Genomic DNA, 288,358 nt, shown 5'->3' with positions numbered 1-288,358 from the left:
AACGGACGCCGTTTCTCTTTCTCTCTCCCGCGGATTTCGATAGTATCATTGCTCCTGACGTCACCGCAGCGTTTAATGAGCGGCTACCAGAGAGTAGTTCTCTCCCCCACATCCTCCCTACCCGCGCGGGTGATCGCAACCAGAGGGAGACGGAGCGAATGGTGGCGACGGTGGAGGGGGCGTAGGGAGAGCGAGAAAGACAGAGAGGAAGAGGAGAGAGGTAGTATCGTGTCGGACGCTGGACGAGGCGCACGCTCGATGCGAGACAGCGCGTGCTTTCATGCGTGCGGAGATCGGAGGAACCGGCACCAGGACTACGGTCAGTCCTGGACGTCCACGTCGTCCTGGTCGTCGTAGGCGTCACCGCGATCTGTCCCCGCGGCTGCCCGAGACCAGTTCAGAAAGTGGTTACGGACGTTGTGGTGCTCAGCCACCGCCGCCGCGGCCGCCGCTGCCGCTGCCGCCGACCACGCGGCACACGCACGCACGTACACACGCGTGATAAGCGCGTGAGTGCGACGGAGACGAACGGCTACCGAGAGCGACCGACCGCGGACGAGGACCCACGATCGTAGCTCGAGACGTCCTGGCGCGCAGCCGATTGGTCGACTATCCGAGGAAGTGGTCACCGCCGACAGGGTTCAGACCGGGTCGCCACGTGAGTCGAGTGCACAGCATCGCGAGACAGAATAGCGCGCGCGAAATCCCGATCTTTTGGAGGACTCGCGAGAATTCCTTCCACTTTGGGACAAAAAGACTGAAGATCGACCTCGGCAGTTGATGTTTCAGTGATCGAAGAGGGACGTCACGGGTCGCGGGAAGCAACCGTGATCCGAAAGTGTCCTGGTGTGCGGTACCAAATGCGCGCGAACTTGGAGAACGCGATGAAATCGCTCGAAGAGACTTTCAGATTAGGAATAACGCGTTTTACAATTCGGACGGAAGGTCACGCTATTTCGGAGCAGTGTGGGTCTTCTACTTCCGACGATGTTGGTTGTAGAAGGGAGAAATCGTATTAACGAAGATCTCGCAACGTTTCCATTAAAACGGAATTAACAGAAATTGTGTGATCAAGAGAGGAACTTATGAACATATCGTCAAACTCACGTGACTTCGATTACTTGCCGAGTCACGTTCGTGATAGAGAGGCGGAGTTGTGTCTTTAAGTACTTTGATACGCCAACTAATCCTGAGGATTATGAAAAGTCGTTTCGAGCATTTGCACGTTTCGAGAGACCGAATCAGACTGTTCTCGTATTCTTTCTTGCTTTGCAGTACTAAAACTTAGCATATTTATATATTATTCGTGTACATCAGATATTGTAGTTAACAGCAAACGACCGATTTATCAGTCGGCGTTTTCCCCGAAAGTTTCAAGTTAGAACGAGGAACGCAAATGTAACGCTGATGGACGCTCCGACTTCGCCATCGATTTACTTAATTTCTGACACGGTCCAAGGAGACCGACACGTTGACGTTGCCGCGCTCGCCACGTGAGTGATCGATCGCGACCTAGGGCAACGCTGCGCACGCCGTTCCTCTTGTCGAGTTTGACATTTCGAGCGAAGCTCGAAGAAGCGCGTACGGCATCGCTCTTTGATTCAACCGGAAGCGGACTCGCACTACGAGTTTCCGGCGAAGATGGAAGATCAATTCGGCGAGAGTAATCGAGGATCGAGGAACGAGACTCGGGTCGATACGGTACGCGCGCTGTCTTCGTGAATGAGCCATTTGCCTCGAGTTAACTTCCATTTCGTGATCGCCGATACTTGTCGAGAGACGATATAATCGCGCGGTGCTGAAATAAACGCGCGCAAGAAACTTAACTTCGGATTTCGCGAAGTTGGGACGACGAAAAGAACCCGCACGCTTCGCGTAAAGGTTGCACGGTGAAACTCAAAATGCGACGAATGATTATATCGTTAACTTGAATTATCAACGCGCGGTGAGCGTAGAAACGAATTTACCGGGGTGATTATTGTCCGAGCGCGCCCGGAACGAACATTTTGCAAGGATCTCGCAAGTGTCGCGAGATATGTTGACACGAGTTCCGGTCCGCATGACAACCGAGATCGCGAATCTTGAGAACGTTAGCAACTTCTCTAACGGAGGAAAAACCGCGAGAATCGCATCGCCAAATACGCGTTGTCCGCGATTAATCGAGACGATGATACGTCAAGGAGCGCAGTGACACGGTGAACTCGTCGGTGAGAATCAGAGGGTGGAGGAGGAAAGTAAAAAGGTGGTGCGTGCTTCGAGGAAGTAACGAGAAACTCCGACCGCGAGAGAGGTGTAGCGGGCATTTAAAGACTGTCGCAACTTGGATCAAGTTGGATTCGTGTCTCTAGCATGTCGCCCTTTCCTCTTGGGATTTCGATATTTTCGCGATACTCTCCTTCTGAGGTGAGCAATGGCAAGACAAATACGATGTATCTATAAGTCGCCGACTTTTGCGGAGCGTTTAATAATCTGAATAATTAATACATAAATCAAATACACAGAGTACGACATACAATACAATACGAAGATGTACTTATGTACGTGACTTTTCTACTTTTAGACATATAGGTGAAGAGAAAAACGAATCACACAAACCTCGAAGCAAATCAGTTGAACCAAATCTTGAATTCAATTTTAGTTCTAAATATAATTTTAGTCATTTTTTCGAGATACATCTTATAGCGTTTTTCACTGGCAGAGCCGGTGCGCACTCAGTGCACATTAAAGCCGTCGTACACAAACCAACGTAAAGTGTATGTTTAATATAATCGGGTTAAATCATGAAATCCTCAATATTCTTTATTGCACTATTTGGTAAAATATGTACTGAGTATTTTATCAGTCGAAATATTTGCATTTTACTTTAAATATTAGAAACTAAATCAGTGTACAACGGCTTTAATGTGCACTGAGTGCGCACCAGTTCTGCCAGTGAAAAACGCTATTAATTAAATGAAAATAATGAAGACATAAAATGATCAAGTGTATTATACATTGAGGTCACTCCACATTTAACCGACTAATCTAAGGAACCGGTAAAAACTAACCACGAGAATGACCGAAAAACATAATTTGCTCGAAAAAGTGCCCGATACTTTTTATTGATCGCAACACTATAATTAGGACAATTCGCGCAATGCACCATTCCTCCTTCGAAACAGAGGAATAAACAATTTAAGACGCAGCGGAGTTTCGTCGACGGTAAACGCTGCTGAAATTGGCATTTACATCGACGGTTATTAATGACTCGAAAAATGATGGGTGCAGCACTCATAAACCCGGTGACTATACGATTGAAACGAAAATAAATCGTTAAATACAGAAAAGATGTAATGTTTCATATTTTCAGGCAGTAAAAGAGAACTTCTTCTGCAGGCTAAATAAAAGTGTTATCGTAAAACGTATCTCTGTCCTTTATCCTTTCTGCTAAAAAAAAATGCAATTTTTCTGGCAAAATCGTGTAAACAATAACGTTACTCAGGCAATGTAGAGACGCTCTTTTTTTCTACTGTCGCTGATTCTGCTTATCATTCTCGCTTTGAATGAACAGCGCGAATGCATTCCGTGCCAACGCGGTGTTGGCATTAGTGTCACTCAGTGGCTGTGTGTGTGTGCCAGAAACGTCCATAGTGTATTAACTATACTGTAAAGACCGTCTAGAATAATTTGTGCATAATGTAGAAATAAACAACGCATAAAGTACCGCGTTGTACAATGGCAAATGAAAAATTACGTTGCACTTTATTCTTCTGACATTTTTCACATTAAGCATATTGTGTTATTTGTCATGAAATACAAGATTTATTAAAATTTAACGAATTGTAAAAAAAAGTTATCTTGTTGGAGCTGTTGAAAACGTAAAGGGACCGTGATCGGTATAAAAGCAGACCACTATATTTGCTATCCAAAAGTTTTGCATGCGCAGATGACTCTCCAAGTTCCCTTAAATAATAATATCTTAACAAAACAAATAATATCTACTCAAAATATTTTTATTTAAAAAAAAATTGAATCTGGCAACATTGCGTGTTCTCGCGCGAACGTCGCGCTCTAATCGTCGTCGGCCGGTAAGCGAGCAAATTAATGACAGACCGGAAGCGGCGTTTAATTAAAGTACGCACGTCCGGCAGAGACGTTTTCACGAGACTCGGTTGCTTGCCCGGCCGTTGCGCAATTTCGAAGGGAAGAACAATAACTTATCGCGCGGTATGCACTAATAAATCTGAATTTTTTTGGATACGCGTCGTCACTTAGCGAGTTGAGTTCCGCGGAATCGACTGCGTCATCGAATTACCGTGGCATTGTTGTAATGATTATGTAATAGGTGCTAATAGTGCACTCACGCGTTCATTTGTACAATAGTATAATTGCCGCGGATGCTTCTCAAAGCAGGATATAATCGTTATAATACTATTATGTATAATTCTATAAAGCTGAAAAATGATGTCCGTCTCGACAGCGATAAATGTAGGCGCTCAATATAAAAAATCAGTACTTTTTATTTATTTTATATATTTTACATGTTAATTTCAATTTGCGTGATATATTTACGAACAATAAAATTTTAAATTTTAAACATCTCTAAATAAAAGTTTTATAATATCTTGGATATATTTTTAAGAAACGAAGAAAGGCAAAGGCGTTCAAAGAAATTCTATACGTTAAATTGTTGCGTACTTAAAAAGTTTTCGTTTTATGCCGAATATATAAATGTACATATGTCACATGAATATGTTCGGCCTTTATGATTCACCAATATCCACGCTCAGAAATAGCGCAAGTCAAAATTGCTGCTTCGCTGACGATCGCGTCTAAAAACGACGCAAATTTACTACTGAAAAATTAATCGCCGGTACTGCCAACGCGCGACTCATTTTGATCGCGTCGCCGTGAATAACGGGACCAGACTTTTTCATGGAGTGAAACATGAGCGATCGCTCACAGTGTTAATGACTTCTACGAATGCCGGTCGTGCTTAAGTTATTAGCAATTAGTTCACGGTGAATTCTGAGGTTGAAATTTCTTCACAAATTTGGTTAACGGACATCAGCGTCAAACATATTGCGCAAAAAATAATATATATACATTGATAAGTACGATCAGAGTTTTTCTCGTAATTACAATAATTACATACGTGCATATTTTGGTAATTGACCTAATTGATTATACAAGATAAATGTGGTTCACGCGAATATTTTCAGAATTTGTCTCTCCGCGTTAAACGGACGAAGAAGATTCGTATAATTAATTAATTTGACATCACTCATTAAAATACTCCTTACACCTAAGTTTCGATGAGATATTTCTGTACAGTTCGAAGTTTTGAATAACACACATATTACACGCATGCGTCCATTCATCTTTACCACGTAGTCCGATAGAAACCCCGAAATAGCGACCTCGTTTCTTTGAGAGACTGTTTTTTCTAGTGGCACTCGCGGAAGATCTCGACGCGAGAGGCGTAGGATCGAACGATTGAAAGTCACGAGAGCGATCGTTGTTTTGAAGAAACGTGATGCCAGGCGATCCGGCAAAAACCGATGAACTCGGTACGGCCGAAAGTCACGGCGGTGGAGGAGAGAGAAAGCGATTTCTACGGATCATAATAAACGGACGAGCCGGGCCGGTCGGGTGCAAATGATTTTATTGCTAAGTGTGTTACAGCGGGAATTAACGACCCAGCAATTATTCCGTCGTTTGGCTTTTTATGCGCGAGCGATTCCTGTGGGAAAGCAGGCGCGAACGGCGCGCGCGGAAGTGCACCGCGCCTCGCGATCGTTACAATGTAACAGATTCGTAGAAATCGTTGTCCAATTAGTGTCGACGAATCGCCGGACGTCGCGGAAGGGCAGTTTCACTCTTTTCAATTACTGAATTTTGAAAATTTTGTAATTCGTTTTCTTCGTTTTGTTCGTCCCTTTGCGTAGCTCGTATAGTCGAAGTCGAAGCTATATATTTCATAATACGTATAAATACGAAGAATTTTTATAACGTTTAAAGTAATAAAACATTTTCGTTAGAGGTAAACCTATAAATTGTTCCCCATAAAACTCGATTTCAATACGACCAGATCTTATATGATGAAATCTAAAAATTGTATACCATAAATACACTTCTTTAATTTTCGCGAAAGTTGATTGCATGTATTTCGCAGATTGGAACACGCGCTTTTTTAGAATGTTATCCAACATTCCGTTAATTATCTCGGCGCGCGGCCGCTTATTACAAAAACTGGCGCGTTTAGTTAATAAAGTAAGCCTGTATATCAGATATATAAAATTTTACCTCGAAGACATACACGTTTATCTATATACATTGTGGAAATCAATGGAAATCAATGCGTGCAACACGACATATCGTTTTGCATTCGACGCAAATGGTCTTTGTAACACGCAAAGCATTAATTACACTCTTACGGACTATTTTGTATCTCGTAAGAACTAATTATACTCTTGTGCCCAGGTTTGTGTTGGTCGGCCGGCGCGATTGATAAACAGTTCCCACGTTCTCATTATGTCTCTCATTAATGTTTTGCCGATGTTGAATTGCTAAATAACACTTTCAACGAATGTTCATACAGTTTTGTCATTACGCAGATCTACCCGCACGCTTGGTTTGATTGTATAAGAATTATACATATGTATATATATAGATCGGTGCAGGGTATCAGGATTTCCTTCAATTATACGATAACATAACCAATTAGGAATGATAATTTACATTTCTTTTAATCTTTTCTTGATCTTTAGAGAGCCTTTCACGTACGTCGCTTAGAAGTTTTTAATTATACGCTAAAGAGGACCTTGATGAACTGCTCGCAAGTGTTGTTTATAGGATTAATCGACCATTGCCAGTTCTAAGCCAGCTATGGATCATTTTTATCATAGTAAAACACAGTAAATTTCCAACTTGTTGGCAACAAGTGTCCCGGCGTGTTATACAGCACGCACGGCTTAAGTTTCAGCCGCGGACGTACCGAATTTCCGCCGCACCTGTTGCAAAACGTTTCGAATTTGCCAGCGAGCAGTACTTTCCACGCGCGGTACCGCAGTTCGGTTTAATTTCGAGAATTATTATATCCCTCATGTGCGCGCGCGCGTGTCGCGCCGCGTCTCGCAGCTTCGTCGTCTCTATTTTTAAATATTATTGCCGCATTCTCGGCACATCCTCTCCTACCTTTGCCTCCACCGCCGATCTCGTATTCCAGTCCTCGCGATTTGCCTTGTTTCTTTTTCTCCGCTGATCGAAATTAATCGCGGTCTATGGATCGACGCTTTGCGGTGACCGCGCCAACTTTCTATTTTTACCTCGCGATTCTCTTTCTCTCTCTCCCTTTCCTTTCTCTTTTTCTACTTCTCGTCGGCTGAAATAAAATTCACGCGCGAATAAAACGACCGAGAGGCTAACGCTTTAGAAGATTCGTCCGTTCGTTGTTTTAATCATCTTACGATAACGTTTGATAATGGATTTCGATCACAATGACGATCGACCATCGCGACTTTTACGAGTAATCAGATACGTGAATCGTGGACATGATGCGGGAGCCCTAGCGTTAACGGAGAACATAAAAATGTTTAGGAGGACGAAGTTAAAAAAGACGACGCGCAACCTTGAATTCACGATGTGATTGTTCGCTAGCTTGTTGTTTACCTCTGTTCCAGTTTCGAGTGATTTTTATGATTTTCTGTGAGAATCACGATTTTCCACTGCGCTTCTCCCAACGCGATGACCGCCGTCCTTCGTGCGATGCAGCCCAATGACGCATAATTATGACTGACGAAGCGTCTTATTCGCGCTACATGCCGTAATCGTCTCCCCGTCAATTAACACCGCGCCAAACCCGTGCCCGACTTCATTACGCCACCTTTGAATAATGCGCGCATATGAGACGGGAAAGAGGAGAGAAAGAGAGAGAGAGAGAGAGAAAGAGAGAGAAAGCAGGATATCATGTCGTCGCATTCGTTTGAGTAATGCTTTTTCTGGAATCGCTCTCCCGTCTCGCAGCCTCGGCCTCGCTCCAGATAATCCAGATAGTCCTCAAAACGTTCGACAGTCTTTAATTCCCATCGGTCGCGGCAGCGCGATCGTTTTTTTTCCCCAGGAATACCGAGAGCTCGATCGTCGGCCGGGACAGGAAAGATAATCGATTCGTTCAGTATACCAGGATCCTGGTCTTTGCGTTTCACTAATTATATAATACGTACGTGATGTCATTTGGAAAAAGAGCGCGTTATGTCTTTCCATATATATGTAACTGCGTTAGATTGTTAAAGATGATATCAAAATATGCTGAAACAAATTTAATATGCAAATATCATATTTTTCTTTTCTTTTTTTTTGGAGATTTTTAGTAGACATGTTCTTTTAACGCTAGATGGTCGATTCGACGTCGCGACGATCCAGCACTCGTGGACGCGGATTTTACGAGCGATATCCTCGGCCTCGTTAACTCTCATCCAGTCAGCTGGCAGCGTCCCCGAGAGCAGAGAGTTCTGGCAAATTGAGTTCTAAGTAACTCCACGCCTGCCGTTTATTAATCGAACGTTTTAAGATGTTCACGAGGTCAAAATATTATCGACAAGAGAGAAAGAGATATTGATATCGGGTCCTATTATATTTCATCGCGTGTTTTTTATGCGACATGCTCGTTGATATTGATCCCTAAGTGCCCCCGGTGGATTTTCTGAACTCTGCAGGTGTGCTTCGCTGTCGATAAACTCAATTTAAATTTGACAGGGTGCTATCCGTTTTCCAAGCGCTTGAAAAAGATAAATAGAAAGATGTGATGCAAATTTAAATTCATTTTTGGACACATCGTCCTGTATATACGTAACCGCTTAAATTATATATATATCTGATGTGAATTATATATTCTCTGCAATATGTATTAACTAATATTCCTTAGATACCGAGTCGCCTGCGGCAAATATTAAAAGACTGGAGAATCTGTTATACGTTCTCATATATGTAGGTTTGGAATAGAATATATGTTGCACTTTACATAGATTGTGAATTTAATTTAAAAACCATTTGAAGAGCAAATTTGTAGGATGCGGCTCGAAATAGGATCTAGAACTCGCTAAACACGAGTTGATAGCTCTCACACAGCGATACTAGTGACAGACGTTTATTTAATAATTTATTCCGTTTAAATAATTTATATACATATAAATTATTGTGGTCCATTATGGTTAAATATTGATGACAGCACTGAAGATATTATAAAACGCTTATATTCTTTTTTCATGAGTGAAAATATATTTGTTTCACACTTACATCATCTTATTGCTCCTATAAAATTATGGCAATGCACATAAATACATGCAATCGACAGACGGAAGTAGGAAGTGTAACGGATCCTAATCGGAGCGGTGACTAGAAATGTATCACGCGGTTTTTTAACGAAAAATTTGATTGTCAGTTACGAGATAGCTGAGCGATAGCGACGCCGAGGGTGCTTATAGGAACTGGCGAGAACGATGGTCGATTTTATAACGCGAAACGGCGCGCTACATCGACTGCCCAAGCGAAAATTGAACGCTATTAATACTTCAAATAATAGTTCGAATGCATTACGCAACCGAATAGAGAGCTATTAAATGCGGAATGCGTGGCAAAACGAGATAATGGCGAAACTATCAATCCGCCGTTAAAGATGAAAAATGTGACTCCAGTTAGGAAATGGCGGTCACAAATAATAGGATCGTAATAGTGTCCACGCGAAAAAGTTCGCTGCGAATAGACGATCGTTTCATGTCGCTCAAACGCGAAACGAATACACTTCGATGACAATAAAAAATTTACGTTCCCATTATTTCGTTATTACATTGTGTCCCGCTAGTCGATGTTATTGAGTTATTCAAACGCATCTGACACGCGAACGAATGTTATGCTACAATTTTCGACAAATGCAGCCAACAAAAGCAAGGAAGAACAGATACTTATAATTGGAATTGGCAAACGAGAATATGTCACCGCTGACATAACTTGTACTTCTCATTGAAATTATACATGGATACTTTACGTGAGAATAGCAACCATATTAACGTAGACTGCGAATTTTATTTTTGTACCAGCGATGATGCGCGAAACATAATTTTTAAATATTACGTCAAGTTATATTCCCAAATTCCCCAAGAGCTTTGATATTTTTTCAAATTTGATTTCATCATAAACGGTTGATTTTAATAACAAGTTAATAACAATTAAACATTCATCGAGTATTTCATATTTTGCAAATTTTTTTATTCTTTTTCGGGAAACTGAAAATATTTTGTATCGGGTTCACATTCATAAGGATGTATTTGTTCGTTTAAGTCGTCTCAGAAATTAAATGCTGAAATATCGCTATATTCTCACGAATCACCCGGTATAACCCGCACGAGCTTGGCTTAATTATCGGTTCGGAGAGCGCAACAACTCGCGCGACACTCGTGGCCGGACAATTAACGGGCCGAGTGTTTACAATCTAGCGCTTAGCGACGGCAAGTGGCAATCAAGCCGGCCAATTAATCGGCGGTCTGGCCCAGCGGACGTTCTGCTGCTTAAATTCCTTAATTTGCGACGATTATGCGCGAACGGGGTAATTAAACTCGTGGCGCGGCGCGTCTTTACGATGCCGAAGGTGTCCCTACGGCGAAATATAGATCGGACAGTCTCCCTATGCGCCGCAAGCGCGAGGATATCGCGATCGCGAGATATCACGCCGGGCCGGGCCCTTCTAATTGATGGGGGGAAGGGAGCTTAATTCGACGTGGACCAAACGATCGCGATGTAAACGGCCCGTTTACCTGTCCGCCCTACTTTTTTATAATAACGACATCAGCAGGCCCGAAGATACGTATAATGTCGTTTCGCGAAACGCCAGTTAATATTTATTTAATATTAGAGGAATCGCATCTCTAAATATGCAAATTCTTGCGTTAATTTGCTATGGCCGCATTGCGAGTAGCAGTTTATAGCACGCTTTTTTTTGTGATAGCAGTTGTTAATGAATGCGCAAAAAATATTTTTATGTGACTTTTTAAATTACATTGTTAACTATGCCTTATTGACATTCGAAATAACTTTTTCTTTTGCACGTGCTCTTTCATCTTGCTAGAGCCATCTCGAAATTCTGAGTTGTAACTGTCTACAAATTGTTCCTTTAATTTTCTATAATGATAGAGAGGAGGCCTCAACACGCCCTTAGCGAGCATTCTTACGAAGCATACGTGTACGTTGAATAAGATGGCTATAGCCGCGATAAATTATTCCTTAGCGATAGCGCGTTATAGTATCACTTTCGAGATCGTTTCTGTGTAGGTCGGGTCGGCCCGCAGTTATATAGGTTTTTAATCTACACCGTGTCTCGAGCAAGTCATCAGCCGATCGCATTAACCTTCGAGAGCGGAGGAGTCAAACATTACCGAGCTAAGAACACGTTCTTATCCTCATTGTTCCAGCGCTGAGGCTCAGAGCAACGGGGCAAGAGTAATTGAACATCAGATTCAACTGGCAAGTGTACGTCATTAATTGGTCGTTTTTGATCCGGCCTCCTATTATTATGGTTACGGCCATCGTAGATCACGTGCGAAGGGGATACGGTATCGGTGTGCGGCGCGCGAAGGAATACGTGCACCGCAAATTACGGAGTGCTCTCTCGCGAGAAAGTTTATCAACTTAGATTAAACCCTTCTCAATCCTGAAATCCGAGATTCGAGATTCCTCAGCTTTACATTCCGTTTCGCGATCCCTCTTAGATCCGTAAGTTCGAGAAATTCCTATATTGAGGACTCGCCAGACCTTGAGCGCCGTTAATTTTTAATTTTGAACAGCGTAACGCCATCATTAACTGTTTCTTATATACGTAAAAACAATTTAACGATTTAAATCTTTTTATACAAAACTCCTGTTTATTTTATTACAATTCTATGTACAGATATTTAATATTGTGCATTTGCATTATAAATACGTTTATATTCTTCAAAAGTAAATATCGATTCTTTAGATTTCATTTAGATTTCAGACTCGTTGGATTTTATTAGAATCTTTGGTTCTTGTATTATATAACAAGACATTTAAGATATTATCAGATTGAAAATTCTAAATAGTACGAATCCCTGAGAATTGTCTGTCTGATGTCCAGAAAAGGACTAAGAAAATATCAGAACAATTGAGAATAAAAGACCATGCGTGCTGCATGTTAAAGGAGAGAAAGAGAGAAAGAAGTGTCGCTCGAGACAGCCGGATGCACGCTGCTCGTCCGGGCAATTAATAATTAATAGCCCATGGCATCGAGGGGTGGGGACGGGAGGGACATTCCTTTAATTAATCGAGGCTACGTGGCTGCGCGCGAACGCTAATTACAATTTATAATTAAGCAGCTTAACTTTGCGAGGCTCCGAACGGCGGCTGGACCCAGCTACGTGCAATTAATATGATTAATCGTTCCGCGAATTGTCGGAGCCTGGGCCCCCGACACCGGCTCTCTCGCCTCGGCACACATAGCATTCGCATTTAAAATCGCCCGTTGCGATCTCCGGCTTCCCTCGACCGTGCGTGCCATGATATCAACTTTCGAAACGTCGCGGCAAAAAAATCGTGGCAGGCAGCCTCCGAAACATTGTCGAGTTTTAGGAGCCTTAAACCTTTTTTACTGTTTCAGGTTCGTAATCTTTTTGACTACGTGCGAATATTTATTTATTTTTTATTTATTTCGGATATATATATTTTATCGAAATAAATATTTTCTTCATTATTATATTTAAAGTGTTAATTTCGATACATCTCTCACGATTTTCCATTTCACGAGTCGTCCATTTTACGAACAGGCCAATAACACGAACGTTACGTCACGATTGATTTCGCTGCGTCTCCCTCCTTGATTTAATATCGCATTCTTTGAGGGCCGCGAGTGCCCGATTTTTTTTTGTCGGGATATACAGGCGTCTCTGATTTAGGGAACTTTCTCCTCCACTTGTGCAACGAGGTGGAGCACCGACGCGCGTTTTATGACACGAACTGGCGCGCGAGATTTACGATGTTTCCAGATACTTTATTATTTACTTTGAGAGATTCATTTACAGATTGCATTGAGACGTTTCCTGCGACGCGAGTTCCTTCATGGCATAACATATCATGGCGCGCGCGCGTGTGTTTGTCTACGATGTCGTCGATATTTTGTGAGACGATCGCGAGTAATTCTCGTCATGGAATAGATAAGCGAGACTTTAGATTAATGTTAACTATTGATACCGGACGGCAATTAAATTCTCTAGGAGAATATAGGTACGGGAATTGCGAACGTCATTGATAAAGATAAAATTGCCTCGCGCGCAGTGGGTAATATTTTTTAAATATGAAAAAATGATATTTTACACAGATATGCATAGAAAGACATCTTACGCGATACGAAGGATATATTGGCCGATAACCGCAACGGGAGAAACATCAATTATAGCAATCTGATACGTGAAAAATATCTGATCTCCGTACCCGGTTAATTAATCGCGGCGGCCGAATGATAGTATTAATTTCTTATAGCGCCACACACTTGCAACTTCGCCAAATTACTCGCAACGTGCAAAAAAGTATCTTTATGTGCGATCATATTATACCCTCAATTATCGCCTCGCGATCCACATCCGGTTGTGTCTGCGCGGATTTCATAAAGCCGTCATGAATCTCATCCCGACAGTTAAAACAACATTATTTCACGAAGAACATAAACTTCTTCTTCGGCATCGGTAAGAGCACGCGCATTATCATACGTTAAGAAACATAGAACCAAAAGAGATTAAGGATGTCTGGAACGTTACCGTAAGTCGCAACGTTTCGGTATGTCGTTTTTCCATTTCATTGTGCTGCAAAATCGCTGATCCAAACTTTTCGACGAACTAAGCATCAAACGATGAATCTACGAGGTATCGTGGAAAATAAGAAGGGACATTAGTGTGTAAATGAGGGGTTATACGAGGGAGAGAGAAAGATCGGGGGGAAGGGTGGTCGGCGAAAAACAACCTTCGCCCGATATTAATAAGAAATCGTTCGTTTCTGCTGTCTAATGAAGGTACGTAGAGTAGAGGATGCGCGTGTGCGTGCGTGCGTGCTCGCGAAATAACGCACACGTACGCCCGTACACGCGGCCACAATAGTCTGACGGGAGTGGGTCTATAGCGCCGGAGGAAGAGGGTTCGGGGCTGATTGTGTTTCTCCGAATCAATATCATTAATGTAATACAGCAGAGTGTGCTTGATGAAGGCGCGACTACGCCGCTCGGGAAAATCCACAGCACTTCCCTAATCGGAGCTACCATCGATCGGGCGCATAGCAGAGATCCGCGTTCCGCTTCCGGTGTTCCGCTTCTGCCACGGGTGTTCTGTTTTCCGCGAGTTGTCGGGAGAATTCTCGGCAGCAGAGCAGGCGAAAGACTTGGGCGACTCACGCGAAGCGGAAATATTTGACAGAAGAAGAACGTTGTGTTCACTGTACTTTTTTATACTTTTCGACAAACGTCTACAAGCTTTCTATTTTGAGGAGGATTTATGAATATTAATTACTTTCTTGCTATCTTTATCAATACACTGCATATTAAATTAATTTTATTTTAACGAAAATATAATTTATACTTCCGCGGGATTTTTTTTACAAATTATAATTGCCCTTAACGCCAATTTTCAAATTTGAATCCAAAGTAAGGTGAATTGAGTAATTCTATAACAGATATATCTTTCTTTTCTATTCAGGCGAATAGATTGTCGTAACAGTGGAAAATCTATATTGCACTGCAGTGAAGGTACTTTTTGATCTTATAATAGTTCACGGTATAATGTATTATAATTTATTCGTAACATGCATATGATGGTTTAGGTGTACCAGTTATTAATTATAGATCTGTACGATTACTGCTCGCAGTAATTACCGTTCTATCGTTTTTAGTCCGGTTACAACACCTTATATTATAAATGAATCGGCTTTGTGATTAAGCCGTGACTCAGTATTCATAATCACGTTCTGTGTCGAATGCTTGACACACCGATAAGCCGGTTGTCAATGGTCGACAAAAAAGTTCGATTTTAGATAACTACGCGCTTTGTTCATCACGGTCGTGATTAGAGTGTAGATTAGAAGCGAGCGTATGCTAGTGGCGGCTTAATGTTGATACTCATAACGTATGTAAAACACGACGGCACGATGACAGCTATATACGTTGTCAATGACCTATGCAAAATTCTTCATTTTAAATGTTATTGTGCTTATAGGAAATAAATGTGCACGTAGAAAACGCGGTTAAATATGCTTCTCACTTCTTTTAATTATTATGACAATAGTGATGGCTAATTTTGTAAAATGTTCTACGATTCTCTTTAAAATGCCATGTATAGAAAAAAAAATATATAAAGAAACACTCTCCTTACTTATGGAATAAACATATAACTAAATAATTTGTTTAATAATATATGGATTAAGATAAAATATAGAGTATTGTATATGTGATATATTAATTATCTTTTATTAGCGACAAATGATACAGATGCCACGTTTTCATTTATGGCTTCATTCACCCCCGCTCGTGATTAGAGTGCAAACGCATATTAGCGCGGTCACTTGTATCTGGTGTTCTCGTCACGCTTTATCGTGACGGAGGCGCGAGGACGTTTCTTAGGTATGTAATTCATGAAAAGAATATTCAATGGAATTGCTCGGGCATTGGCAATGGATATGTCCGACGTGCACCACATTGCAATTTAAGGCGATCTAATCGCGGCTAAAGTTCAGGGTCGTGCAGCCTCGGGCTCTCACAGCACGGATCATGCATTGATCAATATCAGAAAAAACTAAATTTTTATCTTCGCATCTTCCGGCTGCGATTCAGTTTCTCGCGGTCTCTGCGAAGATCATCTGCATAATACAATGTAGCAATGCCTCCATCCTCCAAGCAATCGAATAGCGTTTGGTATTTTTGAGACTGCATTTTGCGATATAAAGAAACTGTATAAAAGAGAAAATATTTTATTTTTTTATAATTATCTTTTTTAATAGAAAAATGATAACATATTCTCCACAAATTTTGTTAAATATATAGTAAATAAAAATTGTTCACATAGTTTTTAATTAATTTAAAAATTGTTCTTTTTTTGCTGAAGGAAAGTATTTGTCTTGTTATTTTACTTGTATTTCATAGGGTTTATATCATCGATATATTAATTTGTGGAAAATATAATATCATGTCATTTGGACCTAGTTACAAAGCTATCGGATTACTTTCAAAACCAGTTCACACGTCTGACTATTCAATTTTTATTTCCTGAATCAAATGTTCGTATCTCGTATCCTCGTATCTCGTATTCCATCCTAGAGCGACCGTCATGATAGATTCCGCTAGGTATACATAGCACAGAACACGAGCACGCTCTTCAGAATTGGCCGATCGGTAGCTCGTGCGTCTTTGGGGAAGAAGCGGCGACATATATAAAGAACGAAAGATAAAAAGAATGTTATCGTTGAATATTCGCGAAAGAATGTGACATCGCGTTTAAGGTCTTTCCAAAAAATGTGTTTAAACAGCTCTAAGTCAATCATAAGTTTATCGTACGGAGTAACTTAGAATTATCAATTTAAATTTTAACAAGTTTATTAATGAAATTTGCATCGATTTTTTTTTTTTGAGTAACATCTTAAAGAAATGTTTTATTTTTATCAAATTTTGTTAACATTTAGATAATGAATTTTGATATATTTTGCATGAATTTTTTGTTTCACTTGAGGAAATTTTTTTCTGAACGAAGGGAAAAATTGGCACGTATAGAACTGCAGAATCAAAAGTAGAACCAGAACGATCTTTAGTTAACATAACTACGTTCAATGGGTCAAATCTTCTTTGAGAAAGATTAATTTTTCTCCGCGATATTAACTTCCGTTGAAGCTGTCGGCGCTACAGTGAAATTTTCCAGGGGATTATTAGCGGGGCTCGCGCTGCATCGACCGTGCGTATAGAACGTCGCGGGTGCGACCTTCGTGATACCTCCGTCTCCTTTCTACGAGGGACACTGTGGCACCTTTGGCCAGGTCGGTGTGAGTTAATTAGAGGCCACTGTGTATACGTACGTCGCTCCCGTCTCTTTCGTCCCTCTGTCGTCCACCTTTTTCAGCGTGGTAGTCCTCGGCAGAGCGTAGTACGAGAACGGAGGAACCCTCGTAAGGGCCTCGCCCTGGTGGGGGTGTCGCGGTAATATCCAGTACGTGCTACAGGTCGACCGCTTATTAAAAACATCGAGCCTCGACTAAGCGCGTCCCTTTCTACCCTTAGGGCACGAACACAATACGCGCGAGCTCACGAACGATCGCGAGCGCGCGCAGACACAAGCGTATATACAACACGTGGACGCAACACACACGTACACACGCGCGGCAAGTGTACTGTAACCCGAAAGAATGTTGCCACCACTCGCCCTTGCACACGGGCTAAACTCGCAGCTTATTACGTCCCTGGCAGCCAGGCACGGAGATTATTAACTTTCGCAATTTTACGCACGGGCCCCCGATATTGTAGACCCGCAATCCTTGTCTATTTAAATTTGCACGATCCTCCCGCCCGACGTTGCACGGAGCGGTTTCTCCGCGGAATTGTTGCGTCCTAGTGCAATCTCGCAGCCGGGACTAATATGGGTATGTACGACGTCTCACGTGACTCGCATTGCTGGTATTTACTGGAAGTTATGAGAGTGGAGTTAATCCGCGAGTTATGACTTTTATATTTAATCAACCTTTACGCATTGACAAAATATATATTTCACAAGGATATTTATAGTTATCTTAGTTTTTAAATCTAAACTTGAGAAAAATATTCAATTTACAGCGTTTAACTCTTACCTTAAAGTTAAATCTAATATTTATTAATTCGAGAATCGGAAATAACGAATAAATTCCTCTTGAAAAGTGCATCTGGAATATTGCTATTTCTAGAATATTGTAAAATATTTATACTTCCTTGGGATATAAATACTCAATCTGCCATATATATCAGATTCCTGTAATTTTCAATCGAACATGTTATAAATCAACCAATTAAATATTTATGCATCTATCAGTATGGAAGAGATGAGAGTGCAGGGGAACGCGATAAATCGCTATAATGATCGCTGGGTCGAGTTTGATGTGTCGCGCAGTTACCCTTCTATTGCGATAAATACCTGTACCGCAGGAAATTGTTGCAGTGTAGCATGTCACGGTTGCAGGTGCAATTACTGTTATCTGCGTTTGTAATCGTACGTACGCCGCACCGGCGCTTTTCACAGAACAATAGAAACGCGGCCGCGGGACTTATTTATCACGCACCACGCTGTAAATTTGCGCTTACTGAGATCAATTTGTTCGACGAAACGAACCTCTAACCGATTGCTTCCCTCGCATCCATTTCGCAGATTACTTTTGCCCCTTTCTTCGTCCGCAACGACGTTTCTGCCTAGCGCAAACAATCGGCTTCCCGGTATTACGTGGTAGACGCAAAATTACAGCGGACCTGTAATTGTGCTATTCGAGTTGATAATTGTCCGGCTTCGTACCGATTTCAGCGCCGGCAACAGCGTAGGCTTGATAGTTACGGTCGAGTAATGTTCTCGAAATACATAGTTTATGATCTGCAATAAAAAGAAGTACATTTATCGGTAATGCATGGTAGAATGTGTGTATAACGCGATATAATCAAGTGAAATGCGAACTAAAGAAAGACAGCAAAACTTAAAAATTTTTTTTTACGTTTTTTATAAACACGAGACTTGTATTTTATTATTCATAAGTTTACAGGAAAGCAATTTTACCTTTTTTTTTTTATATTGACCAGCCTCGATCTTCCAAATATTACACACACTGTAGGTGAAAAGTTAAATAAATTAAAATCAGTAATATAATAGTAAAATGCACAGTCGCATTAATACTTACATATTGGTAAAATTCTCGAGAAACAAGATTTTATAGCTCGTGTGCGTCGTATGGGATATAGCTAGGGTTCGTTTCGAAAAGTAAAGAGCCTTGTTGAGTTTCGAAGAGTTACGAGCTTGGCGACGTTCGTTTCTCTGTCGTGACAACGCCTTCGGTAATGTCGCGTCTCCGCAGGGGGTTGGTAGAGTTAACGAGACGTCATAAGGGCCGGAGCATAATTGCGTCAAAGACGTATAACGGGAGTAATCGCACGCCGGCGTAGTCGACTGCAACGAGTCTCACGAGGAGCGGAACGAAGGAGCACAGACGTTTCGTCAGTAACGGGAGGGAGAGAGAGACGTAGGCCGAGACAAGAGTGCGTCTCCTAGGGGCATGAAACAGAATTAAGGAGAGAAATAGTGCGACGGGGGAAACTGGGGGAAACTGGCCCGTCACGGGGGCTCGCCCCGACGACGGTTACACACACACATACACACAACCGCGCGACACGCGAAGGGAGAGCCGTGGTACACGCGTTGATGACCGAGACTCGTCCCTAATTGCGCCTGATGACACCGTGTCCTCGGGGGTGGAACCGCAGAGCACCCTCCAGGCTTCTTTCCCCGACCGCCGCGCCGTCGACGCTGACCCGACGACGAACCCTCCGCCACGACACGACCGGGGAAAAGTATGTGCTCGGCCGGGACATGTGTCGTGCTCAAGCATCCGGAAAAGCACACCGGGTTATCTAGGATCCGTACCAAAATACACGGCACACACCGAAGGGCTTCTCGCGCTTCTCTTTCGCTCATCTTCTTCTCTTTTTTCTCCCTTTTTCTTCGATAGATTCGCGAAGGCGATGATCTCGTCGCTTTTACCTATAAGAACTCTTCTATTACACAGACCACGAAATTAAATCTTTTTATACACAAGAATTTTTTATTACTGAGAATTTACTCATCTTATATCATTATTCATTAATAATAAAATTTGATGATTTGAATTTACATATTTTATCCGTGCGATATGGAAGCTGATTATTTGCGAATAAATGTGACATTATTTAAATGCAGTACTAAGACACAAGAATTGGCGACGTTAGGTTGATAAATGCAGAGTGCCTAATAAAAGATTCTGTTTGACGAGAACACGTGCTATACGTAACGACTGGCAGGTATCATTATTCTCTTCAAAGAGAAATATTATCGAAGAAGAATATTCAACTATTTCTAACGTTGCTAGCTTTGAACAAAAGCGAGTAAAAGGCTTGTGACATAATGGAAAATAATCGTAATTGAGGATATTTGCCGCGAATGGAAGGAAGAAGATTTCTATTAGACATGTATCTTTGTGAATTTTGCTTTGATCGCGTTTTTCACTGTAACTCAGGTATAGATACTTTGCAAGTAGGTACTGGCATAACGTTTATTTTATTCCCTTCATTTTTGTGAGATACGAGGAAAATATGTTTTTAAACTGAAATTTTACTTACCGATACGTTTTTCGATATCTAAATGTTAAATTGTGCCAATTTTCCTCTGAATACTACTACGATACGTAATAATTCGGCATCGATCGATTAACTGGCGGTCAGTGTTGGCATTGAATCGGGAATGAGAGTCTCGCGGAGAAGCGATGCTCCGAAACGGAGATAGAACGTCGATCGGGCACGTTATGAATATATTATATCTCCGGCTCCAAGGGATGCTGGCACATGCGCCGACTAGGTGGCTCCACCCTGTCCCCCGCCGGGACACTGTCTTCCTCTCGCTTCACCCTTGGCCTCCCGGAATTCTCCCGCTTCTGCTTGCACTAATTATACATGCGCTAACCAACCCACCTCCAATGAGGCCCGACCTGTCGCCCTCTCTGCCGAGAGGGTTGAACCACTCCTGTCCTCCCCGCCCGGAGGCTGGGTGGAGCGTGGACCTGCTCTCGGTGTCTACCATGAGCCTCACTTTGCTTAATTACACGGAGGCGTTAACTAACTTTCGCCCACCCATGCTTTGCAACCCTTTGCTTGCCCAGGAAAGGGAACCGCCGCTCGTTGATTGGCTCCTGCGTCCGATAACGCCAATTACATCGGAGAAACGTCTGTCCTGAATGATTAATTGTGCAAATTACCTTGGCACTTGTACTTGAGGTGATTTGAATATCGCGGTACGCTTATCTTCACATCTCTAATCGTGATAGCACAACGTAATATGCAGTTGTATAAAAATATATTTTATAGAGAGTGTCGCTTTTTTATTACATAGCTTTTAACATATAAAAATATAAGATAATTTATTTTCAAACATTAACATCAATATTATTTGTAACATTCGCATTTACTAGTTTATAACTGTAATTATTAAAGTCTCATTAATTCTTAGAACCATCAGAAGTAATTGCGCAAATTAAGTTTTCGTATAGATCTCTTAAGCGATAAAGTTTTACTATTACTATTATTAACATCTCTTGCCATATGTATGACACATCATCATCGTAGTTTCTATTTGAAATCGCTATTGTACTCGAATATCTTGCATCTGAAATCCATCTGCCAATTGGCTGCCTTCTCGACCAATTTCACGAAGTCTGTCTGGAAAAAGCGGACGCCGCTCTTATTATAATTTTAACTACTAGTTTACATTATTCTCGTCACGTTAGTCTCGTCACACCGACCTAATTCTCGACCACGAATGAGTTCCCGCAATTTCTGCGAATCCGAGAGAAACTCGTAGGTTAATACTCAGAATATATGTAGTAATCGTACTCAATTCGAAATGGTTGAATGTGGTTTATAGTCGTGGAATGATTAAAAAGAGCCAAAAATATGTAGATACAGCATTTTTAACATTCATATAATAGAAACAGGAAAAAAGAAATTTATATCTTTATTGAAAAAATGAATACGCGAGGAAACATGATAAAAGTGGAAATGAATTGTAATACCTAAAGTATTAAGTCACTGTATCTATAGGTTCTTAACATATTTTCTATTATCAATATCTTTTTAAAAGAGTAATATTTGTGCTGTGCAATTGTGCATGCATTCATTACCCTCAATCGCTTATTTCACTCGTATCACCTTTCACCTTCATCTCAATACTTATATTCGCGGGACAGATATCCGTGTCCGGAAATATTTTTAATAGACATTGCGCAAGAAGTAACGATCACGCAACATCCAATTTACGACAGTACCACGCGCGGGCTGCCGAGATAGAACATTTCCCCGCTCCAGCTTGCCTCTCGTTTTCATGGTGGAAATGACCGAGACGTAGCTGCGCAACGTCGGGGCAACGGGATAAATAAAAAGCGGGTGAAGACGAGGAAAGCAAGCCGGCGTAAACACACGGCACGAGAAAGAAAGACAAAGGGAAACGCGATGACGGAGGAGGGGGGCGGGAAGACGGAGAACGTTGAAACGGAGGGTGACGGTAGAGCGGAGGGCGAGGGATCGAACCTCTTTTCCCTTTGCGGAAGAGGCCAGGAGAGTGCCGCGAAACGCGGATTCGACAAATCGAAGTGTGTGCCCCCTCGAAGTGTGCGCGGACTGGGAGGTAGCGAGGGGGATAGGCGACTAGCGGGGTAAAACGAGGGTTCGCGGGAGACACGACTGTGCGGGATGAAATAAGAGAGAGAAAGAGGGAGAGAAAGGGAGAGATAGCGTGGGTGGCGGTGTGTATGCCGCCTTCGACGCGCAGGCCCTATGCAAAATAGCGGGGCTGGTGGGGTGGCGGAGCCGTTGGAGACCCCCCGGAGCCGTGCGACGGGGCAAACAACCCCTTAGTTCTGCCGTAGTAGCGGTCGCAGACGCCCCCACCACGTGTGCGTGTCGCGCGAGACGCCTCTCGTCGTCGCCGTCGCCGTCGCCGTCGTCGTCGTCGTCCTCGTTGTCGTCGTCGCCGCCGACCGTCGTCGACCGTCGTCGTATGTCGTCGTCGACGGTAGCGCCGCTTTCGACCGGAAGTCCGTTCGGACCCCCGATTTGTTTGCCCTTTTTTTAATGAGGAGATTCCCCCGCGTAGCGCCATTAGGCCCTCATACCAGTCAATTATCGGAGCCCGCGGCTTTGAAATCTTAAGTGAAGATTAGTGTGAACGTGTGATACCGGAAGCGAGATCCCGCGATACGTGCGCGAACGAAGGGACATCCTTGACGAAGGATGTGCGGCGTTATGGGTAACCGGAGTCGCCGGCAGAATCGACTCTGAGCGAAAACGAGGTAAAATTAAAGTGAATTAAAAGAATTAAGCGAATCGCTCGATTTTTCGATTCGAATCGGACATGAATTCAGTCTGCTCATGAATTATCTCGCGGCTCGCTTGCTCGAGAATTGCGTTGGCGCGATTCAAGTTCATTGCAAGAATCAGTTTGATCCGAAATCGATGATGTCGCGCCGAGTCGTCAAGTCAGTTCTTACCTTGTCTTCGCGAAGCTAGAGAGTTATTTGTCGTGATGTGTTATTTCTGCGAATATTGCAACGTTTTGCACACATAAAGAGCTTCGAATTCGTGAGGAGTGTGGTATCGCGGCGGTATCGCTGCAGGATTTCGCTAATCGAGCCAACGAGGAAAAATATCGTGAGGAACGCGCTTGATGCGCAACGCGAGCGAACTCAGGAGTCTTATAGCGCGTGCAATTTCCATTTTTTTAATTGCTCGTAAACTGTGCGCACTCATGCATACTCACGCGATATACCCACGTAAGAAAAATAGAATCGCCGCGTCGTTCAGAACGATCGAGCAATTAGCTACACGGCGTAATTAAAGCCCCTTGCACAATGCCAGGCAACGGGCAATAGGAACAGGAAATAACCAAAAAATTGTTAATTACAACCTGAAAAATTTGAGTGCTATGATTGGTTGGCAACAGGCAATAGGCACAGAATTTTCAACGTGACGGAAACTCTGTGTCTATTGCCTGTGTTATTATTTATTCTGCATTATACATGATTTCTTATTTCTATTCCCTGTTCCTATTTCCTGTTGCCTAGCATTGTGCAAGGGGCTTAATACTCTCGACCGTGCTCATAAATTCTAATCGCAGACGTTATATTATCGTTCTTCAATCTTTGAATCCTCGATGATCGATCCCGGGATCCTCACAATTCGGACTTGCACAATTGGGCGACTGACGACAGCAAACTCGGAAACGAGTAGGTATCCGAGGCAGAGGATCCAAAGGACGAGAAGAAGCGAGTGAATGACGGGCACGCGCGGGAGGAGGATAAAAGTTTAAAAATAAATAGAGACGTGGTTGATTAATCGCCGATCAATTAACAGCCCGCGAGGCCCGAAGGCGGCTGGCGTTACGTCATCCGACTCGCAGCTCGGCAAGGCTCTCTCATTAATTAGTTATTAACGGCGCGCCGCGGTAATTACAGATGCAAATTGGTCCCAGTCTACGATCTACGCCCGTCATTATTTCCACGGCGATTTTGCAATCCCGCCGCCGCGCCGCGCTATCCCGCCGCCCTCGCCCCGCCGCGCCGCCCAACTCGGCGCGAGAACGCCGCCGCGCCGCGCCGTAGCGGCGTGAAAAAGTGCACGAAGGTGGAAGGTCGAGGTAAAGACGAATCGTCTTGGGACGGATCGAACAAGTCGGAGTCGCGGATTCAAGCGCCGAGCGTCCCTTCGAGAGAAAGAGGCGGCCGGTTCTCTCTCGCTCTCTCTCCATTTCTCCTTCTCTTTCTCTCTGACCATCTGGTGTAACGAGCGCGTGCGAACAATTCGGTGGACATTTCAGGAAATTATTTACGACGCGAGAATGTGCACGAGGTGAGACGTGCGTCGATAAAACCCGACGAGCGTCTCTTTATCGCGCTTATGTAAACTATATACGGTAATACGCATATATCTTTCTCTCTTTCTCCCGGCATTTAATATTTTAGCAAACTAAAAGAGAAGCCTTCGATGTTTACTGCTGAATCTTCCACGAGGGATGGGGGGAGAAAGGTAAAATTAAATGGAAATTCCAGGATGGGGGAGAGACGAATCGCTTTCGCGCGACGACTTTGCCGTTTAACGCGAACTCGCGGCGAAGACGCGCCTCGAAACTCTCGTTCGAGAAATTATTTGCTGCCCAGGATTATTTAAGACCCGCGCGCTTTCTTGAATAATGTGTAACTCGATGAGCCGAAACTGCGGCACGGTTCGAGGCAAGATCCATCTTACGCTTATTGGCGGAATGCCAAAAAACACGTGCGCGATGATGGGGTATACCGCGGTAAAAGACGTATTGCGTCCGCTCGTATCGAGGATCCACCGACGCGTTTATTTCGAGAGACGCGCCTTTTGTTCCCTCCGCTTAACACGCGCGATTATTCGCATTTCGATAAAAACGACGGCCGGCCCTGCCTCCACTGGCCGACTGCCATGAAAAAATAATATGGCAAATAGAAGGATTGAATTTAAGATGAATCGCCCCGGTGACAAACCGAGTGTTGACTTACGATTTAGCGCTTGACCTTTGGAAAACAAGATTCTCCCCTTAATGTCGTAATCACTTCTACAAACAACTCGTAGATTTATCTTGAGCTAACAGAGCTCTCTCTGTCTCTCTAGCTAATTATTTCTCTATTAATTATTTTAACGTATCGAAGATACCGATGTAGGCAGGCTTATATAATTTTATTTTAAACTTAACAAAAAATTAATGAGATTTAAACGAACGTTGTAATACATATTCTCACAACTTGTATACATTATTGCGCATAATTTGACATTTCTAAATCTGTCACGACACCCACGTTAGATCTTTACGGCAAACGCAGCGGGAATGTAAAGCTTACCCACTTCGCTTTCCATTCCTCCGTCGTTTCGTTCTCTCGATCGCGTTCGTCGATCATCTTCTTCACGATCTACGATCGGTCGCGGCGCCGCTGCCTGACGTGAACGAGTCGCGCGATAATTACGATAAAACCGACGACGGCGCTGATCGAAGTTAATTATTCAACGCCACGCGCGCGCGCGCGCGCCCACGTCGTGTCCCACAAAGGGAAATGCCTCGAGGCGATAGCCCTTCAACGGATGGAATTTCGATGAAATGCACGTCGACTAATAGAGAACGATGGGACGCGTAACACTACCCGACGCGATCAGAGTTTCACGGAAAACGAGATCGATCTGGGTCGATATCGTCATCGTAGCTTTCGATGATCGAAAGAGAATTTGTTCTATAAATGGAAAGTTCAACCGTTATTCACTTTGTGCTAAAACCTTTCGTATTTCACCATAGTGGTATTGTTGCTTTTTCCTTTAAATTTAGTTTCACAGTGAGTCAGTATTTTTAATATGTCAAGGGTCACGATATTAAATTTGATAAATAACATATGCGTTGGCATTGCATTTACATTAATCTAGATTAATATTTCGTATTGTTATACACTGAAAAAATACGGTTCTTTTTTATTGACAAAAATACAAGTTTTCTTCTTTTTATCAATACAACGTATTCAAAAAAGTCGATGATTTCTATTTTATTATGTGACAAGCCGTTCCGAAGTCAGTGAAAGAGAATTACTCCTCATACGCGATTTTAAAGGAAACTCGCGAAACTCTGGGCAATCATACAGAGTTCGTTCCACTTTCCAAAAAATCGTTTGTGACTCAATAAAACCCACTCTCGACTCGCAGTTTTTTTATACCGCGCGCGGAGAAAGAAATGTTCCCGCGTTTCCTGCCACGACCCGTCGCGGGTTTACGACGTTTTGCCAAAATCGAAGGACCATCACCGGGGCAAGAGATTGGTAACGATCATCGTCCTGTTGATTCGCGAGGGAATCAGGAGCCTCCGGCGGGGATCGCCGCGGGCGGTCCACCGATCGCTCGTAGATTCGAGGGTTGGCGCGGGGGGGGGGGATGAAATCTCCCGTCGAGGAAAAGGGCAGGAAGCTGTCTGTCCTTTACCAACGGATCGACTACCAGCACGCTGAAATCAGCGGAACGGTCGGAGAAAGGGGCGGATGTAGGCGGTCATTCGTTGCTGTTTATTAATTCGAGGCGAGGCGAGATGCGTCCACTTTGTGCGGTTCGGTTGCTCGTTTCGCCCACGCGCTCGTCACTGTGTTTCCATCCGATATGCACACGCACGTGTGTGCGACGCTAATGCAGGACATCGCGAATAAAATACACCCAGGAAGAAATAGCTCTAGAGACAGAAAGAGAGAGGCAAGATCGAAATTGCCGAATGAAGATTTTTGAGAGGCGTCTAATAGCGTAGAGGGTGCACGAAACATGCGAAAGGGGTGTCGTAAAAACGACGATAAAGGCGTCGCTACTAGACTGGCCGCTGCCACGACTTTTTCCTAAAGACGCGGGGCATTCACGTTACTTTATTGGCGACAGCCGTAATGAGGCATCTGTCCGCTAATCGTGCGACGGTTATTCCAGATCGTTAATAACAACGATTTTTCTGTGCGACGTAAATTATCGCTCGTAAGAAAACACGATTAATGATGTTTGGTGGATGCATACATTATCCGGTGATATCATCCGTAAACGTAGGAAATTAATTTTGTCGAACGTATTACTGTGAAGGATAATATCTCGTCGGTATTCAGACATTAAAAGTCACAAAGTTCGAAAGGCGCCATAGTACAGTCATTTGGTCGCAAAAGAAGCGGTTACCTGGAAAGTTTTCCGGGAGTTTTGAAAATTGGTAGATTTATATATTTTGATGTGCTCTTTCCGAATTTCAACTTTGCCACCTCGTATCTTTGCCGCTCGCGCCGCCATATTGGAAAAATGGCGCCTAAAAGCAGTTTTTTGACAATATCTCCTTTCCGACTCATCCCACGATAAAAACATTTATATACAAAATAAAACTAGAGAAAATTTCCTACAATTTATGTAATAACCATTTTTTTCGTAAAATTAATAGTTTTGGCGTACGAGCGCCGCAAAATGTAGTTCAACACGCGTTTTGGCCTAAAAACTCATTTCCACACCACCTTGAGGTAGAGTAAGCGGCGCGTTTTTTTTACCGTGGTATCCCCAGTAGGCCTAGTCCACATGTAATTTACTATTTTAAAATTTAGCGCATTCTTCTTCGCTTCGCTGTTCTTGATGGACCAGGTGCGAGTTCGTCATTAGTACTGATCGAAATTTCTTCCACATCATCCGCGATGGGATTATCAGTTTCATCGCAATTCTCTTCGTTCTCGATTTCGTCATACGTTTGCTCGAAAATAGTCTCCGTTTCTTCCTCTTCGTCGCTATCTTGTGATGGAACTTGCGAGTTATCACAGGTACCACTACAATTCGTGCATATAACGGAGCACTTTAACCCAGCCTTTCTGCATCCACAGGCTTTCTGACATCTTTTTTTGCATTTGCAAGAAATAAGTTTTAACAAGCTTTCCGGAGCTGGGGGCTCGAGTGTGGTGATAGGAATTAGCCCGTTCTTGTTTTTTTTCCATCCCCATTGCTCTGCATTTTGTTCATTCCCATACCACTGCTGAACCTGGTGATAGGTTCGGAACGAATGTTGTCGTGCTGCTGCTTCTGTTGGTGGTAGCGACGCAATATTAAATTTACTTTTATATGCTGATGTAAACGCGCCGCTTACTCTACCTCAAGGTGGTGTGGAAATGAGTTTTTAGGCCAAAACGCGTGTTGAACTACATTTTGCGGCGCTCGTACGCCAAAACTATTAATTTTACGAAAAAAATGGTTATTACATAAATTGTAGGAAATTTTCTCTAGTTTTATTTTGTATATAAACGTTTTTATCGTGGAATGAGTCGGGAAGGAGATATTGTCAAAAAACTGCTTTTAGGCGCCATTTTTCCAATATGGCGGCGCGAGCGGCAAAGATACGAGGTGGCAAAGTTGAAATTCGGAAAGAGCACATCGAAATATATAAATCTACCAATTTTCAAAACTCCCGGAAAACTTTCCAGGCAAAACTACCAAATGACTGTACTACCAGGTTCGCATTAGCAAGTATTACGGTGACGCTAAAATTAAGAAACTCATTCTTTCTCGTGTACATAGAACGCATTAAATCCGACAAACATTGATCGCCGTACCTTAGGGGCCATAAATTTTTGCTAAGTTTATTCTACGTAGTCACGTAGATACAATTTGGGACGGCCAATAATTCGTTCATTATATCATTCGCAAAAATAGCAGACATGACAACTCCAGAGAGCTCGGTAGCATTTGTTAGGTGCCATACCTGACTTTTACAACGGCTGTAAAGCTATAATTACATTTGTGTCCCAAAATCGTGTTTTTAGACCTGTTAATGGATTCTTGCCAGGACACCTACATGATGCTGGTACAAAACTGTTCGAAGGATCAAGTATATAAAGAGATATATGTCACTCGTGTCTTATAACTCGAAGAACTATACTCTATCGATCTCTTTTACAAAACCGATAATGCGGATTGCTACGGTTTTACAGACAAAAAAATTCATGCAGTTTGTTTCGTTAGCATCTATAGCGGCTATGATGCATTCCTCTTCTCGGGCGCTATAGAGGACATTAAAAATAACTATCTAAAGGCACTCGCGCGCTAAACCACCCACGACCCATCTCACGTTACGATCGCATATCTCTTTTAACAGAGCAAGAAATAACGAGGCCGATACTCGAACGTCGTTATACAAAGCTTTTTTTCGGATTTCAAAAGCGTATCGTATCGTCGGAAATAGCCGCTCGCTTCGGTAACCGAAACAACTGGCAGTCGAGCAAATTCGCATTTATTAAGAAAAATAGATCACATTTCTTCGTCATCTAAAATTAAGACTGAGAGCTTACAAATTACGTTGAGAATGTTTTTGCATAAGGTGTGTGCGTGTCATTTTTCTACTTTTTCTGGCTCTATGCCATACGTTCCTCTTATTGTCAATAGTAGCGACATTAATTACTTTTTAAATTATTAGTCAGATCAGATATCTGTTATTCTATAACACAATCGTAAAATAATAACGCTTTATGCAAAAAATTGTATACATATTGTAATTAATTTATTATAAAAAATTATGCAAATGGAGTACGATGGACAAAACTATATATTACATTCTAAAGAGTTTTAATAGCATGCATGATCGGCGTAGTATTCTATAAGGAGAAAATTAATTCCATTCATAGATGATCAACCGGAAGAATTCGCGACTAAAGTTTCCGCATTGCTGAGACACCATTCGTGAAATCTACACGTTGTTTCTCACGCTTAATTTATTTATAAAAAAAATTGCGTAGAGAGTAAATAAGTAGCACATCTGGATTTTCAACTAATACGACTTTAAACCTCCGACTCGGTAAACAAATCCCAGGGGGCTCGAGCGCGCACGTGGGCACCTGCATTATGGAAAGGGAGGTTCACGATTCTGTCCTAAAGGAGCGAGAATTACGGTCTGGGCCGTAAAGCTTAAAAAATATCCCGATCGAGACGAGCGGCGGATAACGAGGTCGGACCTCGGGGGCACCTTCCGCGCTCGGGGAGAGACATCGATGGTTATTATGGACAACACCATAGGGACCCGTGACATGGCCGTTGCGTTGCTGTAGGTCCGCAAACTCTGCTCTTTCTCCCTCTCTTTCTCTCCTTTTTCTCCATGCGTTCTCTTAACAGCTGTAAAAAATGATTCTCGCGGCGAAGGACATGTAAATTTATGAAGGCTCGAGGGCCTTACGGCCGGCCGCTATTCGCGCGCACATCCCCACGGCTGACCCGGCCGTATTGTTATGCTAACAATTAATTAATGTCGCTTTAATTGCGCCGACAGCACGTCACGCTTCCTTTCTCCCCTTCCACGCTTGCGCTTCGTGCGTGTACTGTCTCTTCCTCTTGATGCAGCACCGCGGCGACGATATTCCTTTCTTAACGCTTTCGGGAGACGGAGATTATGCTGATTAAGACGGCCCATTGTTTCTGCTGCTCATTGTTGTATATCTTCGGGTGTTTAAAGAACCGCTAAAGAGACTCTCCGCATTTTTCTTCCTGCGTGCATATAAGAGGACGATTAGAAACGGGGCTCGCTTCGCGTGTATTGTCTCGCGATGCGCATTGTGGATACTTTAAACGCGACGCCTTTGCGCAACGCAAAGCGCCATTGTCGGTTTGATTAATTATTGTTTCATAATTAGGCATTTTAGGATTTAGGACACACACACATACATATACAAATGCATACACATATTGAAATGGGTTTTAATGAAAATTTATCGGATCTATATTTCTTTTTCTTGAAATTTTATTTATTAACTCTTAAATGCGCAACTCTTTTCGTGGTATTGTGATGATTTTTAAAATAAATAATGACTTCAAGGAAACCTAAAAAAATATTTAAAAAATTATTTACTAATTTTTGAACCCTCCTGGGGAAGGGGGAGGCAGAAAGGTCTTCCTTCCCATCTAGAAGGGAAAAAGGGTCAGAAGGGTCAGAGAATGCCCTTTACAGATGTGCAGAGCCGCGTATGTTTTTAGTTCAATCTTCATAGAGAATACACAAAGCATCGAAAGTCGCTGCATATGCAAAGCTGCGCATTTAAAGTTAGATTTAAGACCTTGAATAATAAAGACAATAATAAGAAATATAGATAAAAATAACAAGAAATAATGAAGATAATAACAAGAAATAATAAACCAATGTTCAAGGTACAACATCATTAGCCAAATGCGATAATTATCATATTGAATCGCGTATCGATAAATATTGATATGTATAATGTTGAGATATGATTAATGCTGAACGTATTAGTCACTATATATGTACTCATTGATATCTCTTCATTACACTAATTTTACCCATCTTTTTTTATTGCAGGGCGTAAGGAGGACCGAAGAAGTGTAGATGAGTTATACTATCGGCGTCCTCGGTAAGTTATAAAAGCGATGTGAATATAAAGATCGCGCTTCGCGACGACAGAATCACGCGACATTGCGTAAAATGTGTCAGGCGCGAACGCAGGGGGTCCTTCCCGGTTCGCGTCCCCTTCTCACTTTTCTCTCGGGGGTCCGGCTAATTATACACGCAGCCCGTACTCGTAACTCCAGATACGACTATACGCGATGCGTCACCGAAATGTTTAACAACTCGCCGCCCGCGCGAACGTTAACGACCGCGCCTTCAGATTCCGCGCTACGGGCGTTTTATCGGTTTTGCATCCTTTGCTCTTCTAGGAGAACCGGTTCTATCTTTGGCAGCGTACGCCATCGAGCGAAACGGATCTCGCGCTCTCGATGAAAGATTTAATTACAGTTGATTAAAAACTCTGCGATCTAAAATCGCATAAATTGTATTCATATTGTGATCGCGTTACGAACGTTTCAAATCAGAAGAAACAGACTTACATCTGTGTTTTTTACATTCTAATGAAAATTTCTGTTATTAACTACATTTATATTGTATGTTATTGATTGTTCTATGATTTATTAATATTTAATATTATTATATATACTTGATATTTAAAAAAAAAAATATCGGCGATATTATGACTGAGCTGTATTTTCTTACTGCTGGGATGTAAAAATCACTCTAGGTGACTCCTGGGTTAAAAATTATGTTTTTTTATTTTGATTGCAAATTAGTTTATCCGTTCTTACAAGAAGATTTTACTTCACCGTAAATATAATACACAATTACATATTCTTTACAATTAAAAAGGTATATTTGTATACTTTGTATGAAACTTAACTGTAGAACTCTCTATCTTAATAATTAAATAAATATATATTTTTCCGAGATGACTCGTTATTCTTAGATAACGATTCTATTTTGAATATTGACACAAGGGTAATCCGACACGTACGTGGTCAAATGCAAAATGTTTTGCACTAATCTAAAAAAACTTCACATTACAAATAAGCAACATGCGCATATTTGAAACTATTCCATGTCACCAGTTCCAAACAAACACATATAATTATTATGTAGCGTAAGACAGTCATATCGTCTTCGAGTCTTCGTAAATTACCGGTGCCCCGATTTAAATTTTCTGTTAATTATGCAACTATTAAAGTCGCTCTGAACTATGTATCTATAATCCGCTCAATGAATTTAAATTGACGAATTTATGACCCTGGCTCTCGTAAACTTCGGCGAGATCATAAAATTCCGACCGTACGATTACCGGTGGACTCGTTCACGCTTACCTTTTTTTCCTTCTCGCGCTATTAAGTCCGCATCTGCATTCGCGGTTCTAAAACTGAAACTGCATCACTATTCGCGTTCGCCTCGGCGTTCATGGAGAAAGTAGTACCAGATTGAGAAGTAATTAGCGATCAGGCAATCTGACGTATTCGTTTTGCGTGTCGACCGCACTCGCACTCCGCTTTACGATATTATAACGACTAGCTGCCGCTAATATCAATCGATCGCGTGTGCGGCGCGCCGCGGCCGGCCCGATACCGATCGCGATTAAATGCAGATCGCACCGAGCAATGAGTTAATTGAACGACCGATCGTAACCCTCGCGCCTGAGTATCGACGCCGAACGAGGCTGGCGATTGACGCGTTGCGCAACTTGTGTTCGCGGAATTTGATTAATGAACCGCGCGCTGATTAATGAATGTAAATGGGCGTCCTAAGCGCGCACTCGCGAGTGTATACGCGCGCAAATATGTAAACCAGAGGTGTTTTTTCGTGCGACAAATCCCCGGATCGATCAGTGGTTGAAGGCATCGAGAGGGTCTCAGCGCCGAGTCTCCTCGGACCTTTTCGATCGGTTCGCCAGTCGGTGGGTTCCCCTTCGTTCTGCGCCACGATGAGAGCGTATAGAGGTACGAGAGGCGGACGAAGAAGAAGGCGAAAAGGTAGGAAGGAGACTCGGCCGCGGCCGAGCCGGACTGCTGCCTCCTCTTCCCCATAAATACGGATTTAGTCGCGCGGTTTACGACCGAAAACGTGTCGAGCCTCGCGAGCAGAGCCGCGCCTAAATTATTAAAGTCGTAAACGATCGAAATCGTCGTTAAGCGCCGCGCGAAGAAACCCATCGGAGCTCGCCCCCTTCTCCGCGTACCTCCCCTGACAAGGATCGTTTTTCTCGAGGTTTCATTGTTAGGCCGCGTTAAGCGGGATCCCGATAGCCCGAGCGGGGGGGGGGCCTCGACACGATCTGTCGTAGGCGACAGGGTAAACGGGCTGATCGCCGCGATATTCCGCGATGGACTTCTGCGAAGCGTCCGTGTAGATTAGGTTCGAAGACGCGGTAAGGAGACACTTACGATGGATAATCACACGGTGACTGCGCGTGCCGGTCGTGCTGGAAGATCGATCTTTTGCTAGTTTTATTTCAACGTGAAAAATGGTATTTTTCTTGTCTCTGTTACACGTTCGCACGTCGGACGCTCGTTGTAACGACCACTTAATCTTATACAGGAATTTAGGAAAGATTACAGAAATTTAAGTGTGACAGAGTTTGTGTAACATTTTTTTGATATATTTTTTTATTATAGTTACAGTTTATATATCATAATTATTATAAATATAATTAATCTACTTGTATGCTTTACAGTAGTCATTTATAAAAAGGATTGAAATACAAGAGACACACTTCCCGAATCTAAGCTTGTAAAAATAGATTGGAATTGCAATAAATAATTGCAATAATTGCACGCCACGCAGTAGAAAAATAGTGTAATAATTAATGAATCAAAGATGAGTTGTGATAAATTTATGCGTTGTGATTTAAACGTTGCGTTAATGTCGGATATACGAACAAAGAAGTGCGAATATATAACATTAGCATATTTGCAATTATCCGGGTTTGCTCAAGGTGTTGATCGACCATAATCGTTACGAGATAATTACTAGACCGTCGTCATATTTATTTCTGTAGATACGTCCGTTGTAAAAAGTCCGAAACAACGCGTCACGTTTCCTCGACGAAGTAGAGACGTTGTTGCGCGCGGCGCAAGAAGTGCGATTAAAATTTGTAATTAAAATCAGTTGTGGTGTATTACCTGCAGACAATGTAGCCGCCGACGAATTGCAACGTGGTTAGCTTACGGCGATGCGGGCAAAAGATTTAATTGCTACATAATTGCCCGTTATTATCCCGATGATTGACGCGACGTGTTTTATTGCCGTTGCATCGCTGCGATAAGCATTCAAATTGAAACGCGGTTACGTAACGCGGCCATAGCGGCGGTTCAGCAAGGAAACGCGCCGCTATGTCTTAAAATAAGGACTCGGTTCCGTTTAGCCACGGGATATAAAATATGAACCACTATCGCTATAAATATCCTTCCCAAGATTTCCTTATAAATAGAATGGGGAATAATTTAGTTGCACCTTCGCGCACTGTTTTTCTCGCCGCGCGTTAAACGAGGTACACCCCGTAATGGCGCTTAAGGAGTTTTCCTTTGTCGGGCCTCGTTACTTTGTAATTTACTGCTTCCCTTTGAGCGTCGCATTAAGGATTTTCTCGCGGCACGGGCGAGAAAGAGAGTGCGGGATCGCGTGTAACGATGATACATGCAAGCGTATCGCGTCGCCGTATCAAAGCACGAGTGAAAAAAAAGGGCTAGAGGTCGCGAAAAGGGATACGTGTAAGTGTCGGAGGAACCGCGACCACCCGGTTTTTCGACGGCGATCCTGATTTCGCAGATATTCTTCGAGTCAGAGCACGTGTAACGAGTGCACTTTATTTCTAGTCTCCTTGTCTCCGTTTAGCAAACCGTTTCAAGCTATATTAATGGGAGCTACCTTGATATTCTAAAGCAGTACAAGGTTAATATCATAATTATGATTTATAATTAATAATTATAGTATCATTAATTAAATAGGTTGAAGTATTCATACTGCATGAGGTTTGCAAATGTCGTTTTCTGCTGTGTCTTTATTTATAGATTATGTAGCAAATATAAAGCAAATTTTTCTTCTTTTTAAGGGAAAATTCCATGCAGCCTTCTATTTTATAATTTTTTTGCATGTAACTTTTTTTTGTGACGTCTTTTTATAATTAAATAACCGTAAAATTCAAATTACTGGCTATTATGAAAATAGCAATTTTTATCGCCAACTGCAATGCTGATAATTTAACGAGAAGTCGCACAAATTTGCGTGTTCGTCTGATACACGACAGATGTTAAATTTTAAATTATTTTTCCAATTTATTATGCAGTGGTGTATAAATCATTATTTAATGAACAAACAAGGTTATCTGCGAAAATACATTTGCATTGTATATGCAACAATGTTTATGACAATCATTTATAATAATACTTTTTTATTTATCTTTTTTCTGTCAATATTTTATTAAAAGTATCTGCTTATAACGAGACAGACATCAAAGTAGGATCGAATAAATATGAACAAGCAAACCTGCTTAAACAAAGATATTATAAAGTGATGAGCCAGAATGAAAAACTTGATTAAAAAGAAAGAAGCAGACATGCAAAAAAATTATCTTTCCAAATTACGAATTATTTTTTCATCAAATTTCATACACACAATATTCTGCTGGATTTATTGGTGTGAGAAAGAGAATCCCCTGCGGAGCATTCTTGTCTTCAAAGCGAAAAATTTCTTACGTTGGATAATTACATTTTAACAGTAAACAGATTTACATCTTGATGTTTCCTGAATTAATTAATGCCATGATTTTATGTAAATTTATGCGAGCCTCGCGTTTCTCAGATGCGAATATTAAACCCTCCGATGTGATTCGATGCAAAACCACGCGATGATCGATGATCTCTTCTCGCGTGCTCCTCGAGGATGAAATGTCGCCCGGATTCCCGGCACACCTGTCAGAACTCCGGCACGTTTGAGATTAGAACTAATTCCGGGAAGAGTGTTCGCGCCCAAGCTGCGGGCGGCGAGATGCATGTCGTGCTACCGCGTCACGTATCGGAGATAGGTGGTATACGCACTAGGTGGCTGACTACAAAGAAGCGAAATCAATTTGCAATTTAAATCCGTCGGCGTACGTGCCCGCGGGTCATCTGATTGCCGTGCCGCGTCCGCGGCGATGATTTCGCTGAACCTGGATAGGTTCGATAACGGCGAGCGGAGAGCGGAGAGATCCGCGCGAGATTGAGAGTCGTTCGACTGCATTTCGTAAGCTCCTGACCCGCGAGAGCACTTCATAGACGACGGTATCCCAGCGGACGTGCCGCATCGAAGTGAGAATCTCTCGATCGATATCGCCGATTTTATCAATCAGCCATGTATATTCCCGCGTCGATTCTCGTTTGCGTTGCGAGCGCGCCACACGCTCGGTTTGAATTGTTTCCTTTTTTTTGTAGAAAAGGAGATGTATGGAATCTCGTGGCGAAATATACGAAGATCTCTACACGTTAAAATAAACGCAAATTTTTCTACATTTTAAAATAGATGACAGAATTTTAATAAGATCTTTTCACAATATCTTAGATTGATATTCCTTTAATAGGTTATTATCTGTGCCGCAGAAATATTACAAAAATGTTAAAAGTATTATTAGATACTTTTAACATTTTTGTAATATTTTTTTACGGCACAGATAATATGCTTTATTATTTTAATAACTGCAAGTAGAATAGCATTTGAGATAAATATATCGACCTATTCTTTATATTATTAAGAAAGATTACTTTTTATAAATATTGAAGATATAAAAATTGAAGTATTATTACTATACTCTCATTAGTTTGTGTCTATAGATTTAAATTATAATTTACATCGAGCGTTTTGTCTTAGAAAGAAATTCGCGTAAAAACCGTATACACAGCTTTCTTATGGTGCTTTTGATCTTGACACGTTGAGCCTCGAATTAAGAGACTCTAGGGAATAGGTCTGAAGAAAGTTTGGTCAAGAACAGAATCTCTTTCTTTACCCTTGTCATTATCCTCTTGTTTCTTCAGTTTTTTTGTCAAGTCCAAGCTCGCATAATCGGTTATTTTTGTCATCAGATTGACTTCAATACCGTTGAAAACACTTCGGTTACGATAAACATCGAGTATATATTGTGAAGAAATGATCCCACTACGGGTGTCCCGGTGACAAAAACTCAAGCGAAAACTTCTTTATCCACTCCGTCGTATTGTTCATCGGGAAAACGATCGAGGTCAGTTACGCTTCGGTTTCACTTATTTCACCGCGCAATATGTCAAAGCTCGTTTATCTCTGGCATTAGACAAAAAGCTGCGAACAGCTTTAATTACGTGGTCCATTCGAGCAAGACAAATGCTCGCGACACACAAATTTGCACGGTTAAACTAACGTGCGACATTTTTCGTTTCTGTCCTCAGAAACGCAAGGAACTTCCGTGCCGACGGAGACGGTTCAAACAAAGGAAGGGGCGGTCACCCCTCCAAGCTCGTCTTTTCTCGAGTAATGCCATCCCTTATGCATCCGTAACCCTCCTCCGACGCCCGTTGTCGCCGATGTCTTTCTTTACGCTGTCTCTTTTTCTCTCTTTCCCTCTTTGTGCTTTCTCGTATTCTTTATCTTTCTCAGGTGCCTTCTCCCTTGTCTGCCCCCCCCTTTCTTCCGTCCTGCGTGTCTCTTCGCGACTCACCCCTATGTCGATATTTCCCTATCGATTGATCCGCAGGAGGCATCCCTCCCGTCGCTCTGTACGGGCTTCTCCTTTATCTCTCTTTTCTTTCCATTCGATCCTTTCTTTATACGACGAGCCAACTCGCCTTCCCCTCTCCCCCGCTGCTCTACTCTTGCTGTTTCTCCACTTTCCATCCGAAGCCTCCAGCTTCTCTTGCTTATTCCATTTGATATAACCCCGTGGGTTATATATATATAGAGAGAGAGAGATAGCGTTCTATACCGTTTTTAAATCTGGATTAGGATTAGAGTGACTCACACAGTTTGCTTTTTAGTTTTTAACCAATAACATATTAATGGAAATTTATGCAACATGCAGCTATGGGTGATTTTATATATAAGAGATTATCTCCTTTTACCATGGTGAAATTTGGGTAATATATACTCCAATAAATATATAAGTAGCATTATATAATAACATTTTTTGAACAAGTATTTTTTCAATATAACAATACATATAAAGCATAATAATAAGTACAATAATTCACGCGTTAATTATTTTCTTATAATAAATAAGAAAAGATAAACATACATAGGATACGAATATGCTATAAAGAAACAAAAATTTTAAAGTACATTAATGGACAAATAATCCTGTAAACGTTTAAACATGAATGATTCTTAAGTTGCGCGAACAATAATAGTACGATTAGACATTCCTTCGTCAAATTTCTTCGCGTCCGTTGCCATTTCGAAGACAATTGCAGAAATCGGTTGGCAGGTGGCAACTGTTCGATTCATCCTAGATCCCTTGTCCCCGTTGAGGGGTAGGAATATCGAGTTCAGAAGGGTCCTTGGAAACGGTTCGATCGGTTCGATCAGGACCCCGGGCCCAGGGGCCTTGCCCCTTTACACAATGTTTCTCACGTCACACAGACAAAGAGACGCAAATTCCACGTGAAAATCTGCCCGATGCGTATTTCCGTATCGGCATGCGCGCGTTACAATGAGGTCCACATACTCATATGCACGTACTCTCGCGCACTCTCGCGCGTGCGTGCGTGTGTATTACGTGTGTACGTGCGTGCGAGAAGGCTGGCAGCCACGCCGGCGTGAAATCAGTTACGAAATCACGGGGTCCCATTGCCGTAGCGGCCCCCCTGGCCCCCTTCGGCCTCCGCGGGGTCGATCATTAATTTGTAACGAACCGGCGCCGCCTGTTATTATCCTACGGTTACGCGATCACGTGATTACACGCGCACGCATCGGTGCCGTTGGTTCCTCTCGCGCCTGGTCCTACCCGAAACGCCAGATTTTCAAGATAGAACGCAGGATTTACGCAGTTTGTATAAGATTCTGGTGAGGTAAGCGTGCGCCCTGGCTTGAGGATAGCGCACTTCAAAAACAGTGCGATAAATTAGCATTACAATAAATGTATGGAAACCGTGATTTTTTTTAAAATCGAAACGTTTTGACAATAATTTAAACCCAGTGACGTATCTTATCTTTTCTTCGCAATGTCGACGAAGTCACTCGCTTTTCTTCTTTCCATTTCTATTTTAATACCTTGAGAAAGAGATGACACGTCTTCAGTATTTAATAAATAATGATGCTTTCGTTATCATAATTCGTGCTTAATCTCACAATTTTATTGGTTTGAAATCTACGCGGTTTCCTAAACAAACGGCTTGAATTTGTGATCCATTGTTTTAATTGCGGTGATTATTTGGTCATAAATTTTCCCCGTTGATCAATTACCGTAGTTTCTCGGGAGAATCAATTAACTTCGAGAGGAGCCGGCTTGAGAACAGCCTGAGACAGGGAGGGAAGAAACTCTTGCCGGTGTATCCTTCTCGCGTAACGAGAAATGGTCAATGGAGAATGAGTCCGGGCGATTAGCGAATTCGATCGGCGTGCCCCAGGTCGAGCCGGGGAGAGACTATCGATCGGCTCTTCCCGGAAGGTAAGGGTCGCCATGTAATCCGTCGTCGTCCGCCCTGAAATGGAGTTATTTCGACTTGGGTTTCGATCGGAAAGTCTCCACTCGACACGGCATCGTCTCGCGTCGCGGCCTGCCCGCAATCGAAAAGTTAACCGTCGGAAACGCGCCCTAACGAAGACCTCGACCCCCGTGTTCCCGTCCCATCCCTTTTTCTTTTCCATCACAAAATTATGGCCTACTACGTCGATCTTGTTACTTGTGCGTCTCCGTTTTAGGGTTAAACGTGAAGCCGTTTGCTCTCTCTCTCTCTCTCTCTCTCTCTCTCTCTCTCTCTCTCTCTCTCTCTCTCTCTCTCTCTCTCTCTCTCTCTCTCTCTCTCTCTCTCTCTCTCTTGCAGGTGTCTTCGAAATGGCGCAGCGTAATGCGTGCTAAAAGATATCGCGAGAGATATCGCTAAGAGACTCGTATATAGGGTAATGGGCATACATTTTTCGTCCGACACCGCAAAATTTTGTATCGCGACAAGACGTCCATTTCAGCTATATAAATTGGAAATGAAATTATGAGAGGCAGAAATTGCTAAAAATGAAATAAACCTTTAAAAATTATGATCTCTAATATGAATCTGAATTTATTTAAAATGTCTCAGATTTTATATGTAGGTAGAAATTGCCACGGGTTGTTAGCAAATCAAAAGTTTCAGGGCGTATGCGTACGGATCGGTGTAATTAAGTGCTGACCCCTCGGTAATTTCATTATCGTTGCCATTGTACTCTGGCCGAGCCGCGGAAAATCCTATTAGTCGCGATCGACGCGACGTTACATTTTACGCCCATAGACGGCTAAACTCGGGTGAATTTGTAAGATTCGTGACGTTCATGTCCTCGCCGATCGATGATAAATACTTCGATAGCTTTTTGCTTCGGTGCTTCCGGCTAATGATGAGATTCTTTTCGGAACTTCGTCTCTTTAAAAAGCCTCTCCTTCGGAGCAGTAATATAATAAAAGTGGAGAATTTCAAACTTTTGAGAACCGATGTTTAAGAAATCTTCGCTATTTCTTTCGAAGTATTCTGCTGTAGGTCAAGATTTGAAAGAAAGAAGTTATCTAACACTAACCAATTTCCTTTCTTAACGGGCACCTATCCTCCCGAACAAAGAGATCTTTTTTACGATCTGCTCACGATCATTTTTTACGAGTCTATCAACGTGGCTCCGTAGCATGATACATCATCGTACGTAATCCTAACTATAGCGACGCTAGCCGAGCGCGCGTTAGTCAAGCAATGACGTGCGTATTAATAGAGTTTGGAAATCCTCGCGACACGTCGTCGGTCGTAAATTCCGCCTCGCGCGGCACGGATGTTATAATTAAAGCCTTCGATATCAATCAATACGCGCTCGGCCGTCGCAACGGGCGTGCGTCGGCGTGCTGGCATAAATTGCTGCACATCGAAACAACGGGGACGGCCACGGCTTTCTCATGACGTATACATACATACATTTATATACACACATAAATATATGTGTACATATGCGCGCGCGAATACCCCGAAAGTTTTATATTTATAGCGTACCATTAGCGGTGCGCGCAACGTGGCGAGAAAACGGCGTTTTCTTCCGCGCAAACAATGTGTACGTGGCAGTAAATTCGTTTCACGCGACAAACAGCGGGAACATTCCGGGAAACTGAGCCCGGCCGTAATAATTAACAGTTGGCGCGACGCGACGTTTAATTGCGGTAATTACGATAATTACTGGCGAGCGTAGCCCGCCGCGAGCATCGACGTCATTCGCCGCACGGAACGGCACGTTAACGGCAATTTGTTGCTAACATTTCGCTTCGTGTCATCGAGAGCGGCTCGCGTGATCGTCACGATCGATACTGGCCCAAGATAAGATCGTCGATCTCGCTTGCCGCGGCCGCGCAACGCCGACGTTGGAGATTTCAATCGGCGTCGCACCTCGGAATTCGCTTATAAATCGCCCCCCCTTTAATTAGCACTGGATTAACCAGGTTAATGATCGGAAATAAAAAAAAGGCTCTTCGTGTCCCATTTTGCGCGTCAACCTTGTTCCAGGCGATAAAGTCACTTTTTAATTACCCAAGAAGCGATGAAAGAGGCGTCTTTCTATGTAAATTAAAAAATTTTACGATCATGACGTGTTTTTATCGTTGTAATCATTTATACTATCTCTTGCTTACCATCTGAATTTTAGCAGTATGCAAATTTAGATCGCGCGGTGGACTCGAATGAGTGCATTCGCGCGCATAATTCTCCTCCGGAAGACGATAATAACTTATGTCACATCTGATTCTCAATTTTATACCCGGAAATCTCTCGTGTAGGATTCGGCGTTGATAAAGCGCGCACGTTTGCCTGCGCACGAGAAACGATTCTCCAAAAGGCGATGAAATGACAGGTTAACGCTGCGATTTGATTTCGGAAAAATCGCGGTCATCCGTCTCCTCTCACGACTAACGCGAAGTCGTGAAACGAGATGAGAAGGGCTCCGAGGGCCCGAGCGAGGAAAGGAAGGAACGGACCGGCATAAAACTCGCCCCACAGAATTTTTCGTTCGCACGGTTTCATTTCAATTAACGTTCCCTCGTCCCAGGAGGGTTGCCACCGCCGTCTGTATATATGTATGTATATATAGCCTATCTCGATGTCTCGCCGATAATTGCGCCTCGGTAACACGGCCGAGTTAGCGGCTTCTAAAGGGATGGATTTCCGAACCGGTTTTTGCGCATTATGCGCGATTCTCACCCCGAGGCACTCGTAAAACCTTAGGCAAGAATTCGCGCCGCGGGGGTGGGGCAGGGAGGGCGGGAGGGAGGGAAGTGGTTTTGAAGACCCTACGATCGATTCTCGGTGACTGTACGACTCTCGAATTCGCACCCGCGCCGCGATTCAATTTAGAAACCTCGTTGTGTCTCGTTGGGTTTTGTATTGCTTCTGTTTTCTTCGCGCCGCCCGCGCCGCCGCGCCGGTGTGAGTGGAATCTGTCCGTCGTATAAAAATAAGTTCCAGTTAAATAAATGCAAAATACGATATATTAGCAGAATAGATTGAGATAAGCGTTTTGTATAAAATTAGATAATTTATTTTATTATCAGCAAGATGTTGTAAAACATTAGCTCTTATAAAGTAGTTATAAGTAGACATATTAAATTAAATTATGGAGAGTCGAGTGCTGAAAGAAATAACAAATATCTTGGAACGTAGCGAGAGAAAGACAGAGAGAATAGTTGCTACATGAATAAGAGTTAGATATGACAAAAATTTTGCTACAACAATTCAGAGATCAAAACTATAAAGTCTTGTGAACCTACGCGAATCTATGCAATCTATCTGACAGATTGCAATTGTCTTGAGGCAAAACGTCGAAGAAGAACGCAATCGAGGAGTCGACACAATGGAATTTTAATGCAACAGAGGAGAGAGATGATCTTCCGATCGCGGAGCGGCAATCGAAGCTGCGAGTCTCTCTCGGCGGAAGTTACGATTTCGATTATTTGCACTGCACATCTGGCAACAAGTTGCAATCTATTCCTGCCCGGTACATCAACGTGGTAACCACGGCGATGCCTACCGACGCATGTGTTCACTCCCCCGCGTACATAGATAGATTCTCACGCCACACACGCACACACACACACACACACACACACGCGCGCGCGCGCGCGCGCGCACGAAATCATATACGTGGAGCGTCTGTAATATTCGGAATGATTTCTAATGTGTGAATCACATCAAACGAAGAGCGACTGGCACGGATTTAGTTTTCGCGTTCATCAGGGGACTGTCTCTTCTTCCCGATAATGTGATTTATTCACGCCGTTTTCATCCGCTGACCCGATTCCGCAACGCCGGATGTGACATACGTCGGCTGCACCGAGTCGACAACCTCCAACGCTCGTTTTTTACTTTTAACTAACACATTCCCGACCGCCATTCGATATATGAAACTTGAATGTGATTCAGAGTTCCGGCGCGGCTATTACGCGATCCACCGCGCGAGTGTGATTGACTGTGCGCTCATTAGCGGAGTGACTAAAAACGAGAACTGCTTAGATGTCCGTCGTTCATAATCTCGGATCAAGATGAATATTCTCTCTAAGATTTTAGCCTTTCCTTTATAAAGATATTTCGGAGCTCATTTTAATTATTAATTTTTTTTCTGAATTTGATCGTTTTAGACCTGTTTAATACCTGAGAAACGTGCTAAATATTACATTTAATAAAACGTTAATCTATTAACGTTGTTAATAGATTTTTTAAATAACGCTAGTCTGTTATTTCTAAATATAATAGACATATTAAAAGTAATCCAAACTTCAGAATTGAGAAATGCAACAAAAAGTCGTTGAAGAGTTTTGCTCAATTTTTATAACTAATTAATATAACTTACATTAAAATATATAATTTCATTTTTATAACTATAATAAATTTTTATAACTTTTATAAAGTATTCCTTTCTTCTCATAAATTCGATAAATAAAGACTTAAATACATAATGCGCAAAAATCTGTCCGATCTATTCTTGAATCAGCACCAAGTCAATAAAGTGCTATTTTATAAAGTGTATATTTTTTATGCTTAAACAGTAATTGACTAACTTTTTATTTTGCCTTTATTGATAGTCAGAACTTGATTTGAACGTTACGCTAGCTCGTCTATCGAACGAAACTGCGGTCGGCGGACGGCGGATCAAACTCGCGGTATTAGACTCATTAAAATCGACGCTGGGAAATAATTAAGTGACCTACCCCCTGACTTCACGGTACTCGCCCCTAGCGCGCACGGCGCCTTTTCTTGCCCTTTACCATCGGCCCCATTCCACCCGGCCTCTCTTCCTTGTTTATCTCCTTTCTTTTTTACTGCAGTGCACGTAGGCTAAGAAACACGACTTCGCCAGAGTCGCACGCGTTGCTCGGCGGCTCGGCGGTGTAATTATGCCGCGCAGTGATTGGCGTGGTTCGTGGAACAGAGGGTAGCGGCGTGGTCTAAGCACGAGGGTGGCGGTCGCGGCCGGGAGACGGGGCTAGGGGGGGCACGGCGAGAGGAGGAGTGGTTTTTAGCTCGAATTCATTAGAAGTAAAAATCGATAGGCGACGCTCTCGCTGCCTCCGCCGGCGGCGTTTCGCTCGGTAAAAAGAATGCGAGAGCGGCTCGGCCGCCACGCCGCGCCGCGCCGGAGAGGTTGCCTCTCATCCATCCTTCCTTCTCTAACATTCCTAGCCGCGCGAGCCGCGCGTCTTCCTCCGCTTCCTCAACTTTCCCCATCGCCACCATCCCGTTCCAGAAATCACCCCCCGACCCGGGCTATCCTTAGCCTCTCCGCGAGACGATATTCGGTGCTTGAGGAGGGATTCGCGGTTCAGGATTCAGCCGCCACTTCACTCTCTTTTTTTTTCTCCTGCGATGCTTCTATCATGCAGTTGTTGTCATATAAAAGTATAAATTTTTTAACGAGCAAATGCGTCAGCGACTTTGTTAATCCTGACATTGTGATTAGATCATTTATGTCGAAGCTATATAATAAAATCTAGTCAGAGGATTTTAATAGCTTTTCCAAAAATGTCTATATATTTTTGCTGTATGTCTAGTATTAGATACGTAATCAGACGAATGATTTGATACATGATAACGCAAAATGCAATCTTCTATTGTTGGATGAACGAAACCTAGAATCGAGTGAGCGACTCTATCTTTAAATCCGTTATCTTTAAATTCACCTATCTATAAGTGAATACGAGCTTTCGTTTTTCATCAGCGACGTGTCGAAACAGAAATGCAATGCATCCAAAGTATCGGTTGAGATTGCATATTGTTAAGTCAATATACTTGTGTTTAAATATTCGTCCGCGAGACATCACGCCGCCAAGAAGTCCTGTATCCGTATAAATAGCGCGCCGCAAGATGGATACAATCGCGTAATGGAGGCGACGTCTCGGAAGAAGAGAGAGAGAGATGTCGTGGTTTTCTCGTTGGTGTCATATCTCGTCTTACAATATAGTCGCGCGAAGTGTAAATTCGTGACTACCCACTACGCGCTAGTCTCCACGTGCGAGCTGACTGGCTCGCCAATTGGATCTTCGATGATAATGCAGCCGCAACTAAGATGCTCGCGTATATAAATACACCGCGTCGAAAGCGAATGCCATTGGCCACCCTGGCACTCGCGTGTAAATTGCGGACGGACGGCCGTCCGGCTTTCCCATTGTGCTTTTCCCGTCGCGTATAAACTCGCTCGATATCGATTACATGGACGTATTTATGGCACGGGAGACAAGAATTAAGTTGTGCACGCGGTTTCTAGCGCGGCATAACACGGCAATAAAGTTCGTTTACCGACTAGAATGAAAGACCAAAACGCAATTTAAAACACAGCTTTAAGCGCAGCGCGCTATGTTTATCAGGAACAGCGTATATTTCAAAATGTAAACATTTGTTCTCGGACATAACAGGACATAACGACAAGAAGCGTTCTATCTTTAGCAGGCTGTTAAAATTATGTGAATGACAGTGATGATAGAAAAGATATTTAAATATTAAATAATTACTATTGAACCAGTTGTAGTTTAAGTTTTAACATTTCTCATTAAAATAACAAATCTAGATTTTTAAAAGATAATTAACATCGTTTTTATAGTATGTCATTTAACATTTATCTTTAAAGAAGTACTGTTTATCTTTAATCCCTTTATAAAGTCATAAAGCTGCCAATCGATTCCTCCACAAGTTTATCGATTCTTCTTCGAAGATGATCGAGCTGGCGTTGTTTTTCTGGGTCACCTTATGAACACGATGAGGGGTCAGGGCGAGTGATGAAAGGAGAGAAGAGGAGGAGACGATAGGGAGACGATTGTACGGGGGAATGGTCGGGCTGGTCCAAATTAACGGTTACCACTTCGGCTCGGTTATTAGGGAAAAACTTCCTTTCCATTGGTGCCGACCAATCCTGTTTCCACAAGGATCTTGGGGACCCGAAAGAATTTTCAATCGAATCTTCGAAACGCTTTCGCCCTCGTTTTCGCGTAACGAGGACGCCACTGTCATCCCTCTATTTCGTCTTCCTTCAGCAATCCCTCCGACCAAGCTGTCTCGTTTATTTCTCCCCGCATACGCGATTCCAGTTCCGAATGAAATGCGAATGAGCCAAAAACGTATATCGAAGATATATGAGAAACTATAACGAAATCTCTCTCTACATTAAGAGCGCGAAACTTTTTAATTAAATTGGACAAAGCATACCGTGTAAATACATGTTGTATTCTTCATCAATAATACGAATATATTGGTAAGGCCCTATTTGTTTATCTATTAAATTTTAGACGAGATTGGTAATTAACATATCTATATGTGCACAATTTATTTGTCTGACAGTATTCATGTTGAAATAATGTTGGACAATACATATTCAATTATGCTTATCTGGTGTTTTTTTTTTCTAAATTTATTATCGCTGTATGTCAGTGTATGTAAATCTCTCTTTCCATTTATCTAAAAAAAATCATGTGACTTTATAATCGTGAATGAATATACGAAAACGCATACAGATCAGAATATTGATAACCTGAATTTTAATATAAATGTGTTTTACATAAGCATATGATCATCGATTAATAATTACTGCGCTAACAAATTATGATCTGTTCTCTCTCACATTTAGATTTTATAATAAATCGCATAAGGAAAGTAACACGTATATAAAAATTTTATATTTTATGACATGTCACTTCCAGCGGAATATTTGTAGATGTTTTATTATTTTTATTATTTTTAAAAAGAGTCAATAACTCACTCTTAATTCTCGAAATTGCGACAAATGTGTGACAAATGTGTCGCAAAAAAAGTGGAGCAACGCGTCTGAACTCGGATACGATGCCCGTTAATAATCGACGTATCGTGGAGTGCATTGACCAGCCTGATTGTCACGCTGCCCACAGTTTTTATTTTTAATACGACATGACGTTTCGCCCGTGGCGCGACAAAAATATGGGTTTCTGCATAAATACGAATTCGTGCGATGAATTTTCAAAATACGTACTCGATTATGAGTCTCTTCATATCTGCACATGCGAATATTTCGGGATTATTCTACTTTACGTGTATGTACCACGATCGTGCTCCTTGTAAGAAAAACTCTTTCTTAATATCGTTCGTCCTTCGTATACGCACCATCTTTGCTCGGCACTTAATTACAACCCGGCGATGGCGAAAGAATGGCAAGGCTAGTGGCGGCTATTAACGTCCGGCGATCGAAGGTAAGAGCGTGCCGGAAAGGTAGAAAGGGAGAGAAAGAAAAAGACGGGAGATACGAAAAAGAAGCGTAATAAAGTTGAAGCGAGAGGATGCTAGGTACTTTTATGTATTCTATACCCAACGTGTGTGGTTTCACCGATCGGTCGCGGCTACGACGCGGGAGTGTCCGAGGGGGGGGGGAAGTGAAGAGGAGGTGAGTGGGGAGGGTGCGGTGAAATCGACGAGGAGCTGGCGGGGATAATTAGGCGGCGAAAGCGAGAGGGAGACGTCGAGGAAAGCTGGAGGAAAAAGGAGGGAAAAGGAGACTTCTGGGTAAAGCGGCGCCAGATAAGACTTAATATTTGATCGTGAGCCCACCCTTGGCTCGACCGCCGAGTCAACCCGCTTCCACTTGCCCACCTACCGCGTCTCTCTCTTTCTTTCTCTCTTCCTTCCTCTTCTCCCCTCACCCGATCGATCTCCGCTCCGTTACTTCCTCCGGACGAGGGACCTATCGGGGGCAAATCTGTTGACACTACTGTCCGGAACCTTGTTTCCGATTTCCGCGCAAACGTCCACGCGTGGGATCGACAAAACTGCTCGCTGTCGTCGTCTAATGTCTTTCTGACTTCACGCTCGATTGGCCGGCACGCGAGACGGGGGTCTTGTCTCGTCGGGAAAGTTTGATCAAACATTCCTCCCTTATCTACGACGGAAATATGCTTAACGTAAATGGTTTTCAAGAATTTTTAATTTCGTAACACCTTCAAATTATTGGCCAATAAATGGTTCATTATATTTTATATTCATTAACTTGAATTTTAAATAAGATTGGATTTTTCTTCGAATTAAATAATTATCCTGATTTTAACATTAGAAGACCATTCAGTGGAATAAATTATAGGCTAAATTAAGTTCGACAATATCCGATTTCAATCAATTGATTCGTACGCTGGAATATTTCAATTATATTATTATCAATTATTACAATATCTGTTCGAAGTTTGCGCTTTAATTGCGGACTATAATATTACTTGGAAAACGCGCTTGATGTTCATGGGGATTTCGTTGGTGTAACTTTAAGGGTTGCGCGCCGCCTTGTCTTCATTTCTTCGTGCTCCTCGCGAAGTCACGAAATTCGTTATGTACAATGTAAACGGTCTTCGTGACTTTAAAAGCGTTTGTTTCATTGCGCTTATTTTAATCGGGGACAGCGCGCCTCGTAAACCTCCGCAAAACTCGTAATGAGGTATTTAAAACCTGAGAATTCAAAGAAAGCGGATCGATTAAGCGGCGAAGCGATAGTTTATTCTCGTAATCATAACGTTATTCTTGACAAAGAGACACTTTAAACATTTTTTACTTATTTTACTTGAGAAGTTTATTTCAAGGAATATCGGAAATTATTCAGCACACATCAGAGTATGCCATATCTTCAAATATATTATTTAAAAAAAAAAGTGAAGAATATTACTCAATTTATTATATGGTTTATTATGTAATATAAATAAGATTTAATTTATTTTTACTTATATATTTTAATTTTTATCATATTTTTGTTGAGGACAAAAAAGTGGTTTATTAATTATTAGAGGAGAATACCATGTAAACGTAATTTGTTATACATTTTTACACATGATCGTTTTACGGTATTTGCTTATAGTACAGATTATGGATATTATCCGAGGTTATACCTACGGTTAAGTGAGTTACTTGTATATATATTTCGCCTCGGGGATTAAAACTGGAAATACTTCGAGGCCGAAGGGAAAGATGATAAAATTGCGGGTATATGTTCAACATAGGGCGTTGTTAGCACGCAAATGAAGTTTAATTACGTCTTCCTGAAAACATCAGTGCCTCACTGGAGCCGTTTATATCGCCAACCTGTCAATTAACGGAACGGACCGGCTGATTGACATCCATCGCACGAATACGAGATCACGAAATGTCCGGATGGAGCGTTAGGAGCGGCTAATCTGTACAAAACGAGTACGTCATCGTCGGATCATCGAACCTGCGGGTCGGTGGAGGTGGGGGCCGAGCGCGGGAACAAACGGACGAGGGGGTACATGGAAAGACGGGGTGAGGGACGTAGATGGGACGCGAGAGATGGTAGGTGTTGCAGAAGAAGGGTAGCCCTGCGGGCTCCTCGAAGAAATTTCCATGTCGAGGCGGCGAATCGATTAGACGCCGGTCAACTCCGACCCTGTCGAACCGCAGACTCGATAGTCCTCCATTCCTCTCGCCCTGCTCCCTTCGTCTCGTTGTCTCTTTCTCTCTCTATCTTTCTTTCCCCTCTTTCAAGTCTCGGTTCGAGCGTATAATTATCGGAGGCACGCGAGCCCACGGACTCTCCTCGAGAGGGCCTCGACGGAGTCTCTTTCTCCTCATCCCCGGCCTATTCTGCGCTTCTCCGACTGCCCTCCCGGGCCGACTCTCCTATTCTAGTCCCCCGGTTCGCTAATACTAGGAAGAAACCTAGACTTATGCCGTGGACTTACTGGTCTTCTACACCCGGGCTCGACCCCATGCTGGAGGAGCCACGCGGTTCCCCATTACCATACGATTTTCATGTTAGCGCCTCCGGGCCCCGAAAGCTGCACGACCGCGCATTATACTTCACCTAACCCAAGCTGCAACGCACGATGTACTCACACACGCGTGTATATGCATGCACAAGCGGGACGACCCGCGTGGCTACGTATATGCGTATATGCACGTGTGTATCGCCTCTGCCGGGGTAAGTCGAGGCGTAGGTGTAGGTGTGGCAGGACCATGGAATCCTGGTCTAGGTAATTGTACAATACTGTAAACGTTTTACTTGAATCCAGCGGCGTAGGCGGGCGTGGACGCAGAATTCTTGAACTCTGTCGGAGACACAGAAAGGGGGAGAAGATCGACGAAAACGTAAAATAAATCCGAGAAGACCGTCACGTCCACACGCATACATATGTTTAAGGAAATTTTTCTCTCTCTTTCTCTCTCTCTCTCTCTCTCTCTCTCTTTCCCTGCTTCTCTCTCGAGGACAAGCGTCTCCACGCATCAATCAATACTTCCAAGCATTACATGCGATTGCCTGACGACGACGTGGGGACGACGCTTTTACTTGAGCAGGAAGAAAAGAAAGCGATGGCGAGCGCGGCGTACGCTAATGCCGCCCGTTCCCACCGAGCGTACACATATCTGCTGCGCGAGAGTGGCGACCGCGCGTGATTATGCGTGGCTACAGAGTTATTTGCAACAGTCGCGGCTATGCACTGACAGGTAGCTTTATTTACCTAATTGCCGGATTTAACTGGGAAAAATGTGCGGCGAATGATAGGTCGGCCGACGCTCGGGTTAACTTGCGCGTTCCCTCGCATGCGTACGTGCGTGCTAAGTCGAGGAGAAGATTGAGGGCCCCCGCCGTTGTCGCCATTCCTTTCATCCACACCGCGCGAAACCTTCTCGTTTTGTCGGGATAACATCGCGCTCGTCGTCCCGCAATGACATAATAGAAACATACGTATAATTAGTTAGCAGATCGTTACGTCGCAAATTTGACACGAGACAGACACAAATTTAATTACCTCTCCTAGATGTACGTACGTATACATGCAATTAAAAGTGGACAAAAAACGGAAATAAAAAATCGATACGAAATACTTGGCAGAATGGATTGCGACTGCAACAAAAATATGGATGAAAGACCGAAATTTTTTTAACCGTTTAGCTCTTACGCCGATGTGACAAAACTTATCTCTGCCAAGCAGATAAATATCTCTGCGCCACGAGCAGTATCGCGGGAAACAACAAGAGATTCTCGTGTTTAGTATCCGTAAAGCTTCAAGAGGCCGTTTGCATGGTGCAAAACTGTAAACGGCGATCGCGGGAGTGGAGAGGCTTGCCGTTGTTAGACGATTACTTATTCCCCGAGAGAGTACCGACACCGACGCCGGCTACACGTCGCTCCCGCCGAAGTTTTAATTTGCGAAACGCGAGTGCTATAGAGCCGGATTTCGCAATCGGGTATACCTCGGTGGTTATTTCGGATACGTCGTGAATCCAGATAGCGATCGTCCTGATGCAAATGCGACACGCTATGCGAGGGCAATGCGACATAATCAGTCAACGTTGGTGTTGAACCGCGACTATCGCAAGAATATCTAAAGCCGATATGGAATCTTCAGATCGAGGTATATCAATCAATCCTCTGACACACTTTCGAAATTAAAACGTTCTCGTTCGCGCAGTTTTTTTTATAGTATGCACTTTTCAAGATATTTGATCTATTTCGAAAAAAAAATTTATATTTTATATAAATTCTGACATACGCGCGTACACACACATAAGTAACCTGGCGATTGAATCACACGGATTCAATTAATTATTATTGTAAATTATTTTGCATAATAGATATTTTCGTAGGCCGCATATCGAGTTGCACATGCGGTGGGTAGAGAAGAACCTTCGTTGTCACAAATCGAAATAAATATGATCGTCACGACATAAAGCCTCGAAACAGAATTGGCAACGTAAAGCCTACGCTGTCTCTCGCTGCTCCGTTAAATAGTACAACCGTAGGAAAAACGTCCGTCTCGCTCGGGCTTTGCGATCCGCCGCAACTTTTTCGCCAGGTGAACGTTCCGCGCTATACTGTCGATTCCACGAGGCTCGATGCTACAAATGTTGCATTGTAGTCCGGCCAATAAAATCGCCTCGCTCGCCTACGCCGAGCCATCTTTCTCCCGTTCCCCTTTTAAAGTGGGGCGAGAGGACCTAGAAGTGCCTATCGTAGGTATGTTCCCGTAAATGTATCCACTCTTCGCGATATTTTTTCATTCCACTTAAGGTGCTTCGCGGCGAACGATAGCAAAATCGACTCCCGCGGTGACATCGACGAAACAAATTTATTAAAAATGAACTTATTAATAAATGCCGTTTTTCAATTATTAATTCCGATAACAGCATTTTAGGATTCGAAGGAATTGAAGATTTTTTAGGATTTCACGATAATCAATTTTATAAAAAAAAAAAAAAAAAAAAAACACTAATTTACATTTACCGTTACTTATATTTTATTGTGGACGATTATCTAAGTTTACACTTTATCAACTGCATCAGCATTTATACATATACGGTCTCTAAATATGACTTTTAGCTTTATTAAAAAAGACTTGTAAAATGTAAATGGAAGTATTTCTGTAACGCGATGCATTATACACAATATAAACGAATTTATACTGTCGTAGGCAAAAAAATCAGCTTTTATCGCCATTTTAATATTCGCCCGCTTTAAAAAAGCGGGGATAGACAAAAATAGCTTTTTTTTTATTGATTATATCGAGCTTCGGTGTGTGCTCGGTGATGGATATTTGATAAAACAGATTTACGGACTTACGGACAGATATTTTCTAATAAATATTTATGAGGCGTGCCGCCGCGCACGATCGTAAACTAGAAACATAATTCGAAATTCGTCACGGACGCGCAGACCATTTGCATCGATTTCAACCGTCATCGTCGCCGTTCTCGTCGTCATCGTTGCCGTCGTTGATGTTGAAGGTCCACGTGTCGCCAAGTACATACGTGATATCTTTTCTTCCTATAGGGAGACCCCTGGATCGAAGATGTGAAAGCATTTCGTTTTTTATTAAGAAGATAATCGAACGATTCTCGATCGAGACACGGCGTCATTCCTAATTTTATTATCTCGCGCGACATAAAGCCCTGCCTTCCGCTTAAATCTGCGGCCGTCTTCAACGACACGCGACCATTCGGAATTTGATTATATCGCTCGCGTTCTCTCGTGCCGGGTCGCGCCATGCCGATCGCATTTGCATCATTTTGATTTTTCACTCCCGGTCTGTTTTGCATGATCCTCTATGCTCGCGCCCTTCTGGCCGAGAGAGCCTATTTTCAAGCAGATGAAACCATAACAATCCATTATGCGCCGGCGCGGCGTGTCATGCAGATACAAACTAGTCCAGTCACTATGTACATTTAAAAAAGACATAATTCTGACCCAGGATTTTTCTTTTGGGGGGTGTTGGGGGGATCAAAAAAAGCTTAATCTCAAGTTTTCGACCTTTGTTTCCCGCTTGCTTTTTTTACGGGAGTAAAAAATGTGAAAAATGGTTTTTCCGCGATAATTCGGTTTCTAATAAAGTTACAAGGTCGAATCGGAGCTCATTTTAAAGTTTTTTTTACGCTCTACAAATTATATCGTATGACATTTTTACGTATGATCGATTGTTTTCGAGACATGGAACGAGAAAGGGAAATAAAAAAGTATGAGAGATATTTAGTTTTTTCTCTTTACTCATTATTGTCGTCCGAAATTGCAAAAATGCTTCAAATGAAACTTGTAGAGCGTAAAAAAACCTACAATTTTTATTTGTTATTCATTTCATTTCGTTGAAAATTACGCCTTGTAGAGCACCTCAAAGTGGAGAGTCGTCGCCATCGCGTCAGCGATAAAGTATTTCTTTCTTATAAACTTACTTCACAAATATTGTCACTTAGATATAAAACTGCACGCTTTCATGTATTCTTCAATGAAACGGTAAGTGTAATTAAGAAAACTTGACGGTTTCAAAATAGCTACAATAATTTCAGGCTTTGCAAGATTTATTTGCAACTTTAAGGCGTAGTGCGGTATGGAATTTTCAACGAAATTAAAGTAATAAATAAGAACATTTTACGATTTTTATTGCTGTGCAAGTTTTATTTGAAGCGTTTATACAGATTCGTGTGCGAAAAACGATAAAATAGAAAAAAACGAACAAAAATGCTCAATTTTTCCTTTTCTCTTTCGATATCTCGAAAACTATCGATCGTACGCCAAAATATCACTGAACGTAACTTGTAGAGCGGGAAATCCTATAAAAAACACCTATTATGTTACTTATTTGCGTCAATGAAGTCGGAAATCTTAGCGAAAGCGTTCGGTGCCGCGTATCGACGTAACCAACGCGCCGCTAACGCGATGACGACGACTCTCCACTTTGAGGCGCTCTACAAGGCGTAATTTTCAACGAAATAAAATAAATAACAAATAAAAATTGTAGGTTTTTTTACGCTCTACAAGTTTTATTTGAAGCATTTTTGCAAGTTCGGACGACAATAATGAGTAAAAAGAAAAAACTAAATATATCTCTCTCATACTTTTTTATTTCCCTTTCTCGTTCGATGTCTCGAAAACAATCGATCATACGTAAAAATGTCATACGACATAATTTGTAGAGCGTAAAAAAAGCTTTAAAATGAGCTCCGATTCGACCTTGTAACTTTATTAGAAACCGAGTTATCGCGGAAAAACCATTTTTTCACATTTTTTACTCCCGTAAAAAAAGCAAGCGGGAAACAGAGGTCGAAAACTTGAGATTAAGCTTTTCTTGAGCCCCCCAACACCCCCCAAAAGAAAAATCCTGGGTCAGAATTATGTCTTTTATAATCCGTTTTTTTGTACATAGTGACTGGACTAAACGTCGCGCGTCACGATTGTATACTTTTTTAAGATGATGCTGCGGAACGCTAAACAAAAGTGCAACGCCACCGTTACGCTGAAATACATGTCAATTAAAAGTGACAAATAATTTATCATAAATAATTAATTTTTGACACATTGCTTATTATATTTATACGCCTACATATAGGTACGACGAATTTTAGATTTCAATTATTTATTTACGTCTCCATGCAATGTACGAATGCATGCAAATAATATTATTTTATTGAGATAAAATAATGTTTATTTGCCTGAGCTTTTTATATCCACCATTCGTAAATAAGGAGTCCTCATTCTTCCCGGAAGAAGATGACTGCGCATCACTGCTGCATATTCTCGTTTCTGTGCAACCGTCGTATTGTGTATAAAGTACAACGTGTCAGACGAGCGTCGCGGGTCGACAGTCGACACGCCTGTGTTGTAAAGCTAAAATCGTTATTGTCACCCACGAATCTCGCCGGGACAGACGTACGGCCCTTTCTCAACAAAAATCGGCGAACGTAACCGGCGCGGCGGGCCCCTCAATAGCCGTTCAGCGACTCCATTCGGATGCAGGTACGGCCGTACAATTATTATCATTGTCACCCACAGGTTTCCATACTCGTCAGAAGACAGCCAGGTTGTAGTCCGGACTGCGCGCGGCCGTTAAGCGGATCCCGTGGAATATCGCGGAGGCGACCTCGAGGGGAACGCCGAACGGTCGATCGATCGGCCATACGTACGACAATTATTACTATCGTCATCCGGCGATCTTCCGTGCCGGTTGTAAAACGGCGCGGCAACTTCGTTAACGCGATAAAAATCGCCGCGCGGGAAAAAGATCCGGGGAAAGAACGGGCTAGCCAAAGCGAGCAGGGAGGGGGGACGGGCAGGGAAGCGAAATCGCGCGATCGATCGACAGTTATTGCTATCGATGAGTCCTTCGCGAAAAGGTGCGCTGCCCACAAAAGAGAGAAAGAGAAGGAGAGAGCGCGAAAGTCGAGATATTCACCCGTTCGTAACTCGGCCCGTTGATCGCGGTAAATTTTTGTAGCGAGTGCTGTGGTGCCTCGCAAGCTGGCAGCGTTTTCTTTTTCTCCTTCTTTCCCATTCGCACGGAAATGAATTCCCGAGGGATGTCGACGGACGCGATTAAAATCGGAGGGAAGGGCCGAACATTTCGTTTACGACCTTCTACACTTTCGATAGTACGGGCATGGATTTGAATCGAGACGTTTTACGACCTTATGGAGGTCCGCGGGAATATTCTAACGTGTTTTTTAATAAGATAGGTAATTAGCGATTTAATATTTTTGCTCGTTATATAAATAAATATATTTTAACCCATCCTTTGAATTACAGAAATATAGATAACATTGCATGGGTAATGATAGGTAAATTATATGGAGAATTTATCGTCGAAGATCTGAAATGTAAACATACTTAAACGTAAATATAAAAAAGTGATTTTTTTTTTTGGGAAGAGCACATTTTGGTTTTGATGTGGATTAATTAACAATTTCTCTAAATGGATATCTTCTTTCTTTGACGTTTTTTATCCCGTTCTTTGCATCAATACTCTCTTTCGACCCCTATATGTTATACAAATTTCAATTTTTTTTTATGCTCGGGATGCAGGTACTTATGCAACATCCCTCCTGTATGCGCGGCAGATTCGAGATACGAATAGAAAGGACTCGTGCCTCTGAGAAGCGGGCAAATCATGCAAAGTAGCGCGCTGTATTCTAAGAGTGGAAATCAGAAACGATGCAAATCGCCGGTGGGCCCATGGCGGAATTCGAATGTGATTCAAATGCGGTCGCGTGTCCTCGGTTGTATCCTGGACGCGCGAGCGGGCGCGCGGCAGGACCGTGCCGCAGGATCGTGCGGCGTCAGGAGGAAGGAAGTATTCAAATCCGTCGCGCGCGGAGATTAGAATTAGAATCGACGTTTCGTCGGACACGTGTCTGCGCATCGAAAATCGCTACGCGAAGCGAGATGGAAGGTGCGCGACTCGCGTGGATGGAAAAAAAAATATTCAAATTTCGACACGAGCCGGATATGACGAGAGCCGCCTTTGTCGTTTGAACGAATGATTTATTTACGGTGCACAGTGAATGTTTGAGCACTATAGATACAAGATGATTAGACAAACATTTTACATAACTCATTTGTTTTACATGAGAAACACAATTTATCTAATTGCTTCCTATATAGATATTCGTTTCGTGACAATAGATTTCCAACAATTTATAAGTAAGAAATTATTGATGCCTCGGCTTTTTAATGAAAAATCAAGAGACCAGTCGTTTTAAAAAATTTGCCATTCTTCAGAAATTATTTCAAGTTTAGTGTATATTTTACGAAAGAAAATTATTTGCGGAATTAACCGCGGTTACTCAAGCAAAACGGCGATCTTTGAAGAATGCAGGAATCCTATCAAAGGTGCGAGCACACAAAAGTCACATTCTTCCCCGATCAGAATAACCGTCGTGCACGCGAGACAAAGCTCCTGCATCGGCGATCTAGGTCCTCGAGATTCAGCACACCGAAGCATGTTGCCGTTCACAAGGAGCGCTCCACTTCGTCATCCTCTTTCACGTATGCAAATTCCGAGATCCGTGACCGCACGCGACCGACCGCGATCGGGATTCAAATTCAAATTTCCCACTGCGAGGGTACCCGCGCCCAGGTCTTACCTTTCCGCGTCGCTCGCTAAGACCCGTACACTTGTCACCCCTTTCGGGCGGTGAGGATACCTGTTTTCCTTCGAGAGAGAGAGAGAAAGGGATACGAGAAAAAGCATAATAGACTATCCCGGGGCGGGAGGGAGCCTGTATCGAACCGCGGAAGCAGCCATCGGGAAATTTGAAATCGAAAATCAGACCGTGAAGGCCAACCGTCAACGAACCTATTGATTTCGTGAACCATGGGAAGATCACGATTCTCGCACGAGTTCTCCCACCCGTCCCTATTACTCGTATCCTCATTCCTGGTCCTTGCTCGAAATAACACAACCTGGTGGAAGTCCTTGCCGACATTAACATGCATACCTGCGAGGATCAGACGCGCGCACCACCTCTCTGTTTCATCCGCGATGTTCTCACACCCTTACACCACACGGACGCTCTTAATTCCGGGTATTGTTATACCCGGGGCCTGTCTAGCCCCAGACAGATATATCCCGCGGGAGTGAATTCTGTCACTTGGTGCCGTTCGGCGTAGCGGGGAGTGAATGCACTCGCGGATCGGTTCCTCTTCGCGATGCTGAATTAGGAGATGGGTAAGGGGGTCCCAGGAATCTACAGAGTAAGAAGGAGGGAAAAGGGGGGCGCCCCTTTTGAGACAATAATAGAAACAGTGCCCGCACCCCTCGCGACCCAAATACCTTAAAATACACGTGATACACGACGAGCCTCTCTCTCCCGTGAGCTCTCATCTCCGCTCTACCTTTTCGCCCCGCTGATACAATTAAAGTACGTTGCGGTCTTTAAAAGGTCGCACCGCACCTCCGTTTGTCCACCGATTTATGCACATGTGGCCCAAAAGGGTGAAAAGGAAAATCTGGGACAGTATCGTGAAGTTCTACCTGTTCCGGGATTCTACCTGGCCCAATCGGATCGGATTTTCGCTTCCATCGCATAATAGCCAAATCTTCGGTGTACCCTCCTGCCCTCTTCCTCTCCAACCAATGAATCGAAAGGGCTTGGTCTGTGCATGGATTCTTTGATTTGTTGGATATAGAGGGGCCCCCGCTCGACAGTCTATGGGTTTTGTTATAGAAGGGACGCCCATCGGGCCCCGGAAGTCGCCTCTCTCACTCAAATAGCAACATTAGACGAGCCTCGTACTTTGCAGGCCATAAATTTCGACCGCCTGCGATTATGACGATTCAACCGTCAAAAATTAATATGGGATTTTTGTTCGTTTGCCTTTTTTTCATCAAAAGAAATCTATAATAAAAATAGGTATAAATATTCTAATTGAAAAAAGATATTTACGTATGAATAAACATATTATATTGAAATTTATTATATTGAAATATTTATTTCCGCAACAGAAAGATTGAAACTTGTACTTTACGCTATAAAAATATTGCAAGAGCTGAGGATTATTAACCAAACGAAGTCACGTATTCCGCGCTATGCAACGACCATTTGGACGTTACATCCGGCGCAGATGCAAGCAGTATTTTCAAATATTCGTTTATTTTATTGATCATCGAATATTGTTACGCCAATCCCCGTGCGGTTACCTCTGGAGAATAGATAATTGATGATAACTCTTTATTTTTATCGAGGCGTCGAGTTAGCCCGATCGAAGATCCGCGTACCATTTTCGTCACAAATAACAGAGCATACGATATTTACAGACGCGTTCGGCAGGGAGAGCCGGACCTAAAAGAAAGAAGATTGAGCGACTATTGACGAAAATTACACACATGTCAGTAGTAGAAAGTTATTTTTTATTTAGGTGTCGATCGCGTAGTCAACCGTGCTTACAACGTGCTAATTATGTTACGTAACGACAGGTATTAGGACGCTAATTGTGGACCGAGTTTTCTTGGAAAACCGATCGATTTTGTTGAAGTAACCGATAATAACGTTAGAAGTTACCAAAGACTGTTCACCTGTCGCATTAATCGCTGTCGTACTCTTACCAGAATATTTTTCTATTATCCCGCTATATCTCGTATATCGTGTCAACTAACGAACTATTTCGCATGGTATTCACTACATTTTTACCCAGCAAATTAATTTACAGCAGTCGCTAATGCATCGAGTATTAGCAGTTTCCTGTCAGACATTCTTTTTTAAACCTTTTATTGCTGGAAAGTATTTTAAGCGTGCGTGATATTATCAAAGTGGGCATTGACTACTTTTTATTAATGACATTAAATTGTACGATTCTAAAAATTCTCGAAGAAATACGCTTGACAAATTCATACTATTAGAGAATTGTAACAATAAAAAATATTATTAAAATGTCACATATCTCGCTAAAATCGGATTGTAGTAAATTTTAATAGGTAAGCTCGCAGTATTCTTTTATTGGACTTTTTTTATTTGTTCGTAAATGTATAGTTATATCGTTTATCGTCAACTTAGTACGATCGTCTAAATCGCTGGCTCGAATTTTTCCTTGAAATCTACGAATTTCTATGGTTTTCTCTTCGCCACTAAATAATTTCTCACTTCACGCAGCAATGAACGTTACAAGATTCAACTGCGTACTGAAACACGGTTGAACGAACGCTCGTCTTACATTTTTATTTTTTTTTAGTTTTTCGAAATTGCATGCTGATCGTTACGAAGCCACGACGGAAGTCGTCTCTCGACAGTGGCCGTGGGAAAGTGCGTGAGCAAATCGAGGCGCGGAGCATTTTTCGCCGCATTCCTCCATAATTCATCTTCGCCCTTCGCCGCGCTCGTTCGTTCCTTTTCTATTCCTCCTTCGACTTTTGCGCCCGTTTGTGCCGATCCGTGCTCATTCATTCGAATTCCAGGCGTCTCCTCGCGGGATCCGGAGACGCGCAACGCCGAGGACTTCGTCCCGTGTACGCATGGTATATTCGAGATTCGACATGTACTCCCATATCGAATCTAGACGCGTATTCGTGTCCGTGTGTTACAACGTACGCATACGTACGTATTCGCGCGTACGTCTCTGCACCGTGCGCACCGACCAGTTGGCGAGCACCGAACGTGGGCGTGGCATTATCGCGAGTGTAATATTAAATTAAAATAACACATTGCCGCGTGGTATCGCCACTATCTTATCCCGCTTTAATTCACTATAATAATCATTAAACATATCGCGGAATTCTGCGCGCGGATCGCTCGCCTCGATCGCGTACAAATTCAAATAGAAATTTGCAACCGGGAGTAGATAACTCCCGATCCACATTTGTGCTATCAGCTGAATAGCGGATAAGTGTATAAGGTGTACCCGCAGGAAGATACTTTTGGCTCCCGCGATAATTAATGAAAGAGGCAAAGGGTACGCGATGTAATGGTGTTTAAATTTTTACCTAAAAGTCGCAGAATATAAAAAAAGCATGTAACATATTTTACATTTTTGTTGAATGTACCTTTCCTCACGATCTTCGATTTTTGAATTAAGTAATATAATTCAAATTTGAAAATGACACCCTGTATAGCCGTTGTTACGTACATAGGCACGCATAGAACTATCTCCGGTGAACGACTAGATACGCATCGCTGCTTTTTTCCCATCGTGACGATCATCGGCGCGATCGCCAATTCAAATTCGAGCCTACCACCGGAGGCTAGAGAGAGAAATAGAGAGACGGAGATAGAGACGGTTCTTTTACTCCGACCCATAACGCTTCCGTCAAGCCGCGCGAGAAAACGGCTGCGCGCACGTGGATTCTTCGAAATTAATGAGCCGCGAGATTCGAGGCTATTTGCGAACAGGCGCATCCGAGCCCGAGCCCGCGGTAACTGCTAATTATCTGCCCGACTGAACTACGTGGCGGAAAATACGGACGCTCTATCCACACGACGTCGAATAATTTCTCGATCGGCAGGAACGAGTGAGATAATGTCGCGATATTATTGTGTGCCAGGTATAAGTACGTATGCTCGTTATGCGGCCGTTTCGCGAACGCAGCGGACAAAAATGAAAATGCCATATTCGATGATCTCGAGTATTACGCGCTCTGCTTCATCAGCAGGATATTTTACACGATTAGATCGGTATAGAAATCCCTTTTAGCTTTTGCCCACTTCGTTATATTTTATATAGAATAATATAACGAAAGGACTATTATATATACGTATAAAAACAGTTAAATAATTAAGATATTTTGGACAAGGCGTCAAACAAAGATCATTTCAGCAGTGTTAAATGTATAGTGTCAAATTATACTCAATTTGAATTATTTTTTACCATTCTTATAGGTCACCATTGCTTCTATTCAATATGTCATTAATTTTACTAATTGTAAGCCAATAAAGTTAAAACAAGACTTTTTTGTGTTAAAATAATAAATTTCGACACACATGGTAATTAAAAATAACAAAATGTGATCTCAAGGTATTGGTTTAAACTTCATACTTTAGTATTTAACAGTGAGATCGCAATTGTGTGTGTGTGTGTGTGTGTGAAAGAGTCTAATATTTCAAACCCTTTTTCGGCAATTCTCCAACACTTTTGTAATATCTTATAAATCAAGAGCGAATAAGAGTCAAATTTCTATTGAATAATGAGTAGCACGATTATTATGATTTTTATTATTAAATTGTTCAAGCACAGAATCGCTGTAAATTAATTTATTAACTACCTCCAAAATAAAGGCCGCAGACGCACGGGTGCATGGCAGGTACATCCGTGCCGGAAGAATACCGCAAGTTCCCAATAAGTACAAACGAAACTTCGATTATTCAAACGGCTTCTCTCCGCGGGCGTGTGTCTGCCGCCCGTCAGATCGGTATCGCGGTAGAGCGATCGTATAGGATGTGTCCGCTGCGGGCTTCTCGCGAGCGCGTACGCGCGTCAGATGGATTTTTCTAGGTGTAGCTTCCTGCCTGACGTCACAATTAGCCCGATTATAATTAGAAAGACGAACAGGCGACACGCGGTATGCGCCAGAGCGGGAAGTACAGAGAGAGAGAGAGACACGCAGTAACGGCGTAACGAACGGCAGTAAAGCTGACAAGCGGGATAATTAGACGGGACAGGACGTGCGCATTAATTAATTAGCCCAATCTAAGCCCACTTCGCTTATTGTGCGCCCGTGCGCGCACGAACTGGACGCGACCTCAAAACTTATCCGCCGCGATTTCGAAAGCGATGCCGTCCTCGCAGTCGCGCTAATGCGGCATTTTAACCGATCGTTGTATCACTGAAACCATTAATTTGGCGGGAGTGTTATCGAAGTTTATGTGCCATCGGCAGATTGCAAATTCAAAATTCAGGATGATGTTAATTTGCTAAAACTACTGCACGCAATATAATCCTGTTGCGACGATGTTGTCATTACAACGATATTTATTACGACTCGTTTTGTCTGAGAACTAATTTTTCTTTAGTTCACAGATACTTTGAATTTTACTGACAATTAGTAATTTAATGATCATTTTAATGCTGAGATGTATTATGCGCAGTAATTTCCGCGTGTTACAAAATCTCATTCTTCAGTTATATCTCATCGGATTTGACTTCAATTGAAATTAATTCTTAATTATCAAAAGATATTTATAGCAGAATTTGTGATTGGAAAGGGAGCGTTGCCCTTTAATCAAACGTGTAATAAAAAGAATCTGTGCAGTCGACGGTTGCAAATACGCTCCCCGTTTATTTAATGGGCCTTAACGTCCTAGCGGAGGACAATCAACCGTGAGGTCCGCAATGCGGTGTCTCGATTTCCGCGCGCGAGCAACAAGCCATCGAGTAACGAACGTTCGGGGATCGGAGGTCTTTAGCGAGGTCAGACCGCCCCTGGCTACGATCCCCTTCCCCCGCTGCGCGTCCGTCCCTGAAAAATAATTAATTTATGCTAACGAATGAGAAGCATAACGGCTGGCGCTCTTAAATTCGCGCCATTGAGCGGCCAAGTGTCCGTAAGTCCCTCCTGCGAGCGAGAGTGCGCTCTTTCTCTCCTCGCTCTTCCTCTCTTTCCGCTCTCTCCCTCTCGCTCGACTGGTTTCCGTCGAACTGTTCGAAACTGGTTGCAGCCCGAGGGACGCGGCCGCTCTCCCGAGACCGTGACATAGCGAAGCGGGAACGAGCGCAAGCGAGCGACGGATCGAAATCAGGCCGAGTCCTTCGGGGGGAAGTATTTCTCCATAATTAATTCTATTATCAGAAATTAAAGCGGTCGTGCAACTTACGACTTACGAGTCCTGTCCATTCCTTGAACAATGGCTTTCACGATTATTTGCTAGAATTGCAATGAAGTCGTAAAACCAAAGCTCGCCTCTCTAAAGTAGCTTGAGTAATTATATTATTTTTGCAATGAAACGTATTTTAAGAAAATTACAGTTTATCGCACAAGCGTTAAGACTTTTAAATCAATTAACATTTATTAATAGTATAAATTGATTAAGGCAAGCATGTTACTTTTACGCGGATTGTTTGGAATTCTACTTTTCTCGATAATTTCTCATAATTTCGAAAGCAGGCATGTGAAAAGTTTTTCAAGTATCATTGAATGCATCGATGCGTTAGTTGTAGCAATAATGGCGAATATTTTAAGAGAGAGAGAAAGAGAAGTTTTCCAGGAGGATACGCTCGGCGTGCATTCGTCGCCGCGTCATTTTCGTTTAATCTCTTTTCTCAGGAAAATTAAGTCGAATTCAGACGCAGTCGCTCGAATATAATTCAGTAACAATACGTAATGGTGAGAACGGCCTAGTCGTCCTTTCCTCCTTCAGTTCCCCTCGGTTTTAAAACCACCCTCTCTGCCAAAGAGAAATCCGAGTCTATCCATTCTTCTTTATAGCTGTGCTCATCGCTCGTCCTATACCAACGAACTTTTTGAATACAACTCGCACAGCAAGGTGTATCTTTTTCGTTATGAATTAGACACGTGCATTAATTGAAACGTTGTTCCGTTATTATAAATAACAATTAAAAAATATTGTTATAAATATCGTGATAATTTTTTATTACGATTGTCGGACTCTGATTGAAGCCACAACAATCGGAGTCTGGTAAGTAAAAATGAACTCGGAACCTCCTCGTTTTCTCTTGTCCCCGGATAAACCTGTACGACATTTAGAAAGTCTTTTCGCCAAATTAGATCGCGCAAAAAGGGAGCTTACGTCGTGGTCGACGCGCACGTCTCGACGCTATTATATGAACGCTACAGAGATTGAAGGGCGGCAGACACGGCGAAACGTTCCTCCACCCTCGTGCTCCGCGAAATTTTGCAGGGCGCATCCGAGGGGTGGGAAACGGCGCGGCGCGACAGTGAGGGGGAGGTAGGTGGGGTACGCTCGATGGCAATTTTATAACGAATAAAATTTTAAGCGCCTTATAAAACCCGGCAAGTGTGCACTAGCAGTCTGTAATATGGGCCGTATATTCGTATATCCGGTGCACCGTCTCGTGTACATAAAGTCCGTCTCACTTCGTCTATCGTTCCCTCCTGATCTTCTCTTTTGCTGCTCGTTCTCTTGGCCTGCCGCTCCTTCCCTCCCCTCTAGCCCCCTACGGCACGTCCTCTTTGTGCGTTCTCTGGACGGCGATATTTATTATTTCGTACTCGCCTTCTTTATATTATTTCGCTGCGACGTCCTGCGACACGGCGCACCGTCTGCCCGCGCATGACGTTTTAACGAGCCGGCATTATGGTGGACATTCCTCGCGTATTCGCGAGATTTTAACAATAACACGTAATGATTCGTATGAAATAATAAACGTAGTAATAGCCGATATATCACGCGATGCAGATTACGGATATGAGCGGATGGTGGATGAGAACAGCAGGTTTTATTATCAATTTCCATAATCTGACAATTTAACGGGATCAAAAGCTGACGTTTTCATAGTATTTATCGGCACCGAAACTTTTTTTTATAATTACGGTAAATAATAATACGGACCGATAGAACACGACCGATTTCAAGCCCAACTTTCCAACGCTACCTGGCAAGCAGTTAGAATCGAATTAAGAGCCTCGTGTGCAGCATACTTTTCATACACGAGCGCTGCTGCTTTAATGATATTTCGGAATGTAAAAATGCCAAGCCTAGCTAGACTCTAATTGGCTGGCCAGCTATCTCTCTTCGAGGAGAACTTCGGTGGCGAGAGTAACCTGCATACGTGTTATCCGTCTTTCCTTTAGGCTACGTTCCCAAGCAAATAAGGCCAGTACCCTTATTTACTCGCTATATCCTGCGTTTTGCCACGCATAGCTATACGTATACTCACAATATACATCTATCGAGACGTGGAATAGCCAAAGGATATAGTGATCTCTCGTACGACGAAGATGCAACATCGAGATAACGCGTTGCTTGTAATTATATCCGTATCAGCATCAACTTTTAATGTAGCAAAATTAGTTCGATGCAGCAGGAATCCGAGTATAATGTGGCAATTTTGATTTAAAGAACTTTTATACATTATTATAAAATCCATAGCCATTATTACACCAATTGAGTAGAATATTTTGGTAACGTATTACGTGTTGCTTAGGAATTTTATTTCACAGTCATTATTGTTTGTGACTCATCGTGTATACATGTTTTTTTTTTCTATGTTGAAACTAAAGAGGAATTTATAATACAAAGAAACCTTGCTTAATCGGCAAGTTTATTTTAGCCAGGTTTATTTATGATAAGAATCGATAAACAAACTTTGGTAAAAATCGATAACGATAAATATACTAATGTATAATTAATTATTGATCGTAAAAGACTCGGCTTTAAATAAGATAAGAAAGACACTTACAAATGTTCTCATCAATTCTCCAGAAAAACCTGATTTCTTCTTTCTCTCTCTCCTTTCCTGATATTTCTATTAGTTAGTTTTAATTTTCTTTTAATATTATATTCAAAAGACTTTTTAAGGTTTAATTAATTTTGTCCATTTCTTTGTTTAGTCAAGTTAGTTTCTTGCACTCAGAAACTTCATCGTTTGTCAAAAGCACATAGACTGAAAGAAAAGGCTTGGCATATTAAACGAGAACGATAACAACTTTCAATGATCTATGGACTAGACATCTCTATGATTAATTATTATATCTTATCATTTCCGTCATCCGGCTTCCTTCGATAACAAGTGCCAGCATGTTAGATGTATACAGATCTCTAGATCTATTTCATCATTGAGACACGTGTCTTACACATTAATATTTAACAAAGTAAATTAAAGAAATATGCATATTGGTATACAAAAATTTTATAACAAATTGCAACGAGATGTACCTATTCATAAAATGTTTTATTTATCGCGAAAGTGTTAATTCCTGGCGATAAAGTTCGCGAGCGCGACGACATTATCTTGCGATCGGGAATCAGCGTGATACTTTTTAATGATCGGCGAAATAACGTGTCATTAATAAATTCCCTCGCATTCCTCTCTCGTGGGGCATACGTAGTAACCGGCACGCCGGCGCTAATGCGTCCGAGACGAGATAATAAATTTTTCCGCGGTGGATATAAAAATTGCGGCATACATAACGCACCTGCGTGAAAACACCTGCCGAGAAATAAGGCGCGATCTTCTATAAACGCAGTAAAATCTAGATGCTGCTTTGCGCACGGTACACAGGGCAAACGCGCCGTGAAATATTTATCACTCGCCAGTAGATTACGTTTATTTACGATTTCCACCGTGTTCCATATGCTTAAAAGAAGATCATTCAAACGGATACAGCAATAAACCGCGTCCCTCTCTCGACCGACCGTTTTTATATTCGTCATTAAACGCGACGCGTTCGGGGTCTTCCGCGAAGAGAGAAAAGAGCTCCCCGTGAATAGCCCCGACCAAAATCAGTTTCGAGAGAATCGCCCGGTGCCGAGCGGGCAAGGTGGATCCACCACGGTCCCCCGAATCCGGTGTTATAAAATTCAGTTATATGAAGCCTGCTCGATAAATTCCGATCGGCCTACCGGAATCTCGAATTCGGATCCCAGCGGCCACCGGGTGCGGGTGCCCCCCGCGGATGCGCGGGGCATTATGCCCCGCGAGTATAGCTCGTCTGTCATTAATTCTCGGAAAAACCGGACCGAATCTCCCCCCCCCTCCCTCTCCTCTACATTCACCGGGCAACGTGTATGAGTGGTTCTACGTATGGTAGCTAATGTATGGAAATGCATTCCGACCTGACCGGTGTCACCGGGGTCAGCAGCACCCCGAACCCCCGACTAGCGTCCCTTTTATTTCGCCGGACTAGTAAATTCGTTTCAACGTCTTACGAAAGATCATCTCCGACCCGTTTTGACGGCCCGATCTTTATTTTTCACCACCGCTACTGCCGTTCCTCTTTTCTTTCTGTATCTTGTACCATCAGCGCGGCCTTCCGAGGATACCTGGTCGAATCTATTCAAATGCTTTGGGGGACTTGCTTTCTTTCTTTTATACTGCCAACCGTCATTTTGTAACTGCGTGCTCGCCGCAGTCGTCGGCCGACGTTGTTCACCGATTATGTCATTTCGCGTTTGTAACGACGTCGCGGATCAAATACTGCGGATGCAAATACTATACGACTGGGCATCGCGCAAAATATTTAAAAAGGAATTATTCCGTATGAAGCTTAAAAATAGTAAGAGTAAATAACGATTATAATAAAATAATAAATATCGAAGGAGGTAAAACATTTGTGAGATTATTTTTATTAGTTCTACTTTCTTCTTTAATACTTATTATCAATGTTTTATATATATTTCCTAAATATATTTATTATACAAATTTATGTATTTACGACGCGATATCAATTTTGATATTTATCGCATTCATATTCACGTCAATAATTGTTATATTTCGTAATTTGTTTATTATTTATAAATTTATACCTGGATTTATACATATGTGGATTTCTTTCAGTTCACGGGAACAAAAAACCGAGAAACTATTATGCTTCGACGATTCTTTCGCTATAATCTTACTCTCCATAGAGTCAAATCCCAAGGTACGAGGGTGACAATCTTCACCTGGCCGGTCCCTGTCAAAAAGAAGGTGACGCTTCTTGTTTACACACCTGGATGCTGTGTGTGAATGGCCCATCATAATGGCTAGTTTACACGTGCATGCACGCGTTACGGCCGCGGCGCGGCCGCTTTTATGTTGTGTTTCCTTGAGAAACAGTGCCGCGATCCTAAGACGTGAAAAATAACCGATCGGTTTTCTTGCGCAGCTTGTCGATTATAAATCTAACATCTAAAGAACAGTCGTTATTTTATTTTGTAATTAACTAAGTATCTCTCTTTGTCTCTTTTTCTCGTGCCGTTCAATAGTTTAAACGAGCCTCGATATAACTCTCAGTTATCCTGTGGGCTTAGCAAACGCACGTGATTGTAATGCATTAAAGAGAAAGTTAGTATGCAACATTCGCGTAATTATTTTGAATCTTCCTGCGAGATTAGAAAATCGCTTCGCTTCTGCGAGGTGAACGGACGTATTGAAGTTAAATGTTAATGCGTCGCAGATGCGAAAATCAGGCCATTAACCGATCACATCACTAATCGATTTCACGTCACACATTGTTGCGTGATAAACAATAATTAATCGCGTTATTCCGTGTATTATAATACATATCAAAGTGTATCTAATGCACTATAGCACAATGTAAATACGAATTAACGAGACAATGACCCGTTCTCAACTCACTTTTGTCGATAAATACGCGCATTTATGATAAAAGTGAACTGGAGAATACGGGCCATTGTCTACATTTTCAGATATTGCATTTTTGTCTCAATTTTTTTTTTTATTTGCTTCATCTATTTGAACACAAAAGACGTCACTCAAACCGTACCTACTAATTTGCTCGATTATTCTCATTTAAAATAAAAATTCTCCGTTGTGCGTCTCAATATCGTATCGCATTTCGACGGTACGAATGGAAATTCCTAACATTCCTGAACGGCGGTAGAAAGACGATGTCGCGGTTGCGACCACGCGCGGTGCACCGGCAGAAAGCCCTCTCGAGTTTCCTCCCTACGACATTATAGCCGATCGATCTGTCGATTACGAGGATCGACGTTCGATCCTGGTAGTGCGCCTGGTACGCTCCGGGGAATTGGTTTCAATCTGAAACGAGCCGCGGACACATGGCCTAATCACTACGGGGGATATTAGCTAATCTCGACCAATTAGACGTAATGGCTGGATTAAGACGGGTCGCACGCATGCTAAAATTGAATATTATATAATCCTCGGACGGAACCATGCCACGTTTCCCACGTACGTATATATCGCGGCTCGAGCACGGCCCCGAGTCATTAGCCGCCGACTTCTACCTACGATCGCCGTCGTGGCCGTCCTGTGTGGGACTCGAGGAAAACGAGACTAACGATCTCTTCTACGGGGGGCGATTTTCTACTCCGCAGAACGCCACGCGGAGGAAAGTCTTTGTCGCGTAGACACGCGCGAGTGTCCCACGAACCTGTTGCCGTTAATAGAAAGTAACGTGTGTTAACAACAGTGTAGCGGTTCGAGAAACGAAAAATGCACAAATAGGTATAATCACAAGACGAATTAGTTGTATGCTGTCGAAACTGATTGTAAGTCGTAAATCATGCTCCCGCCGATTGTGGGATCTTCTTTTCAGCATTGATTGTCCTGCCATAAAAGTTTTTTACCCGCTTATTGTTGCTATCAAGGGTGAAAGAATTTAATACTTTGGATAAAATGTCTGTTTATCTAAAATTGTCACATAAATTGCGAATCATCCACGCGTCAATCAATTTTATATCGAAAATATCGCTCAAACATTGAGATACATATTCGTGAATTTGTTCTTGCTAAAACCTCCTTGAAGATATATTGTGAAAGATCGTTAACAGGTCAACCGTAAAGTAAAAAAAAATAGAAGAAAGAGATAATCGCTGACAAAGGTAGTAGTAGTCGCGTGTAATAGGAGAAACATGTGGAACATTAATGCCTACAGAACGTTAATTACAGTTATAAAGATGACCGCTGCACAAGAGTTCAGCGTAAACAATTACCACGGGCAGCGTCGAACACGGTGAAATACAATTCGTAATAATAGGTTGTATCTCCCGCCGCGAGAGTTACAGATAATAGCTCCTAATAATTGATCACATTGACATCAAGAAGACGTTTCTTTGTCGCGTTTCTGTCGAGCTTGTGATGTGTATCTTCTCGCGCTATTATTGACTTCCAGAATCGTTACTAATTATTGGAAATTATTGCTACAGTTGAGTTTGGAGAACATAGGTAATCTGTATTTCGTGTCAGTTATAATTTCATCTCTTCCGAGAGAAGTTTTATTAGATGTATCTGTTGCTACAGCGTTGAGTTTAAAAAGAAAAATAAATATAAATACAAAATTTCGTATCTCTAATGTTCAATCAAGGTGGATGAATATTTCTTTAAGTCGATATGATACGATTATCTCCAAATATTACATTACTACTTATTTACTCTATTAGAATCTGTCAATTTGAAATTACACAAAGTGTAATCAATATTTATTATATAGATATATTTTGATCTCACATATTTTGTTAGAATCTGAGAAACGAGAACGTATAACTTTGTAGAATTATGTCACTTTAATGCGTTATGTAATAATCAAATTACCGTGTGAAAGACGTTCCGAAGATCGTAACGCTAACAAAGAGCCTACTCGGCAAACACATGTATTGTCTGTTTCCGGGGTCCGACATTTAGGGGATCTAGGGTTTCTTGGGGTCTATCGTTTACTCGATTATCATGCCAGTGCAGCAAGTTACGGTTCTACCATAAACAGATAAAGAAAATTTTCGTGTTTACCGCGCCGTATGTTTGCGTTTGCCATGGCACGTTTGTGCGTCCATCATAGACGTCCGCACTTGGGTGGAGCTGCAACGAATAAGCTCAAGACCGCCATTATCGATTGTTTACATTATTCTTTCGATAACGATAATCTTTGGAAAATATCTACGTCTTTCGAAAGGACCAGGCGGCGTCCCCATTCGTTTCGCGCGAACGCTGAAAAAGTTTCAATCGCGATCCGGCAACTCGCGAAGCGACTGTTTAAATAAGTAGCGTGTTTCGAGAACAGCAAAATAAGAAGGACGAAGGAGAGAAGCCGTACCTCGCGTGTAGCGGCGCGTGTTTGTATATGAAACTCGTTCTTCATACTCTGAAAAAAAAAATTATGGATGAAGAGGATGTTGCATCCAAGTAATTGAAAACTTAAATGATGGCTCGGATATAGCGCATGAATTAGAGTTACTAGGTATAAGTTCTCAACTACGACTAAACAAAGTAAGATATCGGTGCGTTAATCTCGACAAATAATCTCGACTTTGAGAAATTACCATAAAATATTGCTGTATTCTAGAGACGTTTGTGGAATTTTCCTTTGCTTTATAGTTGCCTCTGATCGGTCTTGCCATGTGTTCTACTTTGAATGTAAATTTTGTTGCGCAAAAACAACCACAGTTCTTATTGGACTCTACCTCTCATCGATACCGCGAAGGTAATTGGAACCAAAGTCGGGTAAAACGAATGTTTTTTTTTCTTTCTAGTGATTGCAACTGTCATGTTTTCGCAATTGCATATATTTTACGATCCAGGTTTATTGGAGACATTCCAAGTACTTGAAAAATCTCAGAGAGATCGAGATTTCTAAATGAAATTATTGAATAGATGCAAATATCAAGATACGTTGAAGGAATTGGCAAAGATTCCAAGTGAACAAATCCGAAAGAAGAAGTTTCAGAAAGACGAAGCTTCAGAGTCACGATGATCCATGGATCAAATCTCTCTGGAATCCAATTACTGTCTCGTCGATCTTAGAGACGCCGACCGGATCCACAAAAATTGCGAGAGGTTTTCAAGTTTAAATAATCCCATCTTCCACGCTTAGAAGTTTTGCCTCGCACGCACGCGCGTAGTGTCGACAAGAAACGTGCGGACAAGAAAACGGAAAAACAAAAGGGGGAGATCGGCAATTCGCCCACCGGGGCAGAGAGAGAGAGAGAGAGAGAGAGAGAGTCCTAATCCACCGCGCCGGAAAAAGATCTCCGAGGAGAGCACGCTTTGGTCGCCGGGTGGTTTGTCGGCGGTCGAACGACAAGCGTTCCCCAAACACAGAGGGACAAGGCCAACCCTCGGGGGTGGCAGGCAACAAGTGACCACAGAACAGACATACACGAACAACAGCCGTGAGCGCTTTTACTCCCCTTTCTTTCTCTCTCTCGCTCTCTCGCCTTTCTCTTTTTCTCTCTTCCTCTTTCTTCTACCTTCGTGGCTGTGTCGACCAGCCGGTCGTTCAGCAACAATCGATATATCGACCGTCCACGGAAACCCGACGTTATGTCGAGCACACGTGAGAGTAGGAACGTACATACGTATGTCAGTGAGGGAGGGGGAGAAGGGAACCGAAGCGGATAGCGGATCCGTTGCCTTACGTGGGTTGCGGTAGGCCACGGACGTCCGTTCATCCGTCTTTCGTGCCCTTCGAAGGTTTACCATCGATAGCGAGCTCTTCCCATCCCGGAGAGCGAACTATGACTGCACGCGTCGAAGGTGAAATATCGTGCTACGCGTAGTACGGAATGCGCCGAGCTTTCAGTCGATCCTTGGCGCGCTTCTTTCATTTTGAAGATGCATATCATCATCTCGGTAAAAATTCAATCCTTGTAAATTTCTCTTTGGTAGGATTTTCACGTTTTAATACATGACATGATATGCTAAGGAACTTTATCATGATACTGTAAAATATATATGCGACATATGTGCAAGCTTTAATAATTTAAATTAAATTTTAAAATATTACATCCGATATTAGAACGTTCAAAACTCTTGCATCTCTTTATTTATATCATATTTATATAATCTCTTTTATGATATAATATTACTCTACGAAAACAAATTTATTTACTAATTTAATTAACTAATTAAAATGATAAGCTTATAAGCAAATTTTAATTGTTATAATATATGTATTTTTTTAAATATTGCTTTCATTGTATTGCAGTGTGTAACACATTTATTTAATTCTATCGTTATATATTATTACTATATTTTTACTATTAAAATAGCTTTACATTTTAATATTACGTACTTAAATAATATATAAAAGCATTAAATAGTTTTATTAAATCTTAATAAATAATTATTATTCCAATTCGCAATTCCCATTGTGGTGATCTTCTCCCTATATCCCGGAAATCTTAAGCCCTTTAACCTAAAGATAAACAATTAACTCCCACCGGCCTAATTCCATTGAAGAAGCAACGCAGGAATCTCTCGCAAAATCCTTTTATTTCACGTCTAATGAAAGATCCACGTTGCGTAAATTTCGGATATCGACCAAACAAAGGTATAAACCAAGATAAAATAAAGCTGTCCACGAGCGTCGAAGAGAAAGAAGGAAAGCGAAGCGGAGGAAGGGGTAAGAGGGAAGAGAGTCGGACGGTGAAAGGGTCGAAAACCGGAAGTTCGTTAGCCGCGCGAACGGAGGAGACGCGGTGGCCGCTGGCTAAGAGAAAACACCGACCCCGCAATGGTATTTCTTTCGGGTTTTACACGGCGGCGTCTCGACGTGGCAATGTTTTAGCGTATTGATCCGTTGGGGGTTTAGTCGAGTCGGTAGTAAGAAAAGCAGCGCGGCTAGAGCACGGGGGGTAGGAACAAGGGGGAAGAGCTGGTCGCCGCGGCGATGGTGGAGGAACGGTCAGCCGGAGTAGGGCTGCGGGGTGGCAGGGGAGTAAAAACTGGACGGCGGCACTTACTCGCTCATAATCACCCCCCGAGCCACTCCAACCACCCTCGACACCACCCTGGCGTTAGTGCTTCGCTGCACTCCGCGTCGACACACGTAACGGGTTTCGCGTTCATGTGGATCTGTGTGTACGTACACGCGCACGTGTGTATATATACGCGGGGGTAAACACACCGATGGCGCCGGCTACCCGACCCCCCCAACGTACGTGCGACGATTAGGAGCCGTATGTGAGCATTAGCTCCGAATAGTTACGTGCGTTCGGTCGGTCGGGTTCGAGAGTCCGAGTTTATATCGGTCGATCCCGAAATATAAAAGCTGGGGTTGATATTTTTGTAGGACAGAAAAGATACGAAGATACGGCGTGATTTAAAAATATCGCGTGAGATTGCATGTCTTCGGTAATGATACAGAATTTATAGCCGTAATATATATATATATATATATATATATATATATATATATAAAATATATATATAAAATATATATATATATTAAGATTCAACATCAATTTAATATTATATTAATAACATAGATATTAGATATATGTCCGAAGGTATGTATGCTCCTGACTTTTTGATGGTTACGTGAAAAATGATTGCATCAACATTTCTAGCAGACTAGAAAATGAAATGGAATGCTATTATAAGCGGAAGTTATGCCTTTATCTAAAATATATTATCTCATTCTCATTTTCCACAAATAGCCTTTCAATCTTCGCCTATAAATATTCATACTTTAATTTCTTTTGTTAGACCGTACGAAGAGAATAATTTCAAGATTTTAGATAGATTCTATATTTCATCGTTGCATGTTTCTAATATGTCCACGCCTATTTAAATATGTAAATTTCTTTTGCATCTTTCGTAAGAATAAACATAGGACGTCTGAATTAAAAAGAAAAAAAAATTACTCGTTTCCGAGCAAGGAAGAACACGGTTTTTACCTTAATAACTTAATAGCTTTTTCTTTTCTTGTAGTAAAATTTAATGCAAGAGACCCTTCATAATAACGGGGATATAGCAGTGATATGGGGAATCATAATTAACCCCTGGACTCAACCCAGCCATTATCATCCCCTTTCTCGATAATATTACTTGCTCGATAAAGCGTCATAGGGAGCTCAAAGTTACACCTTGCTAAAACTAAAAATCTCGCGATTCTATATAAATAATCGTTAATTAAGCTTCTCTGTCGATTTTCTTTCTCTGTCTTCTTTCGGCAAGGCTTTTTGCAACGCTCTCGCTCCGACTTTCGCACAAATGTTCCTACACGCGATCTCGAATCTCGCGCTTCGATCTCGTCTCGGAATTGCATCGGCATCGCGAGCTGCGTTTGAAATTCCGGCATTGCGATTTACAAAATGGCGAGCGTTTCCCCGAGGCGAAGAGCAAACACTGGGCCGAGCGTCGTTTCGCGTCCGACGTGCATATCTATTTCTTAAAGAAAGGTAGCAATTCTCGGAAGAAGTTACGAGTCCGCGGCTCCGCCGACATCGACGTGGCGATGGCGACGCGAATCGATAGAGGCCGCGCGTCCGGCACTCAGGCAGAACACGGGGCCCCACAACCGAGGGAAAGAAAGAAAGAAAGGAAGAGAGAGGGGAGGGAGAGAGAGAGAGAGAGAGAGAGAGAGAGAGAGAGAGAGAGAGAGAGAGAGAGAGAGAGAGAGCCACCCTCTTTACGTATGCACACCCTGAAATAATTGCGGCTCGTTCGCGCAAATTATCCCGGGGTTTCCGCGTCGACCAAAGTAAAATATAATAACATGGCTAGGGCGCGTCGCGTTGCGCGCGTGCACGTAATGCGAGTGTCTTTCTCGCCTCGTCTGGGCGATTTTGCTCTCGCGCCCGCGCGCGTACAACGTCTCGTTCGTGCGCTTCCACGTAAGTGGAACGCTTTGGTGTCTCGGATACTAACGCGGAACACAAAGTGCGAACGTGCATTCAAGTCCCCGAGCTATCGTAAAATTCCCGGGGGGTAGTAACGAGCCCCCACGTCGCGATAACTCGCGCTCTCACGCGCGAGTTAACCGAGAAAGATTAGGTAGTATATAGGGAAATTGACATAGAGAGGAAGCTTTAGACTACGGCTGTACCTCGTACATCAATCGCATGATATACTCTGCATAATCTGAGCAGAATTTTTCATTGATTTCTATTTAGCGATATGATCCCACCGATTATCGTATAAAGCATACTAAAGTAGCTTTTATTCAGTTATACTATGAAGCGGTGAGCATTTTCAACATTTTGGATTTTTTTCTTTTTTTTATCACTATAAGCAGCTTGTATACTATCTAATTCTTTGATATGGCGTCGCGTGCAGGCAGCATGTTTCGCGAAATCGTGTCGTGTTGAATTGTTTTTACCTCTTGGATCATTTCCCGGTGCCCTATCTCTGTTGGATCTAAATTTTGTAAAATGTAACATTGAATTTGTCACGACCATTGCGCCCTTGTTTGAGACCGCTTAAAAGGAGTTATTCGAATACAACAATTACCCACGTTTTAAGATCTATTTACGTAAAAAAAAAAGCGTTTGCCTTGTAATGTGATGATAGTTATAATATATTCACGAGAAAGGTATTAAATTTTTATTTTCATGAATATTTTTTATCTGTTTCAGAACGAGTTTCCAGTTCTATGCTGGCGAACTTATTCGGTGAGTCAATTTTCCATGGTACTTGTTATATAAAAAAGTGACGTTGTTCATGTCCACTGATATTCGATACTATATATAGAAATCGTTCTAAGTAATTATGGCATGTTACAAACTTAGCGTGAAATAATGGGCGAAATTCTGTCATAGAATTATATAATCCCTGCATAAACTTCACGCAAATCTTGACAGAGAAATGCAAGAAAATATTTTTAATCCTGCAATCGGACATACGAATAGATAATCTTGCCCCAGACGAATTTATTAGATACTTGTTCCTATTTTTTTTAAATATTACTGGAAAGCAACGTGCATTTCCGTTCTTTCGAAATTTAAACGCTGAATCGGTAATGTCCTCTCGCTTCCCGCGGCGCGCCTCCGACTTTCCACCGAAGTTTTCTCTCGGTCGCGAAAAGCCAGCATTGGAAGCGGGGCGATTCCCCTGGTTTGCACGATATGTAAACTCGGACGTATAACACACCCGAGGTGGTCGTTGGGACGCGCGCGATTACTTATTCCGCGCCGGTGAATTAACGACGAATCACCGATGGGAAAACCGGTTGCCGGTTCGAACGACGGGCACGCAGCCTAACGACTTCTCTCCTCGGCTTCAACGGGCATTCCAACGGCACGAGTTCGCCCCGCGACGCGAATTAATGGAAACACGCCGCGGCATGCCGCGCGCGCGTATATGCGCTGATAAAGCGAAAACGCGCCTCCTCTACCCTGCCTCTCTATCCCACCGTCGTCGTGACGTATTTCGTATTAAGCGATACGCGGTGAAATTTTTTCCCTTTTGAAAAAATAATCCTTCCCCCCGCGCTAAAATAGAAAGTACGCGAGTCACAGAAGAAATCAGAAATGTACAAATTATACAGTCAGGATTAATCTCGTGTATAAAACATGATTGCCATTCCATAATCGGAATTTAAGTAATGTATGTAATTGCCATAACGGATCCGTTTAATTTCCATAGATGAAACATTTGACAACATTTGCGCATTATACTTATAGAATTATGAAAGTAAAAAAAAAGAGCTAGGCAATCGGAAACATAGATCTGACAATTTTAAACGTTATCGATATTTGAAAGAATGTTTTTTAAAATTTAGTATTCTTTTATATTAAGCGCAAGATAAATATATAATATTCGAGTTTTATAGATATCTTCATTAGCGTAATAACATCGCGTGTACTAGTTAATCTCGCTGTATTTCATCGACAGTGAATTTCCGGTCGAATTAACTGTTATAGCTCCACGTTGAAAGGGAACATGTGTTTCCGCGTGTTATTTATGCATCCCGCGGGTCGATATGCATAGTCCAGTTCGCCCGGGAAAAATTCCGGGGCGCAACATTCGGAAATGAATTCATTCCGGCGGTATAAAATATCCATCAGGTGAATTAATAGAATGCTCCGTCAGAAGCGATTATTACGCGCTGATGGAACAGACGAACGTCCCGTCTTGCGCGGCCCGCCATCCATCGCGATGTGTTTCAGTGCGTTTGAAATTAAGCGATTCCGCATTCACGCATGAGCGCGATCGCCGTGCATCGAGTTCGATCGCGCGGTTATTACACGCGAGGCAAGATGAAACGCGAGGGAGCACGATGTAATCGATCGTAACTGATGTCCTTTTTTTTTACAGCTAAATATTCCTTCCTGAATCGAACAACCTTTCAGCATCCATAAATACTCTCGACGCGAGGGCTTTGTACACTCATTAATGAAATAAACTGACGCCTTCCCGTATAATGCATCCGCACATTAATCCGTTATACCAATAACTTCATATTAGAATAACCGATTTCTTAGCTACAAAGTAATAGGAAACAAATCGCATACATATTCAAATGCAGGACATCTGAACCTTACGGTAATTGGAAATCCTTTACCAATTGCCAATTAATTGATAAAGAATAATTTGTACATCGAGGAGTTGCAAGATAAGATTGCAAATGCGCGCACGGAGAAGTAAGTAAGAAAAATATTCATCACGCAAATAATCATAAATCGTATTAGACCCACGCGAACGAATATCTGGCTTTTGAGACCATCGCGTTTGCTTGATCGCGGCTTTAAGGATTTCTTCGCGATTTCGGGTAAAAATCAAGCCTCGCCGTCTTAAAGTGATGAGGGTTAATTGGATTTAGCTTATCAGATCCGAGCCGGGGGGACTTATTTACAGCCGATATTTCGCGAGTGGGCCGCTCGCGTATGTTCGTGACAATGTAGCAAATTAGGTTGCTCCGTCTTGCCTTTTATAACCCGACGACTCCGACGGGCATTCCAATGGCACGAGTTCGCCATGCAACGCGAATTAATGGAAACAAGCCGCGGCATGCCGGTACGCGCGCTGACAAACCGGAACGTTTGCCGATCCGCGTCTTCGTCCTCCCCAGTCTCCGCATCCTTTCCGACGATTCCCGCGCGTTTGGATTAACCGATTTCGTGTTCTCACGCGTGGAAAAGTGTAAAGAGATAGAGACGTGACACCTAATGTCGCATTAACATTTGTAACGCGTCTTTTTCGCCGCGAATGCCAGGGATGTTTTAAGAATCCACGGCATTTCTGAAATGTTTCCTCGCGACATTCAACATTTCTTAACTATCTCAAGATTTTTCGAACCAAAAATAGCTAATAAACATTGCTTAACGTTCACTTTTTTAATTTTTATTGTTTTATTGTTGTGAGAATTTGAAACCAATTGCAATAATGGTAAATGTATAAAAATATATTTTTTAATTAATTTTTTCTGCAAAAATATATTAAGGTTGCTAAATATCCCAATTTTATGTAATTATTCATAAACTTGTTGAAGTTGAATGGAATCGTAAAAGAAAGAAACGATAACTATTTTTTTATTTTTTTAATTGTATCGCTGCGATTACATTACACGGAATATAGGTTTCCAGCGAGACCTCGAAAAAACAACGTTGCGTCCGATTCGAACGGCTCTGAAATTAAAGCCGCTCTGTTATCGCGATGGCGGTTAATTCATTGAATTGAATGAAAATTCGTCGCCTGTGGACGATTACAGCAACCGTGATTGCCTCGTCAGTCGTCGGTGATTCGTTCGGTGTAAATGCCATGCCGTTTCTCGAATCAGGTTTAAAAATTTGCTCTCTCGTGCAATGGCAGTGACATCGTCGCGGTCTTGTAAAGAGTTAACTTTACCTCAAATTGCCTAACGACTTCGTCTCTCGGCTTCGATGAGCGTTCCAATGGTACGAGTTCACCCGGCGACAGAATAAATGGAAACACGACGGCACGCCGTATGCACTGATAAACCGGAACATCCGTTCAATGCACCGTTCTATTCGCATGACTGCCTCAGCACATTCTGCACACATCAAACGATTTAATCCCGACGCTCGAACGAGTCGTCGTTAAAAAACAAAGATTCATACTCTTCCTCACAAATTTGCGTATTGAAATTATTTTTAAATTACTTATTTATATTATATAATAGTTTAATAATAATTTTAATATAATAAGCTGTGTGTGGTATTAATTAATCGAATAACTTTACGTGTAATGGTGTATATGAATCGAAAATGACATATTGCAGACATCTTATAAAATTTAATTTTTTATTCCATATACAAATAATCTATAAGAAAAGAATACAAGTTTCAAAGTTCACTCTGCGCATATCGAGTTATTGAACATTTTTATTCAAAGATTCTTCCTTTTATTATTTTTTGAAAGAATGCTGCGGCATTCCTTAACGAATTCCGTATTTTATCGAGGTTTATAAAAATACAGGCAGACTGTACAAAGTCTGTCTTCGCGTGAAGTGACGTAAAAAATTTTCTTTGCGTGTTGCCTTACACCGACTTAATTTGCTCGCGGAGGTCTTTAGCGCTTGTCGAAAAGCGTTTCCAGACCGTAAAACGGCACCTTGCCGAGCGTTTTTCGCGACTTAAATCAGTAAGATTGTAGTTGCTAACAAAACGCCAGGTACTCCCAACGTCATCGTGGACAGGCTAACGACTTCTCCGCTTGACTTTAATGGACATTCCACGGCACGATTTTACTCGGCGATTTGAATTAATGGAAACACGCTGGCATCCCATTTGCACTGATAAAGCGGAACGTCCTCGCAGATCTTCCCTTTTCTTTCTCTCTTTTTCGCTCCTTTCTCACTCTTCGTCTCGTTCTCTCGCCACGTGCGTATAGCTCTCTATCATCTTCGGTCGATTCCAAACGCGTTTCACATTCGCGCCACGATGCCAACGTATTAAGCGATTACAGCGTTAGCTTTAACGCAGGCTTAAGCTCGCGCGAGCGAGTGCGTGCGTATATATTAATCGCGCGGATGGTTTCGCGCGAGCGCCCAAAGCGTATCCGCCGCGAATTCAGTTAAAGCGCGGAAATCGACGTGCGATTACAGCCGGGAAACAAACAATCACGGTGTAGAGTCCTGTGTAACGGTCGCGCGGTTAGCTTTAAGGTCGTCGTCGTCAGCTTTCGAAGACATCTCGCGGCAGAGCGTTAATTTTTCAATTATTATGATTAGCCCTTATAATTATTTTTTATATTTGTCTAAATATTTGGAAAAAAATTGCGTTCAATATATTTTCTATAATCTATATCTGCGGACGTCTATATATATACATACGGAAATGGATCTCTGGTATTCTATGTTAATTCAATTCATTCAATTTCTATACATTTTTAACAATGATATCGGATCATCTATTATATTCACTGTTTAAATATACCCAGTACTCATATACTTCTCTAAGGAGACAAAAGTATAGAAAGATTAGAATTATAGCGTTAGCCTAGGCCCTGTCAACTAGGATGCGCGACATTATTCATAATACGCAGTCAGCAGATCGAGAATGATAATTCGCGATATCCGGAATGCAGACGCGTCGAGCCGCTCGAGAGTCGTCCCGATAACGATCGTCATGACGATTAATCTGGTGCCCGTAGAAATCGCCAGAGGTGACGTGGCGACAAGGGCGGGCATAGCTCCGCCGGCGTTAAATTATTTCTGACGCAAATTAACCGGCGGAGAAAGAGAAAGAGAACGAGCGGATAAAGCAACGCGCCTGCGTGCGGGCGAAACGCAACGAGACAGAAGCGAGGAGGAAGCGAACCACCGGGAGCGAAGAAGCTGAAGCGAGATGGACAAGCGAGCGGTAATCCGACTCACGGTATTGTTTCACCGACGGAAGTCGCTTTTTTTATTATGAGACACTTCCGGCGCCGTGCGGGGAGCACGTTGACGTTCCTGTTTACAAAATGTACGCACCACGTGCGTGAATACACGCTTCCATGAACTGCGTGTTCTCGATGATTTTTAGATCGACGCAAATTTTTTTTTACTTGATTTTTTTTACTTGACAATATACTTCAAGAGATAATTACTACATTTCATTTCTGGCGCGCAATCATTCGACTTAAGCGAACTTTTTTACTCCAACGTCACGTCATTTTATTACATCATTTGCGTGATATAATTATATAGAGTTCAGAATCGTCAAGAAATTCGTGGCTAAAAGATTGTTAAATTTGAGACATCTTACGCAACGTGTGTGTTCACGTCAGCAGTAATATCCTCCGAATACAGAGCGAACAGAATGCCTGACCGTTTCGGGACACTCGGAATGATCTTTCGATCGGGAATATAGCGGAACACGCAATCTTCCGCGTGGCCACGCTGTCCCCACCCCCCTGTAATCAAGGTGACGTTAATTTTTACAACCGCGAGAAAGAAAAAGGATGATGTGGAAGTGGAAGAAAATCGACGCGCCGCGCGCCGCGTCGCGAAGCGTGCACGAGTGCGTTTCTGTCGCTTCGCTGGCCTAATTGCGCCCCACGAATTCCGGTAATTATCATAATTGCCCGGCGGCCCCGTCACGCCCGAATCGAGAACTCGGTACGCTCTATAGGCACGGTCGTTTCGCGATGCGGTCGCACACAGCCGGCGGGACTCCGTTTCTCGTTTTGTCTCCTCGGCTCTGCGCGTCGCGTCGCATCGATGCCACGCCGGTTTCGTGTGTCTTTTGCGCGCCCGGCAATTTCCGAAATGAGAACATAATCGCCCCACGATCGGCTCGCGTTGCCGGGGACGCGCAAAAACTGGTGAGTATTTGTACATGTTTTACCACGTCGATGATATCGGGCCTTTCGGTTTTCTTAAGACTGTATACGCTATTCGCGATTAACGCGCAACGAGAGAACGATTCGAATGGATATATAAATATATAAATCTACCGAATTAATTTAAAGAACTGACCCATTGGTTTGTGTGTATCAATTCTATTTTATCATAAATATTGGAACGTACAATTGAATAATCGATATCCTAACACTTCGTTACAATTGTATAAACTATTCAATAATTTTGTTCTCTTTAATTTTATAGCGATTAATTAATATTTCAAATGCGAGCTACGACCGTATAGCATCGTCTGAAAAAGATATTCTCCATACTTTATTATTTTTCTGTCTCTGGCGCAATCGCGCGATTTGTATAATTCATCCGGGCGCTCATGCCGGGCTAGGTAACGCGCATCCTCGGATGCCGGACGAAGTACGAGATTGACATTTGACCTGGGAACGAAAACGCTCGGGCATACGTGTTGGAATTAATTACTCGAGCGAGCGCTATTTGTATAGCGGAGAATCAAACGATTGATCAAACGTTGCTACGGAATCGATCAATCTATAATCCGTACACGCGTTTCGCCGGGAGTTATAAATTTACACCGGCTATTAAAGGGATCTACCGAACCTTATCGTTCATTTATAACTGTCCGCTAACGTCTCATTAACTTCCCGCTTCCCGGAACAAAATGCGAAGGAGATAGAGTCACTGATCTCGAAATATCCGCGAAAACTAAACAGGCAGAGGGAAGGGAGGACAGGAAGACGAAGTAGAAATAGGGGAAGTAGTGGACGGACAACAGATTCGTTCTGGAGAAATCCGAAATGCTTTCGCGTAAGCGCGGAGCGACCGGACGTCGCGATAATTAATTAACTACGACGAAAAAAGAGGCAAGATCGCTATGAGGGGAGGAGAAAAAATATTGGTCGAATCTGTCGAAAGACATCTGCAGATAGCTCAAGAATATCTCAAGAGATAAGTGGACCAGAGTATGAACGCCTTGGTGCGTCAAGGATACATGTATGTGTGTGTGCATCGCTGTTTATCTCTTTTTTTTTATTTTTTAGTGCAGACCGAACAACCGTGGTTCGTGATCGATGATACCTCATTCTCGCCGAAGCAAAGCGTCAGCTTGCCAACGTTAATTATCCCGGAAATTAATTACCGGCGACAAATGCACTCGCGATATTGTGCCGGTCACCCTCGGAAACACGTCCGATGCCGGACACACCACATATCGAGCTGCTTTTCCGCAAAGACACATTATAAGTTTTTTCTCCGGGGTTAATTTCGCCGGCGATAGCGAAATCCTTTCCTTTCCTCCCCTCCGCCGCGTTCTCTCGCTCCCCATTCTCAGCTTCCCCATCCTGCTCTGGCTTTTATTCCAGCACCCTCGTCCCACCCTCGGTCAGCACGAACTAAGAGCGGCTAAGAGTCGGTAGGAGCGTCTCTATGGTTAATTAAACGCATAGATCACCCCCTCTCTCGCAATCTCCGCTGACTCCCCCTTGCTCACCCTCCGGCCGCCCACACCAGACTTCTTCTCTTTCTTCAGCAACCCCATGTACACGCGCACACTTATTCCGCGTTATAAGCGCGCGTGTGCACGCTCCTTTGTAACGACGGTGCCGTAAAGAAATTTCCCGATGAATTTTTCACCGGTTGCTGAATATACGATTATTTGCGAGTATGGTTACGTGTCGGTATGCGAGAGAAGATGCCTTTAATCATTCAAAGATCGTAACTTCGATAATGTGTCTTGCAAAATTTTTTAAGAAAATTTTCTTTGCTTGCACATTTGGTATAAGAATTTATTTAATTTTGGTGGATTTCGAAAAAAAGATATCGTACAAATTTAGTGTACGAGTATTTTAATTGTTAATTTTTACGCGATTAATCACGTTAACTGAACCTCGAACCGCGCTTCGTTCCGGCGCGGTTTGTTTGCCGAACTACGCGGTGAAGAGAGCCACGTTTACGCTCGGGGCCCTTTTTTACGTGATTTCGCGAAGGAGATCGCACACTATGAACTTCCTTCTCCACGCCCACGTGATGTAAACGAAGAAGAAGAGGGAAAGCCCTCCGGTATATACCGGTTCCTCAAGAAGGCGTAACCTCGGCCTCAAACTACCGTCCACGCTCATTATCGTTTATGCCGGTATCTCAGTCGTCGATTCGTCGCCTCTTCGGCTGGATCGATCGATCGAATACCCCTCGTTACCCACTGATCGTATAAGTATGGCGTGCTTCACTTATATATATGTATATACGCTGCAAGCCTCTGCTTATCACGCTTGACAACGCTTCAAGGTAAAAGAGAGTCGACTGAATACTCTGATCAATTCTCAATATATTTATGATTAAATTGTTAAAACTGATTTCAGGATCATTTCGCGTTAAATATGACATTGCACGATAATTCAGATAATATTTAGCATGTAAAATTTAATTAGGAAGAATGATTTGTAGCTACTGAGTAAATAATCATCAAATTGGAAATATAGCGTGAAAGATGATAATTAAAATCAATTAAAGCTGGACAAATAATTAAATTATATTTTTATACTATTATATTGCAATAAAATTCACGCCTCTTTTCTCAGAAAAAAAAAATGTATTCTGTAAAGATCAAATTAATGGAAAAGAGACTGTCTTTAAATTATTAGTTGTCCCGTGTGCAGCCGTGACAATTTGCAAAAATTTAATAGACATTTTTCTTTTTCTTTAGCCGAAAAAAATATTCAAATCGTCGCTAGAATAATAGAAGTCGAATAATACTGAAATAAGGATCGGTCGGTTACGCGTTCCTGTATCGAAGGGTTGCCGGTGGTGTTGGTAGCGGTACACATACATATTACATAGATACATACAAGAAAACCCGAAGGAAACGAAGGAGAAAAAGAAGGTGGCGGCGAAGGAGGGTGGCCGGCGGAGCAGAGGATATTCTTATGAATCGATGAAAGAACCGCGAGCATGCGCGCCGGAATCTTAATAACTCATGCGATACCATCCCCCGGCACCCACCCGCCCGCTCACCCCGCCGTTCTGTTATCCAGCCACCCCTATGTTATCAAGCGTCCCCCCGTCCGCCCTGTTGCCCGCGGCAGAATATGCTGTCGTAACATGCAGGGGTGGCGTAAACACGAGAGCCGGGCATTCCTTTCGTACTTGCGCGAATATTTCGTCACCGACCGCGGAAACGCGCTCCTCTCGCTCTATAGTCTTCGTCGCGCGCACGAGACATCGTCAGAAATTTCCGAGTATTTCCTGAGGTGAAACTTGAAGAAGAGCATCTTGTACAGGAAAGAGTTTTTTCACGATAGCTATATAGATACATGATTGAAGACGAATAAAGAATACGACTTTTGATCTTTGCGTTAAAGTAATAGATCCATTTTTTTTCGAGTGACTCAGTGAAATCGAACAATGATGATGTATTAGTAAAATTATATTTCTATATCTGAATATTATTATAAGATCGTAATTTAATTTTAATCACAATTGTGATCCATCTTTACGTACTCTGAAAACATACATTGTTAAATACGATAATACGTTAATTTTATATAAAAAAAAAAAAAAAAAATTATTTAACCGCATTACGTAATTTTTCGTAGTTATGTTACGTAATTTTACGTAACATAATTAACTTGACTTATGAAGTCCATTATGAGATCGAGCGTAAAAAAAAATGTATTTTTAATATAAAGAAGCTTCTTCTCCCGGATGAAGGAACTGACCATAGCCTTGTGATACTCGGGATGTACATATACGGTATAAAGGGAGAGAATCCCGTGCTCGCGTCGCTCGGAGGAGACACGCCGAGCACCTCGCGCTCGTATATCCGACGGCTTGCAGCGCGGAGGAGCGCGAGGGGGAGCACGCGAACAAATTAGCCCTCTATCTGAAACAACTTCTCGGAATAGCCGTTACTCACACGGACGCGGAGGATCGCGGGTCCATATTGCCGGGCCGAAACGAAACGGCCGAGAGTGCGCCGTACGAGGAGTCGAAAGCTTGGTGGAAACGGAGGTGGCGCGGCGGAGTGAAGGAGGGCGAAGGCGAACGCGCCGAGGAAGGAAATAAAAGAGCCTCGGCGTACGAGGCATTTCGAATTTCCAGCCCGGGGTCCGCCGGGGGAGGGCCGCGGGAGCGGCGGGTCCTGTATCTGGTCAATCCGTGGATAAGCGGGTCGTTCGAACGGTGTTGAACAGGAGTGAATATTTATACGCGGGGTCCTACCTTCGCACCTTTTTTGCACTGTTGTCGTCGTCGTCGTCGCCTGCCTCGCGTTTCCACCTTCAGACTTCGCCAGGCGGTATCTTCTTGATTACCCGGTCCTAATTAATTCCTCAGGCTTTATCTTTATTTTTACCACGCCGCGTAGCCGCCAACCACGTTGGACAGACCGATCGTTCCTTCGAGCTAAGGTGGGAAGAGGGATGACGGTCGCGAATCAGGGGTGGGAGGGAATAAACGGGTATGGTCACCGACTCCATCAGGAACGTCCTGAAGGCGCGACGGGCCACTGCCATAATTTTACAAGCGGTTACGTGAAAAGCATTGAACGGTGTTGATACGATCTCATCGTTTATTGTAAATTCCCTTAGTCTTTTACGATTAACATAGCTGTATCGGTTTATGTCAATCATCTGCACAGCCTCAAAGCACTAAACTATATCAGCAAGTTTTTACATAATTTTTTATGATCTTTATAAAAAAGTTTTTTTGAATAACTAGAATTATGATTGTTACTTAATTCATTAACGATGATGCTAAAATGAAGAAACATCCATTAACGTTAATTTGACCTGTAATTTTACTTCTTTGAAAGGTAAAGCATCAAATTGCAAGACGTTTTAATCAAACCGTGAAGGCGCACGTAATTGCAACCGGATTTTTCTCAATAATCTAAACACGCGCTCCTTCACTTTTTCCTTCAGCCTCTCAGACGTCGTCGATGACGTCATGAAGAGAGGTAGGTCACGGCCAAGCTTTCAACTTCGGCAAGCGGTTCGGTCCGCGCTATAGCTACAACTCGAACGCAACTCGAACATGCACGTGTCATAATGCGGGAACGCCACACACATGAATGCTTCGCGGCAATAATGGTTATTCTACTAACAGAAGTAATTCGCGAAATAACATGTGCCTTCATCAACCAACTGATCAATTGGCATTGAAGGTTCTTCAATCAATCGTTAATGGATAATGTATGGTCAATTTTCTCCGGACGCGATAAACGCAATATTTGCACCAGATAATAACTATTTCTATCTCGAAAGAGATCAGCTCTTCTGCAATCGATTGAATGCATTGCGACCGAACCGTTTCGCAGCAGCGATTAAATGCCGATTTATGTCGTTCATATATCTTCTCGGGCAAAATTTGCCGATATCCTTATTACGAAGTACGAAGTAATGCCGTATGTCTGAAATATCTCCGATAAAGAAGTAGTCTTTAGCGGTTAACGAGGACGTTAATATTGACGGTACGATCTTCTTGATGAGCGTGGTAACGAGATGTAGCCGCGCGTCTCTATGCCGCGCCGGGGACGTATGTATCATTTTTAAGCGCCGGAAATGAGTTATTAGCGGTTGCGCGGCGTGTACTCAATTGTTCTGATTTGGAAACCTCTGATCCGGCCCTCCTCCCGACAGACAAATTTAAGTCACTGCGCTTCCGTGCCGCTGGTCATTACTGTCAGCAACCTTCCATAGCGAGAACGGTCCGATAAGGTAACATCATGTTCGATCGAATCACCGGCTGCACCGACAAGACTGTCTTTGCTTTAAAATTATTTCTCGCGTAATCGATTATCCGAAATCACTTTTTGTCAGGTGCTTTACGAGCTGTCACACGGAATAATAACTTCATAAGACTGCAGAAAAGGTTTTCAGAATTGATGTCCAAGAAAATAATTAAGAATTGTAATCTTGATATTTACGAGTATTTTGTTAATGATTATTTTTGTGAGGCAGTTCTAAAGACACGTTTCTGATTTAATGTTATACTCTTGACAGTCTCATTCATCGCGCATCAATGTATATTTTACGCGTCCCACGATTATTTTATCGCTGAAATCCTGAAGCGGCCCTGCGATCTTCGAATTTATCGAAGCGCTCGGCTCTTAATTATCATAACGAGCGTGTAAATTAGCCGCCAACCTCTGCCAGCGGCGGTGCTTTAAATTAGATTTTAATTAATTTACACGGTTACGATCACGCGCTTTTATCAGATCCGCGCGGTACGACGACGCACTTGAAATTCCGAGGACGAGGGCACTTTACGGCGCTCTAACGAAGCCACCTGCCTAGCAGTTCTGTCCACTCTGTTAATTTTAATCAGGTGAGACGCTTTCTCGCGAATTAGAGGGGGCAGAAAGAGAGAGAGAGAGAGAGAGAGAGAGAGAGAGAGAGAGAGGGAGAGAATTAAGAAGAGAAGGTTCGTGGGATGGAAAGGCGAGAAAAGAGTTGCTCGTAAAAGACCTTCGTATCGAAGTCGCACTGGCGGAATCGCTTGGAAACACCGAGCACGATCAAATGAATCAACAGAGACAATTAATAGCCCGGCAACGGCCTTGGAAAAGCGTCGGGACTCCGCCACCCCCGCCGGCGGATGTGCGAACAACAGATCTATCTGTGTGTATTGAGTACTCACTCCAAGGGTGTCGGAAACCCAAGGGTCGGCTTCTTCATCGGCACGATTTAATCTGCATACGGTAATGCACCGACTATGCAATACAAATAACGTATGCAAATTTAAATGTAAGTTTAAAAAAGTTGAATTGCCCACAAATAAATATAAGATTTAACGTTAAAGAATTATTAAAAATTGTATGTAAAAACGTGTATATATATATAGTCACATAATTAATTAAAATAATCTATCTCTGTCGTGACAAAGCAACTCGACGGAACTTAACGTTAGCGATATCGTTGTCAAGACTTTTCGTCGTGAGAGAAAGCACTCGATACACAAATTCGCAAATCCGTGAGCGTCGACGGGCCACGGAAGGGAAAATCTCTGCTCATTTAACCAGCCCAAGGGTTCAACCCTTCCGACGTTTCCACCCTCCGACAATATTTAATGCATGTTTTAAGCGTAATTAAATGGCAGAGGGTTTACCGTCTGCGACCACGACCGCCCTCCCACGCAAATTATCGCATTTAACTCCCTCCTCGTCAACCAACCACCTCCCCCCCTTCCCCTTCGCCCTGGTCTCTCATCGGCGGCTGTCCGCCGCCACAGCGACGGCATTTCAGGGCGGCTTCGCCAGTCATAATGTACTTTTCATTAGCTTCGCACCCCTTTCGCGGCGCACATTCAACTCTGGAATATTCATCGCCTCTCACAACCCTTTCCTTCAGAAAGTTCAGCACGCGCGCACTTCGTAACTCCCACGAAGCACTCAACAGGTTTTAATTACCATCGACGCCTCATCGACAAACTGGCTACAAATGGACTGTGTGCCGACTGTAAAATGTAATTTTTTTCAGACTGATAAAAGCGTTCCGCGATCGTAAGTTAATTCTGAATATTTATGGACGAGGTCGAGAAACAAAAACTTTTATTATTTCTGACTTTTCAAGTTACATTATTTTTTTTATTTTTAACAAATTATAATTAAAGTGTCAAATTCGTTGAAACGTCAAATTAACACGTTGATTGCCATTTATAGTGGTCATCCGTGACCTGAATTTGACTTTTTAATGGCGTTCTGATGGTCTGTATGATGACCTGCGCTACAAAAATGTAAAACGCTTGTAAAAAATAAATATTATCTACTAAAAAATTTTAGATGACACAGATAGCTAGATTACAATATAAAATAAAAAGTGCGCTATTCAACATAATGTTCATAAATATACAGTCTTATTAGTTAATCATATTACATAATATTTTATCATTATGTGATTAAGATAATGAAAATTCTACTGTGATGTACACTGTAAAACATACAAAAGTTGTTGGGCAGGCAATGTGTTGATCTTTAACCAAAGATTATGTCAATACATAAAAATTTAATCTTAGGAAAATAATCTGCTTGCTAAAAGAATTCCTAAGATTATTATGAGTTAATCAATGTATGATAGCGCGGTCATTTTGTAACATTTTTATATATAAAGCGTACATTTTTCTTGATTTCATTACTTATAATGAATCATAGGAATCCGTTCGGTATTTATTATATTTCGTAATTCCGCGAGACACCGTGCTGACATCAACCCGTTGCATCATCCCACGCAATTCCACATAGATCCACTCTCCTCCTGGTCTTCACTGGTCCTCGCGGAGCTGCAAAGCCAAGAATAACCCTTGCTTTGCATCTCACCTGTTGCTCGACCAACCCTCGATACCCCCGATGCTGACGTTTCAACGAGGGTGGCTAATTAAAGAGTCAGACGGTGGCTGGTTTCGCGGCAGCTTAATACCCGGCACCTTCCACCCTTCGAGCGGCGTCGTCGCAACCTCTCTCCTCGGCATCTCTCTTCTTACCGGGGTTGGAACACGGATCGCGACATCCGCCTCTTTCTTCCCCCTTTTGGTCTTCGTTCCTCTTGGTTTCACGGGCTCGGAATTAATTAGCAACTCCGGTTAAACTGGGGACGGGACGACGCTGCGGCGACTCATTTAGGGAATGTTTATTTTAACTTCAGTTTCTCACAGCGCGATCTTCTCTCTTATCCGAGCTGGTGGTCCCGGAGGCTGGTGACTTTTTTATTACTTAATTAACTTCCTACCCCGACTTCTCTCTTTTCTCCCGTATCGCCGCTTCTCCACCCGCAACACAACCAGCATCGTTCTTCCCGCAAAATGCACCCTCCGCGTCATTCTCTGTCACTGCCCTCTGTTTCCCCTATATAACATCGTCTTTTATGCAATAAACCCCTTTAACCCGTTTGAAATCTTTCCAAATAGAGACTTAATTACGCGCTATATCAGCACTAAATATTGTGATTTATAAATCAAAGATTAATAAAATAGGATTAATAAATTATATTTTTTTAACACAAAATCCGTTTAATCAACTTTATATGTCGACGTTTAAATTGCTGCAGAGAACAAAGCTCTCTAGAATTCTTTAAGAGATGCGAGCGCAAGGAAACTTGACGCGAATCTTATCTCACACACACGAAACATCTCGTGTATAATTAAAAGTGTAATCAAATTGTTCTATAGCGATAATTAAAGATCTCGCCTGCTCGGGAAACGAATTAAACATCGATCATGATCGCGCAGCTCGTCGGAACCGATCCTTGGGGAGTCGTATGTGCCCGCTTCTCGACAAGCTATCTCTCTCCCTCTCCTTTTTCCCTCTCTTTCTCTCCCTATCTCTCTATCTTTTTCTCTTCTTCGGCTCAGTTCGGCCGCAATTATTTCCTCGTTATTTTTCACCGTGCGAGCGACTCGCGACCCGCTGCCTAATTATCGCCGTGAAGATAATCATCCCGATGGACCAACCGCCTCCCTGCCGCCGCCATCGCCGTGGCCGCGCCGCGCCGCGCCGCGCCGCGCTGCCGCCGCCACCGCCGCCGGGCGGCCGCCTCGTCCTCGAGAAAAGAGCCCCGGAGAGAACCCTGTAATTATAATACCAGCGTCGAATGCGAGTCCTGAGCCACGATGGTGGTGGTGCGAGCGAGAGGCAGAGAGGACGCGAATCGTTTCTCGCGAAATTGCTTACGGCTCTTCGCATTTCTGCACGTGAAACCCTTGCAATGTAACGCGTGGCCGGGCCAGGCTTGCCGGTCGGGCCCGGCGCGCACGGGAACGCTCGCTTGCGTGCCGCGGCACTGAGGACACAGCAAATTAGGTGTTAGAGAGCCGCGAATTTACGAGGTGACTTTTTTACGTGCGCGCGAAGTCCCGTCGAGAGTAGCAGGCTTCAAATCTCTCCGCCGTCCACCGCTGTGAGTCGCTACGAGACGACGGACGTCCGACCTTTTCTCTCTTTTGTTGGATACGTTTCCGTAAGGAGCGTGTTCCCGGAATATAATTAGGGGATAGCGAGTCTCGAAAGAAAAGATGGATTTAGCAAGCGTCTCGTTAGCTCACTAGTCGTAAGATTTGTTTTACTGACTGATCTTTATTTATAAGAATCTATTGTTCTTATACCCGTATAATTAATGATAAATATCATTATGCAAAATTACATACAATTTATCTTTAATCCATCCTTATATAGTGATCTACTTTCGGAAAAGTGGAGATTACAGATGTGAGATAAAAACAAAATGTAACTTTATTCTACTTTAAAGGAAAAATACTTTATTGTATAATAGGGAACCATAAATCAATTAATTCGGGTAAACGTCGTCAATGTATTAAAATACCTTGAGCGAAGCACGATTAACGAGGGGTTTAGCAGTGAGGCTTTTAACTTCCACGATACTAAGACCGGAAGCTCACCTAATTAATTTCGCCCGTAGAAAGGAATCCCCTGACGGGAATTGACTACACAATTAAAAAAAAAAACCGCGCGTAGGAAGGTGACGAGAAGGAAGAAGAATGAGTAAGAGGTAGTCGGTAGGAGGGGAGAGGGATCGAGATTATTTCGTTATGTCTCGCGGCGAGCCGCGTCGTCCGGCTATTAGCTGTCCTATAATTATCTTTCTTGGTCTTATTAGCTCATTCCACTCGAAGCACTGCGTTAATTAGGGGACAAAGTAATATCCGGTAACAAAGTAGAATATTTTGCCTTTCTGTTCATTCTACTGGTACTTCAACAGATCAAACAAATAAAAATGTTTAATCATTGGACAATTTGGTGAATGAATATAAGTCAGTGTAATGAGATCATTTTTGTAACATATTATTAACTAAAAGAAGGTAAAAAAAAACGCGGGAAAAGTACAGAAACATTTAAGGGAAAACTCTATCATAGAAATAGAAATAGAAGACTTACTCACATGATTCTCTTCGATTTTAATAAACTAGATGTTTCAATCAATATAGATTTATATTTAAAAATCCTGTGTGAATGGGGTAAAGAAATAATATTCGAAATTTTCATGTTGCATGTATTTGTTAAACTAGGCTTATAGTGACAATTGATAGAAGAACAATTGATAGAAGAAAAATAATGCGAAGACCACAGATCAATACGTGAAGGAACTGAAAAAGGCTTAACCCAGATCAACGAATGGGTTATTGTTCGAAAATGTCAAAAATGTCAAAAAAATTTTATAGACTGATTGATAGATATCAACACAGAAGAAAGCATGAGACAGCAAAGAACTTTCTTTCATTATATGCCGAAAGAAAGTTCTTTGCTGTCTCATTCTTTTCAATAATACTGAATAATCAGAATAATATGAAGTAATGAAGTAGGAAAGGAAGACTGAAAGATTTTGCGCTCACCGAACAACGGTCGACCTTTCTTAAATCGTGGTATTTTCCGCAAAGAATGGTTCTTCGATAATTATCTTACCTTAAGCGAACTTTTAATTTCTGTCCTTTCAGTAAAATCCAGCGCGAATTTTGAATGGGAATTTTGAACGAACATATATTTTATATATTCAACAAAGGCAGCCTCCATAGCTTCTTAAAAACCGCTTTCAATCTACGACCCCACGAACCTACTCCCGGGTCCGTTCTTTTTGTTTTTTCTTGGCATCCGCTCCCTCGCGCGATTGTTATCACGAAGACGGCACCTAAGACGTAGCACCTAAATAAAACGCGACGGTTTCGCCACCTTTGACGGCCAGCCAGGAACCCGGGAGTCCTTTCCTCTCGCATTTGCCACGTTTGGCAAAAATTACCGCGTGAATAATGACTCCTCGGGTTACTTTAACCCCGGGCCGCTGCGGTTAAAGAGAAACGTAATCACCGCGCTTAATTCTCTCCTCGCGGATAAACGTCGTCGCAATTTTACATGCGATCCGCGCAACGGGTCGTAAATGGAAAACCTTTTACTTTACTTTTTCCTTTATACTTTCCGCACCATATTCCTATTATCATTACGCGCGGATCGTTTTGCAACATATCTGCGCTACGACCAGTGAGTTAACTTTCCCACACAGCGTGCGCGTACCGGCTCGTCGGCGGTCTCGCGGCACGTATTTATCACTTTAATTCCTGACGCTAGGTCGAATTTCGCGGTGTCGCTTAACAATTAGCGCCGATACATCAAGTCCCGCGTATCCCATTAATCTTCGTCAATGGCATCAGCATTCCTTCCTCTCTCGATACGTCCGTATCTTGCCGTCTGCCTGCAGGTTGATCGAACGCGGCGTATCGTTTCGGCATCTGCTGTGTCAATTTTGGGCATCGGGTCAATTTTGATCGGGTCAACTACTTAAAAATTCTTCTTTAATAACGCAGGTCTACACACGCTACGAATAAATTTTTAAAGATAAATGATAGAGATTTTGATAAATTATAAATTCTCACGTAGACAAAATCCGTCGATTTAAGTTTGACAAAAAATATATTTAGTACTGCATTGTAACTTAAATTAACAAAATATATATTTATCGATATATCAACGTCTCGATTGCCAAAATTGTCTTTCTGTTGTGATCCCCCCGCGGATCGTGGATCCCGCGGGACTACTCCGTTTTTGCGATCACGGTCAAGATTTCGCGGGGTCACGTGTTGCCACGTGAGAATGCGGCTCGACGCTCGAGGTCCGCGCGCCGCTGTGTTGCGCGCCCGTGCGCGGTTGGTTTAAGCGCGATTAATCTTCGTTAAGTAAGCAAGCAAGCGAGCCCTTCCACTTCCATTCCGTGCGAACGCCCCGCGCAGGGAGGTACGCGCTCCCACACACGTATACACGCGCACACCATCGACACCTCGCGTATGGTGCACCATGAGTAGCGAAGCATCTTGTCCGATCCCTCTCCAGCCGTCTCTTTCTTTTCCTTGTGCCCCTTTCACGTTCTTCTCTCTCTCTCTCTCTCTCTCTCTCTCTCTCTCTCTCTCTCTCTCTCTCTCTCTCTCTCTCTCTCTCTCCCTCCCCCCGTTTCTTCCAACATCGTATGTCTTCTTCGCGTCCGCGCCCGTTTAGTTATGCCAGAGCCCCGGTGTGTGTACACACCGGGGCGCTGATTAAATCTGAGTAATTAAGGGAGTTAACCTCGACTTAACTTGACTTAACGCAGTCACGCCCGCTTGCCCACCCCTCATATTTGCGCCGTTTACACGCGCTTTACATTGTTCCAGCAGAGAGAAGAAGAGAGAGGAGAGAGAGAGAGAGAAAGAGTGATAGCGAGAGGGAGAGAGGTGCGTACCTTCCGCTACCTCCTCTCGTCCTCCTTCGCCTCCTTCTTTCTCTCCTTTGCCCTCTTTTGCCGTCTTGAGCCTCCTCGTGTATGCGCACGCACGCACGCACCCTCGATTCACAGTTAATTGCTATGCAACGCTAATTACACAGCTCGTGCCCGACGACGGAGAAAAGAGTGCGCGCCGTTTCCGATGCAAATTAAATGCGTGGGTTCCCAATCGCGTCGGAGTTGCGCGAGCAGCGAATTGAACTTTGTTGGCTGTCGAGGAAATAGCGATTGGGCGTTGGTTAATTAGGGTCCCCGTGGTTTAGCGGACGTGATTAGTGTCCGTCGGGACGCGCGCGTAATGGCCGCGTAAGATTTATTTCCGTCTGCCGTGGCGTGTGACACGCATCGAACGAGCCTGTACCCTGGCGGTATAACGCCTGGGCGATTGTGTAAGTTTTAATCAAGACCGCGGCGGCCGCCGATACTTTCACGTCTAAGCGTAGCGCGGAAGTCGCACAAGAATGTAATTCCCGTGTAATCTAATAATATAATTAGCTCCAATTCCAAGAATATTAAAATGTTGGGAAAAAGAGTTTCTTTCTCGACAAATTTGTGGCCGTATCGTTTTGCGCCGCATGAACATAATTCGTTTCGAGACGGAGCGTATCTTATAATTGCGTAAAACTGATATTTCTCAATATCTTTCAATATCTCTGAAATGCATGGAAATACTAAGAGGTAGACCCTTAATAGAAAGAAATTATTCGCGATAATTGAAGCTCTCTTAGCTGTCTCGGGATCGATGTCGCAATTTAACACACGTATCCCATGATGAAAACATTCTTCACCTCGGATTTTTATTTCTCCGCGGATTTCTAAGGCGATATCAAAACCATCGCCTTTTGAGGACAGCGTTCATCCGCGCGACTGAAATAATCCAATCGATTCGTAGAGACGCGCGCGGGATGGAACGCTCCAACTAACCAGTCAATCTGACGTCGCCTATTGACATAAGCGCGTGGCTCCGTCATCGGCATAAGCCGACACACGACTCCGCAACGGCGCAGCGCGTCGCGGAACGGAGCGGAGCATCGCGACGCGCATGGGTTCCGCTCGCGCTCGAGCATAGGAGGAGAGGTGCCTCGCCTAATTAGCCCGGTCGAGTATTTCCGTCGCGTGACGTCACGTGAGCCCGTTCGCCTGGCCCGCGGCCAGCCTCTCTCTCTCTCTCTCTCTCTCTCTCTCTCTCTCTCTCTCTCTCTCTCTCTCTCTCTCTCTCTCTCTCTCTCTCTCTCTCTCTCTCTCTCTCTCTCTCTCTCTGTCGAACTATAAACCATATTCACACCCACGCTACACAATTAGCCCGCGCCTCACAACCCGGGGAATTATAAAATCCGCGCGCGGAACCGCGCGGTCGGTCGCCCGCTCGCGCGGCGTCGCGAAGCGCGACGGGTCGCGCGCGCGCGTGCATCGAACTACGGATGGAAATGACCGGCGCACATGATATTTTCTTCAACAATAATCGAGATCGTGACGTGTGTAAAGAAAAAAGATATAACGTTTCGTCTTTGGAGCGCGTCTAAGTACGCCGCGGAGTATAATTGTCTCGTTGGTAGCATCTACGATAATATTTTATACCGAGCGACGCATCGTGGCGTATTAATTATTGACGCGATAACTATAGAGGAGAAAAAAAAGTTGTAACCCATCATTACAATAGACCAACCGTCGTAGGAGCGACATTAGAATAACGTACAAACGTAGAATTGTCTTATGTATTTTTCGCAGATGTCTTTTTCTCTCTCTCTCTCTCTCTCTCTCTCTCTCTTTTAAGACAATTGCGCCTGTATGTTGAGAGGGAAATAAGAAGTCGCGGAGAGAAATTTTTTTTAAATTTTCCTCATGGCAAAGCTGGCGAGGGCGACTCTGCCACGGATTTCGTCGTAATCTCACCTACGCCTTCTCTCCCCCTGACGCGCGCGCCGCGCGAATACCAAGTTTCGACTGCATTCACCTCCTCCTCGCGCTTCCCTCCACCGCCCGCCGACCACCCTCGACGACGACCTCGAGACGCAAATATGAACGCGCGCGAGAGCCCATAACGTCGCGATCGTTTCGCTATTGCGAGAATTCTCCGATTTTTTTGACACAAATTGCAATCGTGGATTTCCAGGCGTTTACAGACGCACGATTAGTCAATACTTTTTCTAAAGGGAAGAGAAGTACTTATTTTTTAACAAAAAAAATGCTTAAAGCGATTTCGCGTTTTATGACAGATATATATTATATATTAAAAATACTTCTCTCCAATATATATATATATATATATATATATATTTAAAATACTTTTTAATAACCCCTAATGACAGTTTTACATTCGAGAATTTTACTAAAGAATTATTTAATATTATGCTGAATTAAACTTAAAGAAGCGATGATTGATGAATTGCTTCATTGATGTGAAGGACTTGGAAATCCTTTAAATTACACGCCGACTTATTTTAGTATCCCATGACATTCTGATTTAATCGCGCCAAATCTTGATGAAGATTGATGGATTTTGATGTCTATTTCGTCTAGATTGATTTAATCTATCATTTCGGTCGCATCATTGTATTGTGACTCTAACTCATTTTGGGTTTCTTTGGCATGCTCTCTCGTTTAACATTAGCTTCCCTCGTAATGTTGCTTTATACCAACTTTAATCGATACTGCCAATGTAAGAGCTTCAGGAATTACATTACATAATACGCTAAATCGGGTGAAGAATCAAGTAGTAATAAATTATTTGAGTTATAATTTAACTATAATTTAACGTTAATTAATGGCAATCTTATGTTACGGAGATTTAGTAACTTTACAATTTCTCATAATTTTTTACTGATAAATTTCATTAAAATCTTACACACTTGCGATGCGTTAAGTTTTTAAGTAAAACTAGAATCTCTGAAAACACACTTCTGAAGTCTCCTATACGTTTTGCTTAAAACGTAAGGACTCGAATCTTAAACGTGCCGTGGTAGGATAGTGTCGTAAAACTGTGGAGAGTAGTGCTATGGAACCGTAGGGGAAACATCCCCTCGGAATGGCCTCCCTATCGAGACATCGAGCACATCGGATAGTGAATGCGACCAATTTTAAAGTTGGAAGACCGTTAGAAGCTTGTAAGAGCATTGAGACATCTTGTCTCGAGATGTTATGAATCAGAAATACAATTATTGTCAATAATTTAAATTGATGGTTTTAACAGCACGAAATAAATGTGAATATTTAAGTAAATACGTAATTTTGCTTATTTAAATAATAATGATATTTTCTATCACGATGTAACAGAGTAATCGAATTGAATTTGAAACAAATTTTAACAAGCATTTTGTTTTTTAATTGAAATTACAATATTAATATTTTTTAGTGCGATAGTAATTACTATTATAGAAAATAAATTTGTGAATAAATAAATACGTTGGAGACTACCTATTGCTTTACATATGTTTGTTTAAAATTATAAATATTTCTCACAATCCAGAGTGACATTAACTTCTAATATAAAAAACACGACTGTGAAAGTAAATTAGTAAACGAAAACGATCGGACACTTTCCACTACACGGATTCCAAAATTTGGGAATCTAAACAAAACTCGCGAATTGAATCGGCACGGATCGCGGAAGCGTGAATTCGGGAGCTGATCAAGCAACGCCATCGCGACTATCAGGAACGCTATTCTTGTGAAGCGGAAGCGGAGAGGGGGAGAACGAGACTCCTCGGGGATGCAAGAACTCGAGAGAGTGTGCCCTCGGATTCCTCCAACGCGAGTCGGTGGGATTCGCGGATGAAAGGAGGAGACGCGGGTGTACGGAGGGATGCTGGAGAAGATAGGGGAGGGCGAAGTGCTCGGGGGCGGAAGTAAGTATTGATTCAGATTCAGCTAGTTAGCTATGCTCAGAGTCGGCACCTACCCCGCCCGGCATCCACCTTCGGCCTTTTCTCCACCGTCTTCCTCACCCTGCTCCTCTTCCCCTTTCCTCTCGCGATCTCCGGGTATCTCGCGAGAGGGTGGCCGGTGAGCAACGGGCGGGTGAAGATTCTCGGGGTGAAACGAGGGTGAGAGCGGGGCAGGAGGAGAGGATGAAAAAGGGATGCAAAGCGGCAGAGTGGGAGAGGCAGGCGCGGAGAGAAGCGTGTGGAAATTCGCGGGGGGGGGGGAAACGTAGGTGACAACCTTCCTCTCCGGCAATTTCGACTACGGACGGCAAACCATCCCTTCCTCCTGTATGCATCCTCTTTTCTCATTCCTCTTTCGCCCCGCTCGCTCCCCTCGCCCGCCGTTCTGCGCTTCGTTCTTCACTTAGGTGCCTATCGCACCGAATCTCTTTGTATTCCCATGACAACGGGGTGGATGCACTCCAAGTGCAAGCGGATGCGCGATAATGCACAGGTCAACGTTTCGCGAGAGCGCGAGACTTCGCTTGAACGTATGCGCGCTTCTCCTGTTCCCGACAAGCACAGCTTTAGAAATCGCGCGCGGCTAGCGCGGAAACTAAATAATCTTCTTGCTATTAATAATTTAGGGAAACAGATAGGGGATTATTATTTTGGATGGAATAATGCCAGAGGACGGAGAAATTTCAGCGAATTGTGTCCTCTCGAGCGAAACTCTGAGCAAAATATACACGCTAATTGTCACAGTTGCTGTCTACTAGCCTCTAAATGACATTTTAAATCGCCAGGTCATTTATATCTTAAAAGACCGACATATAATTATGCCATAATGTTATATAATCATGCCTACGATGCAATTGTACCTACATAATTGCGTGTCCAATTATTTAAAATACAGGGTCCTCTATTTCGCAATGCCAAGATATTAGCTAGAAAAATAACACTTTGTAGACGTCTTTTATATCGTTTAATAATTACAAATGAATGATAAGCGAAACGCCTTAAATCGTGTAATCGGCGCTCTTGCGAGCCAATAAGAAAACGACGCGCTTTCGAAGCGCGAGTTTCCAGGCGTCGTGACGCCGACGCCTCGCTATGTTTTTCCCACACATTCCGTTCTCGAAGCTCGCAGCTTTACGGGCGTCCCCATCTCGCGGATTTTTCTGCAACCAAGGCGTCGCGACGCCTTAGCAGCTAATAAGAGACGCCACCGGACCGAGACGCTTGCACTTGCGTCGCGGCGCTTGCTGCGGACGGATCTCTTTGTGCGAGTGAGGCATCGATGCCATGAAGACTTGTTCTTGAAAAGAAAACGAGCTGCATAATATATTTAAATATAATGCAATTATTTATATACCTACATGCGTATTATCTATATTTATAAATAATTGCAATATATATATGATTATAATTTCACAACTCACAATCAGTATCAGATCAATGTAAATTGACTTCTGATCTTATCAGCTTATTAATAGATGAGTTTTGTACAATGTTTTTTATTTGTATAATTTTTACAAATATAAAGATAGTAAATTCCATGGTGTCTATGTTTAACAATCTAATTTCGTAGATATATATACACGTAATTAATTTTTCCTTTTTTTCTCCTTCTTCAAAATAAAACATTACTGATGTAATTTAATTGCTGTGGCAATTTTTTCTATTTTGTTCGCGAATTTTCCCATTATGGTTCCATTAGAATCTGAATCAGCGTATGAGACATTGCGCTGTATACAATGCTCACGGCCATTTGTTAATCCCTCTCTAATATCATTGGATATTACCACGGATCGAAACGTTTAACAGGCAATACCGATGACGCATATTCGTCGATCGTAAAAGTAGCCCTGGCGACCGACAAAACGTTTCATTTCTATACACAATCATATATTTATTAAGCCGTGCCGGGTGCGACAAGATTTATCTTCGGCTGGGGAAAAGGACGTTGATTTAAGATCGCGAGCACGTCTCGGGCTCGTATTATAAAACGGTGCGTGCTATCGCTCTCTCCTCCGCGCTCGTCCGCTCGCTCTATCTTTCCTACACCCCTTTTTCCCCCCGTCTCGCATTAATTGATCTCCGGTGATTTATATAAACAGAAATAGATAATTACGATCGGGAGATTCCTATCTGCCGCTCCGACCCCGAACGACTTTATTCACAATTGCGATTTAATGATTCCCGACATCGATCATGCGAACAAACGCTGCTTAGCGTTTATCCATGCGAGAGAGAGAGTGAGCTTTAAATGAGCGCGCCCGTCGTTTTTACGAGGCACTGTTTCTTCGATGTGCTGTTAATTTACATGTTTGCGGTAAGTGATTTTTCCCGTCGCGGTGATTTATACCTGACGAGAAGTATACGCTTCGCAGTATACGGTTTTTTATTTCTTCCTCTCTATCTCTCCTCTTTTTCTCTCGCTTCCATTTTTCTTCATCTCTTTAATTACAGTCGCCGATTACGCAGTCAATACTACTCTCGTGAAGCATTCTATTACCGCACACTGACATCCGTCACGTCTCCGAGCCGATTGCTTCGTATTTTTATACCGAGCTCGTTGATCTAATTTTCTTAGGAAAAGAAAAGCCAATATCGATTACACTCGCGTGTTGCAACTCTTACTTGTGATTCATATGCCGTGTTCCGCTAGATACTTCGCCGTGTTTTCAATAACCATAAATGTGGGTCAAGATTTTTCAAAAAATAGTCGTACTCTCTCTTCACATCTTCTTTAGAATCTCTATAAACTTTTATCGTATTTATTTTCAGTATTTACTTTTTTCTTTTTATACATTTTGCAGTCATAACATGTTTATTTTTTCTAAATATTGACCACATATTCTTAGCTGAGTTTAGCAATATTATTCAGTCACATTTCAGCAAGTGGAGCATATAATTTTGATCTCTCGTATACCGACCTTCTCAATTTAAAAAAGAATTATCTTGCCAACGCGTAAATCATTTTTGATCTGTGTCCTACAATTATCGGACTGACGTCTATCGTCTATATCGCACGATCGTCGGAATTGATATCGGCGCGAAATCATTACTGCCCGCAAACTATATTGGCTGTAATTTGCGTAACGATAACAATCGGCTTTAAGTGGAACAATAGGCTGCCGTGACGATAATTAGTGCCACGTACTGTCTGTCGTGATGACAATTGTGATGATAGCAATGAGTAAATAGTAACATTAACAATGGCCGTTGATAGCGCAATATTCGCGCCGGCCTGGAATAATTCCACGTTGTATCCAGCCGGCTTTCATGTATTCGCGAATAAACGAAGATGTACGACGATTACTGGGAAATGGCCGTGACGTGTGCATGGATTAACCCGCGTCAAAGCATACAGATAGGAACGATAATAATTCTTTATTGCTTCTCGATATCTGCATCGACCATGTGGGGACAGCAGTATTAAGACAATTTTAGTCCTAGCATTTTTTTACTCTTCAAACGGTATAAACTGTAATTAAAAACGTAACATCGCATTTCTTCCGATCTCATCCTGCATTATAAGTATTAATGAGTAAGAGCGATGAATTAGGGAAAATTAAGATTTCGTCCTAAGCCTTCTACCATTTGACGCCTATGCAAAATAATGTAAAATCTACTCGATCTTGACGCAAACATCGGACACGAAGCATTTCGCGAAACATTATTACAGCAGGAAAAAAAGGATATAGCAAGCGAATAAGGATAAGAATCGGCGATTCTCGTTTCGTTTTGTGAGACAACGGGTCAGCTTCTTTCTTTTACACTACTCACACACACACAGACACACACACACACACACACACACACACACACACACACACACACACATACCCACGCGCAGACAAGTCGTATACGCCAGATTGTGTGCATATGCGAGACGAAACGCTCCGAAGGCGGCTCGACGACGCACAGCCGACCTTTATTGGAATATTTATGGCGCCTGGCTGTACGGGACGAATTTTTATCGATCCGTTGTGTTTGCCGCGCCGTCGATGCCGGGGTTCGGGTTTCGATCTCGTCGACGGAAATCGCGATATTTATTCATAAGCCCCGGTTAGAGCGCGCGCATCGCGCGCATAATAAAGCTCGCGGATTGCTCGACCGGCTGACGCTCTTCGGTCTTCCGAGAGCCGCAAGCCTGCTTTCGGGAACATGACTTGAGGAAAAATAGCACGGCGAGGTATGAAAGAAACAAGATTCACAGAAAGCTCGTAATATCGGCGCCTTATCTGACCAAATCTCCTATTTACGTTTAAACAAATAATTGTGTTAAGCATAAATCTGTCATTTATATGACTTTTCAATTTTATTCTAACTTGGAGCATTACGATTTATATTGGAAAATGAATAGACATTTTTTTAATATTTTTCCTTGTTTATACTTTGACATAATTTAGCACGTTGATTGCCATCAGTGGTCATCAATGACCATAGATACTACAGTATATTCGGTGTTTGCCTGTATTTGAGGAGTATGGATAGAGGTGTATGTATAATAGAAAAGAATCTCTCTGTTTTGGGCACGCAAACAAGAGAAAACAAACGGGCATAAAATAGAGTTCTTTTCTTCCAAATAACATCTTTTCTATGTGGCTTCTGCTCTCATTCAATAACACTCGGTCTAGTTATACTGAGTGTTTTCTATTTACAATTAGTGACACAAGTCAACACAAATTAACACAGTCGTTTTATCTATATATTTTTTTTCTTAGCATTCAGTAACAAAGACAGAACGACACTTGTATCACTAAATGGAAAGCACTCATTATGTCTATATTTGTGACTGATGTCTGACTTTGCAATGGTACCCTGATGATCACTGTAACCGACGCTATCTGTATTTTTCGTATCTAAATGCTTGTAGAAAATAAATATATTTAATACAAAAACATTTTTTGAATCACAAAAATAGCTAGATAACAACGTAAAATAATAGAATATTTTACCATATATGCTTATGATAATGAAAATTCTATATGGTAAAACATATAAAACTTGTCCGGCAGACAACGTGTTAATAAAAATTTATTGAAGATTATCTAATTTCATGAAAAATTATATTATATTTACTAATTATTTTATGTGTTGTGTGTGTTTATTGTACGGCCGAATATGTCTTTTAAATTCTCGCATTATATTTATCGCGAAGTTTAACCACATCCGGTGTATTAAGGAAAGACTCCAATTTTTTTGCATGATATTTCTAAGTTCATGAACGTTATAATTTTATCGGCCGTAATGATACCTCGATTCAACAGTGCCATCGAAATTTCCCGCCATTCCTTTCCCTTTGCTTTCTCGCTCTTTGGCCTGTTGTTTTCCCTGCTGGGCAGTACGGTCCCTGTAACGCCCACAAACCTACTCCCAAGTATTCCTGCTGTAGGTGTTATTAAAAATTAGGGAGCAGACTTCGGTTGCAAGTCACCCGGCCTGAGTGACTACGGGAAGCGCTTACGTAATTAAAAAATTACAGGGCCGGCGTGCCCAACGGTTCGTTACTTTCCCATCGAGGAAGCGAGATGATGGGAACACCCGGTTCTGTCCCGAGGGCGAAAACGGGAGTTCTTGGTTTCATTCATAGAACCAAGAAGCCACGTGACTTTCCTTTCGTTTCATTTCGAAATGGTTCTTCCAGTAAACCTTCGTCTCATTTTAGTTTACATATTTATCTTAAGATAAATAAACCTTTTTCTTCCTCTTTCAATCCATTAAAAATGCGTAATTATGCATAACATACAACAATTACGAAACAAAATTATTTATTTTGCCTTTACAATTAGATAATTACATTTCGCAAAAATGTTATTTTATGTTTAAAATTATTTTTAACGCATTAATTATTATAACGCATCATATAAATAATTATATATCTGTGAAAAAATGAAAAGATTTTGGTCAGTGAACAAATCGCCATCGAATGGCCATCGGCAATTGCAGCAATACCTGCATCGTATATCATTTACTAACTGCATCGTAACGTTTCGCGTACGCGTAAATTACTCATCGCATCGAGGGCACATCCAAATAGAGGCGAGCGCGCTCGTCTGCGATTCAACCGTCAATAAATTTACCGCTGATCAGAGAACCGGGTCAAACTTGTATGTGAGAAAAAAAAAAGATTCAGCTCGCGCGATAAATGTTTTTCGCAAGAGGATCGATTTCTCAATTGGCGTTAGATGAGGTCGATTAATCGTTTATTGACCTATTAATCACGATTATAAATTACATTACAAATTACAACGTGCAATATTAAGAGGAAGAAATGATCGCACGTTGAGCGTAACGTACTTGCGATAATGGGCATCGAATTAATAAGCAAGGCGGAACAGCGGAATAACGAACAAGGAAAAATCACCGCGCGCGTGCACACCGTGTCTTCCTCGCGGCGCAACTCGCGCAGGCAAATCATCCCGGCCAATCCCTTCATCCGCGATACTCTAATATCGGATATGGCAATAAATTACGTATCGACCTGGAAGGCGAGTTTCCACCCCTGCCAGCCACCCGCCGGGCAGCCCTTCACCTCGAGACGGCACGAAAGAACCTCACCCCTCGTGCCGCGCGGCTGGTGTACACGAGAACGGGCGGAGCTATATAATCACACTTAATGACACTCGATACGAACATGTAACATCGGCATTGCGCGAGATACTAGAACGATAAGGGACGTGTTTCGGGCCGCAGGCGCGCTGTAAGTTTCCAAGACGCGCGCCTCGACGAGGGCTCGAGCCAGCCGTTCGTGTAACCTACGCGTTACGCTCTTCTTGGGTTTCGTCTCCTAAAATGCATACATAAAGGTCTCGCGCGATACCCTCGGCTACGCGCGATTTAACCTTGGAACCCACGCGAGGGGGTTAGCCGTAACCCCGAGCGTTTCTTTAACGGCTCTTTGTTACCGCATTACGTCCGCATCCTCGAGGCTTTAATTCAGAACCTTGCTTGTGTTTTTCGTCTATTATATGTTCGTCAGGCAAGTCTTTTAGGTATGCTGATCCCGTAATCACATATAGATTCTGGAATTAAAATCGACAATGTATTTTTAACACATCGTTTTCGGAATCCATTTGGACGTAGCAAGATTTAACGATGTTAAAATATCGTGGATTCAAATAAAGCGATTGACACATCGTGAAAATAATATTGTTAAATAACACGGATAAGATTGTCACATAATACTGGTCACCAATGTGACAACATTATTTCCACAACGTGTCCAATCGCTTTATTTGGAACCACTGTATTTTTTTTAACGTCATTAAATCTCGCTTCCTCCGAACCGATTCCAAAAATGTAGTAATGTTGTCACAATGAAAGGAGTTATATTAAGATTCGCAGGATGTGGAGCTATTTTGAAAAAAACGAGATGTCGGATTGCCGAAAATAAAACACGAGCGTCGCGACGACGTGGAGCGCGTCATGCGTAAAGAGACGTGGCGTTTCCTATATTACCATTTAGTCATTACCCTTATCCGGTTGATCAGCCTGTACTACGGCATATCGAGCTTGTATCTCCGTTACGTTCTTCGCGCCTTCGTTCGCACGCGAACGATTATTGGTGTCCCGCATTAAAGGTGCCTTTTCACGTTGACGCTCGACGCTCATTTTCAGCAAGCAAAAATCTTCAGAAATAATATCTTTTATTTATATATATATCCATAAAATATTATTACTTAAAGATATTACTTGAAAATAATTAATATTTTACGTATTTCGAAGTCTATGTTTGATTGTACTGGGGCGATTAACGACGATTCAGCGCGACGACGCTGAATATTAAACAAATTTAACTTCATTTCTTTGACGCTTTATAGCGTCAAAGCAAAACCACCACGTTCACCTTATTGACGCTCATTTTCAGCGTCTCGTGTATTGGCACCTTTATACATCACGAACGCCCCGGGATCAGCGGCACAATTCGTGATCCTCGTTTTTACTCCGAAAATTAGCAAACAGTGAGACGTAGCATGTGTTACTAATCTTGTCACTATACTCAAACCGAAACGAAAATACATGGTCTAAAGCTAGCTTACAGGCATAGATGACAGAATGAAGATGTCACGGCTTACCTGAGTCGGCATGGTGACGATATATACATAAAGAGAACGTGTGTGTTCTAATCCAAGTTCCATAAGAGTATGACCACCATCCGATTTTCGGATTACCTACGTTCTCGTTCTGACATCTCTGACATAATTTTTAGATCTGTTTAGACTACAGGTCTAATTCTAAACAGGTCTAAAAATTATGGACACATTCATGCCCATCATTTGCAGCCTATATTTTTTATTTTGACCTCATTAGTCTCTTAAATATAATAATGATTAAAACGTTTTTAATTTTAAGCGTAATTGTTACCTTCTTTTCTTACGTTTAAATTATTCTTCTAGCAAATAAAACGCGTCGTATTAATAAGGTGCTTTTCAACACCATATAAAAGCTTTATTCAAAGAGATAGATCAGTGTTCTTTTGTTGAAAAAATATATTTTTTATAATAAAATTAAGATTCAAAAAATTCCAACAAAAATATTAAAATAATAAACAATAATGGCGTCCTAAATAATCATTCCAGTTCGCGCGCGCCTGCATGGTGACCAATTAAGAGGTATTAGCTTCAGTAAAATATTTGAGATAAAAAGTGGACATTTTCTTTAATTTTACAATTATTATTTTCGGCTTACGGAGGAAAGGACGATGGGTAAAATAAGCTTATTTCTACCTAAGGATGGAAGTTATCCATATAATCTTATGTTTTTTGGGTGGCTGAATACAATGGTAGCATCCGTCCAAACCCGTGGGAAAGGGACCAAAATTCACCGTAAAAGGATCGGAATAAATCACTTGTAACAGTAAATCTATAATTTCTTCATTAAAAATTTTATTTTTTAATTTAATAGTAATTGTAATAATGAATATATTTTATGTCGAAGCTTCTTTTGACTCTAATGACAATGAATAAATTTACGAAACGCTATACAATGTAATACGAAAAGGTTAATAGGGCTCTAAACGAAAGTCTATCTTTCTCCCCTTCATCCTTAGAGAACCCATCCTTAAAAAATTCTCTAAATAGAGTAAAAGTCCACTATTTTAGCACTGGACTTATTGTTAAAACTACACAATGTATGCAAGTGCACATCTGACGAGACTTAAGATTCTTTGAATAAGAAATTGACTTCTTTAATTTAAGAAATTAATCTTTTTTAATTTTTATATCATTGACATGTTAGATTTAGCATTTCTGAAGTATTTTGAAGTATTTTCTTAGTTTTTAGTAAAAAAAAAGAAGGTATATAACTAAATGATAATACAAGTAATTGATAATAGGTACAAGTAAATAATTAAAACAAAAACGTCACTAACCGAATTACAATTAAAACTGACTTATTTCCCCTTTAAGACGAATTTTGACCATTTTTCCATGGGTTCAAACGGATAAAAATGCTACCATCGTATTCAGCAATTAAAAAAATCATAAGATTAACTAACGTTACAGTTTTTAGAAAAAAAAAGCGCGTTTAAAATTTTGGAACGTATATTTTGTAATTTTTACTGATTTACTTACAACTTGTTAATCTGTAGATTCAAATTTATATGACTTTAAACTGGTGAAAAATGAAAAAAATTTTAATTTTTAAAAATTTTTAAAGTTCTGTAACTCCTTAACCATCTCCAAGTTCCGATGTAATCGGATTGGGAGCATTCATTGATTTCTTTTATTTTTTTTTTATGTTTGCATTGAGACTCTAAACTAGAGGCAAATCCGGTACCGATACGCAATAACGAGCGCATAAAGGTGGACAACATTCTTCGCTCTCTTTCTTTTTCTTTGCCTCTTTCGTTTGCTACTATACGATGTCCGTTTTTCTCGACGTACACTTTCAGTAATTCCATTTTACTGCACAGCGTACTTGACATCCAGGCACCCACCATCGGACCGGTTCGAGACCACACGACAGAAACATGACACCCGCCTCGGTAACGTACAACGTAATCGGCTCGCCGGAATTTACTGTAATCTGGAAGCTAGGAACGATTATGATCACCTTTTAGTGCGCGGACAGATTAAGGCCGTTTGTCTCGCCAAGAAGAAAAGAGCGGAGGAGACCACCCCCTTGCTCATTTCGCTCGTCTCTCTCAATATTCGCGCCGTACTTTGTGGCGTCGCGATCCGCCTTCGTTGCACGACGTCATGGCGCGGGGGGAAAAGTATTTGTATTTATTCTGGCGATTATACTGTGTGAATGGGGATTTTTTCATGCAATAAATTATTTTCGCACCTCGCCCGAGATATCTTGCTGCGTCATGGGTGGGAAAGGAACCTTGCTGGGAGGACCATCCTTAGGATGTTCAGGTAAAGGAGACTCTTTGAAAGAGACTGGTACTCGATGGTCGTAAAATATTTATCGTTAATAACGCTGGAAAGCAGTAAAAGACCGTGACGATGAATAGGATAGCGACATTCAGATATTTCTACATTTAGCTCTGATATTTCTTTAACATGATATCTATGAATGTGATTCTTTAGAATCTTTAGTATTTGTAATTTATTAGAAATTAGATAATAGAAAGGCTATGTGTAATTTCTTACGAAGTTATTTCATATTACTTGTGCATTATCCATCTAACATTATAATAAATATATTTCGATAATTATATATATATATATATATATATATATATATATTAAAGAATAAACTTTATTTTAAAATTAACATTTTATTCTTACGATTCAGTTTTATCGCAAATGTAATTTTCACGAGAGAGTAACAATATCACTGCCTCTCACTGAAATTTATATTATCAGGATATTTTAATATTTACATCTGGCAACTAATTTGTCACAGAGACATATCCCCAGAGGAAATATTCCATAAAGATAACTTGTCTTTAAATGAAAAGGCTTCTTCTATTTTTCAAAATCTTTCAGATTAATACCGATATAATTTTTTTATTGATATTTCGCGAATTATTCACGTTTTTCAAGTGTGAGCGAAAAGTGGGCCGACTTTGCGTCAAAGATCACTGATCCCTCTCGACGTAGTCTACTTGTCTAGTCGGATCGACAGGCCGGGGTACCAGTGACGTCATCGTCCTTTCGTTTTATCGCGAGTTACGGTCGCGGGCTTGCGGAAGGTCAGGGCTACTTTTTCCCTCTCTCTTTCTCTCTCTCTCTCTCTCTCTCTTTTTTTCTCTGTCGGCCCCCGAACGATTCCGCCGACGTATGTGCCGTGACCATGCATGGCCGTATCCAAGCTCTCGTTGGTGACTACGCGCGCGAGGCTCTATACACGCGAGAGGGCCGCTCGTGTGCACGCGCACGGGACGAGCTTGTCCGTGTGCGCACGTGGTGTACATACACCTAAGTACATAAGTATAGCCATAACCGCCAACTTCGTGAATGGAGGAGCGACGGACGATCAATGCCCCCTTACGTTTATCTACCGCCTTTATGTGCGTTCCGCGCGCTGTTCCACAGTCGGGCTTTCTGGCAGCGTGACGTAATCAACGGTCAAAAGCGCGGTGTACAGCATGGAAGTATGCGATAAGGAGGATAGTGTTCCTCGAATTAAGTTCCGCGGCAGTAGATCCTTACACAAAGCTAAGTATATAGATTTGTGAAGTAATATACAACGCAGTAATAAGCACTATCCAGACCAAGAATGTAACAATCATTAAACAAATCAATCTAAAAAAATATCGTTTTAAGGAAATTCCATAATTTCATAAATATGAAAACCAATATAAAAACTGTAAAATATAATAGAAGAGGAAATAGGTAATAAACGTAGCCGAATGAGTAAGGTGACGAGCTAGAATCCTAGACGTTTCAAGTTCGAGGCCTGCTCTTTTTTAATACTATAAAAAATAAAACATTTTTCTTTTATTTTGCATTTGTAGATAACAATCTGTCGTTAAGTATTCACATTTTTTTGCAAGGAAAAAAGAAAGAAATATATACCTATTAAAGGATTCTGTTATTACAGTTCAGTACAAAAAGGTGAACAATTATTTTTATTAAATAAATATAGAATTTTAATAATAATGGAATTGATAGACTGATATTAAGATTTGATACACTTGTATTGAAAAGCAATTATTATTAGAAAGAGAGAGAGAGAGAGAGAGAGAGAGAGAGAGAGAGAGAGAGCCGATTCAACAGTGGCCAAATGTTTTATTGAGAGTGATAAGGAGCTCGGGATGGTCCGTTTATATATGATAGTCTCAGCTGCACGTATTCTGCATTCTTCGCCCGCGTTGAAGGCAACACGTCCGACTACATTGAACAAACTCACTCGAGAATGTGCGGCTATAGACTATTGTAGTTTATATCTTCGATCCGCGAACAGGATTACCACCCTCGCGGTAACTGTACCCATGCGTTTATAAACTATTATTATCTTACGGTCGACGCACGTTTATGCACTATGTCGCAGTTGGCCTGATCGATGCTTTATATTGTTCTGACGAGGAAGGGTGCCCGGAGGAAACTCGTTCGAGTTACTAAACTCCACGGAATAATATCGAACGCTGTTTCACGATAGAATCTCATTAATACATCGAGAATAGAAACATCTGAAACAAGAAATACGATGTTACTACTATTTATTAATACGTAATTTATATATGATTATTTTATCCAGTTAGCAAGAAATGATTAATATCTTTATAATAATTTACAATCTCGAATATTTATCGCGATAGTTTGTATTGAATGCACTGGTTTATTATACTAATATTGATCCGCTTAATGTCTTGATTGCATGATTGTAATAATTGCACCATTCCAGTTTTGCAATTATTACATATTTTATTAAATAATTAACATAAAATAATATAAAATAATAACAGGACGGACCTTTAGAATTAAAACTTCGTAAACAATGCTTAAGTAATATAAAAGATCTTTGTGCTTTCAAATTATTCGTGAACGGAAAACGGTCAACCAGTATTGTATTGTGCTGACAGTCACCCAACTTTCGGAATACGAAGCGGCAGGTACTATGTGATATTTAGGGTTCTCTTGTTGGACAAGGGCCGGTCGCATTCTATTCTGATGTCCTATCAGCTTGTACACTTGATAACTAACAGGTTCAATGTACCTGTCACGTAATCCCAAATTTTGCAAATTATTCTAGGAACATTGTATATGTATAGAAATTATGTTAAAGAAAAAAACTTAAGGTGAAACAAAAATTAATTAACGACTATTCTTACTTAAATCTCCATCAAAGATTTCATTTGTTTCATGGTCAATAATATTCAATATTTAGCATGTTCGATAAAACATTCGTGACATTTTTGCTACATATTTTAACGTAGTCTTAAAAATATGATGTTTTAATTTCAAATATCATATGTACATGTACGTGCTTCCATGCACGAAGGATAAAAATGAGCGGCTCGTCGAGTATTAACGGAGTCATTCTCTACGCTCGAATTATACAATTCAGCCATTTACCAGGAAGGGGCATACCTACTTTTTAGCCTTCGCTATAATCGCAGGCCTACCTTTTCCATAGTTTCGTGTTTAGAGACTTTTTCGAACGAGACGGTTAGTCATTAAGGCTTGGCGTAAACGCAACGCACGACGACGAGTCTCCTCGTTCCACCGACGTGACTTCAGGATCCTTACTTATGGTTGGCTCTCGCGTGGTAGAGAGACACGCCGCGCCGGAGCCATTCTCGGTCCTCTCGGACCCACTCTCTAATTGCGACTAATTTTGTTAATTACCGTAGAGGCACCGCGCGTAGGGAGACCACTAATTCGAGGGTCCAACATTGTGTCTAGACCTTAAACAACATTCGCGGATCCCGTCGATCGGATCGTCGGCTTCTTCTGTTCTTCCACCTATACCGCTTCACCAATTAGACGGTCCTATCTCATCCCAGACATTTTTGCATCTCCCCACGAATTGGACTACGAATTAGACCGTTTCCGTTTCTGTAGTTAGCGTGTGTTTAAGGAGACATTAGCGACGGGCTGGTTTATTATCTCGATCATCTTTTTTTGATTAGCTGTTAATGTGAATAACTTGAAAATACGTGACAAATAACGAAATAACTAAAACATTTGAAGAAAATGTGGAACATATCAAAATTTTCGCTTTTAGATAGAAATAAGCGGAACACAGAGATTTTTTACAAAAGAAGCGGAGACTTAAGTGTCAGATGTTAGAAACGTGCTGATTTTCTATAAGAAAAAGTATATATTGTAGACAAAAGTTATAGTGTAGATTAAAAAACAAAAACCTTAATTTGTGCTTTGATTATACTCACAACGATGCCACATGCTAGGCTGCGTTTGAAAACTTTACTCGGGTGCACTCCGCACCGTTCTATCTTTATTATTTTCTAAAAATTGAACAAGGACAGAATGTGTGACACTGGTGTGTATCCGAGTGAAATTTTCGAACGTAGTTCTGATGGGTAGATTCAATTTATCTTTTTTTTTTGTTTTGTTTTAAAAAATGCTTTTTTACACAAGATCTAAAATGTTTTGTTAGGTATATGCATTTCATAAAAAGTGAAGATGATAACCATGAGAAAAGACGTGTCGGCGAATAATGACAATGTCAGACTGCTGACTTGAACAGCATGCTAACAGCATCGCTGGTATAGAACTACACTTTCCCTTTTGTTTTCTATCACGTTTCTTTATGGAAAAATGCATACGTGCTGCAAAATCTCTAAAATGATAATTATCTACGTATATGCGCGTATATAATACATATTATATATATATATATATAAAGGAAGAGTTAAATTAAATAATATAATTAAACTCGGTCCAAGCTCATAGTTTCAAAGAGTGTTCAATGGTCGATCAACGGTCGAAGTTATAATACGCGAAGAAGAATGGCCGGCAACCCCTCGTTGTCGTTATCGAAGAGGGGTGCAGTTCGCGGCGCCCGGCTGTCTGGTAGATCCGGTTTCCCTCTCGATTCAAAAGTTACGACGTGGACGAGAGTGTCCAGTCTAGTCTTGCCGCTTCTTTCGCGTCCCGCCATTACTTTTTCTCCGTTTTCCTCCGTCGATCCGAGGCGGCACTCTCTTTAGAAAATGCTCCCCGAAGAGTTCTCACTTGTGCTCGGTAAACCGTCGCGCGGATCGCGTGCATCGCGAGAATCGTCAGGCGATCGAGCTCAGAGTGCGTCCTTCGAGTCCTTGAGGGAGTACGAATCAACCCTTCGCGCGTGCACTCGATGCACACGCGAGATGCGCCGGGGGTGAAACCATGTGCACGCACGTGAACCAGACAATTTTCCACCGTATCTGTCCTTGGGGTTTCTGGTACCGCAAGGGTGAGGTCAGGTTTCGGCCTGCTAAGCGAGCATGGAAGCACAATAGAATTATGCTAATTTTTTAAACATACATACTACAACGGATAATAGATAGTATTAACGAAGAAAATACATTCGAATGTCGACTATACTTCTCAATATGTAATGTTTCGTGAAAATTCATACAAAATTTGTAGGATAGTTAGATAGTATCAGAAACTTAATAAAAATTAGTTTGTACAATCTGCTGTCTTCTTCTCTCCATTCTTGTTATATTAAAAAATTTTATAAAATTTTTTTACAAACTGTTGTGATTGTTTATCTGGTCTTGTGACAAATTTATCTGTATCTTGTTAACTTCATGTAAGCAACTATGAACGTTTATCTTATCATCTTCCATATTTGTTTTTCATATTGATACTGTACAGCAAATTTGATAGAGAATTTTCATTGTCATTCTCATGTTTGATTTCTCGAAATTTTCGAACACAAACTGAAATTTCTAATAGATATTAAGACTGCGTTTATAGAAACTTTATTCGGGTGCACACCAGCGTCGTTCTGTCCTTGTTCAATTTTTAGTGAATAACAAAGACAGAACGATGCGCTGTGCCGAGTAAAGTTTCTGAACGCAACTTAAATGGGGAAGTAATCCGAAGTAATATTGCTTGCGAAGAAAGTAATACTACTTACTAGTAGTACTACTAGCAATTCTGCTTAATTGCTTAGGACATGTTGATAACGACATTTTTACAACATATCTCTTCTTTGATTGGCTGTGACTTACAACTGCACGGAAAAAACAACTCGGTTGTAGCAACCAGAAATATTCAGTTGGTACAGATTCAGTAGCAGTAACATCAAGCCTTTTTGCACTAACTGACAGGCTGTTTACATCAACAAATGCTTTCGATTCGAAGAATCGAAAATTTTTGTTACTAATGTACTGTTACCACAACAGAATATTCAGCTATACGGAAAAGAAAACTCGGTTGTAACAACCAGAAATTCTGTTAAGTCAGTTTCAGTTGCAGTAACATAAAGTCTTGGTACATTAACTGAAAGGCTGTTTAGGTGACGGAAACTATATATTTCTAACAACCAAAAAACTCGGTAGCATCAACCGCTATTATTGTTACTATATACGAGAAAAAAAATGGTTAGAGCACCAGAGAATTCGCTTCCACTATCAAAACATTCGATAGTACAAACTGAAATATTTCTGTTGCTACAACCGAGTTTTCGTCTGCATGGTTCCCAAGGAACAGAAATTTTTAGTTGCAAGAACAGAAATGCACAGAAATTGTTTTCCGATGCAGTGTAAAAGCACCTCTTGTGACTTTTGGCAATATGGATTGCTTCCGACTATTGTTAGAACGATCTGTGTTATGTGCTTTGGGACAACTTTTGGGCGGACGCCGGACAAACCGACAGCCGCTTTCTTAGGCTGTCTTCTTTTGGTTCCTTCTCTTTTCTTTGTTTCTATATTTTTGAAAACCAAAACGGGAATAAACGTCGCCTAGAACAGTGCAATTGCTTCGAAGAGATTTTATGTCCTAAGGAGAAAGAAACGAGACGGAGGCTTAATGTACGTGTACTGAAATGAGATGCGATATTCCCTTATTCCTTATTCCTTTATCTTATTCCTTATTTTTGTCATTGTGTCTGAGCCTTTACATCCATGCATAGGCGTCATCCATATTTTCTCTTTTTCTCTCTAACGTGAAAAGAAAAAGAGGAAAGACGTTTATATTTTTCTTTTCGCTTCCTTTGCTTTTTGAGTATACCTTTGTTCGATCATAAATCTTTTCTGAAAAGATTTTTTCTTACCAAAAATTATTCAACATGGATTGATTGCTGTACATCATTATCTTATTATCATATCTTATTATTTCTCTTAGACAGAGATAAGCGAGAGATAACAAATTTGCTTACCTACTTATCGGTAATTATATACGGACACAATTTTTTCAAATAATTTCTAATTAGTTTCCGAGCATTGCTATCAGTTAAGAAAAGCGTAGAATAAAGTTGTAACTCTGTATTAACATATTCCATACCGTTGTTTTTGCACGATTTTTTATTCAGATCGCGCGTACTATACCAATGGTCAACATTGATACATTTATTATATGCGTTAGAATATATGATATATTTTATAATGACTTCAAGATCGCTATGCTGCATTGTCTCACGTATGATATTTCATGTGATAACTACTTTATACATGTTAATAAATTCATGAAAACTTTTAACCCAGGTAGGAATAACAAATGGCCCAGTCTCGAGCCAGGCTTGGTCCAGTGAATTCACGCTTGGCTCACGCTTGGTTGAGGCTTGGCGCAACCAGAATTCCTACCTGGAAATTTTTGCCCTATCGTTCTTTATGTTTTATCAACCATGATCTCTTGTTAAACGGAATAAAGCATGTTTTTCTCCCTCTCTTTCAAGATTTTTCTCGAAACTTTCGACTCGGAAGTGGAGGGGAAATCACTAGGCGGTATTATTGTTCTTTGAGTATTTAGAGAGTGAAGTCCATCGAGTAGCCTTGTCATGTCCTTACTGGACATAAGAATCTCATAGTGCACAGTCAGCACAGTACATCGCGTTATTTTTTGAAAAGCTATTATCGGAAAGTTTTCGGTTAAAGTATTAGTGAGTCGTTCGATTAATTCCTTTGTAGGCAATCTCAGAATTTTCATATGCAATTTTAAAATATGCAACATCTTATACATCTCGTACCGTGCGAGTGTTTTATTATACCGGTGCCTCAAGCGTTTCAAGTGTGAAAAGTAGTTGTCACGATACGTATTGCAACTGGACCTAAAGCAGTATTGATAGGCAAGAATGGCAAAACCTATGCAATAAAAATGCATCTGACACAACGTAAGTTAAATTTTATTAACGTAAGTGCGGTATTTTTGTATTCAGCGTTATCGCGAATGCGAAAAGATGACGAGAGACGCGATTTTTCTAAAGTTTCAGTAGACTATACGCTATTACCGATGTGTAGTTTTGGGGGACACGTGTCGGTTACTGTGAGAAGTGTAAGGTTAGATATTGCCCTAAAAATACCGCAATTACGACTTCACTAGTATATTGCGCAATTCGACTTTTGATGAGAGCATCGATTGGCATGTTCCTCGTTATCTAGACATATTAACATTATTGATAATTTTTAGCATCGCCATAGTAGAGTTTAAAATGACGGCTTCAGGTTGTTCAAGCATACCTGGTTACATGCTAATCGTACAGCTAATGATTTTCTGCAAACGTAACTTTCTGCAAAAATAATTTCTTGCAAACGTTGCACTCGAAGGAATCCGGCATCGCTTCCAATTTCTTCATTCTCTGGAGTCTTCATTTCTTGTCGCTATTTTGTCAAAATGCTACGTCATCTTCGCACCACCATTATTTGCAGGACCAGATTTGTCGCCATTATGATATCGTCACTGTAAATTTAATACCAGATTTATTATTATCATTTGTTGTTGAAGATTATTCCTTTTTATTATTATTATCTTCTGATTTTTCTGAATCTTTTACTAAAATGTAGGCGCAATGCGTTTATAGCGTGACTTACAAACGGGATCTTCGTGCGATTAGAGTAGCAAGATTTTTTAGGGTGACAAATTTTATATATGATTTGGATTATACATATTTAACGGACACTAATCGTATAAAGTTTATCATGATGCATTTGCTCATCTTAAAGAGACATTTGAAGTAAGAACGACGCACATATCTTAACGACGTTCCCAAAATGCTACGAAGTTGATGAAAATTTGATATTATATTCTGTATTTGTTGAAAGAAAATTCTATCAAAGTTCGGCGCTAAATTTTAAATCCATTCACAATTTAGATAAAAAGTTGTCTAACACGTAACCTTATGGCATAACAGAGAAAAGTGTAACATTAAAAAATGGTACCAATATAACACATAAGTAGATTATCAACAAACAAAAATACAACAAGCATTTGATCGTAAGCATTTGATCGTAAATCTTAAAGCCCAATACCATAGTGACTGCGATTTTGCTCGTTGAAGATATCCTTATATTATATTTTCAACCAAGGAGGATTGTGTATAAATACAATGCGACTCTCTGCGGGTCGCATGGTCGGATGGTATGATCTCGCTGCATGTCGAGGTGTATTAACATCATTAATACTGAGCGATATATGCGGGCAAACCGGAGATTTTATTAGTTTCTTTGCAACTATTGTAAAATTCGTGAATTTGGTATATACTTTCAGAGAGAGAGAGAGAGAGAGAGAGAGAGCTTTGATCAAAATTAAAAACATACACTAATCAGATTCACAAATTTTACAATAAAACAAGTTTCTCTGCTACCATTGGTGCCCAATACAGAGTGTCGCGTGAATCTCGTGCACAAGAGATTTATCTCGAACTTTGTCACTATTTAAAAAAACACGCAATTAGCACAAGTCTTATCTACGAGCGCGTAGAACACTTTTCACGTTTATCACGCCGGACCTGACGTCTCGTCGGAAGGAAATCAAAGAGAGAAGGAGAAAGATCGCCGGCGAATTCTTCCGGTCTCGCGACGCAGCCCGCGATGTCGTCGGCGTCTCTCCCGCCGGTCGGAAATCCTGGATCTCGGTTCGGGCCAGGACGGCAGACGATACGTCCGGACGCGTGAAAACCCGGCGACGGAGCGAGCGAGATGGGAAAAGTCGGGGCTTTCCTCCCGACCCCGGCGAGGAGAGGAAAGTTTACCGGAAAGATATCCGGGAAGTTGCAGTCCGGCAGGAGAGAGCAGCCAACGCGCGCGCGACCGCGGCCGACTCGCGCCTCTTTCCTTCCCCCCCACTATCAAACGCCACCAGCATCGCCTCGTTCGCGGCTTCTGCGCTGTCGCAACCGAGTACCGTCTTCAGGGTTCTCCAGCCGCGAGCACGATACTCGTAGTAACGCTGGTTTTGCTAGTAGTGGAGCAGCGTGATGTGGTGAAGATAAGGTGGTGGTAGCGACCGATGCGAGTGGGGGAAAGGGTGACGGTGGGGGTGTTGGGGTGGTAGCAGCGATGGTGGTGGGGGGAGGCGACCGCGGTAAGAGACGTGGCGCGGTGGCGACGATTATAGTCCGGACTGTCCGGAGCGGCGAGAGACGTAACGCTAAGCGCGGCACCAGGTTCGCGGATACAGCATCCAAGCGCAAAGCCCGGCCTCCCAACTCCTGGTTGGCTACGCCATTCTCCGCGAAGAACCTCTAGCGCGCATGACGCGATCGAAAGGGGGGGAAATCCGCGGTGTGTGGTGGGACTGAGAGTTGTGCATCATTCTGGGGAGGGGTGGAAGCCGCCAGAGGGGCGGGGAACCTAACAGTTCGGCAGCGCGAGCCGACGTGGGCACTTCGCTCTGTCCGGCCTTTCCTTCATTAAAATATTATATCCGTGCGTGTAGAGAGAGGCGAGAGCCGCGGAGTCCCGGCAAGAACCCTTGCCGCCGTTATCGCGCCACGTACGACGCACTTTCGTCACCCCCTCGTCAAGGACTCTGGCACGCTCGTTCGCCGAGGGGCTGCTTCTTCGCGCGGACGTAACGCGTTGTTTTTTTTTTTCGTTCGTTCGTTCGTTCGTTCGTTACCGTTGTGATCATTGGTAGAAGAAAATAGGCCTGGTAACACCGCATCTCAAAAAGGACGGAAGCCCATTAGAAAGAACAAAAGCAACAGGAATATAAAGGAAATTTGCGTTGCCACGTTGGAAAACCGACTCAAATTAGGGAAAGCAATTAGGAAAGGAACAACAAAAAGGGAGATATTAGTTCTTTATTAATTTTACTGGACTGAGATATTGAAAAGGAGGAAGAAGAGACTTCTCAAATGTAAACGGAAAAGCAGTGGCTCGGTGCATGGAGAGCATACATTCATTCGGTGCGAGCGAGTTGATGGGTCGAGTCCCGGAAGACACTAAGATGCAGTTTTGGGTACCGCCTTATAAAATATTGCAGCAAGGGAGGAAACTTATAAACAAAATACTTTAAACAAGCAGACACTTTGATTGAAAAAACAAAATAAGGCATGTTGCGGCGTATGTCCGTAATTCTCACAACGTGCCAGGGAGTGTTTGGATGGTAAACTTGCTCATCGGCTCGCGAACCGCCCCGAAGACTGTGTGTTGTGCTCCAATATCGTTCCTCTCAACGTTCCTATCGCGCTTCCTCCGTCCGTGGTTCCTCGACTCGCGCAGGATACCTAGTGGAAACTCGAATTGAAAGTGGAAAGTGCTAGACGCTGTTTTGCCAACGGTTCGCGAGAAGAGCGAAAAAGCAAAGGAAAAGTCGCTTTGTGCTTCAAGAGAGTACAGTGAGAGTCCAAGGGTGCGAGTGCAACTGCCGGCAAAAAAGGAAAACCGAGAGTTCGGGATATGAACCCAGGTACGTGAAAAGTTGCCTCTTCATCGTGATCGCCGTGGTGAAGCGCAGTGATGGCCGCAGTAATGGTCGAAAATTTATTTTTCCACCGTTTTGCGATAAATCAGTGATCAGAGTTGATTTCACGGTCGTGTGGTATTTTTTGACAAGTGCGGGGATGTTTTCCCTCTTTCGTGGTGGTTCAAATTTCGATTTAGTGACAGGTGAGAAGTTCTGCAGGCGTCACTGCGAACGTGCATCTCTTTCGAAATTGCAAAGTGGTTGGTTCCTATTGATCTTTTGGTTCCTTGGATTCTGGTTCGTTCATTGTTCCTTATGATATACAACAAATTGTATACAACACAAAGATTTTCTGAGTAACCGTGGTTAAAAATACTGGTTAAAACAAAGCTTCAAGACGAGGATAAGATTTCTAATAATCGATCAGTGGCAGAAAACCTTTAACAGAGTGGGCTTTATCCTCATTTCAGAGAGTTATGTAAACATCCTCAGAAGCACATTAATCTTTGACAGTTCAGGTTTCTCGAAGAAATGTCAGCTGTTAGATTCACAACCTCAAATTATTCCGGCTGTAATATCCGCACTGTACCATTAACGCTGCTTTAAAATAAATAGAAAGAAAACTCGATAGAGTGAGAGATTTTGACGCTCGAAAATCAAACATCTTGGATTTAGGCGTGACCCAGTGACGTCGATGCGAAGTCAACCAGTGTGCCGATTCTCATGTGAATTCGTGTGAACACAAAAAGCGTTCTTTTTGTTCTTTCATGCTTGTGCTATGAAAGATTAGCGGGAAGATTAATCGATAATTTTTTGCAACGTACGGAGTGTCGTACTCGCGGAATTTCGGAAGAGACGCTTAGAAACGCGCATACGATCCGTCATTGCGTTTAAAGAAAATAAGTAATACAACTTTCTCTTCCTCTACGCCCGATATATATCCCGTATGAAGACACACCGCGCACTGAAACAGCACACGTTGAAATCGTTCTCGATGTAGATCGTGGTTCCTCTTTGGCGTTTGTATTCAGTTAGTATGTGACGTGCAAAAATCTAAGCAGTTTGCAAAGAGCGTCTTCTTTGTTCCAATTCAGTCGCTGTAATTGGGTTCCCTGCAGTTACCGAGTTTCCATATGTTGCAAGTAGCAGGCTTTCGCTAAAAATTTAGGAATATGTCATCGACTTTCGTACCGTTTCAGTCCAGCGTGTTACGATTTCTTCTTTATATGCCAGCTGGACATCAACGTTAATAAACCTCAATTATATTCCGTTCAGGAAGATTTATCTTAGGTATCAATCATTGACAGCAAATCGATTACTTCGCGAAGATAAATGAAAAAAAATTATTTAACCGTGACAGACATCGTCGAGGCTCTCGGAAAGCGAAAACCAGAAGCGCCACAACAAACTTGTGAAACTTTTCAAGAGTATCATCAATGTTTGGTGTTTGTTGTTTAACGTTTGACACCTCGCACACAAAAGTTTGTACCGCCTGGTACACAAAAGCGCTGCGGGAGAGAGTCATGTACATTGAGTATTTTGTGGCACCTGCTTCCCTCACGGGTGCGATACGGCCGAAGATCAAAATCGGAAAATAAAAATAGCGAAACTTTGGATATAATGTAGCACAAATAAAACATTTCAGGTACACAAACTCGGAAGTGTGTAATTGTGGGTGTATGTAGCGTGTAGCGATGTGTGAATGTCCGCAATGTTGTGAACTCGGGTCCGTAGGTGCGTTACGCCCAAGGAACTGCGCGGATCAATTCCTTGTAGGAGCGGTTCTTGTACAAAAAAGCATCGGGATTCCTTGCCGATACGTAAAAATCACCGACAAGATTTGCTTGGCACTGGCTTTCGGCGGCGAGGGTCGAGAGGAAACGCGTGCGACACGCCAGATTTCGATGCCTGCGTAGATAAGAGAAACCGGTGTGAAGGAACGTCTGTTAGCGCCATATACCGCCCGCTATTTAGATATCGCGCTTTTGTTTATTTTTGTTTTCGGAAAAGTATCTTTAAACGTACCCGTCAAAAACGCCGACAACGCGAATTATCCGACAAAGCAAATTTTCATTATTTTGCTTTTTCCCCATTATATCCGATGTTGATTGTATAAAATATATTATGACACATTAGCTGTCTTTCAAATAAAATAACTCTTAAGTATTTCAGTGCGTGTGTGACGTGAAATTATTGAATATTTAAACAATTCCAATTTTTGTGATAATTTTCTGACTACTTTCGCCTGCGTCTTGATCATATTCGAAATTATTGGAAAAAAATCTCATTGACACAGAGAAATCACAGATTTCGGCATAGAGAAAAAGGCATGTCGTGATATCGGAACGAGTGCTTTTCCGGTCCTATCGCCAGCGATTAATGGGGGCCTGCGCGAGCGTGAGATTTTTTGAGAAGAGCAGGGAAAGGGAGTAGGAAAGCGAGAGAGAGAATTCACCATCGGGGTCAACGGTGTCGCGTTGCCGATACTTCTCGTACGTCGCGATTTATTCCCGCGAATGCTATCACTGGTAGTACAACGGCTCGCCGACTAATTAAACGCGATTGATATACACGAGAAGTTTGCGTTGCTGGGAAGCGTAATTGCCATTGCCGGAGGCGTGGAATGAAAATTACGAAAGGCCGAGAAATGCGCGGGGGAGGGGAATTTATCGCCGACTGTCTTTTCCGTTCCCCGTGATTATGATTCCGCGATCGTGAGAAAATTCACGACGCGAAGCAGCGCGAGCGGGTGAGAGACGAGCGGCGATTATTGATTGTAATTAATAGTCTCTTGCGCGCGCGCGCGCGGCCGGAATTATTCGTTGTTAATCGGCGACAGTTACGGCGAGGCGCAACGAACGCGCGCTATTAAGAGCGATATTTCACGACGGCGTCCAATCGCGCTTTACAAGCTCCACTTATGAAACTGATCCCGCGGGACATCCCGCGATGGTGAGGTATAACACGAACGTTTGCCTAATTGCCATCGTCTTGTCTCGCCTATCGGCAGCGATGTGTTTACCCTGACGATACGACGCAGGGATAAGCTAATCAGAATTAATCAACCTGTTATACATTGTAGACAAATATGCTCGTTAAAGTATATCGCAGGACAAAAATGCATTTTATTGAAAGAAACGCTACCTGAGATACACCTGCTTTAGGTTTTAATGTAACGTAAAAAATAATTGAAAGAATAAATGTCTGTAAAAGAAGTGTGTTACAATTGTAAATTTTGTTGCAGGCTGTTTAAAGAATTAATTAGAGATACTAGAGATAGGAAATTCGGAACGTTTAAGTGGGAAAGTAATTTTCTCTGAAAGAAAGGTGTAACAACACTGTCAGTTTTTATTTCACAGTGCGTGCGTCCGGTTTTCTAATATTGCTGCAATTTGTTTAGTCAATTGAGGAAGGGAGAGAAAGGGGAAAGGGGTAAAATAGTTCCCCCGGGGCTAATTAATTACGACAACATGAACGTGTGGGGAGTACTCGCTCGCTCGCTTTCTCTATTTCTAATTAGACCGAGTGAGTCTAAACGAGCATACCGGGTTTTTTTTTATTCATGCGCGGTTTCGCGATGTCGATTATTTCGCAAATACATTAATCATCGCTCTCTCGCGAAATCGCTGTCGCTGGCGATCATGGAAATGACCTCGTGTGGAAAATAAATAACCAGCTACAAAATAACTCGTATTATCCTATATTTTATTATTTAATTGATTTTTATCGAAGAGAAAACCTCTGAAAAAAACTGATTTATCCGCTTGCGATATAAGATTATGATCGTACGTTATTAACTTACATATTATTAATAATACGACGTTAACAGCTCCTAAGCGCATCTCATTGTGGGCAAGTATACGGGCGGACAAAAAAGATTTGATTGAGATTAAGTGACTCGTTTCGCCAGAGCGGCGCCCATCTCAAAGTCGAATCCGCGAAAGGCGTTTAACAGTCGGCCGACGATAAATCATTAGCGATTGGTGGATGGAATATATCGTTTGGGCCCGTTATCGCCGCGGTTACGAGCCGCGACTTGGAGCTCTCTTGCGGAAGAGGCGGCCGGGCGAACGGCAATTAAAATAGTCATAATTTATTATCTCGCGTTTGTGTGTAACTTGCTTATCCACGGCCGGCGCGAAGGCGCGAGGCCCGCATGACAATTAAAACGCGCGTTAATATTTTTTTACACCCCTTTTATCGCGCAGAAATACAATCGTACGCGCGGCCGTTGGTCAGCCGCCGCTTCTTTCTGTCGCAAGCGAGTGACGAGCGCTATCTCGTCGCGCTGGCGCCGGCCAGTCGTCGAATCCGACGGACGCCGTGCGTTGAAATCACCGCGAAAAATTACTCTCCGCTGAAAAAAATTAACCGTGAGCTGTGACATCCGTTTATTCGAGAGGTAAAAGCGTGTACACGCGCATATGTGTGAACGTACACTTAATCTATGTTATCTTAATCTTCATATTATTTTATATTGTCAATAAGTTATTTTAATTTTACATTATTATGGGTTTTACGAGAAAATATTGAAAAGAGATGAATGTATGACGTTTTCCTCAAAATTTTCGTAATATTCACGTAATAAGTGAGTACGGTAGACAATTTAATACGTTATCGCGCAAATAATTCAAGTGTATTGGTTAAAAGAAACGCGTTAGAATATAACGCGGTTGGTTGTTGGTTTACAGCGTACTCGAAAATAAAAATAACGATTTCTAAATGCAACGCTTCTACATTGGTTCTCCGAACTTCCAAACATAATTTCCAGTGTCGTAAACCTTATACCCATTTAAATTTCACGTCTGTCGATTTCGATGTAAAGGATTTCGTTGAACCATCTTTAACTTTACGACCCGTTTGATTGTCTGAACGCGAGTCAAAGGACTCGCCCGTCAAAATCTTCATTCGGGATTTAAGCGTGATCGCGCCGTCGTGCTCTTGATGACGATTCGAAACGTAATCCTGTTATCTCGCGCGATCAGGCTCCATTAAAACGACTCTAGCTACTTTCTCTATCTGAAACGATCGGCCGTTTAATGGACACTCCGATCGGCGGTGCCGGCCGAAGTCGGGCCGGTTTCTCGATTCGCGCTGATTCAATTAAAAACGAGGGCGTCCATTCTTCGGCACTCGCGTTTATCGCGCGGCCGCGTTAATTGACACGACGACCGTGATCGTCCGCGGCATTAAGCCGGAGAAAAAGTGGTCAAGTCCGATCGGTCCGCAGCGACTGGAAATACCTAGGCTATACAAGAGCGGCGATACGCCTCGTTCTTTAACGCTAACAATGCAGGACGTGAATTATGGTGATCGCTCGTCACTACGCGCGTTCTCGGCGAAATGCGCGTAAATTCTCGAAACGTGTACCTGGCGTGCGAGATAATTGACGTATACCACTTTACTGAGAGGAGGGATGTGTTCTTTTTTTCTGTAGTTTGTTATTCCGGATTTATCGCGTCGTAGGAATAAGTTCATAAAGAAAGTTTATCGTATAAGGCAATTTAGGAATCCACGCGAAATAAATTATTCCTATAATATATTTATAGATGTAATAGTTTTTGCATGATCTCCGCGAATATCTGGATAGAGTTGATGGGACGCATAGACATACAGTCTGTGCAAACTGTGTGAAAACAGCAGTAGTTTACGTCTGCTTGGTGATAGTGCTATCTAGATGTGACTCCATTTGAAAATAACACATTTTGGTAATAACTCAGGTACTCCATTCCATGGAGAACCTCAATTCGTCAAGCTATATAGTATCTTCGAACTGATCGGTATTTAAGTCAGTTTTTCAAAAGCATGTGTAACACTCATATTTTTTTACTGTTTTACCGTTCAGAGCGTCCGTAATGTATAAAGATTTTTGTGCTATTTATTCATCGTCAGAATTCAAAACAGTTATTATAGAATTTTTAATCTTCAATTGTTAACGCATACTGACGAGGTGGATTTTTACGTTATCTTATATACCGCGCGTTTCAGCGTACGCTAAAATCAGCGGAATTAACATCGCGATCGCAAATTCGCCTGTTACGTTGATCTCGAGTATATCGCCAGACCATATCGCGAAATTCTGCCGACGCGCAAATTAAGGCTGAGCACGCAAAACCCCAAGCCGGTGACCTGGAATCCGTGATATTTTGCGTTCCGCTGAAAAATACGTGACGACTGATTCGAGGACACGAAGCGACCGTAAAATTTTACGTCGTTGATTGAGCGCCGCCGATGCGACGTATATGCACGCCCGCCATTACGTCGCTGCGACTAATCGCGAGCGAGGGAAATAAAACACGCCTCGTGGAATCGAGTTGGAATCGACGTGATGCATGCTAATGCGAGGAGCCGCGGTCAATCCTAAAAATCGCTCAAGTTATTCTTATTCGCGTTATCCACGATTCATCCGTTTTACGAATTTTCATTAAATGTTTGCCGCGCGATAATTTCAGTTTTTATATATATATATATATATATATATATAAATTGCATGCGTTTACTCTATTAGCATTAATCACAATTATTACGCCGCTCGCGGAGGAAATCGCGAGAGGTAACGCAACTTTGTATCGATGTAATTACGTTATCTTCACCCGCGTGATAAGATTGGCTCTCGCTAACCCGCTAACGGGCGTAAATATATCGCGGGTAATATTATCTGTGATGCTAAAATTAGTTACCGGAACGCGACGGTATCGTTACGGCTCGAATTGCTCGCAATTTCGTAGCGTAGCGATTATTCCGCCGTGCAGTTCGACATCGACGGTAAAATAAGGGAAGGGATGAGAGGGGACGAAAAAAGAGCGTGACTTGTCCCCGCGACGTTAGCGTTTTAGCGGGCCGCGTTTAACTGCAACGTAAAACGACCGGCTTTACTAATAAGCACAATTTATAATAAACTGATGGGTGGCGTAGGCCGCCGTCTGTCTCGTCCGTCCGTCCCGTCGATTACGAATTCCCGTTTCGTGCTGCGCGCTCCTACTTAGTTCTCGAACCGCCGCGCGCCACGGTGGCTTCCGCGGCGCCCTAATCTCGTATTCATAAAGAAGAGGCCACCCCCTCTTACGGAAGATTTTCATGAAACTCACAGAAATAAAGGATCGTACGCTATATCTACGTCGCTAGCTATACGAACGCATCCTGGCTGATTATTTTTTAACCTCCGGCTTCCCTTCGTCCTCTTACTTTCGATGTTAGGTATATATGTATATATATTCTTCCCCTGTGTTATTAAATCGACTCTTGAAGCTGTACGAAACAAAAATGAAATTTCTCCGTTCCCCTTTCGCGTCTGTTTGATCAGCCAGTTTGCTGCTAAGTTTCCCAACTATAATCGCAGCGACAATTTGTGTGTATCTTTGTTAAACGTTAAAGTTTATCTCAAGAAGTTTATCATAGTACAGATAAGAAAAATTAAAAAATATTTTAATATTAAGAGATATAAAGATAAAATATTTTAGTCACATCATTTTGAACCTATGTTTATCTCAAATACTTTTCTAATACGATTAATACGTGATTAAAAGTATGTACAAGTAAAAACTATGTATATTTTGAAATATACAAATAGAGAATAATCTGTTATTTCATGTATCTGGAATGTATTCTTATCGGCAATTAATTTTTTTCTCAACTTTTTCTCCGTCCTAAGGTAATATTTAATCTACTATTGAAGGTACATTTTTAATATATTTTTCTCCTGAATTCATAATTTACTAAAATATATATATATATATATATATATAGAGAGAGAGAGAGAGAGAGAAACGTTTAAGCTTATGTATAAGTTTTTTTTTTATCTCTATCAAAAGGACTAGAAAGATACATCTAGCTGATTTATTATTATATCACTTTTCGTATAATATATAATTTGCATAATATATACGACTACGTTTGAAGCTGGAGAGGGTTAAGCACATGGCACGCGCGCGCTGTCGCAAGGAAGTATTCACCGTCGTGTGCTCGCTAGGGAAAGGGTATCTTTTACATCCGATATTTACATAAAAAATTCGTAGAAACTTCGACGTAGGGTTGACAACGACGTCGCAAAAGGAGAGGAGAGGTTTCTCTGCCGCGCGGCAGTAAACGGATGCTGTTTAAGAGCACGCGCGAGAGAGCTGCGCGCATAAATTCGGCCCGAGATCGTCGTGCACGCGTCGTGCAACCGTATATCCGTCGTCGGTGCATTGTCGCAGCGTGTGCCGGGCATGCGTCGGAATTCGTCGGCATAAACTCAACTTCATTTCCCAGCGACGATATCGGGTTCCTTTTTCCGTCAGCCGTGCCCGAAAGAGCCAACTCCGACTGGGCCCGGATTAACATGCCCGAAGTCGATAAAATGGCCGAAATGCCGCTAATACGTTTCGCTCGGCGACGCGTATACGCTGTAAAGGGAAAATTAAAAGTGGCCGTAAATTATTACGACGTGGAGCGCATTGATTTTGGGCGGCCGGCCGTCGTAAAACTGCGCCGAACGGAATCAGATCTTTTCCGTGAATCGGACCTGCGGAGATCTCTTCCTTCAGGTATCGGAACAGGTAAATGCGAGCAGGCGTCCGTCGTTATGCTCGATTTTTAGTCACGAAACGGCGAAAATCTGCAAGTCCCGGCAATAACCGGTCGGTCCATATTTTTCACGGGGACGTATAATTACACATCATTAGCGCGCTAATATATTCGATGCGGACGCAACAATAGACGAGTGCACTTTCGTAATCGCGATTTCTTGGCGAGGAAAACGCTCGCGTAATTTCTGCTGGAGAAATCTCCAATTATTTATGTATCTGATGGCAGGAATTACATTGATATTACTAATAAGATTCAGATATCACGATAATGTACATAATATAACAGTATAATGTGTATGAATGTATAGGAGCGTAATTTGGCGATATTCCACGAGAAAGGATATATTTTATTTCTCACTTTCTCATTCTATCGTAATTGTTTTAACAAAATCGCACGTATAACGTTATAGTTAACGCTCACGTGACCCGTTTCCATCTTGAAGGAGTTTGCATTTAATATATTCGCGATGTAGCGCAACTTGAAAATCGTTCGACATCGAAAAGAAATAATAGTGGCGTGCGCATTGAATTAAAAAGGCCAAGCGTTTACAAAATATGAGAAACAATCGCGCACGTGTTACGGGAAAAAAGATCGAAAAAATAGATCTATCCAAGATTACGTTAGAGATTCGGGATCATCTCTCCTGAACGAAATCTACCTGGTGAGCAGCACAATTTTTACGACATCTCCAGCAATTCTCGCGATATTGGGCGACACGGAGAATCATGAATATGACACAGGCCCGGTATTAGGCTCTTTTACGTCGACACAATGCCGTTTATTATCATAATCTATTATCGCGGCTTATGCGAACGCGCGGCGCCTCGACCGTCCCCGTTACTAACGCAAAGCCCAGGGTTGGTGCATGGTAGCGGCCCGGTCGCGCAATACACCACAAGAAATCCTGCCGTGCTCGTTTACCCGCTCCCTAGTCCTTGGGGGATTACCCTTGATTACTCCGTTTCACATCCGTTTCTCTTTAACCGTTTTTGCCATAACGCGTCATCTTTTCTTGAAATTAAAATTGTCATAAACATTTGTAGATCCGACGTGTCTTTCGAATTGAGAGATTCCTCAAGGTTGAGGTGACTGTACACGCGAATCCCTTCGTATATCACGAATAGTTCCTTCCTTATGCTGCGATTGTATGAAACAGCATCGTTGAATTCGTGGAATATGCGAATTTGTGATATTGTTGAAGCTTTCTGTGTGTTGTTCAATTTCAGAGTAATAAGGGGATTAATAAATTTATAGGATAATGTTAAATCATTTAAATTTTGAGAAGAATTTATCTACGCGGCAAGAATTTATTATTTGTAACAAGTTTTAACGAGTTGGCTTAATACGGGCACTGAACGTAACAAATACGGCTCTCCGAATATGATGCGCGTGCATATATCTGTATACCCTGTTTGATTAATATAAATCGGTCGCGCGCGGTCCCCGCGATCGCTACTTAATGGCGCGCGGCAGATATATGCAGTAAAAGTACAGGTATTAAATACCGCTTAGCATTCTCCGGATTGTCCCACACGCACGATTATGTGCTCCCTTATCTCTCGCGCAAACATTCATCAGGGAACGACGCGTGACATACGAAGCGGGAGGTGCACACGCGTATGAATCGTGCGATCAATTCTCGACGCTAACAAATATTCGCATGCACGTCTCCGGCACGCTGATTTTTCGACTTGTCGTACATTTTTCTCGCATGCCTGCTCGGATATCTGTCTACGGGCGCATCTGAGCATGCTAATGATAATAAAAATACTAGAGACGTCAAAGCTGAAAGAAGATCTAGTCGTGAGATTTTTGAAAAGTCAAGTCATCTACCATATGTAATGTAATTTTTCACTTATCATCGATTTTCTCTCATTTTGTTTGTCACAAGAAGCGTAAGTTTCTTTAACAATTGCATGAAGATTCGTTTTACGACGTTGCACAATGTTGTTAATTTACAGACATTATTTGATTGCTTAATTACAATTTTTATTTCTGACATATATATATATATAACACACACACACGCATGTGCTTTATATAGTGCGTAATTACAGCCATTACATCTACATTAGTAATATCACGAAGAAGAAAAGCCCTGTGTTGGAGGAGATTACAGGTTCATCCTCAAACACAATAATATCCCGCTCTATTTCTTATTCATGAGGAATTATGTGATATGGAATAAATATTATCTGAAAACTTCACCACACATCAAATTCACTCCCCCTTCGCAGGGACACAACTGTTCTTCTCTTCTATCACTATCAATCTATCTTATCATTGAAAATTCACGTACAATTAACACTACTCTCGTCCAATATTCTGTGCATCATTAATCCAAGCGTACATGACTAACATGACGGTTTATCGAGATATACCAGATTAATTTTCCTGCGGTGAAATCTCTCGACGAGGCGCGCTGCTTATCCAAAGATTGGTCGGCTCGGCATCGGTTTACCAACAGATTGAGCATTCCTCGCGTAATTACGCTCATTACGCACCTCGCTCGGGTCGCCCGCGCGAGAGCGTCGCCATTATGTCCGAAAGCGCGTTATTAGCGTAATAATATCGATTAGTGCCGTCCCCGAAATCTCGTCGTCGCATTCGCGGTATTTTCGATCCGTTCCATGCGGTGGAATGCGTCCGGGGCCTCTCGCCACGATGATGGCGCGGCTTCGCCGAGGGAGCCCCCGATTTGATTCATTACGTGTCCCTTCTCGGAGGTGTTTATTTTATTTGATAATTATCGCGAACGGGGCGCGCGTAAGGCTCCGACCGGTGGTGATGCTGGCCGCTCTATATACCACGGACGGTCCACGGTGGTCATTAGTGGCTTAATTATATCTCAGCGGTGATTATTCCGGTATTTCTGCTTATACATATATACAATCCGTGCGCGCCGGAACGACAGGGGGAGGCGGAGGGGGGGTTTGAACAGAGGAAAGAGAGGATACGCGAAGAGCGGGAATACGAGCTTGGTGGAATATAAAGGCCATCCTTGGACGGACCCTCGTAAAAACGCACTTTGTTGCCTCCTTAAATCCTGATAATTCCACGCTTCGCTTCTACCCGCCGATTACGCCGTAATCGCGTTTCGGCGGGCTTCCCGCCGCGCCGTATAGAGACGGGGAAGATCTTTTTGCGTTACCGGTACGACCGCCGCTGCTAGGCTCTCCGCTCGCTCGGATTAATTACCGACGCTTTTGTCTCGGGCGATCGATCGCGCGGTGAAACGCGATCAAGAAATGCGCGCGCGGAATGACACACAAATGGCTCCTCGTTGGACATTTATTACGGCATGGCAGCGTTGCCTTGAAAGATTCATATTTCGTCTTATTCTTCGACAGTCGAAATCTGAAACACGGTAATTCTAAGAGAAGTGTTTAGAGGATTTCGATAATATTTTTAATTTATAATAACTGCTAGAGTGTTATTTTAAGGACTTGAAAATAACGTTAATCGCTTCGATGCTCTGTTACTGTTTAGAGTAGAATATGCATATACCGCTATCGTTTATATACGCTCATTATCTAAATTATAAACAAAGAGTGTCGGTGCATGTATAGTTGACTTTTACGGAAACTGGTAAGTAAAATTTTACTAAATAGTTCTCGGATCTTGTATTAAAATTTATATAAAATCAGTTCTTTTCAAATATTTATTTCTACTATAAAATTTCAACTACATATTTAATTTTTTTTCTATTTGTATTTCAAATCTCTATTTGTCGTCACTGTATTATATGAATGAGTAACGAAACTTGGTATCCCATCATAGTACAGTCTTAGATTGGAGTTGATTATTTATATGCAAAGTTTTCCACGATCACTATTAAACATGGTAAAGGAGCTTCTTAATTAATGTTCCGCATCGTCGTTAAATAGCGCTCGCTAAAGATTCTTTGACATAAAATTAAGTACGCTTTAATGAGGTTCGATCAACGACACGCGAAGACCGTCACTTTATAGCTATTTAAAAATAAAAATGGATCGGACGCAAATAATCCGAGGATCGAATCAAATACAACCAAATTTATCGAAGTTATTTTTGAAGAACAGTTAAAGTACTAAAATACGAAATGCAGAATATACACATTAAACGACATCTTATTCGAACTTTTCTAATTAAAGAAAGAAAGAGAAATAAAACTTTTCCTCTCACTTTTCCTTCTTTCTCTCTTCTCTTTTATTATAGATATATTATGCATTGTATTATTTATTACCAACAATGATCATTTGATCTCACGATCTATAACCAGACAAATTATGCGATACGGTACAAGGTAAAAAAGGCACGACATTTGTTAGAAATCGAAGTAACCGAACAAGAAAAGACAGATACTCCGACTTAATCCCCGTGGAAAAGTCGCCGTGTCGCGATTTGCATTTGTTAACGCGGCTTAAGACGCAGCCAAACGAGCTTTCCGGGGTTCAACCGGTTACGGCGAGCCCTTTTGTTGCATTATTAGCTACCTATTGTGAACTGAAGTATCCGCAAGTACCAAAGTTCACGAAGAGTTCTAAGGGAACAAGCGAATCGAACAAAAATCAAGCCGGAATCACAGAGAATTCACGCGCGAGCACAATCATAACGTATCTTTATAAAATTATGTCACGATATAAAAGTACGCCTATATCTCGAGTTTACAAATGCATTTAATTACAGCGAATTCTGCGGCCAATATTCGTATTTTTCAAATTGCACAACTCGTTTTCGGGTTTAAAGATTAAAATAATTAGAGAATTATTCGTGAGATTTTGGTACAAATGTTAACACACATACACAATATAATGTAGCACAAGGTAACACGAATGGGGATGAAAGTTAAGACGACATCGAGAAACAAATCGATACTTACCGCCTGAGATCATAATGAATTTCAGGCGGGCTGTAGGCATGTCTCATGTCGATCGTCCGATCACAAAGAGAACCTTCATGACGATTTTAATTGCCTCCATTATACACGACCTCCCGACTATGTAGTTTCTCAATTACATCGACTTACACTTAGCTCTACGCGTCGCGCCGCTTGTAGGAGCGGCAGGTCGCTTCGCCGCGTGCTTAATTGGAACGATTGTCGAATATACCGCGTAAATCTGACAAGCCTTGTCACAGTATTACGATTTTGCGCTGCCACTGTCAATTAGAGAAGATCCGATTGCATCCGACGCGCGTCCCGAGAATAACAGACGTCGATAGGCAACTCGATCGACTCGGCATGATCTGCCTTCTTCCTTTTTGACGTAAATGAGAATAACGTAAATTAATATTTAATCCTCAAGCCTGCAGTAAGAACCTCGCATATATTCTATAAAACACGAATACACGAGCTCGTCTTTCTAAAATATCTTTCGTCGTTTTACGCGTAATCTTTTGTAATCGTTATAAAGCCAAATAGAGATCAGCATCAAATTGATTCCCGATTTGTAAGTAAGTAATAAGATTATTTATTTAAGATAAAATTAAAAAACTAACCGTTAACAACTAAATGCTGGATTGTGCAACATCTTTGTCGCGGGAAAAGATATCCTGAGCAACAGAGATTACGTTCGAGTTAGCTCTCATGCCTCTATATCTATATATATCGCGTATTATTATTCGCGCGACCATTGTCTTCGCGCTTCATGACTCGCAAACGATCTGCGGATTACCGAAGGACGACGCGCTGGTTAAATCGAGTCGCGTCTTATCAATCCGGAGGTCAACCGCTGAACTCGACAAAAGGGACTCTTCACCGCGCGAAAATTATATTAATCGAACATTACGAGCGATTTCGTGGAATCCGGTTTGTCAATCGATACCCTCGACGACGTCGTCGCGAATCGGTTAACAGATTCCCGTAGCCGACACCTCGTGATACATAAACTGCAATTTGCGGCGCACTTAAGGCGTCTCCTTTCCCTTTTTTTTTCTTCTTTACGTCGACGCGCATACTCCCGAGAAGTCCGGATTCTCGCGAGGGACGATTTACGAAGTTGACCGACCTGATCTCGCGCAGGATGATCGCCGGGACCCGCTGCGTTAATCGCAGCGATCGGAGCGAAAGTGGGAAAGGGCGCGCTCCCGATTGGCAGAATATCCGTTGATGTGCATATCTCAATCGGTATCGTCGATCGTTCTTACTTAAATTTGCGCGCATGCATATCATAGTTTGAGTACGCCAGTTAGTCACGCGTGAATTAATTGAGAAAAGGACGGAAAGTAAAGTAATTATAGTAAAAAGATTTGCTCTAAAACAATCTAGAATAAACGATCGGAAGGAACCAGGCCTCGGGTTGCACGATGTGAAAATATTTCGACCTATTATGCAGACACGTTATTCGCATTATCATTATTGCATTATCATCCGTTTTGAATCTATTCTGAATGACGACGTTCTATCCTAATGAATTTACTACGGATCTTTTTTCGTTTCATTTTCGAAGAAGACACGTGTTTTATTGGAATGAATAATTCAAGTATTACTTATCATTACTAAGTCGTTTACCGCCGATGGCGATTCGCTGCAGTGTAAATAAATGCAGGTTTGCGTTGCGCTTCGCGAATTATCGCGCTAATTGGCGAATACACTTCGCAGTCGCGCCTGATGTTTGCGATCGGTGTCCGATTAAATCCCGACGAGGGCGTTCGCGCCTTTTCTTACGCGTTTATCGTCCGGAACGTTGAAACGTCGAATTAAACGTCGAGCGGAATTCATCGCGCGTGGACGCGCGTCGTCGCCGTAACTCGAGGTATTAAATAAAGACGCGAGAGAGGCGCTCTCACATTAGCTGTCCGCAGGATGTGTGGCTGGTATTCGTGAGTTCACATCGCGACGTGCGATGAACGAAATGGAATTAAACGATGATGTCGCGTTTAGCGCTCGTAAATGTCGCGGCGAATAATTCGGATCGTATTGGAAAGTTAAATGTCCGCTGTCGAAAAAGAAAAAAATGGCGATGGAAGAAGTACCCGCACGATGCACGCAGGTGCAACGTACCGAGGTCATTGAGGCATGCGAATTGCCGAAAATTGAGAAATACTTGGTTTTCAGATCAATCATATCTCTCCTTTGTTCCTCTAGCTATTATCGCTTTGTCATTAATCGGTTTAATGCGAATTATTATTTCTAAATCCTCTCGTCCCGCTTTGTTTCAACGGTATCGGTGGCACCACCCAGAAATCTCCGTGCCGTCGACGCCGCTATTAATAGACGGCCATGCGGTTGGCAATGCGGACATTAATCGACGTGTCGTTATTCGTGCATACGCGCCGTGCCTGGCATGGAAAACAATATTTCACGCCGGCGACAATAGTTGTCGCCCAGTCTGACCCTCCGTGTCTCGTTCCTTCCTTCCTTCCTTTCTTCATCCTCGTCGATACTTCTCTCTTTCTCTTGGTCGCGCTTGCTATTGCTGCTGTTTTTCTTTCTTTGCCAGACGTCCTTCTTTTTCACATGCGGTTTCCTGCGTCGGGCGTCTTTCTCACCTCGGGCAGAAACTTTGTCAGGTTTGTTTTATCGATGCAGGGACAAATATATATATTATAGACTCTTACAGCCACGTATATATATATATCCATCGCGTAATAGTTGATATTCGAACGAGCAAATCGAATCGCCGACGATTTTCGCTAACGCTCTTAAATCTATCTCTTTGCCGCTATTTTTTTTCTTAACTTATTTCATTCACATGCTTTCAAAGTATTCTGATTAATTACTTCAATCTCTGATCTCACTATTCGTTTTTATATCATATTTGTTCCTTTATTTTCTGCAAGGCACACAGTGTGTTCGCTGCCTTTTCATTTATTGTTCCGCACAGTTTTTGCGGCTCGTTCCCGTAGAAGTCAGTTGGGACACCCGACGAGGCACCAACTATCCTTCTACACGTGAACGAACAACCACGGAGGAGGACTACCGACAGTCCGCCTAATGAATGCGCCGGCACATCCGATACCGTCGTAGCAAATTAATCCGGCCGACTAACGAATCAACTTATTTGAATACCCTCCCTCCCCTTATCCGCCAGGACCCACGTTGCGACTCATCTTCGTCTCGTGAGCGGAACACCCTCGTCCTCGTCTCTCCCCCGCGCCCAAATTCTACCTGTCCTCCCTGTCCTCCCGCTCATCTTCATCTCACGCGGACCAGCATCCATCCCCCTGCCTCCCTCGCGCATTCTCAATCTTTCTCTGTCTCACGATTTTAATCTCTCATAATCCCTCCTGCCTTAACATTCACGACGGGTTGCGCGAGCATGCGCGTACCGGTATGTCCGTGGGCCCCGATGCCCACACAATGGGTCCTGATTGCGGATTAGGGATTAGGAGACAAAGCCCCGAGCGTGAGGTTTGACGAGGCTTGACAAATAAATGAGAACAAGTTCGATTAACTCAGACGCGCGATCTTATTCGTTAGTGCGTTGCGACAGTATGCCGAAGAGACTGGTGGTAAACTTCCTCGTTTTCCTATGAATCTTTTTATGAACATTGCCGCTATTGAGATAAGAAAAACGCAACATAAATTTTTAATTAACATATTTTAATTGCGACATATACATATATTAATTGTGCGTGTGTAATTACAGGTGAACTTTGCATAGAACCATAGACAGACGACCACGACGACAACAGACGATATTTATAGTCAAAGTTAATGGCTTTGTGAAATATGAGAGATACTCCAGGACATGACTTATAGAATGGAAATAAGCAACAAAATTTTGTGTCCGTATGTATAGACACATAAACACATATATTAATTGTATGTGTAATTACAGGTAAATTTTGCATGAATTCACAGATAGATGACATTTCTAGTTAAAGTATTAATGGCTTTGTGAAATATGAGGGGTACTTCAGACATAACTTATAAAATGGAAATAAGCAAAAAAATTTTCTGCAGTTTTTTACGGGAATTTTTAGCCTGTTTGATATAGTCTAGATAAAAAATATATTGTACGTTAACACCGTATAACCGTCATCCGTTACCCAGCCTTTTGCTACGGCCTACTAATTTCTGTCCTTCCAGTGAAAGTGAAAGACAGCGACATATCGAGTACGCGGGTCATTACGCAAGTAGATATTAATTATCCGCGTAATGTCCCCTTTTATCACGCGGATATCGAATCAGTATTGGAATACTATGATCTCTCGCTCTCAAAGAAGCATCAGCGTTTCGCAAGCAATATGGAGAGCGCAGGGTACCATTGATTAAATAAGCCTTCTTTAATAAAGCAATTAAGTTATTAAGAATTAAAATATATTAACGAGCTGCGTGACAGTGTCGAAAGAGTTTCGTATAAGCCGACGATTCATTCGAAATTTGCAAGTCACTCCCCGATATTCCAGCAGCATTTTTGCATCTGTACCAAGAGTTCGTTGCACCGTGCCGCATTCTCTCGTCTAAAAACTACACGGAACACTCGGGGCTTTGTTATCTCGGCACGCGATAACGTAAATATAAAAATTCCGAAGCGAACATCGCGGGTCGTGGCCCGGTGTGTTAGTTTGTAATCCGGGTGAGAGATGAGATCGCGGATAAGATGTGTCCGGCCCGTAGTAGAAGATAGCCATTGGTCCCCTCTTCTTGTGTCACAACTGGTCCGGTACACGTTCCTCGCCGCGCTCGTTCCCTTCCACCAATCCCTCCAGCGATTGGGACTGCGTGATTCTTTCTTTTTTCGCGCCGTCGAGAGAAGAGAGCTGTCGTCGTGATCGCTCTCGGACGATCCCACTACCGATCTTCACGGAGCTCGTGTCCATTAACCGATTACGCAAATAAAATCCCTTCTCGTCAATTGTTTCTTACGAACCATGAATCTAATTCGGTAATAAATGAAATGATAAACACCGTTCGGCTGAAGTGTCGGGTACTCAAATACCCTCGACGCATCGTGCGAGCTTGAAGCAATTTCGGATTTCATTCTTGCATTCGTAGCCGGTTGCGTGCACGTTACCGCAACCTTGCATCGAACCGGTGATCCTCGCTGGGTGGTTTAATGGCGTGGCGCGAATTCGGTGTGGGCGCCGATTTGCTGTCCTTCTTTCTCTCTTTTTCTCCCTCTCTCTCTCCCTCTCTCTCTCTCTCTCTCTCTCTCTCTCTCTCTTTCTCTTTCTCTTCCTGTCTTTCTGTTTCGCCACACCTCGCATATTTGGCGCGTGATGTCGCGACCAGATTGGTTCGACATGCTGTACGAATGTAAAGGTCGGAATCGTGAACGGACTGCTCAGAAGGATTGGCGAGCGGATTTTTAAGGCGGCTGCATATAAACACGCGTCTACCGGGGAGAAGCGATACGAGGCACTCCCTCGATCAAAATTTAATACACCTGCCTTCGTTCGTCCTCTTCTTTTCTTCTTTAACACCTTGGCCATCAAGGAGACTAATGAAATTACCCGAGTAGTTTCTTGCATTTTGATCCTCAAGTGAGCAAAACATTTTTATTGCCGCCTCGTGTACATTGTTTGACGGATTTAGAATTCGCCAGTTTATGAATATGTATAAAAGTGTAATCGCGCGAGAGGCATAAATCTATTCGTGTGCGATAAAATTTAAAATAAAATAGAACTTTTGATATATCCTTAAGTTACATACGCATAGGGAAATTGCACTCGATCGCGCGTGTACAATTAACAAAATCGAAAGTTCCATATCGGGTTTTAGACATCTTTGTTCCTGATGTCACGATGTCCGCCTCCGCGAGCGATTGTCTGCGAGCGATCGCGGCTTAATAGACGAGGACGTGACTAAATTGCGCCGATGACTATTATAACGTCGGTTATATTCGGCTCGAGGTATCGCCGCCGACATGAACGTTATTTATACCTCGTTGCGCCGTTTGACAATGTTTGTCATGGCTAATGGTATCGGCGGCCGTGATTACCGACAGGATTTAATTAGTGTTGCGTAACACCGGTGATTTCAGACAATTGCTCGCTCGTTACACACGTGCACACATGCGCGCGTACACACGCTCGTGTTTCACACACACACACACACACATGCGTGCATGCACGCGCGGAAATTGTATCGATTCAAACGAGACTCCCAGTTCGCTTCGTTAATTATTTTGTTCGATCGACAAAAGGCTTGGACGAAGTAGTTACGCGGTCGATTCTGGCGACATTCTCCTCGCCACACGCAGCTTTTAAGTACGAATTGATTCCTTTGATATCGGTTAGCATTGACCTTACTTTACTATATGTCCTTCTCTGTGGCATAATAGCGATCATCAGTGAATTTTTGCGATGTGACATTTTCTTCTGAATATAGTTTCCGATGATTATAAGATACTAAAACGTCGCTGCTAAAACTTTTCTCATTTCTATCTTTATCGTGCCGTAGAAATTTTTCGCAGTTTCCTTGATCTCTTGCGCTTTTCGCAATTGTCCAGACAGCTTTATAATCGAATTCTTTCTCTCTCTTTTGCACGCACGCGCATTTGACCATGAGATACGATCCGAAGAGAAAAAGATTTTCCCGCGAGCTTGATGGAAAAGGTTGAGATAGACAGAAGATAGAGAAACCCCACAGAACACCATGGAAGAAGGGGCGACCTCCTCTCTTCTCGGTCTTCTTCGCTCTTTTATTTTCCGGCTCGGCGTGCCCGCCGGAATTGACGCCCCGGCGACTCTCGGACAGTCTCGGATAGGCAGCCTTGAGATGTCTATCGGTGATTTAGAACAGGAGGAGCTTGCGGCGCGCGGTGCGGCGTGTCGCGCGCTCCGCGAGCCGGCCGCGTATGTATGCCGTATACACCTGCATGTGTGCTTACGTTGCACGTATGCGACCGGCCCCGAGCGACTTTTTGCGCGGTGCCCGCGCTTCAGAGACTGGCGATAGTCGCAAGACGAAATCGCCCCAGCGATCCTCAGCCTCCTCGCAGCCTCCGTTCCGGCATCCAGATCTGGCGCGACTTGTCTGTCGATCCTCGCCACGTCGCGTTGCCCGCGTCGCTCCCGATCACGGACCTTTCACAACACTCGTGACACGATTGTCGGAGGCAGAATAGGATTTAAATTTTTCGCCACCCGCGATATTTTTTGTGCACCGTGCGCTTAATAAATTTTGCATAGCGCTAGAAATATATATAACGTCTATAAATTGTAAAATTAATACAGAAATATATTTTATAGTGTCTGATATTTATTTACGATGTTTGTGACATGTATAAAAAATAATAAAATAGTATTAAAGAAAAAAGCGAAATATATATATAAAATATATCAACGCAAGAGAGATAATAGTTATAAATAGTAAGTTATAGTACCTAAGTCACATTTATTGTTTGAGAGAAATATAAATCGTTAACTTATTTCACGGTATTCTAATTTTTTCTTATTCGCTCTTTTGTGATATTTTCAACTTCGAACATTGTTTCGCTCCAGACAGCCCTCGAATTGTCGTAGGATCGTACTAGGAGTCGTTCTTGGCACACGTCCTGCACGAGGACGTGTCGTGCTTCTCTATTGTAACTCGTTGCGATAATAGTTACACACGCGGCAGTACAACACATTGACGTTGTTTATCATATAAATTACTTGTCCAAGCGTATCTTTACTCTCTCTCCGCAAGTGGCAAGCGTGAACGAACTGTACTAACACGCGAGATATCGGCATGTGAGAATTTTGCATTTCAAAAACGCTCGCGGTTACTTTCGCATCGGAATCGGCTCTTTAGTGTGAAATTTCCGCTTCTATTTCTCGTACCCACGTACACACTCTGCAGGCACACGTCAAAACATTGAGATGTTTTTTCTAGAATTACGTGCCGCTACGTAGCAGGTTCATTCGATATCGAGACAAATTTGTTCCAATGCACTTGTCTCACATAACAGATGAAAGATGTTAACTCTTAATTTTTTTAAATTTCGACATTGTTTTTTTAGTTTAAACAAACCGATATACGAACATTTTGTTTATTGATTTTATAGTAAATGTAACGTAAATTGCAACATTGTTGGAAAACATATTTCTAGGAAGTATTGTTATTATGAGGCATCAGATATGAGTGAACGTGCTTTGTTGTTTTCAAAAATAGTAATTTTACATTTTTTTTCCAGTAAAAGCTATTTTTATTTTCTCGATACATGTAATAAAGCCATCGTGCTTGAATCTATTCAGAAGTTAATCGTCGTCGGATCGTGCCTTCAATAGCGCGGGGACTTAAGGCCCTCCGTGTTGTGTGTGTGTGTGTGTGCAGGACCCTTCTCCCATCTCTATCCCGTCCCACCCGGTTTCCTCTCTTCCTCGTTTCTTCGTCCTGTGATCATGTCCTCGTTACCGGCGCTTGCAGATTTAACCGTCCACATATCGTCTAGTGCGCGCATCACTCCGCCGATCGCGCGCCTCTTCAATCGAGTCCTTTCGATAGGCGCCAAACGCCGTGTCATTCCACTTAATTCCGTGTAAATTTTAGGCGACTCATTAAGTAACTAGAATGAAGCGTCGTGAATACGCGGACAAACGGGGAGAGGTAACAAACGACACAATTAAATAGCAATCGTCGTTGCGACGCTCGTTAATGGCCGACACGTCGGCCGACGCGCGAAGTTAAAGCTGTTTCACTCCGTCATTATTTGTTTGTACCAATTAAGTAGTACCTTCGGCTGGAACCGGAACGCCACGTCATTCCGTTTAATTCAAGTCGAAAATTTCAACCGGTTCTGGTGCCTGACGAAGGTCGAGACAATAAAAATAGCGAGTACGCCGTTAGCGATGTAATTAAGAATAAATAACGTATTTTTTTAAAAACATCCGATACCTATAAGAAATGACATAAGTCAATATCTTTTTTTAGAAAAGAAACTTTTATAACACTTTTTTAAATGTGCATTTTATAATCCTCGCAATGTCATAATTCAAGCGTTATCTTCAGCTTTATGAAACGAATATTATCGTCATATATTGATTCGAATCGTACTCGTGTACTGAAATTGATAAAAATTACGATTCCTTTTGCTGCAATTGGACACGTTATTGGCGGACATCTGGTAAACTAAAAAAATCGCTTTATTTCTCGTAGAAAGATCTTAAAACTAGGCAGAGAGTATGTTCTTGTCATAGTAAATTCATGTTTTATGCATTCGCGACGCAGTCATAGCAATCAAGCGACGATTACAATTCCGATCGTAAAATAAATCGGTGATGGTCAGGCGATAGAAAGAGAGCTCGCTCGCTTATCGAGGATTTGAAGGGGAAAAAAACGAAAAATATAAATGTTTTATCACTGGGAGATTAAACGACGTGATTGACGTAATAGGTGTGAATTTATGCTTCCGTTACGCTTTCCGATATCGATCAAGACGACTAGTTCCTTGGAAAGTGACGATAACATAGTTGCAATCAGAACTAATAGGCGATAAGGCAATCTTGACCACGTCGGGCCATTTAGTGATGTTGTATATATTTACAATTTCCACTGTAGATATATATATATATATATATATATATATATATATATATATATATTAGATGGTAGTAATAGTAATTGAAGATTCGAGGATGAAACGTGATCAAAATCTTTCGTGACGTTGAAATATTTAAACATATAGATGTTAAAACATACAATTTCCGATATACCAAAGTCAATTTAGGGTTTATAAGTTTATATATATCTAGTTAGGAATAATTATAAACATTGGAAAATAAATTGATAATCGATGTTTGTTAATTCAGTAAACCATACATACATAGAATCTTTTTTATTTCTTGGCCCTCAGGCTAAGAATGTAGGAAACCGACATCCGTGATTTTAGCTCCGTTTTAATTTACAGTAAGTAAAACAGAGAGTCATTCTCGGTATCCGGAATACCTTGTTGATCCATTCTTTGAACGCTACACAACTATCCCGCCTTTGCCACTAAGTGCAAATCGCGTACGAAGTACACGCGACCTACGATAAAAAAAATAGGAAGGAAAACATCGGCAAAGTAGCCGAAGCAGAAGAAGAATCAGACGAGAATTACAATAGTCGGTAGATCGACGCGGAGAAAACGAATGACTTCTCGCTGTATGCAGCCGCGGCGGCGATGGCGGTTGGTGAAACATAAAGAATTTGAGCGATTAGTACACGCTGCGACCTTCCTTTCACGAGGCGAATACAAATCAGCGTGTCAACGACTGCGACGCTATACGCGCAAAAGTGTCCTGCCCGCCGTGTGTAACCGGTCACGAGATATTCACACTTCGGTGTTTTCCTCCCGCTTCGCCTGTCTGTCTATCTGTCGGATGTAGCCGGACGGACACGTGCTCTCGAGCGAAGCCCCCCGGAGCCAGTTCAGCGATACTATTCGTGAATATCCACCGACCAGCGCCAAGCGGAGGTCCGCTCGTCGAGGCGGAGCGCGAACGCGATCGCGCGCCGAGAAAAATACGCCATCGCGGAATTCGCCGTGGCGAATCGTGCAATTATTATCGCGGCTACCGTTGATTTTCACGCCCGGAGTCGCGCGATAATCGATCAAACGTGCTGAAACGCGCCGCAATTTTTTTCAACATTGGCTGCAAAACGATATGTCAATGAAATATTACATTCACTTTACGCATTTAGTCACTGGACTAGTAGCACTTTAAATCGCGTAAAGTGAACGGACCAATTGATCGAGAAGCTAAAACTAAACATGTTCTCATTACATTTATACATATCATGTCATGTAAGTTCTCATATAATTTTGTCGAGGATAGAATTATAAGAGAGCGAATATATCAGTGCAACGAACAGCTGTCTGACAGATAGAATTTTCAAATCGTTCGATCGGAAATCGTAGGCTTTTTGTGAAGACAAAACGATCGATTATGCGCTGAGATTATCCGCATTGGTTTACACGCGCGTACCATTGTCGACGCATAACACGACGAGTGCGGTTGCTGCTTTCATTATTATTGCAATCATATCTTTCAGTAGCGAGGCTGCGCTTCCGACTTAGTGGATAAATAATACGCGTGTCTCAAAGCGTGAGACGGGTTGCTCGTACGTCACGTCAGGCAAATTAACCGTTAACGATACACCGCGCACGTCTCACGGAAAACGCGAAAAGACCGAGAGAGCAATTCGGAATGGTACATACCTATACAGCGGTAATGATGAAGTTGCATACGCTGCTATATGGTCGATTTGTTTGCAGAGCGATCGAGCAGCAACGTGGGCGTGTAAAGTTGAATATAATTTCACAGTTCCAAGTTCCAACTTTTCTCGCTATCTATCCGCGAAACGTTTTAATAATTTTGTAAATACTGAATATTTGTCAAATTCGTTCAACACACAAATCGCGAGGAAGAGAAAAAGGAACGTGTGTAGGGTGTAGGTATTTAGAATTATAAAAAAATCAAGAAATATATAGATAAATTGATAATCGATATTTCGAAAAATCGTTAATCAGGCATATAATACGATGCAAAACAATCGCGGGAGTACATTGTTACTTGTTCTCGTTACGCTAAAAAATAATATGGAAAAGCTAGATATTATCGCGACAGAATACAATTAATCGCACGAATAAATTAATGGCCTCGAACATAGTGCGTCTCGAACAGGAAGTTTCCTTCGTCGGCGTGGGCGACCCTAACTATGTGATGCTACCTTCCGATAAGAGTACTCCGCGACTAGGAGAGCGTAACCCTACGAAGCACAGGAAACAAGGACATTCCTCACGGTCCCGCCTTCGAAATAGGATTACCTTGCTCCATTCATCCCTTCGAGAGTCGTAGAACGTGTCACGTGGGCGGCGTGCATTATGTGCGGGGATACTCCTTCGCGTCGAGATCGGAACCTCTCGCGAGTCACGAATCGACTCGCTCTTCTTGCTGCTTCAATTCTTAAAAAGTCGCGAGGATTTTCTCGAGTTTGAGATATTTACAGCGCTGTCTGCCTGACGGCAGTGTAATCGACACAAGACATCCTTGAGGAGAAGAGAAATGTATCGAGCTTGAGAAAAGAAACGCTTTTATGATATTATTAAATTGTTAATATAAAAGGCGTGGCTTTAATTCTCCATTTCTTTATTTTCGCATATTATATTTAACATATTTTAATCTTCTGTATTTTTTCTCGAAACTTGCCACTCATGATTAACCACGTTAATAGACACTTACACGATCACAGAAGTCGATATAACTATTTCGCTACAGATCCCAGCGTAATTACGTTTACCGCAACAATTATTTCTTATGAAATCGCACATCTTCTTCGCGCGATAATGGATTCAAATCGAAATTTGTTCTCCTTCTCATGTGCGCGCGCGCGCACGCTCATCTCGTCTGAGAGTCCTGCGACCTCCGTCGACGATTAAAATCAGCATGATCGTCCAGAATGACGTAAAGATTCCTTGACGCGCACCCGCGTACCGACTCACCAGTCATCCAATCAATCATTCACCGCGTGACTCATTGTACGAGGCGCGGATCATCGACGCCGCTGAGACCGCTATCGATACACCTTTATCGACGGCCACATTACGCTCTTTTCTTCTTCCCCTCTCCTTCCTCCTCTCCAGCCTCCTCTCCCTCTTTCTCTCTTCTTTCCCTGCTTTATGTCTATTTCCTTTCTCATCCTGCTCCTCCTCCCCCTCGCGTTCGGCTCTCCCCCTCCGACTTCCCAATAATGACACGTTGTTGGCCGAGGAAATTACACCAGTACTTACGAAACGAGTTACGAGTTGCGCGCGAATCCCTTCGTGTCGCGCACACCCGGTATACGTGCGTCGGCTAATGGTATATGAATAATTGAATATCCGCCTTATCCGGCTCGTATCTGCGAAGCCGCGTGAGTACATCGTTCTGCTAGAGCACAGCTAACGGGTGTCCGGCAGCGATTCAGATAGCCGCCGAGAGACGCGACGGCTGTTCCTCATCACCTTATCTTCCCCCGTAAAATAATACCTTTTTACACTGCGTCGTGGAGGCCGAGATACGACCCGGCCGATCGGTCGATCGATCGCGTTGAACCGTCGTGAAACCGACGTGAAACGCACTCGATAGGCTTTAGGCCTCAATTTCGTGTTGCAGCGTTCTTCCACAGCTAGGCCCGATTCGCAAAATCACTTTTATGTCCCTCCAGACTTGTGAGAATGAATGTTGCAGCGCTTAACTTTCGAACGCTTAGCTGTTACTCTGAGAAATTTCAAATGGCAGGTATCTTCATAAAATATAAATAGTCTCTACGCGAAACTATCCTCAGTAAAAAACAAAACGACTGCGAAATTATTTCGAGAATATAACACGCAGAAATCTGATGATTCTAGGTCTTTGCTGCCGACTCCCGTTTATGTCGTTCATTCCATAAATTGTTAACGTGAGAGAAGAACGCGCGGTATCTAAGGATAGAAGGCACTTGGCTGTTTTCGTATGTCGGAGAGGTAGCTGTGACATATCCACGCCAAGTATAGTGATTAGGTATCGATACGACGTAGATAAACGCGTGCCGTGCCCACGTAATTTTGAGCCTCAATGATTGCGTGTCAGTGGATAATCCTCGTGGGGGACAGTTCCCCAATTCGGGTCCCGGCGACGCGACGTACCGTTGCTCGTGACAATCGCGGCGTATTTACGTACAGTGATGTCTTCGGAAGTGCCAGGCCAGAATACCGTGCGATGGACGTTCGAATGTCTACCCTATTACATGTGCAATGAGAAACAATAATCATGGAAATAAATTCATCAAAATGCTTATCGCGAACACGTAAACGCGATGCAATCATATACATTTCTCTTTAGACATGACTTCTTAAATTAGATTTTCTGACGTTTGCAAATAATTTTAGCTAGATATTATAGATGAGTAATTAGGAAACGTCATAAGTGATTTCTAGTATATAGTCATGTTCCCTTTGAACTTATGCTATTTAATCTACATACGTATACCTCAAAATAAAATTCGATAGTTTCCGATATATCATATCTCTTCTCTCTGCCTCTCCCTTCTCGCTACCCCCTCTCTCACACGCACACACGCGCGCGCGCACACACACGCAATGATAATTAAACTTTCAGGTAAATATAACCCAAGCGCACAGTATTCCCCAGGATAGCGTGTTTCAGCCCTTCAGTCTCAAGCACATAGTGTGCGTCTAATATTATACCATAATAGTCCACCATAGTTTCTCCTAACAATTCAACCACCATAATTCATGCTGCTTCAAGTTAAATTAATAAATTATGACTGGCGTATGTCTCTCTTTTTCTCTCTCACTCTCAATTTCACTCATTCACTCACTATCAATTTTGTTTCTTTCATATGGAACATTTTCCGCCCAATAGGATGTGATTCCGACGATTGTTTTTCGAAATAATGCGCCTATCCCTCGAGTAAGAATGCTTGCAGCCGAGCGGTCGAAGGACGACCGGCAATTAGTAATAATTCCAGCAGACAATGCGCCCGCATATCTCATTCGCGAGCAGGACAATAAAGAGGCGCACACGCGACACTTAATGGGCGCACGATGATGGCGTACCCGCCATTGGCCCATCGCACATGTATAAAAGGCCTCCTCCGATTCGTTTGATGCCTCGAGAGCAGGCCATGTTGATCTCCGGATGCTATCGACACTTGACGAGCGACATTCGGAATATTCTCTTCGCGAAACCCCGCAGCAGTTATTCCACATTGTCGAAACTGATAATTTTGCGAGTGCACTCGCCTTCTTACGTCATCAAAGAAAATCGTGTAAAAATATTTTACCGATACGATGGATTCACTTCGCTTTCCACGTTCCCGACGTGTCCTTCAATACGAAGAGCAAAATTGAACATTGTATTTTCACTTTGAACCGCACGAAGGACCATAATAATGATTTCCTCGCTTGAGAGATGGTGCGCGACGCGCAGCATCTGCCGATCGTCTCCTAACAGGTGTCATCGACACTTCTGCGGCCCCAGATTGACGGCTCGTTAACGGCGATCGTCTTCCCGTCCATCCTCCTTCACTCTTCTTTCGCCACTCGCGCTCGCCGCGATTCGCCCTGGGACTCCTCGACGACGCTTCCCGTCGAATAACGAACGCGTTCCGATCGATGGAAACGAATGCGGCGACTCGACACGTACGGCTTTCTTGTCCGTTCATCTCGACAGCCTCTCTAATGATCTCGTTCGCGCACAGGAATTTGATAATTCCTTGCCTAGCGGCGGTCAGTTTTTCGAAGAATCCGGTGTGGCGTTTTTCAATCGCGTCGCATTTTAACAATATTATGGAAAGACAGCTTTCTCGATGTTTCCCTATCGATTTCAAGTGTACTGATAAAAAGCTCCGGTAGATCGAGCGATGTTTTCGATGTATGATGCGTTAGAATATTTGAATTATTATCGGTATTTTGACATTAATTCACAGAGAACGTATATTAAATATAAATGAATATAATAAATTATATTAAGAAACACATAAAATTATTTGTATCTATGTTTATCGTTGTCGTTTGATTTTATCGTGATTAAAAATAAATGTACTGTTAAAGCTTTTTTCTTTGATCGATTTATGTAAATTACATTCTTGAAAGTTACTCGCGATCTTAAGACATTTCAGCGAAATGCTTTTAGCTATTATCGCATGAAAGATCGGCGAAATTACATCCACAATTCTGCGAAGGTAATAAACTCAAAATTGAAATATTGTTAGTCGCAAATATCTTTTCTACGAAATGCGATTGAACTTTCGCTTTAAAATGTTTCTGCGGCTTATTTATCTTTATTGTTAGATTTAACGTGGATTATTTTTAGTTGGAAGGATGCCAGAGGGGTATTAATGATACAATGTTAGAAAAGTTACCGAGAATAATAAAAAAATTTTTGTGGCTTGTAACGTATACAGACGATGGCGGACATTGGGGACGTAATCATCGAAAGGTGAAATCTAACCGATCGCTTAGCTCGACGTGCAACCGAGGTCGATTAGCCCTGACATATGGCCGCTCGATTAATTGCGATTAAGTAAGGCGATTAAGTCTCGCTAGAGAACCAAGTCGCACAAGCATCGTCTTTAACGTTTGCCCTTTCTTCTCCACTTTTCTCCGTCTGTTATAATTACCATAGAAGAAGTCCTATACAAGAGTTATTTCAGAGGGAAAACACACAAAAGCGGTATTGTCCCTTTTTCTCTTTCTTAAAACTGCCTTGCAGTCTTTACTTAAAGTGGCTCTACTAACAATAAACCATAACACTATGCTGAGGTGATGTCTCAATTTCTTGTTGATTTGGATAATTATCTATCGATGATTAGGATGTCATCACAAAAAAACCTCGACTTCTGAGAAATCTCTTTTGTGAAAGTTCGTCCCAGAAGTTAGCACTCGGTGGGATATTGAAACTGAGCTTTAGGAATCCGGCCTTTTAGGTTCTGTCATCGGGGCTGGTGAAATGTGTTTAGAGCTCGGAACAGGTATCTCATTGTCAGAAGAAAATAATGAATAGACATCCACGTATTACATGTAAAAGCGTGCGTACGAAATGCGTCAAAACATTTTGACATTTCTTCAGGAGAGAGAGAGAGATTTAGAAGATTATATTAAATCAATAGTTTCTCTAATAATTTTATTTACTTGTTCATTTCGTTCGATCTCTTCTAGTATTCAATATTTATTTCTATAGTTTCTGAAATGAAATTTAGCATTTGATCCTCTTAATTTTTTATCAGATATCGCGCACAAAAGATACTTCTCTCAAGGTACTCTATCATTAAGAGATTAAAGAAATTTATTTATATGAATGCGCGGTAAAAAAAATAACGAATTACATAAGATAGACTTATTTATTCAAGTCTAATGTTTGCGAGCGATTAGATGGATTTGTATAGAACATGTCGTTTGTGACGTGCAAAGCAATTTCTTTCCCGCGGAATATTCTCCGCGAGCGGGGAAGGATTAATTTCATAAGTGACCTTTCTATGCTATATATCTTGAAAAACAGGATGTAATAACAAGCGTCTTGGAACTGAGTTCGTTCCTTTTTTTTTTCTTATTCGCGGCGATGAAATATTTTTTCTTGTTCGCGATGCATCAACCGAATGCGAACGGTTCGCCGGTAACAAGGCTCCGTTTGTTCTCGTTCTCGCGCCTTTTATCCATCTCGGGCGCGAGCTCGCTCCCTGCCCTTTTACGAGTCGCCGCTGAACGAAAGCGGACTGGTATCCATAAAATAATCGCACGAGGGACCCCGGATTACCTCCGCGCCGCGCGCGTGCGTTCGCCATAAAGGGTTACGCACGACCGAGAGGGTGAGATGTATATCTGGCGTGGTGACAACGGGGGAGAAGGAAAGCACTAAACGCGAGAACGCGTGAGTCGTTATTATGCCGCGGATTGTTTGCCCGCGCGGTTTGCCTAATGAGATCGCCGCTGAGAATCTAACGACCCAACGTCGGATACCACAGCTGATCTAGAGCACGCGCGCGCGCGCGCGCGGATTTACAGAACGAAAGTGTACAATGAAACTAACGCGGATTTACATGATTTATCTTTTTCAACACGTACACACACCGCGTATTTCTCTCATTTGCATAACTATAGTGTAGCGATATAAAAGTGCATTTGTTTCTTCCGTTCCTCGTGGACGAGGAAAAATTTATCGCGCGCTCAATAATCCCGGGTATTGTGCGATTTTGATCTATGGCTCTCCCTGGTCAGCATTATCCGTGTCTCTGGCGTGAAAGCGATGCGGATAGTTCCCCGACCTGATCTTGCGGCCATACTCTCGCGATAGGTGGGTTTGCCCGGTAATGCGTCGGAACGCGGTGCCATGCTGTCGAGCGGCCGGGTAGGTGGGTGTGCGGACCGTTTAAATCAATTTGTCGACATGCACGAGTAACGCCGCGAGACGAACCTTCGCGGCGGCGTTTCCAGCCTTCCGCTGACGCGCGACGCGCGATCCTCGTCTCGGCGAGAACGCGACACGCGCGCGCGTCCCAGACGGAGCGGAGCGGTCAGATTAACTCGAAGGGTTCAATTAGCCGAGATAATACTTCCTTGCTACGGCAATCGCCGTCGCCGTCACCGCGGCCACGTTACACGTCATATTCCCCGCCTCGTCGAAGCTTACCGGCGCTCGTTCACCTCGCGCCGGCGGAACGAACAACAATAAATTGTAAACACCTCGCGGCGCGATTACCAGCGCGGTTCCGGCTTGCCGCGCGCGGCGGCATCGTCGCGCCGGCTGTGACGACTATAGACAGCTCTCTTTCTCTTTCTCATCAATGTTTCCGAGCCTACTTGTGCGTCATCGGCGGGCGAACCCTTTGTCCGGGGTATAATTAGCCGCGTACGCTATACTGAAACTTGTGTGCATAAAAGCGCCTTCTCCATCTATCTCTTTCGAATCGAAGCGCGTACGACGCCACGTGTCACGCCATACCACGCCATACCATACCATGCCATGCCATGCCATCGTCGCGTCGCGTCGCGTCGCATCGTGTCGCGTCGGCTCGCTCTCGGTTTTATACAAAGTTTTACACCAGGCAAGAAGTCGCATTGTGCAACCGGCAGACTTCGTTGCGGCTTTGTTCGCGTCGAATGGGAGCTCGAAGTAATTTCGCTGCGTCATAACGCGCAATAATGTTAACCCTAGAACGCGCAGCACAGAAATTGGCGGCCTTCAGTTTTACATTTTTCAAGTTTCGTTTATTTTTGGAACATAATCGTCGAAGCGCAATTTAGTCTCGTTATAAAAGCGTGCCAGAAAAGACATTAGAGAGATTGATCTAATTCTATGTTAATTCTGTTATTAAAAAAAGTGTGGACGTGCAAGCATATAAAATACTACATGATTTTTAGTTGCTTCTAGATTTAACGATTAAAATGTAATGGCGGTTATCATAGCAGCCATCGTTCCAAGTATCAATACAGTAAGAGACAATCGTGCTATCTATGTATACAAGCGCATCATTTTGCGCGTGGAATTTTCAGAACGTAAATTTAGGAATGTACGTATTAAAGGGTTAAAAATGAGGTCATTTTTCTATTTGGATGACAATCGAATTTGCGATTATCTGAGCGTACATCTCGACAAATGGACTTACTAGATCATAAAACCGTGCCGTTCTGCGCTGCGGTGGTATGCGCCGCGAATTTGCCGGAATTCTTGGGCGACCATAAATCAACGCGAAGCGCTCGGTTCCCTCGGTGCGAGGCATCTGCTAACGGAGATCATTAGCGCAGCACCTAGAACCGGACCCGAAATCCAATCAGGAGCCCACCCGCTCGCTCGCTTCGGGTGTTGCACTGTGCGGGGGGGAGTAGCCAATAAAAAATTCTACCGACCATTCGCAACTTTTAATCTCCCAGTCAACCTCTTGTAAAATCGAGGCATACAGGGATGGAAATCGAAATTGAATCTGGTACCTGCCGATCACGAATTTATCGCTCTCTCACACAGCCATACGTTACCTCAAAAATGAAATTTGAGTTCCCGGAACGAGTTAATTTCCATCTGCTATTCTTTCACGGCTATAAATTCCAAATTAATCTGTTATTAAACCAAAGCATGCATAATAGTCGGGATCAAATTCGAGATCCGTTAAATACGAATGTATTTGTATTACTCTCAGAGCCATGCATTACTCCAAAAATTCAATTATAACGAATAAATGTAGTTTAAAAAAAAAATTTTTTTTTATTGTTTTTATCTATTTACAGCAGTTTATTAATCTTTTTTTTTTTTTTTTTTTTTTTAGTGAATAAAGTACCACCATTCCAATGACCTTGCAAGTGTCGTAACGGGGGAGATTTATATGTTGAAGAGGACTGAAGAACGTAGCCATCAAGAATAAATCAAGAAGTGCCATATTTTATATTCCTTTAATTCCGAAGTGGAATTAGTCTCGTTGGGATAATTAAATCGATAATTATCGATTTAATTTTTTTGATGCTGAACAATCTTTTAAATTATCGTAAAGAATTTAGTGAAAAATGTGTGATGAATATCACTCCATCTAGGGTTGGAACCTAGACCTTCTCTGAATTCCATAATGTTTTTTTTCCATAATGTCAGTATTTTGCTGCGCTTTTGTCCGCGAACTATCTAGATTTCTAAAATATGAGACAGAACACGTTATTCGAACTATATTCGTTATATCAAAATTCTTCCCAAACGCATATTTTCAATAAGAAAATGTAAAAAAATTGGGTCAAATTTTATCGGTACGAATCGGTACGAATCATCTCATTGTGCAACCGAAATAAAGACATAATAATTTTATAGGATTTTATGTCTTGAATTTTACGTCTGCGACAAGTTATGATTTTGAAAAGTTTGATAGTCTCTTGATTTTGTTGAAACTAACTCTACCTCGCCACATTCCGGTCTAGTGAAATCTTAAAAGAAGTTTCGGCTTCTGCTTCACCGATGTGCGCGAGGTCGTAACACTAATGATGACTTCACGAGTATGAAAGGACGTTCGTCTTCCATCGCCCATCTCTTATATTTTGAAGATTTATGTTAGTATTATTAATCCTCAGTCCTATTACTCGTGTCCGAGCGTGGTGACTTCTCTTCATATACATTGCGCATATACGTTGCGCACGTAGAATATACACATTGTATGTAGTATTATTAAATTGATTATCAATTTAACTATTTGAGAAATATCTGTGTGCGTCAGATATATGGGACCTACAGTTTAACGCAGACTTCGAACGGCAAACACAGAAAGGCAAAATCTTAGAATTTTTGAGGTTTCGAGACAAGATTTTGTTTTCTCATAGTAAGTTGTCAGCTTACTGCCAAACCCTCAACCTTGTGGGTTTCCTCCATATTTGGAAGGCCACCTGAAGTTTTCTTAACATCAATTTTAAAACGGAGCGCAAGGACAGGATCTTCGGGATATTTTACAATTGTGTTAAAGCGATCTGAGATAGTAGATAGGGACGGTGGGAATCTCGTTAATCCATTCATGCGCGTCACTAATTAGATGACGAGGGGCATTTGGCTTTTTTTTTTCTTAAGAGAGTATTAGTTACTCCTGCCGTTTACCCGCGCTTGCTTGAATTTCTTCATATATTTTTTCATCCAAATATCTTTTTATTTAAAAATGGCACGCAAGTATTCTCAATGTGTCATTTCTCGCTTCTGACATTACAATCTAACATGGCCGCAGCGAGTATCTACCAGGAGTTTTAACATTTAATATTGTGACGAGATACTCCATATTGTAAACATTAAGGGCACATATAAGTAGACGTGGAATATTTCTCGATAAAAATCACACGCTACCTGACAAGCTACGACAATATTATTCGGACTTACCAGAACATAAGTCAAAATGTAATGAATGTAGTACAGTAATATCTCATTTTATGTACTATGGGAATTTAAAACGAGACCAGTGGAATTACGAAGAGTACTCCAGATTGAAAATTAGTGACATCCCAATAATCATGCCAATGGAAAGTCACAAATAACTCTTTTGGAGTAACTATTAATCAATAAGTGAATAGACAAATCGAGATATTCCTCCATCATAATATTATAAATTGAGGGGGGAATACACATAGCAGTTGCCAGTTGCTATTTGTGGAATAACTGCTTAACGTTTCTTACGAAAGACGGATTATATTTGGAGGATTCCTTCTCCAAATACAGAGAGGTTCTCGTGACGAGATACTCTCAGTAGGTTGCCATCATCAGATGAGAAGTAGCAATCGTGGCGATCGAATAAAACTGACAAATTTTAGATCGGATTTGAACCCAGAGGTACGATAATATACTTTTAGATTTAATTAAAAAAACAATACACATACAACCTAAATCTAATCTAAATCTAATTTAAATCTTTCAGGAAAATACGCAAATAAGATATCAAAAAGGCTTGATTCACATAATAGATTTCGAATTGTGTTGCCCACCTTTTTCCGTGACAAAACACAATTCATGGATATTCAAGTGCTCATTGCTCTTGACTGTCACATGAATAATAATTTACTTTCGGTGCCCCTGGAAATATTAAGAATAATACATAACGGCAAGCAAGGTAAGAAAAACTATTATAAATTTTTTTTTAATAATTTTTTTTTTCTAAGAGGAGTATTACAGTATCCTATATCTCTATTTTTTCCCTACATTTATTAAAGAAAGACGATTTCGGACAAAACTGTACAGTCTTTTCGTGTTGTCTATATAGACATAAATATTGAAGTAATGCTAATCGACTAGTCAAAATTTACGAGGTAAGGTTATCAGCATCCATTATCTTGAAGAAATTTTACAAAATGTAAAATTCACATATGGGATGTGAAATTGGGGTCGAGACATGGCTAATCACGAATCCGTTGCTTTCGCATGAAGCTACATGTGTCATCCCTATATAGCAAGTCCGAGCGAAAAAATTTATATCGATATCATTTCCCCGGCGAAGTCGCGCGCAAACGTGCGAGTGCGAGGCGACGGTGTGCAATGCTCGGCATAATTAATTCAACAATTCCGCCGCGGTTGTTTCAGTCGACTACCTTTTATCCCCTGCATGACGACGCATGTGGCGCGCAACGCAACGCGAAAAATCACATTGACCTGCTTGCATCGGTACCGAACGATGCGTGTGCGTCCTGTTTTCGGCCGTGCATCTGGATGCATGAATTTGTCACGTTATTTAACGATGGTCCTTTATTGATCGGTATCATAGGGGAATGCGGTACCTATATCTGGAATAGAATGCCTATGAATGTCGTTCAACTACATAATCCGGAACTGTTTGACCACAACGATATTTTTATAACCAAGTGTCATAAGAGATTCAAAAAATGTCGAGAACCACTAAATTTAGGTGGCATTTCGTAAGGAGAGGAGTACGTTTTTTCTCCAAAAGAAAGAGTCGTAATTATATTTTTTGAAATAATTTAAGTCTTCTCGTATGAAACCTTTAGTAACCCGAATGGCGTAAAGCGAATAAGTAATTATCATAAAAAATTTTTTCTTCGCAAAAGTGAACATTTTTTTTGGATTTCTTTCGATTTGCTTTTCAGAAAACAGATGTATGTAGATCTTTTGTAAAAGCGAAGTGGCGTAAAACAAACTTTCGAAAAGTGGAGGATACATTTTCTTCTGGCTCTTATGAAATTAATGAAAATTCGATTTGAATCTACGAAACTCGCGCTACGAGAGGGTAGAGGTACTACTGCCATCGGGGTGAAACGGACAGGCACGAACTAACGACGAAGCCGTATCGATCATATTAAGGGATGTTTTTACAATAATTCCTCCCCAGCGCAACGGTGGCTCGTGCTCGTATAGGTGCCCGCACACGGACGCGTCCGCAAGTCGCGATAGATCGCTAGGTAGCCGGGTAGGTAGGTAGCCGCCATGTCTAATTATGTCGCATTGATTTTGTCATTAGCCACCCCACGTCGACCGTCGACGGCTCGGGCACGACGTCAGGGCAAAAAGCACTTCCTACAATGCCCGAGCGAAGCCTCGAGGCCACGTTCTTCTTTTCGAACTTAAGGCGCGAGTGTGTCCGTCGAAAGGTATCGGGGATCCGGTTGCAAGGTCAAAACCAACCCGTAAACGAAGTCGAAGTCGAGAAACGCGCACCGACGCTCGCGAAAGATCCGGGAACGCTTCCGCTGTACGATAACGTTTCGATCTGGCATTTAAAAGAAAATTTTGCATCGCGTTGGCGGCACAGAGTTGATTGCATCAAGTCTCTTTACGTGAAATGTTAAATCTTAAGGTAAATTGTTACACGCTACAGTTAGTGTTATGTTATGGTCTGCGTCTCCGTATAGCGCTGAAGGGGGTATTTCCCTTGATGGTCTATCCTCTTATTTAAGCTACCGAAGCGCACGTAACAACGCTGCGTGGACGTTCTCTGACGTACGCGGGTCAAGTGTCGCCGGGAAGTTAAATGAGATCGTTATGGAACTCGTCTCGACGTTAACAAACGAGTCGGTTGCAGATTTCGCATCATCTCGCGCCGCATCCTCGCAATCTACTTCCTACATATGAGACGAGAATCTTGCTTCTTTATACTTTTTCTTCTCAACTTGAAAATATTCTTTTAACAATACTGGTTATTTCACAAGAAAAACACATTATAATTAAAAGAAGTATATATCTAACGGACAACAAAACAAGCTCTACAGAATTAAAGATATCGATTACGATTAAGTAAAGTGAGACTTAAATGCATTATGCAAACATGATTCTCGTAAAAAAAATTGATTTAATAAGTTCGCAATCAGTAGAATTATATTAGTCATTTTAATTGTATATTACTGAACGTGTATTTATAATAACCGGTATTTCAAGGTGAGATAAAAGAGGATGAATTAACGTGAAACGAATGACGCATAGCTCGGAGAATGACCATGTCTGTTACTCTCGCTAATAATCAATGTTCTCTCGTGCGGCATCGGGAACGGGCAGATGTAAAAGAAAAAGGAAGGATCGGTGAAACGTGATCTAGTAATATACGGCCTGAATCGATCGGGCAAGATTAACAGCGAAATTTTGACGGTGCGGCATCCCGGATCCTCATCCTCGTTACGCCGAAAAAGCGAGCCGCCGCGCCGCCGTGAATCGGACTTCTCTCTCACGGTTGGCTTAATTGCGGATCCCCCACACGCTAACGGGGTTAATTGGCGGATTCGTGTCTGGACCGGATGCCTGTGCGCGGACGACGAAAATTCGATGAAATCTAATAATCGGTGACCGCCAACGAGAGCGGGCGAGCGAGTGAGAGCATGAAAAAGAGGGGGAGGGAGAGAGTTGGGGAAGCGGGCCCCCGATGTACGTGCGTGCGCGTGCGTGTTACGAGCAAGTTTCTCACGGTGCATTGGGAGGAAATTATAAGGGAATGGGTTAAACCCTGGGTTACCCCCGCGGGGAGAGGGAGAGTCGAACGGGTGGGAGGGTGCGGGAGAGAGAGAGAGAGGAGCGAGAGAAGAAGCCGGTGCGAAAAGAGCGACGGAGAGACCCCGCGAGGAAGACGAGGCTGCGCGCTCTCGCCCTAGTGGGGTGGGGGAAGGAGGAAAATCATACTTAATTGATATCACAAAGAGGCCCTCCTCGCGCTCAGCACCTAACCCAACCCTAACTTCATAATCGCCGGCTCCACCGTCGGATTAAACGCCGCTCGGAACCATGTTGCACGTAAATTACGCGCGCGCTCGGCTCGCTTGCCTTCGTGCGCGCTCTGCCCTTCACTTATTGCCGTTGTCTTCGAGCGAGAGAGGGCCCGCGCACCGCTCTCTCCCATCCATCGGTTCTTCTGCTGCCCTTCAGTCTTTTTACCTGTGCATCATCCTCTCTCTCTCTCTCTCTCTCTCTCTCTCTCTCTCTCTCTCTCTCTCTCTCTCTCTCTCTCTCTCTCTCTCCCTCTCCCGCTTATGAACGAATATCGTTTCGCGTAGCGGATTCCTTCGGGCAATAAAAATAATATCAATTAATCGGCGCTTATCAGATAGCACGAAGACGCGTTGGCCCCCGACAGGCTGTAGCAGCGAGCGCGAAGCATGAAGCACGAAATGTCGATAAGAGAAGAAGAGAACTCTTGTATCGCGCGGAATTGCGAGTCATTCGGCTAGGAGAGAGTGCGAGTCGTTTCGAATTTCTCCCATATACCCGACCGTGATTATCGTTCACCGGTGAATAATTCCTAATTGGGAAAATTTGTTCCTCCGAGCGATGTGAGGAAACGTTCGTTGAACGTTACGAAGAGCGCGAGTTCTCTCGGCATTATCCACCACCTCCGTAGTTATTTCTATAATTCCATAATGTATTAGTCCATATCTCCGTTAAAAACGGAGATAATTATTGATCGCGTGTTACTGGGCAAGCTTACGGCGAAACTCGGCGTTTTGCATCGTGACGAGTTTACACGCAATCGCATTACTCAGGACTGCGCGTTACAGAACGATCGATACTTCTATTACGAAATCACGGGAGGAGCGATTGGTAAATAAAACCGTTATTCGCATTTCTTCCATTCGCACTATCGTGACGAGATATACGCGGCGGGCAATTTACATAAATGCGAACTGCAGTGCAACGAATGGGACACTTTTGAGCGTTTTTTAATCATAAATCAGCGCGTCTCTTTCCTTCCTCCTCTCCGCGACGATGGGGCTTTTGATCGGCGCGCGATCGAAGACGCTACGACACCGGCGCGCGGGGTGCAACTATAATTATTTCTCGCCGGCATTTGCATACAAGCCACGGAGCGCATACGCATGCGATTCGCGGCGCGGCAATAGCGTATGTTTCCGCGCGGCTTCGTATGCGTCAGCCGAACGTGGTCGTTGTCCGTGGATAGTTCTTATCAGGCTCGCGGCCCGCGTATATTAAGTAGAAAGCCGTCCGGCCACGTAATAACAATAATAAGAAAAATACGGCCCCAGTTAATTGTACCGCGAAGCCGCAGTGCGTTGTACTTGGCAATTGATGCAATCTAATGCACCGTGCAGCATATAGTGTCTCGATGATCCTTTTTAAAAAGTAAGATGACTATACTTAAAAAAATAACTGTGAATTACTATACATATATATAAGATATACTATGTAGTATATATTGTACATTACGTTCTTTTTAACAATTGACAGAATCTTCGTAATGCGGATTAATATGATGAAAGGGTATCGTATTGAGGTGTAATGTGCTCTAGTAATGCGCCTGTTTATTTTGCGCGCGTCGTTTTTTCTTAGCACGCGAAGTCGCGAAAGTCTGTGGTCTCGATTTGCGCGACGCGGAATTTCGACGACTTCCGGTTTCGGTATCAGTCCGAACAATGCATCCCCACACGTCGAGCCGTGTCGAAACCCGCAAGGAAAAAAATAAGGAACCGCCGGCCCGCCGCCTTACCCCCTCGCCACCCTTCCGAGGACACCCTCTTACCGCGGCACGCAAACTCGCCTGAGAAATAAGCAGGCACGGTATTCAATAAATAACGAGACGCGTACGAGATAATTGAGAGGCCATAATTGCGCGCATCTTGCGTATTTCGTGCCGAATAAACGCGGCCGGGTTCGCCATGTGGGCCCCGTAGGGACCACGGATGCCTCCTACCTCCGTCCGAAGGGATACAAAGGGACCTTCGAGCGAAACACCGCGACAAACAAAAGGGCACGGTGCGTCGACTCCGCGGTCGCTCCTTCGCCGAACATTTAACTCCCATCATCGAAGGCTCGCTCCTTCCCTCCGCCGAATCGTCCTCGCTCTCCTCCCTCTGCCTCTCCCGATCCCTCCGCATGCCCTCCGCCGTCTTTCTTCCCGCTGCGTTATGTCATGTGCGCTTCCCTTTTCCACTATTGAACACTCATCAGCCACCTGTGCGATCGTCCTCGACTTTCTCCAAAGTTATAATTACGTCGGGCTTCGGGGTGTATCGCTTCGCTGGTACACTCGTAGATCCATAAAAATGCGCGGTGTGCGCGTTTTTAGCTTGTCCCGATTGCTTCGTGAAATATTTATCGATTTGATACCGTTTCTCTAACTCGAGCGATTTGTCAAATTTTAAAAGATCATTACTGCATTATCACAAATCATTCAGACGTATTAAGCGGAATAAAAATGGTAACGTTATGTAACATAGAAAATAAGTTCACCCTGCATACAATTATTTTCTTCGTTACAAATAAAAAGAACATAATTAAGTCTTATTAAATCTCATTGAATTTGTAACGATTCAGATTTAATTAAAAGATATTTATAAATTAAGAAATGTGTGTGTTTGCAAGTTTATCTAATTATACGATAAAAAAATCATGCAATTTTGAAATAAAACAATCGTACTCGTGTATATCCGTTATCCTGTAAAGAATCGTGAATACGTTATCCTGAAAAGAATAATTTTTTGAGCGTTCAAAGATTTCTAGCTTACATACAAACGGGAATCATGACACTGCAATATAAGAAAGCCGTCGAAACTTGGCGCTCTACCCTCGGAACGATCGCGGCCATGAATCGCCGCATTAGAATGGTCGGGAGACAATTAAGATGCTATCGTTTAATTAGGGCCGGGCCCTGCGAAAACAAAGCCGTTCGACGCCATACGCCTCTAACGTCGACGCGTCGACGCCGCTAGCTCGTCCTTCCGTGTTCTTTCTAGCATTACCGAAATGCGTGATAAATTGACTAGAAATAGGCGAGTCGAGGCAGGTGATGTCAGATTGGCAGATGTTCTCCGTTTGTCCCGATGCCCTTTGTTACCCTTATTCTTCTCTCCGTACCTCGTACCTCCACTCGGAATATGTGATAACGTATCAATATCGTTTATACAGATGATACCGTACTGAATCTCTCTCTCTCTCGTCAGATTGTCATATTAAATAAATACCAACATTTTTAATTCCGTATATCCTAGAAGGGAAAGCAAGAATCGGAACAGAAGATAATTGAATAGGGTTGACTAGATAGAATATAATATAATATATTGAAATATAATTTTTATGTTAATTTATGACACTAAAATCGCAACAGTTCTTTGCATCTATAACGTGTTGAAAGCTGAACTCAGCTAAACTTGTATCACAATGTTCAAGCAGAGCGTTACACATTTACGGGAATACGGCATTTTGCTCCTCCTCGTTTAGCACCGATCCAGTATAGGCTACGCAATTATATTCCTCGACGTGTACGATTTTGCTTTAATGAGCGCCGTCGACGAGGCACCCGTTTTATCGGGATCGCGGAACGTCTCTCGAACGCGCGGCACGTGATTGGGCACCGTGCAAAAGAGGATTCGCCTAGGATTGGCGGTATCGATCGATGATAATCCGAGGGAACGATCGCGGCCGGCGTACCTCACGCATTATAAAAGCGGTATCGTTCGAAAAAGAGATGCCGGGGGATACGGTGACTAGATTATGGCGTTTGCACCGCGGAATTATAACTGTGGCGATGGCGCGGTTTGATGGGAAGAGAGAGAGAGAGGGAGAGGGAGGCGGAGGGATCGGATGGGAGGGAGGGAGGAGGATAGAGGAGAGAGAGAGAGAGAGAGAGAGAGAGAGAGAGAGAGAGAGAGAGAGAGAGAGAGAGAGAGAGGAGTAGAAGGTGAAGCGGGAGGGAGCGTACAGGATGAAGGGGGAACCGTGTAATGCCGCGTATACACGTATGTACCATAATGTCCGGCGATACCGCCCGCGGCCGACGGGCGTGAGGGGGGGAGGGCGATCGGGAAAGAGAGAGACAGCGAGGAAGAGGGACGGGATCGGTTTCAGGCTTCTCTTCCGCAGGATGGGATATACCACTCTCTCTCGACGGATCGCGTCACGCCGTTCCACACCCCCGCGTACACACGCACGCAAGCCAAGCGCATAAATCCCGCGTTACACCCACCCGGCGCTCATCTTTAATCCGTTAGATTCCGTGAATGCTTGCGGCCGGCCTCCACCTCACGACGTTGATTCGAGACCGCGATCCCGCGTAATTGGGATTAGATTATTAGTCTTGGCTTCGCCCTCGCCTTCTCGCTCGCGGCAGGAATTCGCATCATCGCGCACGTTTCGCTGGAAACGTGGATTATGCTCCCGTGAGCGTGTTTATCCCCCTCCCTCCCTTGCGATAATCAAAGCGACCGGCGCATCTCGTTTTGGGTGACGCGCCACGCCGCGGCAGGACGCGTCTAATCCTTCTCACACGACTCTCGTTAGCTCTCTCTCTGCCTTATAACCCGGAATTGCGACGCGTGTGTATTCCCCATCCGCTTTCGCAGTTGTAATGTGTCGATTTGCGTAATTTGAAATCGGATTATCTCAACGGTGCGTGAAGTAAGGCCGCGTTATTGCCTGATGTGCGTTGAATCGTAAGAATCCTATCTCTGGGAATCTTATCTCTAAAGTTTTAATTCCGTCCTTTTCCCTAAACAGAGGCAACAAATTTTTAAGAATCTGAAATCTTCAAAAGTGCCATCTTTAGCGAACTTCAAATGTAAGATTTTTTAAATTGCTAAAGTACACTCGATTTAACCTAACGGAGCAAAGTACAGAAAAGAGGTCATGAAATTCCTGGCGCAATGATATCGAAATGTACAAATTATTAAAATGTAATTTCATTTAAGTTTTCTTTCAACATTGTAATGCACTAATATTAAGTAGCCTGTGAGCATACAACTTGATCATATTTTTAACGATCTTTTTTTTTAAACTGATACAAGAGATAATTAAATTTACGCGAAAAGTAGCAAAATTTATATCTGATAGAAAAAAAGATAAGTATTTTATCGGAAAGAGAGCGAGAGGAGATAATTTAGTGAGATTCTAGTCATTCTTGAGCAGACAATGGTTTGTCAGTGTGCTACGAATTCTTAACCGTTGATAAAGGAGGAAGAAACACGCGTAGAAGAGAAGAAGGATCCTTAATCCGAGGGTATACAGGCGAGTATTCATATAGCGACGACTCGCCGTCGTCGCTGTGCTTCTTTTTCGTTTTTCGTTCTCGTATTGCTCGAACGGGAACATTGATATTTCATCGATAGATAAGCTCGGCCGATCGATCGCAAACACAGCTGGGTTCACTTCAGGTAATCCGAACACAACGCGAGCCGTTGTGTTACCGCGACGGTTCTCCGTCGCGGCTTTGTGTACCTTGTGTAACCGCCGTCTTCTCCGGGCGATCCTCTGCACACGCAGCTTGCTGCACTTCTGCGTATTTCGCTATCTTTCGGCCGTCCTCGGAAATGTTGACTCTGTTTAACCGGATTAGACTGGACGACTTCTAAATGCCCCGCCTGCGAATTCATTCTGTCACGAGCGAGCGAACAAGTCTTATCCGACTGGATAGCATTCGGAATACTTTTAAAGTCGAATTATAGTCGGAATTTCTTATAACTTTGAAAAACGCTTATATACGAAAACTATAAAATTATTGTCAGTATTAAACGTCAGTCGGAATAATCGATCTTTATTTGGATTTTTGCAGGTACGACCTGGGCTTGCGTCGGGGTAGCTAGTGAACCGTCCCTTCGTGAGGAGGAATATAAGACGGGGAGGCAGTCGGCGTGGAAGCGGGCGAATCCGCACGGAAAAAGAGTCCGTGGAGGAAGTCCGGAGAACGCAGGCGCAGACGCCGTAGGTGATGTGAGGCTGGCGCCCGCCTCACGTCTGGGGTGATGCCCTCCAGTGAGCCTCATCCCCCGTACCACCTTCAGCACCACAACATTCCTCCCTCGCATCTACAGCAGCACACGCCGAGCGCGATCGAGCATCACTTCTTGCAGCTGGTGGCGGCCCATCATCAGCAACAGCAACAGCGACAGCAGCAACACGGCGGACCCTTCCAAAATTCCACGTACACGCAGCAGAAGCAGGAGATGAGCCCGGAGGAGGAGGGGGGCCGAGTGGGTGGGTCCCCCCCTGCGGCTGGGGCTGCACTTCATCAGCCCCATCATCCCCGCACGGCTAGTCCACCTTCGGGCACAGAACCCTGCACCCGCGACGCGATACCAACACCCACACCTATCGCTGACACCACCACAGCCACCACGACTATGACGATGCAGTCGCAGAGTCAGCAGCAAAAGGGTCCCAGCCCGAGTCCGAGTCCGACGGGCGGTGACGTAGAGAAATTCGACGGTAAAATCGTCTACAACCCGGACGGCTCGGCCTATATCATCGAAGGCGAGAGCGAACTTAGCGAGGACGACTCTCTGCCCGACGGTTGTATTGTAGATGGGCGCGGTGTATCGGTTCCTCACTCCTTAGTTTTCCCACAAATCGCGAGCGCGTATTATGTATCGCGGTTATACGCGCATCAGGCCTACCAGCAGCAGCAGCAACAGCAACAACAGCGCTCGGCGACCCAACAGCACAATCCCGATCTTCCCGTGATGCACAGTTATCGGGTGATCAGTTACAGGAGCGCGGAGGGTAGTAAACAGCCTCCTCCGGCGTCCACAGCACCGCCGCCGCCTGCCGCGTCAGTACCCGTCAAACCTATCCTAATGTGTTTCATATGCAAGCTCAGTTTTGGCTACGCGAAAAGTTTCGTCGCGCACGCCCAGGGCGAGCATCAACTTACCCTAATGGAAGACGAACGACAGATACTCTCTCACTCGACGGCGTCGGCCATTATACAGGCCGTGGGTAGAGGAAAACAGCCGCTCGTTAGTTTTCTAGAACCTGTCACGAGCTCGACTTGCACCCAGGCGTCGCCCACGCAGATACAAGCTCAACAACAACAGCAACAACGTAGCGAATCCAACGAACACGAGACAACGCCGACCACAACGAGCACTCCGGCGAGCACACCCGGCGTACCTAGCAGTCCCCAGCAGCAGCAGCAGCAACAGCAATCGCAACAGACGCAACAGCAACGACCATCGCCAAACACTCCCACCACGCCCACGTCACACTCGAGTCACCCTCTCACGTACAATCATCAACAGCAACAGCAGCAGCATCCGTGGACCGGCGCGCAAGTGAGCGCCGCGTCCTGGGCCAAAGCTCCAGACGCCATGCATTACAGTTCACCACCACCACCTACTTCATCCACCAAAGGATCTCCATCTTCGTACGCCGCTCTCACTCAGGCCCCACCGAACTTTCTAACCGGCACCACGATAGGTGTTTGTCCGGAGCACATGCAAGGTAGACCAAGCGGAGTGGAGTGTCCGAAATGCGAGCTCATATTGACGAGCAGTCGGCTTGCCGGTCCTGGCGGAGCGCTCGCTGGAATACACAGTCGAAATTCTTGCAAAACCTTGAAATGTCCAAAGTGCAACTGGCATTACAAATATCAAGAGACTCTCGAAATACACATGAAGGAAAAACATCCGGAGAGCGAAACGTCCTGTTTTTATTGCAATGCAGGTCAACCTCATCCCAGGTTAGCGCGCGGCGAAACGTATACCTGTGGCTACAAACCGTACAGGTGCGAAGTGTGCAATTACTCCACCACGACGAAGGGCAATCTCAGCATACACATGCAAAGCGACAAGCATCTGAACAACATGCAAGAACTGCAGCAGGGTGGCGGGGGTGGCTCCGGTACCAGCAATCCCTCCTCGTCTCAGGAAGCGCCAATGCCGACGCGGAGTCCCCACCATCAGCAGAATCACAGCCCACACCGGGCCGTTCAGGGTGGCAATCAGAGCAAACCGAAGCTCTCGTTTCGCTGCGACATATGCAACTACGAGACAAACGTCGCGCGCAACCTGAGGATACACATGACGAGTGAGAAGCATACGCACAACTCGATGGTGCTGCATCAGAACATCAAACACATGCAAACCCTGTCCGCGTTGTCCCACCATCAACAGGCGCAACACCATCATCAACAACAACAGCAACAGCAACTCGAGCATTTGCTCCACTTAGGCGGGCTGGACAAACCGCAACCCACGGAAGCGGCATTGGCCGACTTAGCTTACAATCAAGCGGTATTGATGACAATGATGACCGGCGGTCAAATGCCGCAGTTTCCGCCAGAACTCATAGGCTCCATAGCAAGCGCGGCTGCCATGAGCAATCTTGGCGGTGACGTTGGACTTTCGCCGGACAGCATGGAGCCGCCACCGGAACCCGCGGATCAGGATCCTAACCATCTGTATCAGTGCTGCATCTGCAACAATTTTGCGACTGATTCGCTCGAGGCCCTGAGCCATCATCTAGCCGTGGACAGAACGAGAACCCGCGAGGGTGACATACTCGCAGTGGCGAACGCGCACTTCGTCTGCAAACTCTGTACCTACAAAACCAACCTGAAGGCAAATTTCCAGTTGCACTGCAAGACTGACAAGCATTTGCAGCGGCTGCAGCATATGAACCACGTAAAAGAGGGTGGCCCGCGTAACGAATGGAAGCTCAAGTATTTAGCGTCACCCACGAGCGCGGCGCAATTGCGCTGCCACGCGTGCGATTACTACACCAATAGTGCTCATAAATTGGCCCTACATGCCGCCTTGCCAAGACACGAAGCTGCATCTCTTCTGCTCCGTCATCTGCTCGAAGCGAGCAGCAACATCCAAACCCCCGGAAAATGGTATCACTGCGTGATATGCGGATTTAGCGCCCGGCACCGATTGCCGCTTTTGCAACACGTGAGATCTTTGCGGCACCTTCACATGGAACAGATACACCACATTCATAGGAGAAGCACCCTCTCGGGGAACGAATCCCCGCACGCGGATATCAGCGTCATGTTTCAGGTGACGAGTGATCCCGATGTACCATCCACGCAACAGCCCAGCCCGACCACGCCAACGACACCCAACGCTACGAGCACTAACAATGGTGAGTATCTACAAATATGTGTCGCAAATATGACAACTATTATTTGCCGATGCAACGAAATATTAATGTCGTTTACATAATTATCGTTAACGCCCGTTAACGATAATTACTTCCCTTTTTCGCTAAAAATATTTTATTCGTTAAAGACAATATTTGGCAAGACGCCTTTTACGATAGAATGTGTTTTATGTTTTGCCAGTGACATTCATTAATATGCCAGAATTATAAAGAACAATTAATGCGTAATGGTAATGTATAAAAACTCCAAAAACAAGTAAAGAAATAGTCAGGCGCAGTAATTAGTACGAAATATATTATATTATTAAATAGGCAACTTGAATGATAATATATTCATGGACGTTTCGACCCTTTTTTGGGGGGTGGGGGGGGAGGCGAATATAGCACCACTGTAATTAATTTGTCTGTTTGATAATATAATATATTGCGCACTAATTACTTCGTCTGACTTTTATTGCCTCTCTCATTATTTGTTTTTTATTTATTTATTTATTTAAGAGAGCCTCCATGCATTTTTATTGTACTAAAACTTGTACATTAAGAAAGTTATATAACGGTGCAATGTGTGTCAACGTTCAAACAACTTGGTTTCTCTGAAAAAGAAAAAGGCTTTGGTCTGTAATCACGAATACGTCGCGTTTTTCACTTCCTCGTCATTCACAAAAAGTGAATTCCTTTAATCGCTTTTTTTCTGCGTGAGACAGCTGTCGCTGTACTGAAAGAACATTGTGGTATTTTTCGATCAATCGACCTATGTGGTCGTACCTTTTTTTTCAAGCTTGTTATTTGCTACAAACTTGCTATTCTCTCTCCGACAGTTTAATATATTTTATAAATGATAAATCAAATAAAGATGTCAGTTGCGAATTTATTACACAACATCTACTTGAGTAACATGTCCGAAAAGTGTCAAGCTACATCCGAAAGTAAATTTCAAAAAGGTAATCAGGTTTCGTGACGACGAACGCAATTCCTTTTACGGTGAATTTCTTTTATGTCGGGCTGCGCCTTATACTAACGAAGAAAGCTCGCGACTGCGCCCTTTAATGAATTCACTGGTCTCATTATTTTATTATCTCACAATTATAATTTTTGCATGGCATATGGCCGTGGCGTGTGCCGCCGCCTCCACCACGGCGCGGCGCGCACAATACCGCGTATTATTATATATCGACGGGCTGTACTTACATAAATATACGAGTGGAGAGAAGGCAGGAGCGCGAAGTGAAACCAGCAGCACGCGTTTTGCTCCGTGCGCGCTGCGACGTCGCAACTGACGCCGCACATTGCAAGTGTGCTTTCGGACAATACCGCACGATGCATGCATGGCATGGTAGCTGTCCTCCTATCGTTCTTTTTTTTCCCCCATTTGCTTTTTTGTATTTTTTTTCTTTCTCGTTTTTCTCTCTCTGTACTCTTTTTTTTTTGTAGGAAACCACCATCGGTAGTTCGATGTCGCTACCAATCTGTAATTTGGCATTATTATTGTTGCAAGACCGGCACGCGAGAGCATCTGCGACGCGTGCAGACACATCGGCGTTCGTCTTCGTTCGCGGACGCGGACGGTCTTTGTCGACGGAAAAACTTTCTCTCTCCGCGAACGACGACACCGCGGGCGCGTTACGCGTGCTCGCTTGCGTAAATCCTTCCGCTCGCACTCGCGCGCCGAAAGGATCGGCGCGTGTAATTTGCGCCGGTAATTCTTCCGCGGATCGATTTGCGGGCGCGGGAGAAGCGCGCGATTCTTGAACAAGTCTAATCAGTATAATAGCGCCGCTAAAGAACGTTCCGAAGACACACAGGCGCACGCCGCCGCGCCGCCTCGACCGTACGTGACACTGAAACGCGAACTTTTTGTTGTGTGGCACTGTCATAGTTTACCGGTAGTATCTATAATTTACTTTCTCCCGTGTGGCGTTTCGAGTTAATGTCTCGGGGAACGAATCGCCGCGAAATGGATGGCCGTCTCGCGCGCGCACGGTCGTCCGGCTCTGAATACATAATGCCGAAGTTTAATATCGCGCCGGTCGGATTGAAGAAGCCGATTTATTGTGGCAAATCTGTCGGCGATCGTATTATAGGAACGTAAATAATCTATAGTATGCCGATAGTTACCTCGGTAAATCGTAATTGCGAAATTTTCTACGGTACCTGGAAATGCTATAAACAAGCCAGCCCTAAGATTTTTCTTGTCTCTTGCGGAAAGAGTTCCGCGCGGACAAGTTGCTGATTATACACCACGCGTATATATGAAATTTTTTAAATTAATCTTTTATCGCCATCAAGTTCGATATACGCCGTGATGAATAAATATCGATTGCAGCGAACAGGTTTAGTAATTTCAAAACACGGCCGACGTTCGTAAATATTACTAATAAACGGATCATAAATTTTCTTCTCTTTTTCTGTATATATCCATGTTGTTTTAATTTCACACGTTTTGGTCGTAAAACTATTATGTATCGATCAATAAACACTAGTCAATAAAAGACTGACAAATTATAATGTAATTTACAATTTCAGAATGTATTTTACATATTATATTTTATGTATCAACTTGCATGACGCATGTATGTGTGTATGCTATTTATAAAACTATAAAGAATAGTACAGTTAAATAAATTTTAATAACTACTTTGTTTTTTTTTTTTGTTGCAAGAATGACATTTTATAGCCATAATAATTTATTTTGCTTAAATCAGCATTATGGTTCTTGCTTAATTAATCCTGAAAACAAATTCTTTTTTGTTATCTACTTCCAGAGCGACGAGAGGAAGGTAGTGATTGCGGTAGTGAAGTGAAACAGGAACCGGACAACGATCCAGAACCGGAAGCCGAGGCCGAGAATGACCAAGAAGAAATTACGTGCCTATACTGTACGTATCAGCCGACGTCGCGGGAAGAGTTACGACAGCATTTGCAAGTGGCTCACGTTCAAGATATTGAGGAGAAAACTGAAACGCTGAAGGAAGAGCCGGCGACGGAATTGTTATGCCCGTTGTGCCAAGATAGTTTCAAGGAACGTCCCGCCCTAGAAAAGCACGTGATGCAAATTCACTCCGTTAATACCGACGGTCTGCAAAGGCTACTGTTATTGGTGGATCAGAGCCACTGGCTAAACAATAATCGGAATACCTCGACGCCGGCTGTAACGACCGTAACGACGCCGACGTCGCCCACGACAACGACGAAGACCCATCAGGAAGAAGAGATGAGTGAACGAGGTGATAGTGACGAGATTGAGTTAGCCAGGTGTAACAAGTGCGACCGAGTTTGGCGTTCTATCGAAGAATTTCGGCAACATCATTGTCGGGAAGCTCATCCGACCGCCACGCCTACCTTGGCGGTTAGCGAGAAACATGTTTATAAATATCGGTGCGTACAGTGTAGTCTCGCGTTCAAAACCTTAGAGAAACTTCAACAACACTCGCAGTATCACGCTATTAGAGATGCAACTAAATGTGCCCTGTGCGGACGGTCTTTTCGTTCAGTCCAAGCGCTTCAGAGACATCTGGAATCTGTCCACGAACTCCACGAAGACGAGATGGCTCAGTATAAACAGAGCTTGCTCCACGCGCATCCCCTTCTTCAGGCAATAACGGAAGAAACGTTGAAGAGACAAGCCGGTCTGGCAAGCGAGCTGCATGTGGAAGATGACGCTGGTAGAGGTGACGAGGAGGAAAGTGATGCCAGTGATTCGTCGCCATTGCAGAAGGAACAACGACTGCTAGAGGATTATCTAAACAGTCAAACGATTGCTGAGGATTCCTATCAAGATCCAAGTCGAAAATTCAAGTGTCACCGATGCAAGGTAGCTTTCACGCGTCAAAGCTATCTGACTGGCCACAACAAGACTTTGCTGCATCGTAAAGGTGAAAAAATGTCTTATCCTATGGAAAAATATTTAGATCCTAATAGACCATATAAATGCGACGTTTGTAAAGAGAGCTTCACGCAGAAGAACATCCTTCTGGTACATTACAATAGCGTAAGTCATTTACATAAATTGAAACGAGCAATGCAGGAACAAGGCAACAACAACACATTGATCTCGGTGGTACCTCCAGCTAGCCCGACTGAATCGCCTGATTCTCAGCAAGATCAAGACAAGAAACCGTACAAATGCAATATCTGTAAGGTCGCTTACAGCCAAGGCAGCACTTTGGACATCCATATGAGAAGTGTTCTTCATCAAACGCGTGCCAGTAAACTGCAAGATCTTGCAGCCAGTGGCCAGTTAGATCTCGGTCGACCATTGATTGAACAACCACCGCTGAGTCCAAATAGTCCACCTGCCAACACAAATACGGGCAATACAGGAGGAATGGCTTCCTGTTCGCGCTGCAATAGTGTGTTCGTCAATCAGGATCAGCTCGCGGCACATCAGCAGCTATGCAACATTTTGAATAACCCGGCATTGGCATTATTTCAACAATTTGCTGCATCACAACAATTAGCTTCGTCCGCGCCGTCTAAGACGCCACCTCCTACATCTACGACACCAGGGCCGCAACAACACATGCAATCAGCTACGCAACATTCGCAGACTACGCAGGATATTCTCTCCCAGCCACGACACAAGACCTCGCAAATGTATAAGCATCTATTAGAAAGTTTTGGCTTCGATCTTGTTATGCAGTTCAATGAAAATCACCAAAGACGACAGCGCAAAGAGGAAGAAGCCGCCGCCGCCCTTCAAGCGCAGCAAGAGCAACAAAAGCAGGAACAACAGAAGCAAGCTCTCGCAGTTCAAGCCATGCAGGAAAAAGAAGAAGAAACCGAAGAAACTCATATGGATGACGATGTGATACCCGAACTTACGCGGAGCACCTGTCAACACTGCAACAAAGAATTTAGCAGCGTTTGGGTTCTGAAGGCACATTGTGAGGAGGTTCATCGCGACCTCGTACCGCGCGAATTTCTCGAGAAGTACGCTCAACAGTTCAAGTGCGAGTACGAAAAGAAAAGTGTCGTGGTGACCGTTGCGACGTCTTCGTCAACCACCACGGCGCCGAGAAGTTCTACGCCCGCCGCCGCACAACCTCAAGATCTCAGTGCTGATAAAGAATCTCGTGAAAAGGAGAAGGAAGAAAATTCCGAGAACAAAGAATGTATTAGCCGAACACCAGAAGCTACATCTACCACTCCAGCGACCACCCCGGCGTTGAGCAACACGCCAGTTTCGAGTACAGATTCCACGACGCCGACTGTGCTATCTACCAATCCGCATCATATTCCACAACAGTCGCAACAGCAGCAGCAGCAGCAACAATTACAGCAACAACAACAACAGCAGCAGCAGCAGCAGCAGCAACAACAACAACAGCAAGCTCAACTTTCATTCGCGCAACAAATGACCGAAATGCAAGCTGCTCTAAATGCTGCAATGGCTGCATCGCAATTGCAGCAGCAGTTACAACAATATCCAGGATTGATGATGGGAATGATGGGATTACCATTGGGATTAAACGTGCCCGCTTTAGCTGCAATGAATCTGCAACCACCTCTAGTGCCAATGATGCTACCGCCACCACCGTATGATGGTGCCACTACTGCATATCCACCGATTAACCAAGCAGATCTTCTTGCCAAGCAGCATCTTGCCCTTCAACAGCAGCAAGCGGCGGCAGCGGTAAGTAAAACGCCTGTGTCACAATTTTAACTTAATTTATTTATTTATTATCTATTTACTCATTTTTTGATAAAAACGAGCTTTTGATAAGAAATGCAAGTGGAATTATAAGAATATCGAACGTGATAGAAGTAATACAAAATAGTGTTGATATGTAAATAATATATTAATAGCCAATAATCACGGTGAGAGATAAAATCAAGACAAAAATTAGGATAAATTAAAAAAAAAAGTTTAAATTTGTCTTGATTTGTTTATACGCGGAAGACAAGTTGAGAAAATTATCTATCTATTTCATTATTTATTTATGTGTAAACAGGATTCAGAGATGTATAGCGGGATTTATCAATCGTCGAATGTCAATCGTATTAATTAGCGGGAGATTTTTTTTATGTTTCAGGCAAATGCAGCTGCATCGCAGAAACGAGCGCGCACACGTATCACTGATGAGCAGCTAAAAATACTACGGGCACATTTCGATATTAATAATTCTCCTGGCGAAGAACAAATCCTAGAAATGGCCAGTCAGAGCGGTCTGCCACCTAAAGTCATAAAACATTGGTTCCGAAATACGTTATTTAAAGAACGGCAGCGTAACAAAGATAGCCCTTACAATTTTAATAATCCGCCAAGTACTACCCTAAATATCGAAGAATACGAGAAAACCGGTGAGGCGAAGGTAACACCGTTAAATTCAAGTGTGTCCGGTAGCAGTTCCTCTGACGATAAAAGTCCAAATAAGCAAGCCACGCCTCCACCATCTATGCAAAACACCAGCGCGTTTCAATCTACCGAGATTAAGCAGGAAACACTCGAACAGTCGCACTGTCAACAACAGCAGCAAGCTGCGCATCAAGATGAGCAGCATCACTCGCCCGGCAGCTCGGGTGGACAACAATCGCGACCGCATTCACCCGCGCTTAGTATGAGTTCTGTATTCTCAGCTATTCATCACGACATTTCTTCCCACCCTCCGTCGACTACGAACGCCCCGAGTACTCCGATGTTACCACCGAAATTGGCTTCTCAGAACTTTGCCAATCCATCTCCGGGAACCGGTAGCGTAGTGCCGAGCGCGATTGCCGCAATAGCGCTCACCCCGCAGAGATCTCTGAGCCCAGGTCGCGGACCGGCTGACTATTTTGGTGGTAACAGTAACGGCAGTAACACCTCCGGCGGTAGCTCCGGCAAACGTGCTAATCGCACGAGATTCACCGATTATCAGATAAAAGTACTTCAGGAATTTTTCGAGAACAACGCCTATCCAAAGGATGACGACTTGGAGTATCTAAGCAAACTCCTCGGTTTAAGTCCGCGCGTGATCGTGGTGTGGTTTCAGAATGCTAGACAGAAGGCACGTAAGGTCTACGAAAATCAACCTGCCACCGAACCCGTGACACCGGGTGGACGTGAAAGCGACGACGGTTCCGGTAGATTTCAGAGAACCCCAGGCTTGAATTATCAGTGCAAAAAGTGCCTGCTGGTATTTCAGAGATATTACGAACTTATACGCCATCAGAAGACCCATTGTTTCAAAGAGGAGGACGCCAAGAGGAGCGCGCAAGCGCAAGCTGCGGCGGCTCAGGTCGCCGCGGTTCTCAGTTCCGAGGATAGTAACAGCAGCTCTACAACGACTACAAACAATACGATAGCTAACAATATGTCAACCGCGCCCGCGCTTACCGAACAGTTGCAGCAACCATTGAGCACCGCCACGTCACCTCATCAGCATCAACAGCAAACCTTGTCTCAGACGCACCAACAGTCGCAACAGCAACAACAGCAGCAACAACAGCAGCAGCAGCAACAGTCGCAAACCGAGTCGAAGGAAGGCAGTTTTCAATGTGATAAATGCAACCTGATGTTTGGTCGATTCGAACTTTGGCGCGAACATCAGCTAATACATATCATGAACCCGACCTTGTTCCCTTCGGCGTACCCACCTGACTCACCCTTTGGAATCTTGCAGCAACAAGCACTTAATGCTAACCAGAGCTCTGGAGTTGCATCGGACAGTCCACATTCACTCATCAGCATGATGCAGAAGAGGAAGTTCGAGGATCCCGAGGAGGGAACGGGCAGCGATAATCGTTCGAATTCGGAACACAGTGAGCAACCTAAAGATAAGCGTTTACGTACCACAATACTTCCGGAACAGTTAGACTATCTCTATCAGAAATATCAGATCGAGTCTAATCCATCGAGAAAAATGCTGGAGACGATCGCCCGCGAGGTCGGCTTGAAGAAGCGTGTAGTGCAGGTGTGGTTCCAAAATACGCGTGCCCGCGAACGCAAGGGCCAATTTCGCGCCCACAGTCAAGTTATCAATAAGCGCTGTCCATTCTGCCCGGCGCTATTCAAAGTTAAATCTGCTTTAGAATCTCACCTTAGCAGCAAACACGCCGATCAGGTGGCTCGCGGCGAAGTGAACATCGACAACATCCCGGACGAAGAGCTCTCGATGGAATCTGTTCCTTCTAATTCTAGCACTCCTCACATGATGCCGCCGTTGTTTCCGCCTATCAATAACAGCGACATGGAGGCATCTTTTAAATCCTTGAAATATTATGAGGAAATAAAGCGATACTTCAGCGACATACAGGCACACAACAGTAACGGAAAACAAGAAACGGCAAATCATCAAGCCAGCGGAAACAGCGGCGAGTCACCGTTAGATCTGAGCAAACCAGTCGATCTCAGTCGGCCAATGAAACTGTGTTTGAGCAACTTTAGCAGTCTTCTCGAAGAGCAACACGGCACCCACTTCCGTGGCAGCAGCGATTGTGGACCTCTGACTGACCTATCCGAACGTAGCATCTGCGATGACGACAGCATGAGCGAAACCACCGAGTTTTTGGATGATGAGAGCGGTCCAGCAAGTCCAGCCTCGAGCACACAGAGCTCAAGACAAGGTCCCGCCAGCGCAAATACCGGAAACACGTCCGGAACGCCAGTAACCGGTGGACAATCCGGCGGCAATACCGGCCAAACGATATCTGGCGGCAAACGATATCGCACGCAGATGTCGGCTACTCAGGTGAAGGTGATGAAGTCGCTCTTCTCGGACTACAAAACACCGACGATGGCCGAATGCGAGATGCTCGGCCGTGAGATCGGCCTTCCGAAACGGGTGGTCCAGGTGAGCATCGATAATCCTCATGCGAGCCGATCCCGAGCTCGTAATAACCATTAATATCCACAAGAAGATCATTCTTTGGACATGAGTGCGTTTAATCCACGAGCTTACGGAGACTAATGGAGACGAGTTACAGGTGTGGTTCCAGAATGCCCGCGCTAAGGAGAAGAAGGCCAGGTTAGCGGCTGGTTTGCCGGCCGAAGGCTCAGCCGTTCAACCGCATCGCGGCCCGACCGGACCAGACGAGTGCAGACTGTGCTCTGTACGCTACTCGGCCAAGACGCCGCTGCAGGAGCATGTCTTCTCGCGGCGGCACATCGAGTCGGTGCGCGTCGCCGTCGAGGAGGGCAGTTTGGTGCCGCCGACTCCTGGGGCACCGATCGTACCCAGCGGCAGCGGTGCCGCCGGCGTGCCCGGTATCGGCAATTCGCCGGTCATCACCACGGCCAGTCAACAAGTCAATCAGCAGCAACAACAGCAGTCGGATGAAAACATGATGTACGGATCCGTGTTTCTTCATCCCACGGCAATGTTCCAGTCACAGCAACAGCAGCAGCAGCATCCCGCCACCGCTGCGGCCAGTGCAACTAATACTACGGCCGGTGAGTGTCTGGCTGACTTAAACGACTAAACGATCGTACGACGTCAATTCGAAATTTGTACTGATTTAATGCTATGAATATGTAATGTATATTAATACATATATTAATATATGTATACATATATATAATATATATATATATATATATATATATATATATATATAAAATGTATTACATATACATATACGTGCATATATGTATATGCATGTACGTTTCATATTGCTATTATATATAATGATGTTAAATATATCATTATATATTATACTGGTGCATAACATATAACACACAATACATGTATATATATTACATATTATATACACATATTTATTTATTCATAAATGTATTTATATATTCACATGGTGGGATTTTCTAGACAGTTTGTTTTACTCGACGCATTATACTAATGAGAAGATTTTTATTTCGGCTTTTTTTCTTGATTTTTGTTACTAGTCGATGAGAATCTTACAGCATTAAAATTGATGCTGGACCAAGGAATTTCGAACTTGTCGGCGTAAAGTCGTTTATAAATATGTAGTATATTGCGACAATTCTCTATTGTTGCAAAAATTTTATATTGTTGTGTATTGCGACAGTTTAATATTTTTGATGAAATTGATGTGTGATATCATGGGATTACAATTAAATAATTATTATGGAAGTAAAAATAATAAAGTTCAATTCGTCGATTATACGGATATCGATATAGGAAATTACGAAAGATATACTAAAGTATTGAAAAATATACTTGACCAATTGTTGTCGAAAACAATGAACATTTCTGCTAAACTTTACATACTATATATATACATAATATATATATGTATGTATAGAGAACATATCTAAATAATATATCTAGAGGTAGGAAATACTCTCTAAAAGTTCCTATCAGGAATATATTTAGTATAAGAGTGATTGAGAAAGTGTAGAAATAGTACGAAAGAGCGAATGGATGAATGAGAGAATGAAAAAGAAAAGATGAAGGACGCATATATTTTAAAAAAGTTTTTAAACTACATGACGATGCAACATCAATAAGTGATTAATAATTTAATAAAGCCTTGTTAAATCTGTATATATACAGTTAAAGACTCAGATATAAGAATTCTATTATTATATTTTGTATTAAAAGTTTAGTGATATTTGCACACTTATTAGATCTAGCTAATTACTCTTCTAAGCGTCTCATTGACATTGTTCTCCTATCGCCCTCGTTATCGTCGTCATTATTTGCGAAGCCATTCCAACATCTTGGACGCCCTTCACGGATTTCACACTCGCCTCGTGTTTATAACTTTTATTGTAAATACTTCCATAAGTCTTTCCCAGCAAATCGAACCCGAAATCCGGATAGGGCTCTTCCTCGCAACTAGCTTCTATTCAAGTACGCGTAAACACGACGATACTAATTCTACGTACTGTAGCGCCTTATCTGCCATTAACGAGGACGTAATATAGGTACGATATCGGGAACGATACCGATTATTACTATGCGATTATTATTAATTATTATTTTCTTTTATATTAGTTATTTATGAATCTTCTTTGTGATGGTCACGCTCTCGTCTGCCTACACGTTTTTTTTCCTTTGATTGGAACCGGATATCTCTCGAGTTTGAGCAGCTGGCGATACACACAATGTCCGTTTATTTTTTTTTCGAATTTATTTTATTTTACACTCGTATCCATGGCTGACGAGGGTGTGGCTTTGCTTGTCGCTTACTTTTCCTACATTCATTTATGCGGTATTATGTATCACTGATAGAATGCATCCGAAACAATGTTATGTATGTCGATCAATACATTATTTCCTTACCATTCTTATGTATATATTTTATTATTATTATTATTATTATTATTATCGCATTATTTAACAATTCATATTCTTGATCATTTTATTAGTATTGATTAATATTATGTTAATAATATTATACGTTACACTGCGTTTATTTCCGTTCTAGTCTAAAATAAAAATTACAAACAGGTCATTACTTTTTTGTTTCTTTCTTGTTTCAATTTTTATGTTCTATCCTGAATATCCTTATCCTCTGCCATCACAAGGAGCCATCACGACGGTTGCATCAGAAACATTTTGGTAAGTCGCGATTGCTACGAATCTTATCATTTCACTAATCATTGCGAATGAATCAAAATAAATAATACTGAATCAAAATTAATGCTATACAAAATTTCGACTATCTGTGTGGGAGTCTGAGAGACAGATAAGTTTTATCTTTGCATCTCGGTAAAAAATTGATGTATGCCATAGGTATTTGTAAAGGCGGATATATGTACTTTTACATGCTCGGTGGTCTCATAATTTCATAATTGAGATAAATCATATTACAGACGCGACGTTACGCATAATTATGGCGTGAGGTTTTACGCCATATAATTCGTTACAATATTGGCTTTTAGGATTTTTTATCTTGGATCGACATACATGGCACTATAGCCACTAACCAAGCCCGTAACCTCGATCGCATGATGAGATCATAAGTCAAGTTAGACCCAGTTTCACAAATGTCGGTTAACTTTTAATCTTAGATTAACTCACTCTTTGTCTCTTTTTAAGGGAGACGTTAGAAGAAGACGAAGAGTGAGTTAATCTAAGATTAACAGTTAACCGACACTTGTGAAACTGGGCCTTAGTAGCTACAAACACTGGGAGACTAACTCACATCCGCTTAATGAATTAGAAATGACGAGGAAACGTTAAGGTGACGTGCTGGCTCGAGACTTGTGCTCATCATTTACCATGTTTCGATGTCCCATAAATTATTTTTGTTCAACGCAAAATCTTTTCTGTTATTCATAGTATGTAAGAGGCAATAAAATCTATTCTGTTTATAATCGTGAATCTAAATCGTTGTAAAAAAAATGGTTTTTATTTGCTAAAACTTTGCATGAAATTAAAACATTTTTGAAACTTTTTTTGTTACATATTTGGGATTTTGATTTTGATTTTATTTTTATTTTATTTTATTTTATTTTTTTATTTAAATATTTTTATATAGATGCGTCAATTTGTAAATCCATAAACTTTCGATCAAATTAGGACTAGACCTAACCAGACGTTTATGATTCAAGTGTACTTCACGAAATTATTTATTTCTATTACTATAGATATATCGTAGTTATTAAACTCGTCCAAATTTTTATATAAATTACAAATTCGGTATAAGAAAAATCTGCGTAAAATTAGTAAATGCATTTCTAAAAATCGAGTGATCCTTGAATATATAATTAGAGACTTGTTAGTTTTTTAGCTTTTTAGGTTTAAACGAATCAAGTTTTCTGTACATTACAATTTGCCAATAAACATCGCAGGGATACTCGATGAAGGAGATCGTTGTTGAAATTACCGGATAACTTCGTGATCGGTCAGAAATTTGATACGCGCGTCCACGTTGCTTCGGCAAAAAGCTCGGATATTAATTAGTCGCGGTGCTTTTTCGAAGCGTCTTAGACGCGACACAAAAGCGACGTAGATATACGCGGCATCAAGCGAAGAGACGAAGGATCGCATGAACCATTGTGCGCGTGGTCATGGTCGTTCATCGACAGTCCACCTCGACATGACCGCGGCTGCTTCGATAAAATTCCCCAAACGACGCGATTGCCGCGTTGAATAGAACGAGACATGTAGAAAAAAGGGAACAATAGGCTCCGATATTCGCTGGGAAAATTGATTTTCTAGTGATGGAACACTGTCGGCGCTTTTGAGTCGCATTGTCTCGCGCATTGAAGGCTCCGCGCGTTCAGTTGAATTCCCCCTCGTTATAAAGTTGTTGCTGTTATAACCGAACGAAAAAAGATGGGAGACTTTGTACTTTACTTAATATTTCGTAATTTGGTTTTTCTAATAGAAGAGACTCGAGCACGCTTAAATATTCACCTATGGGCAAACAAATTACGTCGGTAGGTGACACAAAATTTAATTCATTAATATACAGAATGTCGCGCGCGCGCGGGGCAAAAACAGTTATCGAGTGATTTCTATTTCCATTATTTATGCACGGTTCCTGCAGAATACTGCGTGAAGAGGCCCGACCGAATCTCTTATACATTCCATAGTTATACACACGACATCCCGAAAGCGCTCCGAAGAATAAAGGCAAGAAAATCTATACGCCGAGCTGGCATTGAAATCCCATGCTAATGCTGAGTACACAGCGAGCGGAGCGAGCAAACGTCCCGTCGTGTCGCGGCACGTGTCACATCGACACTTCCGTATATACACCTATGTCTAAACATTCACTCTCGAGTTCTTCGATCCGAGTTTCGGCGCGGCGGAAAGAAGAAGAAAAAGACGGAGTAGAGGGGAGGGGGACTTGACACAGGGAATTCATCGGGCCTCAACCCTTCCGGTCGCGTCTCGTGGCGGGGCCACGTGTCGCTTTCGGAGGACAGCAGGCGCGAGGTGTGCGCACACGCGTCACTCCGTCAAAACCTTATGCTAATGCCGGTCGACTCGCGGGATCGCCCGCGGCACGAAACAGCCGTCGTCGCCGGCACACGTTTCGTAGCACCGACGGCGTAGCGGCGACGACCGCGGCGGCGGAACGATTATACGCGCGATTCGTGAAATTATGCAAAGTACACGGCGAGGAAACTCTTGCTCCTCCTCGTCGTGGCTCGCGTGCTTCTTCGCCCGACAGTTCTCGAGGGGTGCGCGAACGACGCGCACGATAGGCACGTGCGTGGCGCCGCGTTTGCAGCGGAAATGCAAATGGTAACTTCTCTCGTAGGGTTGAACTGTGGCGTTCCTCTTTGTCCCGAGCGGGAGGACGCGTTGCGTGCGCCGCGCCGCGCCGCGCCGCGGTGCACCGGCGGTGAATATTGAGTCGTCCAGCAATCTGAGATTATCCCTTCCGACCGCGCATCTGCGTGAAATCGCTCTACTTTTTCTATTCGTTTCTCTCGAGGGACGATCAGACTCGAAGCGTTAATAAGAAATGTTACGCTATTCTATAATAGGTCTCAATCATAGATTAAGTATCGTAATGATAACTTATATGCAATACAGCGCGAACTGATAAGTATCGCCTAATCAGATATTTATTGATTGAAAATATACGAGAAACACGTTCAGTAAAATATATGAAAATCTTGTAAATCTTTTTTCGAAAATCTATAAATAAAAAAGTTTGAAGAAATTGAGATATGCTCTGTATATCTGTCGATAATATACATACTTTTCAATATAACATACAAAAATGTATGCTTAATTATATATAATTCGTAGTAGAGATTAATAACGAAATGTTACGCGATAAAGAAATCTTCTACGAGTATAAAAAAACTTAGACTCTGGCTTAGAATTATAAATGTGTCCGGTATTGAACATGTTTTAGCCTTAGAATTACTTTATCTTCATTATTATGTCTCAGCTTCCTCGTAGTAGATCAGGATCATGTCAGCTTTATCTCGGCAGTCGATGCCAACGTTTGCTAAATGACTTTATGACTCTCGATAAAAATTTCACATTAATAAAAGACATTCTTAGCCTTGCAGAAAAGCATCGATTTAATATGCTAGCATCCTGGTATGTATGTTGAAAGATTAATTGATGGCTCAATCATCCGCTAAACAAGGTGTAACGATGTAGCCAGTGTAATTTCATTAACTGGCTGCTATTCCATGTATTCATTGACGTTCTTTATAACTTGCTTTTGCCATTAAAGCACTAAATCATCGCCATTTTACGCCTACATCGAAATAACACATTCCGCTTGCTATGCCCGTTTCAAAGGTGCTCAATAATCAAGGCAAGATCATTATGTAGGCCAAAGAATTCGAGAGAATGAAACGTGTCCTTTTGTGAGTAGGAGTAGGGGCCACCAGATAGGAATTAGCATGCCGCGATGCGAATCGTCCTTTTTTCCCCCGACGTCAGGTATATATCCTCGCAGCCTTCGTGTATTCGCCTTTAATCCCTTTGAATTCGGCGAGTGGGACCGCGCTCTTTCTCTCTAGGCTTTCGGCTAACTTTGAGACCGCGTTGTGGCGAGGGAGGACCACGAAATCGGTTTCCTCTCACCTTTCGCCCGCGCCTGTCTCCTCGGTGTCCTGTCCCAGGCCATATGTTACCCGATCCATGGCCTAGCTATTAATTATATCGATCTATATAGGCTGTGCGCGCGTAGTTAACGACGGCAGCGCGCGAACCAGACCCAGTGACGCTTTATGGTCGTTTTCTTACCCCCCTTTACTGAACCCCCTCGCGTTCTTTTTTTTTTCTCTCTCTCTCTCTCTCTCTCTCTCTCTCTCTCTCTCTTCCATTCTACTCCTCTCTCCGACGGCGAAGTGAGAACCTAAAAAAGCCGGAGCTTCACGCATTGCGCAGAAATACATAAAACCCGACCGAAGGCATAAATCATTAGGGCCAATGTAGAGAAACTATTACGTGACTCATGCTTGGGGATCCAGAGAAGCGAAGGGGAAGGAGAAAAGGAGATAGCGTGGATTATATGGAAAAAAAAAAAAATGTTTGAAGGGTAGCGATGCGCTTCCTAGGGGTACCTAACCGTCAGTGAAGCTCCAGTTAGCAGATTATTCAAGTCGTTTCAGCGAGATTTCTACTGATCTTTAGTTACAGCCTTAATCGAATTACAGATCGCTTTGATGTGATTTTCTTTCGATCGGTACATTTCGAAAAAAAAAACAGTTTTAGAATCTTTAAAATAATCTTTAAAAATATTAATCACTTAATTTTGATTAAGTTATTTAGGTTTTTTCAATTAATTAGGTTTTTGCAATGTATAATCAACTTAGATCACTGTTTACCTGACTCGTCGTTCATAGAAAAATATGTGGACAAGCTCGGGTAAAAAGGTTCATGACTTTCGTTTTCCTCTGTACCGCGTGTACGCTGCAGCGGTTGCGTCATCCGGGGAAAGAGGAGGATCGTTCGTAGACGCCGTAAAGTATCGATTCGCTCTCATACACGGCAGAAGTGAGTCCGACGCAGCCGGGGACCGTCAGCACGTCACTTTCTCCGCGAACGGGCGCTACGTAGCAGGCGGTAGAGATGCCTCCGAAGAGAAGAGGTTTCTTCGGACCCTCGATGCTGCGCGCGGACTTCACCGAGAGCGGACGACGAGGCGTCCGCTGGGAGAGGAGACTGAGGAGCCCGGCGTGGAACGAGAGTCACGAGATAACCGCTCGATGGATAATCTAGTAAAAGTAGGGAGGAGTGCGCGGGGCTCTCCTCCCTCCTCCGATGTTTGTCGAAGGCGCTACTGGAATCCGGCAAAAAACTCGTCGGTCGGCTACCGGCCATTCTAATGCTTCGCTATAATGTGCCACGTTATTTCCAACCGTCCAGCCACGCCGATCCCGCCAGTAGAGGCATCCTCATGACGCGCTACCTTCGGCCTACATATCATCACCTCGTTTCGGCCACGATTGACAAAACGACCGACGCGTTCGCGAAACATGATCACGTTCGCGTACGTACGCGATAGATTCTCAAGTGAATCTTAAAAATCTTAAATAGTTGCAATGATAATTAATGATCGAGATAAGGTTTTGATGATCAGAAGATTTCCGTTTTTATAAATTTCAATGAAAAAAAGATATCAATTGGGATTTCTGTTTGTTAATGAATTCGGATGTCGTTGTAGAGTGCATTGAAACAAATCGCTCGTGGTGAGTAAAAAATTGAACGTTCATTATTTCAAACTGTCAAGTCGACGACACGAAAAAGGTCGCGTTTTAAGCCCATAAATTTTCGGATCTATCGGTCGCGCGAGCGACGCCCGGATTTTGCTGAAAAATACGAACGTAATTGTGCGTCGCGGATGCGGCGACGACCGAATTGTTACGAGCCGAGTGCGCGAGAACGACGCCGACGGTGCCATAAACTCCGCGAAGGTAACATGGCACGACGAGTTATGGCAATGATGCTGGGAGTTCCACGCATGACTCGGCACGAGGCAAGTATCCTCGCGGGCCTTGGAACCAGAGTCAAAAAAGAGGCCCCCGGTCGTTTAGTGTCTCGATGCGCACCGCTCGCTACGCCTCGCAAAAACGATCGATCGCTAATTACTAGAAACCGTCCTGATCCTTGATATGTGAAAGCCGATTATATAAAGACGATCTCAAATATACTTAGTAAATCAGAAAGTTAACGGTATCTGGAGGCCTGAGAGTGAATCAGCATGGAAATGACACGACGAAACATATTTGCGCGTTCGCAAAAATGAATGGCTGGTTATATTTACATTTTCAATTGGATTAGCCTTCTCTCTTCGTAATTTGAAGAGTGAATAATGTAGGCGTAATATTTTTTAACGGTTAAAATGTTATATAGACGTCTTGAAAGTAAGAAAAATCTTTGAATTTATTCATTCTCCATGATATGAGACTTATTAATATGTATTTCGTTTTGATTTAATGGTGAGTCGGATATCACCGACCGTACATTAAACACATATTAAAGTCAAGATCTAATTCCCGCGTCTGGAAGATATATATCATTATATTGAAAATATCGCATGTATTTTTGGGAATTATCACACGTAAATATTTAAATTGTCAATATATCCTACACCGCTCACGCAAAATTGAATTTCTCGGGCTTATACTATACACACATAACTCGTGGCCCATCATCCGTCATCACGAACTCTAAAAAGGACCTGATAGGCCAAGGTAAAGAGGCACACGTAGGGTCGGGTGATATAGCGTCGATACCTGCCTTGATACCCGGGACCACTTCGCTGACGACCGCAGCTCGCGAACCCCGGGACTTACCGACAAACTTGTCGGCGGTGGCCGACGGTGGTTGATGTTGTTGTCTGAATTATACTCTGATTATACTGCGAGCGCACGGCGGGTATGATTAAACATTAAACAACGCCATTACGCCGGGGAGAGAGGAGCGGCGCGGCGAGCCGAGGCGCACGAGACGCAGAACGCAGAACGCCCGTGGTGGACGATGAGGAATAAGGTGGAGAAGGACGAGGGCGAGGGTGGAACAACGTGGAAAGGGCGAGAGAGATCCCCCTCGTCTTCCCCGGTTGACCGCGGCCGCTCGTGTCCTCCTACGAGTCGAGGATTAGCTTGTAATTCCTCGCGCGGCGCGCCGCGCCGCTGACTATCTTGCCGGGCTGGCTAGCTCTGCGGCTGGCTCGCCTAACCAGAAACAGGAATGCCAAGAAGCGTAATTAGCTATTCGCCCGCGAGAGGAGCCTATTTGCTTTACCGCATTCCACACCGCCATTCACGACGGGCGAAGCTGGTCCCGCCGCGTCGCGGAACGATCCTCATGGCGGGAGTTCTAACGAGAAGTTTGTAGACAAAGAGGTTCATCTCCCGTCGTTTCGATGCCAAAAAAGATCAATTATAAAGTATTTATTGGACGACAATGAAGTTTGACTAAAGTGCGACAAAAATTAATTTCCTAGATAATTAATTTGACGATTACAATTTGTTTGCAATTCCGAGAGAGTAGGTCTTAATAAAAATTATTCAACGCTACTTAATCGATTAAAAAGGAGAGTTATTAAGTGTATTAGCTTACACTAGACTCGCTTAACTTTTTAATTATTAAATTTAATCAGTGCTTTTTTTTACTTGAGATGAAAGTGTCAAAAATCAAAAAGAACTATTTCGCGTAATTTTATGAAGTTTGGCTGTTCGTCAGATACTTTGAACGCGTTCCTTACGAACTACGACATCCTCCTGCCTTGTACGATCGTGGAAATGCTATTTTCAAGTTGTGACACGGAAGGAACGTCGGGCCTCGTCGTCGCGGGCCGTACGTGACGTCGGCACATAGTTGTTCGCCATTGCCCGCAGCTGTCTATACCGTAAATACGGTTAGTTACAAGCAGGCCTCGGTACCGCGTGACCGAGCGACGTGTATTACAAAATAACTTTGCGGACGATTTCAAACAGCCGCCCTTGTGCTTAACGCAAAGGGCGACGCCGCGCCGTCTCGAGGAGGGGCAAAAAGGGAAATCGTGACATTTTTAACAGCGAGAAAGGTACTTAACGGATCAGTTTCACTCGATGACGTTGCTCCATAAAGCACTAGTTGACGATCTCCCGCTTGGATATAGTGTCGGTTATTCTCTGAATAATTCGTTCTTTACACTAGAGATTCATGCAGTTATGAGTCGATTCTTCAATAGTCAGAAAATAGAGTATTCTGATATTTATGAATACAGAGATAATTATTACTAAGACGTTGGTCTTCATAAAAAGATGTAATTTAATTTCTGTGCATCGTTATATTATTATATTATTTTATAAATAAGAGTTTCCCTGCTCTCTTCTTAATTTAAAGTTCATTAATTTCAGTGAAGTTTATTATCTAAGATATTAATGCAATTCAGTGTGAGCAATATATTTTAAAAAACAGTTTACGAAAATCGAACGTAAACGATCGCGTTCACTATTCTTCTTATTTTGTCGCGAGAGCCGGCTGTGCACCATTTAGTTGCCAACAATTTTCAACTGCTTTTCCGTCGACCGTGTCTTTTCCTGCGACGAGAAACCTAACGATCCGCCGTGCTGTCGTCCTAACTCGCTTATAATAACTCCACAGGACGGTAATGACGATCTGGTCGCCGCATTATTGTTTCTGCGGCAGGTTGCCCGCACGTTCGTCTCGACAATTATTTGGATAATTCACCGCCGCCATTATTACGATACCGACGTGACACAAGTCCGTAAATTATACGTTACGACCCAGAAAAAAAATGAACGCAGTGCTTCGGCACACCTCATCAAGAAAGAAATATCCAAATTTTTAATCTTCTCCTTGAATATTAATAAGAAATAGTTTAATAATTAGCCAAGTAATATTAAATAGCAAAAGAGAGAAAAGGTAGTTATATCTTTATATTATAATAAATTGATTTGTTGAAGGAAAGTCGAATCCACGGTTGGAAGAAAACTCGATTATCTCTGTGGAACACGTTATTATAATTTCTTTTGCAGACAGCCAGTTATTAACAGTTACACGGGGTGAAGTAATATGAATCATTGCATCAAAATGCATCCGAGACCAAGCACAAGAGAGTCTCAGAAATGTGCTTCTTTTCACGCCAGGACCGTAGAAAGAAATCTTTTTTGGACATAAGTCATTCGCTAGACAGAAGAAAGGAATTAAAGATGGCTGTGATTGCCGTTGGATGGCGGCCAGAGACGTCAGACGTAACTAAGTTTTTCGAGCTTCCCGTCGATAGGATATTCGAAGGCAGGGTACGGGAGGAGGGGAGGGGGGGCCTCCGTATATTAGGAATTCATATCTCCGTTGGGGGCTGGAGGGGGAGGGAGGGATGGATGGAGAAAAGTCGAGGTTTCTCAAGTGTGATCAATACGGGACTCATTCTTACCAACAGCGATACTCAACCATAAGAAAGAAGGGAGCTTTTAGATATGAAAGTTGCGTGTTATTCGATAAATAAGCCGAGGGTCGGCGATCCGACGAAACCAAGTTCTTCTCGAGGTTGACAGATTAGCTTGGCAAGGTTGTGACACTCTTATCAAACAACGAATTATTACCCGACGCTAACGATGAGGCCTGGGATATTTTATAGCCGGTATTAATAACCGTTATTTAACGATCAATCATTTCGACGACGACACTTCACTGATGACCGGTTTTACGTCGGTTTGACTTCAATCTTAACTTTAACTAATCTCTTTTTCCTCTTGTCTTCCTGTTCTAGACATTAGAGACGGAAAACACAAACGTGTTTCAAAATCCACCTGAATTAAGTTAAAATTAGATTTCACGCGGGCATTCCGTAGAATTGATCAGACTGTTACAGGAATTAATCAACTTTTGTTATCTTCGTAACAACGGTGCGCTTAATCGCGAAGACATGAGAACCATCGTTAAGATATTTGTCGCGTAACTTGAGGATTTTCCGGTCTTCCGCGGATAAACGAAATCGGAGTGAAACGGGTTTGTAGACATACATTAATAACCCGGAGATACGTATCTCGCGCATCCCACTCTGAGGGATAGAAAAGAAATACATTCCCCATATAAATGTAGACGCGGAGGATTGTACGGGGCTTGTTAAGGAAAATAGAAAATATTCTCGTATCAATCCTTTCTGCTTATTGCAAAAGTATCTGCTCCAGGTTTCCAATTTCCCTTCTTCGAAGCGACTTACATGACCGTCAATCCCGGTATACATTTTCCCAACGGGTCTATCTTCCTTTCTTAAATAGGGGAATGTAAATGCTAAGCATATACATTTTGCTAGACCTTATCTAATAAGATCTCTCTCTGTCATTTACCAATGATAAATGCGCGCCACAGTGCGCCTCTCGCCGAAACTGTTACGACGTCATTTTAACTCCATCATTATTCGACGTGGGCACTTCGTGTGAAAGACTAGGTGTGCCTAATCACCTAATGTCACTAATTTCGATATTTTATCGCTCGGAATTAACGAGCAGCCGCGATCCGTTTCATTACTCGCGCGAACGCCGTAAATTATTAGCATTATCAGGGCGAGGGCGAGAGGAGATTTCAGGTGGGAGGTAGGTAGGTATATATCCTCGCGGTCGCCGCGGTCTCTCACATACTTACGTCCCCGGAGAGCGCGCCTAACGTATAACTAGAGCATTCAAAGTGCAATTTGCAGAAACGTCGAGAGCCAAGTACAATTCTCCACGCCCAGGCGGATCTCGCGCGGATATCAACGTGCAACCCTGCAATCACGCGCGCTCGTAAAGACTCGCGGATTAAAATAATTACGTCGCATACATTACGCCAAGATACCGCCGAATATGGGGGGTATTCGCGTTTTCACTGACGTCGGATTTGTTTATTTCAATATTTTAACCGATAATTACAGAACACGTAGCTGCGTGAATAGGAGGAGAAATATAAATGAGCCCGAGTGGTCGCAGAAAAAATCTGTCATAAGAAAAAAAAAGGAAATGGGAAGAATGAAGATAGAGAGATTTAACGAGAGTTAGTGGGAATCTAGAGGGAAGCTGTAGAGATCGAGGAGTACGAGGGAGTGATTTACTCGGTCATTTTCATACCCTCTCGCCTTTATCCACGATTTTTTTCTCTCATCGAGCTGCACAGGGGCCTTACCCTTGCCTACAATCTCGATAATACCCTACCGTAAGGGACACGATAAGCACCGATAACTTGCGCTCTCTTCGTATACCACGCTTCACGGCCCGTAGACATCGAATACTGGGCAGTTAAGGTATCGCGGCGTGAATAGGCAATAAGGTTCCGCGGGACATGCGAAACTTGCGCGAATCGTCGTGTGAACGCGTTGATCTTGATTCACCTTTTAGGAGCAGACCTGCTTCACGGTCGATCGCGTAAGGACCATCACATATTTGTGAATTCTCGTTTAAGAATAATCAGACAAGAGAGAGATATCGATAAAGTTCTATATTATAACATTTTGTCATTCAGCTTTGAATATGTAATATAAAATTTTAAGATCGTAAAATCTCTAGAATTTGCAGAAAGACATGTAGGCAATTATTCCCGTTATCAGTTAAGGATGCATTCGACGGTCTATTTTCTGTTAAATTATTAAATTATTCGAAGTAAGAGATAATTTCAAGCACGTCTTATTTTGATTACACTTGTGGCATGTCGCACGAGCGTGAAATATTTTCGTGCAATAAACCAAAGCAATGAGCCGATAGAAATTATAAAGTTATGCACAAAATGTGGATAGAGAAACCGGGGTTATTAAAATACTTGAAAAGTGCCTAAAGCTCCGCGAATTCTCGTTGCTACGATCCTGAACGTACGAAGGCGGTAATCGAGCGAGTGCCGATGGCGAACAGTGGTCGGCGAGACTACAATTATTCCGCTACATAGTACTGATGTAATTATCCGTAATTACGCGTTTCTGGCATTGCGAGTACTAAATGATGAATGGCATGGTAGCAAAGAAGATTCCGTTTCACGCTGGACTAGCTCGCAAAGATAGATTTCCCATCGGAATGGTGATATTTAATTTCACGAATAACGCTAAACGTTCACGATAAATATAAATCTTCACGGAAAAATCAAGCGGAGTATTTTTGTACTCAAATTTGTTCGTGGTTCTTTATAATTAATCGCGATACAATAATGATCAAATCGCATACATTGCAATCTTTTATCTAACGACAGAGCAAATTAAAAAGGAATTGTATGTACATAAAAGAAAAAGGAAGTTCTTGTTCGCTCCATGACCAAGTACTCGCTTAAACATAGTTGGACCTATCAAGGGGAGAAAAGGAAGTTTCCAAAGGATTCCGAACAACCACCGTCTATCGACGATATTATATGCAAAAAAAAGAGCGACGACGACACTCGAGTTCAAAAAGAAGTTCCCCCTCTAGTCACGATCAAAAAGAAGACGCGATCGCTAATAATATCGGTGGAAGCCCAGGAATTCGTAAAGAGGCACTCGTCTGCGTGGCGAACCGCCCGTAAATCTGTCGGCGTCACCGGCTTGAATACTACAGCTATTCTATCCCTACAGCTTTGTCCGCCCGTCCGCTCGTCTTTCCATCCGTTTGTAATATTTTACGCGCGAAAACGCAAACTGCATCTTCGGGCACTCGGGTCGAGGAGATGACGAGATCATATATTAATAAATAAATACAGATTATTGTTAAATGCTGTCTTAAAAATAAGAATTGCCGACGAAGCTCCGCTAGCGAAATGATAAAAACGCGGCCGATCACCGCGACGTGGATCGGCACGAATCTTTCAATTGTTACCGAGCTAGTCACGGATCAGCTGATCGCAACACGTTCCTTCGTCGTCGTCGCCGTCGTCGTCGTCGTCGTCGACACGCGTCAGACATTAGGTCGTTCGCGGAGTTGAACGAACCTAGGCCACCTAGCCGGCGATAAACGTATAGTCACCGGTCACCGGCTTCTTCGATCGCGGATGCCGATGGAGCGTGCACCGGCCTCTCTCATCATCGCTCGGGGCGGAATTCGGCGCGCGCGAAAAATCCGCGGCAACGGGGCAAAACGAGGTGGAACGGCGACGAGGGGGTACGGGCGGAGGGGTGTAAGGGGAAGCCGTCGGCTACGCCCCTGAAAAGAGGTGGTCGCCATCCGCGGTAGGAAGGAAGCGCAAATACTGGGATTGGTTCTCGCGTACGCGAGACAGAACTCCGGGTCTCGGTACGCGCGGAGAGTGCCCGCGACGTGACTCCTTCTCCACCTCGCCGGGTCCTCCTCCTCCTCCTTCGCTCCGTCGCCGCCGTTGCCGATCGCCTCCTCGTCCTCCTCGACTGCCACCTCTTCCTCCTCCTTCTCTTCCTGCAACCGCACCTTGGTGGGGACAGATTCGCTCCTCGCGCGCTATGAACCCGCGTTGGCGCTATACATTTCTGTCCACTTACGCCGTTTCCTCGCCTACCCCGCTCACGGAGAAGCCTCAAGGACTCGGAATCGGGAGAAAACGAGATCGACCCACCGAGAGACACGTTAACCCTTTAACCCTCGCGCGTCAATCCCTTTCCGCGGCGATATTAATCATCCTAGATTAAACTGTCTCATAGCTGAATGGCGCTCCTCGTTCTTCGTCAGCTCGCCGTTAGTTTTCGGTGAAATAAGAATGGTTCTGTTTAAATAATCGAACATGTAGCGCCGGATAAGATGATTCTAGTACCATAGAGATATTTAGAAAAAAATACTTTATATTCTTACAAAAGCGAATGAAATGTAGGTCGAGAATTAATAAAATCAACGATTTCAAATTCTGATATCGTAGATACACAAAGACATGTTTTGTAAGTTTTTGTTCGCGACGATAAAAAAACTTGAACTGAAAATTGAATTTGTTCGTCATCTCAAATACAAGAAGGCGAAGGTACAATCAAAGATACTCGCGTTACGAAGTTGATTAGTTCACGTAACTCTCGACAGCTGCTAACGGTTGATGCATTATCGATGGGAGATCTTATATACACATACACGAAACGAAAATGACGACGCCGCGCGGCAATCGCGCGAGGTGTCGATAGTCATCTCTCTTTCTCCCTCGCTCTACAGGCTTACTGGTCCGCTGATGTTTCCAAGCGTGTTAGCCGTGTAGGAAGTAATATGTCGATAGAAAATCGAAGATATTGCCTCCTCGTGTTTATACCGAAGTTCGTGGGAATCGCTACACGAAGCTGCGGAACAGAGCCGGAATGGAACATCAAGCCCCCTTCCTCGTCGCAATTAAACAATTTTAATGAAAATTTGCTGACACGTGGAGTATTGGCTTGCCTCGACGCGCGGATCGTAATCTCTTCTGCGAATGTATAATCAAAGCTCACCTTCATGCTGATTGGCTGATCATATTACATCGGCAATGCTAAGTAAGCATTCGCGGCAGATAATTATGGCTACCTGTAATTTTCTCCGCAATTACCCCAACAATGTTCGACGCTAATGCGAGGACGATCCCGCGAACGTCACGAACGTTTAGAAAATATTTGTTTCATGGATAATGCAAGCGATAATGCAGTTCATATTTTTTTTAAACGTTCGATGAGTCCCGATGTTTCCCCTGCTACTTTATTAAGCACAAAGACAGATCTCCCTTTCTCGAAGATGGTCTCACAAACTAGATTACGATCTTCGTCTCCCCGTTGCGCCGTCGGCGACAAAGTACCTTCGTTTAGAGACAGCGAGGCGGCGGCCGTTGAAAACGCAGCGCGGAATGGGACGGCCATTGTTCGTCGGCGGGACCCCGGGTGGAACGGGAAAGATTTCTGGATGCTGTAACAATTTGGATCCTAGAACACCTGGTCGGGTGGCACTGTCTCGCGATCATGCGGCGGGCATAATGCCGCCGGGCCACAGAGAGAAGGTCCTTCCAACTTCCAAGCACACCCCCGATATACGACGGAAGCGTAGATGACAAAGCATTTTCTCGCCCGAAATGCGACACAAAGGGCCCTCCCGATTCCCGGGATTATCCAGGGTGCCCCTAAAGAAAGGCAAGACAGAGAGGAGACGCGATGCTCGTTCGAGGGTCTCGTGTTCCAGCTCGATCTTCTTAATGCGCGCGCGGGTGTCGAATGGCCGCGCGCGCACTGAATGTTTTTCAAGAATTGCCGGATGAAAGAAAAAGAAAGAGAGAGAGAGAGAGAGAGAGAGAGAGAGCGCTGGGACCGTCTGATTATGCGCATTGATTACGACCGGAAATCGGTGATGACACGCCCACTCGACGCCCGAATCTATTTTTCTAGCAGCTCCTAGAAGCAACCTCGACGAAAACACATTGTCACCCGAATCTCGCACAAATTAGACCAAGCTTCTCGAACATCCAGCTGAGAGAAGTACTGGATCGTGTACTATCAAAATGTACGAGATATCTGTCTCATAAGCGACTTCAATTAACAACGATCATGGCTTGCGAGACAGTGGTCCATTCTCGATTCAGAATTCTGTTCGACCAGCCGAAAACGCGTCTCTTTTCCGTGTCATCTAGCGAGCGAGAGGAAATTATAATTGAGTTCGAAATTAAAAGTTTGTCCTTATTATGCTCGGTGTAGAGAATCGAAAAGAGCGCGGGCCCCGGAGTGGCGGGAGGGATCCAGTTTTTACCGGCCCCCCCGTCGGGCGCGGAGTCAACCGTCAGCCCGATCTTGATGTATCTCCTCTACCCAAGCCTGCCCGTTGGCTTTTCATTCGGCCGGTCCTGCCTCCATTTATATCGCATTACGAGACCCAGCTCCTTGGAATCCACCGAGCGGAGACTGCCCAGAGACCCAGACCCACTGGTCCCCTTGTCTCCCAGCCGAGGCACTCTTGCACACCGTCTTCGGGATGAGCCAGGTCAGGACCGGGGTCACCAGTTTTCCAAAGTGAAAGAACGATCTGATGGATCGAATGATGTATAGATAGATGTATAGATATATTGATCTCAACTCGTGACAAGAAATATTGCCGTGAAAGACTACATTATAGTAGTGTGCGTTTTGGATGCCAGAAATTCATAACTATAATTAAGCACCATCGAATGCTGTAGTACAATAATGTGAGAACCCTCTGGGATTTTAATAATAAATTTATCATGGTTATTAGTGGCGATTAAATTGAAAATAATATTACGCAGATAATTGAGAATAATGTACACAGATTAATCTAACAAATTAAAAATTACTAATATGTCTTATTGTTAGTAATATCCAGATTTACAAGCGTTTCGCCAGAGGGTGATTCACGCGTCGAAAAATTTTGCTACTTCTCATTTTTCAAGGCAAATGTTCCTCGCATTAACGTAATGACACTTCGTAACGGCGACGACACTATTATTCTCCAAGTAACAGGCTCACCGCCAGTGATCAAGAGAAGTTTAATGATCATCCTCGGATTGTCTTTGGGGGGTTGCGAGTCAAGGTAAATTGGATCCCAATTTTAGCGAGATGACAAATGACTCGCGAGTCTACGGGAATGTTTAATGCGGTACCATCTGCGCTCCGGGCTGGCGCAGTAAGCAAAACGTAATGTTTTGCACCGAAAAGAAAGAAAAGAAAGAGAAAAAGAGAGAGAAAGAAGTTGCGAGAGGAACTGGATAACGAAAAAAAAGAGATAATGCGAGCAAAATTGATAATGCCGCCGGATGTAAACCATTACGTTCCTCCCTCCACCTCTCTCTCTCTCTCTCTCTCTCTCTCTCACTCTCACTCTCTCGTCTACTTCTGAAATTTTGGTGACGGTATCTCAGCCAAGAGGGACGTGCGAAATCGATTCGCGCCTCGATATTTTCTTAAAGTGCGAGTACAAAAATCGTGCGGTCCACGCTTGCTAAACCGGTTTGCAAAAACGACGACGTAATGGTAGGCAACGAACGAGGGTGAACTTCTTGTTCGCGAATTTTAATCCACCTTGTTTTGCATTACGACGCTCGCTATCAGAAACCTGTTAATTTGCTGTCAACGCACGAAGGGAGAGTCATTTTGTGTTGTTGCCCGCAACAAGGCTGAATTTCTTATTGTTCCGAAGCAGCAACGTGTAATTAAAGTTAGACAGATGTTAAAAACCGTGATTCGACACTAGTAAATGAGAGCTAATCCGTTAAATAATTTTTTTTTTTTAATAGTTTTAATTAAAATATAGTATTGTCTGACATAAATGCCCTTTATATATTTCATAAAAAGGACAATTATCAAAGTATTCCGAATCTTCTTACTTCGAAACCTAAACACCTAACATAAAATACAACTTGTTTGTGTCGAACGCAAGGCAATTCAGGGTCGATCTGATCGACTCGGCAGCTTCATTGTTTTTCTTCGGAATTATATCCGAGCCCGCGGTGAGGTCAGGGACGCGAGATGAGGATTCGCGATTGGAGCGGCCCACACGAGTCTTTCGCGCATCCACGGTACTTTAACGCAGAGCACGAGGCGAGCTATTAGCGGTGAGGAACCAATGTCTTTCGCATGTACACCCTGTGAGATTTTCGGTCGTTGTCCATCGGCCGGGATTCAGCGGGACTTCGTTATGTGAATCTGCCCGCGATTCGCCTTGATTTACGCGGTGTTTATACTTATTTATATTTCGAACGTTTAGTGCATACCGCAATGATCTATGACTCGCATTAACTGACTCTTGTTAAACAGGGCCCCGGGGCCAACGGTTCGACGATTCTATGGTTCTGGGTGCCGGGTGTGCTCCCTTCCTCCATTCCGACGGACTTCCCTTCGTCTCTTTCTTTCAAAAGCCTTCACTCTCACTCTCCCTTTCTCTCTTTCTTTTTCTTCCTTCACCGTGCTTCTCATCCCGCTCCCCTCTCCTCTTCTCCCCCCTTCGTGTCCTCTCGCCTCGCAACGCTGACCGCGCTCCATGACCTGACCCTTCATAAACTAGGGCCCAACTGTGCTATATTTTAAATGCATATAGACGTAGGCGTGCATGCGCGTTAAAATAAATACAACAAGTACCGGCGCGTATCGGTTCGGATATAAACGCGGGCCCTCCGACACCTCGTTCGTCCTGAAGAAAAAAAGAAAAGAACCGCGGGGAGAGGAACAGGAGAGAAGACGCGTACCCAGAGAGCGCCGTAGCCTTCTTCTCATCGCCAGCAGGCACCGTACGCGCGGATTCCGACACATCCTAGGTATTTCAAAGCAGTTAAGCCTCGCGTTGCTCGTCTCTCGGAACGTTGCGGCCGCGGCCAGGAGAAAGAGAGGAGAGACTTTGATTAGAGAAATTAATGGTCTGACGATCTTCCCTAATGAACTCCGCGAGTGCCACTTTAAGAGTTTAATCCTTTCAAGAGCAATGATTATAATATATAACTACTTTCTTAATCTCTTTTTCTAATCTTTTTCTAAGTAATTTCACTCGAGCATTACTTGGCTACAGTTGGAGAAAATTACTCAGCACCATTTGCGAACATAACGCGTGTAAGCCATGATGTTATTATAAACATTATTAATAATTTCATAATTTGTTACTACATATTAATAGAGCTAGTACATATTACAGTACCTCTAACATTTTTAAATTCGCAAGTATAAATCTTTTGTTGGCGGTTTACTTCTCATGAATATATGTAAAATGTTTCAATCGAATAGTTAATAATGTTTAAAATCAATTTTATATCTGGAAATGTTTACGGAGCGTCCATGCCGCATCGTGAGAGAGAATAGTCGAATTTCTATTTCGCCCCTTTACACAAAGTGTATCCTTGCGATTCAGTTTTTCTAAGGAAGATGGAGATGAATTAATGCTCGGAAGAGAGACGAGATGCATTCGTGTGCTGGTCGTATATGAGCACGCCGTGAAACAGACTCCAAGCTGTCTGGGCTCCCTGGTGAATCCTCGGATCGCCTATATCCCCCTCTCGCTTTATTGCCGCTCGAACCTTTTTTTTTCTTTTCCCGCTCCATCTCGCTCTCTCCCGCTTTCTTCCTTTCTCCCCTTCCCAAGGCAGCCCTTGTCTCTCTCTAGAGTGGGTCCTCGGATTCTCGCCGCTTGGCGGCATCGCCAAGGTTCCAACGTGAAGAACGAGAGGGACGCGACACGAGAGAAAAGGGGACTCGGGAGCTCAGCCGTGTAAAAACTTTGGGCTACCTAGTTCTCGCCGCGGTGCGTGTCCGCCAGGTTCGATCTACTTAAAACTCACCGGGAACGAGCGAGTTTGGGGCCGGCTTCTTTCGAAAGCGATCCTCATCGGTTCTCCCCGTGATCAGAGAGCCGAATATAATATGAAGCTGAGTGTCGGCGGAGCGGTTATCCGATGCCGCGCGCACGGTACTCCGTACGATCCTTAACGCAGTAACGTTCCGCGAAACAGACACGTAATAAAACGAGCCTCGTACGCTCGAGGATCGTAACACATGTATTGTCCGACGCATTACGCCTGTAACCGGGGTCTACGCTAAATCTCGGGCGAGATTTCGTCCCGCCGCGTTTATCGCGTAAATTACGAGCGTGTTACCGAATCTGTTCGGAGCGGACAGGAAGAAAGAGAGAGAGAGAGAGAGGGGGGAGACAGGACGCCTGTTTTGGGGACATTGCAGTCGGGTTTTATCGTAGGGGGTATCACGAGGAACAGCGCGATGTCTGAATCGGGAGTGCATCCGGTCATAAGCCGGTATTCCTTCGCGCGGGAGGTAACTCGATTAAGGGAGAGACCGCGCGCGTTCTCTCTTTCTTTTTCTCTCTCCGGCACGCGAGACGAGCGAACGGAGAAGAAGGAGGACACGAGAAGCGAAGTCTCTTCGAAGACACCTCGGTTGAAATGGTGGCAACACGGTGGTGCGCGACGACGACTTCCTCGAAGGAGAGAGAGGGCGCGGTTATACCGCGAGGAGGAATCCCGCGGTAACACATGGAAGGATAGAGTTATTTATTGTTATGGCCGCCTGCAGCACGGCGTCCTCGTTGTGTGTGGGTGTCAGAGGAAGGAGGGAGACTCGAGAGGGGGCCTCCGCTTCGGCCGGATTCTTTTTCCTTCTCTCGCTGCTTCTCCTCTTCCGTGCCCACCTTGTCCCGCGCCCGCAACTCTCTGCCGAGCACTTCGGTATCTACAAATACAGATACCAGGCTCTCTCTCTTTCTCTCTCTCTCTCTTTCTCGGTACTATAACACAGCCACTCGAGCCGAGGAACCACTATACTCGGTCCTCTTCCTCACGCGCGCCTGTATCTCCTTTACCACGTTCTCTGTCAAGGCCCTTCTGTAGCGTACGTATGCAACGGGCCGCCCACTCCCGGTGTACCCCGCTGGGTGTCCAACACCTACCTACATGGCCGCGGCACAACTGTATCCGTCCGGCTGACCCGGTCCACACACCACGACCGTCGCCAACACCTTCGCCGCCAACACCTCCGTCGCCGTCGCCGCCACCGCCGCCGTCACGCGGGCCGCACTAAATTTATCCCCCCGAACGACTTTATTACGTTACCCCGAACGTTTAATACGAAATTATTACTTAGGCCGGACTCTCTGGCGGCGACGAGAAGGGGGCAAGACGGGCCCAAACGGGGGTCGAGACGGTGGGAGCAACTTTGATTTACGCGCCAGTAAAAACTGCCTATCCGGAGAGCAAGGACCTCGCGAGGTTTCACCGACCAGGGGCCCTTCTGAGTGTTTCAAAGCGATTTCTCGAGCCGCGTGAGCTCCAGACACGCATTTGCGATCAAGAACTTATGTAGACCTTAATGCCCTTGCTGATTGATCCAACGGAAGGAGTAAAGGATCTCCTCGAAGTCGAAACTCGATGGCGATTCGCGTTGCAATCGAAAGTCGAAGCGTAAAGCGCTGGAGAAGAAAGAACACCTCTAGTGCTACAGTTGGTCCACGACTCACGTCACACGTGCGAAATCGAACAGCGTCACGACGCCGTCTGCAACGAGCGCCGGTAATGGTCGAAGAAGACTACGAACTCGCGCTCGCGGTCTTGTCGGGAGTCATGAGTTCCGCTCGAGCGTCGGATGCTGGGAAGAGAGAGAAAGAAAGGATGAGAGAGAGAAAGAGATAGAAAGATATTTTTACGAGTCTGGCTGAGGTTAGTCTCTGGGTTCGACTCCTCGCGGTGGAATTATAATTTACAGCCCTCTTGCTTCGGTCTCTCTTAGCCTCTCTTTCTCCGACTCGCGGACTCGCGCCCTCCTCTCCTTCTCCCATCCCGTCTCTTCTCGCTTCGCGTTCGCGTCGCCCTTCCTTCCGCCTCTCTTACGTATGATCGCGCGCGCAAGCAGACCCTAGTGCCTAAGCCGGCGAGCATCACGGCTTAATGGTGTCTGTGCGTCCGTCTGTCCGTCCATTCGTTCGTTCGCGTCCGTCTCTACCCGTCGTCCCCTGGCTCCTTTCGCGCTCGAGAGTACGTGTGGGTTGTTAGTCGGCCAGTTTATGCTCGGCTCGCCCGCATGCCCTTCCTACCGCGCTTGCTTCTCTTCGTTTGCAAACTCTGCCTCTCTTTCCTATCTCCTCTTTTTCTCCGCTTGTCCCCGCGATCGGCCCCGGTCCCCTGCTCCGCTTTCTCGGTGAAAGACGTTGGAAAGGGTAACGAAAGACGTTTTGCGGATGTTTCAATAGATTCTAGAAATCGGTAACTGTTGTCTTTTGGATGTTAAGCTTTAAAATAGATTCAGAATTACGACTCGCATTGAAAGTATACCATCGAACGATATTTATTTTGTTAAAATGACCGATACAGTTATTATACTCTTTAACGTGACGTGATTAAGATTGCGTTAAAATAGATTAACTCTTTTAGAATATTCTTTTATTTCATTATCGGTATATATGTCGATTGTGTATATTTAAATTTTCTTGGTTTGACAATGCCAAAAGATCAGACTATTTGACAATTGAAGGCCATCGTTATATAAGAACAATCGATGATCCTTGTAAGAATAAGTCCATGTCGATGAACTATATAATATCGTAAAAAAAGAAACTGGAATTAAGTAAAGCAAAGGTCAAGAGTCAAGAAACTACCGTCACATTAATTTATAATAAGTTATTCGTAAGTTTTACTCGTAATTGCTTTCGTAACTTTTAATGTCTTGAAGATGTCTAAAATATCTAAATTTCTTAAAATCCTTTCAGACAATAAGCGTATTAATTACAGAAACGTAATTAGAGAAATGAATGGACAAATGTATCTTAGAAAATAAAGAACGCTTCCTCTAGTGAACCAATTATCTTGAGCGTCTCTTCAATTTTTACGATGACATGCGAAGGAGCTCACTGATAACCGCGAACCTCCCCATTCGCCATTACGTCGCGTTGAATTCATAGATCTATAGATCTGTAACTTCGCGTACACGCGCGACGGAGAAATGAACGACGAGGTTGAGCAATGATCCGCTACCAGCCAACCGTTACATTGTTACGGCGGACGGTGTATAGTGTATAGCGCGTAACCGGGATACGCCGAGAGCGCGGGACCGTGTACCAAGTGTTGTTACGTAGGTGTACCTGATGGGTTGGCAGAGAGGAGGGGGTGAAGGGAGCGAGCACAGGAGGCGAGGAGACCGACTTGGAAGAGAGCGCGGAGCCTCCGTGGTAGCGTCGGTTACTCCGGCGGGCGACGCGTCGTAAACTTTCGCCTCCATCGGCGAGTGCCTTCGCGCCTTCCTCGTCCCTCCTTCGCCCGTTTCTTCTTCCTCTTCCATCGCCAGTCTCACCGCTGCTTCTCCTCGCGATCTGCCTTCTTCCTTTTTCTCTCTGCCTCTTCCACCGCTCCGGGACCGGGAACGCGTACCCTCGGCTCCCCCACGCACAAACACCTCGGACGCCCTCCTATTCTTCTCGCGCTCTCGCGTATGATTCAGCCTCGCTTCGGTTAAACGCTTATGCAGATTGCCGATAGTAAACGGCCGCCCGGACAGAAATAGAGGCAGCGCGGCTGCTGCGGACGGGGACGACGGAGGCGACCGGACGTACCAGCGGAAACGCGTTTCGTAGACCCGCCCGCCCGGCCCGGAGCCCCAGAGTATGCGTGTGTTGCGCGTGTGCGAGCGCGCGCGCGCCCGCACGTTTGTGGGTGGCACACTCGTCAGATGAGAATCCATACGCGGCGGTGGATGTTCCGGTTGAAGGTGATGACATAAAGAAAGTCCGGGATGGAACCTCTGGGCGTGCATATTGCGACCGCGCGGTAACCTCTCCGTGCGTTCCGTGTGAGGCAGCCCCGGATTACGAGTCCGTAACTCTCAGCATGGGAATATCGTAAATTATCATCTTAGGTGTCGCGATTCACGAGTATGAAGATAACTAGATAACGAGTGAGTCTATCCGCGAACGCGATAGACAGCGGAAGGCCGAAGTAAATTTTCCTGAAGTAACTAACTCCCTCACGCGTACTTTCCATTTATGTTTTATTGATGCACGATATGTGATACAATATGTGTTACGGTGGAGATGTCCGAACGTACATTTGCATCAAGTCAGAATAATAGCTTGTATTATCAATCTCTAGATGCAAATGTATTCGTAACGGATCGGATAAGAAAGGCCCTGACAGCCGGCGCATGAAGCTCAAAGTTTGAATCATGGTATAATTGGAGTAATAAAGCAATTGAATGGAGTAATGAAGCGGTCGCATATTGAACTGTTTATTAGTGATTAATTCCGAGCATGCATCGAGCTGGAGGGAGAATTAAATCTGAAAAAAATCGTATGAAAACTTCTTTAGAGTTTCAAATGTATGAACGATGGCTTCCATCACTTTAATCACGTTTGAAAATAATACTCAAATATTTCGACGGACCGCTAAGAAATTCACGTCACGTGCCATTGCTTCCTAAAAAAGACTTAATTATCTCACGTCCATCGTAAGATCATTGCGCTCACAAATAAAGATTTTGACCATAGCAGTCATTCGAATCACGTAGTCGGTGTACCCGTAGTATAGTTAAGTCTGACCTTGAATGCGAATCATGGATCCGATTCCTCCGCTCGCAAACAATGTCTATTTTCGACGTGCACGAATCGAGTGTTTTATCCTCCTAACTAACTCATGTAGTCAATCGAACATTTTTTCATAAAAATTTTGGAATTCCCCAAAAATCACATTGAGTTCCTTGTAAGAGAAAATTCATAAAATATTACGATGGTTTAAGTGTCACATAAATTAACGCAAGTAATTTATTAGAATGAAAATTATTAGCATTTCGAGTTTGCAAGAGCGTAAAAGATATCTAATTATATGATCCATGTAATTGTGAGCTTACATTATCTAAAAAAAAAAGAAAGAAAAATGTTCGAATGAATCTTTGAAACTATAATCGCAAGTGCTCAACTCGTCTTGCAAAAATTTCCATCGTCAACGACTCTACTTGAGGTCCGTTAAGTACTTAGAACAACAGAACACCGGTGTGATCCACGGGTTCATTAGAATGCCTCGCATAATGGACGGCATACGCGCGGATTTCTATAGGCGGGCGCGGCTAATGAATATTTATCTAACAATTAGGCAGTGCTAATTCCGGAACTGCGACCTGATTTCCCGTCGCCGTTCCCCATCTTGGGTGAAGTCATACTAGTGTAACGCAACGCGATCTAATACGGCGGACTCATTTGCCGCTTCCTATATGCCATACCGAGCGGTAGTAATTAATAAAGTAGCCGGTTGGCCGATGGAATTACCAGAACGTGAAACGTGAGTGCAAACACTTGAGTTCTCGTTCTCAGGTGGTACTAATTGAGACGCTCCCTCGGAAGACAGTCGTCCTGCTGCGCTAACGCCCCGTGTCAACAATCACCGGCGGCTTAATTATGCACGCCTCTAATTACCACCGGGTACCGGGTGCCGGACGGGTAGCGGGAGGGAGTGAGGGAAGAGGTGGAAGATTGGTGGACTGGCCGGGTGTGTAAGTACCCGTGTCCAGTCTTACCCGTCGGCCGCGCTCGACCGCGTTCCTCTCTTGCCTCGCTTAATTTGTTTAACTAATCGAGAGAGAGAGAGAGAGAGAGGGAGAGCGTTAATTGTTTAATTATATAGACGTGCGCGCGCGTAGGTCGCCACGCGGCTAATAATGTTCGTAATCTCCCAGGCCGGAGTCACATTCGTGACCGAGTCGTGCTAATTGTCACGACGTAAACGACTCATCCTAATTGACCATGCGAGAGAGAGAGATCGAAAAAGAGATGAAAAGAGAGATACGGAAAGACAGGAAAAAATTGGCCGAGTGGGGCACAAGTAAATGAACGAAGATATCCGGTCTTCTTAGCCAGGGACGTGGCTTCGATTAAGGTGCCCATCTACAAACCGCCCGCATTATATTGTGATTAACGCGCCGACTCGCGCGGTGGTCCGCGCCGGGCGTACTTTACGCTTCGCGCTTTCTTCCTGCGTCCGAGCTGCAGCTGGTCGTTACTTCGCGAGACTACGGGCCGATCCTGCTATTGATAATGCGCGAGTCCGGCACGGAGTACGAACGCCTCTACTTATTTTTTGCGATTTCTCGCCGATAAATAATTCCCCATCGCATGGCCCCGCGGCTCGAAATATCTCCGAGATGATTCACTTCCCTCTTCTCTTCATTTGTAATGAATCGAGATAAATACCGTCCCACTTTGTGAATAGTTAAGCTGATTCGTTAAGTATTGTATATGACAGATCGCTATGGGAACAAATGTGACTAATAATGTATCATTCATTGATTTAAATGGATATTATGTGAAAGATACTGGCTTCGTAATAAACTCACTCGGACACTCGATACGCTAATATCCTATTACGTATTACGTACATCGAAAGTGAAATATTCTGGAGGTAATGTATGCCGATCGAAATATAATCGTCGACTGTCATAAAACGATAGACGACCGAATTAACTTTCTTCGTGGCTCGTCGCGTCTAGAAATACGGCTGGGGGCAGTTAAGCCGCCTCTCGTCTAGGTCAACAAGGGTCCAAGGGGCCGAGTCCCCGTTTCCAGCATTACACCCTCGTGTCCTTCGACAATTTTATCAGTTATTCCGCGCTATTCCCAACCGTGCGATTCGACGTACTACACGAGCAGATGGAGAAACGGCACGATCCTTCGTGGACTTTTTTTCACGTGAAGACACCGACGAGGGTGAGAGGCGGGAAGGCGCGGGAGGGACAGATCGTTACTTGAGTATTCCGAGTGAGAGGCTCGTCATTCGTGAGAGGTCTGGTACCCTCCGTCTCGTTTACGTATACGCTACGATATCGGACCTATAAGAAGCGAAAGAGCAAGAGTGCAAGAGAGAACGAGCGAGTGAGCGAGCGAGAGTGAGTAAGAGAAAGAGAAAGAAAAAGAGAAAGAGAAAGAGAAGAAGAGAGAGAGAGAGAGAGAGAGAGAGAAAAAGAGAAAGAGAGCCTTCCTCTTCCTGGCAAGACAATCAGGTAATGCCTGTTCGGTATGCCTGCTGTCGGCCAACGTGCGCCTCTGGGGTGCCGTAAGACACGGCACTGGCGAAAAAAAGGGTGCTGCAGCGTCGCACCACCTTCAACCTCCACCTTCCCGTGGTTCCTTCTTGAATTCTTCATCGGGTGTTGCCTTCCTAACGGTTCGTGCACCGCCCCGGTGCACGCGGCGATGAAACGAAATTCGCGCCCTACAACTGGGAACGAACTCACGAAGAAGATGAGGAATAGACGAGGGATGTAGGTGAGCGAGATGCGAGTTCTCGGGAGAGATGATTGCGGAATCACCTTGCGCGGTGTAAAGCAGATGCAGCAGCAAACGATCGATCAATTAAGTTTATTTTTATTTGATGCACACACAACGTAACTGTCTATAATTTAGTGTCTATAATTGTGTGTATAATTTAGTATATTACGAAAATAGTTATACGTAATCACATTCTATAGTTCACCACTATTAATCCAAATAAGTCTACTGTTATTTATATAAACGCTTTATACATCCTATGATGACGTACAAAGGGTATTAGGGAAAAGATCAAAATGGAATACATCAGGCAGAACGTTAAGTATCGAATAAACAGCAAAATTATGCAAATCGATATAAAATTGTCCTCGCTTTTACAACAGTAAAGAGACGACTCTCTATGAGAACGCCTTAACCACGATGCGCCTGGAAATCATCGCGCGTCATTTTCTCCGCAATTATATTACCGAGAAAATAAGATGAGAAAGCAACGTCTCCGAACCATAATCCGCGAAAGCGCGGCTGCTAATTGCTTCCTGTTCGCACTTTACGCCGCATCACTTATCACACTTATTCGCGAGTCTTCGTAGATACGGAAAATTGACCGCTTAATGATCGCGGAATTGAATTATTTTCGTTGATTCGTACCGCTGCACAATCCACGTAACAAAATGTTGAGCGTTATAGATTGTGGTAGACTCGAGTGCTTACACGATCCGCGTTCCGTCGAAAAAGATTTCCCCGCGGCATTCGGTATTGTACAGATGGTCTAATTATCGGAAGTTATTAATTTCCCATAATTTGCGTATATTTTTATCACTCGAAACGCACGCGCGCGCCCTTTCGTCGATTTTCAAGATAATGAAACACGAAGAGAAATGCGGAACTAGACGTCGATGGAATACAGAACGAACGAAATAAATGCTTCGTATCGGTCGATGAAGGGTGACTATCGAGCGCTCGATGACTCAGGGTTTTTTTTAGTATCGTCGATGATAATTTACGTCAGGGGTGCGCGACACGATCGGCAATCAATACCTCGAACGATACCTCCCCTAACGTTTTTTCTACGATACCCCGATGTGTGTTACCCCTAACGCTAACGAAGCTGAAAGACCGCCATTGCCATTTGGCCGTTGCGCCAATTTTAACTGTGTGCATTAATGTAACAAATGTGCTATGTACTTTTACAAGTTATTGTATTCCCTCAAATAAAAGAAATATGATTTAATAGAGGTGACGTTAAAATTTTCAAGCCGACAGATTTTCTATTTCAAAAACAGGCAATTTAATATAAAGTAATTAATTATGAGATTTTAGATAAATCTCGTTAAGAGAATTTACGATTTCAACTTAATACACAATATTACAAAAATGCATATTTTAGTATGTACCAGTAAAAAAAAAAATTATGTCGCGTAAATAAATTTGACACGTTTTAAAGTTCGAGCTGGAAGAATAATATAGTTTCCTGGCGAATCTGTCAGAGAAATCCCCCGAATTCGAGCTCGGGCGTGGGTTCTGACAGCAAGGACGAGCTCGTAAGAGCAGAAGCCCTAATGACATTCGCCCGATCAAAGGAGGGCCACCCTCGGAATAACCGAGGAAATTTAAAACGTGCCCTTTTTTCAGCCAAAAAGAAACGAAGACTGACGAGGGTTAATGCCGATCACGTACCCGCGTACGCGAAACCCTTCCTCCTTTCCGTCCTTCGAGAGGCAAAACTCACCCTTCGTCATTTTTCCCAATACCCAGCAGTACGCACCATCGATCAATTCAGACAGCAAAAGAATCGAACTACGACGCCCGACGCGACTCTCGTTTGAATGTTTTAATCCTTATATATATATGAGCACAAGCTTACAAATTACAACGATAACGTTGAAGTTTAATACCTTGACAAAAGATGTAATAAAAAAATTGAGAACTTGTACATGCATGTTTAATAACCATTTTTATATTTTTATGAACAATTTATTTTTTAATGCATGTCGGTGAAAGCGCGCAGCTAGGAAATCAAGAAATCAGCTAAGAAATCAACTAGAGAGATTATAAATGTTTTTTTAACGTATCTCGCAAATTCGCTAATAAAGCACGTTTGTAATGAACAAACCGGTACTTAACGTCCACGTGTCAACGATACTTAGGCGACATGCTTGCTTAATTTAAAATCCGCCTAGTACTCGCGACGACGATCGTAAAACGTGTCCGGCGTGATCGACCTGCGACTATTGATGTCACAGTGTGCGCTAGGGCACAAAAGAAACAGTCTTTTTTTCTCTCTTACCTGGCCGCACAAAGATCACTTTGATCAAAACCGTCACGAACATCTGGATCTAGACGATTTCGCAAATACTCGACTACTGGCAAGAGACATTTGGTGATCAATCATGCGGACCTACCGCCTGCATTCACAATGATCATCAATTAATACCTCCGAATCAATAATTGCACACATTAGCAATAATATTATAAAAATTTATGCATATCCTTTTGTTGTATTTAACTGTTTATTATTGTTAAAAAATCATTATTATTATTGTAATCAAAAAATTCGCGAGAACGCTGTGCGAAAAATAAAAAAAAATCGATTCTGCGATCGTAATTTTTTATTTTTTCCCCATCGTTTGATTTTTACACAATTGTAATGAGAAAATGTGGTTATGGCGTCCATTTAGTAATTTCAGTTTGTACGTAATGATCAATTCGCTCGAACTGAACCGGGAAAGAAAAAGAAGATAACGTTCATATTAAAGTATTCACTTATCCCCGTTCATCTGCCTTGAAATTTGCCTCGGAGCAAAGCTGATCCATATAGTCATCGTGCAACGATTGCTAACGACCGTACGCAATCGTGCACGAAGGATGAAAATTCCCTCCCCGTTGCCGATCACGTACGACGACCTGCTCGATCGGGACGTGTCACGTACAGATAATCGTAATGGCACGCATTTTACGGATAAACCGACTGCGCACGGGATGAGAGACGCATCGGTATGCATGTATTCATAACGAGTCTTTGCAGCTCTCTTTATTTTCTTTAGCATATTTAATACGTTTAATATTATGAATCCTCTGACGCGCAATCAATAATACCTTTACCAATGCAGACGTGTCATAATGTCAAAGAGAAGTGTCATCGCATTTTTGCAAGAGACATTTCTATGAGACATTTTTAAAAATCAATGAGATTTCTATAAAAATGCAATAAAATATGCAGCGCTGAAGTATCGCGTATCTCGCGGGCATCGCGAGAAATCGCGACATCGTAGCGCTCGTTAAACCCGATTCCCTTCGTCGATTTTTCGATCGTATTCCGTTTATTCGCGATTTACACCGCGCGTCTATTACCGCAATAATCGATAGCGTCGATCCGGACACGGCCATCCGACGATCCGAAATCGTCGGCATCGCTGCACGCGAACGCGATCACAAAGGGTAGGAAAGAAACTGCCCTCTTACCGATCACGTACGAAGATCCGCCCGATCGAAACGTGCCATGCCACGGACAGACATCTGGATCGCGGTGCAACGTACGGATAATCATAATAGGAGGCGTTTTACGGATAATCCGCGTGCACGCCGAGTGAAGAATGCATCCAGGTATATCCCCGATGGGATTCACGGATACCCTCGCATACATCCGTGTTAGTATACACAGGTGCGAGCACGGTGCGGTGCAGTCCGAAACAACCGCAGTCTTGCTTTTCGTTCCTCTTTCTTCGCGTTCCACCGCTCGAACGTTCCACTCGGACGTTTCAGGCGGAAATCAAAAGCGGCCGAGGCAAAAAGGTTGTCAACCGTCGATTTTTAAGAAATACATATCTACCGTTGCGAACCCGTGTCTGAGTCCATCCTATTCGGATGTTCGAAATTAAATCTTGAATGAAATAAATTGAGCGACATACCGAAAACTCTTCATATGTTCAAGATCCTTTGATAACGTACGAAGCGGCGGCACTCTGTAGAAGGACAAAAATGATATGCACTTGAAAAGCGAAGTGCATCTTGGAGGAGTAACGAGGAATCGCGCAGGAAGAACACAGATCGCAGAAGCGAGCGAGCCAAATAACTCTCCGTCGCATCTACATGACATGTACGATATGTACATACATTTACGTGCACACATTCGTCTCGCGCAGACGTGCGGGGCGAGTGCACGTATATAAATAATTTTACGTAGCGCTCGTGTGCGCTCGCAACACGCGATTCTCTACGCGCACACACCGTCGCCGATGGAATATCCGAGACGTAACGAAAGAAAGAAAGAGGGATATTGCGTAAAAAGAGAGGGAGAGAGAGAGAGAGAGGAGCGGAGACGCGTCTTTACATTTCAAATAAGTCGACTCACTCGTACCCAGGTTTCTTTTCCCTTCTTCGAGAGGGGGACCCCTTCTCCCCGTCCTTATACGTATTCATTATTGGTACGCGCCTGGTTATACCGCTTGAAACGTGCGTACCTGGGCCGAGCTCTCTTATTTGTCATAAATCAGCGCCAGATCGTACGACAGTCCGAGAATTCCTGATTTCTGGTCGTCGCGCGTTAACGTCCGAGAGCGCGTTCGACATCGTCATCGTAATTACGATTTCATTTCGATAGCACTTGTAATTCGATGGGATAATCATTCGCTCCGCGATTTCTAGAATTTTAAAAACTATTGCAGAGGAATTTTTAATGCGAATATCATTAAAACATGAGCGCGTGTGAAATAAATTCTGAAAGAATTTAGTATTTGATTTAAAATTCTCTCGCGAGAGAGAAAGCAATTCAAATCACTTTTTTTAAATTAAAATTAGCACAAAATTAAATTAAAATTTGCGAGAGTATTATTAATTCTCTATCGCAGTAATATTAAATTAAAATTCTTTGCTTCTCCTTTCTCTCTCTCTCTCTCTCTCTCTCTCTCTTCTAGAACTCGCAGAATTTAACATCGATGTGCTATGTAATGCTATTACTTCTATGTCGTTTGAAGAGAGAGATTATTTGAGAACTTTTAGTAAGCGTATAGAGGTCCCCCTTTCTATCGTCGCTTTTATGCAAGTCGACGGAACAAGGTTGAAGAACCCCGGAGAGGAGCTCCGAACGAGTCTAACGAAGCCCAACCCAACTACCGCCGCCAAGGGCTGTCTCGTTATCTTTTACAGATAGGAAGCCCACCCCCTCCGTTCCCGCCGCCGCGCCGCCCTCGTTCGGCTTTCCACATGGAGGAACGGGCGCCATTATCACGAGAATCCTTATTTATTGGGAATCGATCGTATTCAAATCCCCCCAGGTTCCTGCCTCGGAACTAAGGACTGACGCAAACTTCTTTTTCCAGTCTATAGAGAATCGTGGACCAGAAAAGGGATTTATCTGGTTCGATGCTATCGCTCATGACATTGTCGTGTCCCGACAAACCGAGGAAATCTGCTTAATCGGAAAGCAAGATGCTCGCGACAGCGAGTTGTAAAAATGCTTCGTTAATTTTATCATTAATTCGTTCGTTCTGGTCCAGATTTTCGGGCTAGCGAGAAATATGCGTTGTTAAAATCATGAACAAAAAATTAGACAATCTTTTGTCGCGAAAAGACCAAAACATAAAATTTCTCCCGACAACTTCCCGATAATCGCGACGATAATTCGTAATTCGAACGACAAGCATCGCGACAGGACGCGTCGTTCATTCGAGCTTGTTTTTCAATTACGACGCGGATGTACCAACGGCATAAAACAGGACGTTCAACGTTACTGTCCCAAGCGTAAGATACACAAAGTAAGACGGACACCCGTAAAACGCCGTAAACAGGCGAGTTTATCTCGCGCAATCGTCACTCTCGAGAGTCCGTTCAGCGACGCTTCGGAGTGGCTTTTACGCGCGCGAGCGCGGTGCATCGCCGCGCGCAAAAAAGAGAAAGGAGAGAGAGAGAGAGAGACAACGACGACGACCCCGGGAACGTAATGCGGCAATAATTGTGCTTTTTACCAGCGACGATGACGACGACAACGAGAAAAAGAATTTTCGCCATGCTCGTGAACACCGCGTTAAGCACTCGCGGCGAGACGCGGACCGGGCGACTTTCGTCGCGTGCGATTATCCCGTAAATGTCAGAGGGAGCCGCGGCGGGGGTCGGTGGTGCTTTTACGTGCCGCTTTTACGAGCGTCCTCTAGGATGCTCTTCCGAAAAAGGGACGTCTCACTCGGCCCCGCGCGGACACGAAGACGCTTCACGCGATAAGACTCCTAACACGACAACACGTACTCCGTTTCCTAAACTATTGCCTTTAACGATTTCGTTTTACCGCGAGAGGCCGTATTGGGTTTAGCAGCTACATATTGATCGAAAAGATAGAGGGAATATGATTGAAATCGTGATCAGCGTTTTCCTCTGCTTACACGAAATATGCACGAGGTATCACGATTAAATTGACGATATTCAATTTCGAATCTAATTGAAGTCTGCAATACTCGGGAGAATAAAATTTAATTCAAGCAGGAATCAATGAGAAATACATCAATAAATCCTTTGTACTCCTTAGTTGTATTATATCTCGAAATTCTAATTCACGCAAAGTTTCCACGCCTGATGCCTGGAAATTCCCGTTGAACGCGAGTCGTCTTCAAATCGCCGAGGAATCTGCCCAGAAAATATTCTCCAGCAGATCCACGCGATACTCTATATCGCCCGCGAGATACTGTGTACTCGCCGTAATGGAAGGTAATGTATCTCGCGATCAATTTCTTACGCGCGTTTGCGTTTCGCGTAGCCTCCTCGCTATCTTCTCGCGCGGAGGATATTATTAAGGAGGGCGGCTGCTCTCTCTCGGAGGTTGGCGCGCGAGGGAGGATACGGTGGGTCGAGGGGGGAAGGGGGAGAGGGAGAAAGAAAATTGACTTGAAGAAAAACCCCGGCTTGTGGAAGGCAGCCGGCTCCGGGGCTCGTGTGTAAACTTTTCTGAATTTCCTTAGGCAAATATTGGCCGGGCTCGCGGGCGCTCGCGCAGGGTCGTGCGAGACGGTGGCTCTTGGGGGAGCCCTTAGGGCGAAGAAAATGAGATTTTTCTCCGAGACCGAGCTACGGCGCTCCACTCAGGTAGGACGACAGAGGGAAGGGGCTCGAATTCGAAATTAGCTTGTATCGAGGTCGTGCACCGCCGCCCGCCGTATCGTATTACATGAGAAATATATATATATGTATGTATGTATGTATGTATGTATGTATATGTATGTATATATAGGCGGACACATTCGTGTACAGTTACCAACGCCGTGCTCATAAAAATATTCCTTGATCGCGGCATCGCAGAAAATTTCGGATTCTACGGAAAGTTACGTAGGAATGAGCCATCACCCTAAGCGCATGCAAAACTAACAGGGACAGAGACGACATATTTTGTAGGAATGAGTGCAGGAATCTGCAATCTTAACAATATTAATTTGTTGTTCATTGTGGACGTGAATATGTCATTTTCTTAAAATTAAAGTCTAAGGAAACCAGAGCCACTTAACGAAATGTCAAGATACGTCACATTCTATTAAGAATTGGAGATGCACGTGACGGATAAGAAATAACAATCATGTTACATAATTTAATGGAAAACGGGTACGCAGAGTTTAGAGGCTACAGAGTTGAGATAATGTTCATATAAAAAGGAAACCCGAACCACTTAACGAAATATCAAGACACGTCACATTGTTAAGAACTAGAGTAGAGATGCGATTGCACGTGACGGATATAATATAAGAAATAACATTTTCATGTTACATAATTTAATGGAAAATGGATGCAGAGTCTGGAGACTAATTTAGAATTGAGATATTAGCATATAATAACATATTACGTATTATGTTCGTATAAACTGTCGTACTGCAATAAGAAACGCATGAAAATCAATATTGTTCCATTAAGTTGTAACGAAGAAGAATGCTCGTTACAAACTTTCTGATAACAATCCGTCAAACTTCTTCGAGAAAGATTGTAACGTGGGAGAACGACGCCGAGAATATCTTTAATATACTCAGTATTCTTCGATTATTGAACGTAGCAGTACGCAGATACTTGGACAATAACCCGTAGGCGAATTCCTCGAGATCTATAAGGGAGACTAGATTATAGCCAGGCAGCAGTAGTGGTAGTATTATAGAGCTGGAGGTGGTTCCCGAGGGTGAAGAGGGTTGCCAGTGGCTCGCTGTCGGGGGTGAATGGAACGGCAATCATCCCTACTTGATGAGTTTTTCTTATTTTCCCGGTGGAGTTTTAAAAATGGCCGCTTGGCATGCAAGTCTGCTCGCGACTTGGTCTCTTGGATTTATTTCGATTACTTTTTTTCACCCTCGTACACGAAGCCATCCGTGTCATTCTCCTCGTCCCTGCTCGTATCACATTTACTCGTCAGTGTCTGAGAATTTAGAATTCTCCTTCGGTGGCTCGCATCTCTGCGGCGCGGCGCTCGAGATCCAGTCACATTTTCCTTGAAGCTTTTTCATACAGATAGGTATACGTTGTTGTATATTAGTTGTATATATCTAACGTTTTTGTTGTGTTTGTTTGTGTGTGTTATGAAATAAAATTAATCAATCATCATTTATTATCCTCTTTTCTCCATTCCAAGCAAATAAATAATTATTTATTAAAGTAGCTTCCCGCTTGAAGTCTTAATGCTAACAGCTATTTTTATGAATCTTCAATTAAATTATCCCGACAGCCTCTTCATTACTCTTCTTTTCTTTAATGCAGTAGAATCTTTGATTAACTAGACTATAGCTATGCGGGCAGGCGAAACGTTCATAGATCCTAGAGCGACGTTGTAGTGAGTCTAACGGATATAACAGGATCTGTGTGTCCAGCAATCATCGAGTATTGAGCGAAAGATTACATTAGTAATAAGCCATTGATATTTCATAGGGCAGGGATGCCGTACCGCGCCGCGCACACGCACGATCTCACGGACTTGCTCCCAGGAGATCTCAATCAAGGCGAAAAATAATTTTTATCCCGACCCACGTCAGCCCGCTCCAATAATCTTCGCCAGCTCTGATCAAGCTCCCTCGCGCGGTCGATGAACGTTACACGTACAAAAATCATCTTTCTTTTTTTTTTCTTTTATATTAAGATAGCAGATCTGCATTTATATTTCGTATTGCATAATTGTCCTAAATATCTGTCTTGGACATCGTTAACGCGATCAGACGATTGTGTAAAGAAGATAACTGGAAACTCTCTCCGTACTTCCGAATTTAACGTTGATTTACTTTCAATTTGACAACGCGATATCGGGTAATCTCTAACGCGTACCGCAGCGCAGGAGATACTTTAGTTCTATTGGAAATACGAAGATTGAAATTCGCATCTCCGATCGTCGTCGAACGATGCTTCTCGTCGCAATCGAATTTAAGGAAAAGAGCGATCGGCGCGAGCACGCTTTTCCGCTCGCAACGAACCTGTTTTTCCCGCGTCGTTATCGTCGTTATCGTCGTTGTCGTCGTCGTCGTCGTCGTCGTCGTCTCTCGAGGGTGCCTCGAGATCATTAGGTAGGAAATCGCATCGGATAGAGAGAAAGAAGGGGCTCGATGCGACGTTCGCGCGGCGGGAATGAATTTTTTGAAGGATCGTCGTTTTCACGAACGGTAGGTAGAAGAGACGAGGATGAGAGACTTGGTCGGCAAGCCTGAGATCTCGCCGTCTCACCTCCTCCTGTCTTTCTCCTCCTTCTCGGGCTTTCTCCCTCGTCGTTTCGTCACACCTCCGCACCTCCTTTGTTTCAGCCGCTTCGCCCTCGGTTTTTCATACGGCTTTTTACCCGCGCGTTTCGCCACTTAACTCCGGTAGTGTCGCGTCATCGCCGTGGCTGTCCAACGGAGCCACTAAGGACTTCGTGGCGGAGATATTGGTGGTATGCGAGAGAGACGTCTGGTCCATCTCTACCTTTGATCCGTCCCCTCCCACCCTCCTTTCTTGTTAAATCTCTCCTTCGTCGGATCTAATATCGCGAAGGTTTCGCGGTGCAACGACGACGAGGGTTAATCCGTTGAAAACGGGTTAAATTACGAGTTAAATTAGATCCATATTATTCATTAACGTAAGATTGTTTCGCGTGAATCAGTTATAATAGGAAGAAAGTTGTAATTTTTAGCCCAAATTATTGCACTGCGAAAGATTGACTTTCTCGTAGCCTAAACTCGCAAAAGCTTCTTTAAAAAATCTTGAGATACTACACTTGATGTTTACTACCAATCACGAAGCTATCATGAACCATACATTTCATTCACAATAATTGCCGTTATTGCAATTAGGTTGTCATGAGTTACAGCACAGTCTACATGATGAGAACGAATTACATCCGCGAGCCTCCGCGATTGCAGCGTGACCAACGTATTGGAATCTAATTTTGCCTTAATAGAAATTCAGTAGAACCGTTAAGAGAAATTTAAGAGCTAATTGATGACAATGTACCTACATTATCAAGGCAGAAAGCGTAGCCGCATCAATGTTTGAACATTTTCCTTTTCTTGCCTACCCTCTTTTTTATATCAAGTTTGAAAAAAACCCTTTTTTGCCTAAAACGCAAAGGGCGCAGATTTCTTTCTCAGAAGCTATTTTCAGAGATGTAAAAAAAAAATAGAAATCGACAGGAAACTTTCTTACCTCTTCCTGTCACGACTATTGTTCCACCCTGTTTTAATAAAACGAGACAAAGAATAACGACGGAATACCAACAGCGCGAGACAATTAACTTAAAATGCATTGGCCTGATTGAGAAAAGGTTCGTCCGAGCGTCTGACCGTTTGTCTGTGAGCATGTCTGACAACGTCGAGCATAGCCGTCTGAATGGGCTTGGAATGCGCCGCTGTCCTCCCTTTCCCTCTCTGGCTCCCCCTCGCCCCCAACATACCGCCGATGTATTCCCTTTATACGCAAACACGTATACCTGGTTCCTCACCCACGCCATATATAGAACCCCCATCCAGTGATGGATACGAACGAGGCATGAACACCGGCCGTTTTCGGGAAAACATCGATAATCGCCGTCATCGCGGTTTGCATATGGCTCGTCAAGTCTCTAACGTTCGAAAATATCGCCGTGCAAAGAAATAGTTTCACTAATTCGAGTAAATCACTCTGTAGATTAATCGGCCGGTAGCGTCGGCCGCGGATGGTTTCGAAAATCATGAACCTCCAATTATGCCCGCGAATACGCCGGCATGATTTATTAATTCAATGAAGAACCATTTCCTGCACGCGAGTCGCTCGTTCTGTTAACTTCATTAACCATCGATCTACGCTATGCGAGAATAAAAAACGTTCAGGCAGTATCATTCTATATCTCTATCAAGACATTATTAGGGTGATCTTTTAATTCAAGTAATTTTTTCTTCCTCGAACGTAAAATGTTACTTGTCACAAAAATATCTTTGAGCTTGCCAAATTGATAATCTTATATATATATATATATAATACTTTGCGAATATAAATATAGTAAAGAAATATTCTCTCTCAAAGACTACATTTTCATAATTCCGAGACCTTTGAGAGCGTTAATAACCTAGCCTGTTGAAGGAGCTACGTTTTTGTAGCTCTTGAGAAAGTTTTCTTTTGACCCTTCGATCACGCAGGACAGTATTATAACAGTCCTATAAATCTAGTTTTTCCTTGTGAATTCTATCGTGAATATTTGCTTCAAAAAATAAAAAAATTTAATCTTAACGCAAACAGACGTCCTAAACAAAATTTATAAAGGCTATTATTGTAACGATGTTCGTCGGGACGGACATGAATGCATTTAAGAAACACTTCTTCATTATGATACAATCTCCCGCTGCCGATAATGCGGCGAAAGAAGCACGGTCCTCGGACCCGCGCAAAAAGATCCTATTGAAAATCAGGGTTACGCGATTATGTGCTCGCCGATCCAGAACCCCCAACCACTTCCAATTATCCCGAAACTATTGTCCTTCCGCCTTGCGATCCTCGGTCAATATCTTCTCTTTCATGCTTGGTTCCTCGCGAAAGGAGCACAAAGGAGCGGGTTCCTTCATGGCAGAGCTACGACGCACTGATTAAAAATTATCACCCACCGACTACAAAGGGGGCACTTGCCCGCCGCTCTCGCTGTCCCCTTCCCTCTCTAGACAGTTCTCCTCCTCTATCATCCCCTTCCTCAACCTCCTTTTCTTTTTCCTCTCTCGCCGACACTTCGTCTTCTTATTTATCTCGCCCTGGTCCCTACGAAAGCTAAACAAGCCACGGTCGCCGAGCTTGCGGTCGAGGAAACTTGGCAGACGAATTAAAAAAGTTACAGTCCTCCCCCTCCCTACGTAAGATAAGAGTTTCGGTTCGTGGCTCCGGTGGTGCGTTTATAGAAACGAAGAAAAGAAGAAGCGATCGCTCCTAAACAAATATTCTCAGCATGCAGGATATGACAAGATATTTCATTCTTTGCTAGAATAGCAAAATTCTTACACTAACGTTATATACCTGTGTATAACTAAATGCTGTTTCGATAAATAATAATGAAATACGAATACGAAGTATATTAATAGTGATAATAAGCCAACTAACTGTAGAAAGCATTACATAAATTAATATTGTTAAACGTAGCGGATCTATTTCCTAGATTATCCCAGACTTCGTTTATAATTTTTTATAAACTGCATAAAATTACGGCGCATCACGTTAAACACACTTTTTGTCATTTAAATTTCATTGAGGGCAAACAATTACGCAAATTCAAAGGCCCATTATGTTCCGCGAGTGCAACGGGACTTGAGCGATTTTAACGATGCCATTCGGCAAAGAGAATCCTGCGTTCTCTTTTCTCGACAGGGGAGGACGGAGTACCGCTGGATTGACAGAATTCTAGACCGTGATTCTTCACTTTCGCGGGACGATAATAAACGCGCCTTTCAATCATTATTTAATTCCCTCGCAACCGGTATTTAATGTGCGGTTTCGTCATAATGGCATGTTAATCGCCACAGGAGAGAAAACCGCTACCGCTGCCTCCGTACGGACGCCCCGGCTCCTCGATCCTCAGGATCGATCCTTCCTTTCTGACGTACACACGAATACGCCCATCGGCATTCACGAGCGTCGGTCACGAAAGGGGCCGTGACTCGCGACGTGATTCGCACGTATCGTTGCCCTCACGATAATCCCAATGCCAGTGAACTTTCAATCCCGGAGGAGCTTCGGGCTAACCGGCGCTGAATTCCCGCCATCACCCAGTCATTGCCGTCCGCTTGCTAACTGGCGCATCGCCGATAAAATGTTGAGCTTGCGTTCGGGGTCACGATCGTACAATGAGCAAATATTTATGGGACAATTAAGACGGGCGTGCACCTCGATGAATACGAAGAAAAATGTCTACTAATCGTGAATACTTAACTTTTACGGCTTGCACATGCAATAATTGTCTCGTATATTTATTTATGCAAAGTTCCGTGTATTAAATTAAATTCTGGTCTAATTTATTGATGTCTATTATGTGGAAAAATTAGAGTATGAGATATACGTTTTAAGAGGTGATTACGTAATGTATATGTAACTATCAGCCGTGGCCGATTTAACTCGTAATTTCGAAATCTTCGAATGCACCACGTGAAAGAAGTCGCCAGTCAGTCGGCATAGAATTATACCAAAGGCATTGAAATGAGTTCTGAGAATCCGGGTAGAGGACTTCACTGTCTTAGGTGCCGTCCTGGAGTCCGCGAAATTGATGACTCGTCCTAGCCCAGTCCATTGTGTCTAATTTGCTAATTTTAGACAGAGGCCATTACAAAGAATATCGTTCGGATCCACGTAAGATCGCAAAGAACCGTTTTATATATCCGACTAAACTTTTGAAATATGCCCGCGTTCCTTGAGCAGACCAGAATAACAAGATTTACATAAACGATAAATCACAAAAACGTTTGCAAGTTTTAAAAAATTGGATATTATATGTAATTTCTTCATCGAGATTACCATTATCGACTCAAACATGAATTATTGATAACGCGGACCCGATGATTGTAGACTCAACGGAGTCTATACAACCCGCACATAATTTAAAACCATAATTTTTTACCCGGTACATTTCAATCTCGCATCACATTTAAGGCAATGCTACACAATAAATCCAAAGGGACAACTTGCACGTGCGTCTCGCTGAATCAGCATAAAGAAGCGTGGCGCGATATAACGACTCGTCTGATATTGTTATACGACTTGTTACATCGTATTGTCGCGACTTTAATAACTATTCAATGGACACGATCGAATGTATTTCCAGTACGCCACAATAGATCCACTAGATCCTAAAGAACCTAACTCTACAGAGAAATATATTCATATTCCAGTAAAAAAATTAAAGACAATATAAAGTATTATAAATTCGATATATGTTATAAATATCCGATATTAAGCTATTCCTATTTTATCCTCGATATTCTGTCGCGCGTTGTTTAAAAGTGATATTTTCTGTTTAAATCTTGATGATAGTTTCAAGCACATCGCTGAATTTCGATATGTAAGGTGGAGAACGCGTGATTTGGCAGTGCACGAGTCTGCCACCCGGCCGCACTATAAAAACCTTATCGGCGATCTTCCTGCAGCTCGAGTGGGGACGCTTAATATTAATGTCTCCTCTCTCGCGGAGGTATCCTTGCATTCGTACATACCGGGTGCTCCGGCAGAGAATTGCAATTTACAGTTCACTTATAGAATTATCCGGGAACAATAATTTGCTATTATCTTTAATTTAGCTGGTACAATGAAAAAATGAGGCAATTTTAATTGGAATACAAGTACTTTTTCCTTATTATTTTAATCTTTAATTAAATCTATCCTTTTACGAACTGATGCTCTTTAAATTATCAGTACTTGTCAAGAGTTATCTGTTTGAACATATTAAAAGATCTCTAAAGATGAGAATTGATTAGATAAACATATATCGTTCACATATAATAAATATATATGTATATGCATATAATTATGAAAAAAGAGATTCTGTTGCAATTTACGTCGAATTAATGTGTCAATCGCGCGGTAAATAATCGCAGCTTGACTCGTGTCAACCTTCGAACTCATTTGACCCAGAACGAAATGAAGTCGGTCTTTGACGTAGCCTTGATCTTTCGCGATCTTTCATCCTTGCACCATGTCGAGGATCACCCGCCGATACCGAGGATCGAAATCGTCACTCATTCCACGTGATTCCGTACTTGCCCCACCAATCCGTTTCCAGAGCCTTATTCATCTCCGCTCCGTTCCGGGCACCATGACTTTTACCTCTAATTGCGAGTCACCTCGCCCAGGGACTTTTCGCAAGACAGACCGTTGCACGCAAAGGTCATCGAGTCGTTTACGAAGGAGCAAATGTTATCCTTTAGGCGCGATAACGGCCGTCATGATGAAGTGGAAATGCTTGGCACGTTGTTAATCAGAAAGTCGATGCTTCATGAGAAGAGAGACCGAAATCGATATACAAAGAAATCTCAACTCCCGCACGATCGGAATCCTTCCTACGTAATCATGATAAATGCCGCTTCCTCGCCATACTCAAATTTACTTTATTCGGTCGATATAACGGGAGAGACAATTATATTTTTTAAACAAATAATCCACTCTCTAAACAGACGACCGTTCGAAAATGCGATAGTGATATTAATAATTGTATGCTCGCTGATACGACAAAGATCGCAAAAAATTATAACGACCAGCGATAACTGTCGCATCTACAAGTCGATTCACCACAAGTTTGTAACTCAGCCACCCTATATAAGATCTCGTGGCCGCATATATAGCCGTGCACCAGGTACCAACGTCTCGCATCCCCCAGTATAACGTATGAACACCATGGGCCCGAGGTAGTATAGGAGTTTAATTGGTGGTAATATGAATCCGCGTAATATAAACCGCCATCAGTCTCTCGCCGGGAAAGTGAACGAGCGGGAGGAGAGGACCGACGGGCGGATCGGAGCGGAGGGCGAAAGAAGGAACACGCGCGGCCCGAAACGGTGTGTCTCCACCTTCGTAATACCGACGGCTCTTTTTATCACTGTCGCGAGATTTGGCGCTCTTTAAGCGCGCCGATCGTTGATTACGCGAACGATAATTCACACGGAGCGGACGGGAACCCTAGCGCGGTTAATCGAGACCTCTTATCAGAGACACACGAGCGAGTGATCCTTTGTTGTTACTAAAGAAGGCCAGCGGCAGTAAGAGAAAGAATCTACATAACTGTACATATATATTTTATCCTCCAAGCAAAATATTAAATTGTTTTACAATTGACAAATCCTTAACTAAAATAGGTTTTGTCGACCATTAGTTATTCGTTAAAGAAAGCTAGTTTTATCAGATTAATAAAGTCGAAACTGATATTACCAAACCGCTACATGACGAAACGTAATAAATCGTTCAAGTTGTTGGGATTACGCCTCTGGAAAAAAACCAAGATCCGCGCCAAATCACAAAGGCATTCAATAGAAGCGTGGAGAGACTGCAGACGCACAAAATCTCGCGGGGAAGCCCGAGAGCGAGAAGTCGTTGACAAAAAAAATTACATTGCTCGCAATTCTGGAGCCGCGAGAAGAAGAGAGGGAGAGCGGGAGAGCGGGGAGAGAGATAGAGAACGAAGTTCGTTGACTTTCCAGGGACGCGACCCCAGCGCGATCGGTGGAAGATAAATACCCGGGCGGGCGCGGAGAAGGATTCCCGAGCGTTTTCCTCCGGGAACGAACCATCCTGCCATTCCTCAGAGTCCTCCCTTTCGCGCGCCCTCCCCGAGGACCCCGCGCATTTTCTCTAATGTATTCACAAATCTTCGTTCTAACGCGGCGTTATCATTCTCCCAGCAGCCCCGGCCGTCTCGTACGGTAACGATAGTGGTGTGCGCTCTCGCGCATATACGTGCAGCGAGTGTGCGAGTATGCGAGACCGGCGCGACGGGTGCCTCTTTTTTCCACCCTCCGCCGAGGGGTAGAATTCATTTCGCGGCCCAACGCCCTCGACTCCCACGAACGGCACTGCCGCCCGCCGTTCGATTGCTTCGATTATCCTTACCTTATTCCTCGAAGCTCATCCCTTCAGCCGTTCCCCGACCATTACCGGCACTAGGAGTTTGCTTCTTTCCCTCGATTTCGATTCTCGATTCTCGTTCCGCGACATCGAAAAGCATCCCTACGCGTTTCTGCGACGCGGACTCGCGGTCGCGGGAATTTATCGCCACAGGCATACTCAGAAATCGCAGATGGATCTCATCTATGTCGAAGAAAGGGGAGGTGAAGCATTCTTAAAATTCGTGAAAGAACGGAAAAAGTGATTGACCAGAATTAAAGACAGTCAATTAAAAAATCAGACAATGTGAAAATACACAATGTGTAATATTCCATTTCAACCGTAATAAATTGCAAAACAGATGTTTATAATACTATATTGAAGAACTCGATTATATTCAAAATTTTAGAATAGATTTTTGTATATCTCTACGTTATTCTCGTCACGATGCATTACTTTTTTAGAAAAGTATAATCAGTTTTCATATATCTCCTGAAAAATGTTCTCGAATCTCTAAGATAAATGTACTTCATTTCAATCACCATTTTGCTGCACGTTGTATATATTTAACTGGATTAAATTCTCGAATTCAATTAAATATCCATTTTACCAACATCACAGTTGAAGTAGTTATAAAATCTCTTGTATTGTTTTGCCTTGGAAAAAAAAGAACTATAATAATGCTAAGCGACCATCCATTTCCATTATAATTTCAACTCTCGGGACTCGTCCTCGACTTTTCATAAAACTTTACGTCTCCAGTTACGTACGTCGTCGGGACACGAAGGCGTACCGTATTCATAATCGACTTGCCGCGGGTATATGCAGGATATTTCGAGGGTGGAGATAGGAATATTCCGACAGGACACCGCACTGGTGCCGGAGTAAGGGACGGGGGAGTTAAATTTGCGTCGTCATTCCAGAATATGAGATTTCCAGGAGCGCTGCCGATAGATAGCCGGAAGAGGGTCAGGCAGGACACACGGGGTCGCGAGTCCGTGAGGGTGGAATTTCAGGGATGGATAAGGCGGACGGGCTGCGCGAGCTGCTCTCTTCCGTATGTAAGCCGCATAAGCGAACGAGCGGCGCACGTGTGTGCGACACTACGTATCTATATACTATGAGAAAAAGAAAGAGAGACAGACATAGTGAGAGAGTGTATGTGTGAGAGAAAGAAAAATAGAGAGAGAGAGAGAGAGAGAGAGAGAGAGAGAGAAACGGCGGAGAGGACATTATTGGATTCTGAGCATTCCCGGAGTTATTAAAATTCGAAGCCAGCCGCGAGCAACACAGCGGCGCGGGGTTCGCGGAGAGCGGAAGGACCCGGACGGAGTACAAAAAGCCACCCCGTCGTGAAAGAGGGGTAAGACGCTTCCACGAGAATATTAAACTCCCGATACCGGCTGCCCCTCTTTTAAGAAGAGCCTTCCGTTACCTCGGGCATAACAGCTTGTTCGCCTGCGCGACCGGCTAACCACGAAAAAGAGAATAAGAAATGGGGAGATTGCGTCTCGGAGACGAGACACTTAACAGGGTGGAAAGTTAGCTGGAGATCGGTCGAGATGGATACTCGCAATTCCCACAAACATGTCGCTTGTTACGGCCACGAGCTCGCTCGAGTTTGTTAAATTTAATTTACGTTGAACAAAATTAGTAATCGACGAATTTCTTTTAATTAAAAGTTCTCTGCGGTGCGATAATCCTACCACTTCATCGTATCGTATTTTATATAGCAATACTAAATAAAATAGAATCCTCCAAATCGAATTATATCTAAAAAAAAATTAAAACTTTTATCTATTGTACAGTTTATTCCTATCTATCCCGAGGATACCCGAAGAACAATGTTCACTATGAAAAAGCTATAAGAGACCAGCAAACATGGTAATTTATTAGTCGTCTCATATTACGTGTAGTTAAATTTGCCCATCAAAGTTATTATTACATTAACTCGATATTTATTATTAAGGTAACTATCGCAAATCGATCGCATTAATTTATTAAGACCTCACGAGCTAAATCTGGCGACGTCCAACGTCCGATTCGCCGTGACCCCGCAGAGCCATTTTCCTTTCGCTTTTAACGTAAACGGACTATTATCGAGGAGAGGCGATCGATCATCCGAGCCAATAACAAATGTCCCCGTCGAAAGTAGTTCTCTCGACGTCGCGACAAACACAAAAGACGACGGCGAATTTTCAAGAGGGTCCCAGCCGAAGGGAACGTCCAGGATTCACCTTCGCGAGGGCAGGATTCGGACAGGGTGGGGCCGATGTAGATTTCACCTACATCGCTACACGATCGCATGTGAGCAAATATAGAGATCCTCGGCGTAATCTGCGTAATCGCCGGATGACGTCGTTCATCGATCATGTCGCGACAATAAACCTAATATGATTTAGCGCGCGGAGCAATATGGCCGGAGACGAGAGTTGACCGTGCTCGAGTCGTGCACGTGATTATCCGGCGGTTCCATTATTTCGAAAACACATTGTACACGTGTGCCATTGTGTGGCAAACGATCGCTGCCAATTGCCATTTATATGCGGTACGTTTATCCGTATCTACGTAGGATCCGTTATTCATCCGTTAGTCGCACTAGCTTTCGTGACAATGCAGCTTAATCATACGTATGAGTTACCGTTAATAATAATTATTAACAATGTAAACACGTAATAATACATACTTTGAACATTCGATTGCACGCACCTTGAATTATTAAGTATTGAGAAATGTACTGCGCGTGTACAAATGTGGGAGATCAGCTAAATGCATAAAATTATTGGTGTCAATTTGCACGGTTATAGCACGATGAATTCTTACTTAAAAGTTTTTTTAAGATATATGATTCTAGCGAAATCCTTTCCATAGCCTTTCAATAAGTGATTTGTTATGTGAAGCTGATTACAGCCTCGGGTTATAACGTATCTTACATACAGCGACGAAATGTCGGATGAATTTTATGAATGGCAAAGATAGGGGAAGCCATGATCGACAAACTCGTAAATTTTTAATTATGTGGACTCAGTCGAAAGCTTTGATCCTTCGGGACTAATTCGCGTTATTCTCAGCACCCTCTTTTTCATACAGAGCATTCATTTTTCAGCTTATACCATCGAAAAATCGATCGATTGACTGCACTGCTCTTTTGCTCATAAAATTAAAGAATTTGATAAAATTGGAATAGTAAATAGAGAGAAAAAGGGGAATAAATATAAAGAAAAAAAAGTGTTACATTTGTACACATAATGGCAATTGCAGAGAAGAATCTTAGTCGTAATAATAAAAATCGAATAATAATAATAATAATTGCATATATTTTAGTTAACGAATATGCAAAAAACAACAAAGAAATGTTTCAATAAAAGAGATTAGGACTAGAAATCGTGAGAAATTAATTTTCCTCATTTATCGCGCAAAAGTGCGAAAATATAATATCTTCATTAAGCTAATTTCCTCGTGAAAAAGGCCGTACCCCGCAAAATAAAATTTCACCCTACACAAAACCGAGCATACGTGCAAATAAAACTGACGGGATTACGATCCGCGAGCAGGAAAAACGAAAGGCGGATGAACCCTCGCGCGCGCGTTTGATTTTTGGGCTGGCATTGCTGCCTGTCGGCCCGGAAGAAAAGCCTTTAGAGAATTTTTCCGCCTGGCAGGCCCGGCCGAATATTCGTCCTCGAACGAGAGATGGCGGACCTATCCAATCCGCTTTCTCATTTCCGTGATTGCTGTTTTAAATAATTGCATCCCTCCGTACCATCCCCTCGCCAAGCCGTTTGTACAATATATTTCGCTGCAGAACCCTTTACCACACCATCCATTTCTACGCGCCGTGAACCGTCGAACGTAGCTCCGGATAATTCGCGATTTTTAATTAAATACGTTCGAATTCGTTGGCAAGCATTTTCCAATGCACTGCATATAATTAATTCACGGAAATTGCATTTGGCGGTTTTTCATAGTATCGACGATACTTTTACAAAGAGAGGATTACAGAATGAGACGCGATTTATCACAACCATCAACTTTTTCAAAATGATGTAATTAGAAAACTCTGTACTAATAACCGCGGGGAAAATATTATTCGCAACGATTCGTAAATTAGAAGCTGGGCTTTTACGAAGGGTCTTCCGGATCAGAGTGCGCGGCGAGATCGGCCATTAGACATTTTTTAACAAGCTGTCGCAGGGGGAGCATATCATGTTTCTGTAAAGCCAAGCATCTCTCTCGGTCAGCCCTTCGGCCAAACTTCCCCAGTGAACTTCAGTCACCGCGCCGACCCCTGCAAACGATCGATCGTCTTCGTAACGTCGCCCTTCATTGTTTCCGACACCCTGGTGCCAACGGCGGGAAAAAATTTACATCGCCGTCCATTTTCGACACAGTACCCTCTTAGCTTAGGGTAAACTCAGAGCGCGGTGATAATACGGAGCGAAGGATGAAACCTCATCAAAAGCGACAGCTGATTCGAAAAGATCGTTAGCTACCTTACGAAATTACCTTTAAAGTGTTACATGATAAATAGTGATGGAAACTTGTTTAACGCTTCTAATTTAGTCCCTAGTGGAATAGCGATATAAATGGAACATCAAACGAATTCAATTCTTTTCTTTATAATAAATGTCTCTCGACTAACAAATTAGTTGAATTTTGCATGAAATACTTTGGTAATTCTCTTATTTCTCGAAATGAAGATAATACGATTCTGAAAACTGGATTTTAAATAGGGTGAGAGTAGGATAAGGGAGAAGTAGGATAAATAGGACAAAAAGGGGACGTGACGTATCGCACACGATGACGACTGTCGTGCGAGACGGCCCTCACGAATCGAAATCGCTCGACGAAGGCGAGCCGCGGGAAACAACGAGCGGGAGAAAAGAGAAGAAGCAGGGAAAGAGGCAAGAGAGAAGGAAGGGTGTTCCGGAGAGACGGGTTGCGCGGTAAGGAATCGGGAAGGAGGAAGAGGAAGAGGGACAGAAGCGCTCCGAGCAAGTGCTAAGCCCGATGCCGAGAGTGCCCAGGCTAAGCCCGAAGGCAGAAAGTAAGGTTTTATCTGCTCGCAGTTATTTATCGCTTTCCGTTGTAGCGGTGGCGTCGGGGCACGACCAATCAGAAGTCAGTATCCCCGGGTACCAGTCCGCGCCATCCGCATACATTATCGTGCGGAGCCTCGGCCATTGTCTTTCCACCGTTGTAAATCACATTTTATTCCCTCGCTTACGGTTTCGTTTTATTTATTTGTCGGAGAAACGTATCGCTACCGTACTCGTAGCCAACTCGCGCGCTCCGCACACGTACACGCGCGCACATACGCGCGCACGTGAGTGTACGAGGACAGACGAGAGCGCGGGCACGCTTGTGTAGGTGGACACACGTGCAAAATCGAGAGACACGTATTTTACAACGTGTGTGCGAGAACGCAAACGAATACGGGGAGAGAGAGAGGGGGGAGGAAGAGAGAGAGAGAGGAGAACAATGTGCTCCAAGTTGGCTTCGCCTCTTGACCGCAGAACGTGTGAGAGGAAAGGGGGCCAGGGGACCGCAACGAACGACTTCGATTTTTATTAAGCACCCGAGCCCGACCGTCGTCGACGACTGTTTAACCAAATTCCATCGCTAGATCATCCCGCGCCGCGCCGTGCTCCTGCAAAGATTCATTCCAACGTTCTTTTCTTTCCTCCTCGCGTATCGCTTTTATTACCACTGAGTCGTTCCGCTTAAAAGAAAAATAAAAAAATTGAAAATCAGAAGAATCTCTAAATCTGAGTAAGTTACTGTTCAAAATTACACAGTCACGTAAAATGTTTAAACAATTTAAAAAATGAAATTATTCCATCCTTGTCTCAAAATTTAATTATGCAAATAGCATGTATCTATTTCAATGTATTGCACAATTTATAATGAATCGAATAAGCGAAACGTTCGATCAGAAACAGAAGCGGCGCGGCGCGCTATCCATCCAGCAAAAAAGGATTGATTTAATACCACACGTCGAACGGACTTTATACGCTCTTCGTGATACGTCTTAATTATACGTTAGGCTGTTGCATGCAGATACTTAACTACAGTGTTGCCATTCCGACGAGGCAACGAGTTTCTCGCTTCGGAGTCGAAGGTCGAAGGGTAAAAATGTCTGCATGAAGAGAGAAGGACCGACTGCTAGCTATCCGAGGCGGTCTTGTACAAGAACACATTCTAACAAATCTAACCATTCTAAGATTAGTTATTGTTATTCCAAACAAATGTAGGATTTCTTTGTCAACGCTCGTGACATCGATATTTAAGCGTTGCAATGTTAGAAACATATTTAGCTTGCTGGTTGCAACACTTTTGATATTTAATATGATGTTAATGCATGAAGGATGTTGAAAACGACTCTCGACATTCAACATTCACATTGTCTATTAAGTCTATTTGAATGTAGCAACGCTGTGACGACGACAAGCGTGTATGCCCGTGAAGGCATTAAAATAAATACAATAGAGAAATGTGCACTTTCAAGAATTGATCAATAAAATTTAAGTTTCAGATTCCGAGTTGCTCTTCCGATTCTTTTGCAAATTTTTTTAGTTGCACATGATATAACTGTAAGATATGACAATTATGTCATATTTTTTCTAACACAGCCTTACCCGCATCAATCGCCCTCGTGTGCATTTTCCAAGGTTTTCAGATACCTATAGAGATAAAAGTCGCGTGTCAGCGTTGCTACTGTAACTTGTAACAATAGTGGCCAAGTAGAGGCCACTGTCTATGACGGCAATCAGAACGAGGTTGTGAAAGAATTCTACACATTGATGTTGGAGGCGTCGAGGCGGAGAGAGAGTTTGGCCTGTAATGTCGTTTCTCCGGAGTAAATAGACTAAAAAAAAAATATGAATAGAAAACGCGCAACATTGGTCGCAACAAGACGACATTTCGCGAAGCCTTTCGACCTGCTTCCAAGTCCAGGTAGAGTTCCTTGGCAATGCGTGATTCTGAGATGTCCATTTGCTTCCGGTTTCCACCCATCTCATCCCATCCGCGTGTCTCCCATTCCCGTAAAAAAAAAATGACCATGAAACCCTAGCGCAATGAAATAAAATGCCAAATGCTTGTGACAGTTTCAGCGGTGCAAGTAGACCATGCAGGCCAGGCTCTCTCCCAACCTCAGTCGCGTCCTGGCCATCAACAGGTCAGTACGATAAATGTTATTCAAAGTTATCAGTGTGTTTGATTCGCCCGATAGAGCCACGACGTAACGCGGTTTAGGCGGTGCGAGATGTGTGACTGAGGTTGATAAATGTATAATTTATACTCAAAATTTCCACTCAAAACATTTTCCACATAAACAGTAAAAATATAATAATTCCTTTATGCCTATCTTAAGCAAAATATACGTTTACGGCAGCGATTTTACAAACAGTGCGATAAAATGTACTTATATAACTTCTGACGAATTGAATTTATTTTCGGAATCAAAAAATGTGATTGTAAATAATAACTGAATAGTTATACCTGACAATATACATCTTAACTTCACCGCCAATATGTCGTCTGCGTGGATCTATCGGACGTCTGCGTTTTTGGAGTAATCAGCGCTTACGTAATAAAATTTACGAACGTACGAACGTACAACGCCGCGAGTCTCCAACGGAGAAAGAGCTTTACAGCGTGCTTTGATAAATTTTGCGTTACGATGAACGGCGTACGAGCACCGCGGGGGTTGAAAGAAACTTTCCACCCACGACGACGCGAATTTGTCTCCCCGCATGACACTATTTCCTTTTCTCTTGTCATCTTCGAAACAACCTGCGGAGAGCCGCCGCGCGGAATGGGCACGGAGAATGGTCATACCCCACGAGGGAAAAGACAGCATGAGGGTGCTTGATTGGTGGAGAAGGTGGTCGGCGAGAAGGTGAAACTTTAAATCGCTGTAATTCGTTTTCACGGGCCTCCGCCAAACCCTCCGCCGACACTGGTCTCAGCATCCTGATTACTTTTCCGAGCCCCTTCGAACCGCACACGAGCGTTCCTGTTGTTTTTTTTCCTTTTCTCTTGCCTCGACCACTCTACACGCGCGCGACTTTTTGTCGCCCGCGAAATTAGCCATCGAATTAAATCCCCGCCTACTCTGCGGAATCACTTTTTTTTGTCGTGGTAACTCGAAACCGCGCGCTGATGCTTGCTTTAAGTTTCTTTTCCAATACCCTAGTCGATGTGCCACCCCTCAGGTTTCTTCGAGCACGACCCACCCTTCCATGCAAATGAGCGCATCGCGATTGTTAATTTGCATCTGTGCGAGATGTATTGTCCCTAGCATAAGTCTTGAAAGCAGCAGAAACCCTAACTAGAAAGAGAAGCATGTCTAACTTTTTAAATTTAGTAATATTATTAATTATTATGTAAGAGTTACGTAGGTACGTCAGTGAATAACTATGATACGTATTTAAAAAATAATTCATTTGCAACATTTGTGAACGTAACTGAATTGTAAAATAGTAGAAAGCAAATCAAGTATTCTTAAACTAAAGTGCTGAAACTTGTACAGAATTCTTAAAACTATCAAGTTGAATTTTAATGACTGAGAATTATTTTTTTACGTGCAAAAATATATTTGTACGGAATATCGGAATATATTTAGCATATTAAATTTCGTTGTAACAAAAGTTTAAACGGTCATAATGATAGATAAATGGTCATAGCGAAGCGCATCGCTTGACTATATATATAGATAAAGGTAGCCTAAAAAATCGATAGTTATAAATGTACTACCTTTGTGGATACAGATACTCTGATACTGCAATGTATCGTTCGTCTACTCAATGATTTATATCCCTGCTTATGAACCGCATTGATTTCTCCAGATATACCAACGTTACGCCTATACAATTTTATACATTTATTCGTGCAATTCGGTTAGTTTTGTACTATTTCGATCGTGCGACAAGATCTATCGCGATGTACGTTTGTCATTTATTTTATCAACATTTCATAGATGTTTCAACATGTTAAATGATCAGTTGTGAGAAATATTTAGATGTTGGATAATAAAATATTTTGCTAGATACATCAACTACCGTTCTTTCAATGTACTTATATTGGAAATATTAAAATGTAAATTTTCAAATACTCTCAATCGTTCTCAAATAAAGAGTGTATTATTTCAATTCATAATAAGAACTTAAACTAATAAAATGCTAGCTTTAGTAAATGATTGCTTTAATTACCGTATAATAATTAATTAATTATAATAGTTACAAATTTTAGCATATTCTTCCTTCTTACAAAAAATATTTTTCTTTTTTATAATTACAAACTTCTCTACACAGATTTCATAAATAATTATGGATTTATTTTACTTGTATTTCCTATATATCTTTCATCCATTGTAGCGAGACGAAAATTCAATAATTCTACGATCGTGCGCTGTACACTACCCGAGACGACTATCCGTGTTTCGCACGATATTTCAAACAGTTTCCGCGTTTGACGGGCATCCAATTACACCCGGCATCGTCATTATCGCCCGGTCACGGTATACCATCGCACAGAAGTAAGCTCTTCGACAAACTGGAAGAACGGGGTGGAAAGTGGGCGGCCGTCGCACGGGGGATAATGTCAAGGAGAAGGAAAGTCCAATAATGAGACGTCCCCGCTTTGAAGTCCGCGCCGGCGATGCGATCCGGGCGAATCGAGGCCGGGGCGAGAGAGCGAAATGCGCGCGGCGCGGAGAGATGCGAGTATACGCCAAGAGATGCAGTTACACCTTCCGGAAGATCGCGAATCTTGCCGCGTTGGTACACAACGATTCGCGAGAGTGACGTATCGACTAAACAATGTGCCACGTTCGAGAAGACACGGTGCCGAGCGTGAAAACGACATCCCGATCGAAATGACTCTCCGCCTCTTCCTCGTCGCCTCGTCCGCCTCGTCCGCCCCGTCCTACGGATGCTCTTCCGTGACTGTTGCGACCGTTGTCTTGGCTGCGACGTGTAGCGAAATGTCACGGCGAGGCACGCCGGGTCCCGAGTTCGTCGCCCGCGCTAGGATTAAATCGTCCCGAATAAACGTTTCGAACGGAAAACATTGTTAACACGCTCGCAACGAGGAGAAAGGAAATTTAGGCGGGGAAGCGTCGAGAAGCGAACCTCGAAACTTTTTACTCATATTTAATTGCGTCGTTCTGTGCCAGCTTTGAATCTAGCTTGTCTTACGCGGAGCGATCCAGTCTTGCAATATTTTCGTTTATCTATGTTTTATATATATATAAAGCCGAGTAGTATTATTCTTTTACATATATTCTTGTATTGTTCTTCTGCCATTTAGAATTTCGTTGAAATTAAATTGAATTTAAAGAATTAAATTTTATTATAGCTTAATTTTTCAATCTTAATTTATTAAAAATCTTATTTATTTCGCCTACAGCTTTGAAATTATTGGGACATCCTTTAAAGATGAATGATATCTCCTGTACGTTTTAAAACGTTTTAAAACAATTCAAAGATACTTTCGCCATAATTTATATGCATAATGAATATTCCCATCGCGTTCGAGGAAATAATTTTCCCTATGGCAATCTCTATTTTTATACGCATAGGATTCTTTTCTAAAAAAAAAGAATGATGAAGGTGTGTGATTCTCTCATTTGCATATGTGATTCGGTACGAGTCTCGCTGCACACGATCGTCACGGTAAACGACTACTACGACTACTACGACTACAACTGTGCGCAAGGTCAAGGGTCATCCCTGACCCTGCCACTTTTCGACCCCCTTGAAAAAAGTCTGTAATGATCCCTCGTGACATAAAGCTATTTTTTTTGTCGCCTCCCACTTGCATCCACCCTACACCCGCAAATGACATGCCCCCGCGATGCGAAGAATAAAGGGGCATATATAATAGAAGTGCGTACGTATATCCCTCGATCTTCCACGCAGTATATCGATAATGATAACTCTTCAAATATGCACGCGAATAGTGATCTGTATCCTTTTTCTACAATTGCACGAAAAAAAAAGATTAATAAGATTATTATAATCTTTAGAATTTTTGAAAATATTTTCGAAAAAACTACTTTATCGAACACATGAAAGTTTCAGATTTTATAATCTTTTTCATACATATATCTGTAGTGATCAAATATTACAACAATAATAAAAATTACTGACGCACGCAATTATTTAATATATAGAGAATTATTGCATTATTTTTTTCCTTTAATTATGTACTTTGATGAAATTGATAACGACAAATAACTATATGAGCGTAAAATTATCAAAGTTACGCAAATTTCAAAAAAATGTCACTAAATACATATTTAATATATTTTTATTTGCTAATAAATATCGCAAATCATCGATACTATTACACAAAAGACAATTACAAAATGCTTCTTAAATATTCACATTTATTCTTCTTTGAATTTGCTATTATACGAGTGCAAAAAAAAGCGAGCGGTTAGTGAAAGCCGCCGATAAAAGTTTTAGTTTTCCAATGATTGATCCATGTACGCAACGTAGTCATTTGCTGAAATGACGATCGTTCGTGGGAGAAAGAAATAAAGAAATAACGCGAGAGTTTCCACCGTCATTCAATGTCCCTGCTTTCGAAATGACCTGTCATCGACTCAACCTTCGCGGTATAGCAACCCTCTTAGTTTCACTTTGTCATTATGTATAACGAAGTCACAAGTTTATCCCTACGTAGAGTACGTGTGTCATAAAATAATGGATTTATATTATTTAGTCAAGAGAAAACTCCCTGTCGAACCGCCCCATCGGGCTGAGATATATTTATTGAAATATATAAATAATTTCGTTATTAATAATAAGAAATCTCTACACAATTAGTTTGAAAGTGTTCAAATTTATATTATATCTCACGTAATAAGCAATAATATTAATAACAGTCTTTTTAGATCTTTTTATCTATATTTAATATAAGTGCTGTTAATACTTAATTCACATATTTCTTTTCCTATCATTCTATCTACGAATGAAAGCACAGTAGACCCTCGTATAACACGGGGGAAACGTTCCGTATTATATAAATCGATGTTATACGAGTCACATAAATTATATATACTTATATGGATTATGTATGCATATCTTGATGCATATGGAAACACATATTTATAAAAGATGAAAGAATTTATTATAAAAGATGCAAACTGAATATTAAAGACATAATAGTAAAATATTTTTTATTTTACTTTAAAACAAATATTAAAATTTTTCCGTCGTGTTATACGAATCCGTATAATGTTTCAAGAACTCTACAGCAGGGAAACGTACATATAAAATTTTCAAAATACAAAATACCGCACTCACGACGCGTGTGAAACAGTCCGTCCAAAATATCCCCCACGTGAAATCATCGGCTAACCCCTCATTCCGACTTTTCTCACTACGCTCGCCTATCACGCATGGTTATTAACGTAAAAAAAGGGCGCGCATTAACGCTACCCTCCCGGTTACCACCCCACCTCGGCGCCATAAATATAAAAAACAACCCTCACTCCTGAGATACCCTCTATCATCCGTGCCTGAAACGTGGCGCGTGGAAAACACGATTCGAAACCGACATATGGAGTCCCATTGGGTCAATGGCATTGACGAATCTCCGTTGAAAAAAAAATTGATTTTGAGGTAGTTAATGTTGCGCAACGTCGCCTTACTTTAGTCGCCTTACTACAGAGACCGATTCCAATATCCCCGATATTTTGCAGATTTTTTTACACATATATCATTGTCATGCTATATGTATATTATATGACTATTTCATTCACATAATATTAATTATTCTTTCCCTATCGCATAAAGAATACGGTAAAAATATTACCACAAGAATTCGATCAGCGTTGATCATTCGCCTTTACAAAGATTTAATGCAGATACATCAACAAATTATTAATAATTTTTCAGTTGCAATAATTATAAGCCAATGAACGATTTGCACAGTGTAAGTGTAAAATAATGACAAAAAATATCACGTGTAGTTCCCTTCTTTGCACGGTGCGAGGAAAGGGCCCGATACATGGAAAAATCGCCCTTTTCACGGACTTGTATGTGTTGCCAGGGGCAGTAATAAAAAATAACCAAGAAATACAGCGTAGCCGGCCGTGCCTTCGGGGGCATAACTCCGCTAATGTACCCCACTGAAACCTATTCTCTGCTCCGCTCTTTTCGCCTCTCCTCCCTCCCTCGCTTCCCGATGCCGTCACCGACCCTTAGACCATCTTGCTGTTAACGCGGCGGAGAGGGCGGCTCTTCGCATTAAGATCTACGCGCCGCGAGACGCGATATCCGTAAATTTCCTGCCGCGTGAGATCACAGCGAGCTATCTCACGCATGAAACGCCCACGACCTATGCGAAATAGATTCGTGTTGTAGTTGATTGTGCTTGATAAAGTTAACGTAGTATTATTTCAAAATAGATAGTAAGATATTAATATGACCATAATTAAATAACTCGTTAAAGCTTCTGAAAATGCTTCAACATTTGATTTTGATTATACACACATTCTTTGATTTACATACTTTAAAATAAATTTTCCTTTACACATGTAATGAGATTTTTAACTTTAAATATATACTCTGGTATATACAAGCTTCTAAAATTTTGATTGAGATTAATTTAATCTTTTACATTTAATTGCAAGGCAAGATTATATTAGCTATTTACATTCCTAAGACTTAAGCTGTAATGAAATGTTCAACACTTGAATACTCTATAATTAAATATACGAATTTTAGGTACAGTAAGGTACTTTTAGATAATTAAACGAAAGAGAAAAGGCTATCTATAGATTCAAACCGGAAACGCTGCGCGTAAAATGGAACTTCTTTGCTTTCGATAAGTAATTTTAGCGCAAGGTCTATGCTTCTGACTTCTCCCACGCCGGCATTAATTACAAGCGTGTAACTGGAGCGCAGGAAAGAACAGGGATAGCGTCGTTGGTCGAAGGCTGCGGAAAGAAACGGCCGCCGCGGAGTCATAAACGTGAGTTATGTCAGCAGTTAGATAGTTGAATCTCGGTATTCTGCGGCGCGCTTTCGGTCCGTTAATATCTTCATTACTAAATCATCCTCGTCTCTCCCCGAGATTCTTCTCTCCTTGCGCGCATACATGGGCGCGCCTACACACGTACGCGCGTATACGCGCTTGTACACAGAGCACGTGTAAATAGACCAGACGGCAATTTCTGGATATGGTCCTAAGTACCGCCATTTTCATCCGCGGCACATCTCTCTTTTATACTACCGCCCGATAAGGTCAATGGCAGAGGTGAACTTACAACTTAAGTTCCTCGCGAGATCTCGCAACGGATTACCGTCCGCTACAGTAATATACTTTACAGCGTTGATACAATTAATTGCGAGATAACTGTGAGAATCGCGATATTCAAGTATAAAATTCACGACCGCCCTATGTACGTTATGTAAAATTAATTTAGAAACTCTCTCTCTCTCTCTCTCTCTCTCTCTCTCTCTCTCTCTCTCTCTCTCTCTCTCTCTCTCTCTCTCTCTCTCTCTCTCTCTCTCTCTCTCTCTCTATTTCTCTCGCTCTTTCCCCACGTCATAATCTGATTAAACGTTAAGTGCAAGACGCGCCTTTTTCTCGCCGTTAAGACAAACCGCGCACGTAGTACTTAAGAATTTTGGCGATCCACCTGATCGTGACTCACGTCTTTCTTACGCGAGTGATACACCGAAAAGTCATGACGAACGGACGTGCCGTGGCAATGCGAACGACAAGAAAGGAGCGGCGCATTTGAATCGAAAGAGTCTTTTCTTCTATCCCTCCCCTCCTCCCGCTCTTTCTCTCTCGCTCTGTTTCTTTTTTCGGGCCTTCTGTCTTCTTGCTCCCGTCCGTTCCAGCTACTGTTGCAAATGCGCTTTCTACCAGGAATTAAACTGGCGACCTTAAATTAAACCGTCCGTACGGGCGGGTCGTAGGGCCTGACACTCACGATAATTCACGTCGACCCACGTTGATGGTTGAGCCGTGTCGCATACAAATGGCGAAAATTCGTATGGTCGTTACCTCCGTGTAAAACGAATGAAAAAAAGAATGCCGGCACGGACTCGCGGACGAAAATAAAGAGGCAGGGAGAGCAAACGAGGTAACGTCGTGTGCAATGAATACTATTGAGAATGAATATCCTGGAACGAATATCCTGGTAAAATACTTTATTAGTTCTCATGCTTTCTACTCACATCCGCGATTAATTACCACGAGATATTAAAACATCCTTGTTGAGGGTAATTCACATTGATATTAAAAGTTATAAAAATGCGTATATTGTGTTCTGTACCAGAAAATGTAACAAAATTTTAATTGGATATTTGCTACAGAGTTAATGAATATTAATCCAATTTAATGATAGTCATAATGATTCAATGTTCGTATATTCAAGTTCTTCATTCGTTAAATACAATATGATATGTTAACTTTTATATAAAGCAGCGTAGTTGTGATTGAAATGAGTTCAAATGATCTTTTTTGGGGAAACTTATAAAAATCCACAGACACACGCTTTGAGTTGCAAATGGGACGAATGACGCGGCACGTGCAAATTGAAACTCACGGCGAGTCCTTTAAAAGTTATCGCGAAGGGGACTGCGGGATCTCTCCTCGGTCGAAAGAGTAGAAAAGATCGCGTTAACGACGTGCTCGACAATTAACCCCAGCCGGAAGGGCGGAGGACTTTCCAGCGCGATACGGCGAGAGCAAGCTGGGACAATTAATTAATGCCGGCTCGCTCGCTTAATTCGGGGTGCAAACGAGTTGGATCCTCGGCTTACCGGGCATACCGGTAGCTCCTGGCTTTTGATGCAACCTGTTGCTGTGGCACGAGAGAGGAGAGGAGAGACGCAAAAAGAGAGAGAAAGAGATAGAGAGAAAGAGAGAGAGAGAGAGAGAGAGGGTGAAAAGGTTGGGATATAGGATGCCTTGGTGGTGGCCGACTCGGGGGCGGCTGTGATGCTGCAAGCTGGCAATTAAGCCATCAACCCTTAATGAATGAACTCGCTCGAGCCGAGCCACCGACCCTGCCAACCCCATTAGCTAACTAACCCCGAGTTATTTGCATGTCTGACGGCGAGGGTGAACGCCGAGATTCGCCGGGACAATTACAAGTGACTTTATGGTCAGGTGCTTAAAGGCTTAAAGCCGACAAACTCTTAAATGACGCTCATCACCTGGATACGAAATTTACTCCGTGAAAAAAAATTCGTGAAATCATGTATCGATACGCTCTATATTGCATGAGATTTTTTTGCTAGCAATCAGACACTGAATCTGATGCCGATATATATATTTCGTTCTTGATATAAATATGTTTAGAAGAGAGATGAATTTAACTCTTGTTTATTAAACTTAATTTTTTAATAAAAATTTGCGCTATGTAATGGAATCATATCGATTCAACACAAGAGATTGCACGCATGCACACGTGCGTGCCGGTTATGCGACGGTGATCAGAATGACGGACTCTTCCGACCGGAGTTAAGGAGCGTTTAATTAGAGCAAGTTGAAGCGCCCGTTCAACCCAATTTCACACACGAACGCAGCCCATATGGAGAGCGACTCGTTCCCAAGGCGTGAAAAGCGATGAGATAGTCAAGCTCCTTGGCCACGTGGATTGTCTTATCTACGAAATGAATCTCAGGACACACGCCGAACAAATTCCACCTTCGGTGGTTGCACGGTGCCGGACGATGCGTGCGCACACCTGCGAACAATCGGGAATGCGCATCGCGAAATTTATGCCCCGGGGGAAACCGAAATAAACGTAAGCAACGCTGCCATTTTATGTTAACATTCGCGCGCCCGAGCACCGCTGTAAACAAGCTTTAAGAGCGTCGAATGTGCAATGACGAGTCCGAAGAGTTTTACAGCCAAGCAATCGTACCGTTTTACAACATTACAATACACGCAGTTTATGAAAATTAACTAAAAACCAACATCTGATTCTGCATCAATCTCTACATTATATTTTCTTACATACTTTTATACGACAGGATATAAATATATTTATAATCGCTTGAATAAATATTTCTGAACAAAATACTTTAAGAGATATTCAACATTTATAATCAACGTAGTGTTTCATACGTTATAGCATAATCAATTTTCTATTTTTTTCTTTACTTAGATGCAAATCGCAAGTAATAATACTAAAATAAAAACCGACGAGCGAGGTTGAGGTAAATGGCGCACGAGCTCGCAAATTCCGGGTGGATTTGATCGAAAGGTGTATCTCCATCCGGCGAGCGAATGTGTTTTGTACCTGCACGGTACGGTGGGATCGCGTGTCGAGACGCACTTTGTCCTCTTAACTCCTTATGCCTTATCCAGTCCTTAGCGCGGAAACGCTAATTCGTTGATTATCCTAATGACTGTCAGGGAGTCAGCGGGAAGGAAGCAAAACCACGCGCGCGCCATGAACCCCGTCTTGATTTATTCCGAGCAGGGCCTTTGAACGTGCCGCGGACTTCTCGTTACGCGTTACGTTTACTCGATCATCATTGTTCCATCGATAAGCCGTTCTTACGCTCGCCCGGCCTTCGGTTTAATTCGCTGCAGTGGGTAACTGCTGTCCAACTGATGTGACTTGCGCGAGCGAGTCGGGAAAACGTGCGACCGATTTGCGAAATTAATTGCCGACGAGCTATATTTTTTTTACTGACGTAGTGTCTAATTAATTTCAAGGCCCAGCTCCCCGAGCTCGTTGTGTTTACTATACCAATTTGGATCCGTTAGGAAACGGATGAAGCAGCTACGTAATCGTTGTATGATATAATATTGGCCTGTGTTATTAACTGTTAGAAATTGTACTCGAGAATATTTTCGGCTGCCATATGTGCTCGTTTGTTTCTTCAATTAGCTCTGATAATATTGGTAATTACTCAGGTTATATACATGCACAGTTATAATGTTTTATATAACTATAATAATATCACGCTGTGAGCTTTTGTTTTTAAATACATTTGATTTATATCTTGAAAAGCACGTGTCTTATGATCGAGATGTAATTGAGATATCTATGTAATATCTTGTATAATAAATTCTTTTTTTGCTAATAATACCTGCAGTTGAATCACATTACAATAAAGATAATAAAATAAATCTCTTCCGGATTAAACCTAACGAGTTCTGATGAATCTAATAATTGTACGAACGACACGTAGCATCATAGTAATAAGGTTTCTTAATTCAACCTGACAAGTGTAATGCCCCAGTTTTATATATATCCTCGTCACCTCTAACTAATTCATATAACAAACTTATAAGATTATTATAGATATATTATTTTATGTTATATGACGCACGTTGAACAACAGACAAAAATCTACATGTTTTATAGCTTTCTAAAAACTATGATAATTATTATACTTTACTTATTTTTCTTAAATGAAAAAAATATTAAGACAATTCATATACTAACTCTATAATAATATAATAGAAAAGAAATAAAATAGATATGTTATATTAATCGAATTAGGAATAAGTCGTTATTGATATAAATCTAACGGAGCTATTTAATAAACACAAAAATACGATTGTCGTCTAATGCTCGGTCAATAGATGCCGACGAATTTGAATTATTCTCATTCCATTCGTCACCGCGATAGGGTTTCTTAATTGTACGGGAGTATGACATTAATGCCCTACTTTCGCGCCCTCCAGTTGCCCGCAATTACTTTCACCCTGTGCCATTATCGCAGTGCGCGAGTCGATGGTTAATACATCGAATATTGATGCATTACTATAGCACTAGATACGCTCGCGTCTATTATACATGGAAAACTTAAATATCATCGCATATACACACGTGTGTACCGACGTGTTTAAGACTATTGAACATTCGAAGAGCTTTGTTCGTTCTTCAGTTTGTTCCTCATAGAGTTTCATACATCCATTATCCACTAAATGATTAAAATCAATAACAAACTTTTGCTTTGACTTGAATGTCACGACAACTTATAAAGAATTATTGTAGAAATCAATGATTTTTTATATAGCATTACACTTCTATTGCAGAATATTTAGTAACTAATATATTAGTTCTCTAAAATACTTTAAACTATTTTTCCTCTTTCTTCGTAGGTTCTAAATTCGATAAATCTTGATAGTTTTCCTATTGCTTTAACAAAAACTATAGTGACGAAAATAATAAATAACTATTTGGCCTTTTTACCGCGTATCTATAAGTAATACTAAATTGTCTGAGTCTTAGAGATCTTACATATTTCGTTATCTTGTTTTTTGCGACGATAATAAGGGGCGATAATAAACGCCGAGGCCTTGGATATTAAAATCTCTCTCCTCAAAAGTCCTCGAGTATCTCCTCGGGAACGGATGGAAGTGGTACTTCTGGTATTGTTTGCAGGGTCGGCTTGAATCCTCCTAATTAGAAAATTCTCGTCGCGATCCCACCGTCGTGTGCGCCTTCTTTCTCCGGTGAACCTTTTTATTATACGAGGGCGTAACAAGGGCCGAGGGTGCCTCAGTAATTATTATTCAAATATTTTCCTTTGCCCGTGCCCGCCGCATTAATATTTACAATGCCTTCCCGTTGGCCAACCCCCTGGCTAGGGCTGCTGATCGAGAAAAGAGTTCGCGGTTCAAGCAGACGTTTTCACCTTTCTTATCCCACGTTCCAAAAATGATATATTTACAAGAAAATATCATACTGATTTGAAGTATATATCAATGCGTGTTTCCTTTAGCATTAAATCAATAAAACGGAGATGAAAAAATAAAATTAACGGATCTTTACAAAATAATATTCAAAGAAAACAATGAAATTAAACATTATCTTAATAAATTTGCACTTAGTATGTAAAATTAAATGTTAGAATATTGGGAGACATACTGCAGTTTGTGAATGTTGATTATTTTGAGATTGACAGAGAAATAGTAATTTCCTAATTGATAAATTATTATCTCCACAAAATTAGAGATAATAAAGAAGTTGAGATTTTTTTCTCTTATGTTTCAGTTTTCTTATATTTCTCATAGTTTTCTCTAAATTATTTCTGTCAAACTGACATAAAATCAATTAGAACGTCGTGCCTTGTCACTCGATAGCTAAGAAACGCTTCGCACAAGGTCAATCTCCTTCCGCGACAGAAATGGAATCGCCGAGTGACTTTTCCATGAGGAGTATATACCCGGGGGCGATTGCATTAAAGTTGTATCACGTTGCGACGTCCGCGTATAAGTTAGGTTCGCGAGGTGCGCGCATGCATAAGTGAAGCGGCGCGTTCGCCGCCGAAGAGGCATGATTCCGGTTGCGTCTGACGGTCGTAACAAGCCGCGCGCCGCTGCACCGTTAGACGAACTCAACCCCGTCTACAATTCCTGGCGGAGAAACGAACCCCCTCGTGCTACCTAACGATGTGCCAACAAAACGCGGATAAAGAGACGAGAAACGTAAGCAGATCGAGGGCAAAGCTGACGAGCGTTACACGCGAAAACGGAATAAAAACGTGGGGTGCTTCGGCGGGGAGCGGAGCGAGGGATGAAGGGGAAGACAAATACGCGGGGCTCGACGAAACACGACGAAGCGAGCTGAGAGTAGCCGGCCGACCGTCGTGAAGACGGTTTTCCTCCCCGTCTTCGAAGAAAGAGTTTCGTCCTCCTTAATTATCCGACTGACAATTATTTTTAACGACTTCGCGATATCTTAACGAGACCTAATCCGCCGACGTAGCGTCCGTTAAAAAGAACGAAAGCAAATGGGGAGAGGGGAGAAGAGAGTCGAAGGGAAGGACGCGCCATAAGGGGTGTCTTCTTACCGCTTCTTTTTAATCCCTTGCTGAAATCTCTTATTACCGTGCCGTAACATTCTTGCCGGTGGTCTACCCTCCGGAAAGATTCCGAAGGACCTGCTCTTCTTACGGTTGACTTTGTAACGGCGACACGGATCCGCGCCGTGCAATTAAGGGGCGAATAATAATAATCCTCGTGGCGAATTGAGATTCACTATTGTCGTTCTCTCTTATTTGAACGCCGAAACGAATCCCGCTTCTTTTATTTTCAATAATCTTTAGCACCCAACCGGGAACGCGCTTAAAAATAAATGATTATAAAATCGCGTGTCTGAATAAACATATGTTAAAATGTAAAAGCGTTTCAATAAAAGATATATATTGATTTTTTTTTTTTTTTTTTTTTTTTCACATAAAGATATAAATAAATTACTTAAAACGTGGCTCAGTCTAAATTGAATTTTAGGGCTAACTCTTACTCGAGAAAAACACTGTATACTTTTTTATTCGTGGATTTAAATTAAGACATTTCCCATAAGAAAAATACAATTACACGAAATCCTTGGAAATGCATATTACCCTGAACGTAACGCAAACAGCAGGAGAAGTCTATTAGCTGATCGCGGCCGCGATCACGTGAGAGCGTCCACTCCCATTTTCGATCCCCATTACCGTACGGTAATCGTCTAATAATTGAAGTGAGGTAATTACCGCACGGATAGGCTACTTCCCACGTCCGGCGCGCCTGGCTCATTAAGTCGTCGCTTAATGATAGTCGCGATCGGTCAGTCCCTGCCCGCTATGGCCACGGCAAAATGCGTAGTCATAACACTCGGCGCCGCATTAGTTGATCCCGTTTCGTTATTTATCGACGAAGGACCCCGGATTTTACTCTTTCGCGTTAAGCGGGATCCAATGACGCGCCATTAGTCATCTCGCACGTATCCCCACGGTATTTATTCGCGGCTGCGATTCGCGCGAGATGAAGACGTTCAGCGCAATAACGCAAGTCCGAGCTGTAATTTGTTCGCTAAACGCCGGATATCTGTTCGCCGGATAACGAAATCCTAACGAGATCCGCTCCGAGCTTCGAGCCACGGAATGGATCCTACAGCGCGTACATTGTCGCGTCAGGGTCAACGATGCTCAACGCCGATGCGTATTTATAGAGCTAAATACCAAAGTGCTACCGGATATACACCGCTGCTTCGAGTCCACTTGTCACTAAGGATTACTCGTGTTCATCCCACTGAGCCTAGCCTGCGACGCTTTGGGCAGGGGCGGATTAGAGGGAATAAACTTTGATGGCAAGCAGATTCTCACGGCTCGCCGCCAACCAGCGTCTTCAGTCGCAAGTTCGTGCACAATAATAAATTAATTGAGAACATATATAGATACGAATTTTTTACGATTACCATGAAGGGTAACAAAAATAGTAGCTCGACACATGTTAATATTTCTGCTAATAACAAGTTCTTATTAAACGATAAAAAATAAAACAATAAGGCAATAACAAATAAGGCAATAATCTACAGATAACAATAAGATTATTTTAAGAGTAAAGCGAGAGCTACTTTCTCTGATAACAGAAGTGATAGGACGAGCGACCAATCAAAGATCTACGCAAGTACGTTCAAGTGTTGACAAAGTTTCGCATCTCCACAAATCCGCCCCTGTCTCTTTAGGGGGATCTCTGGTACCCTTCGTGCCGGGTCCGCCGCGACTCTGCATTTAAATAATTAAAGATCCGCCGGGACGGATGGACGCACGGACTCGTCGTATTAATGGGATAATCGAGCGTTCAACGTCGACCGAGAAGTAACGGCTTGCATGGGAGGGAAGGAGGGAAAGAGATCGGTGGTGGTGGTGATGGTGGTGGACGAGTGATAATGATTTTATAGTCAGCTGAACTGTCTGAGGGAGGGGGGTGTGAGACAATTGACTCGATAATACGGGTCTTCCTGCCTGGCACCCGTTGATACCGACGGCGAATCAAGTGCGAACACCCGACCAAGAGAGAAAGAGCGAGAATTAGCGATAGAAAGAGAGAGAGAGAGAGAGAGAGAGAGAGAGAGAGAGAGAGAGAGAGAGAGAGAGGAGGGAGGAGAGAGAGAGAACGAAGGACAAGGATAAATGTTCCGTCCGCTAATGACCTCGGTGCCTCTTTAGGGACGGCTCCTCGACTTAGGCTACCGGTCGAAGACCTCTCCACCTCTTCGTCAGACGCCGAGAAATCAAGTACCTGACAGCGAACTCCACCTTCTGGCTCCCGGTGCATCTTCGTCGCGTCCGGAGGCACGATGATGCGAGTGATTCGTCACCTGCGCCGGGAGTTAGAGGTCTAAAAGGCTCGCTAAAGCGCTTGATCCAGATCTGTTCAGTTCATAACGCGCACTTGGTCAGAACGAGACAACCACGAAAATAAAAATAATGAGATAAATTGAAACAGATAAGCGAAATCTGCATGAAAGAAATAATACATGATTTGACGTAAGAGTCGTACGTATCTTTAAAAAATTTAATATAAACCAGAATAATTGAAATCAATTCACTGCCATGTTTATATGATATATGAGATGGTAATTTGATAATGATTCGTCAAGCGTCAGGAACCAGCAGATGCGAACAGTATTTTACAATCGAACGTGTATTCATCTCCGTTTCTATCAAATTTATTTCCCAAAGTGCAGTGTCATAATGAAATTTTTGAGCAGATTATTATACGAATTATGTATTATGCCACGTACAGCGCTTATGGACATTCGTACTATCGTTCGTTCACGGTATCTGCTTCATGCTACTATATTAAATGACAGACACAAATGTCAAAGGAACATCTGCCTCTGGCCACACACGGATTTCATATCACGGATTTCATACGTCTCTAAGATTAAGCGTTATCCAGCAACATCGACATTACCATAATCATTTAACGTGTCTGAATGGACAGCGATATACGATTGATTACGATTTTAGACAAATCGTAGATATAAAAACATGTATAAAATCACTTATCAATGTCGAATATATAATAGGTGTATAAGGAAAATTGACTATCCAGTGCATTTTATTATCTGCTAGGGATAATATAATTAAACATTGATCGCTAATGTAGATAATCTTATGCATTATATATAATTCTCTTTTTATACAAATTTCTAAGCAAATTTTATTCAAGAAAAAAACGAAATATCAGGCTCTGGTAATCTTATCGGCGAGAGGAAGATTCAGAATAAAAAAAATGTAGGCAGAGAAGGAAGATACATCCGCTTTTGCGTGCGGAGGGCCCGAGCGAGTGCAAAAATAGCCCCGAGACACGTCAATAATTAATTAGCGGAATTTATCGATACGCCGGCGCCGTTATCTTGTCCGATATGCGTACGAAGCGATTTCGTGGCCAAGCCGTGAGATAAGCCGTCGTCAATTCACTCGGGCCTGCCTCGTTCGCGTGGAAATTACGACTTCCTCGTGATTCCCGACATCCAACATTTTCTGAGGGGAACCCGCTTACATCGAACATCGCCCAGGTATTAAAGTCGGCCGGATGGGCAGGTGACTTGTTCGATCTTTGGGCATACGTATCACTTTGTTTACCTTCTTAGCGAATTTATCTCGCACAATGAAGCAATAATTAAGTATAAAATTTAATTTTTCAAAATATAATAAATTTTTCAGATATATGCATTTGTTTAATATTACATATACATATTTATAATTATTAATTGATTTATCTTAATTATTAATTTTTATTATTTTTATTTATTAACCTTTACTTTAGTTTATATAATTAAATGCTCATATTTATTTCGTTGCAATATTTTTATATTAATTAATAACACAAAAAACGTATATATTAAGTCGTGAAATTCTTATATTTATATTGTCGTCAGTACAAGTTTATATATTGCAAAGTATAATATTAAATAAAAAACGATTATATATTATTCAAATAGCATTAAAGTATCGCGAAGGAAACACTTCACGAAAACCATAACTATTATTTGTCCGTTTTCGCATTTCTAATCACGTAACTGTAAGATGTCGTATAGCACGGATGCTACGTGTGGATTAAACAAATATTCGAATAAGTTATGACATCTCTCATACCACTTCCCAGAAATATCTTCTCGCCGTGGGTTAATTACAAGAGTGGCTATCGCGATTCTCCGAATATGGCCGAGGCGAAGTATCAGCGCCGTAGCTTACCTCTTCGCCGTCGTTTTAATCGGGATTGACCCGTTTTTAACGAAGCCTCACTCGCCGCACTTTCCGCGCGTCGCTGAGCCATTGATCCTGCGGTGTGTGCCGGGACACGATTTCGACCGTGTCCTCGGGTCCCACATTGGGTCTCGGGGCCCCCGACATCGGGCCTTGACGTCTTAAGCGTGGGGTGAGGCGGCCATCGGGAGAGATAACGAAATTAGCCCGACCGCTAATTTATTTCCTAATTCCCGCGCGAGCGGAGGTGTGAAACAGTCGTTCCGGGCCATGGTATATCCACGATAACGGGTCTGGATGAGGAATAAAAAAGAAGAAGAGGATTCCTTCTCGTACGTGGTCGGTCGACGGCGGGCGCGAGAAGGAAAGAGCCGAGAATCGTGAACGAGAGAGGGAAAGAGAGAGATGCGCGGAGAAAGCGCGGGAGAGGCAGGGGGGAGGAGGGAGAAAAGGAGGAAGAGAGAGAACGAGCGAGGAGGAGATAATGCGAAGGCAGGAATGCACGCCCACGTTCACGACGTGTTTTCCTATGTACGTGTGCGGTGGTCACCATGTGAGAACGCGCTAGCGTGCACACGTGGAATGCACCGTTGTGCATACTTCGCGTAACGGGCAGTTATGGACTTTGCTGCGGCACCGACTCCCCTCCGGCGAGATCATTCGCCGCGAAGTCGTGATTTCACCCGCGATGCACTCTGATGGATTGAGCGGGTACGCGCGTCGCGGGCCGTTTAAGATTCCACGTTAATCTGGATCGCCGTTTAATCGACGATTAAACGTGGCCGAGCGGATTCTGATGCAAAGTGGCGAACACGTCCGGATTTGCATATTCACCGTATGGGAAAACCGATCGCGTTTATTACCTTAAGCGATGCGAAATATCACGCGTTTCGCCGCCGCTGATACCATACCGGACCCCAGACGCATTCCGAAGACTTGATCGCGATCGCGAAAAATCGGTTTTCTTTCTCTTACTCTCCTTTTCTATTACGTCACATCCTCTTAGCGCGAAGAAGATAATGACAAGAGGATACACTCGTGGTGATATTAATATATTTACCACTCATTATTCGCGGAGCCAAAATTAGAGAGAGAGAGAGAGAGCAGCTTGTGAGACTGAACTAAAATTACTATCTTAGTTTTTAAAAGGATGAAAAAATTAGATACGTGTGATTGCCTAAACAATCAAAAATTGAATATGAAAATGTTTCTTATATTCTATCCTCACATCTATATCGGCATAACAATGACTTTTGTAATGCCGTTTTAATAAACAATCTCATGTTAATATAATAACGTATATATAATAATCTTTCTCCAAGATTCGATCAATTTTCGCGACAATTCGTCATTTTCTACAATCGCCGATCTGCGAAGTGACCGTCACTCGATGTCATGCCATTTCGAATGGTGACAGTGACGCGCATGACGGATTGCGCGCACCTCCCAAACAGCCATTAAAATTCTTGAACACGCTAACTAACGACATTCTCGATTATTCTGTTCGACGGTCCTCGAATGGGACTTTATGGCTGCCAAGATATAGAGACTTATATCTACTTACCAACGGAGTCCAGGTATTGGCTCTGACACGAAAACTCGCTCGTAAATTCCCGCCGAACAAATTTCCAGCATATGTCGCAGCAATCTTGAGGCCAGCGGTTCTCACGAGTAAGGAATCCACGGAGGGCGAAGCTTCTCAAATCTGCAACAATTAAACAAAGCAACCGAATTAAAATAAAAATACGTTAAAAGACTTGTAAAAGTAATTGTTTGACAAGAGAATTTTTTAACTCTCAATTACATAGTTTAAGAAATAAAATTTGTTATTTTATAGATATGGCTTATTTTATAAGCAACTGATTTAATTATTTAACTAAATTAAATCTAAATAGCGCAATATATGTAAACTATGTAAACTGTCACGTATATTTTGATGTACAAAAATATATTTTAATATTTCTACATGAAAGAAGAATTTTATGTTTATGCATGAAATTCTTTTAAAATAGAGATACGAACACAATGAGTATATGCGAATTTTATTATTAATTATTTATAAATAAAGCCCCGAAAGTTTGTTTCAAGTAGAAGTTATATCTGCGCGTATTGAGCACCGTATAAATGCGCTTTATTAGTATCACGGTCAGAATAATTCCCAGCGCAAAGGATTAAAGCATAGTGGCATGAAATTAAATAATGAGAGTTCGTCGCAATGACGACCACTGGGGACTTGGGAGCGGCCGGCAATCAGAATCTCGCGCGGGCGCGCGCGTACACGCCGGTCACACATTTAAACAAAAACACACATCGCGACTCGTACTGAGGCACTACTATCTCAATCCGTACGCAAATGAGCCCCTCCGAGAGGACAAGACGAAAGTGATGCGCGTGCAGAGACGCACGTGTGCGTTTCTTCTCCGTGCATTTGCACGCGTGTACACACACGCATACACGTGCGGCAGAGGCTCCGTGACCGCCGTGGAGGAGAAGGTGACGGAGGACGGAAAAGGGAGAACGAATCAGAGCCACTCAAAGAAATAACCAGTGCTCATTAAGAGTAATAATCCCTCTCCTCGATCGTTTCGATTGTTTCAAGGGTGTCACACGGAGATCGTCCGACTGCGCCGCTGCGCGTTATATATTTAACAATCTTCCTTATTATATTATATACCTTCGCTGGGCGACCCGCGCGGTGGAGGGCCGACGGCGAAGGAGGAAGTCTATCGGCTAAAGAAATCACGTCGTTTAGCAACTCCCGTTTCCTCCGGCTGAGTTATGCCGCACGAGATTCAGCGAGATGACAAAAAACGTCATTGTTCATCGACCCTAGAAAACTCGATCGCGGGAAAGTTGATTTATCGAGAATATTTTTAGCATTCCAAAGTGCACTGAAGAGTTGCCACGCAAAGGCACAAATTTATCAGTTCGATAACTTTTAATCGATAAGACTTGGGAAAACGTTTTTTTTCTGGATATATAAAAATCCTTGTACACATACTCGTATATATCAAGTACTTGTACGTATCGATGATAAGTGGCAATAATAAAGTCATTTTGCCTTCATCTTAGACGGTTTAACGTTTTGTAAATGGAAATGCTCGTTCAATGAGTTCCACAAAATAAACAAGAAATAATTTCATAAATATTCGCGTGGATTAAGTTGAACTTGAGCAATGGCTCGTGATTTTTGCGTTTCGCATGTAACGATATTCTAATTCCACAATAACACGCATAGTTCGCCACGTACACGTTATTTACAACCTGAGCGCTCGATGATCATTATTCAGCCGATTATATCAAACAAGAAGAGCGAGCTGCCTTCGATACCGCGGACAAGCGAGTCCGTGGGCCGGCGGTAATGAATTTGCCACATTCCCGTGAACGCTGCGGGGCCGTAAAGGGAGCAGACGAGCGACCAGAACTATACACCGTGTCCAATGTTGTTGCGCTAATCCCCTATTTATCCGTAACACTTTTCTCCCTTCTTTACTGCACATGGCCGTGCCTCCTCTTTCCGAGAAGGGCTCTTTCGATGGCGGAACATAAAAACGCGGATTATTTGCTCGCCCGATCGAGGTGAACCATAATCCACGTGAGCGCGAGATACGCGAGAGCGAAGGAGCGAGGTAACTGATTGTGAGAGAGGCGAAGAGATATAGAAAGAGAAGTGTTAGTCAAACAGTGGATTGCCGTGCGTGTGCCAGGGATTCTCATTAGACGACAAAGAGAGAACGGAACCGGGCGCGGACGGGGTCCTGGTACTCCGGTCTCTCTCTCTCGCCGTCTAATAACTATCAATTCCGCGCCGACGTTGAGAGACGAACTGGAAGAACGAGAGGAAAAAAGACAGCAAGAGCAAGAACGAGAGAAAGAGGGAGAGAGAAAGAGCTCTTGTCCCCCGTCGCCCTCCTTGTCTTCCTCGTCTTCCTCGTCCTCCTCCCACCAGCTCTGATAATTACAACCGAGCGTCCAACGAATGAGCAGGGGTATCATTAACACTTCCTGCCTCGTAACGACTCCTCATCTGATACACGATACGCGCGATATAGTCGCGCGCGTCACTGCGTAAACCTGTCAACCCGCCTAATCGACGTCGACGCACCGCGTCCTTCCCTCGGTCCTAGCGATCGCGCGCGCGCGCGCGTTGCATCACACATCCGATTAAACGTTGGCTGGACTAGTTCGATGGCGTATTTTACGCTTCTTTCTATCCGCATACCCGACCAACATTTTCAAACGATAAAAAGAAATTAAGAGGGAGAAAGAGCGGCGCGTGATCCTGAAATTAGAATTAATCATCCTGCCGAGGCATATCTGGAGAGCCTCTCGATACACGGACTTCGGACTATCGGACTATCCTTCTGGCCCTCGAGACGGCCGCAGGAATTATCCCGTCAATGCGCATCGGCCCGCGGGCCTGCTAATAACTACCAATTTACCTGTCTCGCTCGGGCGAAAACAGGTTCCGCATAAATTCTCCCCCGTTTACGTCGGGAATGCTATTATGACAACTAAGTTGGCACAAATCAATTACGCACGAATGTGCCATCTAGACTCCGCTATCTAACCCTTACAGAACTCAGGTAACTTTTAGAATCCTATATTCTCTTTATGTTGATGTCGAACGCGAATCCCGGCGTTTATGGTAATCTCGTAAATAGGTCCCGAGTCCCGACGAAGACCACCGTATAATTACAAATATTTTTCACAGATATTCATACGCGAAACAATTCAGATGCGTCGTTTTAAGATACTGTCATTCGTTTTTTTTCCCTCCGCAAATTGCTCTTGCGTTACGAAGGCTGAGAATAGCCAAGATTAGTGCCATGATATCAAACTTGTATGAATGCGCGTAAAACGAGCCGATTACTTTAAAAGCAGTGTGAGTTCAGTTTCGTGATAAGACAGATGCGGGGCGATAATAATTTTGGCGACATACGCGAAACTGGACTGACGCGGCAATCAAAGGCAAACGGTTCGTGCAGACAATCTATTTAGGAACGAGTCCCTATTGCGTTCTATTCTAACGAGAACCGATTACGATTTGCTTTCAGTAGCGGCTGCGGGCTTGAGCGGCGGTCTACTCGGGAGCGCTATGATGCCGCTGCACGTGGAGGGTGGCGCACAGGTGCAGGTGCCGCGGGCCCTGATGCAAGCGTTCCTGCAGCAAGATCCGAATCATCCGGGCCTGGAGACGGTCCGTTTGCCGGCCCCGTCGTGCGGCGCCGACGAGAACGGACTGTCCCAACACTGTCGCGAGGTGGAGACCGAGCTGTGTCTCGTCTGTCGCCGTTGCGGCCGCGCGTATCCGCAGGAGTCGTCGCTGCTGGCGCATCAGCGATCCTGCTACCTGGGCAATCAGCAGCGTCGTGGCGCTCTGCGCCTCGTGCAGGTGCGTTACGCCTGCTCGTTGTGTGAGTCCGGCATATCAACGCGCACCTACACAACCGTAAGCGAGTGGCGTCGTCATGCGGAGACGCTGCAGCACCGGGCGCGTCTCGAGGCTGCCCAAGAACGCCAACAGCAGCACCAGCAACAGCAGCAGCAGCAACAATATGACGGCGGCGCGCAATCCGGGGAGGAGACAAACCCGCTTACCGACGAGATGGAGGACGTTGTCAATCAGATCACCCTATTGGCAGCTCGAGCGGCCGCCGAGAGCACGACTGGTCAGTCACAGGCCAGTGACAGGGCCGGGCAGGACAACAACAATGGACCCGATGCCAAACGGCAGAAGCTGGTGCAAGAAGTCACCGCCCTCGCAAGCGCACGTTAAACGCCACCAAACCGAGCTCGGGGACTGATCTACCATCTCTCTCACAGGCAGGAAAGTTGCGCGCGAAAAATGGCACCAAATAACAATAGAAAGAAACTGCAAGAGTAAAATATAAGAGAAGATGGGCGGAGGAGGGAAAGACGAGAACCTATGGACGTCGCTTGGAGGAGGTCGGACTCGAGGACGTCGCAGTGAACGAGCCAATGTTCCTAACCGGCGATGAACGGGCAGGCACGGGTGTCCATCTCGACGGAGCGCCCCGTCGGGGGCATTTGCCCCGTAGCGGTAGGAGAGGGGGCAGGAAAGGGAGGCACATTACTCAGGCACGAACGGCGGACGATCATTGGTTTTCTCTCTTAATTTCGTCGTTTATGCACCGCCAGCACACAACCATCCTCCACCGCTTCCCTGCCCCCTAGCCCCCGCGCCCCCGATTCGCCTATTATTTTTGTAACGCGAATCCCGCGCAGCGCGCGCCGTGAAGATGCGCGCTCTCCAAAGTTCCTCACGTAGCACGAAAAAAAAAGAAAAAGAAAAAAAGATTATTAAATTAAAAAAAGAAAGGTGGCAAAAAAGGATAGAGAGACGATCTAATCTGGTGGAATCGACTGGAGAACGATCGAACGAACGCGATCGAGAAATCCTCCTTGCTGGGTAGCCAACAACCGGTCGATCGGTCGATCAGTCAGCGGCTCGATCGGATCGAGCCGATTTTTGAGTGCACGTCTCGGAACGATGTGCGCGATACGTTTCCAGGAGAGGAGAGTACGGGAAGTTCCGGAGGGAAAGTGCGTCGTGCGACGCGGAACGACACGCGTCGAGGTGGGCTAACTTAAACGTTCCTATGTAAAGTAATAATAAAGATTTAAAGCAGAGTTACTAAGAAAAAAAAGAAAAAGAAGCAGGAAGATAAAAGCGGACGCTATTAGGCGCGGCGTAGTAGGGTAGATGGTGCGCGGCGCGCGAAACTGAAAACGCCGCCATCGTTACGAATACGTACGTACATATTCATATATATATATATATATACATACATCTATATATATATATACACATATACATATATATATATATATAGATATCTGACTGTCTCTATCACTCTCTTTCTCATTTTGACGCGCGTGTGCACGTGGCTTTCCACGGACCTGTGTGTATGTGTGCGTGCATGCGTGCGTACGTGCATGCGTTGTGTATGTATGTGTGTCGCGAATCGTTCAGCGACTTCGACGGCGATCGTGGAAAAGGTAATAAAAAAGGAACGCTTTTCGGGAAAGCGACAAAGAAGGATAATTCAAAAAGCATACACACACACACACACACACACACGATACTCTTTCTCTGCAATTTTCTCTGCCATTCACAAATACTTACATACATATACATATAAACAGGTAACGCACACACAACACAACACACACACACACACACACACACACAAATGACAGACGCGCACTGTACACACGTGTACAACGAGCTTGGCACGTACGTTTTTTTTTACGTTATTTCCCGTAATTTGATAAAAAAGAAAAACGTAATAAGATGGCGGACGGAAGAGAAAAAACGACGGTATATAAGGCGGCATAATAAACCCCCGGTGTGCCCGTCATCGTCACGATTCGCGTGCACGAACGAGCAAGCAAGACCCAGAAACATGGTTCCTATATTTAATAAATTATATTTATTACGCTAAACAAATGATTAGTAACAACGTTAATGATAATAATAATATTAATAATAATAAGAGTAATAAAATAATAATAATGAAACTAGTAATAATAATGATAGTAATAACGATAGGTATTAGAGGGCTGTCGGTAGCTATAACGATTATCGCTAAGCAAAGCTCGATAATCGAACAACCGATTGACACACATCGACGCACGGGATGGGGGATAATAGGAGGGTGGCCCGGCACCATAGAATCTTACCTCTATGTCCTCTGTGTGTGTGTGTTTGTGCGTGTGCGTGTGCGTGTGCGTGTGCGTGTGCGTGTGCGTGTGCGTGTGCGTGTGCGTGTGCGTGTGCGTGTGCGTGTGCGTGTGCGTGTGCGTGTGCGTGTGCGTGTGCGTGTGCGTGTGCGTGTGCGTGTGCGTGTGTGTGTGTGTGTGTGTGTGTGTGTGTGTGTGTGTGTGTGTGTGTGTGTGTGTGTGTGTGTGTGTGTGTGTGACTTTGCTCTCCCTCTTTTCCACAGTCTCGCGCGAGCAAATAAAAAAATAGAGCGGTACACGTACAAGAACCGAACTGTATTGCAAACGTCTGGAAATCAAACTCAAATCGTATACGCACGTGCAACGTAGCATAAGTAAAAACTACGACTCTTTATTTGATCTTTATTCGTAAACAGATAATCGGCCAAATATTGTACTGGGTGAAATCTAGACACTCTAGTGATGTAATCTGGAATTATTAAATAGAACAAGGTGAATTTTTTTTAAATTTAGATACCGCGGTTATATATAGGGATAAAAATTTCAAAAATCTCGCGCATTTAGACGAAAATATTTTAGAAATACAAACATTGTCCCGGATCATAGGTTGGGAAAGAGGGAGGAGAAAGAAAATTGCATCGATTCGAACAGCAACAGAAGGGTGTAAAATCGAGAACGACAAAGAATTCACTACTAGCTGTAAGTTACGGATAAATTACGATTAAACTATAAAATATAAGGGGAAAGAGGGTGAGGAGGATGGGTACACGCGCGTCGATAGAAACGAATGAAACGATACATAGACACACAAACACACACTCTCACGCATATAAGTATATATACAGAAGAGAAGTATATATATATGTATATATATATATGAAAAATGAAGTGAATGAATAAGAAGAAAATATATATTTAAGTAGACAAATATATATATATATATATATATGATGTTGTGACGTACTTAGAATCCTCGCGGATGCTATCCGGAACGATGACGTGTCTACACGCGTACGTACGTCGTGTTCCTCGCTCTAGAAGCTCACTCTAGAAGAAACGAAAGTTCGCGCATACAATGCAGCGCGTACGTATGCGAAGCTACAGAATGCCGGAAGTGCCACCGGAAGTGCAAAAGAAAAAAAATAAGCAAAAGAAAAAGATACCGTGGCGTGTTTTTACGTGCTGCAGTCTTGAATTTACGCGAATCATTAGGTTAAAAAAAAGGGTATACCGGAGAAAAAACAAGAGTGTCGCGTGGAACGGAGAGCGATGTGGGGGATGCCGGACAGAGAAATGCACTGACGAATGGGCGCGTTTGTCTCTAGGGGTAAGGGGGCTCTCGGAAAAAGCAGGGGAGGGGGTCTGAGATCCAAGGACGTTAAAAAAAAACACGTGGTCGTTAAGATCAAACGAAACGCGAAGTAATAACTATTCCTAAGGTACTAAGCAACTCTCGAGGTTCCTGTCTGCAAAAGATGCTTTTCTAACGTAACGTTGGTAACGGCGATTATTAATATTATATTTGAATTATTATTATTATTATGATTATAGATTACGATATTATATTTACATATATGTGGTCATGTATTGATTATTATCTATATAAACGTTACAGCGTTGAACTAGCGTACATTTAACACACGTACACGTTCCAAAAAATGACACGAACGAGAACATTTGTGCACATACACGCGCATACATATACATCTATACACGTACCCGCACTCTCGTATACTACTACCGAGAACACCTAATCGAATCGCTAATATCGAAATTTTCAGCCGATCGTCTTTCCGACCGGCACGATCCACCTTTACAGGACGTACCGGGAAAAAAAAAGAACCCAGAGCGGAATCTCTCTTCGTACGAACCGATACCTCGCAAAATAAGACAATTAACGGGTGTGATCAAGTCGTAGAATTAATTAAGGCGATCGCCGCGGAATCGCGCGCGCTCGCGTTTGGCGACCGCGAATCCGTACTGTCTTCAGGATCTTTGCAAACGATAACTCTATCACTACCACTAGCACGAGGCAAGATGTTCCAAAGAAAAAGCGCCCAGGACCTCAAAGCCGCGGCGCTAAGACTGTGAGAGAGAAGCGAAATTTATTTCCCTTCGCTGCGAAATTTCCTACATACGTATAGTAAAATCATAGAAGGGCGAAAATGCACTTGAACGCACAAGACGATGCGCCTCGGCCGGTATCCATCGCGATCTTAGTTTTTTCTTAGTAATTATTTGCTCGCGAGAGACACAGAGGAGAGCGACGCGTTGCAAGGACCGTAATATTCGTTAATACAAATTATAAACACGCGTATATACACGCAACACAGACAAATTAACGGGCATACACAAGCGCGCACACACACATACAAACAAACAAACACACACATACGCACACACTGAAATCGAATTTTGCGTATGAACTCGGAGCTACACATCGCATACGAGCGTGACTCTCAAAACGCGGCTACGTACGTGCGCGTGTACGCAAAACCGGCGCGTCGGTTTTGGCGTTTTGAGTTTCGAGTACGGAGATTGCGTGATAGAGTAACCGAACCTCGCTAGCTGTTCCTAAAAATCAACAATGAGTGAATGATAAGTGTGCGCGGATTATGTAATGGAGTGATGAGCTAACGATACGAGAACGATATGTGAGGAAACGAATGCTATATACATATATATATATTACTGCGTTGCGGAAGGATTAAGCGCGGCCGACGTCACCGATGCCGTTTTCCGTCGACACACGGCCACCCTCGCTAACCGTTGACAATCTCCCCCCCCCCCTCTCTCTTCTCGCGAGCGCCGAATGCGGTCGGGATCGCGCGTGACGCCGATCGATCGCAAAGATCCATCGAGGATGCACTTTTACAGAGAACTTTTTGCTCGACGCGTCGAAGAGAGAGAGAGAGAGAGAGAGAGAGAGAGAGAGGTGACGATTGGAACAATTTGCAAACTCCCGCTATACTTTCACGCACTCGGTAACAATGGCCGTGCCATGCTCGACGAGCGAACAGTCGGAATATCGCCTCGGTGGAACCGTCCGACGACGGAAAAGGCTACGGTGATCGTCGAAGTTTTTCATTTTTCTAATCTCGTTGAGTTTCTACGAAATATGTTGAACGTGTCTATTTATTATTAACTCTATTAATTGCTATTGTGACTATTACTGCAATTATTACTACTATTGCGATTATTATTGTCATAATTATTATTATTATTATCATTATTATTACGTTATTACACTATTATATCATTATTAGTATGATTATTATTACATTATTGCCGATTGACTTGCGAGAATTTGTTCGTGCGGTACATGATTGACTATTAATTAATAATGGATACTAATTGATAACGATAGCGACTAATTCTTGTGAGAGATTGCCATGTGTATATCTATATGTACTCACTACGGGGCACCGTCAGCCGCGCGTGGGTCCGCACACCCACCGATGGCGCGGGACACCCGAAACGCCGGCCCGGGCAACCTCGACGATGTTGGCGCCGCGCGTCGGCTCGGCCCGCGATCGACGAATCGAGCGTGATCGACGAACAAAATCCGGAATCCCATCTCTTTGGACGCCCTGGATAGACGGGACAAGCGCCTCTCTTTGCGCCTCTCGCCGGGCCCTTTTTGTAAAACGCGGAGACGCAAACAGATCGGCGACGATCGCGAGAGTGTCAAATTTGGGGAGCAACGGCGACGTTAAAGTGACGCGCGGACACGTGTAAATGTAAACGCATTCATTCAAAAGTGACCGGCAGGACGAAGTACCTTTTACGCTTTTTAGCTCGAGAAAAATATACGCGTGTGTTTTACCGCGAGGAAAAGTGGACTGCGCATTGCGCCGCAACGGAGAGATGCGCAGCGTACTTTTCGCCGCGACTAGATACGTTCCGTTGCGTTTCACCGTACCTTCGACACATTAAATATACGTATATCGGCATATCGCACCTTTGGTTCTAGCCAATCGGGATGTTCCACGCGTACTCGTTTCATTGAACTTTCGTTTAACTTGGCTCGTCGCGTCGGTACCCGCGAGGGTAACGATTTCACGCGATCGATGATCGAGCGGGGGACGAGAGATAGCAGAGCGAGCTCGCGTTCTCGCCTGGTCATCGCTCCGAGAGACTTATTATTATCCATTTATACGCGTAAACGGTATTGGTCCGGATTTTGTAACGGCGACGAAGAAGGGATACGTATGCGCGTGCCACACGACGATTATCACGACGGACGAACACGGTTGTACCGGTATACACGCGCGAAGAGATGGCAATACACACGAGCGTATGCAGCAAAACGCGTGCGAGCCCCGAAGACGGAAGGAAAAAAAACGAGAAAAAACGGGAAGATGAAAAAAGCGGTAGAGCCGCAATCGGAGGCGCCAACATCGTGCGGAAAAAACGGGCACGGTGCAATCATGTTCCTATTAGGTTTCATATCTAAGCGAGTAATTAATTATACCAGTAAATATAATGATGATGATGAAGGACACGATGATATATATTATTGGTACGACATAGCATATAGTCTACGAATTCCCCGAACCCTCCTCTATCTCTCCCTTTAAAACCAGAGACAAAGTGGCGTATGTAATCCCCATACACATGGTCTCTATTCACGAACGCGCATGCATATACGTCTGCATAGACAAAGCGATTCAACGGGCGCATTATAGGAGCGCAATTTTGCAACGAGCGAGCTAAACTTTTTCCTTGTTTCCTACCTAGTCTCTATTCTACCTGTCTCTGAGCACTGACATCGATTAGCTACCATAAAACCATTTTAAAACTCCTCAGCTTTCGGTTCCAACTGAATTTGATCGATATACAGGCTACAGCATGTCCTTTTGGAAGCATTATCTTCGTGTCAATGAAAAGCGTGCAGAAATCGAAGGATAACGTGATGGCGTCGATGGCGATAAAAGAAGAAGAAAGAAGATTGCGAGGAAAATAACACTTTGTTCCTAATCCAGAGTTAACGTAGTCATTGAATCAACTTTATTCAGCTTTTGCTTAAAATATCTCTTGCAATATTTAATTGCAATATTTTGTTCTATTCCCATTCTTCATTTTCTTTCCTTTAATATAAAATTATTACGATAACTATTAAACCTAATGGATCAATCACAATGCAATAATTAATCAAGAACTTAAAAAAGCGAAAAGAAAATTAATCACGTTTATTAACATTATCGCAATTGAATATATTCCGTAAATATAATTTCTTAAAAATTTTCAAATAACAAATAATGAAATAATAAGATAGTGCACCTCCTGCAAAAGTAAAACGATGTCGTGTTCTTAAGGGAAATAGATATTAAAGGCATTAGAGGAACCAAAAGAGAAATAAAAACGCAGACTCGATACATTCGAGCCACGATAAGCTGTCAAATTACCTCTAAAAAGTTCGCAGAATTACATGACAACGCTGCCGAAAATTTCATCAGCGTCTGACCGCGAACATTGTCGCGGACGCGCGAGCTGTCAAGCGGCACTGCCATTCTATTACGCTGGATTTCATTTTATTTCCGGCTTGCGAGGCACCCCATTTCCGGACGGCGAGTATTAGTTCACCCGCAATTTGCATATAGAGACACGAAACACGCTCGCTTGAAGAACCAATGTCGCGTGATAAACTCGCTTATCGCCAATGCCGGCGACGACTTGACTGCCGTATTTTCAATCACGGGCTTGCAATCGCGTCGCTCGACACGACGCGTGACCGACCATGTTCACGCCGTAAATAATTTTGTCGATTATCAAATACGAGATCTGTTTAAAAAATTAGCAAACTTGTTTATTTATGCAACAATTTGAAGGCTCGTCGAGGCTCGTCAAGATTGATGTCGCGTGACGGAAGAACCTGTGTTCTAATCTAAAAATAGATACCGCGTGCAGCGCTCTATCTTGTTTACTTTTTATGCAGTGTGGTTTTATTTGTGAACGTGTAAGGTGCGGTTCGCGATTTTTTAGAGCGATCGATTTCTATATGAAATCGACGTGTGAACATTAAATCTTGTTTTAAGTTTTCGGAAAATCATTCACTGAAACTTATGAAATGTTATTAAGACAGGTTTATGGCGGCTGTCGACGTTGACGGCCGGCTTGAACGTGGATCGTCGACCTATTGATAGCCGATAGCCGACCACTCTTTTAAAGCCTTCGTACCATTCATAACACTGTGTACGATTCATGCACTGTTCACCGTGCACCTTATACGCTCACGAACAAAACCACACTGCACAAAAAGTAAACAGGATAGAGCGCTGCACGTGGTGTCTATTTTTAGAGAACAAAGACTTCTCTCTCTCTCTCTCACGTGATATCAGTGGCCTTGACGCTCCTTCAAATTAGCGTTTAAACTAAGAAATTCGCTAATTTTTTTAACTTTATATATCGCATATATATAAATAATGTTTCACATCAGTCAACTAAAAATCGATTATTTATCTAATCGGCCAATGCTCTCGTGTACAGCGATTGAGTAGGAATCGGGAATTGCATTCGAAATAATCATCGATGCTACGAATCTTCGAATACATCTTCCATTATATGTTGCATTCCTCTCGTCCTCACCAAACTGTAAATTTATTTGGTTTATGAAAACCCAAGGAAAAGAAGTCAGACTGTACTGAATCTGCACTGAATCTCAACGTATTCTATTAAACCCTAGTTTATCAGAAAATCGATATTCCTGCGTGTTCATTATGTTTCTTTGGGTTCCTCAGGGATGACGATGCTGGTTTTAATGCGTTTTATTTTTAATGTCGTTTAGTTTGCTTCTTTCGAAAAAAAATCGAGGTTCTCGCTTTTTCGTCATATATTTCTTGGCAAGACAAGAAGATTCGTTCTTCGATGAAAGCTATTACGGTAAGTACAGATTTTAACAATTTTAATAAACCACGCTTTTGTACGATTAAAACTTGTCACAGTCGCTTGTACCCAAGCGACAAACTTTTCAAATCGCTATTTTATTTTTATTTAAAACTTAAATTTTGTTAAAATTTACAAAAAAATATACCATTAAACTTTTATAACAAAAAAAATTATACTTTAAATTATAAAGATATAAATATTACTTTTAGATATTTTACGAATAAATTTATAAACCATATAATAGCAACAAGCTTTAGAAAGAAGAGATTCGGTTTTGTCAACAATATTTTAATATAGGATATATAAATATTAACATAGAATCGTTGAAATTGTTTAAAAATATATTAATTTGTTGCAAAAAAAATGGACTTTTTCATATTAAAGAATACTGTACGAACACGATTTATTCTTTATTTTTTTGTTATAAGATCAAAAATCGCCTATTGCGAGTATAAATCAATAGATGTGTCAGAATGATCACTTCTGGAGCTGAAGGCGATATTCCCTCATAGCCAGATCACAGCCCTTGTGCCGCCTTGTGAGAAATTCGAACCAGTTCAAAGAGTACGCCTAGCGTTCGCGGCACACGATGTGTCTGCGTATGACGTAACGACGGTGTCGCGGATACCCTGTGTCAGAGAAAGATTACGACGAAAGTAGGAGGAGGAGAAGGAAATGGAGGAGAATCGCTCTCGGGTCGCCCGCCTGTCTCGCGCTCTCGAAGAGTGTTTGCTCGCGAGATGGAACGCAAATTAGGTTTGGACGGGGATCGAAGCCCCGTCGTATCGAAATAAAGGCGGCACGTAAAATACACGTCACCCAGCTACCACGCCACCCACGTAACCTTTTGGGGTAAAAGAAGGATGAGGTGATGCTGCACCCACACTCGTCTGAGCTCGTAGACGCTGTCAAGTTCTTCTCCACCTTTGAGCAGCGAAACACCTTCCTTCGCAATGTCGTTTCGTATGCTAACCATGGTCTCGTATGTCTGTCTTTTCGCGAAATTGTAGCATCAAGCTCCCGCGCAATGGACGCGATAATTGAATGAAAAAAAAAAAAATGCGCATATTGCTAACTAAGAAATATGTAAAATATTGAACAACATCTTTCTCCATTACTTATTTCAATTACTTTTCATCCAGCTATCCATAAAACTATTAATAAATGGTTAAGAAATATACGGAAAAAATGGTTTTGCTCAAGTACAAATTAGGCGAAATTTAGATCTGATGAAAATAATTATGTTGAATCATCAAAATAATTATGTAGGACGCTCAAGTATAATAAAAATGCTGCAAGAAGTTTTGATCTATTCCAGCAACCAGCTTTGAGAGTCTAATATAATTATTCAGATAGCCCAAAATAATTATTTTCAGATCTGTGTATCTAGTTAAATTTGTAGATTTAACTTCAGCAAAATTGTTCTTTTTTTTACATGTACAAATAAATATGCAAATAATTGATATATTTTATATATAAGAGATATGATTATGTTTATTAATGAGATAAATGCTGAACGATGCTGTATCAAGTATGTAATTAGCAATAATTTATTCATGAAAAGCTGCGAGCCGTACAAGCAGCCAGAAACGACTCAGAACGAGCATTATGCTAATTTCGGAACCTCAAGGTATTAATGTCATTTTGACGCAGTGCTCTTTTCCATTTCGTCAAACCTCGTTGCATCGCGCTTAACTCAACCGATCCGTCGTAATGGCGGCATACCGGGAGTGACGAGTGTCTCTATATAGATTTAACGACACGCCGCGCATAAAAACATTTCTCCATTATACGGAATACGCTCTACGAGGTAGCAGGTGTTAACGTTATTGCCTGTTACAAAGTGCTCCTTTCGAAGATTTGCATAAGACGCTAGACGACTCATTCCGCGCGCGCGTTATCGCGCTATTGTCGCATTATGCATTCTGAGAGATACAGCCCGCGGTACCCTGCATAATTTGCGCGAGCGTAAAAAGACATCCTCCGCGATATCTCACTTAACACGCAGCTGGTTGAGGAAACGGAGGAGGCTAGTAAACGACGATGGCGAGAAACTGCCGGTCAATAATTGAGTCGTTGAACGGGTATGAGTTATTATCCATCATACATTCATATTTTAAGAATCAAAAAGGAAGTTTTGAAAAAAAGTATCCAATGCAAAATCCGATTGTTGCAAATGCCATTTTCTATTTGTAGCTCTGTAGAGAGAAAGATGTGACAACGAGGTTTGAATTTTCCAAATTAAACTGTGATTCGAAATTTACAAATAAGGACTGAATTTTGTAATGACAGTTTGCGTTACGTTTCGACCGCCATTATACTCGAGATACTAGAATTACAGAGAAGCTGTGGTAAGGAATAGCCTTGACAGAAGAAAATGCAGAAATAAATTCACCATATACAGTTTCCTCGCATCCTACCCATTTCTACTCAATCGCATCGCGAATACACCCTCGCCATTACCGGAGTATCTGGTTACCCGTGCACCAGTATGTATCTACGAAACAATTTGTATCGAACTCGATATAGTTTCTATCCCTATAGTTCTATGTATAGTTCTTTCTCTGTAAAGGGACATATATGTCTCTGTATATGACACGACAAGTCAAAAATACAATACAATTTTTATCATAAAAAATCTTAAACTAAAATCATTGCTGGTATTAATATAAGATAATCTGATATTGTTTCTGAATATTTTTAAAGAACACATTTAACAGGAATGATATTAGATAATAAAAACTTTAGTAGTATAAAATTAAACCAGGAGAATTTATATGCATATATAAGTAATTAATAATTAGTAAATAACTAGTATACATATATGTAATACATAAATAGGATATATTTATATCTATTTTGATTTACAATGCCGATGTAATATAATAAATGAAATAGAATAAAGACAAGATGAAAAAGGCAATAAAATATATAACAAATACTTCTCGGGCGTAAAAATGCAATATATTATAGATTTATATTTTAGGTAAGTAAATAGAACATGTATATTCTATTTACTTACATAAAATATAAATTTGCATTATATAGACACCAATATTGTAGCCATTTTCGCGCTCGAGAAGTATTATATTTTTTATTTCCATTTTTTATCTTGTCCTCGTTCTATTTCATTTGCTATATTACGTCGGCATTGTCATAAATCGATAGATAGCTCTAAACTTGTTAACGCTGCTGGTCCGGATAAAGCACGTTACGTGTCTAAAGCTTACGTCACACCGCGATATTACGACGCGTTACCTGGAACTACTACGATACACGACTTTATATATATATATATATATATATATATATATATATTCGATTTATCTTTTTCATCCAGCAAAGTTTTTTTTAATTCTTTACGAATGACGACGACGCCATATCTATACCAAATTATTTACGAAATGCTTATTCGCCTTGAATTCGTTCTCCAATTGCAAAGGTTATTTATAATAACTCTTTTAAATCGAGAATACGGTGTACCCAAAAAATTGTGTGATGCAATCGAGGCGAATCTTTTAACAAAAATTAAAGCTACCTTGCGCAGTATGTTTTTAATAAAGGTCCTCAATTTCATTTGTTTCCAATGTAAGTATAGATTTGTTCATCTAAAATTTATTATCGTATGTTAAGTTTCGATATAAATATTACAAAATGATTCATGCATGGAAAAGCAAAATATGCAATAAAGAGACAAAACGATATACAAATAAATTATAGAATAAAGTTAAATATCAACATCACGCGACACTTAGGTTACGCTAAATTTGTAAGCGTACGTTTATATCGCCGATTGGAATCACGCCACCCGGTATATGAGAAACGTACATCTTCACGCGCTGCAGCACATGAGATGGCTATACCTATATACACGCTTACCAGGAGGTCGTATCTTCTCGTTAGCTGCGCGATGAGCTACCCGCTCGGTAGAGTCACGTTTTTAATTTCTACCGGGCCGGTCTTAGTTCATTTTCACACCCCCACAGAGCGCGAGAGCCGCGCGCAGAGCGTTCGTCGGGCGTCTAATAAGTAAATAATAACTTGTTCCGCCACATAACTCCTGTTACCCGGAGGAATCGTTGGAATTTATTTTTCGTGTCCGAGATCGTTCCCCGTTTTATATGTAATTAATACAGATTCCCGGGCGATACCTCGCATATAGTCACAGGATCTAGTTTGTGATGATCACGTTATCCGGATAGGATAAAACATCTATTGCAAAACGTAAAAATGCACCACAAATTCGCAACTAAAAAATTTCAACGTAAAATGTAAAAATCCAGTCGTACGAAAAGAAACTAAAACTCCATCGAAAAATTGTTATATTATTTCACGATTAGGTTCTATAATTACTTAAAAAAAAAAATTGTGTTCGGAATATTTTGGTAATAGGGATACGTTTTTAAAAAAGTAAAGTTATCATAACAATTAAACGAAATCGGGATAAAATTGCTATAAAATATAGTGATTCCTTGGATGAGTATAATGTTATTATTTTGTAATATAAGTTTAAATTTTGTGTAAATAAATAAAAAATAAATAAATAAAAATATGTATCTACTCTTCTAACGTTTATATTAATATCAGAATATTACGGTTATTTGGCCACAAAAGTTTTATCTATATTGCTGAATAAATTATGCATATATTTACATTCTTCATTTCAATATATATGTTAAAAGATTATTATATATTAACTGTCTATCAAAATCACGATCTTACGATTTCTGATTTTTTGTTTTATATAATGAGTTATGTTTCTAATTAATTAAGTAATTAAGAAAATGGCTTTCTGTATTTTTTATTCCAAAGAATTAGAGTTAGGAATTTCATATATACCTGCTACTTCTTGCTATTTGACAGGTACTGATTGGCAGCTCATTAAAGAACATTATACAGCAAGACGTAATGCGAAGAAACAAATCGTGTTTCTGTAGAAATTCTGCATTTTATCTAGCTCTATTCTTTTCACTTCTCATAATCGTCTCGCAGAAATATATTGCACACTTCTATAAATATGTATGTGTATATGATATATATTCAAAGATTGTGTTGGCTAAAATATTAATGCTAATATTTTTAATACTGGATGTATCCAAATGGTGAAGTACTTACGAAAGAATTATCTATATTGGACAACCAACAAAACCTTTTTGGAATAAAGAGCGTCAATTACTCAGCGATCCAATCATATGTGTAATGTCTAATCATATATGTATGTGCATTACCAATATTACATATAATTCCATTTCCAGTAACATTCTACGAAAATAACGCTCATGCATGTATTTCTCTAACGTTTTCCGTTCCCATCCCACAATTTACTATTACTACATTTTAAGGATATTAACATCATCATTAGGCTTCCCAGTAATTTCGAAATAGATTCTCACGATCGAACGTACATGCGTGTACACCGTAGATAACTGACGGATGTATCTATAAGAGGAAATAAAACATAGAAGGACGAGGCTTGGCAAAAGTATCTTCTCCTGAGTGCCTGAATATGTAGACGTGTGCCGCGGGGAGAAGGTGAGGCGAGAGGGAGTCCGAGGGAGGTGGATAGCCCAACCTCCTTAGGATGCATGTGTTTGCCTTTAATACATTTTTCGACGATGTTGACCGAGGCGTATCTTCAACCCGTCCACGTGTGCGCGCATATGTATGTGAAGCCAACAACCTACAGGGTGCCACTAAAATATTCACCTTGTCAGAGCTAGCCCACAAAATGTGGCTGGCAATTTCCGCGGTGCCAAATTCAAAGTGCCGGGAAATGAGAATGAGAAAGAGGGACGAATTCTCCGGAGGACCCGCGCTCTATGCCTGACTCCGTAAAAAGCATCTTCGCTCTAATATGCATTACGACTAACAATTTAAGACAAAAAAATACTTCCTCCTTGCTTGAGCTATCTCTTCCTGGTTAAGAAAATAAACTTGAGCCCATCAACTTCTAGCTCCTGCTTTTCTTAATAGATATGTATGTAAAACGGTATAAATATACAAATAAAGATATGTATAATAAATATTAATGTATTCACTGTGGTAATATTTAAACTTATATTAATATGCAAAATACAATATACTTTCTATCTAATGTCAATTCGTTTATTTATATACCTATAATAAAATATGACACGAAATGGACCGCAATGCGTATAATTACATAATATATAGATCTACCCAATTTTATCTATTTAAGTTTTTTTGTTCGATTTTTTGATCGCTATATATAATGACGGCCGGTAATTTGCAATATAACGCGTTTTGTCGTCCATGGCTACAACGGTTGAGCAATCTCCGGGGTGATTTCACGTGACATGCATTTTGCCGCAGAGTCTCGCGGCCGATCGCCGATCCAAAAAGGTTGGATTCAAAGACTCGCCGGCGCTATTTCCGCAAAAATCATTCGTGAAGGATCTCCTTATCTCACTATGCAAGAAGAAAGAAGAGGAAGGGGATAGAAATTGACAATTCCTCTGGCCTCAAACTGCGAGAGCGACTCGCTCCCTCCCTCTTCTCGTCCTTCTCCGGAGTTCGTAAAGGTCTGAAAAGCTGAGAAGCACGAGAAAGCAGAGAGGAGGTGAGAGGGAGGCACGACGAGTGTTCTAGCGCAGATAGAAGAGGAGCGAGAATTCGCGAAAGCTATACACCGGAGCAAAGGAAAAATGTGTACGGAAGCCAGAAGACGAAGAGATAGACCAGGGAGAAAGAAGACGAGGAAAAAGAAGAAGAAGCACCCGTACAGTGTTTGTCCAGGAGGAACCGAAAGAGTAGCGAGTGTGTTCGTAGGGAACGCGGGCAGGGGGGGGGGGGCGAACGAAAGGGTGGTCACCCCTCTCACCCGACAACCACCCTCGTAGGTGGTGACTGTGTTGCAGAAGAGGCCGGAGGTGGGATGGCTCCGAGGCAGTCCTCTCTTAGAGCATTTCAATATATAGCGAGGGCCTTTGAGGTTGCGGGGTTCCAGAGGAAGAGCGGGACGAGAAGGGGGCACCCACCTCCGCGGTGCTACGGGGGTGGGTGGAGTGAGAGGCGCTATTGATTCTTCTTTTAATCTCGTCGCGACCCATCCCTCGTGCCGACGTAAGGGGGAAGCGAGCGGGAAGGCGAAAGAAGGACCTAAGGGGTAGCGGGGCCGATCGTCCTCGGTCGTGGCGGACGCGGGAACCGGCGGGGGTGAACCTTACTTATTTGAATGTGTCGTCGCGCGAGACAAAAACGACGGCGAATCCCTAAAATCGATGTGGCGTAGCACCGCCACTAACTCGACGTCGACGCCGTCATCGACACTTGGCGGAATCGCGAAAACTCGACACGTGCGTGGCTCGCGCGAGGAGGCCTACATGAATATGTGTGTGTGAGAAAAAGATGGAGACAGTGAACGCCTTCGAGATGATATTTATGTGTCTATTGATTGAGTGCCAGCACCAAGCACTGCCCGGGGCTGTTTCAATTCTCGTGGAATAAAACGTGCCGAGAAAGTGGTAAAGCTTGGATATTTTTAAAAATAATTCACGTTATCTTGTATTATAAACATTTTTAGGACACCAAGAATAATAAATCGTTATAATGTGTGTCGAAATAAAAAATATCTGTCAAAAATTTGTGGTAATAAAAAAAAATTTTTTTAAATGTTAAATGTACCCGGAAAAAAAGGATAGCTATTATAAGTAAATCTAGTCGTAAAATATGGATAACTAACATTTTTTACAGCGAGAGTCATATTTTTTGCAGCAAAAGCTATAATTTAGCAGTAGTAACCTTTTGTTAAAATTTTGCTACTATTACTAAAGTATAGCTCTCGCTGAAAATATTAGTTATCCATATTTTACGATTAAATTTGCTTATAGTAGCTAAATCTTTTTTCCGTGAAAATCACAGCTAAAGCTCAAATATTTAAATTTATGGACGGAGAAATTCTTTGAAAAATAAAAAATCAAGAAATGTTAAAAAATTCTATTCAGATTATAAACTGCAATATAGTTAATCTTTACTGTAACGGAGTCAATTGTTTGTAATGAAATTTATTCGTAATGAAAAAAATGTCTAATTTTATAGCAACAGCTTTAACAACGATATTAATAATCTTTTTCATTTATTTTATATTATAATAAATAGAAAAATATAAGAGAAAGAATAGCAGTAAAAAAATTTTAAGTATTCAAAAAGAAAGTTGATAAAAAGGAAAATCTATCACACATCTCGATAATTATATTAACACAAAATTAAGTAATTTGATTTTGCTTTAGGTACTTTCAAGAGTATTTCCCGTATTTTTCAGAATAAAGAAAATAATTGTATTTTGTATTTTGTATATTGTAATTTTTCACTGTCTTTCGTATCACAGATCTATCATTTAAACATGATTATTATAGAAAGATCATAGCGACACGATGTAAAACGAAATCGCGATATCCGTCTGGATTTTCGCAAGCGTAACGGCGCCCGCTGCCTGCTAGCAACAGATCCTTAAAGCATGGGCGTGTCGCACGTGCCAGCGGGGCATTAAAAGTCCATAAGTATGGGCCGCATGCAGCGTATAAAAATTCAGGAAACGCAATAAGCGCAACGAAATAAAGTCGCGCAGTTTCTTCCGTTATCCGTTATACGTCGCCTCCACCGCTATCCCCGCTGTTGCGGCACTCCCGAGCGCACCACCCCATCCTCGCTTCGCCCGACAGTGTGCCAGGAAAACTCTGCACCCTTAATAGAAACAGAGAGAGGAAGAATGGGCGATGCGAAGGGCAACGCGAGGCAAGGGGAATAGGGAGGGTGGAAAAATCAGCCCCGCGACCGGAGCAGTCAGGGAGCAGCGACTGAAACGACGGTGTTGGAAGACGATGGGGGTAGTCACCCTATTTTTTTTAGCCCAACTGGGGTAAGATATTGATTTTTTTATTTTATAATTAGGGGCTCGCACCCCACTTGGCTGCCAGAAAAACACGTCACCCTGCAAAGCTGCCTTTACTAAGAAAGCTCTCGCTTTTCTACCGCGACACCCTTGTGCGGTTCACAAGCGTGCCGCCTGTATATGCACGTTGCCGAAGTGCTCACGTACTTCGTATTGAAACACTATCGGAAGCCAATATTTCGAGGTCGCAACGCAATTCCGACATTCTTCTCGACAATTTTTGTGCGCTTACTCCGATGCGCGTTTCTCATACACATTAATGATTCTTTAATCGTGTTTGTATTTTTACACAGCTGGAGCAGATACTGTTTTGAAAAATATTATAAATCTAGGTATCAAAATTATTCTGGAAACAGTAAAAACGATATTATTTCTGAGAAATAAATGTCACTTTTGAACAAAATATTTAGATAGCGAATCATACTACAGAGATATCAGACGGATTTTGTGTTGTTTTTACACAAACTGTGTAGATCCACGTTTTTAGAGTACGTTCCATGAAAGCATATATTACATATAACATTCCTCCCCCTATCGTTGTCTAAATATAAATTTATTTTCTATATCGAGATCAATAACGCGGCACGTCACGAACGCTCTCACGCAACATCAATGATTTCGCAGGGAGATACGGCACGCTGCGCATTGGATTAAATTGAAATCGCAATCCCGTGCATTTCCACGGCGATATATACGTTCTGCTCATCGATCTACACATAATCTACATCATTTCCGACCTATCAAATTAAAAAAAAGCTCTGACATAGTAACACGTATCGTTAATCCTGTAAATTTCAACAGCAATCCGACGTAACTTGCACAATATTTCGATGTTCTAAAAGACGTATGGTTGACCGAACTGCTTTACTAAAAAGTGATCATTGACATACACGTCTCTAGTTGAAGAGAAGCAAAATATAATCTATTCATTATGAAATTTCTGCCGAAAGAAGGTGTGCAAATAATTTATTTGCCATTTGGCAAAAGAAACGATGGCACCTATTGCGCGGTTTCAAGCTAAAATCACGAGTCCAGAAGTATCTCGAGACACACGCTCACCCTATCTGCTCGTGTAACCGTCACTTCCGATTCCCTTCAAAAAAATCAAAGGCATCCCCGTAAAACTCGTGAGCACAGCACCCCAAAGAGGGAAGAGGAGACCGCTAGAAATCACAGCACGCCAGGTCTTGCCGGCTTTTTCTCTCTCTCTCTCTCTCTCTCTCTCTCTCTCTCTCTCTCTCTCTCTCTGTTTCTCTTTTTCTGCCTCAGACTCGTTCGTTTCTCCATACGAGATTCCAGGATTCGTAGAATTTCCACCGAGAGGGTGGCATGGGTCGCCTGGTGGGTGGCAGGGCTCGTCGGCGATGACGATAGGGTGAGTTCACTCGCGAGGCCGGAGGCCGCCGACGAGGTATGGGAGATTGCAGCAACCCTGCAAAGTACAAAGAGGCGGCATAGGCGCCCCCCTGCCCTCTACCGCCCTCTCCTCCTTCCGCTCCTCCGGCCATCCCCGAGTTTCCTCTCGTGCGCCCTCCGTTCCGTTTCTTCTCGCTCCCACTTTTTACATCACGAGCTCTGCCGGGCTCTCCTCGCCCCTCCTCGTCATTCCTCGTCGTCGGAGGTGACAATTCCTCATCTGCCTCCGCTCACACCTCCGGCTGATTCCTTTGCACACCCCTCTAAGCGAGCACCCACGCATACGTACACATACATACATTTATACACATTTATACACATACGCACGTGCTCGCTCGCGCGGGGGGTGGGTTACCCACACCAACACGAGCATACCTAACGAGTCGGCTTGTCACACGCAGAGTATAATATGCAAAGACCCGCCTCCAGGTTGCCATGGAAACTCGGGAGCTGGTGCGAGAGGTGCCCGGCGAAGAGAGGAGAGGTCGAAGCGGCGAACGTAGAGTGAAGAGGAGAAGGAGGTTCGAGGGAACGGAGGGTGGAAGCAGACACTCTTGGAAATTTGTATAACTACCCCCAGGGGCGGCCAGAGGCGGTGTGTGGGTAGAAGAGAGCAGGGGGGTAGCTGAGTGTAGAGAAGGCGGAGGCACACACATCGATCCGGGGAAACCACCCCGCGCCCAGGGCTCCTTCGTCATCTCTCAGAGCTACTGCCACCCGTCCACCACCTTGCTCTCGCTCCTCTATCCCTGTTCCCTTGCCACCCCCCTCTCTTTCACGGGCAACTTTCTGCGTGCCTGCAATGCTGTGCCGAGTGTTTATGTCGTCGTTGGCGTTAAAACCGCCGGCTTTCCTAAAGTTCGATGCACCTCGGACGAGAGAGGCTTCCTATCTTTCTCAAGTGCAAATTAAACGGGTGCATTCCCGCGCAGAGACAATCCGTTTTATCGTAGGGGCAAGTTGGAAACCTTTCTGAATTATATTTGTGTGTGTGTGTGTGTGTGTGTGTGTGTGTGTGTATGTGTGTGTGTAATATAATAATAAGATCGCAGATAATAGAGCTTATTTTATATTCAAGCAAAGGAAGAACCGTATTATATAAGTTTAAAATGAAATACCTATGTATGTACGTAATGTAATTTATGCAATGTATTCTACCAATTTTAAATGTAGAATTTTTTATTCTCATTTTTAGAGCAACGTAAACAATGTTATACATATACTATAAATACTATGTTATTAGATTACAATAAATTATAATATTGTTAATTAATTAATTATTAATTGCACCTATTAATTTTGACTATTTCTCTAAAAATTATCTTCGATATATTTAAAATATGGAAAAATCCAATCACAAAACATGCAGTGTGTCACAGATTCAGATAATTAATTGAGATATTTAAAAGCACATGAGATTAGTTTTAATATAGAAAAAAAATATTACGTTCGCTGAAAGTTTTCACCAATAAATATCACCTTCATGCTCAATTAAGGTGTATAAAATATGAGTGTGTATTATTATAGCAATAAAAATCAATTATTCATGTAAAATCATCAAACACGCGCGTTTAAAGCAATGCCTGATTTCACATTGTGCCTAAAGAGGTCCATTTATTAAGATATATAGTGTCGAATGAAGAAGATGAGACCTTATTCTTAACAAGAATTTCAAGATCGTAGTAGTTCATTTGCCGAGTGATAAATCCGCATCGTATGAACTCGTAATAACTTTGCTACAAGGATAGATTGCACTCATATCTCAACAATTGTAGCGGAGCCATGCATTATTTAACGCAAACATTATGCAAGGATTCTAGTTACAATCGGTAATTGTAGTCCCACCAAGACAGTCTTCGATCATATAAGCTTGGGCAGCCCTGGGCAAGAAATTCTTCTTTATTGAATTGCTTTTGCTGCTCTCTCTCGAAAATAGACGTATAAATCACGCCGTGAGAGCGTGAAAACGATCCGTGGATGCTTTTATTTCGTTCGCAACCGCCATGTTGTATAGTTTTTCGATGATAACCCGACCTCTTAAACATCGAAAATCTACTGTTTCTTTTATTATCGTTGGGAAAATTATTAAACCAGAGCTATTTATCATTAAAATCTTCTGTAATTACGTGCCATAAATAAAAAAAAAGTATCAAATTGTTGCCGTAAAACTGAGAAACTTGAAAATAATGATTTTTCTTTTTCCGTATCAAGTACCAATTATACCTAATCATAAGTATCTTTAAAAAGTCTATTAAAATTTAATGAATCGTAATAATAGTGTATATAATTTGAAATATTTACAATCTATAACTTATTAATTATATTTAATTCAATATAAAAGATAAATTTGGTAAAAAAACTGTATATATTCCTTTCATTATATATTTTATGTAAAGTTATATTCTGAAAAATCCTATCTTAAAAAAGTACGGAAGGCTGCAAATTTGTTTAGAATCTAAGCGTAGTTATAAATCTCTCCTAATGATTACGAGTATAAAATATTAAAAACATAGACGTAATCTCACAAAATAATAACAATAAAATCCGTCAAAAAGGGAAGTTTATCATATTAAAATTAATTCGTCTGACCTAGAAAACCGACACGGCGCGGCCGCGAGACACAACCATCAAACAGACCCATCCAACAGCTCCAGAAAGTCTGACACTACCTAGCACGACCTCGGGGAGAGGGATACCATCGATCCCCCCGACCTCTCATAATCCGCACGCCGACTAGTAGATATCCGCGCGGCGGCATCCGCGATGGAGGATCGCTCGCGGCGAATCCTGACCGCGGATATACACCAAGGCGATTCTAATCAAATTAACTGAACTTTCACCCGACTCCCCCTCGGTCCGACGACCGAGGTTCCTATGCAATTACGACGGAACCCGTGTACTTTCCGTCCGCGCGTCTCCTCTCGTATAGAATACCGTTTTTCAAAAAGTCTCGCGCGTTCGTCCATCTCTGCCTCTTCCGTCCGTAGACGGGGACGCGAACGACCATTTCTTTGCTGGGGTAACCAGCGTCTATTTACCGCGTGTTAAAGCGGGGATCATCGCGAAACAGGCAATAAGTTCTCACTAATGAGAAGGATATGTATTCATTAGGGTCATGACGGTTGTGTAAGCGGCGTTGCACGTTACATCTACAAAAGTTATGGCTAATGTCTAACGCGCAGTAGATAGTAATGTTGACTAATTGGAGAGAGCTTGCTAACGTGATCAGGAAGTCGTAAGCCGAACGGTTAATTCATGATTAATCAATCTGCAAAGTAGTTTCATTCGCGATAAAATTTTACGAGAAATAGAACTGAAAATGCGCGATACGCTTTTTACTTATAAACAAATTGCATAAGCAGTACATAGTTGAACAGATAAAGGATGAGAAGCATAAATGGCTCTTGCTCGCCTTCCGCCTCAACGGATAAATGCGCTTGATAAATGTACTTGTTGCGTGTTTGACGCAACGGAAGAACATTGGATTACGGCGCGCGTGCAGGCGGATCGACGCGGCTAATCTCGATTGTGGCGAATTTTAAACAATTAAACTTCCAAGTGGCAGAGCACGAGAGGAGAGTGCCGAGAAGAAACCGTGAAAGAAAGAGACACAAAAACGATCGCGTTGCCACGCGGCGCGGCGACGAGAATTCTACTGACCGTGGCCGAGCGCGGTCATAATCATCATAACGATAATTACGTAGGTAAATGCGGCTATACGGACGAAGCGGAGAAGAGGGGAAAGAGACGAGGACGGGACCCGATTCCTCCGCCGACCAGCTGCCTCATTCGATCCTTCGCTAATTATCATCGTAAGCATCGAGTTAATTGCTACACTCGCTCTCGCCCGGCGGTTGTTCGATCCCGGTCCCGCTTTTTCAACCCTCTGCTCATCTCGCTTCTTCTCTCTTTCTCTCACGTTCAGGCTACTCTATCGTGTACACGAATGGACGATTTCTCGCCGTGCCGCGCGAACCGTAGAAGTGTAACGTGGGACCACGTATCTCGTTTTACAGAAGTCGCGAAAGCAACGTTTTCTTCTTCGGGAAAGATTCCCTCGATTATTCTTATATTATGTCTTACACGATTCCACGAGATTCTAATATAAATCTAAATATCCGCAAAATCTAGTCGCATCACTAATAAATCTAGTTGTTGTCATTAATTACGTGCACATCAAGTTTGTGTGTGCAAAGACATTTCCTCTCTGCATGATTTCAAAAACTTTCTCGAGTGTTCAATTTCTTGTTTTAACATGCGGCTGTATGGTTTTAGAGAAGGAATCGAATTCTGGCTCAATGCCAATGTAGTTCCTACGCATATCATGTTTATGAAATTCAGAAATATATAGATAGTGAACGTATTTTCTCTGAAAATGTCTTTAGATATGCGCGCAGACACAATATCAAAAGTACTATATATAAGTTTAAAACCAGATAATAGAAATTAGTACATTTTATGTACCTATATAATTATTCTATTTTCTCCCCCCCCCCCCTCTCTCTCTCTGTCTTTCTTTTTCTCTCTCCCTTTACTGTCAATATACTAACTAAACCACTAAGCATACATTTATATTGTATCTAATTTGAATGTAATTAAATCTGTCAATATTACAGTAATTAATGAAAAAAATTACGCCAATGAATAAAATAAAAAAACCTTATTAATAATCTTGTACATGAAATTTTTTCATAAGGAATTATTTTATTTCTGGGATAAATTGCTTTTCTTTCTTCTCTTCTGAGATAAAGTGCTCTTAGCGCGTCAATCGCAAAATATGTTGTAAAGACGCATTACGTAAATGCATTACGAAACTTCAAAAATGCATTGGTGTTCAATTACCAGTCACAGTAAAGTCCGAATTGGTTGTAATTGCGAGCGTATTCCAGAAAGACTCGACGCGACCCAAATCCCCGAGACACATCCATCCGAACGACGGCGCGGCGTACCTGATGCGTGATCTCTAATTCGAGGTCGCGCGGGGCGCGAATCCAAATGGGCCGAAACGAGCTCGCGGTGGCGCGCAAAAATGCACCGGTGCGGGGGGGGAAAGATTACAATGTTACCGTACGGTAGAACGTGGAATTGCAGAATCACGAGACGACGAAAAAGGAGAAGGAGAAGAGAACACGGATGAGGAGAGCGCGAGACTGGGACAGAGCGAAACTCGAGAAGAAGAAGGACGGAGCGAGAGAAAGAGTACAACCGCGCTACGTGGCGTGTGTGCGTGGCGTGGGTGGAGACTGCCCCACGGAGCCCTACGGGCAGAATTATCATACCCACACATACGTACGTACGTAACGGAGCGAGGAGCGGGGCCTGATCTAATCACACTCCCATATACATAAAATAACCGCTCTACGGGGCCCTATGGGGCACACACCGTGGCCGAGCTCGGGGTGGCGAGGGCACGAGCGAGACCGAGATAGCGAGAGACGGAGAGCAAGAGAGGCGGATTGTTTTCAGCTGGGACTCAAGTATAAATTGGCCAATTATTCGGAAATAAGGTAATTATATAAGAAGGGAGTGATCTCCGATCGCGCGGACTCTCGAGGAGAAGGAGATGAGGGTAAGCGGCGCGGAAGGAGGAAAGGCACGAAGGGGGTGAGAGCAAGGGGACGGCAGGGGGGGAGGGGGAAAGGGAAGAATCGAAGAGAGAAATCAAAGGCGATTATCTGCCTATGAGGTAGGAATCGTCGGCCGGCGTCGGTTCGCTCGCTCTCTAAGAATTACTCGCCGTTGGGCCCCGTCATTGCCGGCGGTGCAAAAGCGCTCGATGCCGAGGCAGATGTTTTTTCTAAATGGAGACGAATTAGAGCCGATAAATAACGATCGATCGATCGTGCCCGCGACGCCGTTGCGTTGTAACGCCGCGAGAGTGAGAGCGCGCGCGGGGGAGAGCTAAACCCCGAAAAAGTACGCGGTTTTAAGCGGAAATTTTGAGCCGACAGGTGTCGGATGATCTTTCGCGGTGATCCTTCTCTTAAATGGACCTGAAAGGGCCCTTCGTGTTTCGTGAGCTAAATTCGTGGAAGGATCTGTGGCGTTGATGGACCGCGCAATTTTTGAAGAAGTCAAATATAGCAAAAAGTCAATGACTTTATGGCTGAGATATATTCTCTTGATTATCTTTACAATTTTTTTTCTACAATTTTTTTCATTTTCTTCGAAAGATAATTTTTACTTCCTCGTACGGCTTATTTACGCAATAAGTCGTTATTAAATATGAAAAATTATACTGACGTTCTACTGTCAAATTAAATAAAAATGATGCACGTCGCGGGCACGAGCGATTGTACCGGCGAAAGGAAAGAAGTGAGAAAGAAAGAAAGAGAGAAGAGACATTATCCCAATTACACATACGAGCACTAATCGCCGTCGTGAACCCATATAGGGGCGCCCCCGCGCCGAGGCATTAACATTCCGAAAAACCGGTGATTCTCGCCGACGGTATACCGACGAGACTCCGAGAAGAGGATGCCTCTATAACTACGAGATACACTCAGCGGCCCTCGCTCTCTGTATATACGAGCGCTAGTTGCCGGCATAAGAGCTGCTCAGCTGGCTATTAAGGGCTGCGTGGTGGCCCGAGGCCGGAATTAGCATACCCTCGAACCGAACTCCACCTCCGCACCGATATCTCGGCTGCACGAGGAGGAATATAACTTAAGTTCAAGCGGATATTATGCCACCATTCTTCCCTCCCCGTAATCTGGCCCCCTTAACCATATAGCTAGATGCATCGGCTGCACCATAAGAATCGATAGAGAGGGCGGTTGAGAGAAAAAGAGGGGGAGCAAGAGGGAAGAATCCAGGGGGGTGGACCTGGAGGAAGGTGGATGCGGAGGTCGTCTTCGTTATCGGCACCGATCGCTTTTAATTGTAATTATATGCAGTCCAGTGCGCGCGATAAGTATATCGAAGCTAAAAGTATGATCCCAATGGGTCTTGGATATTAGTTCCACCCAAGCGCGTGCCGTTAACGCCCAGGTACCGTCGAGGCTCGGACCAACGCGGCGCGTTAACGCAAAATCCGGTTGCGACACCTTTTACGCGGGATTAGCTTGTATAATTTTACATGTGCTTTCAAACAAGTTAAAAATTTATTCTGATTACGTATGTTAAATATTATATCCTAGATATATATTACAAATTTTTGTAAAAATTATTATCGAGATAAAAATAAATAATTATAAACTAAATTTTACATTCAATTAAAGTAAATTTTATTTTTAGAAACTTTAATTAGGTTATTACAATTACCCTCATAAAGATTTTTGAATTGAAGATTTAAAAAAGTAAAGAAGAAATAGCCACTTAGTCAAATCATCGCTAAGGAAATATCAACCTTAAATTATACGAAAAATTTATAGATGGAACCTAGCGTTATTCAAAAACACCCTATATTTATTGAATTTGGTGAATTAATAGCCATAAGGTTTTTATGAAACTCCCCATTTTTTGGCAGATGCGACAAAATAATATTGATCTGCATTTCTAAGAATTAAAACTGGGACGCGTATAGTTGTTTAGAGCGATATGCTGTAAAGCCGAGTTTTAGCGAGTAGGCGATCCGATTCCGCGCCGCAGGCGACGAATTTCCGGCGCATCTAATTTCGCATCGAATATCAAATTATAGTCGTCTTAAGGCGCCATTGTACAGCCTGGCATTTATTTTTGTAACTTTGTTTCCAGAATAGGTGTACAGTTTTGTCTGCAATCTGCTCTACGATCTTTCTAACTAAGCGGTCTATCATTAAAAAAGAAACACGCAGGCCGATATCTATAACAGGAAAAGACTATCGAAACCTTACTCGCACATTCTAACTAAATTCTAGATTTGCAGTTTCCTAGAATAGTTTAGACTATGAAGAAACAATGGCTTTTATCATCAATTTAAAAAATTGTAAAATTTGGTATCATTTATATTTAAATAACAAAACGCTCTCAGAAGTGTCATTTATATATGCATGAATGCGTATGACAATGCGGCGAACAATGTGTTAAAAAAATATTCGATCGACAATGTAACGAAGAAATATTACGAAAAAAATTGACGTGCTGTACGATTGACGGATTAAACATTGAAATACTTGCACCATGGAGCATTACGAAATCAATGAACATTTCAAAATAACGCGGAGCATTATACCTGGACATTGTACTACCGCTTTTAGGAATTTCCTGCCAGTCAGAAAATTCTTTTACGGCACCTTTTCCATAAGGTACGAAACCGGATACGATTAATCCGGGCCCAGCGGGCCCCGATGATATTATGGCTGATAATTGGTCGTTCGGAGGATCTCTCGAGAGCGCTGGATGGCGGAGGAAAGAACAAGCGATGGAGGGAAAGAAAGGAGGGAGGCAACTAGCGAGATAACACGGAGCACAACTTTGCTCGGCCAACCCATAACTAAGCTGCGCCTTATTTAAGGCATTATAAGGGCTCTAATTTTTTTTAATACAATGTGGGGGTAGGCGAGATTTTTTTACGAGGCCGCGGGTTTGGTTTTATCGCCAATTAAGTGTACAACGGAGAAGATCATAGAGGGGGCGGGGGGGAAAGGGATGGAAAAGAGGAACGCTCGAATCGGTCAGAAACTACACCGGAATGAGAGTAAAACACACACAGGCGCAAGATACAAAGACTACACGTCCAACACTCGTAAACTCGACACTCCAGATGATTTCAGTTCTCTTATTAAAGCCTATCTTCGCCACGTATTTAGCTCGAAATAAAACCATCTAATTACAGACCTATATGTTTACGTCAAACTTATAGAGCACATTGTGCCAGCAAAATTTAGAATTATACGGTCCTTAATTTAACGTTAAATGCACGTTGTAAGATTATTGCGGAACATTCCGCAATTTTACTCCGTTTCAAAAGATATAAAATTAAATAGGTGGATGGATCATAAAAAATTAATAATTTTGATTGATGCGTTATAAGAATGAATACACTTAATAATCATTAACAAATTTTTTATTAAATAAATTAATTATATTGTGCTACTGTAAAATATTATCTGTCCTTTTAATTAATTATAATATATCTATCTTGAAAAGATTTCTGAATATTACTATCCTATATCAATGTAGCTATAGAAAGAAAAAGAAAAGAATACATTTAAATACTCTTAATTTTTTCCTAACGTGTTTTGTACAAATGTGTTTTATATAAATTTATTTTTGTTTTATATATAAAACACAATATGAAGATATAAATATTATGAAGAGAATTTTATATTTTATCTAAAAGCACGTTAATATTTTAGTTATTAATTTTATATTTTTTCTTTATCTTTTCACTAATTATCCTAGCAATAGAAATAAGAAACCAGAAATTTAAAGTTGACTAATCGCGCTGATAACCGTAAAATGTTCATAAGAAATAATCGCGCTCTCTCCTAACACTTGTCGCGACCGCGTTTCGATGAGTAATGCGATGCACACGGAAACGGCTCACCGCTGTTTATCGGCTGAAGTGCAGCGTACGAATGGTAGCGCGTTACAATAATAGATACTAAACCATACTAACGGTATTGTTATTTCACAATATATTCAATGTTTTATAAAATAAAACGCTAGATTTCTTCGCATCAAATTAATATGGACTTTTTGCTTCGTTTTGGGGACTCATTAGTCTCACTTAAGATAACGATTGAATTACTTCAATTGAGAAAGCATTTTAAAAAGAAAATATCTTTACTTCAATCCTATAGTCATGATTTTAATAAATTAAGGAAAAGTTAATCGAAATATCGAAGTCGAGTCTAATTACCATATTACTTTTTTCAATGAGAATATAAAGATGGTTTTAAATAGCGCGTGTGGATTTTACTTTTCTCGCTGTTAAAAGTAAGGAATCCCACCATCGAATTTCACAGTAATGCAGCTAGTAACATTACATTTTCGATTAAAACGGACGCATAAAATGCAGAGCGCGCATGCGGAAGTGTATCGGGATATACGAGACACGGGCTCCATTACAGCATGCCACGCGGTAATATTACATGAATTCAATGGGCACGCCTGCAGATATCGACGTCGAGTGGCACGGGCGGAGGGAGCAGCAGTTTTATTTTACATAGCATTTCGCGACGCGATCGCGACCTGCCCCCGTCCTGGAGCATCCTTGAAGCGGCAGCTACTGAAATAAATAAACGTGCCGCGAAAGAGCCGTTTCAAAGGCGAGCCATATCGATTCCGCGACGCGTCCAAAAAGGAAACATCCGGCGGAATTTAATCCACTTTCCGCCTCTCGCGCTGCGTCTCCTCCCTCTCTCTCTCTCTCATCTCCCTCCCTCGGTGTCTCGCGCCGCGTTACACGCCGTTTCTCTAATCGAAGCCTCGCCGATTCCATCGTGGAATTGATTTCCTTCTCATCTGAATATCATTTTCCCCGGGACGATCGTGGCCGCGCGCGGCGGATAATCACGGAGTTATGCCGTAACACCTCGGAGGCATCCTCCGCGCTATACAGCGCGTGTATTGTGTGCGGCGGCATGGCGAACGTTCAACTTGCATCGCGAACTGGCGTACAGCACACGTGCGTGTGTGCCATCATCATCGCTGCTGCTGCATTTACGTTCGGAAATTTCGTGATAACGCGGATACTACAAACTGTATCTATTTTAACCCTTTAATTTTGCGTATCGTAAATGCTTTCATTCTTATAGATATAACATACATTGGTATATATTAATATCTAACTAATATTAAAAATTAACTAATTATAATTAAAAATAAACTATGTATTGAATTATTTGCACTGTTATTCATAATAAAGAATAAAATACTGGCAAATAAAACGTCGAAGTAAATATGTTGAATATGCGTCTAATGCAGTCGGAGAAATTTTGCGCATCATTTGCAATATGTTGCTATCAAAGAGCCAGAGCACTTTCGCGATTGATGTAAACATATACATAAAATTTTGTACACCGAGACATACGTTGATTACGTTGTGATACGTTTATGAGCGCAATACCGCAGCGGAGCAATTCGTGACGAGTGGCGAAAGCAGGAGAAAAGGAACGAAGAGAAAGAGAAGGGTGGATAAAAAGGGGCAAGAACTTGCCGATCATTTCAATAGTTACCGTTCGAAATACATTCTCTTCGAGACACGAGAAACCTTTCTGCTCAACCCTCACGACCCGGCATTGCGAATTTATCCACGTTAAAGGGATACGCAGTGGTGGAAAAGAGAGGCATACGTTAGAAAATATGACATCCCGTTGCAACGTGAACGGCCATTTGAATGTCCGCGAGAAATGTATAAAAGTAAAATTTTCGAACATCCGAGAAAAAAAAGAACAAACACAGTGTCATGAAACGATAATCTTGGGGAACAAAATGCTGGAAGAACAACGGTCTTGCGCTAACGTTGACAAACGACACGATACTTTTCAGTATACTCGACGTTTCTCACGTAACTTCGTAAGAGATCATTATAAAAGACGCTGAAATTTATGGTACGCTTTATACCGTAGACATTTTGGAATCTATCGCAAATTGCAAACTCAGAATTAAAAAAAAACTGTCGCGTAAACTGCAGAATAAGATCGGCAATATTGAACTCGATCAATCAATTAATCAATGAGTTTAAACACCATAAAGTTAATAAAGAATTCATATTGTAAGTGAAATATTTGTAAATGTATTTCGGATTATATCAAACTGTTTTATAGTATTATAAATATTAATGGTTCGTTCACTGATGTATCTACTTCTGTACGCGAATCGATCAGCTTAATTATTTTGAATGCTAAGAACGAAGTTAAACGGGCGCGGGTCCTGTCGCGAAGCGGGTCCTTTCTCCCGAAGGGCTTGTAAAGTAACGAGCGTATATTTTCATCGCAGACTCAGCGCGGACTCGGAGTCCGCGTCCGACGGGCACCCAACGAGAGAGAGCAACATTGTCCTTCGAAAATATATCCTCGACGGCATTTTTAAGACGACCGTAAAACACCATCGTATAGTTACGGCCATCTAACCGCACATATCGTCAGTCGCGCCCGCGTGCGCGCTTAAGGCACTCTAGCAGCGGGGCCTTATCCATCCGGCCGATGGAGAGTGCATAAATAACCGGGCAATCGTGGGTGACGAGTTTTCGCGTCGCGTACGACGACCTTAAATCTCTCCGCGCTCCGAACTGACGCCTCGTAATGCCGGGGTTGCCGGTCGACCGCCGCGTCCGCGTGTGAGTCCGCCGCGCCGGCCGGGGCGGGCCCGCGTTCGAACACGGCGTGCACATCGGCCGCGGCGTTACGATCCCGCATTGGCAGGCGTTTGAAATACACTCGGCTGAATTATGAACCGTAAAAACACGGGACGGCGACGGCGGCGGTGGCGGCGAACGATGGGACTCACCGGGGCTTTAACCCGGGCCCCGGTAACCGTATTCACCCTCGCGGAGGGTTATTACCGGTGCGCGCGCGAGTCCGGCGCTGCTCGGTGTGGTCTGCGGTCCCGAACGGACCGCGACCGGAATGCCTGCGAAGCGAAATCCTCGCGAGAACGAAAAAGGAACGAAAGGCGAAAGGAATGAGGAGGAGGCTGGCGCGGCGGTGATACACGACGACGGGGCCTTCTTCGTACGCGCGAATGCAAACGGCGGTCGCGCGTCTCGTCTCGTTAATGTCTCGCCTCGTTTCGAAAATCAACGTCCTCGTCTTTGCTGCGCGGCAATTCACGAGACTTTCGCGTATGTAAAATTTACGTATGTAAAATATTATTCCAAGCTCAATAATTCTGATTTCATGCATTAATCTCAAATTTATAATTTGTGTCGTATTCGATATGAATTGCCTACAC

General features: G+C 42.8%; 1 protein-coding gene and 1 long non-coding RNA gene across 8 annotated transcripts; one reads left to right on the top strand and one right to left on the bottom strand.

The window, feature by feature from the left end:
• Window positions 1-116,636: 116,636 nt before the first annotated feature.
• LOC143898126 (uncharacterized) lies at window positions 116,637-121,702 on the bottom strand. 4 transcript variants are annotated; one of them, XR_013257104.1, is made up of 3 exons: window positions 120,609-121,702; window positions 119,820-120,039; window positions 116,637-119,737 (listed from the first exon to the last, which is right to left on the bottom strand). It is a non-coding gene; the product is annotated as an uncharacterized LOC143898126 (long non-coding RNA). The 4 variants fall into 4 exon arrangements; XR_013257103.1 differs by lacking the exon at window positions 116,637-119,737 and adding an exon at window positions 120,171-120,475 and having other exon boundaries at window positions 119,751-120,039; XR_013257105.1 differs by lacking the exon at window positions 116,637-119,737 and having other exon boundaries at window positions 119,751-120,039; window positions 120,609-120,760; window positions 120,897-121,702.
• A 249-nt stretch (window positions 121,703-121,951) lies between these two features.
• Zfh2 (Zn finger homeodomain 2) lies at window positions 121,952-262,826 on the top strand. 4 transcript variants are annotated; one of them, XM_077407304.1, is made up of 7 exons: window positions 121,952-122,991; window positions 167,366-170,676; window positions 173,457-176,326; window positions 176,727-179,465; window positions 179,599-180,064; window positions 232,741-232,811; window positions 255,678-255,825. In XM_077407304.1, the coding sequence occupies exons 2-7, from the start codon at window positions 167,556-167,558 to the stop codon at window positions 255,690-255,692; spliced, it is 9,282 nt and encodes a 3,093-aa protein (XP_077263430.1). In that variant the 5' UTR covers window positions 121,952-122,991; window positions 167,366-167,555; the 3' UTR covers window positions 255,693-255,825. The 4 variants fall into 4 exon arrangements, with proteins under 4 accessions (XP_077263430.1, XP_077263431.1, XP_077263428.1 ...); XM_077407305.1 differs by having other exon boundaries at window positions 255,675-255,808; XM_077407302.1 differs by lacking the exon at window positions 232,741-232,811 and having other exon boundaries at window positions 255,678-262,826.
• The last annotated feature ends 25,532 nt before the right edge of the window (window positions 262,827-288,358 follow it).

This window comes from Temnothorax americanus, unplaced genomic scaffold, assembly GCF_048541705.1.
Source record: "Temnothorax americanus isolate GAGA-0224 unplaced genomic scaffold, ASM4854170v1 Scaffold22, whole genome shotgun sequence".
In the NCBI taxonomy this organism is placed as follows: Eukaryota; Metazoa; Arthropoda; class Insecta; order Hymenoptera; family Formicidae; genus Temnothorax; species Temnothorax americanus.
Note: the sequence above shows the minus strand (reverse complement) of the source record. Positions and strands in the feature narration are given on the sequence as shown.

Bases quoted from the DNA above. Each gene is read 5' to 3' on its own strand.
- Zfh2 (XM_077407301.1), top strand. From the start codon at position 167,556: ATGCCCTCCAGTGAGCCTCATCCCCCGTACCACCTTCAGCACCACAAC. The intron at 179,466-179,598 runs GTGAGCATCGAT...GACGAGTTACAG, and splicing joins TTCCGAAACGGGTGGTCCAG to GTGTGGTTCCAGAATGCCCG. The intron at 180,065-255,674 runs GTGAGTGTCTGG...ATTTGCTTTCAG, and splicing joins TGCAACTAATACTACGGCCG to TAGCGGCTGCGGGCTTGAGC.